At 42.4% G+C, this 239,696-nt stretch overlaps 5 protein-coding genes across 16 annotated transcripts; 3 read left to right on the forward strand and 2 right to left on the reverse strand.

The window, feature by feature from the left end:
• Positions 1 to 24,440: 24,440 nt before the first annotated feature.
• CCDC88A (coiled-coil domain containing 88A) lies at positions 24,441 to 132,085 on the forward strand. 9 transcript variants are annotated; one of them, XM_029072069.2, is made up of 34 exons: positions 24,441 to 24,533; positions 24,708 to 24,808; positions 52,106 to 52,214; positions 60,116 to 60,185; positions 61,943 to 62,001; positions 66,889 to 66,972; positions 73,051 to 73,191; positions 79,338 to 79,507; positions 82,029 to 82,110; positions 82,664 to 82,822; positions 85,091 to 85,237; positions 86,076 to 86,220; positions 90,315 to 90,499; positions 92,428 to 92,565; positions 93,752 to 94,822; positions 95,795 to 95,922; positions 96,457 to 96,598; positions 99,774 to 99,950; positions 102,079 to 102,240; positions 104,981 to 105,258; positions 105,504 to 105,647; positions 108,190 to 108,376; positions 109,150 to 109,295; positions 110,202 to 110,294; positions 110,439 to 110,653; positions 115,504 to 115,587; positions 116,541 to 116,744; positions 117,324 to 117,395; positions 117,958 to 118,044; positions 118,385 to 118,465; positions 121,653 to 121,921; positions 123,084 to 123,558; positions 128,205 to 128,304; positions 131,319 to 132,085. In XM_029072069.2, the coding sequence occupies exons 1-33, from the start codon at positions 24,471 to 24,473 to the stop codon at positions 128,267 to 128,269; spliced, it is 5,733 nt and encodes a 1,910-aa protein (XP_028927902.1). In that variant the 5' UTR covers positions 24,441 to 24,470; the 3' UTR covers positions 128,270 to 128,304; positions 131,319 to 132,085. The 9 variants fall into 9 exon arrangements, with proteins under 9 accessions (XP_028927902.1, XP_028927901.1, XP_028927903.1 ...); XM_029072068.2 differs by lacking the exon at positions 131,319 to 132,085 and adding an exon at positions 128,897 to 129,914; XM_029072070.2 differs by lacking the exons at positions 117,958 to 118,044; positions 131,319 to 132,085 and adding an exon at positions 128,897 to 129,914.
• Positions 132,086 to 132,186: 101 nt separating this feature from the next.
• LOC100079235 (prolyl-tRNA synthetase associated domain-containing protein 1) lies at positions 132,187 to 139,296 on the reverse strand. The gene is made up of 2 exons (XM_001510161.5): positions 139,169 to 139,296; positions 132,187 to 135,637 (listed from the first exon to the last, which is right to left on the reverse strand). Exons 1-2 carry the CDS (start codon positions 139,253 to 139,255, stop codon positions 135,203 to 135,205), a joined length of 522 nt encoding a protein of 173 aa, XP_001510211.3. The 5' UTR covers positions 139,256 to 139,296; the 3' UTR covers positions 132,187 to 135,202.
• A 9,887-nt stretch (positions 139,297 to 149,183) lies between these two features.
• Positions 149,184 to 167,740, forward strand: MTIF2 (mitochondrial translational initiation factor 2). 3 transcript variants are annotated; one of them, XM_029072292.1, is made up of 14 exons: positions 149,184 to 149,264; positions 153,517 to 153,748; positions 154,018 to 154,138; positions 156,292 to 156,460; positions 156,882 to 157,042; positions 158,933 to 159,109; positions 161,408 to 161,547; positions 162,610 to 162,734; positions 163,318 to 163,522; positions 163,865 to 164,117; positions 164,448 to 164,588; positions 165,074 to 165,238; positions 166,571 to 166,711; positions 167,138 to 167,740. In XM_029072292.1, exons 2-14 carry the CDS (start codon positions 153,536 to 153,538, stop codon positions 167,305 to 167,307), a joined length of 2,181 nt encoding a protein of 726 aa, XP_028928125.1. In that variant the 5' UTR covers positions 149,184 to 149,264; positions 153,517 to 153,535; the 3' UTR covers positions 167,308 to 167,740. The 3 variants fall into 3 exon arrangements, with proteins under 3 accessions (XP_028928125.1, XP_028928126.1, XP_028928124.1); XM_029072291.2 differs by lacking the exon at positions 149,184 to 149,264 and adding an exon at positions 149,660 to 149,676; XM_029072293.1 differs by lacking the exon at positions 165,074 to 165,238.
• Positions 167,741 to 168,341: 601 nt separating this feature from the next.
• RPS27A (ribosomal protein S27a) lies at positions 168,342 to 172,570 on the reverse strand. Its single transcript, XM_001509194.6, has 5 exons — positions 172,402 to 172,570; positions 170,057 to 170,111; positions 169,723 to 169,808; positions 168,699 to 168,830; positions 168,342 to 168,530 (listed from the first exon to the last, which is right to left on the reverse strand). The coding sequence occupies exons 1-5, from the start codon at positions 172,447 to 172,449 to the stop codon at positions 168,381 to 168,383; spliced, it is 471 nt and encodes a 156-aa protein (XP_001509244.1). The 5' UTR covers positions 172,450 to 172,570; the 3' UTR covers positions 168,342 to 168,380.
• A 3,374-nt stretch (positions 172,571 to 175,944) lies between these two features.
• Positions 175,945 to 197,616, forward strand: CLHC1 (clathrin heavy chain linker domain containing 1). Of its 2 annotated transcripts, XM_007672025.2 has the most exons (13): positions 175,945 to 175,994; positions 179,479 to 179,737; positions 181,267 to 181,454; positions 182,862 to 182,992; positions 184,936 to 185,137; positions 185,265 to 185,377; positions 186,456 to 186,546; positions 187,993 to 188,099; positions 189,724 to 189,898; positions 192,019 to 192,221; positions 194,738 to 194,917; positions 196,362 to 196,461; positions 197,247 to 197,332. In XM_007672025.2, exons 2-12 carry the CDS (start codon positions 179,537 to 179,539, stop codon positions 196,448 to 196,450), a joined length of 1,680 nt encoding a protein of 559 aa, XP_007670215.1. In that variant the 5' UTR covers positions 175,945 to 175,994; positions 179,479 to 179,536; the 3' UTR covers positions 196,451 to 196,461; positions 197,247 to 197,332. The 2 variants fall into 2 exon arrangements, with proteins under 2 accessions (XP_007670215.1, XP_001510135.3); XM_001510085.5 differs by lacking the exon at positions 196,362 to 196,461 and having other exon boundaries at positions 197,247 to 197,616.
• The last annotated feature ends 42,080 nt before the right edge of the window (positions 197,617 to 239,696 follow it).

Genomic DNA, 239,696 nt, shown 5'->3' on the forward strand with positions numbered 1-239,696 from the left:
CGACTTGCCCAAGGTCACACAGCAGAGAAGTGCAGAACAGGGATTAGAACCCATGACCTTCTGACTCCCAGGCCCGGGCTCCATCCACTGCACCTTGTTGCTTCTGTAGGTGCCCCTAGGTTCTAATAAATAGAAGTTAAATACCCATTTTCTCTATGGCGAGCTGAAAGGAAGCTGTGAAAGCCAAGAAACAGAGAAACCCTTCCATGGTAGAGTGCAAGCTCAGACAATTCAGCGGTGCCCGCTGAAAGCTGAAAAAATTGCAGCAGGCAGCCTCGTTTGGCTCATGGCAATCAAGAAAGGAGTGGTTCTTCACAAGCAGAAGCTTGGAGAGGATCATGAGACAAAGGAACAGAAACTAAAATCAGCACTGAGGGCTTCAAACAGTAAACATGTAACAGGGCAAGAGAAAAATTACAGGCGTGTGGTGAGGTTAGGATCATCCTTCCTCCATCTTCTTCATCTTCAGCCTTCTTGCCAGCGGACAGCAACATCCTCATCAAAGTCTTGAGTTCAAAGGCCACTTGGAATGGGCAGACCATCGCCTCTTCTTTGGGTCCCCCACATGCTTCTTTGGGTCCCAAGCTTTCAGATCTCAGCCCCTTCCTGCCTCCTTTAAAGGAGGAGGAAAAGGACAGAGAGCACTAGTGAGGAGGCCTACCCAGCCGGGTATCCAGGAAAGACACTTCTTCTGTCCGGGTTTAGCCCTCTCCACGTAAGTACTGACCTCAGAGACTAACCTTTACAGTGCAGTTTGCTAGAATTTTTCTTTCTCCCGCCGCAAACTCTGTCCATGTCCCCCTCTAGATTGTAAATTCCTTACGGGCCCGGGATTGTGCCTGTTCACTGATAGATTGTACTCTCCCATTAGTTTAGTACGGTGCTCAGCAAACACTAAGTGCTCAATAAATACTATTGAATTAATGAATGAATAAATCCAGGTCTCCAGCACTTAGGAAAGTGTCTGGCACATAGTAAGCACCTAACAAATACCACAATTACTATTATTATTATTGTTCTGCTGCCATGAATCACGATTGATACTTAATACATAAAAGGAGATAAAAATAACCTTGGGCCTCACAAGGAATTCACGAGGAATTAAGATGAGACATTATAGCCAATATGTCAACTGAAGTAAAGAAAAAACAGTCGCCCGGCATAGCCGTCCCCTGTTAAAACAACTTCTTTGGGATTAACACTATTGAATTTCAATGCTTATTTAAATGGCTGTACTTTCTAACAAGGTATACTTTGGCTTAAACTTGTCCTTTCCCCCCATCTCCTCAACCTTTGAAGTTCTTTGACTTGAATAGAGTGATTAGGGACCATTTTATTTTAGTAACAGATAATGACAGAGCCAGGAACAAAGGAAGGGAAGGGGCAACTCAAAGAAACTATTCATTCAATTTATTGGGCGCTTACTGTGTGCAGAGCACTGTACTAAAAGCTTTGGAGAGAACAATATAACAATACGACAGAGTAGGTAGATTCATTCATTCATTCAGTCGTATTTATTGAGCGCTTACTGTGTGCAAAGCACTGTACTAAGAGCTTGGAAAGTACAATTTGGCAACAAATAGAGACAATCCCTACCCAACAACGGGCTCACAGTCTAGAAGCGGGGAGACAGACAACAAAACATACATTCCCTGTCCACAATGAGTTTACAAAGGAAAGAGAAAATATCTATTTCTAATTGATAATTTACCCATGCTCACATGCAAAAATTAAACCTGCAAATAAATTAAGAAAGAAACTATTCTTCATATACGAATGGTCGGATCACGAAATTAGTCAATTTGTGTCTGGACTGCAGCAATCGAATTGATTTGTTGGCTCTGTGGACAGCGTTTCTCCCTTACTATTTATTTCCCTAGAAATGAAAGCAGACTCTTTGAACCAAGGACTCCTGAGGTCTTCTGTAGACCTCATTAAGGTCATTTACTAGTTGATTAACATAAGATTGGATTACAACGATGTATGCTTCGGGCAACGCTTGAAAATCCTGAGAAAGCTGCAGCTAATGCTGCCCTGCCTAGAGTGGGTTTAGCCCAAGAAGCACATTAAACACATTCACGGAAAGCATCCAGACTGTCTCTTCCCTTCCGGGTGTGTTTTTGGGAAAGCTTCATCTGTCATGGCCTTCTTGGCCTGATGCCAAGGCTGTTACTCTTTTTTCAGAGGGACTGAATTTATTCGGATTCTGAAAGCTTAGTAGAGTGTTCTGCACACAATAAATGCTCAGTAAATACCATTGATTCATCTGGGAAACTTTATCAAGGGTGTTTTGGGGGATGGTGCTCTTTGGGCCAAATATAAGTGGGCACAATGGCAAATTTTTAGAAAATGATATACATACTTGTGATTCTGGTACTAATTCCTTCTGCCAAACTGGGCAAATAACTTCCATTCTCTGGAGAGTGAACAATGAAATTTTTTAAGTAGTCAGAAGTATTGAAGATTAATTAATGCTTCGAGGATGAAAAACAATGGTACTGCAATAGCACCTGTGTAATGTATAGCATGAAGCTCACAGCTGTTGAGCTATTTTTCTAAGATGTTTTCTGAATTCATTACTATAATCTCACTTTATGCTCTGCAAAAATACCCACGTCAACATCCACATATTTTGCATAGCGCTTCCACATCCTTACTGAGCAGTTGTACACATTTGTGTTTAAGCTTTTCTAACGAGATTGCAAATGTTTGCTCATTTCTTTAGGAACAATTTTGAAATCATATTTAGGCACCTCTAGGGGTTAGAATGAATCTTTAGAAATCTCTAATCTAATTGGATGGAGGCATTAGCTATGTGAATTGTCTTTTGATAAATAGATCTAAGTGACTCTATTTTTAGATTGAAGAAGAGTGACAGAGCAAGGCTGCTTGTTTGAAGCTGAAGCTTCCACTCAATTCATCATTTAAATCAGCTACAGCTGTTGGAAGTAAAGGCTACTGCCTAAATATAAAAAAGGCTAAATCAAAGGAAAGAAATTGGGAAAGGAGTCCAGATTTCAATTAAATTAGAAGCAAGGCCAACAAAAAGGACAAAAAAGAAGAGGAGCAGTATAGCCTAATGGCTAGAGCCTGGGCCTAGGAGTCAGAAGGACCTGGGTTCTATCCCAGCTCTGCCACTTGTCCGCTGTATGACCTTGGGTAAGTCACTTCACTTCTCTGTGCCTCAGTTACCTCATCTGTTAAAGGGGGATTAAGATTGCCAGCACTCTGTGGGACATGGACCGTGTTCAAACGGATTAGCTTGTATCTACCCCTATTCTTAGTACAATGCCTCTCACCCAGTAAGCACTCCACAAATACCGTGAAAACAATGAATTAGCAACGCATATAAAATCAGCCTGCAAGCAAATCTTATCCCTAAGACTTTGTGGGGAAATACAAAATATTCATTCATATTTATTGAAAGCTTACTGTGTGAAAAACACTGTACTAATCACTTGGGAGCATACACTGTAACGATAAACAGATACATTCCCTACCCACAACTATCTTACAGTTTAGAGAGAGCCTACATGGAAATAACAGTAAGGCTGTGGGATTCTCCAGAATGCATTTCAGTTTGGCATGGTAAACTAGACAGTGTGATCCTCCCGTTACTGTGTGGAATTAGACAGTGCATTGATGAAGCGTACAGACTGGATGACAAAGGATCCATTGTGACAGACAGGCCTGGAGCCTAGGCACGTCACTGCTCAACCCTGGTTTCCAAGAAAGTGGAACACCAATTTTCCTCACTCCCAAGATTTCCCCAGTTAATGAATCTCTCAGCCCTGCCCTGTTAAAGTGCAGAAGTCCCTAATTCAATTTATTTTACAAAATACTTTTAATACATTTACCTTAATTGTGGAAATGGGTCTAGCACAGCTAATTTGGTCTATGGACCATCGTGGTTTGGGAAATCTTTAATAAGTGGTACCATTTGTCTGAAGATTCTGGGATCAGGATTAAGATAGTAAATCCCCATGCATATGACTATTCCCCACTGTATTGCCATTAAGGGTAAATTGTTGGATGCTACTTCTTTAATAGTTGAGGATACGATTAATTTGGAAAAATGCAAAATGTGCTTCAGACTCAATGGAATACTAGAAAACCTCATTTTCTGGTCCCCCTTTGGTGTCGGCTCAGTGGAAATAGTACAGGCTTGGGAGTCAGAGGTCAGGGGTTTGAATCCCGGCTCAGCCGCTTGTCAGCTGTGTGACTTTGGGTAAGTCACTTCACTTCTCTGTGCCTCAGTTCCCTCATCTGTAAAATGGGGATGAAGACTGTGAGCCCCACGTGGGACAACCCGATCACCTTGTATCCTCCCCAGCGCTTAGAACAGTGCTTTGCACATAGTAAGCACTTAACAAATGCCATCATTATTATTATTATTATTACTTGAATCAGAAACATCCATTCTGACCACTGAAAAACTTATAATCAATCAATGGTATTTACTGAGCATTTACAGTGTGCAGAGCACTGTACTAAGTGCTTGGGAGACTACAGTACAAAAGAGTGGGTAGACGTGATCCCTGCCCATAAGGAGTTTACAGACTAGACGGGGAATCTAACAGACTAGATTATTATCTATCTCAACTCATTCATTCAATAGTATTTATTGAGCGCTTACTATGTGCAGAGCACTGTTCTAAGCGCTTGGAATATACAATTTGGCAACAGATAGAGATGATCCCTGCCCAATGATGGGCTTACAGTCTAATAACTCTATTATTAATTCCTAAGTCACCCCCACCTGGTTGTTGGATCCCCCATTAAATGAAACATCTGCTATGCCTGTCCAGATAAAAGGTAGGAAATGACTAAACATGGCAGAAGCAAGTAGTCATTATGTTCTGGTGAACACAACTGGAGGTGACAAGCTAGTCACCTAGAGGAGGGTGCTGTGGTGACTCCATAATCAATCAATGGTATTTAAGAAGTGTTTACTGTATGCAGAGCACTGTACTAAGGTCTTGGGAGAGTGCAATATAACAGAGTTGGTAGACACGTTCCTTACCTGGCCTAGTGGATAAATCACAGGCCTGGGAGTCAGAAGGACCTGAGTTCTAATTCCGCCTTCACCACTTGTCTGCTGTATGACCTTGGGGAAGTCACTTCACTTCTCTGGGCCTCAGGTACCTAAACTGTCAAGTGGGGATTAAGATAGTGAGCCCCGTGCAGGACAGGGACTGTGTACAACTCGACAACTTGAAGCTACCCCAGCGCTTAGTACAGTGCCTGGCAAATAATAATAATGGTATTTTGTTAAGCACTTATTATGTGCCAAGCACTGTTCTAAGCACTGGGGTAGAAACAAGGTAATCAGGTTGTCCCACTGGGGCTCACAGTCTTAATCCCTATTTTACAGATGAGGTAACTGAGACACAGAGAAGTTAAGCGACTTGCCCAAAGTCACACAGCTGATATGTGGCAGAGCTGGAATTAGAACCCACAGCCTCTGACTCCCAAATCCGGTTTCTTGCCACTAAGCCATGCTGCTTCTTAGCAAGCACTTAACAAACACCATAAAAAAACTTCTCCCCAAAAAAATCATAAATGGGTAAAAGCTTGAGGAACATGACATTTGTGGCCCATCTGAGCCAGCATCCTTTGCTGTAGTTCCATGAAAGCTATTGGGGAGGTGTTAATGGCCTTCCATATCAAGAGCACTATGGGATGATAGTGGTATGGCAACTTCTTTTCATGTCTTAGCAGCCTGGATTCCTTCCAAGACTGTCTGTTCTCTCATGGGAAGAACAGGAGCTCTTGGCATGTCTCTAACTGTAGGAAACAGCAAGAGACCTATCTCCTGGCTTGGGCTCCTGGCACACCTGCCATTTTGCCAGATGCGATGACAAGTTCTCTATTCTCTGCCTTGAGAGAAGCAGTGAATGAGGGAACAAGTGAGGAAGGTGGGAAAGAAATAAAAAGGGGAAGCATGAGAAATTTAAGGGCAAGAGGGGGAAAGATAAAGGTGATGAAGATCAAGAGGAAAAAGGAACCAAAGAGGAAACCAGGGAAGGAAGGACAATAGAAGCAAATGATGGCAGTGGGAAGAAAATCCAAGAAGGTAGATGGAAGAGAGAGAAAAAAGAACAAGGAAAGGAAAAGGAGAGAAAGAAAGTTATTGGGTGAAGATGGGGAGAAAGAAGCAGAGGCAAGAGAAAAAAGACAGGGAGAGAGCTAGAGAAACAAAAAACACATTAATTTTTCATAAGTCTCAGTTACTAAAAATAATAATACTTTTAATTTAGAGCATTTCCTCATAGCTCAAAGAATTTTCACCTATGTGGCTTTATCTCACTTGCTGCACCACAACTCTAAGTGGTTAGAGAAGGTATTATTATCTTCTTTCTACAGATGGGGAAACTAACAGATACAGAGAGCAATGAAGCAAAGCAATTTATTTAGTCTGTACTGGGACAATACCCTTATCATTAAATGACTATTTCACAGTAAGATTCCACATGTTGTCAGGGAATTCAGAAATGCGTTTAATCAGTCTTCTTGGGCCTCACATTGGAAATATGTAAACCTTTCAATAAATATTCCTGTAATTTGGCTGTATGATTTTTCATGAACCTTCTTTCCTCTTCATTTCTTTAAAACCAGTGGAACGCAATATCTCAGCCCTTTTATGCGGAGGGGGAAATCAACACATTTAGTAGCATGTCTATTGCTTTTCCTACTAATTTGATTTGACAATTTCTTGGGCTGCCTAAATTACATAGCCATGTGTGAATTTGGTTTGGGAATTTGTAAGAAACTCTTATAGTTGCCAATTCTAACAGGCGATTTTTTGACAAACTTTTCAGTACCATGTCAAGAAAAAAGCTTCCAACCATCCTCCTCAGTCATTATTCCAAAACCTAAAAATAAGTCAAATTCACTAAATTATCCAACCAAAATCACATACACTTTCTTCCTGACCTCCTAAATCTAGCTACTAGATTTAATCTCCTATTGTATAGAGTAAAACCCATATTGCTTTGCTCCCTAGAAAGACTTTGCTTCTTCCTGGATTTTTCATTCTTCCCAGCACAGTGCCTTCATCAAAAATGACCCTGGCAATCAGTTGTATTTACTGAGCACTTGCTGTGTTCAGAGCACTGTACTAAGTGTTTGGAAGAGTGTAAGGAAGTAGAGGAAGACACCATCCAGACTTCAAGGAACTTAAGATCTACAGAGGAAGACTGTCACAAAATAATTTACCTTTCCCCCAGCCCACAAGAGGAGTATTCCAACCAATATGGGGGTTTCCAGAGCTGTTGAACCAGGAAAGTGGCTTTTCTGAGTTTCCATCTCTGCCCTTTTTTTTTTTTTTTTGCAGAATTCCTCCCTTATAAAGCAACTTTCGGTTAAGCCATTCTTCAGAGGTCTTTATAGGAAACAGCTTATTTCTTCACTGCTTAAGGGCTGCACTTGCCTTCTAGCCTGGCCTAAAGTTTATCTCTGGAGAGCTTTTCTGGTGGATGTTTTGGGTTTCATCCACTGATAGACTTTTCCCTCGAGAGGCTGGTTGGCTAGAGAATCAGTTATCAATGGCTTTCTGTGGTTCCTGTGGCTGGGAAGACATTGACTGGGTCAGGTCTATAGTGAATTTATAAATGAACACTCTAAATGGTCCTTAGCATGGAGTGGAACATAAAATTCTAAGACTGCCCTGCTAAATATACTTCTTTATACTCTTATAAATATGTTCTTGCATGAAGAGCATGATGGTTTTGCACTATAAAATGAGTGGCTTTTCATTTTCCTTTACTTATTTCAGCTGCCACTGTACTGAAAGATCCAGCCACATGAACCGCGTGAAACTATATATAGCTGAAATGTGTCAAAGACCCAAGGGTCTTTCCCCGAAGAGATCACGCTCCCAGAACAAATGGTATCTCAGCAACTTGTGCTGTCATGGTTAATGAATAGCTTATCTTAAATATTAAAAAAACCCTCTCAATTGTAATGTATGAGATGTTGAGTGTCTAAGTCAGAATGACCTGAAAATATTTTAGAGTATAAATCAGCATATTTTAAAGGTTGAAATTTTGTTAAGATGACATGACATCTTAGCCCTGTGTTTTGTTAACAGAGTATCATATTATTAATGGTTATGAAGAAATATGCACTAATGTTTGATATATGTTGAAACCCTATATCAGTAGCTCTTATTTAATCAATAGAATTTATAGTGGAGACTGTCTCATTTACAAAAGTGTCTTGTGACATCTGTGGCTCCTCTTCTAAACAATTTTAGAAACAAAAAGTCCAGTTATTTCCCAAAATGGTAGAATTTCAATAGAAGCCTCTCTAGGAAGAAATTGACATCTAACTAAGCCCCTGTATTTCCTGGTGCTAATATAACTCTCCCAAGCACTTAGTACAGTGCTCCACACACAGTAAGTGCTCAATAAATACAATTGAATGAATGGATAACCTTCCCTCTCAATTTACCATTCTACATGTTCTGAAGAACCAGAGATTGTATATGGAAGGAATCAGAGGTTGTAAAAGCAACGGTTTCTAGCAAATATACAAATGAGGACCATGGGCCTAATGTGGAAAAGAGGCAGGTTGTAAAAGTGTCAGAGTGCACAGTTCTAACCATACCTCAATCTCCCCTATCTCATCGCCATACCCTTGCCTACATTCTCCCTCTGGCTTGCAACTCCCTTCCCATTCATGTATGACAGACAACCACTCTCCCCACCTTCAGAGCCTCATTACAATCACACTTCCTCCAAGTGGCCTTCCCTGACTCATCAATCAGTGGTCCCATCAATCAATGGGACTTATTGAGTGCTTACTGTGTGCAGAACAGTCTACTAGGTGTTTGGGAGATTACAAGACAATAGAATTGGTAGAAACATTCACTGCACACGAGGAATTACAGTCTAGAGTCAAAGTCCTCATTTCCCCATCTTTCTCTCATTCTGTATGGGCTGTGCACTGAATCTATTCCCTTTAAGCACTTGATATTCAGTCACCCCACCTGCAATCCCACAGTACTTATGTACACATCCATAATTTATTTCAATGTTTGTCTCCCCGTCTAGATTGTAAACTCCTTATGGGCAGGGAACAGGTTTACCATGCAGGGAACATGTTTACCATCTCTGTTATATTGTACTCTCCCAAGAGGTAATAATAATGTTGGTATTTGTTAAGCGCTTACTATGTGCCGAGCACTGTTCTAAGCGCTGGGGTAGACATAAGGGAATCAGGTTGTCCCACGTGGGGCTCACAGTCTTAATCCCCATTTTACAGATGAGGGAACTGAGGCACAGAGAAGTTAAGTGACTTGCCCACAGTCACACAGCCGACAAGTGGCAGAGCTGGGATTCGAACTCATGAGCCCTGACTCCAAAGCCTGTGCTCTTTCCACTGAGCCACGCTGCTTCTCTAGTTAGTACAGTGCTCTGCATATAGTAAGCACTCAATAATTACCAATAATAGATCGATTGATTTAGAGCAAACCCTAATCAGGGAATGAGGGACAGCCCCTGAGATAGATGATTATAAGGAGCTTGAGAAATTTTATAGTCAATGTTTGCACAAACAGGCTATCCTCCACATTCAAACGTAATTGTGCCTTCATCAAAGTGTTGTAAATGAAAAGTAATTTTTTCATAGGAGCAATGCTTTGAGTGGGGAATTGGTTCCCAAACCATTGTTAGATACCCTATTTAAATCAAAATTACCTAGAATTGTGCTCTCAATCAATTTTTATATGATTTTCATAATAGCCCCATTGACTTAGAGATGTCCTGGAGGCAGGAGGAAATGGGAGATTTTAGAGGAGGAAAGAGGGCTGGACTGGATAGATTTTGGGAGTCATTCAATTCTAGGTGGTACTTGAAGCTGAGAGAGTGACTGAGCTCCCCCAAGAAAGTGGGTCTAGATTGAAAATTGAAGGGGACCCAGAACTGAGCCTTGAAGGACATCCACAGTTAGGGAGTAGGAGGTAGAGGAAGAGCCGGCTAAAGAGGCCAAGAAGGAACGGCCAGAGATATAGGGATAGAGCCAGGAACCACACTCTGGTAGTGACCTCCCTACAGGAACCTTGAACCCGCTACTTTGCCCACTTGAGGTGATTTGGAGGGACATTGCTCTAAAATGGAAAGCTGCAGTGTTGATTGTGAAAGCTACTGATTTAGAAAATGGGAAAGATTGAATTGATCGATCGATCCTAGTGTTTATTGAGGGCTTACTGTATGCAGAGCACTGCACTAAGTGCTTGGGAGAGTATAAGAGAGTGGGCAGACTCGATCCCTGCCTTCAAGGAATTTACAGTTTCGTGGACTGAAGAGAGTTGCAGAATAATAATAATAATAATGATGGTATTTGTTAAGTGCTAACTATGTGCCTGGCAGTGTAATAATAATAATAATGATAATGATGGTATTTGTTAAGCGCTTCCTATGTTCCAGGCAGTGTAATAATAATAATAATAATGATGGTATTTGTTAAATGCTTACTATATGCAAAGCACTGTTCTAAGAGCTGGAGCAAAGTTCTGAGCGCTGGACTAAGCGCTGGGATGAATACAAGTAAATTGGGTTGGATGCAGAATAGTTGAGGGGGTAATTGGCTCATTCATTCAATCATTCAATCCTATAAAAAATGTGTTGCACACTTACTGTGTGCAGAGCACTGTACTAAGCGCTTGGAAAGTACAATTCAGCAACAAATAGAGATAATCTCTACTCAACAATGGGCTCACAGTCTAGAAGTGGGGAGGACTCCTTCAAGGAGCAAAGAAAAGAGCAGTTTGAAATGTGTGTAGCCTTTAATATTTTAGTAAATCACTTTCCTCTTTGATACAGCCTTATTATTCACATATTTTTTAAAAGTTGCCCTCAAGAGGTCACTATTGGCCTAAATACATCATAAACGCTCTGGTTTTCTCTAGCTTTTCTTTGTTGATGTACATTTGCATATTTTAAAAACCCCTATTACTCGGGAATTATAATGATCAAAACTTGAAGGATTTCATAGCAACACTGCTTCAGATTGACTATGAAAGCTTTTTCAGACCTGTAAATAAGCTCTGATTAAGCTGTATTTGTGTGTTTCTTCCCCTTCCCCCCACTAAAGATTCTGTGAGGCGGAGCTTCAAAATCAGTGCGGCATAGATGGAGATTGCAGGGAGGCATCAGAGGTGGATGGATCAATAGCAATCAGAAATGGGACTGCCTTTTGTGACCAGAAACTTCTGATTTCTAAGCAGCAGAGTGGAAAGAACAGTCACAGCCCTGAAAACAGTGGCTGCAACTGTCCCTGAAAGAATCATCTTTTTGTGTGCAGGGTATGGAAATGATGCTGAGTGGCTCCGTATCATTTTTTTCATTCACGTCCCACTCAAATAGAAAACCCCGTTCGTCACTTCATCTTCAGAGGAAGCAGCATGGCGTAGTGGAAAGGGCACAGGCTTGGGCCCCAGAAGGTCATGGGTTCTAATACTGTCTCTGCCCCTTGTCTGCTGTGTGACCCTGGCCAAGTCACTTCACTTCTCTGGGCCTGTTACCTCATCTGTAAAATGGGGACTGAGACTTTGAGCCCCACACGGGATAGGGACTGTATCCAGTTTGATTTGCTTGTATCTACTCCAGCTTGTATCTGTTGGGCACATAGTAAGCACTTAACAAATACCATCATCATTATTAATATTATTATTATCAGAGAGGAAGGAGAGCTATAAACCTACCAACTCGGATTTGAGCCGGGTCGATCCTGTTCAAAAGCACTGAGAATAAATGATTTCTATTCCCTCTTTGGAAATCGACACTAAATGGAAGTGAAATTAATTTCTTTGGTTCAACAACTTCGGTTCCTCCAATTAAAATATCACGCAAAATAATAACGTTAGTCGACTTTTGCACAAGGGTGATTAGAATTTGCCACTGGGAATAGCAGGAGAATCTACTCATTACCCAGAGCCAGAATGTCCTAATGAATGTATCCAATACTTGAGGAGACAAACCAATTTAACAAAAGCCATATGCAGCGTTTAGACTCTCATGGAGACTTATGGTCCATTTGGAACACTGCTCCCTTGCTCTACCTAGTTGGTGGCAAAATGAACAGATTGACAACGACAGGACATCTCTCCACAGCTCCCATCAGACATAAGGCCACAGAAAGAATACTCACCAAATGGGGTGGAAACACTAATATTTTCCATGCCTTCCAGCAGCCCAGAAGACAACAGAAGAAAGGAAAGATCCTGGTTGTGCTTATTTAAGATGAAATGGACTACCGCTGGAGGGGGGGGAGAAGAGGAAAATGGATCATTTTTATTTCTTCATGCTAGCAAAACCAGCATTTTAGTTGTGATTTCAATATGGTCACCTGATGAACTTATTTTAGATTGAGCTTGTGCGGTTGGGTCAGTTGGGTTATGAAATTGCTCCCTCATGCAACCCTCCTGATTGCTCCAAGGGTCCAATGATTAACAATTGTAGATGACTGACAACTGCATCCCAGGGATGCTGTGTTCACAGCCTGCCACAGACCTGCATGGATTCTGGAATTGCCCTAAGGCCTCTGAGCCTGGCTGTGGTGAGGGAGAAGGAGAAAAGTCTTGGGGGTATGGAAAAATCTATGCTATCTGTCAGGTAGACATGTTGGTGTCAAGGTTTTGGGGTGATGGGGAGAGAGGGACTAATATTGCAGGCTTTCCTAGCATCTGTTTTCCCTTACACAGAGGAAGAGCTGCTACGGTTATGCTGATGTTGATCATTAAGCCTGTCTTGTTTAGAACCATGGCATAAGAAGCAGTTTCTATTAAAACGTTCTCTCCCCTAAATCAAACTTGCTTATTGAAGACAACAATGACTATGGCAAGTAGATTTATAGGCAGTTACTAATTGTGGACTGTAGCCTGGTATTACTTTGGTGATAATATGCTATTCAAATTGGCTTCTTGGGTGCAGTTGTGAAAATAAATTATGAAAACATTATAATGCTATTCTCTGCTAGATTACCAGCGCTTAGAACACTGCCTGGCACATAATAAGCGCTTAGCAAATACCATAATTATTACTGTAAGCTCTTTAAGGATAGGGATGGTATCTACTAATTCTATCATACCCTTTTCGTAAACTTAGTACAGCTTCCTGCTCACAATGTGCACTCAATAAATATGATCACTTGATAGACTCATTTGACTTTTCTTACTTTTGTGTAACCATTGCAGAGACATGGAATATCAAATGTATCCATATATAAATATAGTCAGTGTACAGTTCATGAAAGTGTCCCAAACATTTGACAGTCAATATGTTTCTCATTAAAAACATTTCTTTTCCCAACTTTATGAAAAATTCTGCTTTGGAAAGCCTTTTCTTATTTTTGAGTTTTTATGAGGTCTGATACCAGATCAAGTCTGCAGAGATGTAAAGTAATGAAAACCACACTTTTTCTATGTTCTAACCATTTTAAAGCAATTTCCTGTGACTAATGAACAATTAAAATGACTACATCTCTTATCTGTTTCTGCTTCCCAAAGATTTCCACTTATGAGAAATATTTCTTCCATAGTCTGAGGAAAGATATAAAAACCTAAGGTGCATTTAAATTTTTGAACACCCCTAGATCCAAACATCATTCTTGTCTCAGGCACACTGAAAATTTCTCCATATTTTCAGTTGCATCACTGTGCTACCATTGGATTTTATTTTTCTTATTTTAAAAAAATGTAAAAAGTTTACCAAATCTACTAGAGCTGAAAGTCTAAACCAAACAAAGGCAGAATCTGCAAGAGTAAAGCTTCTCACAGGAATGAACCCATTCCACATTTTAAGTATGCAAAATCCAGGTTTTAGATTAAATTTTTAGTTACAGTAGTGAGATTTATTAAGTGCTTACAGTGTGTGCGGTAAAGCCCTTGATCAGTAGCTTCTACTTGTTGTAGAGAAGGAATGGTAACATTTGGAGGTTTCTAAGGAGTGAAGAAATTGTACAGAATGACATTTTGGAAAAATGATTCAGGCAACAGAGTAGAGGATGGCCTGAAGAAGGGAGAGAGGCTGGAGATAAGGAGACAGTGAGGAGTCTGACACAGTAATCTGGAGGTGGCAAGGATCCAGACCAGAGGAATATCTGTTTGTGTGAAGAGAAAGGGGAGAATCTAGGAAAAGGAAGAAAAAGAGATACTTTTTTTGTACACAATATCTCAACAAATAACTAATAACTGCCACAAAATCTCAGCAAGAGTATTGAAGATGAAACAGTGATTGTTCTCTAAGTGTTTATGTATTGATGAAATCCTCCTCAGGAGCTAGGGAAGGAATTTTCCACAGCAATGCTATCCCCTTCCTCTCCTCACCAGCAGGAGAGAGATAAAGCCGTGAAGGGAAAGGGAAATGGTGGTGAAATGTCCTTATTCTCTGTCTTCTCCACTTCTCTCCCCCTCTTTTTGAATCTGCAGTTAAGAATGGGAATAGATTTCAGGGAAGAACCAATCCTATTTGCTCCTAATGCTGATCTTTTCACCATGTCACGTTGGCCTTGTGCTGTTGATTTTTATTCAGAACTTATGATCACTTAGGAGCCTGCCTGTTGAGTACATTGCTGCAAGAAAATATAGCTATTGTTCTTAAGATTCTTGAAAAGAAATTCTCTTTAAGATAGGCAAAGGCATAGCAAAAACCTCGCGGGGAGGACAGAAATCACCTTATTAATGATAAACAGGGGACTGAGAGAAATAACTTAGCATTACTAATGTCTGCAAAACTCACAAAATTCTTTAGTAGCTCTGCTAATGTCATCTGCACAGAAATGGTGTGCTTTAGAAAGGAGGTCAGTTTCCTAAAGCAATTCTTCAGACAGCAGTGGGTCACATCTTAACTCAGTTACCCGAAAAGCCTGTTTGAGACTTTGGAAACCTGAGAACACTCTTTTCTCTCTCTTTTTCTATATGCTTGGGAGTCAGAGGTCATGAGTTTGAAACCCGGCTCTGCCACTTGTCAGCTGTGTGACTGTGGGCAAGTCACTTATCTTCTTTGTGCCTCAGTTACCTCATCTGTAAAATGGGGATTAACTGTGAGCCTCACTTGGGACAACCCGATTACTCTGTATCTACCCCAGTGCTTAGAACAGTGCTCTGCACATAGTAAGTGCTTAACAAATGCCAACATTATTATTATTATTACAGATTGACTGATTCAGAAATTCTCATTTACAGTTAATAGGATTCTCTACCACCTCCACCCAGAAGAGCTTCTAACAGGGAACGTTCCTGGTCTGGGGCCCGAACCCTCACCCCACGAAAGAGGGAGGGGAAGATGATCTTGGGGGTCCCTCCCAAAGCAACCTTACTCTGCCTGTTTTCTGAACAATTAACTACTAATCCTGTAAGTCAAGTGAGTCAGCAATTGGTGCTGGCACATACATGCTCAGCGGGAATTCTTCAGTCATGTCTTGCTGATTTCAGCCACAAAACCTGCCAGCACCAGGGGCTGTTTGCTGGCAAACGTGAACTCGCTCTGAATGCAAATGATTTATATTTGGAGAAAAACGTGTAGGAATGCAGATTTATAATGTTTTTGCTTGGTAGGGTTTTACTAACCCATCCAGAGAAATCACCACAGATCTGCCATCTTCTCCTCAGTCTCTTTGTGACCCTGGTTTCATGCACTCAGTTTCATCTTGGCTTTCCTCCTTTTCTCCTTGCTCCTTTGCTGGCTCCTCTCCCCTCCCTGCCTGTTGAAATTCATCTTGCCTCTGTTCTAGGACTGAGGCTTTTCAAACTGAATATTCATTCTCTGGGGAACCTCATCCATCTGTACGTTTTCAACTGCTACCTCTAAGAAGACTCCCAAATCAAAATCTTCAATTTTGACATCCTGCCTCTCACCGGTCTCTTATTTCCTCCTAACTCTGGCTCACTAAGATGTTATATCCATTCAGCAGTGTGCTCCTCTACCAAGTTAAATCACCCCTAACTTCTGCCTCCCTCCCAACCCATCACCCAGGGGACCTGATCCTAACATGCCTTGGTGCATCACCCCTTTCTGCATCATCTTTGCCCTCGGATTTACTCCCCTTTTCTCACACGTCTCTCAGTTCCACAGCACTTATGTACATAATGGGCATTTATTTATTATTTACTAATGTCTAGCTCCCCCCAAGACTGTAAACTCAGTGTGGCAGGGAACATGTTTACCAACTCAGTTACTTTTATACTCTCTCAAGTGCTAGTATAGTGTCCTGGCAGTAAACGCTCAGTAAATACAATTGATTGGTGCATGTGGGGTGCCAGGAGATTTAAGCTAAAACAGCATGAGGCAACTTTTTTAAAACAATGGTATTTGTTTAAATGCTACTATGTGCTAGGCACTATGTTAAGAGCTGGGGTAGATACAAGATAATCAGGTTGCAGATCATGTCCCATGTGGGGCTTACACTCTTAATCCCTCATTTTACAGATGAGGGAACTGAGGCACAGAGAAGTAAAGTGACTTGCCCAAAGTCGCACAGCAGACAAGTGGAAGAGCTGGGATCAGAACCCAGGTCCTTCTGACTCCCAGGCTCTTGCTCTATCCACAAGGCCATGCTGCTTCAAGTGCATTTGTGCAAAAGTGCTGTGAGGTTGAGGGTGTGGTGAATATCAAATGCCCAGAAGTCACAGATTCTAGGTAAATGATTCAAACAATTAGTCAGTCGTATTATTGAGGGTTCACTGTGTGCAGAGCACTGTAGCGAGTGCTTGGGAGAATATAATAGAATTGGTAGACTCAAAAAAAGTTAGCCCTGACTGTGGGGCACAGTCCTTTCTTACCCTAGGTTGGCCCTTAACACAAGGTTTTCATACTGTGGACTTTGGCCAAAACCAGAATTTTCTTTAGGAAAATTATCTTCAAAGAATGTGTCTGGCCCATTCAGACATGGTCACTGACAGATGTGCAACAAGTTATAGTCCGCCTCCACTCAAGCCCAGAAAAGGAAAAAAAAAATTTTAATTCTGTTGCAAGAAGTAATAGATGCAGTTTAGAAATAATTACAAGAACGCCGTGTCCCTATGGCTTATCCCGGAAACCTGATGTTTTTCATGATGACATGACAGCGCCTGGAGCTGTGCTATACACCCACTGGGCATTGAATAAATGTTAATTAATGATGGGGATGACATGTGCATATCGTACAGTTTCATGAGTTAATGTAGATGGTTGGTCTCATAAAAATGCATCCAGTTCTTTCAAATGGTATGAAACCGATTTAACCCTTTGGTGAGATTTAGTGAAAAGTGTTTTTTTCTTTTCAGTCTTAAAGCGTTTAAAAAAAAAGTCAACAAATTCTCAAATGGGTTCAAATGCGCAAAATGACATCAAATGAACAATGGTTTTAATGATTTTAACTCTGGATACTTTAGTGAATAAATTTAGGTTGGTGGTTATATGCATGCTTGCAGTGCTTTTTTTCTGAAGGTAAAAATAGTTCAGGAATTATCGTTAAGCCTTCTGTGAGGCTTCTGGGGAAGGGTTGGGGGATCAAAGCTTCTTTGTGTGCAGGGCTTCAAGTTAAGGGCAAGACAGAACCAAAATACTAATAAACTCAGCACTGATGCATGAATCTAAAATTCTAAAAAAAACCCCACTCTCCCAGGAACCAACCCAAGAAACCTCCTATATCACCTCCCTTTCTCCCACATACCACCCACTCACTTTCTTCCTCACTTATTCTCTTTCACTTTTCAGCCCATAAGTTCTGTTCAAATCTTTTTTTCTTTTGTTTCTTGCCCCTCTAATGCTTCTCTTCTCTCATCAGTTCTTCATATTCTCCTTTCTTTCCCTCAATTTGTGTGAAGTAGCCTCTACTCCTTTTCTAATGTCCTGTTCTCTATTTCCTGTTGCCCAGTCTTTTCCTTCTTTTTGGTCTTTCACCCTTTATCATTTCCTGTTTTATTTTGCTTTTTTTTTTTAAAAAAAAAGTTCCTTTCTCTCCTTTATTTGTTTCTCTTCCTGACCTATTATTTTTCCTCCTGTTTGCCTTCGATCCGGTCCTGCTCTTTTCTTTCCTCTTTTTTTTTTTCTATTCTAGGCATCTTCTCCTTCTCCCTTTTCTCATCCTCTTCCCCATGAAGGAGCTTTCTGCTCTCTGATCATGCAGATAAACTGGCACGGGCCTGGCTCAGGGGTCTTCTGTTTCTCAAAACTGCCTGGGGGGAGTTAAGGGGGTCCCCTTTGTTCTCCCCTCCCCCTTTACCCTCTCCCAGTAGGCACAATGCAGCCCTTTGATCTCCCTGGCACCTGTTGCTGCAGGCGCTCAACTCCCCAGTCAAGCAGATAGTTGGGACTTCCTAAGGGTGTGGGAAGAAAGACATTACAGCGACATAAACATTTCTCCCCCTTGATTTTCCTAAAAATAGACTTTAGTCATTTCAAATTCGAAGTACTCTAATCAAAGAATCGTAAACTTGAACTAGGAAACTTTTCAGAGGTCATTTGACCCGTGCAAAGCAAGCGCCTAAACTAATCAAGGCTTACATGATGGTCTGTTCTTTTTTTGTAAGATTTTCATGGTTGGATTCCACAAGTCTTTCGTGATCCTTTTAGATTACTTCTTTTGTAATGTAGTTTACTGGCTTTTGTTTGCATTTCTCAAAGCGGGAACAGACCTCCACATTTTGGATGGGGTACAATTTGGAAGGGTACAATTTAGAGAAGCAGCATGGCATGGTCGATAGAGCGGGGGCCTGGGAGACAGGAGGTCATGGGTTCTAATTATGACTCCACCCCTTGTCTGCTGTGTGACCTTGGGCCAGTGACTTTACTTCTCTGTGCCTCAGTTACCACCTTTGTAAAATGGGGGTTGAGACCGTGAGCCCTACATGGGACAGGGAATGTGCCCAACCCGATTTGCTTGTAGCTACCCCAGTGCTTAGTACAGTGCCTGTCACATACAAAGTGCTTAACAAATACCATAATAATAATAATTATTATTATTTAAAGGAGAGAACTGAGCTTTTCATCTGAACCATACATCTTTTCCGTGGACAGGAAATGGCAATAAAAAAGAAGAGCTGAGCACTGTTGACTTGAGGTATGATTTACAAATATTACTATTATAAAAATCCTCACAAAAGTATTCGGTATCAGTTTTTTTCAGATTAGAAGGTCCTACATTGTTAATATACTGTCATTTAGCAATATTCAACAACTTTGAATCTAATGATCACAGCTAGAATTTTAACCTCTTTCATCACTAATGTATCATCCCTATCTTGCCTAATGTCTAGTAAGGTGTCATGCATTCTACAAACTCTCAATATATGAGGACAATGATCTTTTGGTAGAAATTGACCACTTTTCTACCTGAATTCAGTATCTCTAACCTATGTGAATTGTAGTGTGAACTACGGAGATACATTAAGTTTTTATCAAGATGAAATGATTTATTCTAAGTAATAATAATGATGGTATTTGTTAAGCACTTACTATGCGCAAAGCACTGTTCTAAGCGCTGGGGAGGATACAGGGTGATCAGGTTGTCCCACGTGGGGCTCACAGTCTTAATCCCCATTTTACAGATGAGGGAACTGAGGCACAGAGAAGTGAAGTGTCTTGTCCAAAGTCACACAGCTGACGAGTGGCTGAGCCAGAATTTGAATCTATGACCTCTGACTCCCAAGCCCGCACTCTTTCCACTGAGCCACGCTGCTTCTCAAAGTAGAAGTGAGATATTGCAATTGGAATACAGTACTGATTTTTTTTTTGGTGTTTTTCACCATTTGCTCTATCTTGCCTATAAATATCTTTTGTTTTCTTCTTGGATTTGATTTGCTTTATTTCCTTCCACCAGCAGCATTGTAATTAACTATGAGTCACTGGTTGTATTGTATGGCTTTCAGAAATTACACAATGAAAAGCTCAAATCTAGTAAACTGATACCATAATATGGGGTGTTAATTCTCTAGAAATGCCCAGTATTTCAACATGACATGCAAGAGTCATATCATCCCACACGAGAACTAGACAAAGACATTTTATAATAGTTATTCCTCCAAAGTTTAATTTTATAGTTCTGAATTTACCAGGATCTTGGAAGAAAGACTTTTCTGGAAGTCAATTGTTCCACCTTCATTTTATGTCTGGGGCAAAGCTTGGACGCTTTTCAATCATTAATCCCTGGAAACTGCCTTGCCTCAAGGTAATTGTTGCTTAATTAGGCAATAATTCCCATCCAATGTTCTACGAATCTTTCAACAATCATATTTAATGAGTGCTTACTGTGTGCAGAGCAATGTACAACAATAGTAGACACGTTCCCTGTCCATAGCACTCTTCTGGTCTAGACTACTTCCATTAAAGTCACGTTGGGCGATTCTAGTTATAATAGAGGACAAATGTAAACAATTAATCGCCTTTTGCTCAGGCTGCTTAAAAATTGTGATTGGGTAGAGAAATGGCTTCTGAGGGAAGGTGGGGATAAATGCAGTTAGAGGGCTTGAAGAAGTGTGATTCCCTTTACAGTGAGGATATTGTCAGTGGATGCCGTATGGACTAGTAGGCACTCTAGTGTCTGTGATCTCTGTTGTGAAACTGAAAATTCTCATCCTGGATGATCATGCTGCAAATATAGCTGGATTTGGTCCCTCTTGGGTCTGGGACAGGGAAAGGCTAGTGGGCTTCTCCAGGCCAAATTTGGGCCCTTTGTCTTCCCTGGTGATTCTTCTTCTGCTCTCCTTTCTGACATTTCTGGGACTGTTTTTAGATAGTGGCACCGATGGAGGTTATGGTGGGGAGAAGACGGTGAGTGGCACCAATGGAGGTAATAGTGGGGAGAGGAAGGTGTTATTGGGGTGTTTTACAGAGGATGAGTAGTGAGCCTCTGGATGGCCAAGGGCCAGGGTGTTTCCCTTCTCCTCCTCTCACTTCCTTAAGGTCCAACGGTCTGGGACAACTGATCTTCCCTCAGTGGTGAAAGGGGACAGAGGTTAAGCGCCTACTATATGCCAGGCACTGGGGAAGTTACAAGTTAATCAGGTTGGACATAATCCAGGTCCCACGTGGGGCACATGGTCTTAGTCCCCATTTTTAATAAATAAAATCATAATAAATAATGTTGGTATTTGTTAAGCGCTTACTATGTGCCAAGCACTGTTCTAAGTGCTAGGGTAGATACAAGGTAATCAGGTTGTCCCACCTAGGGCTCACAATCTTCATCCCCATTTTACAGATGAAGTAACTGAAGCCCAGAGAAATGAAGTGACTTGACCAAGGCCACACAGCAGACAAGTGGAGGACCTGGGATTAGAACCCAAGTCCTCCTGACTCCCAGGCCAGTGCACTATCCACTAGGCAATGCTGTTTCTCACTAGGCTGGCTGCTTTTCTTCTTAACTCTTTTCTGGTTATAGCACACCCACACTTACTGCTACCACTCCCTCTTCTATCCAGGTAGGAAGGGCAGGAAGGCAGATCCTGGACAATGGGTGAGAGCTCACAGATCTTTTTTTAGTGGCTGCATTTTGAATTGCATCCACTAAATTGAATTTTAAATTGCAAATGCATTTAGCTGCATTTTGAAAAGGAGGATTGTCAGTGCTACCTGGTTGTGACTATGTGCCGCAATCAAATGATAAAGGTACCTTGATAAACATCCTGAACATAAATGTGCTTAAGTTAAAGAAGGATGTATTAAGGTATACGTGATAAAGGATCTGATTGATTGTAAAACCAGCGTGAGACAGGGACTGTGATTTGATAATCTGTTGCCTATACCATGTTTAGCTAATAAGCACTAATAAGGGCTTAATAAACATCATAATTATTATTACGATTAGCATCAGGTGTTCCAAAAAGATAAAGATATGTAACCTTGCATTTCTTTTTCAGGGCAAAGAAAATTGGATTTGCGTCCTTGAAACACTTAATATTTACCCCACCCTCAGTGTCATAGCATCTAAGTACTTATCCCTAATTTATTTTAATGTCCGCCTCCTCCTCTAGACTGTAAGCTCCTGGGGGGGAAGGAAATGCATCTACCCATTCTCCACTGCTGTGCTCGCCCAAGTGGATAATACAGTGCTCTGCATCCAGGAAGGGCTCAGCAATTCCATTGATTTATAAATTGATTGATTTTAACTGGTTAGATTCTTGGACTTTGCAAATGTGCCATTTTTAGTTTGTCTTTAAACTGGGCTAGCTCAGAATAGGGAGATTTTTCAGTTGTTTCCCCAGACCTCAGTCTGCTCTGAAGCTTCCTGTTTTTCCAATTAACTCCTCATATTTCTTTGTTGAAAATTTTTTTTTTTTTTTTTTTTGGCCAAATCCAAAGACAGATCGAGGAGAATCTGAGTTTGCTTGGTCCTCTAGAGGGCCTCCAGATTTTTTTGAGGGTGAGTGTAGTGAGTGCAGTTTGGGGGAATGCTGTTGACTGCCAAATCGGAGGGGTATTTATTTCTTTACCCCTAGATGGAGGAAACTTTTAAGAGTGAAAAGGAGGCCAGGCTTCTGCGGGGAATTGGTATTTTGGGAAAATAACTGTCCTAATTAAATCATTGCAATCTTATTTCATACTGTCCTGAGGGTCAGGTTTCTTTGTCTGGCTCCATGGATTCCTCCGAAAATTTCTAGGTGAATGTCAAAAGATATAATTGCAATATCTTTTTGAGGAAAGAAAGGGCAGACCTTTCTCGCAGCCTATAATACACCCTCGTCTCATTTCTGTGAAATAATCATCCGTGATAGAAGAGAGAAAAACAGGTTTTGCTGAAGGATGTTCTGGATTATATTGGCGATTTAGGGTGGATGGGAGTACGCAGATATTTAAGACTAAAAACATAATCGGTTTACTCGTCACCGAACGTGGACGTTATCCAAATGTTTTCTTTCAACAACTCTCGGTTTTCCCTGGAAAATTTTGAGGAGAAAATAGACTGAACCAATGACTGGAAACCCTGATTTCCACGATGCCTCGCAGCCTCCCTAGCGGGAACATTGCAGCGTCGAAACGATTTTGCTGCTCTAAACCTTGTGGGCTCGTACCATTTTCAGGGGAAAAATATTCATCTTCAGGGGGGAAAAGAAATCATTCTCGGGATTTGGGCGATTGCTGTGTAGAAGGAGGGACTGTGTCTGCTTATTGTTAGAGCGTACTCTCCCTAAGCGCTTCACACTCCGTAAGCGCTCCACAAATCCGATGGGATGAATGATAAAAGAAGAAAAAAATAGCTCGTTTGTGGCTCCCCGGGGCGCGGTTTCAGCCGTTTGGCTGTGGAAAAAGAGAAAAGTGGGTCTGTCATCCTGTCAGGAAAAGGGGGTTCGGGGTCGCCCCTCGTGAGGAGATGAAGGGCAGCAGGGAGGCCCCCGAGGGGATGTGACAACAAGGGGAGGGGGGGCGGGGGGGTGACCCCCTGAGGATGGTGGGTGTGACCCCCTGAGGGGGTGGCTGTGCGACAACAGGGGGTGGTGGGTGGGTGACACCATGAGGGTCCCCCCCGGCCCCGTGTGCTGAGGCGGCGGCGGCGGCGGCCTGCGGCAGCTGCGGCGCGTGCGCCGCCCAGGAGGCGCGCCCCCCCCGCCGGTCGCGCGCCCCCCGCCGGGCGCGCGCTCATGCAGCGGTTTCCCTCTCCCCCAATCCAGAGTCCGGGCGCGGGGAGGCGGAGGGATATCCGGCGCGGAGGGAGCCGGCACGCGCTGCCTTTGGTGTGGCCGGGCTGAGGCGGGGGGCGGAGGGTGATGCGGCTCTGCGGTTCGGCGGCCGTTACTCCCGCTCCCCCTGACGGGCAGGAGGCGGCGGCGGCGGCGGCGGCGGCGCTGGCAGCGGCGGCGGCGGGCTCGGCTGGCTCGGCTGGCGTTGGCCCCCGACGCTCCCCGCAGGGGCCGAGGGCACCATAGGGCAGCGCATCCCCACCCCCCTGCGGCCAGGACCGGGGTGGAGGGCGATCGGGGGGCGGAGGGAGAAGCCTCGCCCAGCCCCTGGACGGGCCCCGGGGGGCGGAGGCGGCAGGTCCTTGCCACCCCTGGCCCCAGGGCCCCGGCGGCAGGGCCGTTTGCCCCCTCGGCCTTGCCCCCGGGCTTCCACCCCTGCGGGGGAATTTGGAGTGGAATTGGCCCTCCTGGAGCCGGAGAGGCTCGAAGGGCTTTTTGTCTCCTCGGCCGCAGCCCCTTCCTCCTTCCCCTCCCTCCCCAGATGCCCTTTTCCTGCCCCTCCTCGCCCTCCGCGGACGTCTGGAGCCCGGACTGCCCCCCTCGGAGCCCCCTGAACCCAATTCCCCGGGATTTCGGCTCCTTCCCTCTGGCTCTTTGAGGAGGGAGAGGATTCCCTCTCCCCTCCCACCATGGGCATCGGCCCCCGGGCCTCTGGAAAGGGAGTTTCATTGATTTCTGCCCATCGCTTCCATATTTAGGGACCTCCTCACCGATTCCCCCGGCCTCTCCCTCTCCCTTTCCCCCCCCCCCCCGTTATTATTGTTCTGGAGGAGGGGTTCGGGATTTCCTTTTAACCATCCTTTAAGCTGTAAAAATGGAGAGCGAGGTTTTCACCCCCCTTCTGGAGCAATTCATGTCCAGCCCCTTGGTCACTTGGGTAAGTCATTGATAGATTTTTACATATATATACGTATATATATATATAGATATATATAAATGCACACATATGTCTTCTGTTTGCACTTCCACTGCATTATTTGTGGGAGGATGGAGCCCCGCTGCAGAGACGGAGGTGGGAGTTAGTGTCGTGATGGTGATCCTTCTGTTCCAGGTGAAAACGTTTGGACCTCTGGCCGCGGGAAACGGGACCAACCTGGATGAATATGTGGCATTGGTCGATGGCATATTCTTGAACCAGGTCATGCTGCAAATGTAAGTGCCTCGCTCCTCTTTTGGACATCTTCCTTTCTAGTAGAGTCCTCGTTTTGGGCTTGCAAAAGTGTCAGAGCAGGAGACAGCTTTTTTGGCCAGAGGGGTCCCATGGGGTTCAAGCCCTGGACCCCCCCGTATCACCCATTTTCTGTGCCATTTGTTGCCACTGCAGTCTTCTTTTTTTTTTTTTTTAAGGAGGGCCCCCCCCTCTTATAATTACGGAAAAGCGACTTTCCATCTTAAAAGGAGACTCGTGCTTTGTCTCATCGCCGTAAACGCAGGAAAGCCAATTCAAATTCTCTTATGCCACCTTGGAATGCAGATGCTAAAAGGGAAGGGCTGGGTTTAGGTGGAAAAGGGACGGATTTGATTTTCGTATGGATCTGTTGCGTTCGCCTTGCCCTTCAAGTGCAGCGCCTGAAACGAATGGTTCGCAGTTTCAATCTGGGAAACTAATAACGGATTTCGGAGGGTAGAATTTCAAACCGTAGATCGGGTGGGTGAGAAGACCGTCCAGGATGTGATTTTCAGCAAGTTGTGTAAGCGCTTGTAAAAATGGTGCGGTCCTCACATTGTGAGGCACACCGTGCATGTCAAGGGGGATACATTTTGAAGAAACGTCGGTAAAGTTTCGAAAGGGTACATAAAGGAGATTTTGATCCCATCCAGTTAATGGGTTTAACAGTTAAGTGGTCTTTGTCCCTGACAGTCATAGCCTGGGGATCAAATTAAACTCTAGAAGGTATTTCTGTAGTTAGAACGAATGGAAATTTCATTGGTGAGAACTACTCTTTGAAATTGCACCACTGGTGAAAATCAGAAAATTTTGACACTGTTTGGATGCTTCAGGAAATAAATGCTCGTGTTAAAGGTATAGCAGTGGTCATTTTAATTTTGATCTAGTAAGAAAGGTCTGAGCACTACAAACTAAAACCATTTGATTTCAAGGCAGTGACACCCACTCTATAGTGGAATATAATGCTTCATTAATAACTGTGCGGAGCAGAACATTGGCTAGTTCAAGAATGCTGTTTTGTAGGAATGCAGCCTAAAAAGTGGGCATGAATTTACGTCTATCGAAAAAAGGTGCCAGTGATAACTTGAAGCAAAATACTCCTCAAGGGTAGGCCATGTGTATACTCAAAAAGCAATTTTCGGCTCCATTTTCAGGCCATATTGTTGAAATACCATTTGTCAAAATGCGTTGCTTAGGTCTGAAGAATTATGATTGCTAATACTGCACCAAATGACATTGTTTTGTTATAAGAAGCCTATATAGAAACAACAGTGACAGTAAAAAAAAAAAATGAACATCCCTTATGAAAAATAACGTTTTAGGTAATGTAACATATTTCCTAAAGATGCAGGGATTTAAGAAATATCGTCTGGAAACATTTAAGAGTTTAAAAGTATATTATTTTAAATTTATTTTTAAAAATTACATTGTAGATCTCTAGATCAGCAGTATGAGGATACTTTGTTTTTTGTTTGTTTAAAGGGAGCTATGATTTATAATTTTATTTTCAGTTACTGAAAACTAAATGCTTAAACAGAAGATTTGTGGAAACTTTACAAAAAATTAAGATTTCCAATATTTTGGGAAAGTAGATAAGACAATGAAATGAAATTCAATAGTAAGGTGAACACATGACAGGATGTGAGGCTGTGATGATGCTGTTCCCTATTTGTTCTTAATAAAATAGCTTTCATTCTAACTGAATATTGATAAAATTTTGACCCTATGCAAGGGAGACTAAAAAATGTGGTGTATTCAATCCCAGAAAGATCTACTCTGAAGCAATTTGGTTTCTTCTTTGACTTGGAAATTCCACTTCCTTTCATCCCTGTTTGACATTTTTTCTTTTCGTTTCTTTTGAATATAAGGGTTTTGAGACTCTGCTGAGTTCTGGCTATGGTTTTGAGCAAGAGAAGCTGGTAACACATTTTTCTCTGACTATAGTTTTAAACTGCCGGGCATTTAGCTGGCATTTAGCTTTGGAAATAATGGCGTCTCAAAACACAGTAATGGTTTTTATTTTTCTTTAGAAGTACAGGTTGTTTTTCCAAATCTAATTTTAGCTTTAGTTCAGTTTCCCTTAAGAGTTCCTAAATTGTCATGGATGGGGGCTTTCAAAAAGTACTCACCTCTATTTTAATATAGCACTAAACATTTTCCCTTTATTCAAATGCTTCAAAACAACATTTGGTTGTATTTACTGAGTGCTTAGCATGTGCAGAGCATTGTACTAAGCGCCTGGGTGAGTACAGTACAACAGTAAACAGGCACATTCCATGCCCCCAGTGAGCTTAAAGCCCAGAGGGGAAGACAGACATTAATATGAAATTCATTTTTCTTCATTTTTACTTTTTCTCTGGCTTACCAATGATAGGTGGCATTGGCACAAATCGCTTACAAGTTTTCTAAGTAACACATAGGTGCTTTGAAATTATATATTGTGAATGATTTATATTAATATCTGTTTCCCCCTCTAGACTGTAAGCTCGTCGCAGGCAGGGAACGTTTCTACCAGCCCTCTGTATTGAGCTTGCTTTTGAACTGTGAGAAGTCACTCATTAGTTATCTTTAGTTTCCTTAATTTCAGTAACCCCAAAATAGCATGTGTTACACTCTTCACAAATAAGCACATCGAAAATGAAGCTGGGAGTTTATCGAGTATCGCTGCACTGTTATATACAGATGTTTCTCATGGTCGGGACTGAACTGGCAAAGCCCTCACCAGCTTAAGAAATAAAATGCAGAATGTGTTTGTTTTTAATGCCTCTAACCAAATCTTCCTTATTAGCCAAAGGGGCTGCAGTGCAGGAAGAAGGGAAACCGATCAATCAGTGCTATTTATTGAGTCCATACTGTGTGCAGAGCACTGTACTAAGCCCTTGGGAGAGTACAGTCCACCAGAATTGGTAGACACGCACCCTGCCCAAAACAAGCTTACAGTCTAGATGTCTCTCCATCTAGACAGACGATGGTACGAGGCAGAGCATTTAGGTTGATGGGCTGGCGATGGGCTGGCGGTATTTTCCATTTGCATACAAAATGTATCTGACAGTTCAGTTGTACTCTCCCATGCGCTTACTACCGTGCTTTGCACATAGTAAGCGCTCAGTAAATACTATTGCTTGATCGATTCCTGTAAAAAATATCTAGCTATTGATCTGGGAATATGTCGAATTGGCAGCTGCTGAATATGGAGCTGCTTTGCTCTCCATAGCCTTCAGTCACTTATTTTCCCTAGATTCTGTAAACTGTTCTTAAGCTCGCCTGATGGCAGTGTGAAGAGTTTAGGCCAGGGCTGAAAAGGGAAAAGACTGAAGTACTATTATACTATTAGTTATTTGTGCAAGTGCTGAAATCAAAGTATCTGAAGAGAGCATTGAAGTTGGAATAATGGCATATGGCCTCAAATATATCAGCCTTGTTTGTACAGTACAGTCTCTTCACTACTGCCAACTTGGTGCCAGAGTTTGGACCAAAAGGGGTATTTTCAGTAGAAAGTTTCTTTCAAAACTTTATTCGGACCCTAGGCAGTCTTGGCCGATAGCCTCATAGAATATAAAAAGTATAATAATCTCATGATATTATTTAAAATTTTTCCTAATGCAAAGTGTTCTACGGGAAGCCGTTGGTGCTTCCCTTTTGACTATATTAGCCTTACTTTCCCTTTTTTTGCTTTTCCTTTTTTAACAAATGGTATTTGTTAAGCAGTTACTAAGTGTCAGGCACTGCACTAAACGTTGGGATAGATGACAAACTAATCAGGTTGGAAGCAGTCCATGCCCCGCATGAGGCTCACAGTCTTAATCCCCATTTTACAGAGGAGGAACCTGAGGCATAGGGGAATTGAAGTGACTTGCCCAGGGTCACCCAGTAGACAAGTGGCAGAACCGGAATTAGAACCCAGGTCCTTCTGACTCCCAGGCCCAAGTCCTGTCCACTCTACCACGCTGCCTCTCAGCTTGTTGCCATCTGTTCCACCCCCAAATGGTGTTATGTTGTTATGTCACCCAGAAGTGATTGCAGTGCTGTACGGGTTCAACATATAAATCTCTGTGCCCTGTAATCCGGGGTTAGGAATCTACCCATTTCTGTGGTAGAAACCACACAAATCTCTGGGTAGTCTGCCTTTGAGATGTTGTGGCCCCCCCGTGCTCTTCTTCAGAGGGGAGAGAATAGACAGACTCTCAATAGGTTTTGTTTTTTTTAATACCACTTTGTAGTTTGAGAAGGTGGACTTTTTTCAGATTTGACGTGGGGTGTTTTTTAATCTTTATAGTGTGCCTGGCCTTACTACTTAGTCTGTTCACCTGGAATTTAGTATTTTAAAGATGAATCATAGACTTCTTTAGGCAACTCTTCCTGTAAGAGCTTGTGATTTTGCCCTTATTCTCCATTATTGGAGAACGATTGAGAAATTCAAAATGACTGGCTCTATGAGCAGCCAGACATTTGTCTACTTCTGCAATTAGCTGAGGCCTTCCGATATTTCCTCGACTCAGAGTGGCATGAGAAATGATCATTACCCCGAACGTTTCCGGGAGTCTCAGATCAAATGTGAATATTACTTACTCAGGAATTTATTTGGGAATTGTAAAGTCAGAAGTGGCTTTAGTACCACAAAGTTCATAATAATATTATTTTTACTACCCACCTTCCTTGCCTGCATCAGAAACAAGGAATATTTTCAAGGCTTCAGTGCCAGTGGAAAAATACAAGTTGCTTACAGACTGAAGACTGCTCTTTAGTGATTATTTACATTGTGGTGCATTGCAGTGATTTTTTAACTCTACTCATACATTGGCTTTATAATCAATCCAGTGGTATTTATTGAGCACTTATTATGTGCGGAGCAATGTACTAAGCGCTTGGGAGAGTTCAGTGCGACAGAATTAGCAGAGACGCCCCCTGCATATCACGAGCATACAGACTTTATAAAATGCATGATGATTAGTCATGTGTTTCTGGAAATTGGTCCGTAAATGTTCCATCCCCGGTTGACACTTAAGAGTCTTGAAAGAAGACTGTGATTATAAATTATAAGAACATCTGTCTCCCTGACTAGACTGTAAGCTCACTGTGGGCAGGGAGTGTGTCTGCCAGCTCTTTTGGACTATAGTCTCCTAAGGGCATAGTACAATGCTCTGCACCCAGTAAATGCTCATTATATGCCATCAGTGGTGATGAGGATTAATAATTTGATACTCTGCTTTTTCCATTGCTATTAGTGGATTCATAGACTCTTTATGCTGATTTATGGCAGGGATTCAAGGTTCAAGTAGGCAAGGAGAGCCATTACCCCCATGAGTCTGGCACGGAATAGTCAAATCACTAGCTTCACCCCTGTAAGCTTTTGGACAAGGTAGTCAGCCCAAGCTAGCCCCACCCACTGAACCCGGAAAAGGTCCAAAAGTAGAGTCAAAATGTTGACATCTCTTTTTGCCCCTGCTGGGCAGGCTGTGGTGTCCCTATCGGTCTGGGCATCTGGGGGATTCCCCTTGTCCTCCCCGGGCTCCAGGATCAGGCCAGAAGTCCCTGGAATCCAGTGAGGACAAGCCGTACACCTGCCTCACACTCGAACCACGGACCGTCAGCGTTCGAGGAGGATGTCTGGTCTGCGGAGCCACTGCAGGGGCCAGTCTGCGCAGCCCCTGTGCCCCTTCCAAGCCTGAAATCGTCAACAGTTGCCACCGCCTCCTGAATGGCAGCTCAGCCAGGCTGACCCGGGCTGGGGTTAGAGTTGCTGCCTTTTGGCTGGCAGCGTCAGCTGTGACAGCAGTGGAGGAGCTTCCTCCAAGGAATGGGTTGTATTGAGTGCTTTCTGGATGCACAGCACAGTAGTAAGTTCAGGAAAGGGTACAGTGGAATTGGTAGAGACAGTCTTGGCCCTCAAGGAGCTCATGGTCTAATGAGGGGGATGGACATTAAAATGAATTACAGATGGTTATGGATATGGGTAAGGATATGCACTTAACTGCCCTAGGATCGGAGGTGGCGTGACTCTCAATGCCTAGGGTGTACAAACCCAGTCAGTTAATCGAATAAGCGCTTAGGAGAGTACGATATAATAATAGACACATTCCCCGCCCACAACGAGCTTACAGTCTAGAGGGACACAAGTGCAAAGGGGACACAGAAGGGAGGGAGAATAGTGTGGGAAAATAAGAGGCCAGTTAGGGAAGGAGGAGATATTTTTGAGTAGGACTTCGAGAATAGAGAGAGTGATGGTCTGTTGGATATGAAGAGGAAGGGAGTTTCCCTTTCCTTCCTTTCTCTTTCCCGGTTTTCTCTTTTCCACACTTTTACCTCTGCCCCGTCCTCATGCTACAAGTGAAAAGTTGGCATGCCTTATTAATTCCTATCTTGCATGAAGGTGTCATCTAAACTACCCAAGACAGATAAGAGTAGATCTTACTCTTATTCATTTCTAAGGGAAGGAGATTTCCATTACAAGTGCTTACAACCATATCAGAGTCTTCATTTTGACACTCATGCCAAAACCCACTACAGTTAGGATACAGATATTCTGAGAATGTTAGGTGAAGGCACATTTGGGATACCCGGATTAGAAACAGCACACAGAGACGGTTGAAGTGCATTAAATGCCTCCTCTTTGCAGATGCTTAACGTTTTTTCAACTTTTCATATAAAAAAATTGCTAGCGAGCAGTCCCTCATTCTTGTATTAATTAAAATAGCTGAATTGCACAGTATCGTTTGTAAGTGTACCCGAGTGCTTTTAAATATCTTTTCTTTATATTCAGTCTGTAGTGTTGAACCATATCTTTACCCTACTTTCCTCTCAGCTCATTCTCTCCAGCTGAAAGGGATGATTGAAAACTAGAGTCTTACACTTCTTCGGAGCTTGTCAGTCAATTGTCAGTTGTATCTGCTGAGCATTTACTGTGTGCCGAGCACTGTACTAAGCGTTGGGAGAGGAAGGTATAACAACAAACATTCTTTGCTCACAGCAAGCTTACAGTCTAGAGGAGCGCCCAGAGAGCAGGATCCCGCTGGTGCCACTTCCAATTTCCTGGCATCCAGCCCGGCACTAAGTGGGTTCGGGGTCTTTTTATGGCACCGGTGACCTCTGGGAAGGTGAGCCGTGCCCTGCGAAGGGAAGGCAGGCTGCTCAATCACTCTGCCCACGGATCATAAACTCTTCCAGGGCAAGGCTAGGGTCCCTGACTCCTGTGGGCAGGATAGTCTGTCAACAGCACTGATTGAGAGCATACTGTAGGCAGAACACTGGACTAAGTGCTTGGGAGAGTACGATAGCATCAGCAGATAGAACCCCCTACATTCCTAAGGAGGAGTCATGCCCTAAAATAAATCACAGGTAGAGGAAGCAACAGAATGAAAAACTATGGACACAAACAGCTATTGAGCTGGGATAGAGGGAGTTCTCAAATCTTAGGTGGTGTGGAAGGGAAGGGGAGGGGGAGAAGAATCCAGGTGATAGAGGGAGTTTTCAAATCTTAGGTGGTGTGGAAGGGAAGGGGAGGGGGAGAAGAATCCAGGTGAAACAGGGAAGGCCTCCTGGAGGAGGTGGGGGTGTCTCAATCAATCAATTAATCAATGGTACTGATTGAGCACCCACTGTGGGCAGAGTGCTGTTCTAAGTGCTTTTAGAAGGACTTTGAAGATAGGGAGGGCAGTGGCCTCTACCCTTTCTTCTTAAAGTCAGAATAAGGGTGCTGGTGACCAAGAGCAGGACTGATTAGAGGGCCCCTCAAAACTGAAAAACCATGGCAAGGGGCCTGAGAGTTGGAGGGAAATGGGGAGTGGGGAGAAGTGGAACCCGGACATCTAGGCGTGGAAGTGCTTCTGCTTCGCCCTTGCTGCTCTAATTGGCGTAGAGTCAAGTTACTTCTCTTCTCCTTGGCTTTGGAGCAGCTATTTGGATTGGATCCAATTAGAGCAGCTCTAAGGAAGTTAGAAAACTTCCTGAAGCTGCGTGGCCTGACACTTGGCTTGAAGTGCTAACACTCTCGAGCCAAGTGCCTGGAGTCCTAAGAGATGATGCCTAGCCTTGAGTAGTTGCTTCTTTGCACCAATGTTGATCCCACCCAGCTTCTTTTATTTGCATAAGGGACTGTGCCCAAGCCAAGATATTGGCATCATCATCTTTTTGGTGGCTTTAGTTTATAACTCTCTTGACTCTGAACAATAATACTGAGATTGCAAATTTGAAATATTACAAACAATGGATTCTTGTACACAATAAGCATATTGGATAGGATGTCCAGTAGTCCAGTTAGAAGGGATCAGAGAGTACCTCTTATTAAGGATTGTCAAAAAAAATCACCACTTTGAGTGACATTTTCTTGTGTCTGTCATGTGAGATTCAAGCAGGTGGGAAAAGATATCTGTTGAGCCCAGAGGTGTCATAACATTATTGTGGATGCGGTCTGTGTAGAAAATGACTCATCTAAAGCTCCTTTCTGTAATATGCCAAGTTCGTTAGTAAAGTAGCTTTAGGAAAGTGGTTTATATATTCACGGAGTGTCCTGACAAATAGGTGTTTGGGAAAACAGTCTTTAATGTTTTCGTACAACTTGAACCATTTGGTTGGAAGTTTAATTCTTTTTGGATTATTTGTAGCAAAGAAAGTGAATTTTTTCAGGCCTGTTTAGGGCTCTCGTTTCATATACCACTGTCAAAATTTAGACCACCTGAAAAGCTAAATTTAGACCCGAGGGGAAAAAATAGCCTAATATTCCTTTGTTTGTTTATTTAGGTAAAATGTCTAAGGTCGGTAAAGAGCAAAGAGACTATCACTTGGACTGTTTCCGTTGTAGGATCATCTACGAAAGGACATAGGAGCTAAAATGACTAGTTTTTACAGTGTTCAAAAAATAACTTTAGTGTTAAATCACAAACATTAGTTTCACTGCCTTTTTGTATTTTATAATACGTCTTCTGACTGTCACCGCTATTTAAAGGATGCTCGTTTCCTTTTCAGAGCTTTTCAGAAATCTCTTTTGTGTTGTGAAGGGTATTTTCCAACTGTGTTTTTAAATGTCTGTGAATTATATCCCGTGACTGTTGTGTGTTCTCTGTTTCTGCCCCTTTCTCTGTTACTGCCATATATGATCTTTTATTCAAAGTTTTACAAGCCAAACAGTCTGATCTCCTTCAAACCTTTATCTTCCTTATCCTATTTTAGACAATGATGCCAATTTTTTTTCCCTCTTAGCTTGGGTTTGGCAAGAATGCAGCCCACAGGTTATGGTAAAGTGGGTGTAAACAGTTATGAGTAAAGACAGCCTAAAGATTTAAGGAAGCTTTTGCAACTAGTTATAAATATCTTTTCATCGTGGACAATACCTCAGTTTTTCCTAAACCAGTTTTAAATTTAATTTCATTCAAGTCAAGGTCAATGCATGGAATCTTATGGTCATAATTTTGAACACTTCTGAAAACATTAAAATTGGTGATTTTTTTCATAGTAAGATTTTAAGTGATTAACCAAGGGTTTAGTATTTATTATGTTAAAAAGTATTTTAGAGGAAAACTGGTGTTCTTTCCTCTAAAGTCCTTGTTCTAAAGATGGCCATTAAGGGAATAAAAATAGTCAACTTAAGTTTTAATTGCATTAGATTTCCAGCTGAAGCTGAGAACCGAAGAATTTGCCCGTGGCATGTTGGTCCTCTGAGATGTTCCTTCTTCAGGAAGGACCACTGCCACTGGAGAATAGGGTAGTGGGTTCAGTACGCAGCGTAGAATCATACAGTTGGAATGGATATCATCAGGTAGGGTTTCTGTCTCCAGATAGGTGAGTGATTTACTTATCTAAGATGTTTAGATGTTTTTTTCCATCAAGGTCCTCTAGGTTGGAGACTTAACGACTTGCCTGAATAGCCTATCCCGGTTTTATCTTCTTGACAGTTAAGGTATTCCATATGTGCAACTAAAATCTCTCCTGTTTTAATTTGTTGGCTTGTCTGCGAAAAGGGAGAACAACTAGTCAACATCTTTCCCATAAAATACATATCATGTATTGGAAGACAGTTAAGCTATTCATAGCCTTTGTTGCCTTTAACTATCCTCATAGGGTCTATTTTCCACCCTATTAATCTTTTTTGCCTTTTTTCTGGACTCTCATTTCAGTTCCTTTATAGTCTTTTAAAATGTACAGTGACCAAACCTGGACATTATATACTTTAAGGGTTTGACATTTTTGTGTTCTTTATGCTGAAATACCCAGAAAAATCATACTTCAGACAATACTTCCTGAAGTTGTTTTAAAACTGCGTAGTTTATAATACATAGTTCATGTAGTTTAGTGTGTTGTTGGAAATATTTTTTTGGAAAAAATCTGTTGGACCATTTTTACCGGTTAAAAAAACACGGAGATCAGCACTCCTGATTGAAGCTTCCAAACCGATAACCTCTAACTCATATTCGAGCAGTGTATTTGTTGAGCTCTTACTATGTGCAGAGCACTGAACAAAGCGCTTGGGAGAGTATGACAGAGTTGATAGACACATCCATGGTCACAAGGAGTTTAAATTTTAGATGAGCGAGCAATCTCTCTAACCTCATGTGTTATTTTCCATTTGGAGCAGGAAATGGTGACTCACTGCTTAGTTGACTGTAGTTTATGCTACCTGCTCACTCCACCTTCCCAGCCTGGATGCACTAATAACAGAACTGCCTGCAGTATATGTTCCTTTTTACTCAAAATGCTATGTCCTTAAAGTGTGACTAGCAAAATTTGCAACATTCATTCATTCATTCATTCAATAGTATTTATTGAGCGCTTACTATGTGCAGAGCACTGTACTAAGCGCTTGGGATGAACAAGTCGGCAACAGATAGAGACAGTCCCTGCCGTTTGACGGGCTTACAGTCTAATCGGGGGAGACGGACAGACAAGAACGATGGCAATAAACAGCGTCAAGGGGAAGAACATCTCGTAAAAACAGTGGCAACTAAATAGAATCAAGGCGATGTACAATTCATTAACAAAATAAATAGGGTAACGAAAATATATACAGTTGAGCGGACGAGTACAGTGCTGTGGGGATGGGAAGGGAGAGGTGGAGGAGCAGAGGGAAAAGGGGAAAATGAGGCTTTAGCTGCGGAGAGGTAAAGGGGGGATGGCAGAGGGAGTAGAGGGGGAAGAGGAGCTCAGTCTGGGAACGCCTCTTGGAGGAGGTGATTTTTAAGTAAGGTTTTGAAGAGGGAAAGAGAATCAGTTTGGCGGAGGTGAGGAGGGAGGGCGTTCCGGGACCGCGGGAGGACGTGACCCGGGGGTCGACGGCGGGATGGGCGAGACCGAGGGACGGCGAGGAGGTGGGCGGCAGAGGAGCGGAGCGTGCGGGGTGGGCGGTAGAAAGAGAGAAGGGAGGAGAGGTAGGAAGGGGCAAGGTGATGGAGAGCCTCGAAGCCTAGAGTGAGGAGTTTTTGTTTGGAGCGGAGGTCGATAGGCAACCACTGGAGTTGTTTAAGAAGGGGAGTGACATGCCCAGATCGTTTCTGCAGGAAGATGAGCCGGGCAGCGGAGTGAAGAATAGACCGGAGCGGGGCGAGAGAGGAGGAAGGGAGGTCAGAGAGAAGGCTGACACAGTAGTCTAGCCGGGATATAACGAGAGCCCGTAATAGTAAGGTAGCCGTTTGGGTGGAGAGGAAAGGGCGGATCTTGGGAACATAACATCTGTCTTGCTGGGACACCCTATTCTTTCCCACAAAATTAACTCTGCGATAGTTATTCTCCTGACTTCAAACAGATTGATATAAACACAGTGACATTAGTTTTCCCTCTCTAGTTCCAAATCGTGACAGGAAAAGAACATCCTATTTTTCCCTTCCATTCAGGTGCAGTCTGAAACATGCTTAGGCACTCTCTGGAGTTGGAGCCATACTTCTTTTTCTCTAGCCTCACTCAAGCCCTTGTCTTCGCTCAAGAGCTGGTCAGGAGGCCTCGCTTGGGGTCTGGTGGGGCAGCTTCTGCCCCCCTCATCCGTCCCCCCCCATCTCCCTTGTTCTCCCCACCCTCCCCCCCGGCACTATAGAGTTCGATCTGATCTGGGTGAGAAGCAATGAGATGTAATGGAAAGAGTTCAGGGTTAGGTGTCAGAGGATCTTGGTTCTATTCCCAGTTTGGTCATGTGTCTGCAGTAGGGTCTTAGGCAAGTCCCAATCGATCAGTGGTGCTTACTGTGTGCAGAGCAGTGTACTCAGTGATTGTGAGAGAACCATACAAAAGAGTAGGTAGAGACAACAATCCCTGCCCACAGGAGTTTACAGACTAGAAGGGGAAATGGACATTAAAATGCATTACAGGTGGATACAATACATAAGTTCTTTGGTGCTGGGGGGAGTAACAGACCCAAGCTTATAGGTGATGCGTAGTGAGGGTTTAGATAGGGAAATGAGGGTTTAGTCAGGTATGGTCTCTTGGAGAAAATATGATTTTAGCAGTGCTTTGAAGATGGGATAGAGGTTGCCTGTTGGATAAGAAGGGGGAGGGGGCTCCAAGCCAAGGGAGGATGTAAGCAATAGATTAGCGATGAGACAGGCAAGAACGAGATACACTGTGTAGGTTGGTGTTGAGAAGGAGTGAAATAATAATAATGTTGGTATCTGTTAAGCGCTTACTATGTGCAGAGCACTGTTCTAAGCGCAGGGGTAGATACAGGGTAATCAGGTTGTACTACGTGAGGCTCACAGTCAATCCCCATTTTATAGATGTGGTAACTGAGGCACAGAGAAGTTAAAAGTGACTTGCCCACAGTCACACAGCTGACAAGTGGCAGATCTGGGATTCGAACCCATGACCTCTGACTCCTAAGCCCGTGCTCTTTCCACTGAGCTACGCTGCTTCTCAAATGTGCAGGTTGGGTTGAAGTAGGATCAGCCTCAGCACTTATCCGTGCCTCAGTTTCCTCACCTGTAAAAATGGGAATTCAGTACCCGTTCTCCCTCCCACTTAGACTGCCAGCCACATATTGGACAGAGACAGTGCTTTACCTGATTATGTAGTTTCTACTCTAGTGCTTAGTACAATGCTTGGCACATACTAAGTGCTTAATAAATACCACAGTTATTATTGTTAGCTAGTCACCAAGAAATCCAGCATCCTGTACATATAAAACACATGCACAGGAAAGAAAAATTCCTGCCCATGGATGATCCACTGGTGGCAATGTGAAGAGGCTGGTAAACATACTTAACTTGCCCTAAAAAATACCAGCTGTGTGTTATCTTCCCTGCTTCCAGGCCAGTTCCCATCAAAATTTTGCGTTTCCAGTTCGGAGTCACCGAAGTGAGGGAGTAAATAAATTCCCTCCTCTCCCCTCTAAAGCTATGTAGGGTGTTTAGCTGTCTCCCTCCTTTTCACAGAACAGAAGAATATGGCCTAATCTATGAAATCTGAGTAACTGATTTTTGATTTTAGATTAGGTGTTCTCTATAGGTAATGGAAATTCTCTATGCTTGATTATGCATTTCTAGGATTAGGGAAGTAAATGCCAAAAGATATTTGCCAGTCTAAGTTTGGCTACTAGTGATATCTTGTCTAGTGAGTTTATTGTCCAGGCAAATTTAATCTCTTCCCAATCTCAGTTTTCAGTTCATTACTGTCCAGTCACAATAGCTTCTACTCTCTCAGCCATAATTAAAATTACAATTACATATGTCATTGTCTTTTTTTAACTATCTTTTTGAACTTTTAAGTCAATTTTAATGCAACCATGAGCATACCTTTTGAAGTTTATCAAAATAAATTTATTGGTACAAGCAGGGTGATGATGAAAATGATACAGCATTTTCCTATGAAAGTAGAATAAAGGAGGACCAATTTTGACCAGAGTTAAAGAACAAGGAATTTATTCCTTTCAAATACTTGTTCTGATGAACTTGTAGAGTCAGGTGTAAAATGGGATTTTCCAAGTAAATACATATCCCGGGTTGTGACCACCCACAATACGTGCACCCAAGGGATGTAATAATTGCAGTATTTGTTAAGCGCTTACTATGTGCCAGGAAATGTTCTAAGCACTGGGGTAGATCCAAGCAAATCAGGTTGAACACAGTCTCTGTCCCATATGTGGCTCATAGTTTCAATCTCCATTTTACAGATGAGACACAGAGAAATGAAGTGACTTAATAATTAATGTATTTATTTGTTAAGCACTTTCTAAGTGCCAAGCACTTTTCTAACCACAGGGGTAGATACAAAATAATCAGGTTGGTCACAGTCCCTGTCCCACATGGGGCTCATACTCTTAATCCCCATTTTACAGATGAGGTAACTGAAGGCTAGAGGAGTGAAGTGACTTGCCCTAGGTCATACAGCAGACATGGGGCAGAGCCAGGATTAGAACCCAGATCCTTCTGGCATCCAGGTCCGTGCTTGATCCACTAAGCCACGCTTAGCTCCAAGATACAGCTGTGACTCAAACCACCTTAGGAACGTGATAACTTTTAAGGAAATAGAGGCGCCCAGGTCAGGGTGTTCAAGTTAGAGGGATAAGCCATGAACTCCTTTCATCCAGCAGCCAGCCGTCTCATAATGGAAACTCTTTCGCAGTGCCCAAGATACAAAGAGCCACTCACTTTGACATGTGACTTGTCTAAGGTCACGTAGCAGATAAGTGACAGAGACAGGATTAGAACCCAAGACCTTCCGACCTCCCGGCTCAGGTTTTATATGTCCTGCACTATTGGCCCACCCCCAGGTACCCCACCTCCAAGTCACTCTTGTGTCCTAAATGAAAAGTCTACAACCCTATTCTGCCATAGTAGAGGTCTAGTTAATTTGCAGTCACTTGGCAAATGCAGTGAATATGTTCATCAGTCTCTTGTAGTATAATCAGCCAGAAAACTGAGCATCTTATGGCATTTACAAGTAATTACAAACGTGGTTTTACTTAAATAGTGTTATGATTTAAATGCATATGTAAATACGAGGCAAGTTAGTATCAAAACAGGCGACCTTGCTCTGATATTGACTATCCTCGGGAAAATCACCAACCTCAGTTACTCAGAAAAAGAGGCTATTAGCCCTGTCCACCTTTACATCACTGGGGATTTGTGAGATTAAATGGGATGAAAGAAGTAAAGGTTCTTCCAGTTTTCAGAGGGAAGTTACTGAATAAATCCCTCAACATCAGTGTATGTATGTTTATTTACTTGTTTTAATTTTGACCACTCTAGTTGAAAATATTTTTATGTTCGTCTCCCCCAGTAGAGTGCAAACTCACTGTGGTTTCTAAAATTAATTTGTTGCCAAGCACCTTGTCCCGTGGACTGTGCCACACGGGCGCATTTCAAGCGCTATTCTTATTATTTTGAAATCTAATCTATCATTCTATGTCCCATAGATTCATTTTTACAAAGTAAACATCAGCAACAAATGTAAAATGCATACTGAGTGCAGTACTGTATTACATGAATGCAGAATACGCCAATTGAAATAAGATGCAACTCCACCCTCGAGGAGCTTAGTTAATGGTCCTGAAAAATACAACCTATCCATTGAGATAGCAGTGATAGCTTTGAAGACTTGATTGTGCATAAAATCATTTTAAAAATTCCCTTTGGGCAGTTAGTAAAAGCTCAATCTCTAATTTTCAAATCATTTAATTAAAAAAAGGCCCTTTAATCCAAAGAACTTAATTTTTACATCTAGCACATATTAAAATAGTGTTCAAAAATCTTTGTTCTAAAATGTTGACTTTTTGAAATCTTTCAGTAGTTCCTCAAATGTATAATAATAGCATTTTGCATCTTCACAAAAGCTTCCTCTTCTACTAAAGTATGAGAAGTCTTTTAGCCTCTGTTACCATTGACATCATAAAGAAATACTTTCTGTTTGAGCTAAGGAGGAGCTAAAATAGCCGAAGGTTGTAGATAAAATAGTGTGTTTTTCCCAACTACACTCGGCGCTTAGAAGAGTGCTTGGCACATAGTAAGTGCTTAACAAATGCCACTATCATCATCATCATCTTTTCCATTAAATGGAAATTAATATGTTTTGAAACTTTGAAAGGTTCACAGAATCGATGTTCAGAAATTTAGGGAAGAAACCAAAATTACCCACCAATATATAGCCATAAGTCAACTAGGTATAGAAATACATTTTTCCCTGAGCCTAGGCCAATAGATAATCTTCCCTTTTACATTTTGAGAAATAGCCTGTTTCGTTTTTATCATTAGTGGGCGGGTGTAACTCTTCCATTTTTGGAATTCAAAAGCAAGCTTCCCTCTTCTTCAAAGAAACTTGAAAGTAAAGAAACAACAGGCAAGCTACAAGTGTAGGATGTGATTGGTTTCTTAATTGTGTAAACTGAATAACTGGGGTGTATGGGCTAATTGTCTACAGTTGTCAGGATTATCTTGGAGCACTGACAGAACTTGTGTTTGTTTTATATGAATATGTAGTCCATGTTCGAATGCTACTGAAAGGCGTAATGAGATGTGAGCAAAACAACGGTCAACTTGTTTTTACGTTTTATAATGATCAGTAGGAAAAAAATTGGCTTAAGGAGAGCCTTGACTCATTTTAGCCTCCGTAGAGGTTTCGACAGGCTCTGGGGTGAGTTGTGTCCTCAGAGGGCCTTAGCATTCCTGAGCCAGTAAGGAATCTTGGAGCTGTGAGGGTGTGTTGGAAGTAAGAAGTTTTGGAACTTCTTTTCTCCAAACCCCTCATTCCATCTGCCCTCCGGACTCCTGGGCAGTGATTGTTGAATCCCTGGGAGGTGCTAGTTTTCAGCAACCCACTATCTATCCATACTACAAATTAAGCTCAACTCCCTACCTAGTTGTAGTCTTCCTTTTCTATATATACATATGGGTATATTCAGGATTAAGTTATACTTCTTGGTTTTTAATTTAATTTTTCCTTTGTTCATCCCTGGGGTGTGTGTGTGTGTGTGAGTATGTGTATCTGTCTTCCAGGCTTGCCTGTTAGGGATCACAGCAAGACTTAAGGAAATCAGAAGCATGACATCCTCATTACAGTGTTCCTAATTTTCTTACAGGATAAGGAAAGGAGGGAATTAAAAAAAAAAAAACCCTAAAGACCACCTTACATAAAATAAGTGACTAAAATTAGTCATTTATTCCCTGTACTAGAAAACTTTTTCATTAGATATTTATATAATGGAGGAGATTATTATTTTGACTTGGGACTTTTTTTTTTCTTCCAGATTTTAGAAAATGTTATCTAGATATTTTTCACAAGTAGTAATAGTAATAATGGATGTAAGCATTTCACTTCAGGATTTTTTTCCAGTCCGTCTCATATTTCCAGAACAGCTGTCCACATTCCAACCAGTAAGCCACTTACCTTTTGTCTTCCTCTAAAAACAAATGGAAACACCCTGAAGCTTCCTCAAATCCCATGTTCTACAGAAAGCTTTTCTGGGCTATATGACAGAATGAAAATGATCATTGTACTCAATTATCAAGGTGGAATTCTTTCCCTATTTGTCTACTTGAAAACCTACAAGTATGAAAAAATAAAATCAAGAAATTAATCACGAAAAACAGTAAAGCTACCACTCTCCCCATCTTCAAGGCCATACTAAAATCATATCTCCTCCAAAGAGGCCTTTCCTACTAACTTTCCAGTTACCCATCCGATTCACCCTCCCTTCTGTGTCACCTATGTGCTTGGACTGTACCCCATAAGCACTCTGATACTCATTCCAGTTCCACAGCACTTAAGTACATATCCTCATACTCTATTAACTCTATTGCCGTATACTCTCCTAAGTGCTTAGTACAGTGTTCTGCACAAAGTAAGCATTCAGTAAATATCATTGATTGATGTGCCTTTTAGCTATTCGTATGTGAAGTACATGCTAGATCAGTTGAAATTGTAAGCGTCTAGAAAGATCTGTGAACATCCAGTTCTCTTTAAAGGCAGGGGTTATGTTCTTGCAAGACCCCTTGGTAAGGAAGATTCACACCGTATTACTCGTGGTGTCTGCTGTGCATATGCACACAAGCCATTTGTTCTGACACAGTGGAGTTCTGTGTCCTAACAGGATCACGTTATTGGACAATTGTTCCCTAATTCTTTAGTGTCTTAGTTATAATAGGTTGTGAAAACACACATTTAGGCAAATTAGGTGTAACATAATATTGATATTCAGTTAACAGTAGTATTAGAATTTATTGAGCTCCAATTTAGTGTGGTGCATAGTACTAGATGCTCTTAAAGTACAGAATAATGAAGTACCCTGTTCACAAGAAGCTCAGATTCTACTGGGAGAAACAAACATGAAAGTGTTTACAACTGGAGAGGTCAAAAATATAGCGAACATATGTACATGTTTACTATGTTTACTATATATAGCAAATATACTCACATGCATACAAGTGTATGTGTTTGTGTGTGAGCGCTAAGGAGGATGCAAATGAATTGAGTGCTAGAGTTGGAAGCAGGGATGGTGTAGGCCAGGGAGCTGGGAAATTAATTAAGGAAAGCTTGTTGGAGAAGGTGGATTTTTGGAAGGATTTGAATGTGGGGAGAGCTGTGGTCTGTGTGATGTGAGGAAAGAGGGAGTTCCAAGCTGGGAGAACAGCGTGAGGGAGGGAACGGAAATGGGAGTAACCATTAGCAACATACAGGTAGAATGCTGACTTGGGAGAGATGAAGGCAGTGAGTTGGGAGGAGTGGTTAAGGGAGCAAATAGGTAAGTTGGAGCCAGATGGTGGAGAGCCTTGAAACCCACTGTGAGGACTTTTAGTTTTCTACAGAGCACAGAGAACCAGTGCTGGGTTATGAGGAGGAGAGGTGTGTGCCAAGAACTAACCTTGTTTGCCCTTCTATATTTTAAGTCTTGATTTGCCTCATCTACCAATCTTCCTCTGTCACCCTCCCTCCCTAAGGACCCAAGGAAAAGAGAGAAACCAAAGTTAAGTAGAGAAGTCTTTAGAGAGATGCTAGTTTAAAAAAAATATTGTTTGTCCTCTGCTATCTGTGAACACGTTTCCCTTGAGGGGAGGTATACCCTGTTCTTTTATAATGCTGGGCTTACATTCTTCTGACACTGTGGTGTGCTGTGTCCAAGCTGGCTTGCTTTCTTGGGCAGAAGTTCCGTAATTTTTAACAGTGTTTTAGCCAGAATGCTAAGAGAGGGAAAAAGTATTATGGCCAAACTGAGTGTAAAGAGTCTGGAGAAAAAATTAAGAGAAGTTAAAAGGTAGAAAATCCATCTTTAGGTGAGCTGGCTAACAAGAGTCTATTAATGTCTTTCTCCCTACACTGTAAGCTCCTTGTGGGCAAGGATCCAGTCTACCAACTATTATATTGTACTCTTCTGAACTCTTAGTACATACAGTGCTCTGCACACAGCATTCAATCAGTGTCATTGATTGATTTGATGAGATGCATAGTTTGTTTACAGTTCTGTCAGCTAAGTTTAGTGGAGTCATTTGTCTTTCTTTTGTGCTTTACTGAAAGGACCAGATGTGCAGTGATAGATAACCCAAAGTCAAGAGGCCTTCCCAGACTAAGCCCCACTTTTACTCATCTCCTACTCCCTTCTGCATCACCCCAACTTGCTCCCTTTGCTCTTCCCCTGTCCCAGCCCCACAGCCCTTACGTACATATCTATAATTTTATTTATTTGTATTGATGTCTGTCTCCCCCACTCTAGACTGCAAGCCCACTGAGGTCAGGAAATGTGAGTCTTTATTGTTGTATTATACTCTCCCAAATGCTTAGAATAGTGCTCTGCACACAGTAAGCACTCAATAAATATGATTTAATGAATAAATCCTAAAGTAATTAGGGCAATATTTTTGCAGGTTTTATTAATCATATCTTTCTGCTAATGGATTGGATACCAAAATATATTTTACTTAAAATTACTATTTTGTGATTCACTGATGCACCGACACAACTTTCTGACCACTATTAAGCATTAAAAATCTGGTAGTGCCCCTGCAGTAAATAGACATAGCAAGACAGGATATAGATAGCCAAGGTTTTGAGATGTTGGCTGAGTGTTACACTCACATTTATTTGGAGAGTGACAGAAATGTGAAAAGCTGTACTGCTGATTTGATTTGTTAAATCAAATTTTAAAGCGCTTTTAAGTTTTTGTTGACAACTGAATCAATAGCTTAAAAAGCTTTTTGTTTTTCTTAAGGGCTAGCATTCTATTCAAGGAAAAGATAACTCATTATTGTATTTTTTGAGGGCTTATTGTGTGTCAAGCACTGTTCTAAGCACTGAGGTAGATACAGGTTAATCAGGTCAGACACAACCTCTGTCCCCCATGGAGCTCAGTCTGAAGAGGGAGAACAAACATTGAATTCCCATGATGAGGAAACTGAGGCACAGAAAAGTTAAGTGATTTGCCCAAGATCAAACAGCAGGCAGTTGGTAGAGAAACCAGGTCGTCTGACTCTCAGACTAGTGCTGTTTCCACTAGGCCACGGTATACCTCCTTGCAAAGTTAATTAGTGACTTCTAAGTTGTGAGGTTAAGGAATTAATGTGGGCAATGACAAATCACACCTATTTTCTATCAAAACACTTCTTGAAACTAGATTCATTGGCCCTGGAGGTGAATGAGAGAATGTAGATAAATTCATTGAAGAAATTGTCTTATTTCAGGGGGAAAAAAGTACAATTAAAATCTCACATCTATTTATGTTGCTTACAGTTAAGTGAACCTTTCTTAATTGACAGGCTTGGAATAGGAGGTGTAAGCAGTCTTCCGTAGGTTTTGGGGGAAGCTTCCCTCTGATCAAACCCTGCCGGCGATGTCCCACATATAAAACGTGAGAATGGGGAGAATACTGGAAGTCCCAGGCGCTTTTGGAATTCAGTATATGAAGCTCATTGTGGGCAGGGAATGTGTCTAAGTAGAGCCCTGTCCACAGTAAGCACTCAATGAATACGATTGACTGACTCCCTGACTACTTGGGGAGCACTCCAAATTATATACAGGGAAGCAGCATGGCTCAGTGGAAAGAGCCCGGGCTTGGGAGTCAGAGGTCATGGGTTCAAATCCAGGGTCTGCCACTTCTCAGCTGTGTGACTGTGGGCAAATCACTTCTCTGGGCCTCAGTTACCTCATCTGTAAAATGGGGATTAAGACCGTGAGCCTCACGTGGGACAACCTGATTCCCCTATATCTACCCCAGCACTTAGAACAGTGCTCTGCACATAGTAAGCACTTAACAAGTACCAACATTATTATTATTATATACTGGGAGCCTTCACATTTGTTCCAATTTACGTAGGAAATGGTAGGGCTCACTCACAGTCCTTGAGAGATATGGACTCCCAGTGAATGGCAAATGAAAGTTACTGGACCCCCATTCCTGGCTGTTCCAAAGAAAGTTTTTACCTCTGTTGTGTAAAAGTGACTGCTCTGTATAGAAGCAACTAAACAAGATTACCAATGTGAAATTCTTAGTCCTCTCTCTGACTAAAATTGATTGAATCGGGGGCCTAGCTAAACTTTAGCATGTTTTTAAGAGTAAGTTAATGCTTTCAAATGTATGTAGAATTTGTTCAAATAATGTTAGTTATCCAAGATGTATAAACATCAAAGTGCTTGAATATCCAAATGGAAGAGAATATTTTTCAGGGAAAGTACCCCATTCCATTATAATTTGACCTTACATCTAATTGCCCATCCATTTTAGGAAAAGTCAGAATATGTGCATTTAATTTACATTGCCTATGGTACAGTTTGCTATAAAAATGCAAGTACCAAGAATACTGTAAAATTGTAAAAATAAAAATTAAAAATTAATTTTTGGCTTCAGTTTCCACAAAGGTGATGATTGATTTGGGACATTATTATTGCAAAGAAGGGTTTTAATCCAGTGCAGTACCAACCTTCATAGTGTATTTTATCTACAAGCAGGGTTTTTCTCTTTCTCCTGCACATATAGAGTAGAGAGTTGTAAGAAGGAAGAGGGCTTGTGTAAACGTTTTATCTTGAGGAAGTCTAATACTACTCTAATTCATTATGTCATTTTGTCATATATCTTTGATAGTTGACCCATTTCAAAGATGTAAATGTTAAATATTTCTTGTAGAATTTATTGCCTACATCTTTGACCACAAAACTCTTGAGAAGCTATAAGTCAAAAGATAATGGCATTTGAGAAGGTATTCTTATGAAATTGTGTAAATATTCTAGAATATGCATTTTTTAAATTTAGAAAAATTTTTGCCAATATTACAGCATATATATGAAGCTTCTGATGTAAAACCTTTAGCTCGGTTGAATTATTTGATAAGTAATTGTGGAAGCCCATCTTTATTTTGCCACTTTTAAAATTTGGGTGCCATTAAGATTAACTTCATGCAGAGATTTAGTTATTAAGCACCGACAATGAACAGATGGCCCGAAAGGACATACAACTGGTTTGCATTCTGTTTAGACTTAAGCATAAAGCCATTAAAGCTATCAGATTTCTCCTTCTGATAGATTTCAGTTAATTAATAAGTAAAGATGTAATCCTTGCCTACACAAGGGCAAAATCAGTAGTGCAGTAGTGGCTGATTTTGTCTTTCCCCTCTACTTCTATTTCTTACCTATTTCTTTAAATTAATATGTTCTGAGTTAGATATTCTTGTCTCTTTTTTTATTTCATTTGAAATTAATGTAAGTTGTCACAAATAGGTTGCTCTAAAATGTAAAATTGCTTGAAGCTATCTCTTAACTGCTTTGTTGCCTATTGACTTTTAGACAGATTTGTCCTAATTTTCTAGGCTGTTAACCAGTGAAGCATTTATATTTTGAGTACTTCAAAAGTAGGTTTTCAGAATTACAGCTTTTGTTGTTTTGGAGAACATTGCTTGAGTATGACAAGCGAGATCAACTATGTAGACTTCTCTCCAAAATTTTAGTAGCACATCTAGCTTTTTAATACCAAAGAAAAATTGTACCATGGAAATTCAGGTTTGGGAACACTTGGAGTTAATCCCACCTAAATACCAGAAAACATTTTGATGACTTCAAATTCAATTAATTTAATTGCCTTATATAAAAATACATTTTAGGACCTGTTAGTGAACATTAACAAGCTTAAAAAAAACTACTGCAGCACCAGTCATCTTAAATTTATTTCCTCATTTTTGGTATTTATTGAAGACTTACTGTATGTTGTACACTGTACTAAGTGGTTGGATGAGTACAGCGTAACAAGAGTTGGTAAACATGTTCCCTGTCCACATTGAGGATGTGATATAAGTTATTTCACATGATACCAGATTTGGGAGTTCCCTTAGCAAAGTTCTGTTATTAGCATGCTTTATAGAGACTTTTAATTTTCCAGCAATACCGATCTTGATCTGAACAAGAATTATTGGTTCTAGAGAAAGTTGTGAAAGCATCATTTTTCCACTTTGCTTAATTACCTTGCATAAGTGAATGAATGACATAAGGCTCACAAAACTAAATTAATTTTGCCCCTCAACTGTGTTTGTCCATCTTGAGAATTAGTCACTTAAGTAACCCATGTGTAAATTTTATCCAGTCATTTATGGAGTTAAGTGAATTCAGGGAATAACATCAAAGTCTCTATGTAATATTGTAGTTTGTATGGAAAAATTGGCCACCATCAGCACTGGCAAATACTTGGACTCTGGCAATACTGAACAAGTTTGGCAGTCCTAAACTGAAAAGTTTGCGTTTCTGAGATCATTTCTGTGATCATGTAGCCAACCACTCTAGATTTGTCTAATTCTGTCTCTGTCACCGGCAGAGTAGAAAACAATTGTAAATGGGTTTAGTCTTACCCAACCTATTGTGTGCAGGCAAACTTGAGGATGGATGCACCCTGAAATATTTTAGCTGGCATTAAGTAAGATTCTGGCCTTTAGAGAAGAGTTTTCAAATCAACGAGTAAGTCTTTGAGTCATATAGATGATATAATGGCAGTTATATTTATTTAGTGCTTACTATGTTCCAAGCACTATGCTCTGTCAGGTAGATAAAAGATAATCAGATCAGACAAAAAGAACTCACAGTCTAAGAATGAGGGAGAATGGGTATTTTACTCCTATTTAATAAAGGAGGAAATTGAGGCCCAGATAGGTTATGACTTGCCTAATCAGTCCATCATTGGTATTTCTTAAGCACTTACTTTGTATAGAGCACTATAATCACTTGGGAGAGTACAGTACAACAGAGTGGGCATACCACATTCCCTGACCATAAGAAGCTTACACTTTGAGCGATTTAGAGCCAGGTGGTAGAGGCAGAACTAGAACCCAGGTCTCCTAATTCTCTGCCCTTTGCTATTTCCACCGCACATTGTTCAGTGATATAAGAATGGCCAGAAAAGTTGAAAATCAAAGAAAAAGGCTAAGGGAAATTGATGGTGTGCCCACAGGGTAACATCAGACTTGAGACCAAGGCTTTGATCCCCACCTTCAAAGCCTTATTAAAATCACACTTTCAAGAGGCCATCTCTAAGCCCTCATTTCTTCCACCTGCCCTCCTCTCTCTGTTGCCTATGCACTTTCATCTGTACTCCTTAAGCACTTCATATTCACCTCACCTTCAGCCCTACAGCACTTGTGTGTGTATCCTTAATACCTGCCCTTTCCCTTCTCTGTAATTTATTTTTATGTCTGTCTCCCCCTTTAGACTGCACAGGGAACACGTGTACCAACTCGTACTTTACCAAGCACACAGCACTCAGTAAATGCCATCGATTTGATTGATCAGTCGGGTGAGATTAGGAATTTCCAGGCTGCCGTAATGCAATTCGGTGCTACTGTTGCTAGTTGGAAATCACGTAACTTTCCTGCTGTTTGGAGGCAGAAGATCAGAGCCAAAGTAATCCTTTGGTGCCAAAGTACACCAACCATGAGTGAAGGGGGCAGGACTTTTTCAGTGGGCATTTTGCACCCTCTTCTCCTCAATTGCTAGAGTGCCCCACTCAAGCGAGTAGTTATTTTGTGATGGCATTGCATTGACCAGATCCGTAAGTTACCGATTTACGTTTATAAAGTCTTCACTGTATTGACGGAATATGTTGATTATGATGAAAATAATAGATCCTTAATTTAAAATTACACTATTCAAATTTCAACTTTTGGAGGTAGTAAAATAGGAAAAATGAACTTGAGGCTATCCAATCTGTAGGGAAATTCTTTTAAGTCTGCGTAAGGATGACTCCATTTGCTTTAGGAGGGAATGTGCCCACACCATCTTCTAAGCCCAAAGAATCTCTGTTAAATTCTAGTGCTTGTGCAGGCAGGTGGCAACCCATCTGATTTTGGAGGGGTGAGGTAGAGCGGCGGGCGAATCCTCTTGGTGATTCTGTCATTAGTGTGGTAGCCACAGTTTCACTATCCTTCCCACATCTCGGCCATGTGCTTGAAAAAAGGCTCTGTGGGGAGCAGCGGAGTGAACACGGTTGCCTCTGGCCTGAGTGATTTTCTGCTGCACGTGGACATTAGGTAGAGGACAGAGGGAGGTTTGTTTTTCCCTGTGCAGTTCCCAAGAGAGGATTGCAGAACACTTGAGAGCTCTGAATTTTACCACTGGACTCTACTATCCCTCTTAAGTACAGCATTTCCCTATATTGTTATCCTGGATTTTAGGTTTTAAAATTTCTTCAATTACTAAAACCTCTTGGGACTAGACATATTGTGGTTATTTGATAATCTGGATAATCAAGAAGCCATTTTAAATGAGTTTTAATATAAAAGAAAAAACCAAAATACCACAATTACCATGATAGGTGAGAGAATATTGTTTAAGGTGGCAGGTACTTTTTGGTAACTGGAATTCATCCCGGCCCCAAGCTTATACAATGATATGATATGAAATGTCACAAACATAAGCAGCATGGCGTAGTAGAAAGACCATGGGCCTGGGAGTTGAAGTACCTGGGTGGTAATTTTGGCACCACAATTCACCTGTTGTGTGATCTTGGGCAACTCTGTGCCTCAGTTACCTCATCTGTAAAGTGGGGATTAAGATTGTGAGCTCCATATAAGACATGGATTGTGTATTTGCCCCAGCATTTAGTACAGTGTCTAGCACAGTAAATGCTTTAACAGATACTCCTTAAAAAAATTCCAGTATAATGAACACTGAACCAGAAATAGCTCTGATAAACTGGAGATCCTGGATAAGTGAAGACTGGACTATTGGCATCTCTTAGAACTGGGTAATATCTATTACAGATGGCAACGAAATATCAAGAATTATATAAAAGTAAAAAAAAATTGTTATAATGGATATTTGTTATAGACAAAGGTAATCATATGCTCATATAGTATCATCATCATGTCCTTGATTTCTCTCACTCAAGGCCATATTTCTTTAATTGAGCTTTCACTTGTATAGTTGTGTTGATTCTTTTTTTGGTAAGTGGGAATTAATTGGCAAATACCTGCTGGAGGAGTGGCTTCGTGGTCAGGATTTGAAAATAGGGACTAAAGTGATTTGGCAGATTTGAAGGGGGAGGCAGTACTGGGCAGGGAGAAAGGCAGAGCATTGCACACTGGAGAAGGCTGGAAGTTGAAAAGAGTTGAAAGCATGGATAGGTTAGCTTGGGAAGAGAGAAGGAGGGAGCTGGGTTACAGTGGGGGAAGGGAGAGGATCAGTAAGGAAATAGCTAATTGAGAGCCGTAAATCCATAGTTAGGAATTTTTTTTGTTTAATGGGAGAGAACTGGATAGCTCTTGAAGGTTTTGGAGAAGGGGAGTATTGCAGTCTGTATGACATTTTAGTCAAGGATCCGATCAGCAAGTATGTAAGCTAGACTGTGGAGAGGAGACGCTTGTCATAGGAAGGCCATTAAGGAAGGTGTTATAATAAGCCAGGTAATGAGTATAAATAGGATGGAGAGGAAGAAGCTGATCTGGGAAATTTTGTAGAGGAAGAACCAGCAGGATTTAGTGAAAGACTGAATATAACGAGTGAAAGACAACAGTTAAAGGTGATGACCCCCTAGGTGTGAGCTTCTGGAGTTCCTGGCAGAGTTAGTTGATTTTTAAGAGCCCATGGGATTCCACTGGAAAGGAGAATAATGTTGATGTGTAAGCAAGAGAGTGTTAAAAAGACAAACTTGATGCTATTAGCTAACTATAATCAAGGAGATGTAGAAGGTAATTTTTCCCTTTTTCCTCCAGGGATATGTTGCTAGCCTAATCCTGTAAACAAAGAGAAGAAAAGATAGAATTTAATCTGAATTATACTGCCTTATTTCTCAGTAAATTTTAACTCAGTCTCTGGTACTTATTGAGGGAAGTTTGTGTGTAGATCACTGAATGAGGTGTGAAATAGTAATCTTTCAGTTGAATTTTTAATCAAAAGTGCTTTTTTTCTTACAGAAATCCCAAATCGGAAAGTCAGAGAGTAAATAAAAAAGTCAACAATGATGCCTCACTTAGAATACAAAATTTATCCATTTTAGTGCGACAGATAAAATCTTATTATCAGGTAAGTAATCTTTTTCAAAGTTTCTTGACAAACAGCATAGTAAAAACTTAATTTTATTTCTTTTAAAAATGTGTTTGGCTTACCCTTAACTTTGGTTCTTTGTAGCTACCCCATTCTTCTCCTCGGAAATTGACTTGGAGAAAAACATTCATGAACTCTATTCTCCCAATGACCCGGGGTCCCCTTAGAGGGGGAGAATCATTGAAGTCCTGCTGCCAAGCAAAGGGAAGCTTCCTGCCTTCCCACACTTTGGGTGCATCACCATCTTAGGGTGGCACAGTTGTTCTGCATGGGCACCGTGATGATGAAATTGCCCGTTCATGAACCTCAGAATTGCCCTCTGGAATGAGATTTTGGATAGAGGGGAAAGGAGAAATAAGGGAACTGAGGCATGGAGAAGTTAAGTGACTTGCCCAAGGTCACGCAGAAGTAAGTGACAGAGCCAGGATTAGAAGCTAGGTCCTCTGTCTCCCAGGCCGATGCTGTTTCCCCTAGATCATGCTCCCTCCCCAGAAGAACAGAGGAGAAAGATTGTACTAATAGTTTCACTTGCCCTTTACTCTTAGTTAAACCTTCATCTAGAGAGGGAGAGCTTACTTTACAGAGCTTTTTTGTTGGTTATTTTGTCTTTGGAAGCTGCTTATTCTCAGTTTAAGAAGTTATTTTAAAATGTAAGGTAATGTTGAACTTTGTTTCCTGGTGTTAGAACTTCAAAGAGCACAGAGACTTGTTGAGAAAGGACTTTAGTGGCTGCAGCCTATTCACAAATGTAAAGTGTAGTTTGCATTTTTTTCCCCAAACATTTGTTAGTCATAATAAGAAGGATTTCAAATTTAATCCTGTTGTAACTCGTAGTTCTCCCTATTTCTTATACATGATGCTAAATTGGAGAGGCTCTTTCTTCAGTAAAGAGTTAAATTTATTGGTAACCCTCTTTTTGAATTGCAGTTAATAAAATTGCATGCCAGTTGTACGAGCCAAAATTTGGTCATGCACTAAAAGTAGCTAGGTTCTTTTTGATTTTACGAGGCAGTGAAAATATATATAAATTGAGGGACATTTATTTTGGTGGTAGGGCCCAGGGAAAAGTAGCAGGCTTTACCTACCTGTTTCTGGTTTGGGCCCTGCCATTCACAGGAATAAGTGTCTAAAACTATTAAATGCCAGCATACCTGAAAGTCAGTCAAGTTAATTTATAAGTTAGTAGTGGAGTGATTCACTACAATTTATTTCATTTGTTCATTCATCTCATTAGTTTTCTTTTCCTGCCATTATTTTTCGCTTTTTCCCTTCTCTTTTGTCTGTGCTTTCTCACTGCATAGACCAGAGCAAAACAGTGAAGTTTTGTTCTTTTGTGGACTATAGCTGGATGCTATTGGCTTTTACCTTTTTCAAATTAATGAGCTCTTTGAGGGCAGGGAGAGTTCTCTGCATTTTATGTTGCACAAAATACCCAGCCCATTGTGGGGCTTAGAATCAAGCAGTCGTATGTGTTGACTGCAGAGCAGTTTACTAAACACTTGGAAGAGTTCAGAATTCAAAACTCCCAGCCCTCAAGGAGCTTACAGTGTAGAGAATGAGTGCAACTGCAGCTTGTGCTGCATATTTGAGCGCTTACTATATGCAGAGCACCGTACTAAGCGCTTGGGAGATAACCATGAGCTTATAGTCTAGAGGGGAGCCTATGCAGGACCCATACTGCTTTCTAGTGCTAAGGGGATCCCCAGCTTGTAAGAGTCCTAGAACCCCTTGGTCAGTCGTGGACATGGATTATCCAGTTTCCCATTTCTCTCTGAATTGGTCTCTCTAATCAAGACCTTGTTGTAACTAATTGATTTTTCTGATTTTTTTTTTCCTGTTCTCAAGGCAAGCCAAGAAGCACTGTGTCTTTAATGTAACCTTGACAGAACAAAGCTATATTCTGAGGATAGGATATCGATGTTATCAGCACTACTAAAATTATTACTAACAATTGTGCTTGAAGGGTAAAAGAGTTAGGATGTGATACATACCAAGGGCTTATATTTGAAAACTGTTTCCCAGCCCTTAATTCAGTGCTCGGTACAAAGTGAGCGCTTACATAGTATTACCTACCTCATAGCCAGAAAAAGTAATCGGATAAAGCAATTGCAGATTCCTGAGAAGTACACCAACAGAAACGTCACACAATTTAAAACTTTCCTCATTTATCAGGATACTGGTGTCTCCCTTAATAAATGATGGATGGACCTTGGTCTGGTCAGAAAGACTTTGGTCACGAGAGCTTGCTTGAAGAAATTAGTTTGAGCGGTTTGATCTCTGCTACTCCCACCCCCTCATCTCTGTTAATCCTGTTTCTCTTGGAGCAGGGGAACAAAAAGAGAGTTAGGGAGAAAGTACATTGTGAAGGGCAAGCCAGAATTTGACATACAAAACCCAGTTACAGCCCAGTGACCACAATGTAGTGCTCGTGCTGTGCCTTTCTGCCATAGGCCAGCAGGTGGTTGCCAGGAAGCCACCTGGGCACTAGCCCACAGTCATCACCACCCAAATTAGTCAGTGCTTTACAAGATTAGTGTTGGGCAAGCCTCCCTCACAAGACATGGTAGATGGTTCTTTGCTCAGATCTCTTCCCCACTAATGGGACAATCTCAGCAGGAACTACCTTGCTTCACTCCCCACACCTTCCACCGTGGTAAAGTGTGGGTTGAAATTTTGTGGAGCTGATGCAGCCCTATTCTTTAGAGCACCTCTGTATATTGTAGAGGGCCAGATTTAGGCTTTCTGGAATCCCATTAATTCTGTGACACAAAAAAGTGGTTCTTAATTTTACCCTGTGTACTTTCCAAGGTAGGTGTGAGCTCTTCCAATCCACTTAAGTTTTAGTAAGCTGTTGGAGGCTGCCTTTTTTTAAATGGTATTTTTTAAGTGCTTACTATGTGCCAGGCACTGTAACAATAATAATAATTTTCTTATCTGTTATGTGCACACTATGTGCCAGGCACTGTCCCAAGCACTGGGGTAGATATAAGGTAATCAGGTTGGACACACTTACCGTATTAATCCCCATTTTACAGTTGAAGTAACTGAGGCACAGAGAAGTTAAGTGACCTGCTTAAGGTCAGACAGACAAGGGGCGAATCTGGGATTAGTCGGATCCTTCTGACTCCCAGGCCTGAGCTCTATCACCTAGGCAACGCTGCTTATATAAAATAGAATAAAATTCTTAGCACACTCACTGTGTAGACCATCTGATCTATCATTTCCATGAAGATTTGCAGTGCATATAAAAGCAGACCTCGTGTGCAGTGTTATATTTATTTTAAGTTGCAGTGGACAAAATGGTGGATGAGATTTAATTGGCAGGATATGGGCCTTGAGCTGTATTTTTCCCATCTGTATGCTAAAGGGGTTGCAGACTGGAAAAATACTCGTGAGCCTGATAAATGTTAAAACTATAACTGTATGTTTGAATTTTCATTTGATGTGATGTAAGGAAATCTATTTGATGTCCCTCCATTGGTTTGAAAGAGTTTGCCTTTGGAACTTGATATATTTGACAAACACCTGTTTTACAGATAAAAGCCCCTCAGTGGATAGTAATAAACCGATCAAAAACTAGGTTTGACCTGCTAGATTTACTAGAAATTATGAGTCATTATTAAGAGAAAAAAAAGTGTTCCACTTCAGAAATCAACCACATATGCTTTACATAATTTAAAAGAATAATAACGTACATTAATTGAGCCTATTTAGAATTTTGTTCCTTGTTCAACTGGAAAAAATAACTCACTCCATGAAGGAGAAACAGTTCATAATTAGGACATTTAAATATTCATTAGGGATCTTTGAATAGTATGAGGTCACTAATATTAAAGACAAAAGCTCAGTCTCGTTCCATTTAGCTGGGTACTCTCAGAAAAGGGATAGACTCTCATATTTCTCTTTAACAGCTGTTTTAACAAGAAACGTTTTAGAGCATTAATAGAATTCTTCAACCAAAAGAGCCATTTTTATTATTTAGCAGTGAATTTACTACTTTACCTCCAAGGACAGTTTACACTTTCATTACCAAATTCACTAAAATGATTTTCACTAATACGATAAAAACATCCATGATTCTTTTTGTAGATCAGTGTGTATATCAATGTTTACTGTATTTGTATTTATGCTAGCTTTTAAAAATTGAATTGTAAAACATCCAGTTTTAATGAAGTATAAATGTTTAGTAGTAACAGGACATTCCACTCTAATTTGGAAAAGAATAATAAAATACAAAGAAGCTGTTCTTTCTTTGATGTTGTTGCTTAACTTCTGTAATTACTTAATATTCATTGTAGTTAAATTAAGCACAGAGTGAAGTAAAGAATGAGGACTTCAATCCTGGAATGTCTTTGAAAAATTCTAAAAATAATATTTTCTTTTGTGCAAGAACCACATGATAACTCTGAATAATTTTGTCCATTTTCAAGTACTGATATTGACATAGAGAAGTTATTTTCACTTTCTAGAAGTCAGTTTAAAATGTGGCCAAGATGCAAATTCTTATCTTTTTTTACCAAAACCATTATCCCGTGCCCAGCATTCTGCGTGCATCATATCAGGTCTCCATCCAGTTATCACCTCTGCCAAACCATGTTCAGAATCTGGAACCCATCTTTGCTCCCTCCTTGCCTCACATAATGAAATCCACCCATTTGCAATAATATTAATTTTAACTGTGGTATTGTACCAAGCAGTGTACAAATGAGCACGGAAAGACCACGAGCCTGGGAGTTAGAGGATCTGGGTTCTAATCCCACTTCTACCGTTTGCCTGCTCCATGACCTTGGGCAAGTCATTTAACTTCTGCGCCTCAGTTTCTTCATGTGTAAATGACTCAACACCTATTACCTCCCTACTTAAACTTTGAGCCCTTTGTGGCTTGTGTTTCACCTGCTCATCTTCATTCTGTTGCCCTGATCATTTTTCTACAGAACCATTTAGTCCATGTTTCCCCACTCCTCAAACAGAAATTACTTACCATCACCTTTAAAGCCCGCAATCACTTTGCCCCCTCCTACCTTACCTCCCAGATTTCCTGCTTTAACCCAGCCTCCATACTTTGCTCTCCAGTGCCATCCTACTCACTCTTCCTTGATCTCATCTATCTCACTGCCAAGCCCTCGCTCACATTCTGTCTCTAAGAGATTAACACTTCATTGAGGCCTAAGAATTTACCATTAACTCTTGAAATTTAGGTGAAAGTAAATTATAGGAAGGTCATTCTGTTTAACTAAATATTTATAATATCATTTCAGTTTTATTAAGCAGGATATTAGAAGAGTAGCATTCTTCAGTGCAAGGATATACTGCAGGGTAAAAATGTAGTACTTAAACTCAAGGCAGTCCTTTTGCTTTCCACCCTTTTTTTTTTGAGGGTTTCCACTTGATAGTACCTTAATAAGTTTCCAGTTTCAGTTTCTGTTCTGGATCATTCCCCCCCAAAATTTGGGCCATTTAAGATATTGTCTAGGACCATAAATTCGACAAAGAGCTGATTTAAGATTTATAAGGATAATTATGGTATTGGTTACCTGCTTACTATTTGCCAAGCACTTTTGTAAGCTCTGGGGTAAATACAGTGCAAGGTTGGACAGAGTCCTTGTCCCATACAAAGCTCACAGTCTAGATAGGAAGGAGTAAGATTTAATGCCTGTGTTACTGAAGAAAGACCAGTGAAATGAAGTAACTTGCCTACGATCACAGAGCAGACAGGTGGCAGAGCCACGCTTAGAACCCAGGTCCTCTGACTCTCAGGCCTGTGCTCTTTCCACTAGACCATGATGCTTTATCTCTGAAACGCAGTCTCTAATTGGAGCACTTGAAGCTGAAAATGGTAAATTGTGCAGGTCTGGTTTGGAATCATTTTTCAGTTCTTCAGAGGCACCTTTATCGCAGGAACTAAATTATAACCATTCAGCCTTTCTTTCAACAGGATAATAATCATCTTCATCTTAAAGCATTTCATATTTCTCAAATAAAACAACGCTTCTAATTCTGGTTGTATACTCCCAAGCAGTTAATATATTGCTTTGCCCTCAGGTGCTGCATAAATGCCATTGATATTGGAATCAGAAAATTAATTTAATACACATAGAGAAATTCTCCATATTCCTTAATTTGTTTAACTCTTTCATTTTTTCAGCACTAGGTTTCAGAGACCTCTTTCCATTGATTGAGAAATTCAAGTAGTACCTGTTCATTTTCCTCAGTGGTTTTAAATGAGGATCAAAGTCCTCTCTAAATTCTTCTTGTATTCAGAATTCTTGTATCCAGGGCAAAGAGCTAGGCAGCAGGTGGAAGGTACTCCTCTATCTACACTTGATTTCAATCTAACAGTGGTATTTATCAAGCGCTTCCTTTTGCAGAACAGTGATATAAAGCACTGTGGGGAGTACAGTATAGCAGAGTTGGTAGACATGTTCCCTGCCCAGAAGGAACTTTACGGCCTAGAGGATTTCAGATTTAATTGCATAGCATTTTGTGCCCCCAACATAATAACCCATTCAAACAACTCTTCAACTACATGTCCTCCATAAGGCCTTATAATTGGAAACTAGGTAGCAATTTAGCTCTAAATTCATCTTGCCTAATATATAACCTTTATTAATTTTTACTGACCGTCTCACAAAAAAACTGATATAAAATTGTCATTTCTTTGGAAGACAAGACTTTTGTTTGGAATTTAGCACAACACTAAGTAGCATAACTGGAATCAAACTTGTAGTCAAAGACACTATATCCTTGAAAGTCAGTACAAGCTGATATCTTCTATTCACATGTTTCACTATCACCCCAAAATGTTTGTTGTTTTTCCATTTCAACATGTGTTTATTTTGAATTCTTCCTTAATTCAGGGTCTCCTAATCATTATAGCTTCTTTTAAAATGAAGGATCTATGCCCTAAATTAGGTTAATCTTCACTAAAAAATGTGTTTTGTCTCTTTTCGTATAAAACATGTGCAGTGCAGGTCTCTGAGAGTGTTTGCCTGAAGCAAAACTGTTACTGAAATGAACTTTGAATTTAGCGTCTCTCTGCATAACTCATGAATGTATTCTACTTATATTTTATGAAAGTACTCCTTTTATAAAATATCTTTTCTACATGAAGATCTAACTCCCAAAACCCCACATCAAACTTGCACATTTTTACATGTTTTGTGAGTAGTTATTCTGGATAACTGGTCTTTATCAGGTACATTTAATTGGCATGATATATACGGTGAATGGGAATGTCGCTGTACATGTATCTTTTTCTTTAAAAGTCCAGGAATTAAGGAGTCCAGGATTTGTAGTTTACTTAGGAAATGATAGCTGTTTATGTTACTGACCACTTTTGTAATCTTTGGCCCCCAAGTTTGTAACCTATCATCTATTGCAGTATCTATAATGGTGCGGGCTGACTGGACGTGTGAAATCATAGCGGTAGAACCAGACAGTACATTTTTGCAACTCAAGACAAGTTGACATTTTGCAATTTGCTTCATTATCAGGACATTGTAGGTCCTTGTGACCAATCGTGAACTTTGCTGGAAATGAAGTGAGGTTTGTTTTGGAATAAAGTTGTTTCATAAGATGTTGAGGATAATTTGACATGATCAAAAATTGGTTTCTTTGAGACGTCTGAATTTAATGGTAATGGGATTTATCATTTCAGGAGGGAGAAAAAGATTAGACAAATGTTGAAATTTCCAGGAGCCTTTTGGAACTCTTGAGCAAATGTCAAATAGCATTAAAAAACATGTCTCCATAAATGTTTTAACTGGGAATATACTGTTTAGATATTATTTATATTTTATACTTTTAAAAATAGTAAGAATATAGTAATGAAAGAAAAGTTATACACTTGAATTTAAGACTGTGGTGTTTGTTTTGTACAGGAAACTTTACAGCAGTTGATAATGATGTCTTTGCCAAATATCCTAATCATTGGCAAAAATCCCTTTTCTGGTAAGTTTTAATATTGTCAAAATAGGAAATAGTACATTCTTCTGTTCAGGCACTTATATTTCACCACTGACCAAATCAGAATACCCTTGGTTTAAAATATGAGTGATGACTAATTCTAAAATACTATTTGACATTAAATTTTGATTTGTCTTTTGTGAAAGACCAAAAATCACTTTTGGGGCAGAGGGATTTGTAGTCTTAGATCTGGGAAATATGGTATGCAAAAATACCATAGTCAGTTTGTGGCTTTGGGAATAGGTCAATACTTAACATTTCTACTTTGTTTTCCGATGGTTTATTTCTACACCTTTTCACCATTTTTGATAAATTTGACCTCGTTGTCCAATTCCAATTTGGGTTCAGCATGTTAATATGCTGAATTGTATTTGCACTATTTCTGATTATTTCCAGTTCATGCAGGACCAAACTGAGTTCCAGCTTCACTGAAAATTACCTGCTGTCAGTAGGGAACCACACACATATGATAAATAAACCATTCTCTAGTATTAGAACCCACTTAGACTTATCTCCAGACTGTCTAGATTTTTATATATCTAGCTTGTGTCTGGTTCATATCAATCCTCATAAGTGACGTTACGCTGTTTTAAAGCATTAGGAAGGATATGAAAATGACAATTTCCAAGGTTTTGGAAATAGTAGCTTGAATGTATTTTTGTGAACCAGTTTTTTTTTTAGAAAGTAATGGCAGTGCTTATTCTGAGAGAATAAATAGTATAAATAGTTTTATGAAAATAGGGACACAGTCACTAAAAGCTGAGTTTAGGATGGCATTTGAGAGTCAGTATATAAAAACTTCCTTTTCAAGGGCCATTTTTTTAATGGTGTCTATAAAACGCTTGCTTAGTGCCAAGCACAGTGTTATGTACTGGAAGTTCTGGGTAGATACAAGATAATCTAAGTACCATTTAAAAAAATATTGTAGCCAACTCTAGCACTTATAAACTTACTTTAACCTATCCCCAGCACTCATATATATATATGCCCTCAATTATCTATTATGATTACCTTGGTTGCAATTTTTTTTTAATTTTTGTCTCCCGTGTTAGATTGTAAGCTCCTTATGGGTACCTTTTTATTCTGTAGTTTTCAAGTATCAAGTACAGGACACCACACTAATTGGGCAATCAGTAATAAGAATAATTATGGTATTTAAGTGCTTACTATGTGCAAAGCACTGTTCTAAGCGCTGGGGTTGATGCAAGGTAATCGGGTGGTCCCACATGGGGCTCATGGTCTCAGTCCCCATTTTACAGATGAGGTAACTGAGGCACAGAGAAGTTAAGTGACTTGCCCAAAGTCACACAGCTGATAAGCGGCGGAGCCGGGATTAGAGCCCATGACTTCTGACTCCCAAACCCGGGCTCTTTCTACTGAGCCACGCTGCTTCTCAGTAAATACTACCTCTGTTATTACTCAAGGAGCTTAATTTCTAGCGGAGGTAGAGAAAACGCCAAAATAATTTACAGATAGAAGGACTGAGCAGATTGGGATGTGACATATGTTAGTGCCCAAGTAATAGGGTGTGTAGGATATGTACAAAGTGCTAAGGAGATTATTACTGCACAAATGCTGAGTTGACAGGGAACATGACTTGAAACGCTTCATAGATCAGGAATTGTCTGACAAGGATTATAGCCCCAAAATAGTAAAAAGTAGAGATTTCTGAAGGAAAACTAGCAATTTGAAATGTTACTAAAATATCTTTGGTAGCCAAATAATTATTATTTTCTTTTTAGAACAAGGAACAGAAGAAATTAAAAAACTGCTGTTACTTTTATTGGGCTGTGCAGTTCAGGTATGTTTTGAAAATATTCCTCAGTGTTTCCAATTTGGACTGGGTGGAGGCCCCTTTTCGGTAGTTTTGCCTATGAAAGAAACAGGATGTCTGAGTTATGTTTTTCAGTTGCAGATGTTTAAGGATGAATTTGGCATGCTAATCTTTCCAGAATAGGATATCTAGGCAGACAGTATCTATGTGAAAAATCCTAACAGTTTGTGTCATAATTTATTTTAGCTGTCTAAATGAGGGATTCATTTTTATGATAGTTTACATCAATTGCAAGTTTTGCTTACTGAAATTGAAAATGAATCAAGCAAGCGATGAAGCCAGTAATTAAATTGAATCACACACTGGATAACTTTAGTGTGTGTGTGTGTTTGTGTGTGTGTGTGTATATTTGCCCCATAAATACAAAACATTTTCTTAAAAAGGTCAAAATGATGATAAATAATACTTTTAGCTCAGGCATAGTGAGAGTTTGAACATCCTAGTTGCCAGATTGTTACTTAGCAACTGACATTCTTAGCCTGGTTAGTGAGAGTTAAGAGGAGTTCTGTAATGAGCCCTCTGTGGAAAACTTGGAGGTGTTAAAAGAGGAAAGGGGGTAGAGGAGTACTTCCGTTCAAAGACAATTGGGGCTATCACTGAACAATTGTCACTGTGCATATGAATGTCCTTGAGAGAGATCACTTGCACATTGTGCCCTTGAAAATACAACAGTGTGCCTTTTCCCACTGGGCTGAATGTGGCTTGAACAACAGTGACAGAGGGGAAAAGGTGTGCTCTAGCGCTAGCAGGACATGTTTTTGAGTGGTTTCTTCAGCATTGCTGTTGGTTTGCAAGGAGCCGTATAGCCTCTCACCTGATTTTCTGGTATGTAGCGGCATGCACTGGGCGAATGATACGGCGAATGGGTTCAGTCTGTGTTTATGGAAGTGGGGAAGCAGCGTGGCCTAGTGGATAGAGCATGGGCCCGGGAGTTAGGGTTATTAGGACCTGGGTTCTAATCCCAGCTCTACATCTTGTCTGCTATGTGACCTTGTGCAACTAGCTTAACTTCTCTGAGTCTCCATTACCGCATCTGTAAAATGGGGATTAAGATTGTGAGTCCCATATGGGACAAGGCTTGTGTCCATCCTGATTAGCTTGTATCTACTCCAGCACTTAGAACGATATTTGACATATTAGTAAGCACTTAATAAATACTATTATTATTATTGAACTAACTATCTCTGAGATAGAATTGGCAGCAGAAACTGCTGAACCCTCATCCATCTTGTGAACCACCGCTGCATATGCATTTACGGTGGCATAGAATAGGTTGGGGTTTCTTTTCAATTATTTTGTGAAAACTAAGGAAATATTAAACGAAACAAAGAACTGAAAATCTTCACAGTACTAGACCATGAGCTGGAAAATTACATGAGCATCAGGACATGCACATGCCAGGAGAAGGGGAACCATACTCCCCCAACGCCCCCCCCAAAAGCTTCCATTTTCATTTACCCCTCCATCTCCACGTTAAACATGTACTCTTTTCCATTGGCTCTTTATAATAATGGCAGCATTTCTTAAGCGTTTACTATGAGGCAGATACAAGATAATCAGGTCATACACGGTCCCAGTCCCATATGGGGCTCAAAGTCTAAGGGAGAGGAAGAGCAGGTATTGAATCCCTATTTTACATATGAGGAATAGAGGCACAGAGAAGTCAATTGATGTGCCCAAGATCACACAGCAGGCAAGTGGCAGAGCTAGGATTAGAACCCAGGTGCCCTGACTCTGAGACCCGTGCTCTTAACACTAGGCTAAACTGCTTTAAAGTACTCAGCTCTCTCCCACTCCACCTTTCCGCACTGATCTCATACTAAAACCTAACTAACACACTTCTCTAGCTCCAACCTGCTCATTGTATCTTGATCTCCTCATTTTTCCAGCTACCATCCCCTTGCCCATATCCTTCCTCAGGCTTAGAACTCATTCCCCATTCATACCCAACAGGCCACCAATAATCCCATCTTCAAAGCCCTACTAAAATCACATCTCCAAGGGAAACTCTCACTTCCCTCCCAGACTAAGGCCTCCCTTCTGCATAACTTACACGCACTTGAGGCAGTTCCCCTTAAGCCCTTTGATATTAGCCCATCCCACAGCACTTATGTACATATCCATCTGTAATTTATTTTAATGTCTGTCTTCCCCTTCTAGTGGTAAGCTCCTTGTGGGCAGGGGTTGTCTCTCTTTGTATTGTGCTCCCCCAAGTGCGTAGTACAGTGCTCTGTACTCAATCTCGTCCTCTAGCCAGTAACCTTGTTGTGGGCCGGGAATGCATCTGTTATATTCTTGCGTTTTACACTCCCAGCCACTTAGTACAGTGCCCTGCACACAGTAAGCACTCAACAAATGCAATTGATTGATTGTAAGTGCTCAATAGCACTGATGGATGAATTGATAGTAGATCCAGACTGTAGCAATCTCTGCAGTAATCGAAATTGCGTAGAGAAATATACCAAGACCAACAAACATTTTCACATTTCAGTTTATTTTATTTAGTCATATTTGAGGCATACTCTGCATATATGTAGACTCTGGTTAATGAACCATCTCCTAGTCCCCAGTTCACCTGTGTTTCCTTTCAACAATCTCACCAAATCCCTTCTCATCCAGGCAGTCTTTCCCAACTAGAAAAAAATGTAACTGACTCTTGTCTGGCCTTATTCACCCATTTCCTGAATATGCAGCTAATGCACCCTTTTTAACCTTTTCCTCCACAAAAAGTACCTACCATTACTGTCTCAACTTAATACACATACTTAAGTCACTTTACTCCATGTGTGTTTAATTAGATATGGATCTACTGGTTTGTGTTGGTAAAGGTCAGTGTTTTTGAGAGTAAATGGCAAGGGTCAGGGATCATGTATAATGCACAGCATAATGAACATTTGAAGGGTTAGGAAATACTTTTAATGAATCTGATCCATAATTGCTATCAGAAATGGAACCGACCAGTTTTTATAATCACGGGGTGTAATTTTGCCCAGGTGATTTGAGCATAAAACCTTTGAAAGAAATATACTATTTAATTCCTAATAAAAATGTGTAGAAGATAGAAAGAGGAAGGACTTTTCCAAGTAGAATTGTGACATGTTTCGTGAAATGGAACAAAATCAGTGATGTTGGAAATATCTGTCAAATGAAACTGTGATGCTGCTGTTTTCAGGGCAAGAGGCTAGGATTTTACTAATTCAATTTTGTTTACCTTCAACAAGCCATCAATAACATTTATTCATTCATTTAATCATATTGAGCGCTTACTGTGTTCAGAGCACTGTACTAAGCACTTGGAAAGTACAATTCAGCAATAAAGAGAGACAATCCCTGCCCATAACAGGTTTAGAGTCTAGAAGGGGGGAGACAGACGTCAAAACAAGTGAACAGGCATCAATAGCATCTATATATAAATAGAATTATATTGAGTTCTGTGTGCAGAGGGGTATGATAGGTGCTCAGCACAACAATGACTTTATTTGTACTCCATTGTATATTTGTTTTTGTGGTCTATTGCGCATCATATATGTAAATTGGGGCCAGAAGAAGCTTCTGACAGGATTGTAGCTTGTTGGATTGCAAGTGGGGAGAAGATAAGAGTAGGAATGTTTAGGAGATATTGTGAGGAGGGTATTATGATTGTTTGAGGAAGATGAGCTAATTGGAAGTATTGTAGAAATAAAGAAATACTGGATTTGATACCCAAAAAAAGGGGTAACCTAGATATTTAAATGGAAAGCTTCTCTGAATTTTGGACTGAAACCAGGAAGAGCTAGGCTGTAATAGAAAATTGTAATGAGCCTCTTTGAGAAAATGGAAGATAGCTGTAACCCTATTGCTTTGTGTTTGACTCAGGAAAAAGACTCTTGACTATGTTTCAGCAGAGTGGAGGCAAAGTATAATAGAGATCATCATATCTGGGAAATGTTTATTATTTATAAATGCCTGGAGGGATCTGGGCAGCCACTATATCTCCAACCCCATCTTCAGATTCAGTTGATCATTCAGAAAGAAGCCCAGAGTCTATTTTACATGCCATCTTGCACACCCGCTACTGTACTTATGGTGTTGTGTCTTAAACTCCTGGGGTGTTTCACCAGCATTGCTTTTGCCAGTAGTTTCCTTATTCAAGAAACTAGAAATCAGGAATTGCTGCTTTTTGACTGAAATATTAAATTCATGTAGAGCTTTGTTTTTCTCTTCACAACAATAGCAGTGCAGCAGTCTATAATGCAGTTAACCCCCCAAGATCCTTTCGTATAAGTTCTTTGTGATCTATCCCCAGAAATCTATCCTCGTGTCAGAAGTTAGCCAAACAATTATTGGTTGTTTTACAGATATTGAACAAGGCCATGAATGGGTTTACTCTGTTTTTTGAGTTTGATAATATAGTCATTGAAAATTTCCAATATGGATTTCAAGGATGAAGTACTGATTCTAAATTTTTTTTTTCCAACAAGAAAGGCAGTATTGTTAGATTGTAGCCAAGAACTGAGTGTCAAATGCTTGGCTGTCATCCGAGTGCCACTGACTCACTGTGTGTTCTTTGGCAACTCACAAATCCTCCCTGAAACAAGTTCTTGTGTCTACTCCATAAAGTTAGGACAATAATACTGATCTAATTCAGAAGCATTTGTGTAATGGGTGGCGTCTTGGAACTCCTCTGATGAAAATGTTTGTGTGTTTTTCAGTTTTTGAGCATGTTGGCTCTGCTTGGCCTTTTATAAATAATTTCTAAATTATACTTTGAGTACTGAATAGAGCCACTAGGACAACCATCTATTTTGTGAGCAAAACCGTAGAGTGCTGTTGAAGACTATCCCTAGAAGTCATGAATTACTGTTTGTTTTGTAGTGTCAGAAGAAAGAAGAATTCATTGAAAAAATCCAAGATTTAGATTTTGACACCAAAGCAGCAGTCGCGGCCCACATACAAGAGGTAATGTAATGTCTGTGTATTTTAGTGTATGCAGGTCTTCTTTTGGATGTCGTAGTATATGACACAGCAAAATGTGTGGAAGAATATTTGAATTCCTCCAGCAAATCCAAGCCAAATAATTGCATCTGCTGCTAATTCTAGTAAATCTACTAATGAGATGAAATTGTTTTGACTAGCACACCAGACTTGATCACATATCCTTATAAAAATGGCTGAAGTTGTTTAAGAACATGTAAAAATACCAAAGGTTTGACTGATGTGCTGTGCAATATCAAAGGTGAAAAAGGAAAATCAGTAATACATTTTAAAAATCTGCTGTTCCCTGAAAGTATCGTTTTGGGGCTCAGGATTTCCTTCACATAAGCAAATTAAGATCCGATCATTGCATTTTGTTATCCTGGCTGCTCTGGCAGTACTTATGCATTGTTGTTTCCCATTTCTACCCTTGGTTGTTCTTTTCCAAATGTTTAGTGTACTCATATTTATTTATTTTTTCCCCTTTAATTGTAGGATAGACCCATTTTTGAAATTTAGGCACACACCTATTTTTAAGTGGGGATAGGAATGAGAAAGAAAATGAGAAAAATGCAAACTGGACTATACTGATCATTACACGAGCCTTTCACATGACCAAATTTACAATTCGTAGTTCAGTTTCTTCATCAGCTGTCATCCTTAAAGTCTCACTCTCCTACAAATAGCACTCAATAAGTGCTACTTCCCAAATTGATGCATATTTACTGGTGACCCCAGAATGAATATTCCTTGGTAGCTGCTGACTTTTTTTTTTTTTTTTGCATTTTTTAAAAGTAGTATTTGTTAAACTCTTACTATATAATAATAATGTTGGCATTTGGTAAGCGCTTACTATGTGCAGAGCACTGTTCTAAGCGCTGGGGTAGACACGGGGGAATCAGGTTGTCCCACATGGGGCTCACAGTCTTAATCCCCATTTTACAGATGAGGGAACTGAGGCACAGAGAAGTTAAGTGACTTGCCCACAGTCACACAGCTGACAAGTGGCTATACTATACTATATGCCAGGCAATGTCCTAAGCACTGGGGTAGATACACAGTAATCAGGTTGGACATAGCCTTTGTCCCTCATGGGGCTCACAGCCTTACCCACCAATTTACAGATAAAGTAACTGAGGCATAGGAAAGTTAAGTCACAGAGCAGACAAGTGGTGGAGTGGGTTTAGAACCCAGGTCCTTCCAGCTCCCAGGCCCATGCTCTATCCACTAAACCACACTGCGCCATTTGCAATTGTGCTAGTTCTATAGTCTGTGACATTTTAAAAAATGTTGATCAGTCAATGACATATTTATTTAGCTCTTCCTTTATGCAGAAAGCAGCGTGGCTCAGTGGAAAGAGCATGGGCTTTGGAGTCAGGGCTCATGAGTTCGAATCCCAGCTCTGCCACTTGTCGGCTGTGTGACTGTGGGCAAGTCACTTAACTTCTCTGTGCCTCAGTTCCCTCATCTGTAAAATGGGGATTAAGACTGTGAGCCCCACGTGGGACGACCTGATTCCCCTATGTCTACCCCAGCGCTTAGAACAGTGCTCGGCACATAGTAAGCGCTTAACAAATACCAACATTATTATACTTTGCAAGAATACAACACACTAAACTACAGTATAAAATTCACTGCCCACAAAGTCTGGAGAGGAAGACAGTCATTAAATTAAAGTTAAGTTCAAAAGTGCTGAGGGGCTGAAGGTGGATTATTGTGCTTACAGATTAGTGATATAAGTGCACGGGCAACACAGGAGGTAGAGGGAGTAGGGGAAATGAGAGCTTATTTGGGGAAGACTTTTGGAGATGTGATTTTAGTAACGCTTTAAAGGTGGAGAGAGTGGTGGTTTGTCATATATGAAGGGGGAGGAAGCTCCAGGCCAGAGGAAGGGCATGGGTTAAGTGAGGAGTTAGGCAAGATTGAGGTACAGTAAGTAGGTTGGCATCAGAGGAGTTGTGTCCTCACTAGGTTGTAGTAGAAGACCAGTGAGTTAAGATAGGAAGGGGAGTAAAGCTGATGGTAAGGAGTTTCTGTTTGACGTGGAGGTTGGTGGGCAGCCATTGGCGGTTCTTGAGAAGTGGAAAGACATGGACTGAATGTTTTAGGGTGTTTTTTTTTAGAAAAATGATCCAAGCAGCAAAGTGAAGTAGAGATTGGAGTGGGGACAGACAGGAGGCAGAGGCAGTAGTCAAGGCGGTATAGGCTAATTGCTTGGATCAGCTTGGTAGTGGCTTGAATGGAGAAAAAAGAGTGGACTCCAGAGATTTTTCAAAAGCAGAACTGACAGGATTTAGCAACATTGAATATATGGGTTGAAGGAAAAAGATGAGTTGAGGATAATGCCAACGTTATGGATTTGAGAGACAGGGATGATGGTGGCATTGTCAACGGTGATGGGAAAGACAAGGGGAGGACAGAATTCGGGTGGAAGATGAGTTTTGTTTTGGACATGTGAAGTTTAAGGTGTCAGTGGGACATCGAAGCAGAGATGTCCTAAGGCAGGAGGAAATAGGCTGCAGAGAAGGAGAGAGGACAGGATTGGAGAGGTAGATTTGAGAATCATCAGAGTAACGAAGGTAATTGAAGCTGTGGGTGCGAATGAGTTCTCCAAAGAGTGGTGATGTAGATAAGAATAGAAGGAGCCCTAAAACTGAGCCTTGAGGGACTCCCACAGTTAGAGGGTGTGAGGCAGAAGACAAGCCTGTGAAAAAGACTTAGGAGTGGCCAGAGAGATAGGAGAGAATCAGGAGAGGAGAGTGGCAACGAGGCCACGGTTAGATTATTTTCCCAAGAGAAGAGGGTGGTCCACAGAGTTGTAGACGGCCAAGAGGTCAAGAAGGATTTGAATTGAGTTGTCCAAATAATCCCACTTACTGTACCTTGCTCTTGCCTCTAGACTGTGACCCCCTTCTAGACTGTGAGCTCGTTGTGGGCAGGGAATGTGTCTGATTGTTGTTGTACTCTTCCAAGTGCTTAGTACAGTGCTTTGCACACAATAAGCACTCAATAAGTACGATTGAATGAATGAATTGATTTGGAATATTTGATCAGATCATTAAGACAAAAGAGAGAGCAAATTATCTGAAAATTAAGCAATCAGTAAATTATTAAGCATTAGCTGCATGCAAAGCTATAAAACTTTCAAGGGAAATGTAAAAATTTCAGTCTCTGCTCTTAAGGATTTAACAGCCCAAGGAAGGGAGACTAAGCACTTTACAAGAAAAATAGTAAATGATCTTAAACCCCCGCAATGCCTAGGAATCTTGGCATACATCGTCCAGCCTTAATTTTACGGTCCGCCTCTCAGTGTGTTTCCTGGGAATTGGAGAGTGTTGATGGGTTCCCTCCAGCACTTCCCACACATCACCTTGGTCTTCTTAGTGTGGTAGTGGTAGGGAAATAGGAACTGACAATGTGGGCGAACGCACTCTCTGTTTCAACTTATCTTCCAAACACCACAGTCATGAGAAGAGAGGCGTCTTTGAACATTTCATCTTACAAGTGAGCTCATTGCACCATGTATAGGGCTCATTGTGCCACAGCAGTAATAAATGACATGAAATCCAACAGCCCAGGGATCAAGAAACGTCTCTGGCAAAACTGGAGTTCCCCACAGCTGAAGGTTTCTAAATTTTTCCTTAATAAAAGTAAGTTTCTACCACTGTCCACAGCAGCAGGAACAGAGCTTCAGTTTCCTCTGTCGGTTGAATGAGAAAGGGCAGTCCTCCTGACTGTCTAATTTCCCTGGGGAACTCCACTGAGATTAGACCCACATGATCATATGTGGAACATGTCTGGTTCCTTCCACCTTCAACGGTTTCTGTACAGCACGGCTTCCTTTTCCTGAGGTTTTATGCCCACTGTTACCTCAGGTCATCTCCATCCTCCTCAGGCAGAACTAGTTGGTGCAACCAGTTCAATTTACACTGGACCCAAGGCTCCTAGGGGGACCCAGTTGGAACAGAAGTATTCATGTCCACATATGAATGGATGGTTGTTTAATTGGTCACTGCTTACTTGGCCAAGTGGTCCGAGGGGGACGGATGCAGGCATCAGTGTGAATCCTGCCTTAACGCTATCCATCAAGAGACCCCCAAAGAGTGCCATTTTGCTCCCTCCGATTTAGACTGGTAGCCCTGAATGGAATCGGAACTGTGTCCAGCCGAATTATCCTGTATCTCCCCAGCACTTAATGCAGTGCTTAAAACATGCTACTTAACAGATACTATCATTATTATCAATATTAATAGTGCTTAACAGTGCTTAACAGATACTATCATTATTATCAATATTATTATGAATTTCTAGGCCACATAGGGATGTAATTTAAAGTACAAGATTATTCAAACTTTCAAAGAGGCTGAGCTACAACTTTACCTGGGCTTATTATTTGCCCCTGAGTGATGGTGACCCCTAAATCTTTCACAAGTAGTATATCATACAACAGTTATAACAAATTCTGTATAGATTTTTCCTAAAATATATAAAATAATGTGTAACTTTACTGTGACGTCATGTAGTGGTTTCTGCACAGTGAAAGGGAAATGTGCTTATTTTAGCTGTCACTCCTGAACTAAGGCAGTGGGTCAGCAGATCTGCGATTCTTACTATTTGTGACATCTTCTATTCTCATCAAGCCAGAGTGAAACACTGATGGATGTTAATGGTATTCGATTAAACTTTCACTTTAAAAATGCAGATGCATTAGATAAGTTATTCACCACCGAGTTCTTTATGTTCTCACAAAGACTAGCTTTTCAATCGAAACAACATAATAGCTTGTTTCTTATGAGATGGAAACCTTTTTCTTTGAATATTTAGTCTAATAATTTTAAATAGGTATGTATTATGGACAATTTTGCAGTACTTGCGTTACAGAGCCTACATAAAACTTGTAAAAGAAAGATAAGGCAAGTTGACATGTAAAGAAATTGGTAATGATGAATGATGAGCAGCTGATATTTAAAGAAAAGTTAAAGCTATATATTTGATGCAACAGCTCTCCTATAATGTAAGCATTGTGTTATTGAAAAACCCTGCAGTAAGGAAAATTTATGCTGTAATACTCAACAATCCCAACATTGCTTGCATTCACACAAACCATTTCTTTTGATACTGTGGTATGGCGTAACTAAGCAGGCTGTCGTCCGATAAGCGTCTGGTCATTCCCAAACAATCTCGAGGCAAAAAAGAGTATTGAAAACATAAATTGTGGCAGAGCTGATTGAATTTCACTACAGGCCTTGCTTTGTTCAAGGTAATGATTAGTAAGTTCAGTACGTTCTTCCATAGCTTGTGTTTCACTGTGCATTTTGAATAGAACAGAAAAGTAGAATTAGGGAACATTCTTCTAGAAATTGCATCTCTCTGGACACAGCATGGTGTGGCATCAGAAGAATCAGTTGTGCAGTTGCATGGTGTCCCACCTCGTATTCAAAGCGAGGTTTCCTTAAAACAGAGTTCTGCAAGAATTCACCTCCCATGCTATAGGATACCTGATTTGTATGGTACTGATTGTATTGTAGTTCTTTATTTGGAGGTCACATAGGTATTGAAAACATATATGATGGCAGAGCTGATTGTATTTCAGTACAGGCTTTCCTTTATTCAGAGGTGCTAACTAGAAAGTTTAGTGTGTTCTTCCATAGTTTGTGTTTTCACTATGTGTTTTGCAAACATCATCAAATTTGCAAAAAATTGTTATTCAGAGCATATCCTATTAAAAAAAAGTCAATCCATAATAGACCTCTCAAACAACATGCATTTCTGGTATGTTCTAGCCCATTTGAATTACTTATTGCTTTTTTAAAATTCCAGGCCCCACATGTGAGCTAGCTTACCGTAATGAAATGAAACAGGTATTTAAGTATTGGCTAGTTTCTTTGCAACTGAGTCGTGGAAAGTCAAACTGAATTGGGACTAAAGTGCAGCGTTAGAAAGAGCTTACCTACTTATTCCTTCTTTTGGTGACTGATAGTTGTTCAAAGCAACAAATTATTTTCTTATCCCAAAGGTTTAGTGTAAAGACTCCATTTTGGGGTTATTCTTTGCATTCTCAAGGTAACGCATAATCAGGAAAATGTGTTTGATATGCAATGGATGGAGGTGACTGACATGCCTCAAGAGCACCTGGAGCCACTCTTGAAAAATATGGCATTACATTTGAAAAGACTTATCGACGAGAGAGATGAGCATTCCGAGGTATGTATACACTTGATTCATTTTTAAAATTTCTGAGGTTTGCTTTTCAGTGAGTAGAAGCAATCAGTTATTCTTCGGGGATGTTTGAATATGACTATTCTGTCCCCTGTGACAATTAGTAAAATACTGTATTTCATTTTATGTGGGGCACAGGAGTAAATGTGCAGCTAGGTAGAGGCTTCAGGTTGCTCCAAATTATCCTTGTTATGTTTTTTAAAAGAATTCTGATTATGTTCCTGTATATTTTTAAAGTCTTAGCCCCACAGACCTGGCAACATTGCGGAAGTGTAAAACTGAGAATATGGTTGATATAAGTGGGAAAAGAATTGCAGTGGAAGCATAAGAATGTGCTTACGGTCAATTTTTTTGACACAGTTTTAAGGTAATGGCAAAAATAAGAATGGAAAGAGCAGGTGTTTTGGATAAAATGACTGCCTCAAGTTCTGAAATTCCAAGTCAGTGCCATGTGGTGCTGTCAAAAAGTACACGTCACATTTTCTGAAAAGGCAAAACTTTGCTAATTAGAGAGTTTGATATTTTTACCAAGATCAGTATTTATCCTTTCCAGTTATACTCCATTTCTCACAGTCCCAAATCCATCTTTGGAGACAGATGTGAGCTGAGCCTTTCTTCCTTCCTGCCTTCCTTCCCTCTCTCTCTCCCTTCCTTCCGTCTTTTCCTTCCATGTCTCTCTTTTCTTTTTCTTTTTTTCCAGATATAGACTCCCCTGACTAGACCTGGCAACAAGTATGCGTACTGTTTGGAATGGCTTATGCACTCTCAGAGAGGGAAGTTTAGTTATTTTCGTTTGGATGGTGAACAAAAGCACATGATGAGGGGAACTTCTGTAGATCTTCATTTGCAGATCTGTAGCTTGTAGCTATGTAGGGGCGCATCCAGCTGTGACTGCCAGTTGTAGTTGCTTGTAGTAGCCAAAAAGAAGATGAAAGAGTTAGTGGGGGGCTTCAACCTGGCTGATTGTTAAAGGAGCAGGGAATAGAAAAGGAAGGAGAAGAGATGATGTTGAGAAAAGCATCATTCACTTGAGTCAGAGGTCCTGGATTCCCTTGCTCCTTTAAAGTTCAATATTCCGTGCTGAAACAGATGCTTTTTCCATATCTATTTTTCCTCCTTTTTTATACTTCCCCAACTTTCCAATAAATCATCTTGATATCTATCCAAGCGTTAGAATTACTGATCCAAAGTCTTATACGTAATCCAAATGAAGTATTGAAAAGGGGATCATGGAAAAAATGATGTAGAATGATTGGATTTACTTGTCTAATGTAGTTTCTTGAGTTCAGTTCAATGAGCTGGGGTTACTGTGACTGTCACGGCCAGGTTAACTGCAGGCAGTCCAGACAGTGGCTGCAGTCTTGTGACCATAGCAAACATGGGAGACGCCCATCACTAACCATTTTAAGAGTAGTTGCCAACCGTTTCATTTTCCTCCGAGAACACTACGCCACTCTGGGCTCAGTTGGCTTGAATGGGAAAGGCTATGCAAAGTTGGCTAGGCTGATTTTTCATTTCTCAGTGTTGCCTGTTCTCAGACATTTCACTTGCACCTGTTTGTCTAGCACAAAAGAAATGGCTGTATCAAGTGTTTTTGCCAACTCCAAATGGAGGTCATGCTCTCCTGCCTTAAATATTCTAAGCCAAGCTGCAATCTTGTATAAATCTGACTCTTTGCAAGATTTGTGCTCTTGGACTCTAAGTTGTCAGTAGGAAGAATATGAAATTAAAGTGATTGTGTTAAGTTCTGATTCTGGTTAGGCATAAAATGCTATAAAGCGATATAAAACGTTATAGCATGTAGTCTAAAACTGAAAAGATTCCCCCAGTTAATAATACTGTAGCTGTTTTGTTTTAACCTGGATGATCTTTTTTTAGCTGTGGAAATTGAATACCTCACCTCAATTTGTAAAATAAAATTATCACTTAGAGGGAGAGGTTTTGTGCCCAAGGCACTTTCCCATTCTCATTTCTGTGGGATAGGCACTGCTAAAACTTCTCCATGAAGAGGAGCTTTTGTTGTGTTTCAGTGACACAGAAATGTGCACATGGGAGCACTGAGCGGCTAATTCAGTGAATTTAATATCACTTCAACACTACCCTTTAGAACAGGGTATTCAAAGGTCTGGGATAAACTGAATACACTCTTACATTTGCAAAACTATGTTAGGGTAGAATAGGCATTTTATTCAGTCCAAATGCTTTGTCAAAAGTCAAATAAAGCATATTATCATTCTGAAGCCAATGCATTTAGATTACTTGTTGAAAGCTTTATTGGAGTAAGCCAATTAGTTCTCTTCCTGTGACTCTTTCATGATTCTGTTAGCAGCTGGAGAGAAACAACCCAAGGATCCATTATCACTGGAATAGCAATCATTTTTTGCAACTTATAGGCACAGTGGCTTCTCAATAAGACATTATTTCTAAATCAACAATCTGATTAGACAATTTTGGGGGGATTTTTTTTTTTTGCTTAAATTATTTGGGTCATTGTGACCTTTAAATCCTCACTCTTTGATGTTCTGGCATGTCATCCTTTTTTTTCCCCTGAAGATTGGCATTGAATATTTCAGTGGGGTCTCTGGGTCATTAATAAGGCTAGGCTTGAACTCAGGCTTTTTTTTAAAAAAAAATCTATTTTTTTCCTAAGTAGTTTCGTATTCTATGCATGAAATGAAGCTTTGTAACTCCCCTGTTGAACAGATCCATGGCTTCATTCCCTCTCAGATCTTTCATTCATTCATTCATTGTCGTATTTATTGAGCGCTTACTGTAGGCAGACCACTGTACTAAGCGCTTGGAAAGTACAATTTGGCAACAGATAAAGACAATCCCTACCCAACAGTGGGCTCACAGTTTAGAAGGGGGAGACAGACAACAAAACAAATAGACAGGCATCCATAGCATCAAAATAGATAAATAGATACATACACATTATTAATAAAATAGAGTAATAAATATGTACAAATATACTCAAGTGCTGTGGGGCAGGAAAGGGGTTAGAGCAGAGGGAGGGAGTCGGGTTGATGGGGGAAGGGAGGAGGATCAAAGGAGAAGAGGGGCTCAGTCTGGGAAGGCCTCTTGGAGGAGATGAGCTCTCAGTAGGGGTTTGAAAAAGGGAAGTTTGGTGGCTGTGAGGAGGGAGGGGATTCCAGGCCAGAGGTGGGACATGGGCCAGGGGTTGATGGCGAGTCAGGCGAGAACGAGGCCCAGTGAGGTTAGCGGCAGCGGAGCGGATGTGCGGGCTGCGATGGAGAAGGAGAGTAGGGAGGTGAGGTAGGAGGGGGCAAGGTGATGGAGAGCTTTGAGGCCAATAGCGAGGAGTTCATCTGCCACTCTAGGAGCTCTAAAACTGTTCAGTTTGCATTTTCAGTTGGGTGGTTTGATGTCTACTTGAACAGAAAAGTGGAATATCATACTAGGTGCTTATGCTTCCTCAATGATTAATCCAGATAAAGAGATGAAAAAATCCCATAAGAATCTATACAATCTCACAACACCAATACCACTACTTGAAAGTCCCATTCTCTCAGGGAATTTCAGTGCATTGTAGGCAATGGTGCAAAATTATGGAGAAAAAGTGCTTTGGATTGAGAAGTTAAATAGCAGTGATCAACTAACCAAGCTGCTCGAGGCCGAAGTAGGACATCTTATTGAGAGCTGAGAGATATCAATTTTTCAGTGACAAAAGGGATGTTTATTGAAGTCTGTGTTGTGGAAAGTGAAACAAGCCAGGAAGCAAGCCTATGTGACGAGTGATGGGGTGAAGACATATGAGACTATGCAGACTGAAAGCAAACCAACAACTTTTACATATTCCTGAAGAGTGTTTATGTATTGACAGACTCCACCAAAGCTTTACCCAACTCTAGACTGTGAGCTCATTTTGACCAGGGAGTATGTCTGTTAGTGGTTATTTTGTACTCTCCCAACCGCTTAGTACAGTGCTTTGTAAACAGAAGCAGCATGACGTAGAGGATAGAGCATGGGTCTGGGAGTCAGGAGGTCATGGTTTCTATTCCTGGTTCCTCCACTTGTCTGCTGTATGACCTTGGGCAAGTCACTTCACTTCCTTGTTCCTCAGTTACCTCATCTGTAAAATGGGGATTAAGACTGTGAACCCCTCCTGGGACAGGGACTGCGTCCAACCTGATTTGTTTGTATCCACCCCAGTGGTTAACACAGTGCCTGACACATAATAAGTGCTAAACAAATAGCACAATTACTAGTAAGTGCTCCGTAAGTACAGTTGAATGAAGGAGGGAAGGAAGGAATGAACTTCATCCTTATCACTGACAAAGAGCTCCTAGAAAAATGGCAACAGCACATTAGTAACAGCTTCTACCTTTGAGGGTGAAACTTTTTGAAGAATAGTTTGCCTCTCATCTTGTCTGCCGTGCCTTTTTCTCCCAACACTTTACGAAGTTACTAGTGCAGTCAGGGCCATGAAGACTGATGGAGTTTCAGCATCTGATGGCCTAGCATTTGAGAGGTTATTTGGGTTGGCCTCCTGCCCGGGCACCTCTTTTGGCTTTGGATCACTGAGGAAATGCCTTCCACTGTGCCTCCATCATCATCATCTTTAGGAAAAAAGGAAGAGTCAGCTGCAGCTCTTGTCCAGTCTCACTGAGTGTGCAACTGTCCGGTCTGTTTGCTATAAGTGATACCATACTTTCTGGCCTATTCTAATTTTTATTGAGTGTCCAGGTCAGAGAAGGTAAATGTCATATGGTGAGGGAATATGGTCAGAAATGTTGAAAACCCAGAGTTATCTACTGCACCAGCCATTACTCCCCCAAAAGACCCCATTTTTGGGTAGGGTCAGTAGAAGTATACATGAAAGTATATGTATGTGCCAGGCACTGTACTAAGCACTGGGGTAGATACAAGCTAATCAGATTGGACTCAATCTGGGCCTCGTATGGGGCTCGCAGTTTTAATCCCCGTTTTACAGATGAGGTAATTGAGGCACAGGGAAGTCAAGTGACCTGCCCACGGTCACACAGCAGACAAGTGGCGGATCTGGATTAGAACCCAGATCCTCTGACTCCCTGGTCTGTGCTCTTGCATTCGGCCATGCTGCTTCCTTCAAAACTCCTATCCCACATTTGCACCATTCTAGCACTAATCCCCATTCTAGCACTATTCCTTCAAAGAATTGCGTAAACGCTTAATAGTATTATGAGCCGGACTTGAGGTTGGAAAGTCTCTTTTGATCCCTGCGAATAGCAGCAACCCAATTCACAGTGACTTGGTGACATTCTGGATCGTCAGACATCTTAAGAGCAACATGTGATGTTTGAGCTGCCATTGGCGGCGGCTGGGACTGGGCTGTAGTCTGCTGGTAGGAATCAAAAACAAAAGACTTAATTGTAATCAAGACCTATTTGTGCCTGTTGCTTTTTTTGCTGTCATGTCACCCTCATTTAGAAATAAATTTGACTGTCCTTACTAGATTTATTCTTCTAAAGTAATGGTCCTTATTATGTAGATGTTTGTAAATTTCAGAAATTTTCCAGGTACTGAAGATAATCTAGTGGATCTGATTGCTAGCCTGATGCGATATTCCCTGTCTCCTTGATAGATAAAGCCTGTATTTGGCCTATTCTTCCCATCAGGCAGGCCACCAGTTCTCTATGAATTTATAATATAATCAAATGGGTCTGCCATTATTTTAGTCAATATTGTAAGAAACGTCAATATTGTAAGAAACTTAAAAATATATATATATCATTAGAACCTGCTGATTGGAAACACATCCTGCTTATCGAAGTACACTTTGAGTTCTAACAGTTTTATTATTGTTCTTTCATATTACTAATAATTGCTCTCATCTGAATTTGACCCATTTGAACTGTTTGGGGTTAAAAGCAGAAGAGTGAGATCATCCAAAACCTCTCCTTCCCTCATTTTAACATTTTTCTAGGACTTGCTCCCTAAATACAGATGGCAGGTTTTGGTCAGAATATTTAAAAGTGACTAGTAAATGGGTGGAAGCTATTTTTTAACTGGAAATTAGTTTTGATTTGTCCTGGCAATAGTTGACCCATGGAATAGCCTTGCTGGATGTGGTGTTTGCTATTCTTGGACATATAGATGCCTCTCATAATTGTAACTGTTTAAATCCTTAGACCATCATAGAACTCTCTGAAGAACGAGATGGCCTTCACTTTCTCCCACATGCCTCATCTGCACAGTCACCTTGTGGTTCCCCAGGCATGAAGCGCACTGAAAGCAGACAGCACCTCTCGGTGGAACTCGCAGATGCAAAGGCAAAGATTAGAAGGCTTAGACAGGAGCTGTAAGTGTATCCTCCTTTCTGTGAGAACAGTGCTTGGTGCTTAGTAATGCTTAACAAATGCCATTATTATTATTATTAATAATTGAGGAATTGTTTTATTTCCTAGGCCTGTTTTGCCGTAAGTGAAAAATGAAATTGGTCTTATAGCAGGTTGTAAACCGATGGAATATAAGATTAAAGAGAAATAAGTTAAAAAATTTCCTTCTGTTAAGTTCAAGCATAAGAAAGACGTTTTAAAAAAAAATACACCAAGTTGGAAGGAGAGGATAAGGGGAGGAAGGCGATTAGAAGTGGGTGGAGGAGATGAAAACAGGTGGAGGAAGAGAAAACCGTGTTAGTAACTGTTCACTTCTACAACACTTGGGCCCCAAAATTTTCAACTTAGATCCCTTGGAAGCTTTCATGGATTTTTAGTACAAATAACCTGAAATGGTTTGAAGGAGGTGGTTGAATCCCGTAGGGGAAAAAAAAAGCCCCTTTTCTAGGCTATAGGAAAACCAGAAAACAAAAAGATGCAGCTCTCATTTGCGGATGTCTGCATTATTTCATCCCTATTGAAGTGGGTCCGCCCAGGATATTCTATAAACAGCTGCACTAGGAAAATTAGTGAAAAGATTGCAGTTATTAGTTTGACTGGCAGTTAATAGATAGCCTAAACATTGAACGCTAGTATGTTCTGTATAATTTACTACAATCCTCTCTAGTCTTTAGAAGAAGCCTGCAATTAGAACTGTAATGAGGGCCATGAATCGCTTAACATTTTGCACTGTATTAGAATTTAATTTGTAAATAAATTTCACCAGAAAATAGGGGTGTATTTAAAATCCTAGACTTCTTGCAGTGATTTAATAATATTTAGTATATGCTGTGTTATTGGAATTGAAATTATAAAAATGTAAGAAAAATTTACTGAAAAAAAAGCCAAATTACAAAATAGAATCCAGAATGGATTGAATTGCAAGCTTAGTTTAATGTACTTTACATATTTCAAAATGTATTATTTTGTATACCTTTTTCCCTCAAGAATTTGTAACATCTATTATTTAAGGGATGAATCTTCAATAAATTACAAGGATTAAAGGATAAAATGTATATCCAGATGATATAAACAGATTAGACTGCCATACCACATAGAAACTTGCTAACTCTATATAATTCAATTCAAATTGCTACCTAATAGTCTGCAATTTTTAAACAGTACACTAATATTTTGTTAAATTTATAATAATATAATGACTACAATGAAATATATTATGTATTGTTATATAATATATGTTATATATAATTTCAATATAATGAAAGTGATGTGTGAACTCGTATTCCTCAGGCGTGTTGTTTTTGGTTTATGGTATGGCCTTTGGGTACCAGAAAAGCAACAATATATTATAAATACCAAGTGATTAGATCTGTGTGACTTATTATACAGACTAATATTTGAGTAAAATGAAATCTTAGCACTTATATTTTGAAGGTCAGCAATATATGTTTGGAGCAAAAAAAAAAGCAGAGATTGTCCCTGGAGGGCCAAGGATCATATCTAATTCTCACTTTTGTATTGTTTTTTCCCATCACTTAATACAGTTCTCTGAAAACAGTAGACACTCAATAAATTCCATTACTAAGATTAGGGGAACTCAAGAGATAAGTGACCATCATCATCAGTGTTCAAATATTTACTCAGCGTCTGGCAGAACATTCTCCCTCCAGCTTCCTGAAATTTAAATTTCATGAGTCTTGCTCTGGACTCTATTTTTCAAAGTGAAATGAATTCCGAATCAGGAACTCATTTGCCTACAACAAAGATACTAAATCACCTTATTTGTTCTGGCTTTGGGATGAAAGTATCTAGGTTTCCGTGTTGTGCTTTCTGTTCTCAGAATAGGAGGCAGGGAAATTAGGGAAAGAGGAGTTCCTTAGAGCTCTGCACATTCTCCTTTCCTTTCCAACTCTCTACTCTCACTGACCTTGGATTTTCATGCCAAGCCGATCTGTTCTGTTAGAGACTTGGCTGAGAAATAGCGTGGCCTAATGGAAAGAGCAAGACCCTGGGAGTCGAGACCTTGGTTCTGCCACCAGCCTGCTGTGTGACTTCGGGCAAGTCACATAAGGCCTCTGAGCCTCTGTTTTCTCATTTGTAAATTGGGAACTAAGTACCTATTCTCCTTCCCTTTACATGTGAGCCTCATGTAGGACAGAGGCTGTGTCTGATCGGAATCTATTTTATCTTCTCCAGTGTTTGGCGCATAGTAACTGTTAAATACTTTTGAATATTAATAATATTATCCTCCTCTTCCTCCTCATTATTATTGAAAATAAGGTTTGGTTCAAACAGATTTCATCCCTACTTTAATTTCTGTTAAGAGAATGAGGAGGAAGATTGTATTTAAAGTAAAGAAGCTCCAGGAGTTAATAATGCACTATAATAGTGAGGATGGATTTGTTCTAATAAAAATGAATATGAATCTAATTATGTAACTACATTAAAGCCTATTCTATAGTAGCGTGTTTTTGCATTTTCAAGGGAGGAGAAGACTGAGCAATTATTAGACTGTAAACAGGAACTCGAACAGATGGAAACAGAACTAAAGCGGCTACAACAAGAGGTTTGTATACGGAAACATTGTTATGCAAAGACAACTCAAATATTGGGGGTTTGATTTAACTGTGGTCAATTCTTCCATAAACAAGTGTTTTTACTAATCTTTTGGATAGAAAGCTGTTGGGAATTCAGGCCCCCTCTTCCAACAGTCTGCCCAGAAAAACTTGATGTTGGAGGAATTGGTTGTTCACAAGCATGAAGCATGGGTTGAGGGATAAGTATTATAATGGGATTTCTTAACATGGAGTTCTTCAAGAACACAACTCCCACTTGAGATGAGAATTTAACTGAAATTAAAATTTGTCCTTTAGAAACAAGAATTTGTTCCTTAAAATCAGTAGGCCACCCGTAAATTAAGAATTGAATTTTAAAATGATGATTTTTTTGAGGTGCATGATTAGTTAATGATTGGCTTTTTATTCAACTTGAAAACACAGTTTGCCCAAAATTACTGTTCCTCATCTGTTTCAGGATTTTAACTGGAACAGAGAAGATAAATTGGGAAACATAAATGTAGATAATGAACTGGCTGACAATCCCTAATTCTTTCTTTATAGAATATGAACTTACTTTCGGATGCTCGCTCCGCCAGAGTGTACCGAGATGAATTGGATGCCCTTCGAGAGAAGGCAATCAGAGTTGACAAACTTGAAAGTGAAGTCAGTCGTTATAAAGAAAGATTGCATGATATTGAATTTTACAAGGCAAGAGTTGAGGTATGTTTGAAGAATTTCAGCTGATCACAATGAATTTTTGTCTTTTAAAATATTCTGTTTGAAATTATATTGTTATCTTTGAGTAAATATCTCGCAGTATGAACAATGAAAAAGTTCACCTGTTGCATACATATAAATACCACAGGGTGTGTTTGGCTTCTTTTTTTGGTCTTTGCAAATATGGTGTCTCCTACCAAGTCCAACTCTCTGCATGTCCTGAACCTTAAGGTACCCAAAAAAGCAGTGATATTAGTGGACGTGGAAAGATCCGCTAGGTCCCCTAGAATGATAAGGTATGATGGATGAAAATAATTTCCACGATTTCAACAGTAGACAGAAATATCATTTTCAGAGGTCCATAATAAATATGTATTGCATGTCTCCTATGTGCAGCATACCACACTATACTAAGCACTGGGGTTGGGGAGGAGTTCAAGGAGCATTCATGGAAGGTAAATTTGTTACTGCCCAGGCAAAACAATTTGAGGGGAGTAAGGCAGTGCAGAAAGATTTGCAAAGGAATTACAAAAACACCATCAGGGAAATGGACAATGGTTGTGGTATATTCTTTAAACCAAATAACGCTATCAACAGTTAAGGCAGGAGTGATAAGGACTGGATCAAGAAATACAGAGTCAAAGAGAAGACACTGAAAGTCAGGAGGAGAAGGGTGATCATGAATGCTGAAGGATTACATTATGAAAATATGTACTCCAACTACACTGGAAAGAACAAAGGTGTTATTATTGATTAGGAAAGGCAACTACCACACTGATATACCCCATTTAGTGCTCTTACATTGATTTCATAGGAGAGTAAGTGCAGCAGCACTAAGCTAAGTGGAGCTTCCCACCTTAGGCTTATTAATGTGTTCCTAAGACCCAAACAGTGAATCAAAATAATGTAAAATAATTTTTAAATGATAAGCACAATACAATTTTATCCTTTGATGCAAATACCTATAACATGTTACGAATGAGATTTTTATGAGTAGATATGTAAATGTTTAATTTTGAAAATACCTCGCACATATTTTTTAAAAAATCACCACTCTAGTGTGCAAGAATCTATCTCACTTTACTTGTTGCTATATAATAATGTTGGTATTTGTTAAGCGCTTACTATGTGCCGAGCACTGTTCTCAGTGCTGGATAGAACCCAGCTGTTGTAATGGGCTTTTAAGAACTCAATTCAAGTCAGAGTACGTTAGAGGTGGAGGGGGAGTGGAAGAGATTTGAGCCAAAGTTAACTTTGCAGAACTCTAAAAGCATAGCATTTTCTAAAAATGAGAAAGCACCATAAGAAATACTTGCAAAAAAATTCATTAGTGTGATTAGGGGAAAAGCACTTAGAAGAAGTCTTATAGTTGGGGATTCCTCTACAGTCCTTATAACTCTCTTCTCACAACTGCACAGAATCATCATTCACAGTAATGGAGAATGATCTTAAATTGAATACCAGCAGAGAACAGGCCGTATGGTATTCCCAACTATTGTTCATATCTACTTCCTTTGAAAGGTCCTGAATTCTAAATCCCAGTCTAGTTTGAGTTTGTTGATTTCACCTTCAAAGCCATATTAAAATCACGTCTCCTTCAAGAGGCCTTCCCCAAATAAGCCTACTGTTCCCCTACTCCGTCTCCTATGCACTTGGATCTGCACCCTATAATAAAAATAATAATGCTATTTGTTAAGCGCTTGCTGTGTGCCGGGGACTGTATTAAGCGCTGGGGTGGATATAAGCAAGCATTTGATATTCACTAGACCCTCAGCCGACAGCATGGGCTGAGGTACATGCACATATGTACATATCCGTAATTTATTTTAATGTCTTTCTCCCCCTCTAGATTGTCAGCTTGGGCAAGGAGTATATCTTTCAACTCTATTGTATTCTACTCCCCCAAGTGCTTAGTACACATGCTCTGCAGGTAGTAAGCACTCTATAAATACCATACTTACATACTTCCCCATTCCTGAACATGCACTCACATTTGTGCTCACATTTCTTTCATAATAATATAACCACACTTAATTTGTTCATGGTGCTTTGTGTGGCAGTTATTTTCAACTCTATTATTTAAAATTTCCTGAAAAACAATTCATGTATATCAAAGTAAAACATGGTATAATTATTTGATGAATACAGCACATTAATAGCAACTATCTAGCCTACAATGCAAATTCATTCTTACAAAAGAATCAGAAAATTTTGAAGTGTACAGATAAGTTAATTGTAATAAATAACCATGCTGATTTAAAATGCTTAAAGGAATTAAAAGAAGACAATCAAGTGTTACTGGAAACAAAGACCATGCTGGAAGACCAATTAGAAAATACCAGAGCTCGTTCTGATAAATTACATGAATTAGAAAAAGAAAATCTACAACTGAAGGCCAAACTACATGATATGGAAATGGTAGGTATATTTTAAGTAAATGGACTATCTGTTCTTATGAAGCAAATTGAGACTGTTTTTACCCTTATAGTAATAAGTGTTGGTATTTGTTAAGCACTTACTATGTGCAGAGCACTGTTCTAAGCGCTGGAGTAGATATAGGGTAATCAGGTTGTCCCACATGAGGCTCACAGTCTTAATCCCCATTTTACAGATGAGAGAACTGAGGCCCAGAGAAGTGAAGTGACTTGCCCTCAGTCACACAGCTGACAAGTGGCAGAGCCGGGATTCAAACCCATGACCTCTGGCTCCCAAGCCCATGCTCTTTCCACTGAGCCACGCTGCTTCTCTAAAGGGAGAGATGAGGGGGTACCCTATAGAGAGGGGAGGCAGGGCTGGGAGAGTGAGATGCAGTAATGATGCCCTCTCGTCGTTGTGTACCTTCTTTGGTGTGTGAGGAACATGCAAGCACCGTTTGGCTCTGAGACAGAATTGCACACCTTTCTTACCTGGGCCATACAGTCTCCAAATTGCATGGGCAAGGGCAAATTGGGAGGAACTGCTCTACAGTAGAGCTGCAGTGATTTTGTGTAATTTAATTCTGAGTGAGTTCTCTCGGGGTCACTAAACTAGTTATATGCATCCCTTCACAACAACCTTCTTTATTTTAGTTCTTTGAATCTGGTGGGGTCAGCAAATAGGCCGTTTTGAGGAATTTCCTTAGAAATGGAAATTGATACATATTGTAGGTGTAACTTTTTTTCAAACTAATATCAAATGTGAAATGCTAATTCAATAGAAAAATCATGTCTTGAGACATGAATTGAAGCAGATGGAAGTGCATTTTTCTCCCCATAAGGAACGTGATCTGGATAGAAAGAAGATTGAAGAGTTGATGGAAGAAAATATGACTTTGGAGATGGCTCAGAAACAAAGTATGGATGAATCATTACATCTTGGCTGGGAACTGGAGCAAATATCCAGAACCAGTGAACTTTCTGAAGGTAAAAAATAAGCACATATGTAACAGAAATGTCCAGTAACCAGAGTTGTAGGATGTTTCATTGTATTGAGTTTTGAAGATCTTTTCTCCCTGTGAAGTGTGTCTGGTCTTGCTTTCAACCTTGAGCTTTTCTTTATTGTCCTAAATTGTCTCTCTCCTAACAAATGTAATGAAAAATATTTGTGTATGTAACTGATTTTTTTCTGTTCATTAGCATCTACCGTGGAATTACGGCACCAGTGAAAACATCTCGCACTGAGCTCATTTCTCGCGTATTGTGAAAGATGTATAAGTAAATGAATGAGATTGCCTTCTGTAGTCCCATAGGATTAGATTTAGACATTCTTTAAAAGCGGAGAGAGTCATGCTCGTTATTTTGAAGCAGCCTGTCTACAAATCTGAAAGAATAGCTACTTCTGGAAATTGGGACCATAGGAGCAAAAGCCTTTAAAAAGCTGTTGCTACCCCAAGCCTTTTGAGCAGGGCAAGCAACCATAACTAGTCTGCCCTGCTTCATGAGTCAAATGAGGACTGGATGGTATTGGAACCCCAAAATGGTGACTTTTCTTTCCGGTCTTCCAACTCCCTGACTACCGCAGCAAGCCTCAAGCCTTGGCTTCTGATATTTCTCCTTTTTTCTGTGGGGTCTGAGCTCTCTGCTGAGTAGGGGGCTCTCCCATCTCCAGAGCCATTGTAGGGAACATGTTTGACCTCTTCCTGAGACTGAGGGATGTGTATTTTCATCTCCCCCCATCGGAGGTGCAGGAGGAGCTTGTTGCAGTAATACTACTGATCCTCGGGTGGGGTGTCTCTCTCTTTTGCCTCTCCTTCCTTCTCTTCCCCAGTTCTCTCTCTGTTACCTCTCTCCCGTCTATGAGGATTTGCCTCTTTGTTATCCTCCTTTTTTTCTCTTGGTCTCTATCTATGTTTTAATGCTCCTCTCTGTATCCCTCAGTCTGTTTTCTCTATGTCTCTGTGTGTCTCTCTTTCCTGTCCCTAGTAGCAGATGAGAATGTAAAGATCGCACTTCTGGAATGATATATCAACACCACATGCATCTTTGTGTTCAAAGATGATGCCTCGGTGGTGAACTTTGACCGGCGTGATGTGTTCACATGTAAAGATTGTTCTTTACTGTCCTGTTGCATTTGCTATTTCCAGTGCCTGATACTGTTTTCAGTTCTGCTTTTTAGTATCAAGATCTTCCCAAAGCCTCTGCTCAAAAAGAGCTTCCCCGTTCCTGGTTACCGTCAGCCAAGTTGGTGTGTCTTCTCCTGTGGCCTCCCAACAATCCACTATTCTGTCACACCATTTTGAGGTTGTGTTTCACTGTGTCTTTAAAATGTTGCATCTGCTATCACTGCCCAGAGTTGCTCAGTTTCAGCTCTCCATTCAGCGACTGCTTGGGTATCCTGCTGTCATCTTCTCTCATGTCCTGTCCAGTGAAGTTGTGTTGTGATGGGCATTGCTTCAGTGCTAGTGAACCGACTGTGTTTCAGAATTTTGTTGTTTGTGACCATCTAACCATTTGATGTTAACTTGGGCTTGTAAGTGATCCAAAAAAAAAAAAAATATGGGCTGTTTCAGTTACTTTCAAATTTGCCTACATATTAAAGGTTGGACTCTATTATAGTTTAGCAGGCTTTTAATTTGGTTTGAAGCTTGATGTCATATTTTCACCTCATTCTGTCTGTCATTTTCCAATAGACCTCCTGGCCTTTTTGGTCTGTTTTTCAACTACTTTTCTATTGGTGTATTGTTGGAGAGTGTTCTGAATAGGTGCCAGAGTTCGGTTGTGTTATCAGTTCTGCATCCTTGATGTCAATGTTGGGACGGGTGTTGAATTTCCTTAGTCTATGCTGGCAACTCTAAATTTTGTCAGTTTGTAGTAGTAGTTTAACTTGTATGTAGTTCATAATTACATGCTTGTCATCCATGTGTGCTTTTAGAGAGCAAATACCAGCATATTCATTCAGTAGTATTTATTGAGCGCTTACTATGTGCAGAGCACTGTACTAAGCCCTTGGAATGTACAAATCGGCAACAGATACAGTCCCTACCCACTGACGGGCTTATAGCATTTCCCAGATGACTGATTTAGGGATTTATGATAAAGTTCAGCAGGAAATTTTGTAAAAGTTTTAGTAAGGCCCTGAGAGATCTTTCGAGGTCTTATTTCCCTAAAACGTGGCTGCTGCATAGAATAAAAGAGAATCTGTTTCATTATCCTGTTTTGCTGTACAAATAAGAGGAAGAATATAAGAAAGGACAAGGTCTTTCAACTCTTAACCAGTTGTTTCAGTGGGGAATACTGTTAAGATTTTGGCGAATTTCTCAGTGCAGCCAGGTTTGCTGTGTTTTGCCGGTGCCCAGGTTTGCTCATGTTTTCCATTGCGTTTATAGGCTTCAGAGATGGAAAAGAGGGTTTGGTGTTCCTGGCACCTTCTCTGATAAGCAACAGAATTCTGCTCTGTAATGTTGCAATCTAAAGCCACACTGTATTTTCAGGAATTAATATTTTATGGTTTTTGTCTAGTGCTTAGTCAGAAGTCTGATAGGGAGGGTCTTGCTCGCAGCTGACATAATAACCCCCAGATCAGCAGTTTTGAAATCCTAGGCCATTTCTTCTGAGTATCATATTTTGGGAAAAGTGTGTGCAGATGTCCAAGCCCTACACCTCATTCTTGCACAGAGGATCTTAACAATTATGTTGACAATTTGGGAAGCTCTGTTCATTTTTTAGACTCTGTGGTGGTAATATCCTCAAAAGATGAACAAATGGTTTATATTTGCCTGGTGGCAAGTTCTCTGTGCCTCAGCCTCAGTGGTGGAACTCTAATCAAAGAAATTATTAAAGTGTTACCTTGTAATGCAGAATTCCCTCCTTTTCTCTGATGAAGATAGTAGTTCTTTGGTTCTTACTGGGAGACAAGACTGTATAAATTTTGTGTAGACAGATGATGTTCTTACCTTGATCACAGTCTGTTTAGACTTGGATCTCCTCACCCTTGAAGAGACACCTGCTCTTCATGTCACACTGCAGGCTATTAGAGATATTCCTTTGGTAGGGATTATTTGAAGCTCCAGTGTAGCCATGTGGCATTTTGTATTTTTCTGTAATTCTTTAATGTCTGACTTGTTTTCATCCCAGTAGTTATGGTGAGATCAACCAGGATAGCTTGATTTGAATGAAATTGATTTGATTTGAATTATAGTTTGACTGAATTTTTTTACATAGATTCAGGCCTTTGATAGGAATAGAAGCAATTTAAAATCTTGGGATTATACTGGGCCATTACATGTTTGTTTTTTTTTTAAAAAACATTCATAGTGGCTTCAAGTGGAAGGTGGAAATCTGGGATTTTACTGACTCTCTTTTTGCAATCCCTTATTTTTAAAAATTATCATCCTCCTCTCTCTTTCTCTCTCTCTCTCACTCACACACACCATCTACTTTATGCATAGGTTCTTACAGGCAGGGAATGCTTCTTGGGATTCTTTTGTGCTTTCCCAAATACTTAGTAGGTGCTTATTACATACATTACTACTATGGTTAGCACTGATTAATAGCCCTTTTTTTGATGCCATGTGTGGAGTAGTTGTGGGAGAATTGGAGACCTCACAATTGGTCTCGCGTAAACCATTGCAATATAGATAGCTACCCGAATGCATTTCCATTACAGTCTGGAGCAAATCTTGTTCCTGATATAGAATCTGTATCATGTAGCCTTATTCATTTAGGGTATAGAACAGATGCCCTTTAACACTGCCTTTATGTTTCACTAATTCATCTCTCCATCACTGTCAGAGGCAGCGGCAGCTTAGGGGAAAGAAGAAAACATTCTCTTATTTGCTTCTGTAAAATAAGTTCAGAGCATAAGGTCATTTTTTCCTAATATATTTCTAGTTTATATGCTTTCATCATGTAAGAGTCACCAAAGATAAGATCCATAACTTTTCTATCTGCTTCCATTATTATTCATAACATTTTGTTTTTAAACTATCAGGGACCTGGTAACACATGGTTGATGAATACGTGGGCTTTTAGGGGTGAAAAACAGAGTTGCACTAAAGGAATGTCTTTTAATCTTTCAGCTCCACAAAAATCTCTGAGCCATGAAGTGAATGAATTAGCATCCAGTAGGTTGCTGAAGCTGGAAATGGAAAACCAGAGTTTGGTGAAGACTGTGGAAGAGCTTCGGAGTTCTGTGGGTTCAGTAGAAGGCAATAATTCCAAAATTCTGAAACTGGAGAAGGAAAACCAGAGGCTGAGCAAAAAGGTAGTTATCAAGTTCAAAACCATACAGTAAGATATCTACAACATTGAAGAGCTCCCTTTTTGTTTTATGCTACAACCTCAGTAAACTTAAACTAAGTTTTGAGCACACTAATTTATTTCAGGACAGGAGAATTGGCCAAGTAATATTTGGAAATTGTGTTTTTTCCAAATAAAATATTGAAACTCTTGAAAGTGTGCCACTTTCAGAGGTATTTGGAAGAAATGAAGTTTTCAAATTTACGTATAGGACCACCCAGAAAAACAGTTTTAATACAGCTAAGCGTAGGCCTTTTTAAATTGGCTGAATTAGGTGATGTGTCCTCTCCTAAATTGAATTCAGACTCACTTGGGGGTCTTTTTCTAAATTGGTTTTTAATCCCCTTTCCTGTAGATCAGTGAATGGTTCTTAAGTCAACAGTTTATCCATTTATTTCAGTCACAGTAAGAACCAACTTAATTAAATGTTGTGACCTGAGGTTTCATGTAGATAAAAATTCCTTTTGAAGGTATGTTACGAAATTAAATTTATTAGTTCATAGTTCAGACTGTCTTATTTTGAAATTACCATTTTTTCCACATTCAAACCTACCTTCACTGATAACTGTCCATTATTGTCAATCTAAGGAATGAACCAGAAGGCATTTCACCCAAAATGTAACCTTAGAGTCACAAAGCAGTATTGTAGTTTATTTAAGCATATAATTGTTAAAGCTTGTGATCGGAAATAATTTAAATTGAGGTGACTTTTTTTGTCCAGGTAAAAGGTCTCAGCTTCAAAAATATATCCATTCAAAATTCATAAGTGCTATCAAAAATTCCTTCTTCAAATTCCCTACTAAAGAATATATGATTTCTTTTTTGCCATTTAATGCCCTTTTTTCCCTTTCAGATGTGTTCAGTAATTGAGAACCAATTTGAATATAAATTAAACATATACTACAACTGGAGATAATGTTCAGCTCCCTCACCTCTCTAATTCTCCTCTCCTTTTTTCTTCTTCTCCCCCTTGCTTTAAAAGCCACTTTCGTCTTCCTTCTTCCTTTCCCTCAATCTCCTCCTCACTCCTTTCCTTCTCTCGCCCTCCCACCAAAGGGCACTTTCTGGTTCCTTTTTTATTTGGAACTAAGCCCCTTTTGGGCAGGGAACATGTCTGCTAATTCTTTTGATTGACCAACAGAAACACTCTAGGCATTGAAAGAAATATGATCCTTATAGCTACTCTGATAAACACATTCTCTGAGTCATGCTCTGTTCACTGGACCAACCGTATGGCACTGGGAAACTGGAGGCCTGGGTTCTAGTCCTGGCATTCCATATAGAGGGAAGAGTTCTGCTGGGCTGTGCCTTCAGTGGCGCAAATATGTGGCACTCCATGAGATGCCCAGGCATAACAGAAATCCTGAAAAATAGGCTAACCTAGGCAGCCGAGACCTCAGGGGCTTTTAAGATAGCCCATCCACTGGGCTATCACACAGCACAGGCAATGTGATGCTCCCATGTTCTCCTACTCACTGGCTGCACTCTTTGCCCTGGCAGGTGTAAGCTCGTTATGGACAGGGAACATATCTGCTAACTCTGTTGTATTGGACTCTCCCAAGCACTCAGAACAGTGCTCTTTTTACACATAGTAGAAGCTCAGTAAATGCCATGGATTGATTGTTTGAGAGAGTGTGACGCTATAAACCAGTAACACTGAAATCAATTCCATCATGTAAGTTCTCAGTCAGGAAGTCTCAGATGGAGATTCGTCTTGTCGTCCTCCACAAGGAATCCATCATTATCATTAATAATTAAAATACCTGCATTTCCAATTGAAGAATCTTATATTTTGCATTTGCGTTCAAAGCAGAATTCTGCCTTTTTATATGCGATGTAGCTATTGGGAAATATTTTTTTAGTCATCTTTTGTGATTTCGTTTCTTCCCCCAGTTGGAAGGCCTTGAGAATGAAATTAGTCAAGAGAAACAAAGCCTTCAAAATAGTCAAAATCTGAGTAAGGACCTCATGAAGGAGAAAGCACAGCTTGAAAAAACAGTCGAAACTCTTAGAGAAAATTCAGAAAGACAGGTAAGTGTTGATTTCTGAATATCTGAATAAACTAATTTTTTTTTATCTTTACAAAATGTGACAATATATTTTGAAATGCTACTGAAGGCGCACCCCAAAATATTTGGCCCAATTTTCTCCACTTTGGAGGGGAATGAGTATGTCCAGAATTTGGGTTGAAGGATGGTTTTCCCCATCCTTCTCCTTAAACTTAGGAAGAGAAGTTTACTGTGACTGCGTATAGATTAATAGTTATTTCAATCGAATGAGTTGAGGCGAAAAAGGTTTATTTTGGCAAGTTGAAGAGTGGGTAAAGAAATTGGGGCAAACTTCCTAGAAGTGGCCATTCAGATGTAATTGAAAGAGGAGAGAGGAGGTGGTATGGTTCACAAGAATAGGGAGGTCATTTCAAACAGATTCAACAAAGCTTAAAAAGAGGAGAGTGTAGGGATCTGTAAACAGACAAGGTTGCCTGTGATCAGTACAAATATCATTTAGCAGAATCAGCAGTGTTTATTGGGTCGTTACTGATTGTAAAGCACCAAACTAGGCATTTGGAGGAGGTAGGCTGGAGTAATGTACAGGATGAGTATACGGAGAGGATCATTTGACTGAAAGGTTGGAGGACTGGCTGGGTATATTTACCAAAGGTATGTAAAGAAGCAGCAAGGCCTAGTGGTTAGAGCACAGGCCTGGGAGTCAGAAAGGTCTGGGTTCTAATCCCAGCTCTGCCACTTGGCTGCTTTGTGACCTTGGGCAAGTCACTTCACTTCTCTGTGCCTCAGTTACCTCATCTGAAAAATGAGGATTAAGATTGTGAGTCCTATGTGGGACAGGAATTGTGTCCAATCCAGTTACCTTATACCTACCCCAGCGCTTAGTATAGTGCTTGGCATGTAGTAAGCCCTTAACAAATATTCATTCATTCATTCAGTAGTATTTATTGAGCGCTTACTATGTGCAGAGCACTGTACTAAGCTCTTGGAATGAACAATACCACAATTATTATAATTTTCATTATTAGTAATAGCAGTAATAAAAGTGCATTTACAAGTAAACTGTTGTTCTTGAACTCAAATAAGCATGAAATAAAAAGGGAAGGATAATGTGGGTCATATGTCTTTCGATCGCTAATCGCTTAGAGGAAAAAGTTAAACCTTGATTCGGCTGGAGTTAACCGACTTTTATTTTGCTTTCTCTGTGACAGATTAAAATACTGGAACAGGAGAATGAACATCTGAATCAAACCGTGACTTCTTTAAGACAGCGCTCACAGATAAGTGCTGAAGCAAGAATGAAGGACATTGAGAAAGAAAATAAAATCTTACATGAATCTATCAAAGAGACAAGCAGCAAGTTAAATAAGATTGAATTTGAAAAGAGGCAAGTTAGAAAAGAATTAGAGCATTTTAAAGAAAAAGGAGAAAGAGCAGAAGAGCTCGAAAATGAGTTGCATCGTCTGGAAAAGGAAAATGAATCATTACAGAAAAAGATAACCAATTTAAAAATTACTTGTGAGAAGATTGAATCTTTAGAACAGGAAAATTCAGACCTGGAAGTGGAAAATAGAAAATTAAAAAAGGCTCTGGATAGCTTAAAAAACCTAACTTTTCAACTTGAGTCCTTGGAGAAAGAGAATTCTCAGCTTGATGAAGAAAACTTAGAACTGCGAAGATCAGTAGAATCTTTAAAGTGTACCAGTATGAAGATGGCTCAACTGCAATTAGAAAATAAAGAGTTGGAAAGTGAAAAAGAGCAACTGAAGAAAGGCCTTGAACTCATGAAGGCTTCTTTCAAGAAAACTGAGCGTTTAGAAGTCAGTTACCAAGGTCTGGATACAGAAAACCAAAGACTGCAGAAAGCCCTTGAAAATAGCAATAAAAAAATTCAGCAGTTGGAAATTGAACTCCAAGATTTGGAGACTGAAAATCAAACACTACAAAAGAGTTTAGAAGAATTAAAAATTTCTAGTAAGCGACTGGAGCAACTAGAAAAGGAAAATAAGTTATTAGAGCAAGAGACTTCTCAACTGGAAAAAGATAAAAAGCAACTAGAGAAGGAGAATAAGAGACTCCGGCAACAAGCAGAAATCAAAGACATTACATTAGAAGAAAATAACGTAAAAATTGGAAATCTGGAAAAGGAAAATAAATCCCTCTTCAAAGAAATAGCTGTATTTAAGGACTCCTGTGTACGACTAAAAGAGTTAGAGAAAGAAAACAAGGAGCTCGTGAAGAGAACAACTATTGATAAAAAAACACTTTTGACATTGCGTGAGGTAATTCTTTAAGTTTTCATTATCAATTGGTGGATTTGTGTTGTATCTCATTGCTCGATCTTATAAAAACTCATTTGTGGTCCAGATTTTAGAACTACATTTCCCTTTGAAATCCAGTGGTTTTCATACAATGATGAACCTATAAGGTCCAAACAAAAGACTAGAAATATTGCCTAAAATTGTGTATTTGGTTTGTCCTCCCTTTCTAGGAAATATTTACATTAAAGTTGGCTTTCAAAGTAAAGGTTTTAATTGTAATGGCTGCAGTATAATCATTGTTTGCATAATTGTGAACTGAAATCAAGTATTATTAACACCTACTGTACATTGTATACTATATAGTGCACTGGGAACTTGGGAGACAGAAAATAAATAAGAGATGTGATTCTTGCCCTTAAAGAGCCTACAGTCTAATATAATTTTTTAAAACATATAAAACCAGAGTCTCTTCGTATATAAATTATTCCCTGAAAGCAAGTATTTGGAGAAGCTGAGTGGGCCACCAGGGTAGCATTGTTGCTTTGGTGCATTAAATGACACCCTAATAGCCTGAAAGACTTAAAGAAGCTCCTTTTGAAGTGGGGGCTTTGGGGGGGGGCTTTGTTTTTTTTACTCTAGGAAAGGGTTAACTACTCTCTGAAAGAATCTGGGTCATTAATTAGGAAATGAGTCTTGTAGATGTCTTAATTTTGGAACCAGTACCATTTTTTTGCCCTTTAACTCTAAGGAAGTGTTTCAAAGAGAAAGGAAAGAAACATTTGAAGTTGTTGTGCTTGACGTTTGGCTGTATTTTTTTAATCTGACTATATGTTAATGATAAGATGCATACATCAAGACCTAAACCTTTCCTTCTTTTGTATTTTATCATATGCACTTGGAGAAAATATCTTCAGAACTGATAGATGTTTGAATCTTGGCCACATATGATATTTTATGCTCCTGTCCCTTATTTTCCTTTTTTTTTTTTTTAAGGATTTGGTGAGTGAAAAGCTAAAGACTCAACAAATGAATAATGATTTAGAAAAACTTACTCACGAACTTGAAAAGATAGGGTTAAATAAAGAACGCCTCTTGCATGATGAGCAGAACACTGATGACAGGTGAGTGTAAAGTCTGATTTAATATAATGAAAAATATAACCTAAATACTCAACTGTCTTCCTATCACTTTGTTCAAAAAATAACGATTATGTGTCTGAACTCTGAAACCATTTCATAATTGATATGGAATGATTCGGGTTTTCTGAACTAAAAATAGTTTGGGAATCATGACCACCTAATGGTGAAAAATGCAAGAACACCATCAAATTATAATTGCTTTTAGTTCAGAAAGAGCAAGCCATCAGCATGAGTTTAGAACTAAGTGTATATGTATTGCTCTCCACTGTTCAATAATTATTCAAAATTGATGACATAGTTTTTGTTTTTATTTGGATGGGCTTATGTTCTTTTTGGATAAAAGGAGTCATATTTGTGGCTTTTCTGGTAGGATTATTTTTTGCATGTTGGTAAAACTCCAAACAAAAGGTGAACACAAAGGAGCAAAGGGTGAAATTGCATATTAATACTGGTAATTACTCTTTCTAAAAATGACCTTCAAAAGAAATGCATTACCCTTGTTTTGTATTTTAATAGTAGGTACAAACTTTTGGAGTCAAAATTAGAGTCTACTCTGAAGAAATCCCTTGAAATAAAAGAAGAGAAAATTGCAGCTTTGGAAGCTCGATTAGAAGAATCCACAAATTTCAATCAACAACTGCGTCAAGAGCTTAAAACAGTATGTAAATTGAGATACTGATTTATGTCCTCATATTTTAAAATCAACTGTAACTTCAGTTTAAGATATAATGACCATTTTATGGTAGGCAATATGCAAAATGAAACCAGAAGTTCAAATAATTTGCCCTTCTCTGAAATCTGAGGTGAGGTCATAAAGTACTTAACACCATCCAAGCTATGCATGGCAGAGTTATAAAATTCAGGAAACCAGATGGAATAACTTTTGAGTAATCACATGTTTGTGAATGGCCAAATCAGAATGATCCCAAAGGTTATTAATAGAAACAGGCTCATGCTTTGAAACAAGGCCAACTTCAGACCGTAAGGTAATGAAGCATCTGTCTCGGCACACATAACCAGAAAGGACCGCAGTTAAAAATTTGGAAATGCTTCCCTCTGCACAGTTCTGAAGAACTGCCTTGTTTTGGCAGAGGCCTAGGAGAGGAGCGCAGTGGCTCTGGAACAAAGCAAGAGGTGGCAGAGGGGCCAGAGATCACCCTGGAGAAATACTCTACACTCGGGTTCGGGTAGACGTCCAAATGAAACACACCAAAATGTAATAATATCCAGGGAAAAAGAGGACGTGACAAAAGTTTCCCTACCCCAGGCGTGGCCAGATGTCTGAAGCTGGCCCTGATTCTGCTTGAAAGATATTAAAGGGAATCTAGAGCACTGTGGATAGCAAATGTAACAGCACAGTATTAGATAGCTTTACATGTAGATGATTTGTAAGGGATTGTCAGTTGTGCTTCAGTCATCACCACTAACATTTGAAGCCCCTTGGGTCTCCATCACCTCAGTATCTATATTTATATGATAATAGTTTCATAACCTTGTTGAGCGAGTCATAATAAAATGATAGATTTTTATAATAGATAGATTTGAGCTGCCCTTCTGCTGCCTTAATAGTCCTCAACATTAATATCATTACCAGTGACTTGCCCAAAGTCACACAGCTGACAGGTGGCAGAGCCAAGATTCGAACCTGTGACCTCTGTCTCCCAAGCCCGGGCTCTTTCCACTGAGCCATACTGCTTCTTTATATAAAACAGAGAGTTGGAGAATTGAAAAACAGTTGATCAAAGTGCAAAGTAAAGAGGACTGGAAGCCAGGGATAATGGAGAAACATTGGAGAAGGAAAAAAATAGCAATACACTGGCAGGGAAAATCACCTTACCAGAAAAAGGTAGACTTTAAAATGAGTCAGAGTAGGCAAATATATTTTCAAGTGATTCAGTATTTTAAAATGTCTGTCATTTTAAAGGACTGATCATAAAGGGCCTACCAGATACCTGGAAAATATTTTTGATGTAAGATTTAAAGGAATAAGATCTCACCTATTAGAAGTACAGTTTTTCACAGAAGAAATTGGAAGATGGTCAGATCGCAGAAGTCTCTCGTAAAGCACCGGCCTCTTTTAAAATTCAAAACAAGTTGCAAATTCCATTCTTCGCTGGCATTCTTTCCATTTTTTACCATTTATCAATTAATCAGTAGTATTTATTGATCATTTACTACATGCAAAGCAGTATACTAAGTGTTTGAGAAGAGTAAAATAGAAGATACTATTCCTGCCTGCAGAGAGATGTCTAGCAGGGAAAACGAACATAAAATAATTTACTATTTAGAGGAATAAATGGTCAAATAGAAAGTAAGTTTCGTATGAACAAAGGTACAACAGGAATACTGGTCATGTTTAGTAGTAACATTAGGGTTGATGTCACCTGGTTGAAGAAAAAGTAATCAGGAAAAAAACCCTGGAGTATGTGGGATATCAGAAGCATTTTAAAGATGGGAAGAGAAATGCACTGGCAAATTTGAAGCAGGGAGGGAGTTCTAGGCAAGAGGAAGTAGGTAAGCCTTGGGTAGGAAGTGGGAGAGTCAAGAACGGACACAGTAAAGGTGGTGAACTTGAGAGGAGTGGAGAAGGTAAGCTAGGGTGTAATTGAAGCGAGTGGATAAGTATGAAAGGAAAAATTTTTGCATGCCTTAAAGCCAATGATCAGGAGTTTCTCGGATGCAAAGGTGAGTGGGTGACAACCTTATTTATAACAATCGCAAATTAGTAATTGGATCTTTTATTGTACTCATATTGAAATAATTTTCGAGCCAAGAATTGAAACCGTATGAAAAATAGTCAGTTTTTACAAGGATGGTTCAGATAATTCTTGCCAGGAAAAATTGCTTTCCTTATTCCAATTCATAATGGAATGAAGTGGCACTTTGTACAATATAATGTAAACTACTGGCTTAACCCAGTCTGGGCCTAATAGACTCTGAAAATGTTAGCACTAAGCCCACCTCAACATTTTAATCTGAAATCTCTGCCAGACTTCAGGTGTTAGAGGAGTGCATCACCCCTCACTGCTTTTCCAGTAACTTACTTAGAAGACCGAGAGTACACTATGGCACTCCTACTTGAGAATTAGAATTCTGCCTGAGGAAAAAGAAAATGAAATTGAGTCATTTCAAATGGAAGTGGCCTCTGATGGCCCACCAGAATCCCTGACCAGAAATGCACTTGACATTGTTCCATGCTTCCCACCAAGTACGCAGCATAACTTGGTGCAGTCACGTGTGCCATCTTGAGGAAGCATGCCAATTTTGCATAATTTTATAATATTCCTGTTTGAGGGGGATCTTTCAACCTCCTCAGTCCTCCAGGGTCTTTGCATTCCCCTCCTTGGTCTGCATGAACTCTGGGGCTATTTCCTAATTGCAGAACTCGGGCAGGAGCCACAATGGAGGAAGGTTCAGTGCTGAATATTAAAATGCTGCATACAAAAGCATTTGATTCATGTCAGTACTGGACAGGAGGACAAGATCAACTGAATACCAGACTAATGTCTATTCTGGTGCTACCTGAGCAGCTTATACTTTGGGTCCAACAATCACATTTGGGCCTGGAACCATCAAGCAGACCCAAACCATGCTGCAGGTGGATTTATATTAGTTCCTGGCTTATTATCAAATCTTGTTTTACTTAGTTTGTAATCCTTGGTTAATTGATTTAGTCCATTAAATATTTATGTTTTGTTGACAAGAGAAATGTAACTTTGAAAACAAGTGGTGAGGTTTAGTCCAATAAATATTTATGTTTTGTTGACAAGAGAAATGTAGCTTTGAAAACAAGTGGTGGGTTTTTCCATGTAAAACATATAATTGTATTTTAGGTGAAAAAGAACTATGAAGCTCTCAAACAAAGGCAAGAGGAAGAGAGGATGGTACAGAGCTCTCCTCCAAGAGTGGGTGAAGAGAATCAATCTGTTCGTAAATGGGAAAGAGAAAGTCAAGAAACTACAAGAGAACTTTTGAAGGTCAAAGATAGATTAATCGAAGTGGAGAGGAATGTAAGGTTTATATAATTTTTAAAAGAATAATTATATGAGACTTTTGTAGATATCATTTACCGTGCAAGATATAAATAATCCTGTATTGGTCTGTGTATTTGCTGCTCTTGTTTCATCTGTTTGCTCGATAGAATTAATGTATCTGCATTAAGTAATGTCAAAAGGACAATTCACTTTAAAATCACAAGTTTGTATAACTCAAACCAAAGTAGAAAAACGGTTTCACTGCCATTAATTAGAAAATAATAATGTTCAATGACTATATGCAATAGGTCTTTCCTTCCAAAAGCCTGCCAGTATTTCCAGTATTTGGAGGGAGGTCAGCATTTAAGGGAAGATAAGGAAAAGCACTGCTAAAACAAAAGTGAGACGAGACAAGGAAAGGGAAAGATTTTATTGCATTGAGAAAATGGCATAAGAAAAGAGTAGAAAACAGAGAGACTGGGTTCAGATAATGACTCCTTAACTTCCAATAAAAGCAGACAATTTTTACAGAGCGCAAGACAGAGACGCAACAAAGGACTCTGAGGAGAGTTTTTCACAATGTCACAACACCACAAAAAGGAAGTGAGAGAGAATGTAATGAATAAAACAGAATCAAAACATTAGAGAAAAAATATAAAATCAATCAGTGCATTTGACCCTCTGCTGTGTACTTTCATCACCATCCTCATCAATGATATTTTTTGGCGCTTATTATCTACTGAGCACTGTACTAAGCACTTGAGAGAGTACAGTACAACAGAGTTAGCAGATGCATTTCCTGCCAGCAATGAGCATACAGTCTAGAGGGATGTAAACAAAGGAAACAGTAATGAGCTTTTATTGATGATAAAGTAATAATATTGGTATTTGTTAATGTTGGTATTTGTTAAGCGCTTACTATGTGCAGAGCACTGTTCTAAGCGCTGGAGTAAATACAGGGTAATTAGGTTGTCCCACGTGAGGCTCACAGTCTTAATCCCCATTTTACAGATGAGGGAACTGAGGCACAGAGAAGTGAAGTGACTTGCCCACAGTCACACAGCTGACAAGTGGCAGAGAGGGATTTGAACCCATGATCTCTGTCTCCCAAGCCCGGGCTCTTTCCACTGAGCCACGCTGCTTCTCTAATAATAAGTAATAATGCTTACAAATGTAAAAATAAGTGCTTAGTGACACTTGAAGAGAACAGAAGAGGTTAAAAAAGATGGTAGAAAATGAATAAAATGATAATCAAAAGTATCAAAAAAAGTTGAAAAGGGAAAGGACCTCCACAAAAGAGAGAAATACAGGACAGAGTTAGAATTTTCTAACATACAAAAAATGAGCATTTCTGCTGATTTTGAAATAGAAATCAGCATGATATAAATCCTTTATAGGTAGAATTTGGTTTTAGTTAAATATATTTCCCTGATACAATTCAACAGTAAAGGAGATATAATTTGACGGGAAGAATTGTAAAACTAGTGTTTGTACACCTCGTCTAATGGCCCTATGCCACGAAGCATTATAATGTAAGTGGGGAGTCTTGCTCGTGCAAAAAGAACAATGCAAAATGTTGTAATTTCATCAAGGAGCAAATTTTCAAAATAGGCTGTTTATATTGGCTATACAAATCTGTTACTCTGTGTACTTCAGTGTGCCCCATGCTCTGCACACAATAAGCGCTCAATAAGTATGATTGAATGAATACACATTTGGTGACCCTCTTTGTATCACTGATGCAGCAAAATCTAAGTACTGATCCTTTCTTTACCTATCCACTGAACGTATTGAGAGAGAGCTTTAAAATGGAGAGGAGAGTGATCTTTTTTCTGTTTTTAGGTAGTGGGAGAAAGCCGAGATGTGATAGGTATATAGATATACAAGTGACATTACCGTCTGCTGACTGTGAACAGAGCACTGTACTGATTGCTTGGGAGAGTACAATAAAAGAGTATAACAGTTGGTGGACATGTTCCGTGCCCACAGCTAGCTTACAGTGTAGAGGATGAAGATAATACTTGATTTAACATAATCCGTTTTTATCCTAAAGATGAAGTCCTGAAACCTTGTGTTTTGTTTCTGTTATTTGTGATACAATAATAGAACACTTGTACAGCTTACATTTTTAATATTTGATTTGGGTTTTTTGTTTTTCATAAAGAATGCTACCCTGCAGGCAGAGAAGCAAGCATTGAAAACTCAGCTGAAGCAACTCGAGACCCAGAATAATAATCTTCAGGCTCAGATTCTGGCACTTCAGAGACAGACTGTGTCTTTGCAGGAGCAAAATACCACCCTACAGACTCAGAATGCCAAACTTCAGGTTGTCTTTATATATTGTGTTATTTTTTTGTGTTATCAACCTTTTTCAAATTCACCAGTCAGTCATGATGCTAACTAGACTCTGTTACAAAGCTTGAATTGAAATAATACCATGTCAACTATGTAGCAAGCTTCCAAGAATATAATTTGCAGTGTTGATGAGTTTCTGTACTAAGGAGAGTTAATGATTACTAGATTTTATACACTTAAAGTTATAACCTAAATGTAGCAATGGTGGAGGGGGTTTTTCTTTTAGTGACCATCACTTTTTGATCAATTGATCTTTGCTGGATTCGACCCAACATTTCACTAGCACTGTTCTAAGAGCAGTACATCATAAAATGGCCCCCAGGCAATTCAGATAATTGGATTCCAGGGTCTCTGATCATGAAAGAACTGAGGTCGTTTTTAGCTGATGCCATCTGACTGACTGGAAGAGAATGACAAAATTAAAGATCGTAACTCATGACTCACCAAAGGGATAGCAGAGCCCATAGCAGATGCTCAATAAATACTTCTGGCTGACCGAAACCTGAAATACCGCAATCAGACTGGCGGTACTGATGTGCAAGTGGTGGGTTGTCAGAACCAAAGAGACCCAAAGCTGTTTAGCTCAAAGCCGAACATAGGTTTTTAATCTAGGGCTCCACATGTGGCCTGAAAAGCACCCCTGAGGAAATCCCATTCTAAGGATAATAGCTCAAGCTCTGGATCTGATGCTTTACCTGCCAAGACCTGTAAATTTAGAAACACCGTATGCTGATCAGAATGTTCTACATATTCTCTTCTGAGAAGCAGCACGGCTTAGGGGATAGAGTGTGGGCCTAGGACTCAGAAGGACCTGGGTTCTAACCCCGGCTCTGCCACATGTCTGCTGTGTGACCTAGGGCAAGCTACTATACTTCTCTGTGCCTCAGTTATCTCATCTGTAAAATTGGGATAAGAGTGTGAGCCCCATGTGGGATAGGGACTGTGTGCAACCTGTTCAAAATGCATCTGCCCCAAGGCTTAGAACAGTGGTTGGCACATAGTAAGTGCTCAACAAGTACCATTATTATTATCATTGTTATTATTATCTTCAACATATGGCACATTGAGGAAGTATCACAGGAATTTAAAAATGACATTATTATTATAATCAAGATGACAGATGAGAAACTGATGACAAAATGTTGTCTTGAAATTGCAGCGCTCACTTGTCAGCAGGTCCTAACCAGAATTCTCATTATTAGTTTGGCAATTCAAGAATCAGGGTGTGTCTTTAAACAATAGACAGAGTTCAATAGATGCAACCTTTCTTAATAGTAATAATAATGTTGGTATTTGTTAAGCGCTTACTATGTGCAGAGCACTGTTCTAAGCGCTGGGGAAGATATAGGGTAATCAGGTTGTCCCACGTGAGGCTCACAGTTAATCCCCATTTTACAGATGAGGTAACTGAGGCACAGAGAAGTTGTGACTTGCCTAAGGTCACACAGCTGACAAGTGGCAGAGCCGGGAGTCAAACTCATGACCTCTGACTCCGAAGCCCAGGCTCTTTCCACTGAGCCACGCTGCTTGCCTTGTTGGATACAGCAGACATAAATTCCATAGCTTAATGACTGAATGGGGATATGATCAGCAGTGTCAGAATTGAAGAGATTTTATTTGACCCTTTCCTCATTCCCCAGTGGAATATGTTAGAGTTGTGTAATAGGGCTAGTTTTGTTCAAGTTATTCTACTCAGCCGTCTTTGCTGATCCGACGAGGAAACTGCTGTTCAACTGTGACTCTGCTCCTCTGGGAAACTCTTCCAGCTCAGTAGACTAAAATTCCGTGAATCAGTCATCAGAAGTGACTGTTCTGTAAAAGCATATACCCTGAGAGGCTACTGGTGAATTTTGACAATGCTGCAGGATGAGCCAAGCACTATGACCTGCAGAAAGGCTGAAGTTGTTAGCACTTGCCCCAACAAACCCTTTGTACAGCCAAACATAGAACGTAGAGCTGAATGTTATCACTGAATTCTGCTATCTGGGGATATTTTGCACACTGTCAAATGGGGAGACAAACAAATGAGGCTACAGCAACCGTTTATTTTCACCAGATATTATTCCAGTTCTACCATCGTCAATCCCTTCTTATTACTCCTGGATCCCCATCATCTTCTTCAAGAAAGAGAATCAAACCCTTAGACCAACTCCATGGTTTTTCATTGAAAGAATGATGTACTACCTAGTAATATTTAACAAACCATAACTTAGACTTTAGTGATACCCAGGTGATTCTGCACTTTGCTCCTCTAAGTGCTGAACATTCAGTCTAGCATTTCAAATACATTTTTAAGGGAGTGTAAACTTCTCTTTTACCTTCCCTCCATGCCACGCAAGAAACCCAAACTAACGCAGAACCTTTCTTTGCTTTTAAACTTTATTCCAATAAAGAGACTTTGGGGGTAGGATATAACCGAAATATAAATTTTCATTAGTAATTTTTTTTACAAAAACATAGTAATTGAAAACAACTATATGGATCTGTATCTGGCTAAGTGAAAAGGTAATAATTGTGAGTATTAATATATAGTATACTATAATATACTCTATATTCCATATATAGTAGTGTCACAATGTAGCAATTATATACTATCACATAGTGTACAATAGCATTGTGAGTGTATATATAGTATTGTCATTCTTTTCATTATTTTAAGCTAAGCTAATGTAAATATTATTCTCTAATAATAATAATATGCATTGTTACAGGTTGAAAATTCTACTCTTAATTCTCAAAGCACTTCACTAATGAACCAGAATGCACAACTACTTATACAACAGTCTTCCTTAGAAAATGAAAATGAGACTATAATCAGGGAACGAGAAGAGCTGAAATTGCTTTATGAATCACTGGTCAAAGATCATGAAAAATTGGAACATCTTCATGAACGCCAAGCTTCTGAGTATGAATCTCTTATTGCCAAGCATGGAAGTCTGAAATCTGCACACAAAAATCTCGAGGTGGAGCATAAAGACCTTGAAGATCGGTAATTTGCATTGTTACCTGTATATGAATTTTAAAATTTCCTGCATACCTTAATATAAATGCCATATGTTGAATTTACAGAAGGTATATATCTAATTATTGTTAAACAATAACTAATGTTAACTACTCAACTAATAACTAATATTGTGTTTATTAGTACCTGTTGACTGAAATGCTTAATTCATTTTCCTTCTGTTAAAAAGGCATTAAGCAGACTTTCTCATTCTATATGTAATAATTTTTCAGTTACAATCAGTTGCTGAAACAAAAAGGACAGTTGGAAGAGTTGGAAAAAATGGTCAAAGTGGAACAAGAGAAAATGCTTCAGGAAAATAAAAAGCATGAAACTGTAGCTGCAGATTACAAAAAGCTTTGTGGTGAAAATGATAGGTAATGTATCCAGTTTCTTGCCTTTTGAAGTGTTGATTTCTAATAATCTGCATGTTCTTGTGATCCTTATTCAGCACTACTGATGTTATTACTGGATTTTTTATATTTATCAATTGATTGTTTTTCATTGTAGTTAAACACTGAAAGCAGACTACAGAGGGTAATTGTGGAATCTCCATCCCCAAAATTTGCTTTAGGTGATAGGCATTTGCCTTCTTAGTGGCAGGGGATAGACCTGATCATTTCTGAGCTGCTTTAAAGTTCCATGGTTCACTTTTGTGGCCTTGTCTGTGGGGACAGAGATTGGTCAGTGTGTGGCATGTGAGAGATTTTCCTGAGCCATTCTAGAGCTTTACTTTAGGACATCTAAATTCATTATGCCAATTGTTAATCCCGTTGTTGTGTAATAATAATTATGAATATTATTACTGTTGTGGTATTTGTTAAGCTCTGATTATGGGACAAGCACAGTTCTAAGTACTGAGGTAGATGCAAGTCAGTTTGGACACAGTCCATGTCCCCACATGGGGCTCACAGTCTAACTAGAAAGGAGAACGGGTATTTAATCCTCTAAAATATAAGATTATCATTCAGTGGTATTTATTGAGTGTTTACTGTGTGCAGAGCACTGTGCTAAGCTCTTGGGAGAGAATGATACAGCACAGGTGAGAGACATGTACCCTGCTTACAAGGAGTTTACACTCTAGAGGGGGAGATAGGGACTGATCCAAGTGCATAGGTGACAGAGAGGAGAGAGGGAATAAGGGAAATGCCTCTTGGAGGAGCTGCGATTTTAATAAGGCTTCAAAGGTGAGGAGAGTGAAATCATTTGAAGAGAAACCCCAGGGGATGTTGGCATGTGGTGTGGCAAAGTACATAGGAAAGAAAGAATAGGTCCAATTTAGAAAATGGAACAAAGAGGGAGGGAGGATAGTTGCTGAATGCATCGATTGTTGGCATAAATTAAAAAAAAAATTCAAGACTACACACTTAGGTCTTAATTATCTGGATCATTGTCTGAACTCTCATTTCCGAGCCTAGCTTTTAATTGCATATGGAACCCAATTTACTCCCACCAAGAGAGAGAGAAAAGGCTGATAAAAGCCTCTGGAGACACCCAGTTCCATGCATTTAAATAGGGATGGGAGATTTCTTTCTGTGCTGGTGCCTAGTCAACAGAATCAGACTTGTATAGTGTTTTGATATCAGGGCTGTACTCAGTAAGGGAAGTAGGACTGCGAATCTGTGACACATCACCCGTGAACAACTATAAAGGCTCCAGGGAATTTAGAAATGAACAGTGAGATACCCTACTCCTAGGTAATAGGGTAATAACCTCTATGCATGCTAGGAAGTATGGCCTCAAGTCTAGCATAAATCTCTACCTTTCAATGACGGGATCTGCAGGCTGTGCCCTGGTCTCAATTCAGGGCTCATCTCTATGTTGTGAAGTAGGGAGAGTGGGAAGAGGCCGAGAAGGGCTAGTAGTTGGGCTTAGTGGATAGAGCCCGGGCCTGGGAGTCAGAAGGACCTGGGTTCTAATCCCCAGGCTGCCACATGCCTGCTATTTGACCTTGGAGAAGTCATTTCACGTCTCTGGGCGTCAGTTACCTCATCTGTAAAATGGAGAATAAGACTATGCCCAGCCCAATTACCTTGTATCTACCCCAGAACTTAGTACAGTGCCTGGCACATAGTAAGTGCTTAACAAATACCACAATTATCATCATTATTATTATGTTGTTGTTGTGAAAGAGAATTCATTTTTGAGTTGGAAACTCTCGATTTTATTTGTGTGATTTACTTTGGTTTTTTAAATCCTGTGATTTTGTGTATTTAATGTGCTTCATCTCTTTTTCCTTTTAAACGTTTCCCCCATTTTTTTTCAAATCATTACTTTCCACAAAAACATTTGTTGCCTCTTTGATGAAATCTTGCATGCTTGTCGGTCTTTTTCAGAAGATCCAGGATAAAAGATATTTATCGTCAGTAGAAAAAAAAATTACTTGCATGTAATTTAAATCCTTTAATAGTGTCTCTTAATAATAATAATAATAATGATGTTGGTATTTGTTAAGCGCTTACTATGTGCAGAGCACTGTTCTAAGCCCTGGGGTAGACACAGGGGAATCAGGTTGTCCCACATGGGGCTCACAGTCTTAATCCCCATTTTACAGATGAGGGAACTGAGGCACAGAGAAGTAAAGTGACTTGCCCACAGTCACACAGCTGACAAGTGGCAGAGCTGGGATTTGAACTCATGAGCCCTCACTCCAAAGCCCATGCTCTTTCCACTGCGCCACGCTGTCTCTTCTCAACATTCTTTCTTATCCTCCCATTTTTGAAAATTTGATTGTAAAAATACCTTTTTTAGAAAAATAGAGGCTTTCAGGTAGTGCATTTTAATTGTCAAAGTAAGCAGTTTACACTCGAGGAATGCATGTGAACACAATGTGGAACTATAGAATTTGTAAACGTCAGAGAGAACTTATTGATGAAAATTTTGTTTCTGTAACTATATTACCATGCTAATTTCTTACAGGCTGAATAACACTTATAGTCAGCTACTGAAAGATACTGAAGCTCTTCAAACTGACCATAAGAATTTAAAGAGCCTATTAAATAATTCCAAACTGGAGCAAACCAGATTAGAAGCTGAATTTTCTAAATTAAAGGAACAGTACCAACAATTGGATATTACATCCACAAAATTGAATAATCAGTGTGAGGTAAGATTTAGTCATATTTCACTTACATCATAAAAACTGAATTTTTGGAAGTGCCAAGATGTTCCTATAAATTAAGACCCGTTTTTTTGAAACAATAAAGATATGGGCATCAAGATTTTATATGCCTCGTGTACACTTTATATGCCTCGTGTGCACCGTTCCATGTTTTGCTGCTTTTGTCTTTGTTTGCTATAAAGAATGAATTATTTCCAATTTAGGGAGGGTATTTCCCTCTCCAGGCTTCATTTGACTATGGTTTGAAAATTTAACAGTTTTTAAGGGTGGAAAAAGTAGCTACAAGAGGTATCTAAATGGGGAGAATTAAAAATGGCAAGTGGGGGCAATTATAATAAATCCTCACAGCTACTTCCAAAACTTAAAAGGCTTCATTTTTGCATGAATGGAAAAAATAGTTCTGAATGGAGCATAGTTTAACCAAGGCTCTGATCTACTGTTTATAATAAATGATTTGGTTAAAGTGACATGTTTTGACTTGTTGAGAAAACAGAAGAGGTTTGTTAATATAACTTATTCAAATTAGAGAAAAGGTAGCCCCCACATTTTTTGCGTGTCTGCAAAAGTCATTTATTAATTTTCATTTCCCCCAATTTTTTGTTACTCTGCATATATCTGTACAGCTATTTGAGTAGGTAGTTCTACAGTGTGGGAGTCAGACCTCAGTGCCCTTTGGTCCCAGATTATATTAGTTGTTTCCTACCTTGTTCCATTTCAAACGTGAATGCTAATTTTACATAAATTTTACTTTTTAACAGTTGCTTAGTCAGCTTAAAGGAAACTTAGAAGAAGAAAATAGACACCTGCTTGATCAAATTCAGACATTAATGCTACAAAATAGAACACTATTGGAACAAAATATGGAAAGCAAGGACCTATTCCACGTTGAACAAAGACAGTATATGTAGGTACCAAATTAAAATTTATCTACTATTACTAGAGTGCCCTTGAATTTAGTCTTGAATTGAGGGGAAAAAGAAACAAAAGTAGTAAACTATCTTGGGCTCTCACTTTAACTGTTCTCACTGAAGAAAGGGCAAGTGATGAAGAGATACCAAAATGTAAGCTCCTTTGGTTAGTCATTGTATCTTCTGAATCTGTTTGGGAATCTCCCAAGCACTTAGTTCAGTACTAGTGATTGTTGGCAGGACTGCGTCTGTTTATTTTTATTTTGGACTCTCCCAAGCTACTGTTCTTTGCCGACAGTAAGCGCTCAATAAATATGATTGAGTGAATAAATGAAAGAAGAATGATTGGGGTTGGGTGACTTTTTTCCTTCAGAGGTAGCTGCCTAAAAGAGATTCTTTACACAGTCTTCAGAATAACGTCCTTTCATGGGGCCCTAAAAATAATGCTGTTGATAATATTTTACAACCTCCTATAGAAAGTACTCTTCTAAGATTAGGAGCTATACCTCTGGAATATTTTGGGTGGATTTGAGTCAAGGTTATAATGATGGTATTTGTTAAGTGCTTTCTATGTGTCAAGCACTATTCTAAGCACTGGGGTTGATATAAGCTAATCAAGATGGACACAGTCCCTGTCCCACAAGGGGCTCATAGTCTTAATCCCTATTTTACAGCTGGAGTAACTGAGGCATGGAGAAATTAAGTGACTTGCCCGAGGTAACTCAGCAGACAAGTGGCAAGGCTGGGATTAGAACCCAGGTCCTTCTGACTCTCAGGCCTGTGCTCTATCTACTAGGCTATTCTGCTTCCCTAGGTATCTTGTATTATAAAAAAGTACAGTCTGCTACGTAGTGAGGTAAAATATACCAGTTCTAAAGTTTCACATTTTTTGTTGTTCTTAGTGATAAATTAAATGAACTCAGAAGGCAAAAGGAGAAATTGGAAGAAAAAATTATGGATCAATATAAATTTTATGAGCCATCACCTCCTAGAAGGTATTGCTGAAATAAATTTATGATAATGCATGGAAATATTGGTAAATTAACAGTTCCCACAAGTATGTTTTAATAAGAATTGTTTTGAAAAGCTTTAAAACTAATACACTTTGGTTTGAATTTTATGATGTCGTTAACAAATAGAAGAGGCAACTGGATTACTCTAAAAATGAGGAAACTGATAAAGTCTAAGAAAGATGTTAATCGGGAACGTCTGAAATCTTTAACGCTAACACCTACCCGCTCTGAATCAAGTGAAGGATTTCTTCAGCTACCCCTTCAGGACAGCCAAGACAGTTCTTCAGTGGGTTCTAACTCTCTGGAAGATGGCCAAACCCTGGGGACCAAGAAGAGCAGCAGTGAGTCCTTGAGAAATGATTAGTTTTAGTTAGAAATGTAAATATCTTTTGCGCTTAGTCAAAACAACACATTGCTTGTGAAAGTAAGATAAATGTCCTGACTTTTCAAAGTGTCCAGCATAAGTTTAAATGCAAGAAAGTAGGATTGAGAAAGAACACGTTCATGTTTCAGGTAATGACTTAAAAAGATGGTTTTTCCTTTTTTCCTCATTTGGTGTGTTTGTGGGTCTTTCCCTTTCTCTCTCTCCTTCTCCCGTTCTCTTTCTCTGTCCTCACACACACACACACACACACACACACACTCACCCTGTCACACACATGCTGTTTCACTTGTATAGTCACCTTTCAACTTCTGCTCATTGCCATCCCACCATCCCCTGGTGGGGTTTATGGTCTCTCAATTTCCTCTTTCTGTAAAATATTTCTAAATGATAAATACCAAAGATTCTTAAGCACTTTGAATCATCATCAAAAGAAAGTCATAAAATCTCTGAATCGTTATTAAAGTAGGAAGTAAATCTGCCTTGTGCCACCATAGAGACCTCCAATCTTTTGACCCCCTCTAAAGTCCTCGTGCCCCATTTGGTCTCCATGCCCAAACTACCTTCTTTGAAAGCACAAATCAATACCCTCAACATTGCCCTCCCCACTGAACTCAACTCTTTTGCTCCCCTGGCCCTCCTCCAGTCTCGTACCACTAGCCCACAACCTTGGATCACCTCTGCAGAAAGTTTTCTCTCCTCCTGTTCTCGAGCTATGTCCATCTCAGTTTCATCTTCATCTACTTTAATTCTGCCCTCTCCTTCGCCTGACAACACTACTTCTCCATCCTTATTGACGCCCATGCTCATTGCCTGCATCTGCTGTTCCAGACATTTTAACTCCCTCCTTTAAATCCCCTACCCCCACCCCATTCCACCTTCCCGGAACCACATTTCTTTCCCGTAATCATCTGGCCACTTAAATAAAATTAAAACCATCTGACCTGATCCAAATCTCCCCTCCTCTTCTCCAGTCCCTCCCTCTTCTTCCCTCCTCTTCAACTCTCCCTTCTTTCCTAGCAGTATCTCAAGAGGAGAACCTTCCTCCTCCTCTCAAAATCTCCACCTGCATCTCTGACCTCATCCTTTCGCACTTTATCAACCCACCTGCCCCTTGCTTTTTCCCCTCCCTTACCACTATCTTCAGCCATTCACTTTCCAATGGCTCCTTTTCTATGCTTTCAAACATGCCCGTCCATACCCTATCCTAAATAACCCCTCCCTTGACCCCACTATGCCATTTACTTATCATCCCATCTTCCTTCTTCCATGTCTTTCCAAACACTTTGAGCAAGTTGTCTGCATCTGGTGCCTCCATCCTCTCCTCCAATTCTCTCTTTGACCGCCCTCGAATCTGGCTTCCACCCACTTCTGTCCATGAAAATTGCCTTCTTCATTCATTCATTCAATAGTATTTGTTGAGTGCTTACTATGTGCAGAGCATTGTACTAAGCGCTTGGAATGTACAATTTGGCAAAAAGGTCACCAAAGGCCTTTTTTCCAAATACAGTGGTCTTTACTCTGTCTTAATACTTCTTGACTTCTCAGCTGCCTTTGACACTGTAGACCACCCTGTTCTCCTTGAAACGTTATCCAGCCTTGGGTTCACTGACAATGTCCTTTTCCTGATTCTCCTCTTCTCTCTCTTACTGCTTCTTATCTAACTGCTCCTCTTTCACAGGCTCCTCCTCTGCTCCCACTCTCTGACAGTGAAAGTCCCTCAAGGTTCAGTTCTGGGTCCCCTTCTCCTCTCCATCTGCCCTCACTCCCTTGATGAACTCATTCCCTCCCACAGCTTCAACTACCATCTCTATGCAGATGATCACCAAATTTATATCAACAACCCTAACCCCTCCCCTTCTCTGCAGTCTCGCTTTTCCTCCTTCCTTCAGGACCTCTCTACCTAGGTGTCCCACATAAACGTCAAACTTTACCTATCTGAAAAATAATTCATCTTCCCACCCACAACCTGTTATTTCCTTGGCTTTCCCATTACTGTCTACAGCACCACCATCCCTTGACTCATCTTGCCTATTCAACCCACATATTTAATCCGTCACCAAATCTTGTTGGTTCTACCTTCACAACATTGCTAAAATCCTCCCTTTCCTCTCCATCCTAACTGCTACTATTCCGATCAAAGCACTCATCATAGCCCACCTTGATTACTGCATCAGCTTCCTCGATGACCTCTGTGTTTCCTGTCTCTCTCCTCTCCAGTCCACACTGCACTTTGTTTTTTGGATCATTGTTCTAAAAAAAAGAACATTCAGTCCGTCTCCCCACTCCTGAAGAACCTCCAGTTTTTGCCCGATCACCTCTGCATCAAATATAAGTTCTTACCATTGGCTTTAAGGCACTCAGTCAGCTTATCCTCTCCTGCCTTAACTCCCAATTCCCTACTACAGCCCAGCGTGCACACTTCACCCCTCCAATGTCAACTTACTCCTGTACCTCAGTATCACCCACCACCCACTCCTTGCCCATGGTTTCCCTCTGACCTACAACTCCCTCCCTCTTTATATATAACAGATTACCGCTCTTCCCACCCTCAAAGCCTAATTAAATCGAGGCCTTCCCCAATTAATCCTGCTCTTCCGCTACTCTCTTTTCCTCGGCATCATCTATTCACTTGGATTTGTACACTTTAGGCACTTGTTATTCACCCCACAGCACTTATGCACATATCCATAATTCATTTATGTTAATGACTCTCCCTCTAGACTATAAGCTCCTTGTGGCCAGCGACCATGTTCTACCAACTCTATTGTATTGTACTCTCCCAAGTGCTTAGTACCGTGTTCTGCATACAGTAAGCATTTAAATCCCATTGGTTGATCAACCGATAAAGTAGGGAAAAACAAATTAAACGAAGCAAGTAAGATCTCATTGTGATAGTGATCTCTTCAGAAATATCAGGTTGCATGGTTGTATAGGTATTGGTATGGTTGGATGAATGTGTGCTTGTCCAGGCCGTGGTGTGACTCTTTATAATCCCAGCTAGAATTGCCAAAATAGGACTCTAAAAAAAGAAATTTTCCTTTGAAATTACTTGGGTTTGAGTATTAAAAGTAAACATGGAAAGTTACTTCACACTGGTATTCATTTATTGTCAGTGTTTCTTGGAAAATTAAATATCTTGAAGAATGGCCATGAGAAAGCTACGGAATATACTACTTTTTTCTTGGTCCATTATGAAGAAAGGTCTATGAACCCAATTTGTAAAACCCATATCTTTGGCAAAGAGTTGAAATAATTGTGTTTTTGAGATCTATCTCTCTCTTTCTCTCTCTCTGTTTCTCACACACACGTGCACGCGCAAACCCCCACCTCACACTCAGCCTCTGTTTAGCCAAGCAGTGTCCATTTTCCTACTGCTCTCAGTTCATTTCCTCTTAATCATTGAAAGCAGCTGTGTTTACTGACCTGCAAAAGAAGTAGGTCGATAAAAGCTTAGGAACATCATGGCAGAGCCTACTCTCCACACCATCAGCAAGTTAGAAGCTGACATACATCTGCTGTACTCTCGTTTGTGTACAGCCCTCTTCAGTTCTAAGACCAAAGAAGCTGACTGTTTACGTGATTGTGGTAACCTTGAGAATGAGCCTGATTTTAAAAGTAAAACAAAGTTGCAGCACAGATTGGGTGGTAAAGTATTTGAAGGAAAATAACAGGTCCACAGACACTTCTGCTTAGGTGTCTTATCTTTCCTTAAACGGTAGGCAAGTGGTTAGTCACTTTTGTGCTCTTCTGCTCCAGATTCTCTTGTGCTTGCTAATCCTGACACATATTTGCCAGCCATAAAATTTTCCCGTGTCAGGGATTGCAAACTAATTTTAAAACCATTGTCTCCCAGGGTTTTTTTTAATGCCTTTGAATGAATGAAATAAAATAGCACTCCCTTCTACTTGCTTGCCAAGAGAGTGCCACCTTTACCCTTCTCTCTTATCCCAGTTTCATATTATACTCAGTCTTGATGCTAACACTGCAGTACTCAATGCTTCCGGCAGACTGCTCCTTTTCTTACAGTCGTCCTTCTTTCCCACATCCACATTCTTGTAGAGACTATGGACTTGCCCCACGCCCGCAACAAGAGTTCTTTGCAAATGATAGCAAGAATATCACCTAATTTTCCAGCATTAAAAATTCATGCACTAGCATTTACACTGAACTGAGAAATGAATTTCCAACTTCTCTTTGTAAACCTTTGGAAAATAGTGATTGCTTTTTGAATTTGGTCCTAAAGAATTCTTTAGTTTGCTTTAAATCTTCCTTTTTAAAAATTTCACCACCGTACTTCGGAAGTAAATAAGCTAAATGTTTACGTCTACTTAATATGTTTACGTCTACTTAATTTTTTTAAAAAGTGAACCAGATTGAAAACTTTTATACCTGGCAAGGGAAAAGGAAATAAATAAAAAAAAATTCTGAAATCACATACTTGCTTATAAGTAACCCTGTATTCTTTTTCCTCTAAAAAATGTCCCCCTTTTTCCCAGAAAAAGATTTCCCAGTATATGTAATTCTGATCAGTTCTTTGTAGCAATGTGACCATTCCAAATTTTCAGAATACATGCTCCTCACCATTGTCTTCAGTGCTGATCCTAATATATTAGCAGTTTCATGGTTCAGGTTTCATATTTCATTTATCATTCAGTATCTGAAAATAATAGGTTTTAGCATAGCTTACATACTGAAAGTCAAACATTTTCATTTCTGTCTTTAGTTTCAACATTTAACTTCCATCTGTTCTTCTCCTTTTTCTTTCATTTCCCTGTTTCTGTTTTTTCTCATGCTCTGACATTAAAGTGGTTGCCCTGAAAAGACTGCCCTTTTTGAGGAACAGACCGAAGGATAAAGACAAAATGAAGGCCTGCTATCGTCGCTCCATGTGTAAGACTTTCTGACAGTTCAGCTTCTTTCAAATGGCAACACAGCTTCATTACTAATTTTTTTCACTAACCTTTCTCTGGACTGCTCTTTTCTTCCTGTTTGGCAAGGTGCAGTCCTACTATAATACAAGGAGCTGGAGCAATAGTATTTTAAGCCATGCACTGAAATTACATTATATGCATGTTTATGCATATACACATCCATGCATTTGGGTTAGTATTTAGAACATGCATGTTATGTGTATGTAAATTTCCAGTGCAATCTAAATTTAGAAAAAAAACCCTGTATGCCACAAGGACTTTTCATAACTAATATGTCATTTTCTAAAATTATCACTAATCCTTTGGCTTGAGGAACTGATTTTTTGAAAGATCCTTCAAGACTATATCGTGGCCTGCAACTCTTAAAAAAGTATTTGTCATTCTTTCCTTATTAACTTTCTTTTTCTGTCACAAAACAGAGATGGGTAATCCTAGAAAGGTATTGAATTCATACTGCCCAGGGTATCTTTTCTTTAAAGGCTTTCCTTTCTGAATTTACCGTTTATCTGATATACCAATTAAAGTAGTCCTTCAGTAAGCTGCACTCACCAAGGACCCCGCCCATTGGCCATCTTCTCTTTGATCATTCCATTTTGTCATAGCAAAGCAACATACCAAAGCTAATAACCTACGTTACATACCATTGCAACGAAAGCATGGCAGTTGGACCTAAAGCCCTCCATTACAGGGGAGTGACGAAGCAACGTGAACTAAAAGCAATATTTGGCCTCTACTCTCGTCATTCCTTCAGCCGAATGCATGTCGTGATGCAGATGATCTTGTGTGGTAGCTTTCGATATAAAATAGCTTCGGGGCTCAGATGACTCTCAGACGTTTTGTAGAACAAAGTAGGAATGAGAATGTGGATCGATTTGAACCATGCTGATTCATTTGCTTTCATTTGCATCCCAGCCATGAATGACCTGGTGCAGTCCATGGTCCTAGCAGGAGGACAATGGACAGGTAGTACTGAGAATTTGGAGGTTCCAGATGATATTTCTACGGGTAAAAGGAGAAAAGAGTTGGGAGCTATGGCCTTCTCTACTACAGCAATCAACTTTGCCACCGTCAACTCTTCTACAGGATTCAGATCCAAGCAGTTGGTTAATAATAAAGGTATAGGCAGTCTGCTATTTGCACTGTGGGTGTGATTATGTTGACAACAGCCATTTGTTTGACTCCATTTTGTCTTCGGCGAAAAACAATCTAAACTAAGTATTTAATGAGTCCCCTTCTTTATGGAAAAGTTCAAAGTGTTAAACCGACTTGTAAATTGGACAGAAAATATTCACAGTGAACTCCCAATCGAAAGCCAGTAGGGAAGGGGATAGGAAGGGGAACGGTGATCTGCAGGAGAAACAAGAAATGACCATGTTAAACCAGAAGAGGCAGCTGGAGCCATTGGGCTCGCTGTCTGATTCCTTGGGGTGTCTCTGGTGCTGATTGGCATCTCCTTGGCCACACCCGCATTGGGTTGCGGTGTTTCTATCTCTAGGCCAACCCTCTCTTGCTTTCATTTTTTTTTTTTTTAATTTACCTCCATTGTAAAATACTCTGAGGTGTGTCTACAAAGAGGTGACCCAAGCCAACGGCTACTAGTTGGAAAAATATTTCAATGTGGCTTGTAGGCAAAAATGATACGGCACATTGTTGTTTCAAAATTGTTTACATCCCTATTTGCTATTTTACGTATAGATGCTACATCATTCGAAGATGTAAGCCCACAAGGTATTAGTGACGATTCTAGTACAGGATCCAGAGTTCATGGTAAGATGTGATTTGCGTCGTATTTTCTGGAAACAGTGTGGCAACTTTAGGAATTTAGCATCAAGTTGCTGATGATCGTTTGCAAGGCTGCATGAACATCATGATAAGCATCTTTCTTATCTGCTACATATTATTTCTCCCAACCTAATATTTTTCTTTGTCTGTTCCTTTGTCTTGCTTCATCTAAATGCTCGTAAATGCTTTACAAATCAAGGTCATTTATGGAACGTGCTGAACAAGAACCAAAACGTTTTCTGCATTTTCTGTGGTTGAATGAAATTATGAAAGAGAGGTGTTAACTGCTATTAAAAACAAATTAATGTTCCAAAGTCAATAAAAATCCCAAAGCAAGTGAGGAACAAGGCCCTAAATTTTTATAATGTTGCTAAGTATAAAATACTGTCGTTAAAGGTTTCTATCAGGAAAAGATACTTTCTACAAATTGAACAGTTAGCAATTAGTGGATTGTCCTATTTTGAAGGAGGGTTTATATAAAACCAAGATTGAAGTAAAATAGTGTAGGATCATATTAACTGTGCGATTTTCTCCTTATATTGGATAGGAGCTCAGGAAAGTAACTGTGTAGAGGTTTTTGCTCCTTCCAACCGTGGCATCTCTACAGTGTGCAGGGTTCCTTGTCAGATCTGTTGTAAGTGACCTTATCTCCAGCATTTTCCTGCATGCCATTCCATTTACTAGAATCATCCTGATATCCAGCTAACACCATTTTCAATTCAGAATGCACATTTCCCCTTTCCCCCTTTTATTTTTGTACTTGTGGTTTTTGAAATGCCGTTTTCTAAAATGGCCCCTTGAACTGTCCAGAAAAGACTTGGCTTGTCTGATCTATTGACCCGGGGCATGCCCAGCCAGTGAAATAAATATGTGATTGCCACCTCAGAGCATCATGGGATCAGAGTATAATCATAGAGTGCCATCTGCTTGAAGTTTTGTTTATCTTGCTGTCTCCTAATTTTTTTTTCATTTAGCTTCCAGACCAGCCAGCCTTGATAGTGGCAGAACATCCACTAGCAATAGCAATAATAATGCTTCCCTTCATGAAGTCAAAGGTATGCTGTAGGAAATGTATTGATCTGATCTCTTTCCGTAATTTGGGGGCAGGGCATTGTTTCACTGTGAAGAGACACAGTCTGGATTGCCAATGGATGGAAAATAACTCCCTTATACATTTTTTATCTTTTGCAACTTTCCCATTCTAAGTTAGCTAGGTATAGATTGACATATCAATTCATCTTTGCAAATGTAATAATGGGAGCATTTGTTTTTTTAGAAAAAAATACCTTTATCAAGACTACAATTTTTTTTTTAATTTTCTCAGATGTTTTTGACATTAAATAGGTTGTCCTTAGCTTTTCTCATACTGCATGTGCCTTTTTTGTGTAGTAAAATCTCATTACAGAAAGCGTAGGAGATTACCAAAAGACTTCCTTAAAGGTATTGTAAATAACTGAATTAGCTAGTTAACAGTACTTCACTGTGAACAGTCTAAGGATTTCAGTGAGATGATCCATTAAATAAATGAATCAATGTCCCTATCTCTGAATAAATAACTGGCTTAAATCTGTTGAAATGAATAGGTATACACACAAAAGTGTATTTTAGGATTTGGGGTAAGTTGTGTATTCTAGAGTGAGATTTTACTTAACCTGCTGAAAAACCTGAGTGCTCAATGCACTGTACAGCACCATCTGTTTATATAGCCTCTCTAGAGTGAAAGATTTCATTAATTGCTAAAAATCTCAAAATAGAATGCTTAGCAGACTACATAGATAGTCGTACTTTGTAGTTGTCCAATATCTAAAAAGTAAGTATTTTGTGACTTAGCAGAAAATGAGAAATTCAGAAAAAGAGATTTTCACTTTTTTTTTCTGTTTTGGGAACACATTTCATACTAATGGCTGACCAAAGTCATCCTCATTTGGATAAATAAAGAACAGCAAAAGGAAAATACATTCTAGTTTCTAAAATTAGCAAAGCCTGTCTTTCCCCTTTTAAAGTTTGTAGGGTAAGGTGCTCTATAATGAGCCGTATTTTTCCAGTGTCTAAATTGCAATCTAGTTTGGAGTTTAATTCTTGAATCAAATGGAGGACCACAAGTAGCTCATGGAGCTATTAGAATAGCCTCCAGCAGCACTTAACTTGCTCCCTAGTTTAGACTTGGAATTTGTAACTTCAAAATAGTTAATGACAGGAGTTCAAAAACTTGACTAAATCTGAATTCAATCATTAGTATTAAGGTGTACTTGTACATCTCAGAATGCTTTACTCTGGAAGGTAAATGCAGATTTGAAAGTTGTCAAGATTGTCTCTTTTAATTAAAGCCAAGCAGGTCATTCTTCAGATAACAAACTATCACTTAGATATAGACGGGTAGCATAGATTGTTTCTTTGTAAACTATCCCATTACTATGCTAATCCCAGCTCTGCCACTTGTCTGCTCTGTGACCTTGGGCAAGTCACTTAACTTCTCTGTGCCTCAGTTACCTCATCTGTAAAATGGGGATTAAGATCATGAGCCCTCTGTGAGACAGGGGCTGCATCTACCTAATTATCTTGTACCTACCGTAGCACTTATTACAGAGCCTGGCACAGAGTAAGTACTTATTAAATACCACTTTAAAAAAAAATAACTGAAAAAGGATTTTCATACATAAACCAGATCCTGATGTAGCATCCTCTGGGGAAGGCTTGTGGTCCATGGCACCTCCAGCCACTTCTCCCCATGAATGTGTCCCTGGGCATTGATTTTTTGAAAACCTCACTCTGTCATCCTCAATTGAAGAGGCAGGATCTGCTCACACTGACTCAGGAGGCCTTCCTTGGTTACATCTCATGCACCATGACAGCACGAGAGAGGGATATGGCTTTTTTAATATTCATTCATTCATTCAGTAGTATTTATTGAGCACTTACTATGTGCAGAGCTCTGTACTAAGCGCTTGGAGTGTACAATTCGGCAACAGATAGAGACAGTCCCTGCCCATTGATGGGCTAACAGTCTAATCGGGGGAGACAGACGGACGAAAACAAGACAACTTAATCACGATAAATAGAATCAAGGGGATGTACACCTGATTAACAAAAATAAATAGGGTAATAAAAATATATACAAATGAGCACAGTGCTGAGGGGAGGGGAAGGGAGGGGAGAGAAGCAGAGGGAAAGGGGGGAAAGGGGGCTTAGGTGAGGGGAGGTGAAGGGGGAGCAGAGAGGGAGCAGAGGGAAAAGGGGAAGCTCAGTCTGGGAAGGCCTCTTGGAGGAAGTGAGCTCTCAGTAGGGCTTTGAAGAGGGGAAGAAAGTTAGTTTGGTGGACGTGAGGAGGGAAAGCATTCCAGGACAGCGGTAGGACGTGGGCCAGAGGTCGATGGTGGGATAGGCATGAACGAGGGACGGTGAGGAGATAAGCGGCAGAGGAGCGGAGCGTGCGGGGTGGGCAGCAGAAAGAGAAGGGAGGAGAGGTAGGAGGGGACAAGGTGATGGAGACCTTGAAGCTAAAAAGGGTGTGGCTTGTAGTAACAACAGTCTTGATATCCTCAGGGTAGCTTTGACAATCCATAACCTTCAGACCTACAATAGTCAAAGCGGAAGCTGTGTTTTTTGAACCAATCACAGGACCAGATGAAGGATTTGGGTTTCTCCCCCCACTCTCTAGGGAAGTGTTATATTGACTCTAACCTCCATTAACTGAGAAGCAGCATGGCCTAGAGCACAGGACTGGGAGACGGAAGGACCTGGGTTCTAAAACTGGCTCTATCACTTGTCTGCTGTGTGAACTTGGGCAAGACACTTTGCTTCTCTGTGCCTCAGTTCCCTCATCTGTAAAATGGGAAATTAAGACTGAGTCCCCACGTGGGACAACCTGATTGATTACCTTGTATCTACCCCAGCGCTTAGAACAGTCCTTGGCACATAGTAAGCGCTTAACAAATACCATCATTATTATTTTCATTATTCTCTGTGTCTCAGTTCTCTCATCTGAAAAATGGGGATTAAGACAGAGAGCCTCATGTGGGGACATTTAACTCTGTCCAACCTGATCAGCTTTTATCTACCCCGGTGCTTTAGTACAGTGCCGGACACATAGTAAGCATTAAAATCCAGCCATAGGACTTAACACAACTTAACACAGCCTCAAATGGCGTTTTGAAATAAAACGGAAGGTAAGCGTAATGGTGGTCCAGGCACTAGTGTATTTATTTTCCGTAATGAAACCCTTAATGCCGTTTGCTCCCAAAGCAGGTGCCGTTAATAACCAAAGCAGGCCACAGAGCCACAGCAGTGGAGAGTTTAGCCTGCTTCACGACCACGATGCTTGGTCCAGCAGCAGCAGCAGTCCAATCCAGTACTTGAAAAGGAACACTCGCTCTAGCCCCGGGCTCCAGCACAAAATGCCAGAAACCCTGGATGGTCAAGGATATCACAGGATCAAAACTGGCTCCCCTGGGAGTGAGGTGGTCACTCTACAGCAGTTTTTAGAAGAAAGCAACAAGCTTACCTCAGTACAGGTTAGTTCAAAGAAATTTCTAATTTTGCTTTCCACCGTGGCTGTCAAACACCCCCGGCGACGTAATTATAACTTATAAACGTTTCTAAGTGGCATCTCTGCTCTATGTGGTTCTAGTAAATTGCACAGCAGTGAGAGTTCCTAATTGTTGGTAGAAGCGCCCAAATCAATCTCTTATTGTGCGGCCCAGGCCCGTCATATCCAGCAGGGTCCAATTGCTAAAATTTTAGTAGTGGTTCACGGTTTTGTACCTTTTTGGAAATGGAACCCTAGAGAGAAGTGACATTTCAGTTCCAGCTTTTTTCAAGCCAGTGCTTAGGCGAGCTCAGTTAGGATGTTTTGCAGAGGGGCCAAGCTCAACCATCTCCCTGGCCTCCTGGATAATTCACTTCAAGGGTCACCTGCTGTAGTTGGCAAAAGAGAAGGAGGTATAAGACTCCCTTCTTTGGAAAGTACAATTGGAAATTACTCATTGAATACATTTTGCCAAGAACAGGTGGGAAAGAGAAAAGGTATTTGAGCATGTGTTCCTGGTTTTATTGCATTTTGGCCAGAACCTTGTTACGGAAATTAGGGAACACTCATCCAACACTGAGAGCCTGTTTGGTTACAAGGCACTGCAGTGTTGGAAGAAGCAGTTGTGCCCAGTTAGGCAGCATGGGAACAAGTAGGTATATATTTGTATCTATCCCAGTGCTTGGCACAGTGCTTGGCATGGAGTAAGCGTCTAGTAAATGATCATAGCTAATTACTGTAATGCAGACTTTTCTTAATGTGAGGTTTTGCAAGAGCACAACACAGTCAGTAAGACTGTAAGCTCGTTGTGGGCAGGGAATATGTCTGTTTACATTGTATTGTACTCTCCCAGCTGCTTAGAGCAGCATAAAGCAATTGATACGATTGAATGAATGAATTCAGTCAGCTTAAATGAAATTTACACTTCCTGATCAGTTTGGCCAAGGAAATAAATTTCAAGAACGTAGATTATTTGTGGTTAAAATGTAATTTAACAGAGTTTTCTTTTTGTAAATGTAAGACTTTTTTTTTTACAAGAACGTTACATTTCATACACTATACTCTGAAGTATTAAGAAAAGATTCCCAGAATATGAAAAAAGAATAGAGCCATCTGCTTCATCTATTTATTTGATTACTCTGTTGCAGATAAAATCATCAAGCCAAGAGAATCTTTTAGATGAAGTAATGAAAAGTTTGTCCGTCTCCCCTGACTTTATGGGAAGAGAAAAGACAGTGAAACAATCAGCAGTTGGCTGTGGTATTTCCAGGTCAGTAAGCGTGAGATGCACAACTGATTTCTCTGACGGAAAGCCAACAAAGCCGGAACAATTTGTATTGCCGAACCCTCGAAAGACTGAAGACTCCTACTTCAGCAGCTCTTCTGGAAAGTCTGGCACTCAAACAAAGGTCAAGTTAGTAAAAGAAACTTCTCTGTCACAACGACAATCAAAAGATCATAACCCTTATGCTACGTTACCTCGGGCGAGCAGCGTGATATCGACTGCTGAAGGAACTACGCGGAGAACAAGCATTCATGATTTTTTGTCCAAGGATAGTAGACAGCCTGTGTCGATTGATCCGTCGCCTTCCACAACTGATAGCACCTTCTCATCGACATCTAGTGAGTACTGTCTACACCAAAAGTCCCCTCATTTGCTTCCCGGGCCAAAATTCACTATAGAACCCTGTTCGGAAAATTATATAGCCACGACTATGGAGTCAGCCCTTGCTGGATGTCCTTCGACCCAGTTTAAGAATTCAAGAACTGAAAGGTCACATTTGGTTGGCAAACCTTCTTCAGCCATTAATGTGTTCAGAGACACAGGGGAAGTGTCAGCTAACGGTAGGGCAGCGTCGTTTACCATGATGCACGTATCACAGCCGTTTTTGTCCCTGAACACGGAATTAGTGAGTAACATAAGCGGGTTACCCCAAAGGCCAGCCTCCAAAGTCACCGAACAGGCATTTATCTCCTCAGTTAAAGCTGACGATGAACAGGCTTCTAAGGATCCTGATAAGCCCAATAACAGTAGTTCCCGGTCCTCTTTAAATAGCGGTGAATTTACCACTCCATCAGGGGTAAATGCTGGCGAAACAGAATCCCCGTTACTGGTCTCTGAGGATAATCAAACTGTTTGGTATGAGTATGGTTGTGTGTAATAGAAAACAGGTAGTGTTCAAGCTATGTCCTCGTAAGTGGAATAGGTTTCCTCCCTATTGTCTGAATTAGGGGGAGTCTCCCTGAAATCAAGTCTTGTTTGTTGTGCTAGGTTTACATTTCTTTTAGTTTTGTATGGTGGTTATAGTGTTTTGCTGTGTATTATAGCATGTGTATGAATGTAAAATTGTAACCACGCCAAAGCTTGCATGAAGTATTAATTGCACTGTATATTTTCTGCATGCCTTTAAAAGCCTTAACAGTACCAGCCGACGTTCCGTATTTTTCCTCATCAGATAAAAATATCTTTTGTTACCTTACCAAGTGCATGCCAAGACATCTGCATGCTCTATTGCCAGAAAGGCACAGCCCAGGTAATTTTAAGTACGCAAACACAAATTCAGTAGCTTCTAAATTATTTTTACTCTAGCTTCTCAAGAAGGCACATTTTCTCCCCTCCTCATAAAGTACATCTTGCACATGTCTGCTACCAGTGAGGAAAGACGTAGCGATATGATGCCACTTATTTACACAGTGTACCCTCTTTTCCTTTTTGCTTTTTGAACCAATTATAATTAATAATTTATATTGAGCATATGATCAGACACTTCAAATTTTAAAAAGTGTCATCCTCATGAACATTAATGGTATCTTTAGAAAAGTTCCATTAAATGAAATGTAACTTTTACAGACAGCCAGAGAGCCCCTTCCTTAGACCTTCTCTATTTTCTGTGCTTTCTGTTCCTGTGTCTGATGGGTAGAAGTACTCAAGTGCTTATTTTTTTTTAGGTGAATTTTTCCTGAAACCAGGTAACTCGGTAGTCTGACCAGAAATTATTTTCGGTGTGTAATGCAGATAATAATAAAATACCGAATGGACTCCTCATGGCGAATCTCCTTATTTTGACCATTCAGGAACATGCGTGAAGAAAATGGGCAATGATCATTATCTCTTTAGTCTAGATTTTAAGTCAATCGTAAGCCATTATAGGTTTGTGAGTCATATAATTTCCCTAATGAAATTTTTCAGTTTAGAAAATATCTGATCTTGCCCAAACTGTAAAATTTTAAAGATGAAATACCTGGGTTCATTTTGTCCTTGCCTCAATCTCAAATTTGGTGATGAACATTTAGAATTACATCCTGAAGAGTTACACTATATGAACCTGGAAATGTGCTTCCTTTTAAGGAAAAGGCTCTGAGGAGACTGTCCCAAACTCACAGGAGCAGAATCACCAAACCAAGCACCCCCCCAGCTTCCTAGTCCCTGTGCAACGATGCCGGCGTCCCTTTGTGACCTTGTCAAGTTGTCGGGCGAGCTGGCACAGACCCAGGAGAATGCTGGGAGGCAGAGGAGGAAGACGGGAAGCAGGATAGACAGTGCGGCTGTCAGGTGTCTTTGAAGCACCTCGTTCCCAGAAGCAAGCTTGAAGGGGTTCCAGTCAATCAACTAATCGATTAACCGTATTTATTGAGCACTTACCATGTGCAGAGCACTGTACTAAGCACTTGGAAGAGTACATTATAACAGGCACGTTCTCTGCCCACAACAAGCTTACGGTCTAGAGGTCCCAGGGGGAGGAGCTCTGGGAAACCGAAGTGTTTCTGGAAGGACCGCAGCTTCAGCATTGGTGTGGGCTGGTGGACAGTGCTCAAGTGTCTGGGAATAATAGTAATGGTGTCTGTTAAGCGCTTACTGTGTGCCAGGCACTGTTCTAAGCGCTGGAATGCACAGAACCTTAAAATCTCCTAGGCACCTGGTCTTCCCTACCGAGGGAACTTGGGAAGGAACAGCCCAGACAGGAACATTCCTAATTACTTCCCCCTACCTGCGGCACCATCACAGACAGCGGGCAAAGCAGTGCCAGACCTCAGGACTCCCATAAAGAAATCCCAGTTTAAGTGTCTCATTGAGGCCCTCCCAGAAAGAGCAGTTTGTCCTATGGATCTGAATCCAGATTTATCGGTTCATTTGAATCATCTGATGGGTGTCATATCAGAAATGTGCTGTATTCAAGCACAAAGGGGAATGAAAATCAACCTAACATTTGTCCCTCTGCTAGTAAAAAAAAAAAAAATTTAAATGCCCATTTTGTTTGTAGTTTTCACAGTCTAATAGTGGTCTTTGCTGTATGTTCACAAAGGTTTTGGCTTCATTCATTCAGTCGTATTTATTAAATATGATTAATTGCTAAGATAAATATGGAAGGTGAAATTTACTAGGTTTAATTGAGAACATGCATTCTGAATAACTCTACATGGCACTACTAGCTAATTTACCCATTGACAATTTCAGCAGTAAGGAAACAAATATTTCCATCAGGAGAGCTGAGGATGGTGTATTTTGTTCAGCTACATTTACCAGTCTAAATTGTTACGAGCACTTGGTAATTCTTGGTAATGCAGAGGAAAATGTACCATGTCCTTTGGAAAATTTAATGAAATCTCAAATAGAAACCTCACCTTCAGCCTTTTGCAATCTGATCTTAAAACTCTTTATTTTCCATTTTCTGGAGTGATTTTTACTGTTTTGGAGATTAAAGCATCTAGGTCATTTTCATATAAATGGTTTGAGATTTATATGTGAAAGAAGACCTGCTTTCCCTGTGTGCAATTGTGTGTTAGGAAGAAAAAGCGTGTCTCCTGCATGTACACGTAGTATGTTTGAAAGATGTACATGTACCTTGTGAAGAAAGGCATCCTTTCGTGTTCTAGCTCCTCCGGGCTCATTACTTTCCATTAAAGCCCTGCATGGGCCATTATGGAGAGGCCTCGGAGAGGCACAAGCCACCTCTCGGGAATTTGCCCGCACTTCTGTAGGGGTGGCTTTGCCATGCATGTGTGCTGTGATGTGCATGCACAGTCCTTGGGGGTTGCACGGACTCGTGGCTGTCGCAAGTGCCTCGGGGCTCCAGATGTTGCATCACTGATAGTGCAGTTTGCCATCCTTGGCCAACTGGGGTTGCCCCTGGCCTCAGGAGGTAGAGCTCTGCCCAACCAACCAACCTGCAAATTGCCCGAACCCAAGCTTCTGGGGCTAGGTCAGGCAAATAGCAAGTTGAATTCAAATGGGCTCATATAACCTCCGTCTCTCTTTCTTTTCCTTACTTCTACGCCGCCTTCTCCTTCTCCCACTCCTCCTTTCTCTTCTTCTTCTCCCCTGCCTACTCCTCTGCCTCTTCCTCACCTTCTTCCTCCTCCTCCTCCTCCTCCCCTTTCTATTGCTGCCTGCATTTCCCAGCATGAGAAAGACGGCCAAATGCAGATTTAAAATGGTCTTCCTTTGTTTGGGTTTGATCTCCCAGCTCTTTGTGCCAAAACAAAGGAAACATTCAAAAAATCCAGATTATCTCCTCAGTGTGTCTGCCACCACCGCACAGCCTCAACCATCGCATTAGGCCATCTGGTCCCCTGGCAGACATTTAAAAGGGACAGTCATCCTTGACTATACCATTAATTTTTTATTTAGAATTTTTAAAATTTGGAGTATTGAGAGGGCTGCTGCTAGAAATGTTTGTCGGGCTTGGGCCCTGAAAATCTGAGCGCTGCGTGGGGCTCTCTTCCTTCCAAGATCAGGTGGCAAAACCCTACACCTCTTTGTGCATCCTGAGTCTTGTGCAACAGTGTAGACATTAAGGGAGATATGGAGTCCCTGTGTCAAGGCAGCTTTTAGTCACTGAATGTGGAGCTGATGCACTTTGGTTTGTCAAAAGCAGGTCTGCCTGAAGTCTGGCATTTAATAGTGGCAAAAACGTTGCATTTTGCATGTTTCATCTGTTGCACGCGAGAATTTTTTTTGCTCTGCCAAACAGTGTAACCGTTTACGTTCACCTATTGGAAGGTACTAAGAAACAAGGTGGAATGTGTAATTATCCTTTTTTGGTTGTTCATTTGGGAATATTCATTGACAGTGTCTATTAACCTAAAAGATGACAGCACAGTAAATAAGACACATCAAATTGATAACGTGTCCCCAGGCAGGCATAGTGACTTCCTTTCCCTTACCCAGTTCAGTGAGATCTCCTTAACCACCTAGTTTACCACCCCTAAATTGTAATGTACTTTCGTCTTGGGTTAATTAAATAACATGACATACTTTTCTCCTGCAGATGTGGAAGCTATACAAGAAAGCAGAAATTCAAAAAGCAGGTCTAGGGAGCAGCAAAGCTCCTAATTCTTTATCCCACTACATGAGATGTGGGCCAAGTGGTGAGTTTCCTGCCCAAAATGTAAATGAGACCAGTCTCATTTACAAAAAAAACTAACAGCATCAAGAATTCAAACAAGTGCACATTGCATTAACAGATGTAAATATTGCTTGCTTAATTGGCTTTCTGTTCTGCTTACTACTGAAGCCCAATGAGGTTGCTCTAGTTAGTTTAGCCTGCCTGGGCAGGGAACTTCAAACTTTAAAAAGGGGAATTTTGTACCCTTAGCTAATTTAATTTTGCTTTTCCATAATTTTCAAGGCTTTTTTCATCTTAAAATTTATGAAGACACCCAGCATCTGTGCCTTTGTCTAAAAAAGTATGACAGAAATGCAAGCTTTTTGATGAGGCCAAAATGTCTTTGGAAGCAAAATCTGATCATGCTGGAAATTGGTGGTTTAGTGGGAGATCTTTTTGAGTCACTCTCTTACAGGAAAATTATTTGTCTCTGGCATTTTACCCCTCTTTCTGACTCTTAAAATATGTCTGGTGCATGCTGTTAGTTCGTCTTTAGTAACTACTCGAAGTTTATGTATCTCTTGCATCTTTCAGCTTTATCTCATATTTCTTCTTTCTACCTTTCAACTAAACAGAGAGAGAAAAGTGTCCTTCAGTATCTCAATATGAAGCCTTTATTTCTGAAGTAACAAGACAGCCGACTATAGGAGCCGTTTTTAAAAAAAATCTCTAAGGGAACTTTTAACAATCCTTCGTGAGTAGAGCAGGCAAGAAATGCAAACCTACCTTCCTTCCTTCCTTGAATCAAGGAATACTACTGGAGTCAACTGCCGAAATTTTTAGAAGGTCTTAGGATTTATTGCACATTGCACTGTTAAGATCTACTGAATAAAGGACAGTTTTCCTCTCCTAAGGACCATGGTCTTTTAAGGTCTCAAGAATTACTCCAGGAACAATCTACTTCTTTATCATCATTTGTATATGAATTTAGCCATTGATTGCTTACAGCTTCTGCTAATAATTAGCCAGATTTAGCCATTTATATTTAGTTCTGTAAATCTGAATTCAATGCTGTTGTATTTTGTGGAACTGTACTGTATATACTGGTACAAAGAACACAAACTTTTGGCGAGGCCCTGCTTTATTTGGTTAGCATGTTGCTCTTCTTTAAAGGAAAAAAAACCACAAAAAAAACCTTGCTAATTATTTTGGTGCACACTGCAAGAGGAATTTGGTTTATATGCGAATGGGCGAACAACTCCATAATAAAATGGAGGTTATGAAAAATTTCACATAAACTCACATGAGTTTCGTATTCGCAGTGAAGCAACCCAAAAGCATTCAGACCTGGATGCAAATTAGTGAATGATTTTCTGAAACTTTTTTTTGTAAGGTGGTTTTTCAACAAATGGCACGCCCAGGATAAATCGGTCTTTTGTTAAATATTTTAACTCATTTCTTTGTGTTTGTTTTGTATTGGGTTTTTTGGACTTGAGAGCTGACTATTGCCTAAGAGATTTTCTCATGGCAAAATACAGTGTAAATAATTTCTTACAATCTGCATTTTCCAAGAATTCCGTTATCTAGAGTCTCATTAATTGGACCATTTCTTTTTTGTCCTTTATAAGCCTCCATTAAAATTGCTCAGTGTAATTGGTACTTTTGAAACATTTTTATGCATTTGTTATCTGAAACATTTGCAAGAAGCACAACAGAATAGATTTAGTTAATCCAGGGAAACACAGATTTTTCAGTAGTTCCCATTTTATATTACTATCACAATTTTATTTTCTTACCAATCCCGAAGTGCATTAATATTTTTGTTAATGCGAATGTATTATATAACTCAATCTGCATTTTTACCAAGATTCACAATATTCTCAAAGATTTAAAATGAACCTTTTTTTTTTCTTTTTTCAGTTTTTAGCAGTTCACTTTGCAAGCTCTCATCCAAGTTCCAAAGATGTTTGTGGGGTATTTCCATGTTAAAATGTGTAGTTTGGGAACTCTGTCTAAGTTTCATCACTGACTCAGCAACCACACAAAAAAAAGTCCCTTTTTTGTTGTGTAGGGACTAAAAATAGTACTGGGCTCTTGTCCTCTCAGGAGGACCCAAATCCTTACACGAAAATAGAAGCAGCAGAATATTTGGATCGGGAGTTATCCAATTGGGTCTGTTTCCAGTGCCAGTGACTTGGCCTCAGTTCCTCCATCTTTAAAACAGGCATAGTAGTATACCACCACTGCATGTTGTTATATTCTTGGAATGAAAGGTGCTGTATAAATCCAAAGGAACACTAAAGGGTAAAAAAAAAAAATCATCTCACCATTGACTAGACCACCATTAAAAATCTCTTCTTTAAAACTGTTTTTTCCAAATTTTTTAAATGTCTGTCATAAGTCACAGATTGAAGATGTTATAACATTAATAGAGGGCCGATTGGAAATTCTGGAGCTTTTGACGGCATCTCTCCCTCATTCACACAGTCAAACCCATGGATTGTCTCAAAAGAGTAATGGCTATTACTCCGATCTAGATCAACTTGCTTATTAAAGTGTCAATTCATTATACACTAAAAATGAAAAACATGATGTTAGCTCAATATGAAAAATTAAGAGCAACAAAGATGGTGACCATCTCCCAATCTCCCCTGATGGAACCAAAGGGGAAATTTGCCATTTACCGGTTAAGAAAGCAGATGGCCAGAGAAGTGCCGTGTCAAATGCTGACTTCTCCGTGACCAGACAGATATAGTGAGTGCTGCAGGGATTGTTGGGGGTCCGGCTGGGCATTACACAACCTCAGAAGAGGAAGGTGCCTAAGGGTAGCCTAGGTAATCGCAGTTTGGAATGGACTTGGAATTCCTTCAAATGGCCACCGCCCCACTCTCTTACCGATTTCTTGGGTGCTACGGTTCCACTCAGGGACACCAGGGGAGGGGAGGGGAAGAAGAAGCTGCCGGGTTGCTCTGTTTTCGGCTCTCTCCCGTATCCTCTCTTTAGATCTGATTATGAAGCAGCTGGTTGTTTTCATACATTGCCTTCTCTGCCACACAGGAGATCTGCACTCCTAGAAGTTGACATGTGTTTTTCTGCCGGCCAAGGTCCGGCCTGCCCATTTAGTGGTCAGACCTCACTTCGATGATCATCTCAACAGCAAGCCGGGAAAGAATTCCAAGAATAGATAAATGGCTTCATATCAGTGCCCCCAGGGTGGCCCCAGCCAACACTGTTTTCCTTCTAGGAAACAACTAGCAATAGAAGGACCTTCCTGGGTGGTATGACAAAACGTGTTTTCGGTGCAAGTTTTTGATCGAATAAGCACCTTTCATCCCAGTGGACGTCAGCTGCCTATTTAGACAACGCTAGGCTGGCTCCTGAATTGAAGGGAATTCACAGCCTCAAGGGAAATATCACAGCCAACGGTTTTCAAATGTGTTGCACCGAATTTGAAGTTGCACTGGGAGAGTAATAATAATAGGTGATAGACGTTTGCATTTTAAATTTCTTATAAAGAGGTGTTTTGGGTTTTTGGTTTTTTTTCTGGTTCTGTTTAATCCCAAGATGTGTATTTCTTTTAAACTTTGGGGATGAATAAATCTAAAAAGGAGCCCGTGGCAAATAAAAACCTTGCTGTACATGTTTAGATATTTTGACAATAATGGAAATGCCTTAAAAGGAATGCTCATTAGTCCATCTGCACTTAAACTCCATACAATGGAATCTTATTTAAACCTGTCTTTATCTTTTAAGGGCTCTCTTTTTCAATGTCTGACATTGTATGCTTCTATCTGTTATTAAAATACCAAATCAAATGGCATAAATTCAGTATTAGATATTTCATTTGAAGATTAATATTCTTGGGGATTTTTTTTGAGTGGTAATTATAAAAGCAGTGAAAAGTAACCCAATAACAGACACGCTCTGTTCCCTATTGGGGTTTTGTTTACACATTTATTTCATGAAGATTCCAACTCTCAACATCAGTCTCAGGAAAAAAAATTAGTTTTGAAGTTCACCTTTTGAAATAATGCAATTTAAAATGAAATAACTGCATAATGAATTTCTCTTTGCAGGTTAGAGGCCAAAAATAGCACACTAGCTTGAAAAACAAACCAACCAAAAAAACTATCATTTAAAATACCGATCGGCTCAACTTGCCCAAATAATACTCTGTAAAACTTGGAGGTATCCTGATTCAATTACTGAAAATAAGAAACGATCCAATCAGTTTTGAGGCTAGATAAAAATATTTCTGATCTTGGAATAGAGCAGCCTCTCATTCAGCTCATTCCTGCAAATACAGTGCATTGCTTTCCATCTAGGAAACAACTCTCTCTGAAAGGCTTACTCAGTGCTTAGGATAGTGCCTGGCACATAGTAAGTGCCTCATAATTCCACAATTATTATTGTATTAAAGCCCACATAAGTAGAAGTAAATAAACTATGTTGAGAAGTCCTCCTTCTGCAGGAAGTGTTTTATGGTTATGTTTATAGAATGTTTGTTCTTGTAACAGCATGTACTAAGTGGCCCTGTCGTGCTTCTCGGGGCTCAAACGTTCAACACTGCCAAAACCTCTGGGCTCAGTCCCGACTCCATACCTCTGTTTGCCTGAGATGCCCCTTGAACTTAGCCCTGCTATGCCAGCAGAAAAGAGCAGTGTCTCTCCAGCTCTACCCGGGCTGGGCAGACTCGCCTGGTGAACTCCACCTGAGGGAATGAAGAAATGTCATGCAATCTCCCTGCTTGTACCCAGTGCGTGCACTTCTCCTGCAATTTTAAAAAATATTTTCCGTATTTCAAGGGTGAAGAGCACCACTGGATAGACTTCACTTATGCGGGATTTTATCCTTCATATTTGGAGGCAAGACCATGAATTTATGCCAACATACAAATGAGGGAGGGCACCCCTAGTTTAGCTATTGTAGTGAATTGGACAAGACCAACATGAGCAGGGAGATGACCTGGGGCCTCTCGGAAAGGTGGCCATTTTTTGGAAGGGGTGTTGGTAGGTGGATTTCATTCATGATTTGGCTGCTCTCAGATGAAGATATTGTTTTGGTGGTGGACATCAATGTATGATGATAAAATTCCCGGCATAAAGGTAGGATTTTATGTTGTTCCTCATTGTGTACTTGCTTGTGACTGATCACTAAATAATGACAACAGCTAAGTTGTAATTGAAGAAAAGCCAGGGGACCCTCAAATCCATCAACTTCAGCCAGTTGGAGTACAAAATTTGTTACCCTAAAATCAGTTTACAAATTCAAACCTAACAGCCACAACCAGGTTGAAACAATTTTAGATTCTTCAAAAAAAGTAAAAAAGTGATGGAGTAGGGTTTTGGTGGGGGGGGGGGGGTATTATGATTTGTTCCTTTTCTGATTATTCTTTAACTAGTTAAGGAGTGTTTTTATTCATGAGAAATTTCCTTGACAAACAAGGCCATACCAGTAGTTGACATTTAAATATTTTCTATTCTTAAAAATAAAACCACATAATAGTTGTAATAGCAATGGTATTTATCAACCCCCACAGCACGAAATGCACTGTACTAAGTGCTTGTGAAGAACAACACAGCAGAATATTAAACACATGCTCAAACAGTGTAGCTGTGGGAATTGTTCCTCCAGTGTTCTTTATGTGTTGCTTGGTTTTCTCTCATGGCTGACATCTTGGCATATTTACATAAATTGGACAGTCTCCAGGGCTCTCTTGGAGTTTTTCAGAGGCCATTTTACACCAAATTACAAGTTTAAGGAATACAGATTAAAGGTCAAGATCCTTATTTAACATTTATCCAGCGGCCCCAAGGGATGTGGGATTGAATGAGTAACCTTTCTAGGGTGCATTATACAGGAAACCTGATCGACACTGTACGTGAACAGTAATTAGTTTGTTCACATCTGTGTAGTCAGCATGACTGGCAGACCAAAATAGAAGTCTATTAGTTGAAGGAAGTGTCCATCAAAAAAAAAAGGGGTTCTGGGATTTTAGCCCAGCCTGGGCGATAGTCATGTATGCCTTTTAAATGAGCAACAGTTAAAAACAGGCACCGTAGTGAAAAAGCCCGCATAAGAATGTAACATTAGTCCAATTTAAACAGTTGAAAGGTGAGATCACTGCAATAGTGACTATTTCTGACCTCAATTTTTCCATCTCCAATCATTTACCTAAATTAGAAATTCCCCAAATCCATATTTTCACAGGTAGAAAAAAGGATTAAACCATTTACCAGGTTTTAAAAAAAAATTACTAGTTTGCATTCTTTCCTCGTCAGACTACTGAAAATAGGCAGTGGGGATAATAGAACTATGAGTTAGTAAGGTCCTTTAGGGTTCCACGTTTTCTGAGAAATTTATTTTAATGGAAAACCTCAATGCTTGTGTATTTTTTTCCCCCAATGAAATGGAAATCTAAGAAATTGCTGTACTCTTGATATTATTCACACAAGGTGTACTGAATTTGCTACAAGTGTATTTTTAAAGCAAGACTAAGGCAACGCTTTACAATAGCAGTGTAGTCTCTCCCATTTAATTGCAATACGAAGTACATGAGCACAGATGCACACATGAACAAATTATAAATGGTAGTAAATGCAGAAGGGAAACTGCAGATAATGACTCAGAATAGAAAAATGAGTGCTTTTATAAACTAAAAATATATTTTCCCTCTCTCTTACTCTTTGTTTACCATGAAGTACTAAAAAGACTGTCAGGTTAGTATTCTCCCAAGTGCTTAGAATTAATCATAATTACTGAGTGCTTACTGTGTGCAAAACATTGTACTGAGTGCTCAGAACAGTGCTCTGCACATAGCATTCAGACGATTTAGGAAAGATAGATTATCTTCAAACATTGGTAAATGAGAATTATATTTAAGATAAATTGATAGTTCCCAAAGTGTAAGTACAACTTTGTATTTACCACTCTGGGAGGAATCAATTGTTTTCATCAAAGTTCAGTATTACAGGATCGTGTCCCGTCGTCTTCACAAATGTGAGAAAGTCTGCGGGGTCCAAACCCATAGTTGCAGAATTTGTCATCGGATGGAAGTACACCTTCTTGTGGCCCCCTTCCACAAAGGCCGAATCCAGGACAAATTTCACATCTCCGTCATCACAGAAGAGAGCCAGCGGCGTGGCACAGCCTTGCCCAACTTGGAGTTTCTCCTGCATCGCAGCCTCATCAGCAAACCGCAGATTTCCACTCCCAACCCCCAGCTTCTTGGCAAGATCGTTTAAGTTAACTTGCCTGTCATGGAGAACCGTTACCAGCCAAAACCCCTTCTTCTTTTTATCTTTAAGAAAGAGGTTTTTACTGTGGGCTCCTTTCAGATGTTTTACGTGAGGCATCATCTCTTCAACAGTAAATACCTGCAAAATACAAGTCACACCCATTAATTGGGAAATTTTAATTGGTATTTGTTAAGCGCTTACTATACGGTGTACCAAGCACTGTTCTAAGCGCTGGGGTAGATGCAAGAAATCAGGTCCCATGGGGGCTCACTAGAAGCAGCATGGCATACTGGATGGAGCATGGGCCTGGAAGTCAGAAGGTCTTGGGTTCTAATCCCAGCTCTGCCACTTGTCTGCTGTGGGACCTTGGGCAAGTCACTTTACTTCTGTGCCTCAGTTACCTCATCTGTAAAATGGGGACTGAGGCTGGGAGCCCCATATGGGACAGGGACTGTGTCCAACCCTCTTTGCTGGTATCCACCCCAGTGCTTAGTATAGTGCATGGCACAAAGTAAGCACTTAACAAATACCACAAGTATTATTAAGTAGATGAGAAAACTGAGTAACTTGCCCAAGGGCATACAGTAGACAAGTGGGACAGCCGGGATTACAGCCCAGAACCTGACTCCCAGGCCTACACTTTTTTTTTAACGTATTTAATAACAACAACAACAACAATGGTATTTAAGTGCTTACTATGTGTGAGACACTATTCTAAGTGCTGGATTTATTTAGGATTTATCATGTCAAACATTGTTCTAGGAGCTGAGGTAGTTTGGGGTTAATTAGTTCGGACACAGTCTCTGTCAGGCATGGGGCTCGGTCTAATTTAGGAGGAAGAACAGGTATTTAAATCCCCATTAAAGAGAAGCAGCATGGCTTAGTGGAAACAGCAGGTTACTGGGAGTCAGAGGACGTGGGTTTCTAATCCCACCTCTGCCACTTGTCTACTGTGTGACCTTGGGTAAGTCACTTCACTTCTCTGTGCCTCAGTTCCTTCATCTGTAAAATGGGGATTAAAAGTGTTAGCCCCACATGGGACAAGCTGATTACCCTGTAACTACCCCAGCACTTAGAACAGGGTTTAGCACATAGTGCTTAAGTACCATAATTATTATTTTACAGACAAGTGACTTGCCCAAAGTCCTACAGCAAGGAATTGGCAGAATTAGGTTTAGAATCTGGAACTGCTTCTCTAACCACCTGTACAAGGGATTTTATGCATAAATCCACACATCTGCTATTCTCAGGAAAATGAACGACACAATGGTTGTTTCTCCTCAGAAGCCAAAGGACCATACACCACAGAGTAGGTTTACTCTACTCAGAGCTAGATCTTACTTCACCAAAATAGGTTGTTTTTGCTGGACTTCAAAATTCTTACTGTATGGACCCCAACTTTCAAAAATAACTGATGGAAGTGTCAGAAGGGCCCTTCTTCCCTCTCTTCAGCTTTGTGGTAAATTTTCTCACACCTCTGTATTCTTCAACCCTGAAGTGCAATGCCATCCACTCTGCTGATGCCAACGGCATCTGTTTGGAGCACTCCAGCAACAAACCCATTGCCCGCCAAGGGTCACTCAAGCAGGCTGGAGTCAAATGTTGGCTGAGTATGCGAGCAAAAGCTAAGGAGCCCTTTGATGGACTTGAAATAATAACGGCATTTGTTAAGTGCTCACTATATGCAAAGCACTGTTCTAAGTGCTGGGGGGGGGAAGGGCGGTACAAGGTGATCAGGTTGTCTCACATGGGGTTCACAGTCTTGATCCCCATTTTACAGATGAGGTAACCGAGGCACAGAAAAGTTAAGTGACTTGCCCAAAGTCACAAAGCTGACAAGAGGCACATCCGGAATTACAACCCATGACCTCTGAATCCCAAGCCTGTGCTCCTTCCACTGAACCATGCTGCTTCCCGACTGAAAGAATTGTGCTTGTTTGGGGCCAAATTTAAACAATAAAAAAAGAGACTTTAACCTGAAGTCCACCAACCTATTGGTGGTATCATTTTGGCCGTAGCCTCTCTGCACTTTACAGTTTTATAAATATAAATTCAATCAAATATATCCAGAGGGAAAAGTTCCAATAGTATTTCAGAAACCAATCTCCCCGATCAGTCCAGGAAGCCGGTCTGCATTCTTTTTTGCACCTGTATGTCTAATCTGATTTGCTTGTATCCACCCCAGCGCTTGGTACAGTTCCTGCTACACAGTAAGCGCCTAACACCACAATTATTATTATTACTCTTCAGAGGGGACTGGTTTCTCCAGATTACCGTGGCCAAGGGCGGGGGGAAAGTAGGATAAAGAGATGGGTTAAAGGCAGCAGCCCGAGTGGGGCTCATGGTCTTCACCCCCATTTTCCAGATGAGGTCCAGGGAAGTGAAGTGACTTGCCTAAGTTCACCCCGCAGGTGGGGATGGGATTAGAACCCAGGCCCTCCTGACTCCCAGGCCCGGGCTTTAGCCCTCCTCCACCGGGAAGCCTTTGGATTTAAAGGTCAGGGGACACAAATGTGTATTTGTATGGTCATGACCGAGGCCAAGGGTTTCCCTCCCGGCTTGGCGTGACGCCTTGCCACGTGGAAAAACACTTGGTTTTCTCAGGGCCTCACTGTTCTCCTCTGCAAAATGGGGGTTCGACTCCGTTCTTCCTCCCGCTCAGACTGTGGGGGGGGAGCCGGTGCCCCTGACCCATCTCTCAATTCCCCTACTTTACCCTGCCCTTGGCCACGCTCATAATAGTATTTGTTAAGCGCTTACTATGTGCCCAGGACTGTTCTAAGCGCTGGGGGAGACACAAGGTCATCAGGTGGGGCTCACCGTCCTCACCCCCATTTTACAGAGGAGGTCACTGAGGCCCAGAGCAGTGGAATGACTTGCCCAAAGTCACCCAGCTGATAATGATGGTATTTGTTTAGGCGTTTACTATGTGCCCAACACTGTTCTAAGCGCTGGAGTGGATACAGGATCATCAAGTTGTCCCCCGTGGGGCTCACCGTCTTCATCCCCATTTTACAGAGGAGGTCACCGAGGCCCAGTGAAGTGACTTGCCCAAAGTCACCCAGCTGATAATGATGGTATTTGTTAAAGCTCTTACTATGTGTTCAGGACTGTTCTAAACGCTGGGGGAGATACAAGGTCATCAGGGTGTCCCCCGTGGGGCTCACAGGCTTCACCCCCATTTTACAGATGCGGTCACCGAAACCCAGAGAAGTGAAGTGACTTGCCCAAAGTCACCCAGCTGATAATAATAGTATTTGTCAAAGCGCTTCCTGTGTGCAGAGCACTGTTCTAAGCGCTGGGGGAGATACAAGGTGATCAGGTTGGCCCACGTGGGGCTCCCAGTCTTCACCCCCATTTTACAGAGGAGGTCACCGAGGCCCGGAGAAGTGAAGGGACTGGCCCCGAGCCACCCAGCCGCGAAGTGTCGGGATTCGAACCCGCGACCTCTGCCTCCCGAGCCCGGGCTCTTCCCACGGAGCCCCGCTGCTCCTCTCGCCTGGACCGCGCCGTCCCCTCGGAAGACCAAGAGGGACTGGCTCCAATCTGACGAGCTCGTAACTGCCGCAGCGCTCAGGACAGGGCCGTGCACGTAGTAAGCGCTGAACAAATACCCCCATGATTTTTTTTTTCCTAAGGGCAGCAGGGCTGGGGGTCCGGGGGCTTCACCTCGGGGTGCTCCACGCTGACGCTGGCAATGCCCAGGGCCTTCAGCCGCTCCTCCAGCGCCGCCCGGAGCCCCGGGGACTCACACATGGCGCCGGGCCGGGCCGGGCCGGGCCGGTCCTGTCCACACCCCCGGGCGCCTCAGCCGGCAGGGGGCGCGCGCCGGCAGGGGCCGCGGCGCAGGCGCAGACGCTCCCGGGCGCGCGAGTCGGCAGCGGGCCCGCGCCGGCAGAGGCCGCGGCGCAGGCGCAGACGCTCCCGGCCGCGCCCGCCGGCAGCGGGCGCCCGCCGGCAGGGGCCGCGGCGCAGGCGCAGACGCTCCCGAGCGCGCGAGCGGGCAGCGGGCCCGCGCCGGCAGAGGCCCCGGCGCAGGCGCAGACGCTCCCGGTGGCGCGCCAGCCGGCAGCGGGCACGCGCCCCCACCTCCCAGACAGGGCGCGGCCCTCGACCTGCTCGTGCCATGGCCTCCAGCTGCAGGCCTGTGCCTCTGGCTCTGGCTCTCCCTCTCCCCTCCACCCTTCCTAGAGAAGCAGCGCGGTTCAGTGGTTCAGTGGAAAGACCCCCGAACTTGGGAGTCAGAGGTCATGGGTTCTAATCCCGCCTCTGCCACTTAGCTGGGTGACTGTGGGCAAGTCACTTCATTGCTCTGGGCCTCAGTTACCACATCTGTAAAATGGGGATGAAGACTGTGAGCCCTACGTGGCACAACCTGATTACCTTGTATCTACCCTAGTGCTTAGAACAGTGCTTGGCACATATAAGCACTTATCAAATACCAACATTATTACTATTAAGACTGTGCGCCCTACGTGGGACAACCTGATTACCTTGTACCTACCCTAGTGCTTAGAACAGTGCTTGGCACATAGTAAGCACTTAACAAATACCAACATTTATTTTCCTTCCCTTCATTCCCTTCCTTCCTCTCCCCCTTCTTCCCCTCCCCATACCCGGGACGCTTGGACTCCCTTAAGGAAGAGTGGCTCCTCCAGGGATAGGATTCCCTGGATGGGAAACAGAATGCCCAGGATCAAACTGATCAATTGTATTCATCATCTTGGTGCTATTCGATTTATCATCACTCATCAGTGTTAAGGGCTTTGCTAAGCACTATATGCCAGGCAGCGTATTAAGAGCTGGGGTGGATGCAAGCTAATCAGGCTGGCTACAGTCCCTGTCCTACTTAGGCCTCAAAGCCTTAATCCCCATTGGACAGATGAGGTCACCGAGGCACAGAAAATAATAATCATGATGGCATTTGTTAAGCGCTTACTATGTGCAAAGCTCTGTTCTAAGTGCTGGGGAGGATACAAGGTGATCAGGTTGTCCCACGTGGGGCTCACAGTCCTAATGCCTCTTTTACAGATGAGGTAACTGAGGCATAGAGAAGTTAAGTGACTTGCCCAAACTCACACAGCTGACAAGCGGCAGAGCCAACATTAGAACCCATGACCTCTGACTCCCAAGCCCGGGCTCTTTACACTTAGCCACACTGCTTCTCCAAGTGAAGTGATTTGTCCGGGGTCACTCAGCAGACAAGTGGAGGAGTCGGGTTTAGAACCCAGGTCCTTCGGACTCCAAGTCTATGCTCTATCCACTAGGTCAAGTTTGCAGATCACTGTACTGAATGCTTGGGAGAGTACAGTATCATAGAGTTGGTAGGCATGTTACCTGCCCACAATGAGTTTACAGTCCAGAGGGCGAGACAGACATTAACATAAATACATAAATTATGGATATAGGCATAAGTGCTGCGAGTCTGTGCTGTGGGGGTGAATAAGGGTGCAAATTCAAGTATTAGGGCAGTGCAAGAGTGGGACAAGTGCAGGCTGAGCTGAAAGAAATCCTGTTTCAGTGGTAAAGGCTTTTAATTTGTTGACCGATGCCACATCCCCCATGTTGTCTCTTCCATTCATTCAATCCTATTTACTAAGCGCTTACTGAATGCAGAGCACTGTACTAAGCACTCGAGAGAGTACAATGCAACAAAAAAACAGACACATCCGCTGCCCACAGTGAGCTTACAGTCTAGAGGGGGAGACAGACATTTATATTAATAAATTACAGATATGTACTTAAGTGCTGTGGGGCTGGGGGTGGGGGAGAACAAAGGGAGCAAGTCAGGGCGATGCAGAAGGGAGTGAGAGAAGAGGAAATGGAGGGGCTTAATCAGGGAAGGCTAGAAACTGGGATCTGAAACCCCACCATCTAGCTACAAATTATAACAGCAAAGATAGTAAATACTCAATAAATACTAATGAATGAATGAATGAATGAATGAATGAATAGTAATAATATGTGTTAAGCGCTTACTAGGTGTCAGGCACTGTTCTAAGCACTGGGATAGATACAAGATAATCGGGTTGGATGCAATCCCTGTCCCACAGAGCATTCACAGGCTTAATCCCCATTGTACAGATGAGGGAACTGAAGCACTGAGAAGTGAAGTGACTTGCCCAAGGTCACAGAGCAGACAAGTGATGGAGCCGGGAGCACCCACGCAGTTTCAGGCTCACTTATCTGGTGAAAGTTCGGTTTGGCTTTCTTGCGAAGGATAACACTTGACAACTCAGTACGATTTGAAATCCCAAAACAACCAATCGAACAGAAGTACGTATTGAGCACCTAATGTGTGCAGAGCACTGGACTAAGCACTTGGAAGAGCACAATTTAAAGAAAACCCCTGCCTACAAGAAATGTATTAAATAGGCATTAAATAATTTTAAAATAAATGGGGGAAAGCTCAACTAGTGGAGAATGTAAATCGATTGCATGAAAGTGCAACAAGACATTGTGAATGCCCAAGTGCTAAGGGGTGCACAAGTGTCAAACAATAGGAAGGATGTGAGCTGAGAGGAAGAGCAACAATAAAGAACTGGAAGAATTTAAGTTATAAAATACCTCAAAATAATTTTAAGGTGGCTTATCTTATATTATCTCTTTAAACAAATGAGTAAAATCTGCTAGGAGAGGAACTATCCTAAACTGCAAAATGTTTTAAAATTCATCTCACTTAAGCCTTGCCACATTTATTTTTAAAAGTGAATGAATCGAGAGACTTTTTAAACCTGGCACTTGAAGAACATTAGCATCTGGGCCTGAGTGGAATTATAAACTTCTATGGAAACAGTACAAAAAAAAATTTGCAACTCATTCTGCGTTACTCTTTAATATACTCTGTTCCCTTCCTTCCCTCATCCACATCAGGCAGATCCTGAACAAAATAAAAACGTTTGTTTTTCATACCCTTGGAGTGGCTCGAGACAACAAGCCTGTGTAAGCCTTAAGTGAAAAGGATTTCTGTGATTCATGGTAGAATCAAGCCTGATGACATTTTCCTTTGTGCCTCACCATTTCAAAATGATTTTCTAGGCTGGATTAGAGACAGAAAGGCTATTTTGGCATCTGTGCTGTCACTGTAAATGATTTTGTGCCTGAAACTAGGTTGCACGTGAAAAAAATTGGCATGTCTTCTAATCAGGAGTTTGAAGGTTCATCCCAAAGTCATATGTTAATCCTTGATCTGTGGTGATCTGGAATTACAACGGCTTGTCACAAATGTTGATTTCATTACTATACAGGTGAAACCTCATTAGAGTGAGAGGTGATGAGGTTCTGAGAGATACTTGTTATGATGGTTGCTCAATATATTCAAAAATAATTATCTGCCTGCTTCACGTGAAGTGCAACTGGCATGATGATAGCTACATGTTCTCTTACTATAATGAGGGTCTCCCTAAAGGCCGTACTTGTTAAATGCAGGTTTTGCCGGTATTCATGTAATAAGAATTGCGGTACTAAGGGTTTAGTGTGTGAACTAAGCACTGGGGTAGAGACAGAAACAGTCCCTGTCCCACATGGAACTTGCATAGAGGTAGAATTAGCTCTGTGAGGGCCCTGGAGACAATTTTTCAACCATTCCTCCCCATTCTCCTCTGACAATCCCTGTGAAAGTGAGGGTGGGTGGGAGGAAGTGCCTGAAGAACATAAAGCCACAAAAAGTCCTGCTATGTTCCAAAATCTGGTACTCTTGGAACCATACCAGATCCCAATCCTCTTGGTAGTGGAGAGGGAGGAACTGGGAGAGGGAGAGAAGAGGGGAACTCCATCATCAGCCCCACTAAGAAGAACAGGCCTCCCAAGTCTCTGGACTTTTAAGGTACCCATCTTGCCTGTAAAAATGGAAGTTCTTGAAATGGTATCAATCAATCAGTGGTAGGTATTTTTTGAGTGCTTACCATGTGCAGAGCACTATAATAAGCACTTGGGAGAGTACAATATAACAGAGTTGGTAGCTACGTTCCCCGCCCACAACGAGCTCACAGACTAGAGAGGAGACAGACATTAATAGAAATAAATTACGGCTAAGTACGTAAAAGCTTTTGGCTAAGTACATAAAAGCTTTTGGGGCTGAGGGAGGGATGAAAAAAGATCACAAATCCAAGTGCATTTGAAGTGTGTTCGAAAGTTGCCCCATCATTCTACTCTCACAAATTATCGTCATTACAGCTAGAATCATTACCCCTAGATAATTGTATGAGAGAGAAACTGTATCCTATCGATCAATAAATCCATCATATTTCATTCAATCATATTTATTAAGCACTTGCTTTCTGTGGGAAGAGCACTCTCCTACACTGAGTAGGAGACCTTTTGATAGACATTTTCCCTGCCCAAAAGGAGCTTACAGTCTCTATCCAACCTGATTCTCTTATATCTCTCCGAGCGCTCAGCACAATTTTGGCACGGAGTAAGCACCTAATACCATCATTATTATAAATGAAGCTCACCAGAGTTCTTGGAGGAGGTACCCAATGACTGAGCCAATCAATAATCAATCAATCATTGGTATTTAGTGAGTCCTTACTATGTGCAGAGCACTATACTAAGTGCTTGGGAGAACGCAGCAGAATTTGCAGTCCTGTTTCCTGCCCATATAATGAGTTTACAGTCTAGAGTGGGAGATGGACATTAATAAAAATAAATAAGTACTTGATAATATATCATTTTAAAGATATGTGCAAAGGTGCTCAATCTCTCTCTCCCTTCCTGTTCGACACGGCAGGAAAGAAAACCCATCCCGTGGGGGAGACAGATATTAAAATAAATAACATATCATTTAAAGGTATGTACATAAGTAAGTGTTCAATCTCTCTCCCCTCCTGTTTGAAACTACATTGAGAGAAAACTCACCCCTTGCTGGAGCCCCTGCACAAGGTTTAGCACACGGGGAAGGCTGTGACAGTTTCTCCCTGTTGGGCTGAATGTGAGAACCGTTTCACCATTTTACAGTTGATGTTTTTGATGACTGAATTGGATCAACGATGAAAACAAATTATTATTTTTACTATTCATCAAAAGTATCAACAGTACATTTTCATTATTGATTGGATTCCATTTGTATTATTTTATGTCTGTCCTTCCCCACTTCGACTGGACCTTATTTGATTTTTGTGTAGTTACTTCTATACTTAATATTTAGATAAGACCTTAAGAAACATTAATAATAATAATGTTTTCTCAAACCCACTGAAGAAGCATGACATTAATTATTTTGATCAATAGATTAACCTCATGGATGCCAAAAGAAATGGTGCGTTTGAGATTGAGAACAAAATGTCTGGCAGGAGGTTCCAGGGAGGATCTTTTAGGGCAAAGTCATTTGGAGAACTATTTCTGAAATGGATCAAGACTCCATTTTTGCTGAGTTAAAGAGAGGTACATAGTAAGGTTTGGGGCTGGGGGAGGCAATTCAATAGATGCCTATTTACACACTGCTAGATGCAGTGATTTAGACTGTAAGATGTGTGAGAAAGGAATGTCTGTTATATTGTTATTATTGTATTCCCCCAAGTGCTCTGCACAGAGTAAGCACTCAATAAATGTGACTGACTGACTGATTTCAGCATCGCAGAGCTCTGTGTCCAACAGGGTTTTGCCTGTGTTTGCTGTTTAAAAATCTGTAAGTGCTTTTACATTCACTTTATGGGCACAGATGCCCACACTGCTGATATTAAAACAGATGGCAGAATATAAGGTACAGTATATCAGTTTTCCCTTGATTAAATTTCTAAAATCAAGGGTGCCTGTATTTTCCACTTGAGCTATATTTCAGTTCTTGGGTTCCGATAGTCATGGAGCTTGGCAAAGTGTGAATCCAGATGCATTAATGCGATTTTTTCCCTAATCATTATGTAAAGGAATACATTTTATAGTTTAAATCCCACATGGTCCATATTTTCCACTTAAGTCAGCAAACTACAAGGAATGGAAATTAATGATCAAACATTCTGCTATGTTCAGTGACAAGTCTCTCGACCACATTCTGAGCCTTTCACAGAAGCTTTATATTGTCAGAGACTTAGCTCTGAGCTGCACTAATGAAAAAAAGAAGGATTTTTTCAGACAGTTCAAAAGGCTGCTTCTGTCTACAATTTAGCCTGATCTATATGACCAAGCACTGTGTATGTCAGTCGAGACCTAAAATACGGGACAATCAGCAAAGACCTGATTTGAAAGTCTCATTTTCCAATCTGAGGATTAAAGGGGGCATGGGAGGGGAAGAATGTTGGAGCAGGAAATGAATGTTGGTCTTTTTTAACAGAAAAGTCATGCAAATGTTTGTGCTATTTCCAGTGCTGGTATAATCACTCACAGAAAACATAAATTCCTCAGATCACAAAAAGAAAGTGAGATGTATATGGTATGGAGGAATCAGTGTGCAGTGTATATAACTTGACAGGATTCAAGGGGACTGAAAGTCATATATTTTGGATGCAGGGAGGCAGTAAAAAGAGACAAAATATGTCATTGTTGATTGACACCCAATACATACCTATATATTAGATAAACGTGACTTTCATTTGTAGATCACTGATGACTAATCTCACGTTTTCACCTGAAATTTTCACCTGAGGAGCGGTTTATCGCTGAAAGCAACTTGTGCTTGAAGCAGCATTGCCAAGAGGATAGAGCACCAGCCCGGGAGTCAGAAGGAACTGGGTTCTAATTCCGACTCTGCCACGTGTCTGCTGTGTGACCTTGGGCAAGTCACTTCACTTCTGTGCCTCAATTCATTTAGACCATAAGCTCGTTGTGGGAAGGGAATGTGTCTGTTTATTGTTATATTGTACTCTCCCAAGCGCGTAGTCCAGTGCTCTGCTCAAGTGCTCGATAAATGATGATTGAATGAATGAATGATTGAATTCCCTTCTCTGACAAATGGGGATTCAATATCTCCTCTAGACTGTGAGTGCACCTCTAGACTGTAAGGCTCATTGTGCGCAGGAATGTGTCTATTTGTTGTTATATTATACTCTCCCAAGTGCTTAGTACAGTGCTTTGCATACTGTAAGCACTCAATAAATAAGACTGAATTGAATTGAATCTTCTCCCTCCTACTTAGACTGTGAGCACCATGTGGGACCTGATTATCTTATATCGACTCCACAGCTTGGTTCATGGTAAACACATAAAAAGCCCTTATTATTAATGTTGGTATTTGTTAAGCGCTTACTATGTGCCGAGCACTGTTCTAAGCGCTGGGGTAGACATAGGGGAATCAGGTTGTCCCACGTGGGGCTCACAGTCTTAATCCCCATTTTACAGATGAGGGAACTGAGGCACGGAGAAGTTAAGTGACTTGCCCACAGTCACACAGCCGACAAGTGGCAGAGCTGGGATTCGAACTCATGAGCCCTGACTCCAAAGCCCGTGCTCTTTCCACTGAGCCACGCTGCTTCTCCGATTATTATTATTATTATTATGTGAGCAGGAAATGTCTGATAATTGTTGTATTGTTCTGTCTTCCAAGTGCTTAGTATAGTGCTCTGCACATAGTAAATGCTCAATAAATATGACTGAATGTGTGTAATAGATAGAGCATGGGCCTGGGAATTGGAAGGTCATGGGTTCAAATCCCGGATCTGTCGTTTGCCTAGTGTGACCTTGGGCAAGTCGCTTCACTTCTCTGGACCTCATCTGTAAAATGGGGATTGAGACTGTGAGCCCCACATGGGACAGGGACTGTGTCCAACTTGATTTGCTTGTATTCATTCATTCATTCAATCATATTTATTGAGCACTTACCGTGTGCGGGCACTGTTCTAAGCGCTTGGGAAGTATAATTCGGCAATAAATAGAGACCATCCCTGCCCAACAATGGGCTCACAGTCTAAAAGAGGGAGACAGACAACAAAACATGTTTCTCTACCTTTCTAGACTGTAAGCTTGTTACGGGCAGGGAACATGGCTGCTAATTCTGTTATACTGACTCTCCCAAGTGCTTAGTACAGTGCTCTGCCCATAGTAAGTACTCTATAAATACCATTGATTGAGTGAGGGTAGTAACATTTACATATTTATTATTCTATTTATTTATTAATGATGTGCATATATCTATAACTCTATTTGTATTGACGCTATTGATGCCTGTCTACCTGTTTTTGTGTTTTGTTTTGTCTGTCTCCCCCCTTTTAGACTGTGAGCCCGTTGTTGGGTAGGGATTGTCTCTATTTGTTGCCGAATTGTACACTCCAAGCCCTTAGTAATAATAATAATAATGTTGGTATTTGTTAAGCGCTTACTATGTGCCAAGCACTGTTCTAAGCGCTGGGGTAGATACAGGGTAATCGGGTCGTCCCACGTGGGGCTCACAGTTAATCCCCATTTTACAGATGAGGTAACTGAGGCACCGAGAAGTGAAGTGACTTGCCCACAGTCACACAGCTGACAAGTGGCAGAGCTGGGATTCGAACTCATGACCGCTGACTCCCAAGCCCGTGCTCTTTCCACTGAGCCACCTTAGTACAGTGCTCTGCACACAGAGAGTGCTCAATAAATACGATTGAATGAATGAGACAGACATCAGTGGAATCAAAATAGATAAATAGAATTATAGATATATGATGATGATGATGGTATTTGTTCAGCGCTTACTATAATAATAATGTATTTGTTCAGCGCTTACTATGATAATAATGTATCTGTTAAGCACTTAGTATGATAATAATGTATTTGTTACCGCTTGCTATGTGCTGAGCACTGTTCTAAGCGCTGGGGTAGATCCAGGGTCATCAGGTTGTCCCACGTGAGGCTCACAGTCTTCATCCCCATTTTACAGATGAGGGAACTGAGGCCCAGGGAAGTTACCTGACTTCATTCATTCATTCAATAGTATTTATTGAGCGCTTACTATGTGCAAAGCACTGTACTAAGCGCTTGGAATGAATAAGTCGGCAACAGATAGAGACAGTCCCTGCCGTTTGACGGGCTTACGGTCTAATCGGGGGAGACGGACAGACGAGAACGATGGCAATAAATAGAGTCGAGGGGAAGAACGTCTGGTAAAAACAATGGCAACTAAATAGAATCAAGGCGATGGACATTTCATTAACAAAATACATTGGGTGACTGTGGGTGGCTTGCCCCCAGTCACCCAGCTGACAAGTGGGAGGGTCGAGATTCGAACCCATGACCTCTGACTCCCAAGCCCGGGTTCTTGCCACGGAGCCACGCTGCTTCTCCCAAGCACTATTCTCAGCGCTGGGGGAGATACACTTCCCCTCACCCCCCTGTATCTCCCCCAGCGCTGAGAACAGTGCTCTGCACGTAGTAAGCGCTTAACAAATACCAACATTATTATTATTATTATTATTATGCAGGCTCATCAGGTTGTCCCACGTGGGGCTCACAGTCTTCATCCCCATTTTACAGATGAGTAAAGTGCCTAACATATAGCAAGCGGTTAACGACTGCTATTATTATGAGGAGGGCTGCCGGGGGGGGGGGGGGCGTCGTCCGCCAGCCTCCTTCCCGGGCCCCTGCACGTGCATGGCGAGGAGCGCGCGCGCCGCGGAGCCCCGCCCAGGGCGGAGCGCACGCGCTGCAGAGCCCCGCCCAGGTCGGAGCGCGCGCCGCGGAGCCCCGCCCCCCGGCGCTGTCCAATCAGCTCGCACGCCGCCGCCAGGACAGCTTGGGCCCCACCCCTACGCCCTGTGGGGCGGAGGGCCGCGAACGCTTTAGCATTGAGATTGTCCCTGCTCGGCCCCCGTCGGCCGCCGGGCGGCCGGGCAGGACTGACCTATGTGTGGCTGGCCAGGTAAAGCGGGCCCCGGGAACAAGCTTCGGGCCCCGAACCTGCCTCCTCTTTTTCTGCGCTTCCTCTTTTTCTCCTCTTCCTCTTCTCCTCCTCCGCCACGCACCTCCCCCCCCCCCCCCCCGCCGGGGCCTCCGGATGGGGCCCGTCCTGAGCAGGGCGTCCAGCCGTGACCTCTGACCCGGAAGTGGGCATGGCGGCCGGGCAGCCTGGGCCCCCGCCGAGCCCTCAGCCTTCTGCCCCGCATGACCTTGGGAGGCCCCTCTCCAGAGAAGCAGCGCGGCTCAGTGGAAAGAGCCCGGGCTTGGGAGTCGGAGGTCATGGGTTCGAATCCCCGACACTTGTCAGCTGGGTGACTGGGGGCAAGTCACTTCTCTGGGCCTCAGTTCCCTCATCTGGAAAATGGGGATGAATTGTGAGTCTCACGTTTTTTGGTTGTTTTTTTTTTGTTGGTATTTGTTAAGCGCTTACTATGTGCCGGGCACTGTTCTAAGCGCTGGGGTAGACATAGGGGAATCAGGTCGTCCCACGTGGGGCTCACAGTCTTCATCCCCATTTTACAGATGAGGGAACTGAGGCACAGAGAAGTTAAGTGACTTGCCCACAGTCACACAGCCGACAAGTGGCAGAGCTGGGATTCGAACTCATGAGCCCTGACTCCAAAGCCCGTGCTCTTTCCACTGAGCCACGCTGCTTCTCACGTGGGACCTCAGTTCCCTCATCTGGAAAATGGGGATGAATTGTGAGTCTCACGTGGGACCACCTGATGACCCTGTCTCTCCCCCAGCGCTTAGATCAGGACTCTGCACATAGTAAGCGCATAACAAATACCAACATTATTATTATTATTATTATTATCCCGGCTCTGTCAGCTGGGTGACTGTGGGCAAGTCACTTCACTTCTCTGGGCCTCAGTGATCTCATCTGGAAAATGGGGATTAACTGTGAGCCTCACGTGGGACGACCTGATGACCCTGTATCTCCCCCAGCGCTTAGAACAGTGCTCTGCACATAGTAAGCGCTTAACAAATACCAACATTATTAATATTCACTTATTCATTCAATAGTATTTATGAAGTGCTATGTGCAGAGCACTGTACTGTTCATTCAATAGTATTTATTGAGCGCTTACTATGTGCAGAGCACTGGACTAGGCGCTTGGAATGAACAAGTCTGCAACAGATAGAGACAGTCCCTGCCGTTTGACGGGCTTACAGTCTAATCGGGGTCACAGTCTTAATCCCCATTTTAATAATACTAATAAGGGCATTTCTTAAGCGCTTACTGTGTGCCGAGCACTGTTCTAAGCGCTGGGGGGAGGATACAAGGTCATCAGATTGCCCCACGTGGGGCCCGCAGGCCTCATCCCCGTTTTATTCATTCAATAGTATTTATTGATTGCTTACTATGTGCAGAGCACTGGACTAAGCGCTTGGAATGGACAATTTGGCAGTTTTACAAATGAGTGAACTGAGGCCCAGGAAAGTGAAGTGACTCGACCAAGGTCACACAGGTGACAGGTGGTGGGGTCAGAATTAGAACCCATGACCTCCGACTCCCAAGCCCGGGCTCTTTCCACTCAGCCACAATGCTTCTGGCCACGTTCCCATTTGATGGTGTCCCCCCCAGTGCTTAGAACAGTGATTGGCACATAGTAAGCGCTTAACAAATGCCATTGTTATTATTATTCCCAGCCCGCACACTCTGCTCCTCATAATAATGACTAATATAATATTATAATCAATACTGGTCATTACTATAATAAGCACCCTTCCAAGTGCTGAGGTAGATACAAGTTAATTAGATTGGACACAGGCCCTGCCCTAAAGTCTTCATCCCCATTTTCCAGATGAGGGAACTGCAGCCCAGAGAAGTGAAGTGATTTGGCCAAAGTCACACACAGGTGACCAGTGCCGGAGGCAGGATTAGAACCTACGACCCCTGACACCTAGACCCGTGCTCTATCCCTTCTAGACTGTGAGCCCACTGTGGGCAGGGATTGTCTCTATTTGTTGCTGAATTGTACTTTCCAAGCACTTAGTACAGTGCTCTCCAGGAGGCCTTCCCAGACTGAGCCCCCCCCTTTCCCTCTGCTCGTCCTCCCCTCCCACCCTGTGTTCTTCCCCCTTCCCCCCAGCACTGTGCTCATTTGTATATATTATTTATTACCCTATTTATTTTGTTAATGAGGTGTATAACTCCTTGATTCTATTTATCTTGATGATGTTGTTTTGTTCTGCTTTGCTTTGCTGTCTGTCTCCCCCGTTTAGACTGTGAGCCGGTCATTGGGCAGGGATTGTTACTCTCTGTTGCCAAATTGTCATTCCAAGCGCCTAGTACAGTGCTCTGCACATAGTAAGAGCTCAATAAATGCAATGAATGAATGAACAGTAAGCGCTCAATAAATACGATTGAATGATTGAGTGAAGTTGCGCCGCTCCTCTATTGCCAACCTCCTCACTGTCTCTGTAGCTCATGTATCTAGCTAGAGCGAAGCAGCGTGGTTTAGTGGAAAGAGCCCCGGCTTGAGAGTCAGAGAGGTCATGGGTTCTTATCCCGGCTCTGCCACTTGTCAGCTGTGTGACCTTGGGCAAGTCACTTCACTTCTCTGGGCCTCAGTTACCTCATCTGTAAAATGGGGACTAAGACTGGGAGCCCCACCTGGGACAATCTGATTACCTTGTACACTGCTTGGCACATAGTAAGCGCTTAACAAATACCAACATTATTATTATGTATCTCACCGTGACTACTGGCCCACACCCTGCCTCTCTGGCCTGGAACTCCCTCCCTCCTCAAATCTGACAGATGGTGGCTCTCCCACCCCTTCAAGTCTTATTGAAGGCATCTTTCTTACAAGGCGCCTTCCCTGACTAAGCCCAAGCCCTCCTTTCCTCTTTTCCCACTCCCTTCTGCATCACCCTGACTGGCTGCCTTTATTCATTGCCCTCTTCCAGCCCCACAGCTCTTATGTCCATCTCATTCATTTATTTCTATTCATGTCTGACTCCCCCTCTAGACTTTAAGCTCTTTGTGGGCAGTGAATATTGTTATATTGTACTCCCCAAGCGCTCAGTGCAGAGCCGTGCACATAGTAAGTGCTCAATAAATACAGTTGACAGACTAACCGACTCCCCCTCCCCGACACTCTCGATGCCTAAACGCTTTGGGATCCACCCTGGCACATCCCCCTCCCCAATCTCCGAGCCCCTTGAGCAATCAGCGTCCCCCAGGACCAGATGCAAAGGTCTACTACTATTGAATGAATTAATATAAATAGATAAATTACAGATGTATATATATATATAAATATCTACACACACACACACATATGTGCTGTGGGGATGGGAGGGAGGATGAATGAAGGAGCAAGTAAGAGCAGCGCAGAAGGGAGTGGGAGAAGAGGAGAGGAGGACTTAGGGAAAGCTTCTTGGAGATGTGCCTTCAGTAAGGCTTTGAAGTTGGGGAGAGCAATTATCTGTGTGATTTTCATTCAGTAGTATTTATTGAGCACTTACTATGTGCAGAGCAGATATGACGATTGTCTGATAATCTTCCAGCATGGTACCTCACGGTGAAATTGTATAGGAGACAAGGTGCTCTTTTATTCCCATAATAAATATGCAGTGGCCCAAATGTAATTCTTTTAGGAAGATCACTTACATTGCAACTTTGAGATTGTCAGATGTTCTGGAAAACCAATATTATCCTTACATACCTTAGTTACCATGACTGTGGGCTGGGAACTTGTCTACCAATACTGTTGTATTGTACTCTCCCAAGTGCTTAGTACAGTGGTCTGCACACAGTAAGCTTACTATTGTGCCAAGCGCTGTTAATAATAATGGTATTTGTTAAGCCCATACTATGTACCTGGCACTGTACTGAGCACTGTTCTAAGTGCTGGGTTAGATACAAGTTAATCAGGTTGGACACAGTCCCCCCAATCTCAATCCCCATTTTACAGGTGAGGTAAGTGAGGCCCAGAGAAGTGAAGGGACTTGCCAAGGTCAGCAGCAGGCACGTGGTAGAGCTGTGATTAGAACCCAGGTCCTTTCTGAAACCCAGGCCCGTGCTCTATCCACTAAGTCACACTGCTCCTCAGCACCTTCTCTGACGAAAAGGAATTTAAATTACTCTCAATGTGGGACAATTTGTATTTCCTCTTTTAATGAGAAATAAAGTTTTTTGTATCTTGCATCCATGTCTTTTCTCCGCTTATTCTCCAAGTCAAGTAGGTCTTTTTATTTTATAGGAATCAAGTGAACCAGGGGATGATGCCGAAGTTGGAAAACCTGGTGCAGTTTCCTAGTTCTCTTAGATGGTGGTTCAGCCTGTGTCCGAAGAGAGGATTTGGGGAACAACGGAGGCCTGTGAAACCATCCATTCACCGTGTTGGGACCGCTCAGCAATCCCCACGACTCTGGCAGACGGACACATTCATCAGTGTGGCTTTATCGCAGTACAGGCTCTTAGCAACAAAAGAAGTACTTAACAGTTTACCTGTTGATCTCTGTGCCAAACTGAAAGGAAGTCACCCCTTAGGTGTTTGCTATTGAATTTAACCGACTCGATAGCGCCATTGAATTTTACTGCATGAATTAATGATCCCGACGGTAGTTTCAACCTAAAACTGAAGTTAGGAGGATGTAATAACTCTTTGTCTTTCCAGAGCTAGTCCAAAATTTTTATTCGTTACCTCTTAGCGGGTTTCCCCTTGACTTTCTGCGCATGTACTTCTCACCTTGTTTTATAGGGCGAAAGAGGCCAGAGATTGAAATCGCCGTTGATCAAACCCAAACAGGAGAAGCAAGAAGTAGAAGTATGGATCGGAATGACTGTAAGAGAGCTTGCCAGAGCTATGGATAAAAGCATAGGTGAGTCCGATGCTTTTATAGAGAACGGTCATCTTATGCCATCGAGTCGTTTCCGACCCATAACGGCACCGCGGACCCATCTGTCCCGGAACACCCCGCTCACTGTCTGCAATCGTTCTGGTGGTGAATCCGTGGAGTTTTCTTGGTAAAAATCCAGAAGGGGTTTACCATTGCCTCCTTGCAGGCTGTAAACTTGAGTCTCTGCCCTCGACTCTCTCCCGTGCCGCTGCTGCCAAACATGGGTGAGTTTTGACTTGTAGCAGACGGCCTGCCACTCGCTAGCCACTACCCAAGCTAGGAATGGAACGGACAGGCCTCCGCTTGACTCTCCCTCCCGTAGCCGAGATTGGAAACTCTCCAGGTGCGATCCGGAGAAGGGATTTAGAAAAGTAGCATTAAAAAATATCCAGTTGTGTTTAGCCTTAGTTTAAGATATTAAGGGGTAAACACTGGAGTACCTTTTAAAGATCCCAAGCTGAATTCTCCCTTCGGTTGAGAGGGAGAATAGGTTGTCGATTTCACTAGTGGTTCGTGCTTTGTTTTGTATCCTTTCCCAAGTTGTTAATTTTAGTAATGGTGCGTACTTTGTTTTATATTCTTTAGGACCAGCATATTTTGGGTTCTTTAGGGAAAAGAAATGATAGTGGTTTGGACACTGCAAACTGCTACCATAACCCCAAGATAAGCAGTGATTATTTCTCAGGATGAAAACTGAGCCAGAATTTCATTTTGCCAGAATTTTGGCGCAGACTGAGGCTAGAGCTGAGTTAGGCCCACTTAAGTCTGGGTTGAACACCATTGATACACCGTTGGTAGTGTCAATGAGAGGAGTTACTGGTTAGTCTAAATTACAGTACTCCTCATCTCATAATGCCCCTAATGCATAGAAATAAGTAATGATAGTATGGTGTCTCATTTGTTAAGCCCATATTATGTGCCAAAAAATAACTTTTTTTTTAAATATTATTGTTAGATGATGAGCCTCTGGAGAGGTGTAATGTAAGAAGATCAACACAGTCCCTGTATCTCATGGGGCTCACAGTCGAAGGGAGAGAGGGAGAACGGGGATCATATCCCCATTTTGCAGATGAGGAAACTGAGGCAAAGGAAAGTTAAGCAACTTGTCCTGGGCAGGCAAATGACAGAGCTGGGATTAGAACCCAAGTCCTCTGACTCCAAGACCTATGTTCTTTCCCCTGGGCCAGGCTGCTTCTCAAAATAAGAATTTTAAAGGGAATTTTATAAGTATGACATTTGACAGCATTTTAAATCACCCCTCTCAGTGAACTTTGCATCAACCACAAAGTGCAGGAGAAACCTGTAGAATTTTCCCCAGCTGGAATATGACTAAATTTGACCCTATAATTAGTGCACTCTTGGATTTCATTTGAAGAATTTGGAGATGTTTTTGTAACCAGATATGATGTTAGCTCAGTTAAACAATGGTTAAGTCCAGCCATGCTTTGTTGTGATAGCTGCAGAATCTGTGAATAAATATTTTCATTTCCAGATAGTTTTTCATTTCTCAAAAATGGTACTTTTTCCATTTAGGTTATTTGCTTGTGGAAATTTGCTTATGGAACACCTTTTAAAGAAGCATTAGCATCCTATTAATTCATTCTTATGTATTTTATAAAATTAAATGTAGTAACACGTGATGTGCACACCCTGGTTTGATCATGGAATTTAACTTTGGATGTTGAAGTTTGCTAGATTATTTCCAATTTGGAAATCATATCAAATGTTACTCAAAAGTGACAAAATATCTAATTTAGAAGAAGTAATTTGTTTTGAACTTCAACTTAAAGGCAGAGAAGCAATTGATCCTGCTGGGTGTTTTTTTTTATGGTATTTGTTAAGCACTTAGTATGTGTCAGGCATTATTCTAGGCATTGGGGTAGATGCGAGATAAGCAGGTTAGACACAGTCCATGTCCCACATGGGGCTCACAGTCTTATTCTCCATTTTATAGATGAGGTAACTGAGGCACAGAGAAGTGAAATGACTTGCCCAAGGTCATACAGTAGTCAAGCAGCAGAGTTGAGATTAGAATCTAGGTCCTTCTGGCTCCAAGGCCTGTGGATAGCACTAGGCCACACTGTGTCCCCGAAAATTAAAGAGTTGTGCTAAACTGTCTTCTCATCTCTCTTTAGATCATGTGTATGAATCCCTGTGGAATACTTCTGTTGAAGATTTCCTAAGACCCAATTTTCCTTTGGATGATATATGGATCAAGGAAGTTATAAAAAAATCAGGAATGAAACATAAATGGACAAAATTAAAAAAGGTCAAAGTCAGAGAAAACAAAGATGCTGTGAGGAGGTAAATGATTAGTTTTCAAAAAGAAATATCAACATTTTACTTTGCATCATTTAAAATTAACAACTATTATGAGGTGGGGTTTTTTTCTTTTCTTTCAGGAATTAATGCCTGTTTGGGTGCTTTAATTTTACATGCTTATTTATATCATCAATTTCAGGCTAACAATTTTTTTCTGTTCGTCTACGTAAACTTTCGGGTTAATCCTAAAATATAACTAGAAGTGAACAGCCTTTTATTAGAAAGGTAAATCCCATAAAAACTGCCACTACAAAATCTTTTATGAATGGAATAGAAAGTATATTGCTATTTAGGATGAAAATTAAATTATGATCCACTTTAAATCGTGATCCCAGAGTGCGATTCAAAGACATAGAATCTTTCTATTGGGTAGTTACTTGAATGAGCTGTATTTTTCTCCTAGGCCCAAGGCAGATCCAGCTTTATTAGTCCCGAGATCCCCAGTTGTTACGATAATGGGCCACGTTGATCATGGGAAAACCACTCTGCTTGACAAGCTGCGAAAAACTCAAGTGGCGGCAATGGAAGCCGGAGGCATCACTCAGCACATCGGTGCCTTTCTTGGTATGGAATCAGATATATCTTCTTATTTTCATGGGAACTCTAATCGTGATTTGCTTCAACAGAATGTGAATGATATTCTCTGCCTTGTTCTTTAAAAAGAAAAAGGAGATAGAGTTTTATCCTGTTATTTCTTGGTTGAAATATAAAGGCAGATGACCAGACTACCTAATAAAGTACTCTGAGTTCAGGGTACTTCTCCTCCAAGAGGTCTTCCCTGATTAAGCCCTCATTTTCTCTTCTCCCACTCCCTTCTGCATTGCTCTTGCACTTAACTATTCACCGTTATTCACCCTTTCTTCAGTCCCAGCACTTCTGTACATATCTATAATTTCTTTATGTCAATATGTATCTCCCCTCTAGATTGTAAGTTTGTTGTGGGCAGGGAAAGGGTTTCCTAGTTCTGTTGTACTCTCCCGAGTGCTCAGTACAGTGAATAAGCGCGTCATAAATACGACTGAATAAGTACGATAGAATGATGGAAGCGCCGCTTAGTACAGTGCCTTGTACTCAGTAATCACTTAATACGATTGATTTATTGATTGATTTTGCTTCTGGGATACTCTTCCAAGTGCTTAATACAGAATGCTCTGCGTTTGGTAAATGCGGTTCATATTCAATATATTCTGCTGGTTAATGCGTCTAGTAAAAATCATCATATGCTTGTTTGTGAACACAGTACAGAACCTTCAAAGTTTTAACTGCATTCCTTCTGTACATAAAAATATCGATCAGATGAATAAAGTGCTTCTATAACTCCTGTTGGATGCTGATGAAGCTAATGCTTTCTTAACACAAATTTTAATCTTTAGAAAAGTTAAACAACTATTACTTGCTAATTCAGCGGTGACTGCTGGTCAGTAATATAAAAGCACTCAGGGGTCCATGGAATTGGAAGAGATTTTCTGTTTGGGTTTTTTGTTTCGTTTAGTTATTTTCACATGATGTTTGTTAAGCACTCACTGTATGCCAGGCACTGTACTAAATGCTGGGGCAGAAACAAGAGAATCAGGTTGGCCACAGTCCCTATCCCACATAGGGCTCACAGGCTATTACCCATTTTACAGATAAGGTAACTGAGGCAAAGAGATATTAAGTGACTTGTCCAAGGGGTCACAGAGTAGACATTTGGCGAAGCTGCAGTTAGAACCCAGGTCCTCTGACTCCCAGGGCCCTGCTCTTTCCACTAGACCATGCTGCTTCTCAGAGTTACCCTCAGAGATGCATTATTAATTGGGAAAAAAATGAACTGCTCTGGCCCACTGTCCTCCAGCCAAGAGAGCCCACTATATCTTGAAGTCCTTCCTACAGCATTTCTCCCCCGCTCACTTTCGACCGTCGCTATTCGAACCAGCAGTGGGCCAGGGGAGAGACAAGAATATCTGGTGGTGGGGAAGGAGGCAAACTTTGGAAAGGGACTCGCACAGGGAATGTGTTGCTATGTCGTACTCTCCCAAATGCTTAGTAAGTGCTCTGCACACAGTGAGCGCTCAGTAACTACAATTGACTGACTGACCTCCTGGGGTTTCATTATCCCTGCTCTTCTAGGCTTTAATCTAGCTCATTTGCCAAGTGAAATGCTTCTCATTTCTCTTTCTTAGCCACCTAATTTCTGTATCAGCCATTATTTATCTTGTCGCCCGATTATCAGCAGCTGTTCCTTTGAGGCCTTGATTTATTTAACTGCTACTTGAAAATAGAGCCAAGGGAACACCAAAGGGCGAGACTGTATGATGATTCCTTTTCTTTAGAGAACGTGACCCGTAACGAGAGACAAACTTGTTGACGTCACCTGCTCGTGCAGTAATGTACAATTTAAAATATTGCCATTCATACCGAAGAGGAAGATGGTCACATTTGAGTTGCTGGTGTCTTTTGATTGTTGTTTTGTAGTTTATTTACCTTCGGGGGAAAAGATAACCTTTCTGGATACTCCTGGGCACGCTGCCTTTTCAGCAATCCGGGCAAGAGGGGCACACGTCACTGACATTATCATTTTGGTGGTAGCAGCAGAAGACGGAGTCATGAAACAAACTGTCGAGTCTATTCAACATGCCAAAAACGCCCAAGGTATGGTATGTGGTTTAATGTTGATGGTTTAATGCTTTTTAATTTTTAATTTTTTGTCTTTATCAGAACGAGTATAAGAAAATTGCATCAGTCCCAGATCAAAGATGTCCCACAGATCTTCAGGTTTAGAGTTCCACTATTGGTTTTGCCAATATCATCCTTTTTTCTTTTTCCTTTTTCATGGTATTCGTTAAGGGCTTACTATGTGCCACACACTGTAATAAGCACTGAGGTAAATACAAGCTAATCAAGTTGGACACAGTCCACGTCTCACGTGGGGCTCACGGACTTAATCCGCATTTTACAGATGAGGTAACTGAGGCCCGGAGAAGTGAAGTGACTTGCCCAAGGTCACACAGCAGACAAGTGGTGGAGCCGGGATTAGAGCCCAGCTCCTTCTGACTCTCAGACCCATGCTTTATCCAGTAGGCCACGCAGCTTCTCTTCTTGCTTTTTCTTCATTTATTAAAAAATAGTAATAAAAGAGGGGATAAATGGGAGTACTCTAAGTTCTTGGGGAAGGAAGGGAAAGATGTCTTCCTGACTAGAATGTATGTCATATCTTTATTTTGTATTTGCCAAATGGTTAATGCAGCGTACCTCATCCAATGACATGCCAATAAATGCTCTCACTTCTCCACTACTCGGCACTGGTACTTGGTACTATTCCATTTGCCCCAGTTTCTCCTGCTCTATTACTTTGGCTTCCCCTCCACTCAGTATTCTTCGGTGAGGGCAAAGTCTGAAGGGGTTTCTCAAAAAGACTGAAAATCCCTGTTTGAAAATACCTCCCAAAAGCCTTAGCTAAACTTTCATTCATTCATTCAGTGGTATTTATGGAGCACTTACTGTGTGCAAAGCACTGTACTTAAGCACTTGGGTGAATACAATCCCCTTCTCCCCCCCTTCCCTCCCCTCAGCACTGTGCTCATTTGTATATATTATTTATTACCCTATTTTATTTTGTTAATGAGGTGTACATCCCCTTGATTCTATTTATCTTGATAATGTTGTCTTTTTGTTTTGTTCTGTTTTGCTCTGTTGTCAGTCTCCCCTGTTTAGACTGTGAGCCTGTCACTGGGCAGGGATTATCTCTATCTGTTGCTAAATTGTACATTCCAAGCTCTTAGTACAGTGCTCTGCACATAGTAAGCGCTCAAATACTATTAAATGAATACAGTATAACAATAAACAGACCCTTTCCCTGCCCACAACAAGCATACAGTGTAGAGTCTAGCTTACACATTAGCAGAGAGGAAGCTTTGGCTCCCAGTAACAACAGATTAGTTTTAAAGTTTTTGTGCATCCACTGAGTTGTGTTGGTCTTGGTGTTACCTAAATAGAATGCTACCTGTAGCATTTTCCATACTGGTTTTTCATTGTTGCTATTTGCTCCATTATCTCTGCCCCAGGTCTCTCTGTGTATGTTTTGGTTATATGTGAGCGCTTAGGTCCCATGGGAAAGAATTGAATGTGTAGTTTTCATAGTTTCATAGTTTCACTGGATTTAATTTAATGAAAACTTAGATTTTGCTATTAAAAAGTTTACCTATTGAAAATATTAAAAGGTATTGCTGATTTTTAATTTTTTTTTCCTATAAACTCACTTCCTGAAAAAAAGTTCTTCCCCTATATATCTCATTATTCATGGTTCAACCAATGATATCTACATGGAATACCTAATGAAGAGCTTGATTTTTACCACTACCTATTGAATATACTCCTGGTCTTTACTCTGTTTCTTTCTGGCATGGTTAAATCAACCACTGGACTGCAGAACCCAAGTGAAGTGAAAGAAAAAGCGCATTGTGGGCAGGGAATTAGTCTGTTTATTGTTGTACTCTTGCAAGCGCTTAGCACAGTGCTCTGCACATAGTAAGTGCTTAATAAATAGGACTGAATGAATTTGTTCTATGTAAATACCTCAACCCAACAATTCAGACTCCAGAAACCCACTTTGAAGCCCAGATTCCACAGAAAGCCCTCATGAAATAATCAGTCTGGAATTAGCTCACCCCCATTATGACTGTTTTACAGATCTGGCAGTAAGCTAGTGGGGGACCAGGGTGATTTCTTTATTCTGTGTAATAAAAAACAAGGTTAATACTAGGACTCAGCTTGTGACCCCAAATCTTAACTTTTCTGGTGTTTTATTTTCACCATCTCATTCCAAGATTAGTGTTCTAATCACAGACATAGACACAGGTGGGTGTCTGTCACTGTGAAGAAAGGTGTCTCACGACCTATCCTTAGAGAAAATGTGTTAGCCGTTTAGCAACTCCTTTTTTTCTGCCTCAGTTCCACTCATCCTGGCCATAAATAAATGTGACAAACCTGGAGCCGACCCTGAAAAAGTGAAGAAAGAGCTGCTGGCATACGATGTGGTCTGTGAGGAGTACGGGGGTGATGTTCAAGCCATTCATATTTCTGCACTTAAGGTAAAGGGTTGGTGTTTCAAAAGAGACCTTGTTCTGAGGGAGATTCAGGATGGAATGGACACAGTGTGCTTTCGTAATGTAAAATGAAAATTAGAGCAAAGATTATTTTAGACCAAAATGAAAACTCACATATCACTGAGGTCATTGCAATGGCAGTGATTTTGATACTTGTATATCGTGTTTTTTTTAGGACGGGCCATGTAGACAGAGTAGGTCTCTGGGAAATATAAGGGAATATTTAACAAATTAAAAGGCATTTCAAGAATATTACAAGTGTGCTATACTTTGGTTCTGCTTTGGTAATCAAAGATGTCGCTAAGTGTTGAAACAGCTGGATGAAACTTATTATAATTAAAGTAGATTCCCCAAATTAAGCAAGTTGATATATTTAAATTCTTGCAAGTTCAACACTTGAGTACATGTAACGCTCTCTAAGATTATTTATAATGCTTTAAAATTTCTATTTGCGTGTCAGGAGAGCTACCAAGCTTGCGGTCTAAGGTTACCATTAGTTCTGGGAAAGGCCAAGTCAGAAGCTTTTTGAATTGGGAGCGACAAATTGCAACCAGTCGGCATCTTCCAGCTATACACCTTTTTTGTGTGTTTTTTTTTTAAATGGTATTTGTTAAGCACTTACTAATTTGTCTGCCTGTTCCCCTCAGTTCATTTTAAGCTCTTTAAGGGCAGGAAGCTTTCCTTTTGATTCTGTTGTACTTTCCCCAAGCACTTAGCACAGTGCTGCACACCCAGTGGGCCCTCAATCCCGTTAATGGTTGGGTACAGGGAAGAGAAAAGGAGGAGACAGCTGCCACCAACCTGGTGTCTTTTTTTTTTGGTTTGTTTCCAAAGCTGAAATTTTTACACTGGGAGAAGTTCCAGTTCCACAGAGGAGGTATTGGCAGTTAGATTGGGAAGATAATGCGAGAATAATTTGATCTAAGGTCTGTGTTCCTCAGTCAGTGAAAAAGGCGGGGAAGATTTGGGAATATTGAAGAGTAGAGGCCAGACAGACTGTGGCCATCCAGGCATTAATCTGGTTCAATGTGGCTCTTTCGATTCAAGGGTGACAATCTGATAGCTTTGGCGGAGGCAACAGTTGCTCTAGCAGAGATGTTGGAATTGAAAGCAGATCCCACTGGGCCAGTGGAAGGAACAGTAATCGAATCTCGGACGGATAAAGGAAAAGGGTAGGCTTGTTAACATACCTGAACTCCTCGAGCCGTTTTAATTGTTCCTGTTTTCTAATAAAGTCACATCTCCAGCTTGAAAACAGAATTTTTCTTCTGGCATTACAAGCGATCTCCCGATCATTTACCTTTTTTAATGCTTAGCGATTGTGAGCTTTCTGGTGGTAGCAGTATAATAATTTCCAGGCACAACACCCATTTAACGTTGCTAATTTGGAAAAGAGGAAACAGTGGTACCACGAGGTGTTCCTCAGTGGGTGACAAACCAGAAGAAAAAATGAGATTGGAAATTCAGATTTTGAATACGTCAGTCTTAACCTTTGACCATATGACCCTGCTATCCTCACCATGTTAAAAATCAATATTTGTAAAAGCGGGAAACAAAGGAATAAGTTTTTTCCTTGGACATAGATTGAAATGGGTTTTGTCACCGGTGGACTCTTAAATCATATCTTAAAACTTCCAGGCGATAGCTCCCATCTCAAGCATTTGAAGTAATGAAGTCATACACATTCATCATTTTGCCTTTGTTTTGGCCTAAAAATGTCAAAGAAGCTTAACTCACTTTTTTTTTTAAATTTAGTCCCGTCACTACAGCCATAATCCAAAGAGGGACTTTAAGAAAAGGTTCAATTCTGGTTGCTGGAAAGAGCTGGGCAAAAGTGCGCCTAATGTTTGATGAAAATGGAAAAACAATGAATGATGCTTGCCCGAGCACACCAGTAGAAATTACAGGTTGGAGAGACCTTCCTTCAGCAGGAGAAGAAATTCTTGAAGTAGAATCTGAGGTACAGCCAAGTTAACTCATAAATATCTATAACCTTCTGTGGAATAACATGTTCAAAGTTAAAAAAAAAAATGCAAACGTTTAGCTTTATGAGCATAAAACTATGGTAATAAGGGTTCTTAAGAGGTCGTTTAATTGCATGGAATAGAATATTTCCCCCCATAGTTATAGGTGAGGCTTTCTAGACATGTTAAGTTTGTTGATTAAACACGGCAAGTTGAAAACTGCTTTAGAAATACTTCTGTACATGACCTAAATTAATCCCATAACCCAAGAGCCTTTATCATATTAACAGTCTATTTTGTCATATGGGTACATAACAGTTCTGCTTTTTCCCACAAAGCAAAGAGCCCGTGAAGTTATTGACTGGAGAAAGTATGTTGAAGACCAGGAAAAAATGAAAGAGGATATGGAAACGATCGAAGCCAAACGAAAAGAACACCAAGAGTCCCATAGAAGAGAACGTGACAAGTTTGGCGTTAAGAATTGGAGAGAGAGACATTTTATGCAGTACCAAGCGATGAAAGGAGTAAAACTAGTTCGACCCAAAGAGAGGATAGAGAGCAACTCTAACAAACTCACTGTGGTTATTAAAGGTACTTGTTTGTTGGTTGCAGTTTTGCTTCTTGACAATTTTGTGTCATTCTGGATATTAACCTAATAGCTTTAAAATCTCTCATGGGACCTTTTCCGTTTTCTTTCTTAATTTTGGTATTAAAAAAATTATAAGTAGAAGTTTGGGACCACCATGAATGAAGGTAATAGTTTATATATATATATAAAGAGATCTAATCTAGCCCTGTAATTGCCACAGTGCTCTGCACAGAGTAAGTGCTCAATAAATTTGATTAAGATATTTTCTATTAGGTTGTCAATTTTGGTTCCTATTTTTGCTGCCTACAGTTTTGAACTTTTATTCTCTTTAGGTGATGTGGATGGATCAGTCGAAGCCATTTTAAATATTATAGATTCCTATGATGCTGCAGATGAATGTGAACTGGAGCTAATTCATTTTGGAGTAGGCGATATTAGTGAAAATGATATTAACCTTGCTGAAACATTCCAAGGTATAGTTCCTACCTCCTAATTACCAGCAAGTCTGCATGTTTTAGTCAGTGGGATTTTTCTGCATGATTCGTGATCTTGTCTTTTAGACCGTAAGCTCCTTTTGGTCAGGGGAACTGGACTGTTGTATTCTTCTAAGTGCTTACTACAGTGCTTTGCACACAGGAAGTGCTCAATAAAGGCCACTGTGTCAGAATTTGAGGTGAACCCAGGTTTTTATAAATTAAAAATTCAAAAGGAGGAGCTTTTTATTTTATGCCTTTTTAAAGTCAGTTGGTGGAGTTCTTTAATAAACTTGAAAAATTTAGACCAGCCACTAAAGGCTTTCCATTGTCATTATAAATGCTTGAAGCCTGGTGTATCTCTATTACTTTAAACAGTAATTAATCATGAAGCAAGGTAAGGAAACTCTTAAAATTCTCCTTTGCTGAGCAAAAGGCAGACTTCCCGTGTTTGTGTTAACTAGTCACCCGGTTCTGTCTGCCAGGTGTTGTATACGGCTTTAGTGTCAATGCAGGCAAAGACATTCAGCAGTTAGCTGTGAAAAAGGGAATAAAAATTAAACTTCACAACATCATCTACCGACTTATTGAAGACCTACAAGAAGAACTGAGCAGCCGGTTGGCTCCCTCTGTGGAAGAAAATGTAATCGGTGAGGCCACATGGAATGGTAAAAGCTTTGTTTTAGGGAAGATGAGAAGATGGTTGTTGGGTCCTCACTGTGCCGTGTTACATTTTTACAGACTGTACACAGAAATGGGTTGCCATCCAATAGTATCCTTCTAACGCTCTGACCTAAAGAGATCTGCACAGTATATTCATGGGGAAATGCAAGGGTTATGGATCAGTTTGTTATGGACCGGACCGGGAACGTACCTCTAATTCTAATACTCCTTCAAGCTTTGTACAATGCTCAGCACATAGCGCTCAGTAAATGCCATTGATTGAACAGTTGATGGACTGTAAATGCTGAATAAATGGCAGCATAATAATAATAATGTTGGTATTTGTTAAGCGCTTACTAAGTGCAGAGCACTGTTCTAAGCGCTAGGGGAGATACAGAGTAATGTCCATCTAGGGAAAGGGAATGTATCGATAATATCACTGTTCCTTTTCACTTACTTACTTTCACTTACTTTGATAATAACAACAATAATTATGGTATTTGTTAAGCATTTACTATGTGGCAAGCACTGTATCAAGTCCTGGGGTAGATACAAGTTCATCAGGTACCACATGGGGCTCGCATTTTGAAATAGAAGGGAGACCAGGTATGGATTGAATCCCCATTTTGCAGATGAGGGAACTGAGGCCCAGGGAAGTGAAGTGACATGTCCAAGGTCACACAGCAGTTAAGTGACAGAGTTGGGATTAGAAACCAGGGCCTCTGACTCCCTGGTTTTTCTTTCCACTAGGCCATGCTGCTTCACTTTAGTGCAGTTTCACTTAATGGCTGAAACATTCGTTAGCAAAACTTGAGTACTACTTATCAAATATTCCTCAGGTCAATCTGATGAGGAAGAATAATCTGAAACCCAGACATCAATGAAGGGCACCACAGTCAGGATTAAAAGCAGTGAAAGATGAATGGAGCCAGACCCAGGACCTCTCTCCCAGGCCCCTACTCCTGGTTCTCTTGTTGATGTTATAGAAGCAGCGTGGCGTAGTGGACAGAGCACGGGCCTGGGAGTTAAGGATTCTACTCAAGGATCTGCCATTTTCTGCTGTGTGGCCTTGGGAAAGTCACTTCACTTCTCTGTGCCTCGGTTACCCCATCTTTGAGCCCTATAAGGGACAGGGACTGTGTCCAACCTCCTTTGCCTGTATCCAACCTAGCACTTAATACAGTGCCCAGCACATAGTGCTAACACCATAATTGTAATTATCACATAGCCTTCCAGGGCAAGAGCAGGAAGTCAGAGACTTTTTAGCAATAACTTGTACATGTTTTTGCTTACTCCATGTTGGTTTCCCCTTCCTACAGGTGAGGCATCTGTGCTGGCTACCTTCTTTGTGACAGTAGGAAAGAAACAAGTTCCTGTGGCAGGTTGCCGAGTCCAGAAGGGACAACTGGAGAAAAAGCTGAAGTTCAAGTTGGTCCGAGGAGGAAATGTTATTTGGAGAGGTGAGTTAAGACTGCGATCATCTGCAACCAGACTTTTTCCTTTGGAACCAAACTGTTCTCCCAAATCTCAGCCATGTTTTAGGACATGTTTTAAAAAAAATTAGCTATGAAATAATTCTCACCATTACAGATTCTTTAAAGTTTCCCCTTGATATCAAATGCTCCTTATTGGGCTGCTGCATATGAATGGAATTGTACTAGAAGGGACAGCTTCTGCACACCTGGCGTTTGTGCTATCCATTGCAAGTGAAACCAGCTTTGTAATCTTTCATCTACCACTGGGATATTCTTGGATAAAATTATGCTACCTCCCAAGTGCTGAATACAGTGCTCTGCACACAATTAAGTGCTCAAGTTTTACCACCGATTGACTGCTAAGAAAACTCACCTCTGGGAGTTGACCCTATGTCTGTACTATCATTTCAGGGCATTTATCTTCATTAAAGCACCATAAGGATGATGTTCCAGTCATAAAAACCGGCAACGACTGTGGTCTCAGTTTGGATGAAGACATAGAGTTTAACATCGGAGATGAAATCATTTGCTATGAAGAGAAAGAGGTGCTACAGAAGATCTCTTGGAATCCAGGGTTTTAAGTCTTTGAGACATAATGCTCTAAGAGCATCTAAGAGCATTTCAATTCAGTGTGCTCTTTGTGTGGATTCAGCAAGGCAGCAGCCCTCTCACCAAATAGGACACCGATCCGGTTAAAGGTCTGAGTGTGTTGTGGTTGCCTGCCCTGGGTCTAGCCAGAGACCAAAGGCATTCAGAGAAAATGGACCCAGGAGTCTATGCTTGATACCAGTCATATCTTAAATGTCCTTGAAAAACTTAAAATGACACTGGAAAAAACCTGCATGCGGTGGCTTTGGCATTCTTTTAAATATTGTATAAGTGTTAGTGAAAGGAAATGGGCCTCTAATCTGGAAAGTGGAAAAATCTGAAGCACCTTGTGTAAATCAAAAATATCAAAGCCACTTATCTAATGATGGAATTGAGTGGATATAAAACTGTCATGTGGAAAATGTTTCTACAGTGGTGTTCTTTGGAAATACCCGATTTTGATCATACAAGATTCCCCATCCATCTTTCCTTTGTTAAGCGCTTACTCTGTGTAAAGCACTGTGGTAGATACAAGGTTATCGCAGGTGGGGCTGTCAATCCCCATTTTACAGACGAGGTAACTGAGGCAGAGAAGTTAAGTGACTTGCCCAAAGTCACAGCAGACAAATGGCGAAGCTGGGATTAGATGCCTGTAGGCATCTTTGAAATCTTTTCACCCTTTTTTATACATATACACAATGCACGCATTGAAAATTCCACCTTCCTGGCCTTGCTGCCTTCTGAGAATTAGACTCATCTCATGGCCTCAGCTAGCCTGCCCCTCCCCCACCCCCCACCCCTGCCTCCCAAGCACTCCAGGGGTAGAAAGCACACACCCAATTCTGCCAGTAAAATGCATTTTTACCACACATTTTGACCAGAATTGGTCAAAGGGCAACACAAAGGTAGAAGGGACTAGGCTAGTATGCATGCAGCACAAGGCCAGCGGATTAAATCAGAGCACCTACTTCCCTTTCCACAGAAGCCATTTAATCACTGGGAAGACCCAGTTAAACAAAGCCCAAACTTTGAAGGTGGTAGAGTTCTTTTATTAGCCCATATACATCTACTTGTCTTCAGGTTTGTTGAAGCAATAGGTCAGGCAGCACTTGCCACAGTAATGCCGGTCAAAGTGGCTGGCCATGAAAACGCCAGCTCCGCACTCGTCCGACGGACACTCCCGACGCAAACGGCTGATTTTTCCGTTCTCATCAACCTGCAAAAGAATAATGTTGTGAGCTTCAAGCCCATCCCGCTCTGGATGAGGTTTTAAACTAACCACCGGTCATTCTGCTATTAGCAGCTGGACGGTTGGAGTTCCCGAGGTGCCGGCCCACATTGTGTTCAAGCGTCGACTTGCGTTTAAATGGTTGTTTTGCATTACCTTATAGTACTTGAGCACAGCAAGCTTAACCTTCTTTCTCTTATGCTTGTTCTTCTTGGGAGTGGTGTAAGACTTCTTCTTCCTTTTCTTCGCCCCACCCCGAAGTCTCAGCACAAGATGAAGAGTAGACTCCTGTAAGCAGGAATAAGCCCCTTTAGGGGGAAAAAAAAAAGCCAACCCTCCCACAAATAGTCCACATCTCCCCACTCAAGAACCTCCGGTGGTTGCCCATCAACCTTTACATCAAACCCACTATTATCAGCTGTAAAGCGCTCAGCCAGCTTACTCCCGGCTACCTTACCTCACTGACTTACTAGAGCTGGGCTCACCCATGTCACTCCTCCGCCACCAGCTTGCTCACTGGGCCACAATCATCTCTCTCACCCTGGATCCCTTTCTAAATCCACCCGCTGGCCTGGAACTTGTCCTCTTTCCCCTACATCCTCTCCCTTTCCCTCACTTACACACTTGGATCTGTACCTTTTAAGCACTTGGAATTCACCCCATCCTCAATCCCACAACACGTATACACGTCTAATTTATTGTAGCATCTGCCTCCCCATCAAAACTAGGCTCCTTCTGGACAAAGAACGAGTCTTCCAACTCTCCAGCACTGGAAAAATCTGAAGCAGCTTGTGTAAATCAAAAATATCAAAGCCACTTATCTAATGATGCAATTGAGTGGATATAAAACTGTCAGGTGGAAAATGTTTCTACAGTGGTGTTCTTTGGAAATAACCCGATTTTGATCATACAAGATTCCCCACCCAACTTTCCTTTGTTAAGCCCTTACTATGTGTAAAGCACTGTGGTAGATACAAGGTTATCCCAAGTGATGTCAAGTTATCTGGTAATTACTATGAAGGCATGTTGCTTTACCAAAACTCAAACCAAGTTTTCAGTTAATCTCTTAGGATCAAGACCACCTAAAACTAAAATTGGAAACTCTTTTTAGAAAATGTTCACAGCACATTACTCAACTGTTCTTCAATTTACATGAGAATTTTTGTTCTGTAATTCTGACCTTCTGGATGTTGTAATCGGACAGAGTTCTTCCATCTTCTAGCTGCTTGCCGGCAAAAATCAATCGCTGTTGATCAGGAGGAATTCCTAAAAGAGACCAATCGGATCAAAGTCGGGCTCAAAGAACCATTGGTCTAGAAGGTGACCGAAGAAATCTCCAAAAAGACCATTCCTGGTGCCTTCCCCAATTCCCTCCCCAGGTATAAAGTAACGTCTCACTCACAGGAAAGAGTACCAGTCCCAATGTGCACAGTGGTTGGGGTACACTAGACCCCCATCAGTCAGAGTTCTATTAAGCATTCAGAAACAAAATTTGTTGAAAAGCAAAAACGTACCTTCCTTATCTTGGATTTTGGCCTTGACATTTTCAATAGTATCAGAAGGCTCGACCTAGAGTGTGAAAGAGGCAAATTACACTCATTCTCACCTTTAAGTGACCCCCTCCCAATACTAATTGATCCCTTCACGGGTCCAGAAGAGCCACAGGTTCTGAAGAAAAGGGGCTCAAAACCCATGGGGATACCTCTACTGTCATTCGAGTGCGACCACCCCCCCCCGAAAGGGCAACAGGTCAGAAGCTTCCCCATGCCCACCCCTGCCTGCACCTAAGCTAAACGCTGTTCAACTCAACTGGTTGGGACTTTTATGTATATGTATAAATACACTTTACAGGCTCTTATTTCTCAAAGCAGTAACTCGTGTGGGCCACCCCCCAATCCATTCTTCCTACTGCCTGTGCTTTCAAGATCTCCCCGCTCAGGCTCTTACCATGTGCCAAGCACTGTTCTAAGCACTGGGGTAGATACGAGTCAATCAGCTTGGACACTGTCCCTGACCCACATGGGCTCACACTCTTACTCTAGACTCAGCTCACTGTAAGCAGGGAAAATGGCTACCAACAGTGTATTCAGGATCCTAAGTGCTTAGTACAGTGCTCTGCACCCAGAAAGCACTCAACCACCACTGATGAGGAGAAGCAGCGTGGCTTAGTAGAAAGAGCCCGGGCTTGGGAGTCAGAGGACGTGGGTTCTGATCCCAGCTCCGCCACTCGCCTTAGGCAAGTCCCTTCACTTCTCCATATCTCATCTGTAAAATGGAGGTTAGGGTGGTGAGCCCCATGGGGGACAGGGCCCCGATTTGCCTGCATCCAATGCTTAGTATTCATTCAATCGTATTTAGTAATAATCATGGTATTAATTGCGTGCTTACTATGTGCCATGCACTGTTCTAAGCGCTGGGGTAGATACAAGATAATCTGAATTTACTGCATTATCAGATACAGCATGGCTTAGTGGAAAGACCTCAGGCTTGAGAGTCAGAGGTCGTGGGTTCGAACCCCAGCTCCGCCACTTTGGGCAAGTCTGTAAGCCCACTTTTGGGCAGGGATTGCCTCTATCTGTTGCTGAATTGCACATTCCAAGCGCTTAGTCCAGTGCTCTGCACAAAGTAAGCGCTCAAAAAATACGACTGAACAGATGGACTTCACTTCCCTGTGCCTCGGCTCATCTGTAAAATGGGGATGAAGACGGTGAGCCCCACGTGGGCCAACCTGATGACCTTGTACCTCCCCCAGGGCTTGGAACAGTTATTAATATCATCGGTAATGACCGCTTACTGTGTGCAGGACACTGTACTCAGCGCTTAGAAAGTCCCATTCGACAACAAAGCCCAACGGCAGGCTCGCGGTCTAGACGGAGACAGGCCCCAGGGCAAATCTGTTACCGGATTGTACTTAAAATGTCGGTATTTAAGTGCTTCCTATGTGCCAAGCCCTGTTCGATGTGCTTTGCACCTAAGAAGCGCTTACAAAATATCACCATCATTTAAGCGCTTCCTATGTGCCAAGCCCTGTTCGATGTGCTTTGCACATAGAAAGCGCTTACAAAATACCACCATTATTAGTTAAGCGCTTACTATGAGCTGAGCACTGTTCTAAGCGCTGGGGTAGATCCAGGCGGTCACTTCACTTCTCTGGGCCTCCGTTCCCTCATCTGTAAAATGGGGATGAAGACGGGGAGCCCTACGTGGGACAACCTGATCACCTTGTATAATAATAATGTTGGATCACCTTATTTAATATAATGTTGGATCACCTTATTTAATAACAATAATGTTGGATCACCTTAATAATAATAATGTTGGTATTTGTTAAGCGCTTACTAGGTGCAGAGCACTGTTCTAAGCGCTGGGGGAGAGATACAGGGTCATCAGGTGGTCCCACGTGAAGCTCGCAGAGAAAGAGCCGGGGCTTGGGAGTCAGAGGTCATGGGTTCGAATCCCGGCGCAGCTGGATGACCGTGGGCGAGTCACTTCACTTCTGTTGCCTCATCTGTAAAACGGGGATGAAGACGGTGAGCCCCACGAGGGACAACCCGGATCTCCCCCAGCGCTTAGAACAGCGCTCCGCACAGAGCCAGCGCTTAAATACCAACATTATTAAGTGGCGGGGGGAGATTCGAACCCGTGACCTCCCAAACCCAGGCTCTTTCCAGAGCCACGCTGCTTTTCAGCGTCTATCCGCCCCAGCGCTTAGAACAGCAGAGAGGAAGCCCTTGAGAAATGCCAGTATTATTATTGTAATATTATTCTTCTAGGAGAGGCCTCGCGCTGGGCCTAGGAGGAGGGGGAGGGGCGTCCACGCGGCCCCAGGCCGCCGCCGCCGCCGCCGCCGCCGCCGCACCTCGAGGGTGATGGTCTTCCCCGTCAGCGTCTTCACGAAGATCTGCATCTTGTCTGGGCTCCGCCGGAGGGCCGGGAGTCCGGGCGGAAGGACGGAGAGAGGGGCTGAGGGTCCGCGGAGCCGCCGCCGCCGCCGCCGCTGCTCCTCCTCCCGCTCCCGCTGATGGCGCCGCCCGAAAGACCGAGCCCCGCGCGCGCCCCCGCGCCAAGACCCCGCCCGGCCTGCCCGCCCCGATGCCTGACTCTCTCCCTCCGCCGCACGAGGACCCCGCCCGGCCTGCCCGCCGCGATGCCTGACTCCCCCGCGGCCGCCCCGGGACCCCGCCCCGATGCCTAATTCCCCCCCACGCCGCACCAGGACCCCGCCCGGCCTGCCCGCCCCGATGCCTGACTCCTCCTTCTCCGCCGCACCAGGACCCCTCCCCGATGGCTGATTCCCGCCCGCCGCCGTACGAGGACCCCGCCCGGGCTGCCCGCCCCGATGCCTGACTCCCCGCCGCTCCAGAACCCCGCCGGGCTGCCCTCCCAGATGCCTGACTCGCCAACGCACTGCCTGAACGACTCCCCTGACTGAGTGAATGGCTCCCTCACGGCGCCTGTCATTCATTCATTCCTAATAATGTTGGTATTTGTTAAGCGCTTACTATGTGCAGAGCACTGTTCTGAGCGCTGGGAGAGATACAGGGTCATCAGGTGGTCCCACGTGAGGCTCACAGTTAATCCCCATTTGACAGATGAGGGAACTGAGGCCCAGAGAAGTGAAGTGACTTGCCCACAGTCACACAGCTGTCAAGGGGCAGAGTCGGGATTCGAACCCATGACCGCCGACTCCAAAGCCCGGGCTCTTTCCACTGAGCCACGCTGCTTCATCCATCCATCCATCCATCCATCCATCCATCCATCCATCCATCCATCCATCCATCCATCCATCCATCCATCCATATTTATTGAGCGCTTACTATGATAATGTTGGTATTTGTTAAGCACTTACTGTGTGCAGAGCACTGTTCTAAGCACTGGGGTAGATACAGGGTCATCAGGTTGTCCCACTTGGGGCTCACAGTTTTAATCCCCATTTTACAGATGAGGGAACTGAGGTACAGAGAAGTTAAGCGACTTGCCCACAGTCACATGTGCAGAGCACTGTACTAAGCGCTTGGAATGTACAAATCGGCAACAGATGGAGACAGTCCCTGCCCATTGACGGGCTTACAGAAGCACCGTGGCTCAGTGGAAAGAGTCCGGGCTTGGGAGTCAGAGGGCATGGGTTCGAATCCTGCCTCTGCCACTTGTCAGCTGTGTGACTGTGGGCAAGTCACTTCACTTCTCTGTGCCTCAGTGACCTCATCTGGAAAATGGGGATTAATTGGGAGCCTCACGTGGGACAACCTGATTACCCTGTATCTACCCCAGCACTTAGAGCAGTGCTCTGCACAAAGTAAGCGCTTAACAAATACCAACATTGCGTGGCTCAGTGGAAAGAGCCCAGGCTTGGGAGTCAGAGGTCATGGGTTCAAATCCCTACTCTGCCACTTGTCAGCTGTGTGACTGTGGGCAAGTCACTTCACTTCTCTGGGCCTCAGTTACCTCATCTGGAAAATGGGGATTAATGGGGAGCCTCACGTGGGACAACCTGATTACCCTGTACCTACCCCAGCACTTAGAACAGTGCTCTGCACATAGTAAGAGCTTAACAAATACCAACATTATTATTGTTCCCCCACGTTGGAGGTGGCCAATACACTGCCTGAATGGCTCGCCCCCTCCAGCTCCCCTGACTGAGTGAATGGCTACTTCACGTCGCCACCCCTTAGAATAATAATAATAATAATAATAATAATACTGGTATTTGTTAAGTGCTTACTAGGGCGAGGCAGTGTGGTTCAGTGGAAAGAGCACAGAGTCAGAGGTTGGGAGTCAGAGCACTGTTCTAAGCACTGGAGAGGAACCAAGATCATCAGGGTGTCCCACGTGGGGCTCACAGTCTTAATCCCCATTTTCCAGATGAGGGAACTGGGGCCCAGTGAAGTGACTTGCCCAAAGTCACCCAGCTAAGTGGCTGCGGCGGGATTCGAACCCATAACCACGGACTCCCAAGCCTGGGCTCTTGCCACTGAGCCACGCTACTTCTCAATAAATATGGGGGGAGGGGGGTACAAGGTGATCAGGTTGTCCCACGTGGGGCTCACAGTCTTAATCCCCGTTTTCCAGATGAGGTCACTGAGGCCTAGAGAAGTTAAGTGACTTGCCCGAGGTCACACAGCCGACAAGCTGCAGAGGCGGAATTAGAATCCATGACCTCTGACTCCCCAAGCCCGGCTCTTTCCACTGCGCCACACCCATTTTCCACCCAACAGCATTTGTAATAAAAATAATAATAATACTAATAGTAATGTTGGTATTTGTTAAGCGCTTATTATGTGCAGAGCACTGTTCTAAGCGCTGGGGGAGATACAGGGCAATCAGGTCGTCCCACGTGAGGCTCATAGTCTTAATCCCCATTTTATAGATGAGGTAAGTGAGACGCAGAGAAGTGAAGTGACTTACCCACAGTCACACAACCGACTCGTGACAGAGCTGGGATTCGAACCCATGACCTCTGACTCCCAAGCCCGGGCTCTTTCCACTGAGCCATGCTGCTTTTCTTAATAATAATAATAATGATAATAATAATATTCAATAGTATTTATTCAATAGTATTTATTGAGAGCTTACTATGTGCAGAGCACTGTACTAAGCGCTTGGGATGAACAAGTCGGCAAGAGATAGAGACGGTCCCTGCCGTTTGACGGGCTGACAGTCTAAGTGCTGGGGTAGATACAGGGTCATCAGGTTGTCCCACGTGAGGCTCATAGTCTTCATCCCCATTGTACAGATGAGGGAACTGAGGTCCAGAGACAGGAAGTGACTTGCCCACAGTCACACAGCTGACAAGTGGCTGAGGCGGAATTCGAACCCATGCCCTCTGACTCCCAAGCCCGGGCTCTTTCCACTGAGCCCTGCTGCCTCTCTTAGTAATAATAATAATGATGATGATAATAATGTTGGTATTTGTTATGCGCTTACTCTGTGCAGAGCACTGTTCTAAGCGCTGGGGGAGTGTTACAGGGGAATGAGGCTGTCCCACGTGAGGCTCACAATCTTCATCCCCCTTTTGCAGATGAGGGAACTGAGGCCCAGAGAAGTGAAGTGACCACAGTCACCCAGCTGACAGGGGGCCGAGGCGGAATTCGAACCCATGACCCCAATGAGGCTGTCCCACGTGAGGCTCACAATCTTCATCCCCCTTTTGCAGATGAGGGAACTGAGGCCCAGAGAAGTGAAGTGACCACAGTCACCCAGCTGACAGGGGGCCGAGGCGGGATTCGAACCCATGACCCCTCTGACTCCCCAGCCCGGCCTCTTCCCACTGCGCCACGCGGGCGGTCGATAAGGAGGAATGAATGAATGAGTGGATGAATGAATGGAGGGGTCCTCGCGCCCCCTCTGGCAGCAAAGCACTGTGGGAAATGTAGTTTTCCATGCGCTGGGGGCGGGGCCGGGAGGGAGGGGTTTCCCAGAAGTCAGCGCGGCGGCAGCGGCCTGTTTGGGCGGGTGAGGCCTGCCCTCTTGCCCCACGGGAGGCTCCCAGTTAATCCCCATTTTAATAAGAATAATCATAATAATGTTGGTCTTTGTTAAACGCTGACTAGGTGCAGAGCACTGTTCTAAGCGCTGGGGGACATTCGGGGTCATCAGGTGGTCCCACGTGAGGCTCATAGTCTTAATCCCCATTTTAATAATCATGTTGTTACTTGTTGAGCGCTGACTGGGTGCAGAGCACTGTTCTAAGCGCTGGGGGTAATAATAATAATAATGTTCGTATTTGTTAAGCGCTGACTAGGTGCAGAGCACTGCTCTAAGCGCTGGGGGAGATACAGGGTCATCAGGTGGTCCCACCTGAGGCTCCCAGTTAATCCCCATTTTAATAATCATAATGTTGGTATTTGTTGAGCGCTTCCTAGGTGCAGAGCACTGTTCTAAGCGCTGGGGGAGATACAGGGTCATCAGGTGGTCCCACATGATAATAATGTTGGTATTTGTTGAGCGCTTACTAGGGGCAGAGCACTGTTCTAAGCGCTGGGGGAGATACAGGGTCATCAGGTGGTCCCACCTGAGGCTCCCAGTTAATCCCCATTTTAATAATCATAATGTTGGTATTTGTTGAGCGCTTCCTAGGTGCAGAGCACTGTTCTAAGCGCTGGGGGAGATACAGGGTCATCAGGTGGTCCCACATGATAATAATGTTGGTATTTGTTGAGCGCTTACTAGGGGCAGAGCACTGTTCTAAGCGCTGGGGGAGATACAGGGTCATCAGGTGGTCCCACATGATGACAATATAATAATGTTGGTATTTGTTGAGCACTTACTAGGGGCAGAGCACAGTTCTATGTGCTGGGGGAGATACAGGGTCATCAGGACGTCCCACGTGAGGCTCACAGTTCATCCCCATTTTACGTTAACTGAGGCACAGAGAAGTGAAGTGACTTGCCCACACTCACACAGCTGACAGGTGACAGAGCTGGGAGGCGAACTTATGACCTCTGACTCCGAAGCCCAGGCTCTTTCCACTGAGCCACACTATGTGCAGAGCACTGTTCTAAGCGCTGGGGGACATTCAGGGTCATCAGGTTGTCCCACGTGAGGCTCCCAGTTAATCCCCATTTTAATAATCATAATGTTGGTATGTGTTAAGCGCTTACTATGTGCAGAGCACTGTTCTAAGCGCTGGGGGAGATACAGGGTCATCAGGTTGTCCCACCTGAGGCTCACAGTTAATCCCCATTTTAATAATAATAATCATAATGTTGGTATTTGTTAAAGCTTACTATGTGCAGAGCACTGTTCTAAGCGCTGGGGGACATTCAGGGTCATCAGGTTGTCCCACGTGAGGCTCACAGTTAATCCCAATTTTAATAATAATAATCATTATGTTGGTATTTGTGAACGCTTACTATGTGCAGAGCACTGTTCTAAGCGCTGGGGGAGATACTGGGTCATCAGGTTGTCCCACTTGAGGCTCACAGTCTTCATCCCCGTTTTAAAAATAAAAATGTCGGTATTTGTTAAGCGCTTACTATGTGCAGAGCACTGTTCTAAGTGCTGGGGGGAATACAGGGTCATCAGGTCATCCCACGTGAGGCTCACAGTCTTCATCCCCATTTTACATTTTACTGAGGCCCAGAGAAGTGAAATGACTTACCCACAGTCACACAGCTGACTAGTGGCAGAGTAGGGATTCGAACCCATGACCTCTGACTTCCAAGCCCAGGCTCTTTCCACTGAGCCACACTCCTCCCTCTGATCTGGCAGGACCTCCTTCCTCACACCCGCCAACCTAACTCTCTTCCCCCCTTCAAAGTCCTCCTGGGAGCTCACCTCCTCCAGGAAGCCTTCCCAGAAGCAGCCCAGTGGGAAGTGCCTGGACTTGGGAGTCAGAGGTTGTGGGTTCAAACCCTGATTCCGCCCCTTGCCAGCTGGGTGACTTGGGCAACTGACATCACTTCTCTGGGCCTCATCTGGAAAATGGGGATCAAAACTGTGAGCCCCAAGTGGGACAACTTGATCACCTTGTATCCCCCCAGCACTAAGAACAGTGCTTTGTACATCGTAAGCGCTTAACAAATACCAACATTATTATTATTCCCTCTGCTCCTCCTCCCCTCCCCATTGCCCCACTCCCTCCCTCTTCTCTTCCCCCTTCCTTGCCCCATTCATTCATTCATTCAGTCGTATTTATTGAGCGCTTACTATGTGCAGAGCACTGTACTAAGCCTTTGCAATGTACAGTTTGGCAACAGATAGAGACAATCCCTACCCAGCAACGGGCTCACAGTCTAAACAGGGGAGACAGACAACAAAACATGCCCCACAGCACTTGTGTATATTTGTGCATATTTATTATTCCATTTATTTTATTAATGATGTGCAAATATCCACTTTTACTGATACTTTTTATCTGTTTTGTTGGTATTGACGCCTGACTACTGGTTTTGTTTTGCTGTCTCCCTCTTTTAGACCATGAGTCCGTTGTTGGGCAGGGATTGTCTCTGTCTGTTGCCAAATTGTACATTCCAAGCACTTGGAACAGCGTTCTGCGCACAGTAAGCGCTCAATAAATACGATTGAATGAATGATGAACCCTAGGGACAAAAGAGAAAAGAAACTGGGGGGGCTTGTTTAGCTTGGACAAGAGGGAATTCTGAATACTTGCCTTCAGGGAGCTGGCTTTCAGGGGGAGGAGGCTGACCAAATTGCCTGAGCAAGAGGAAGTGAGCCTAAATAATAATCATGGTGTGTGTTAAGCTCTATGTGCCTGGCACTGAACTAAGCGCTGGGGTGGATACAAAGTAATCGGGTTGGATACAGTCCCGGTCCCACACGGGGGCTCATAGACTTCATCCCCATTTTATAGATGAGGGAACTGAGGCAAAGAGATGTTAAGTGACTCACCCAAGGTCGCACAGCAGAGAAGTGGTTGGGCACATTACTTCCGGAATGTAATTCATTGTGGTCAGGGAATGGGCCTATTTATTGATAAATTGTACTCTCCCAAGCGCTTAGCACAGTGCTCCGCTCACGGTAAGCATTCAGTAAATGTGATTGACTGGCCGAGTGGCTGCCCAAGGAGTCCTAGAGACCCTTAAGAAGAGAATAACAATAATGATAATTAAAACTGATATTTGTTACTTACACCCCCTTACCCTGGGATAGTTCAGAGAAGGATGATGTAATGATTTGAGGTCTATATCTTCAGTTGGAGAACGGAAATAAAAATGAAGCTCACTGTATCGTCTATGTTACAGGAGTGACTGCCCTAGCCTACGTCATAAGAATGAAAATATATGAGCCCAGACCTTGTGATTGATTTAATATTTCTCGGGGAGTAGATTTGCAGAAGAAATCCTGTAGTTTTCAAGTTATCATTGCCACTCTATCGATGTGGCCCGAAGGGATAAAATGAAGATTGACTTTGGCTTATTCACGCAATCCGATGCTGCCGTTGAGTTAGTTCTAATCCTTCTGCTTTTTCTTTCAGGTTTGACGGAGTGTTTGCTTTGCTGCAAGAACAGAGACCCAGTTGACATTTTTTTCTAATGAGTACGTTGTCAGAAATGTCTAGCCGAGTCACCAGAATAAATAAGCATTTTGTTCTCCCTCCTATTATTTGTAATAGCGATAGGAACTTTTTGGAAAGCATGCAGAGATACATAATTACTGAAATGGAAAAAGTGGGCTGTACTGAAGAAGGACCTGCTGAGGAGTATTTCATCATATACAAAACCGTGTTTGACAAGGTAAAGAAATGCTGGTATCGTTTGGTAGAAAAGAGTGATTCTAGAGGGGTCTGCTTCCTTTTCTTTCCCACCACAGTATTGCTACTGTTGTATTACTTTCTCTTCATTCTTTGTTAGAGAAGGGTGGTTTTGCCTAGCTTGCTAGGCAGTGTAGGGAAGGCAATCCTCATTGCGGGCCTCGAAGCGATCATATGTAATGAGTGCTTCCTGTGTGCAGAGCACTGTACTGGATGCTTAGGAGAGTATGCTATAACAGTCGGAAGACACGTTCCCTGCCACAGTGAGCTTATAATAATAATAATAATAATTATGGTATTTGTTAAGTGCTTACCATGTGCCCAGCACTGTTCTAAGTCCTGGGATAGATACAGAGCAATCAGTTTGTCCCATGTGGGGCTCACACTTTTAATCCCCATTTTACAGAAGAGGTAACTGAGGCCCAGAGAAGTGAAGTGACTTGCCCAAGGTCACACGGCAGACAGGTGGCGGAGCTGGGATTAGAACCCACGTCCTCTGACTCCCGAGCCCGTGCTCTCTCCACTAAGCCACGCTGCTTTTCTGTCTAGAGGACCCCTAGTGCAATTTATGGCTGCATCTATTAGTCCAGATAATAATAATAATGTTGGTAGTTGTTAAGCACTTACTATGTGCAGAGCACTGTTCTAAGCGCTGGGGAAGGTACAGGGTAATCAGGTTGCCCCACGTGAGGCTCACAGTCTTCATCCCCATTTTACAGATGAGGGAACTGAGGCATAGAGCAGTAAAGTGACTTGCCCACAGTCACACAGCTGACAGGTGGCAGAGCCAGGATTTGAACCCATGACCTCTGGCTCTCAAGCCCGGGCTCTTTCCACTGAGCCACGCTGCTTCTCTGATAATGAAAAGGTGTCCTTATGCGTTGGTATTTACAAGGTCATTATTCTAGGCTCATGTCTAGAACTTGCTTCTGCTCATCAGATTTATAAATGAAGACACTTCATGGGTCCAAGTCCCATACAGATAGAGCTCTTAGTGACTGTGGAGTAATTTAAAAAACACCACATATTTCTCTTTTCTTTTGTGTGCATCCTAATAATCTGATCTGTGTATTATACCAGAAATTATTCACAATTGGAGCCTCTGGTTTGGGCATCCTTGTAATTTTAAAACCTACCTATTTTTAGAACATGATCTATGACTAAATTAAAAAGCCTCAGAGTTAATGAAATTGGCAAAAAACACTGAATTTATAAACCACTCACTGGGAAAACCTGATCTCAGTATCATTGGTTTTGCAGTAGTATAATTTCCTGAACTGACATGTGGGAGGTGTGACAGGGAGTTTTTGGAAGGGATTTAAAAACAACCCCTTGGTTTGCCCTGAAACGACGACTCATGTGGTTTCTCTAGCAGTGAGCCCTCTAAGAAATATATCTGTAAGCGTTAGAAAAAGCATTAGCTTTAATTGGTGGCATCTCAGCAATAATATTGAAAAGTAATTTGTAGTTGAATTCCACTGGTCATTTACTGTGAGGAAATTGTGCTTTCAGATAATAGAGTACGTAAGTGCCTACAAAAATGTCCTCATTTCCATCAAAAAAGAATATGATGCAGTCGTTGATATGCTGAAACAAAACCAAAGAACTGCATTTTGTCTTCATGGGAAGCTGAAGGTTTTTGCAGCCAATCCCACAACATTGATCTATCATAGGAGAAGAGCGGTCCAACTTGAAATGAAGTAAGTGCACCATTATTACTAGTGTCCCTCAAACGTATTTATTGGTGCTTACTGTGTGCAGAGCACTCTACTAAGGGCTTAAATATAGTATTTATTACTGACTTTTAGAAACTGTAGAATAATTGAACCAGTGCACTGAAACTTGCAAATAGTTTCTACCATGTCAAATTACTTTAGTCCTTCACCAGTAGGCTTAAGCCTGTGGTGAATCAAAGACAGTCTTGGAAGAATAGTGCCAACCCTCACTAGAAGGCAGAGGAAATATTCTTTCTTTTTAGTGAATTGCTAGACTGACAACATCCAAACTTCAAGTTTTTACTAGTTGCTTTGGTGTCTCAGTGATATTTCTTGATAAGGCGGGTAGCCTGAAGGAGCAGTGGCTTTTACTGAGCATTTACCATGTGCAGAACACTGTACTAAACAGTTGAAACAGTACAATACAATAGAGTTGGTAAACACAATCCCTGCCCACGAAGAGCTTTCAGTCAGTCATTTTATTGGAATTATTTCCCCTAGCACCATCTCTTTCAGGGTCTGGGTGAGTAGACTTGACCTATTTTCATGTTGGCATTAAGTAGGCTCCCTAAGCATTGGAAAATCCAGTTATGTTACTTGGATGGAGCATCTCTAGAAAAGACTCTCCCATGTTGCCAAAGGAAAATTACACTGACCCCCTTATGAGGTTACAGAGTTTAGAGTCTGACACAACGTTATGATTTTATTAATCCCTTGTATTTCAGTTAATCTCTGAGAAAATTGTACTTCAGTAAGATCACTACTTCTAGTTTATTTCTATAAATCACTTTGTCCATCTCCTAAATGAAGTCAGTTGTTCTGAAAGAATGAATATAATACATGCAGTAAGCTGTTTGCTACTGGGGCTAGAATCTTCCCCATGCTATACTAAGACTTTTTCTTTCATTTTTATTGGGTTCAAATGTTTGGTACAGAATGTAAAAAAAATTTTTCTTACATGGTAGCCAAAAAAACATATGGAAAGTGGACTAAGGTTTTCTAACTATAGAGAGATTATTTGAGATTGTCACATGTCATCATGTATCTCTGATCTAGGGCAGACAAATCAATTATTTTGAATCAGCACAGTTACAAGTGTGCCAGGTACTAAAAAAAAGGATTAGGATATAGATGATCCAGTGTGAGGTGATGATCAGTAAAGCCTGGCAAAATCAATTAACCAATCAATTGTATCTGTTGAGTGCTTACCGTGTGTAGAGCATTGTACTAAGCGCTCGTGAGAGTCCCATATAACAGAGTTGGTAGACATGTTCCCTGCCCATAAAATAAAGTAACTAAATCATTTTCAGTTCAGCTCATTCTCAATATTTTATTGTACCAGAGGTGTTAAGACTGTTGGAAGAAGTATTGAAGAATCTTTTTCCCCCCCAGAATTCGGATTATTGAAAAAAATTCCAGGAAAATCCAGCATGAGATATTTAAAAAACAGTTAAGGAGGAAATACACAATAAAGGAAATAAAAAGTTCAAAAAAGAATATAAATCCCTCAAAGCCCATTCCAGGTAGAGTATTCCATTTCAATCGATAGTATTCATAAAGTGCCTGTTGTGTGCAGACACTGTACTAAGCAAGGAGCTTAGAGTCTAGCACGAGAGACAGATACAAGCAGCGTGCTCAGTGGAAAGAGCATGGGCTTGAGAGTCAGAGGTCATGGGTTCTAATCCCAGCTCCGCCACTTGTCAGCTGCGTGACTTTGGGCAAGTCACTTCACTTCTTTGTGCCTCAGTTCCCTCATCTGTAAAATGGGGGTAAGACTGTGAGCCCCACAGGGGACAACCTGATTACCTTGTGTCCCCCCCAGCACTTGGAGCAGAGCTTGGCATATAGCAGGGCTTAACAAATGCCCTCATCATCATTATTATTATACAAAATAATTTATGGAAATAAAAGCAAAAGGAAAATGATGCTGTAAATGATTTACATCATCAGCAAAAGGAAAATGATGATAAGTAAGTGCTTATTTAGAGGAAAACTTACTATGTTTCTTTTTGTTACACATTTACACCAGTGACACCTACACAGGTCAAATTTTCCTGGTGTATGGACTTTTTGTGTATTTGTATCTTACGTAAATATTCCTCAGCACTGCTAGCCACTACAATGATAAGCAACTTGTATCCGTGTTGAATTATCACCTCAGAACTTTTTTTATGGTATTTGTTAAGCACTTAGTCTGTGCCTGGCAATGTACTAGGCCCTGAGACACAAAACTTATCAGGTTGGGCACAGTCCGTGAACCAGATGGAGCTCACAGTCTTAATCTCCATTTTACAACTGAGAGAGCTGAGGCATAGAGAAGTTAAGTGACTTGCCCAGAGTCACACAGCAGACAAAGTGGCAGAATTCTCCTCCATACTGAGCTCTCTCCTCCCCTGTTCTCTTCCACTGTGTTTTTATGCCAACCTGGTCTTCCCTTAATATGGGTCAAAGAATAGGAACTACTGCTTATGGTATTTATTAAGGGCTTACTGGGTGCCAAGCACTGAGATAGATACAAGATAATTGGATGAAACACAGCCCCTGTCCCACAGTCTAAGAGGTGGGCAGTGCTCTTATCACATTCCTATTTTATAGCTAAGGAAATAGAGGCCCAGAGAGGTTGTGTAACTTGCCTATTATTATATTGTAATAATTATTATATTTATAATATTATAAATACTATTATTGCCCAAGGTGGCAGCAGCAGTCCAATGGCAGAGCTGGGAGGAGAATAATAATCATTACTTTGGTATTGGTTAAGCGCTTACTATGTGCCAGGCGCTGTACTAAGTGCTGGGGTTCATAGAGAAGCAGCGTGGCTCAGTGGAAAGAGCCCAGGCTTAGGAGTTAGGTCATGGGTTCTAATGCTGGCTCTGCCACCTATCAGCTATGTGACTTTGGGCAAGTCACTTAACTTCTCATTGCCTCAGTTACCTCATCTGTAAAATGGGGATTGAGACTGTGGGCCCCACATGGGACAGGGACTGTGTCCAACCTGATTTGCTCATAATAATAATAATAATAATGTTGATATTTGTTAAGCACTTACTATATGCCAAGCACTGTTCTAAGTGCTGAGGTAGATACAAGGTAATTAGGTTGTCCCATGTGAGGCTCACAGTCTTAATCCCCATTTTACAGATGAGGGAACTGAGGCCCAGGGAAGTGAAGTGACTTGCCCAGGGTCACACAGCAGACAAGTGGTGGAGCCAGGATTAGAACATATGATCTTCTGACTCCCAGGCCCTGCTCTAACCATTATGCAACTGGGATTCCATCGATTACAGACCTTTAAGAGATTGCGTGGTGAACAACATGAAATCCTTATTCATTCATTGAGTCGAATTTATTGAGCGCTTACTGCGTGCTAAGCCCTGTCCTAAGGGCTTGGGAGAGTATATTATAACAATAAGCAGACATATTCCCTGCCCACAACAAGCTCATATGATGTATCTCTTTCCCTCAGGCCTGACTTTGCAAGAATCCTTCAATTTAGATTCTCTTACCGAATACCTTCATCTGCTTGAAAAGAAATACGCGGACTTGGAATACAGCATGACAGCACATTATATCCCGACTCAGCGAAAAGCCAGCCTCGATGAGGAAGTCATCCGGGCACTAAGTCGGCGGGATGCAGCCGAGGCCCTCAACGTTTCCTTGAAATTTCGGTACTTTACCTTTGACAAAGTCTCCGTGCTCGTTAGCGTATTTCATTCGGCTGCGCCTCCCGTTCTCACTCGTGGTTTTGGTCCAAACCCGTTGGTCCCACAAGCTGTTCCCTTCGTGTCTTTCCAGTTACAAAAGGATGCTGGCCACTGAAAAAGCCCTTGCTGATTGGGATCCTTCTAGGGGCATCTCTCTTCTCGACTACATAACCCGAACTTTGGAAGATGAGAGCTATTTACAAGGTACGAATCCATATTTCAAATAAGCGAACAGCATCAATCAGTCCGTGGTATTTACTGAGTGTTTACCGTGGGCGGAGCCCTGCTCTAAGCATGTAGGTGAGGACGGTGGAGTGGTTAGGATTGATTCCTGCTCTCAGAGAGCTTACGGTCTAATCAGTCAGTCGATCAATGGAATTTGGTCATAATGTTAACTGTGGAATTGGGTTAAGTGCTTTCTACTTACCAAGCGTCTGACTAAGCACTGGGGTCGATACAAGGTCATCAGTTCCCACATGGGGCTCACAGTCTAAGTAGAAAGGAGAACAAGTATTGAATCCCCACTCTACAGATGTGGAAACTGTGGCCCAGATAATAATTGTGGTATTTGTGAATTACTTACTATGTGCCAACCATATTCTAAGCCCTGGGGTAGATACAAGGTCATCGGGCTGGACACAGCCCACACCCCTCATGGGGCTCCCAATCTTGATACCCATTTTACAGATGAGGTAACTGAGGCACAGAGAAGTTAAGTGACTTGCCCAAGGTTACACAGCAGACAGGCGGCAGAGCCGGGATTAGAACCCATGACCTCTGACTCCCAGACCCGTGCTCTTTCCACTAGGCCATGCTGCTTCTCCCAGACAAATTAAGTGACTTGTTCAAGGTCACCCAGCTGCCTAGAGAAAGAGCACGAGATGATGATAGGGGCAACAGAGGAGGCGAGGAAGAAGGAAGCCACCGGAAGAATGATGGAAGGGGAGAGTCCTAGGATTGGGTGAGGGGGCACTCAGAATGGAGTTTTAGGGGGCTGGGATTCTGAGAAAAGGGTTAGGGTTGCACTTGGTTTTTAGTGTTTCATTAATACAAACTTGTCTGTTGTGCGACTTTGGGTAAATCAGTTCACTTTTTTGTGCCTCAGTTACCTCATCCGAAAAATGGGGATAAAGACTGTGAGCCTCATGTGGGGCATGGACTGTGTCCAACCCGATTCCTTTCTATCTATCCCAGCACTTAGAACAGTGCCGGGCACATAGTAAGTGCTTAACAAGAAACATCTGTATGGATGGGTCTCACTCTGAGGTTTCCAACATTGCAGATGGCCAAGAAGATGACGATACTGCCCACTTAATCGAGGATGATCCGAGCAAGGCTAGAGAAGCTGAAGATTTGCTTGACTACCTTGAAAGGCAAATGGCAAACAGCTGCTACATTCTTGGGTTTAAAACACGCACCTACAACATTATACTCATCGCTCACATATAATTACATGGACTATTTTAAAACTTCAGTCCGTGGATCAAATTAACAATCTTTAAAGTATTTCTCCTTTACCGGTTCTTTGAAAACTGGGGAAAAGACCAGTCTTGTCCTGAGAGTTCACTTTTAGGAGGAATGAGGCATTCATAGTAAGAAAGATTCAGGATCCTACTTTTTAATGGTATTTGTTATGCACTTAATATGTGCCAGGCACTGTACTAAGTGCTCGGGTAGATACAAGATAATCAGGTTGGACACGGTCCACCAGTACCTGGTCCTTAGCCCTTATTTTCTTAGGATATACACACCTACACCCCTCTTTTTCCCTCTGTACCAAAGACAAAGCAGTGTGGCCTAACGGAAGGAGCATGGGCCTAGGAGTCAAAGGTCCTGGTTCTAATCCCAGCTTTGCCATTTAGCTGCTGTGTGACCTTGGGGAAGCCACTCAACTTCTCTGGGCCTCAGCGCCCTAATCTGCAAAATGGGGACTCAATACCTGTTCTCCCTCCTACTTAGACTAAAAGCCCTTTAGATTGTTCGCTTGTTATGGGCAGGGAATGTTTCTGTTAATTCTGTTGTATTTTACTCTCCCAAGCACTGAATATAGTGGTCTGCACGTAGTAAGTGCTCAGTAAATGCAGTTGATTCATTGATTGAGCCCCCGTGAATCTACCTCAGTGCTTGGCTTGGAGTGGGCGCTGAACAGAGACCACAGAGTTTAAAAACATTATCCATACTTCTCCGGACCCCTTTTTATTCAGTAATTCTCCCCTCTCCTCAGAACTCTTCTGAACACTTCCTACTTTTGAATTGCAAAGATTGTTAAATCTGGGGTAGGGGAGATAAATTAGCTATCTTTGAAGGGTTTTCGAAATGCTTTGGACCATAAAAGTGTTAGAGTTGTCCTTGGGTTTGAAGTTGACACTGCTGCAGTGAGACCACATCCATGAGAGAGAGAACGTTGTGTGCAGTTCCATCTCCTGACCCCCTAGTTCCAGGCTCTTTCCACTGGACCACACTGCCTAGGCCTTTTGTCTCTCCCTTCCCTTTTTCAGGCACACTGGACGATCCATCACCCTGCTGTTGTCCCCCCCCCCCCCCCTTCCTCATGGGTTCCTAGCCTAGGATCCTCAGCTGGGGTTAGGAAAGAAAGGGGACAGGGCGGCCGGGAGTCTGAAGATTTCAGTTTTCAAGTGAAAGGCTGAGGAACTCTGAGATTCTTTAAGGCAGCAAAAATATGTAACCGAAGGAGTTTGCGCTTACACTGATTTTACTCTCACGTTTTAGAGTTTGCACCCGGGTTTCGTCTGGCTTCATAACGGGTTTCTTCTTTCTTTTTTGCCCCATTGGACTGATTTAAAATTGTAATGGCTTAGGTTCCATGAACTGTTTTCGCAAGGTCAATATGAAGTTGCAGCACTTTTTGCTATAAATTCTCCAAGAGGAATCCTTCGAAACATAGAGATTATGAATATATTTAAAGGTATATGTTTGCTTATGATTCAGAAATATTATTTAAATCTAAATTTAGAATTGTTTACTGGGAACACTTAAGCCTTTCAGGGGTCTTGAAGTTGCATTCAAGCTGCATAGGGAAGCAGCATGGTTTAATGGATAGAGCACGGGCCTGGGAGTCAGAAAGACCTGGGTTCTAATTCCGGCTCTGCCATGAATCTGCTGTGTGACCTTGGGAAAGACACTTCTCTGTGCCTCAGTTACTTCATCTATAAAATAGGGTTTCAAACTGTGAGCCCCGTGTGGAACAGGGACTGAGTACAACCCAATTGCCTTGTATCTCCTCCAGCTCTTAGTACAGTGTCTAGCACAGTAAACACTTAACAAATATCATTTATTATTATTTGTGATAAAACAAGAGTCATTAGTTCTAATGATAGTACTGGCATTTGTTTGCACCCTTCCGATATTGGACAGATGGCTGAAGTATTGCTTCTCAACAGTCAGTCAATCAATCAGTGATATATATTGAGCACTATACTGTGGACAGAGCATGGTATTAAGCACTTGGGAGAGTACAATAAAACAGTTTTAATAAAACCTACCCCGCTCAGCCAGTCATTCATATTTACTGAGCACTTACAGTGTGCAGAACACCATACTAAGCGCTTGGGAGAGTACAATATAGCAATATTGATATACATTGAGATACATTCCCTGCCCATAGTGAACTTATAGTCTAGAGGACAAGCTTACAGTCTAGCAGTGGAGAGCCAGTGTAAATAAAATAGTACATAAACCAAGTGAGTGTATTTCCAGTGTAATCCTCTAATCTAGATGTTTCTAGTTTTTTAGTTTTCTATTTTTCTAGAAGGAAAATTTGCTTTCAGCAATAATGTGTAAAAGGTATATGGCGTCTGGTAAATGAGAAGCAGCATGGCCTCATGGAAAGAGTACAGGCTTGGGAGTCAGTGGACCTGGGTTCTTATTCCTGACCCTGCTGCTGTCAACTTGGCAAGTCCCGTAACTTCTCTGTGCCTCGGCTTCCTTATCTTTAAAATGGGCATATCTCACTCTTGCTTAGCCTGTCAGCCCCATGTAAGACAGGGACAGTGTCCCACCTGCTTATCTTGTATCTACTCTACCATTTAACACAGTGCTTGGTACATAGTAAGCACTTAACAAATACCACTCAGTTGTCTGACTGTCAAATTCAGTTCTTCACACTGATTTAACACCAATGTTGTTCTCACTGTATCTGGGTGTCTGGGTGTGGGCAGCAATACTGAAGGGGAAATTCAGACCGGATCTTGAATGACTCTAAAATGTAGCACAGTTTTAGGATTCCCAGGAGGGATTGTTGCAAATTGTACTTTCCAAGCGCTTAGTACTGTGCTCTGCATACAGTAAGCGCTCAATAAATACGATTGAATGAATGGATCATCAACACGTTCAAGATTTGCTGTCTCCATTTAGAGATGATAACCCACAATCCTGGGTTGAAATGTGAGCCCTTTAGACGTTGTTAGAGTGTAATAATTGCTACTAAAAATTAAAAGAAAAAGAGGCACTAGCCAAAAAATGGGAAATCTAAAGCACTAAAAGCAGAGTATTGTCCAAAGCATTCTGATGGGTGACTTGTCTTTCTCCAGGTGCTAGCAAACAAAAGGGGAAGGTTCTTCCGTTACTGCTATTTTTTGAGGCTCTCTTTAAAACCAGCCGTGCAGTCAAGCACCCTGTCGATGCAGCCTTGACGCTAGAAGGAATTAAATGTGCACTTTCTGAACAACGGTTAGACCTCGTTATACACTGGGTTACTCAGCAGAGGTAAGCAAGGATTTTAATATGCCGGTGAGTGCCGGTCTCTTTGTAGAGTTTTTAAATGATAAATATTCGAAGAGGACTCACTTCCCATCAAGAATGTGACAACTGAAATATAGCTTGCACCCCCTCTTCCTACCAGTTGATCCATCAACAGATCTTTACTGAATAGTCACAAGTAGAATGGAGTGTATTAGATTGTTAGGGGTGTGTATTGGAGACTAGGTATTGCCCATGTTATAAGCCAGTAAGGGAAACAAGTAGGTAAACATGAAGGAGATAGAAGTGTGTTGAGATAGATTAATTATAAGATTGCATCAAAGAGGGGTGGGGAAAATTCCACATTTAAAGGAAAGAAAGAATAATACTAATATTAATAATTATGGAACTTATGTGCTTACTGTGTGCCAAGCACTGTTGGCACTGGGGCACTGTTGGCACTAAGCACTGGGGCAGATACAAGTTAATCACTTTGGACACAGTCCCTGTCCCACATGGGGCTCACACTCTTAATCCTCATTTTCTTTTTTTACAGATGAGGTAACTGAGGAACAGAGAAGTGAAGTGACTTGCCCAAGTTCACACAGCAGACGTGGCGGAGTAGGGATTAGAACTCAGGTCCTTCTGACTTCCAGGCCTGCAGTCCAAGTTTTCAGAATGGTTTAGGTAAAGACCTGCAGCCATGGGCCTGGGAGTCAGAAGGACATGCGTTCTAATCCCAGCTCTGCCACTTGTCAGCTGTGTGACCTTGGGCAAGTCACTTTACTTCTCTCTGTCTCAGTTACCTCATCTGTAAAATGGGGATTGATGCTGTGAGCCCTGTGTTGGTTAGGGACTGTGCCCAACTTGATTAATTTGTATCTACCCCAGCACTTAGAACAGTGGTGGGCACACAGTAAGTGCTTAACAAATTACTTCATCATCACCTGGAAGTGGAAATAGAAGGGATTTCCTAATGTTTCTGCCCACGCATAAGTGGAATTAGTTGCAATACAGGATGCCACCTTAGTAAGCAGGAAATTAGGAATGGGAAGAGTGCAGTTCCTAAAGCATCCCTGCTGATGGTTCCCAGGGAGGATTTCTGGCAAAGTCAAGTAGAATGTATTCCTCTCTCTCAGTAATTACTTGGAAAATAAGGAGGTAGTGGAAGGGTTACAGGTCTAGGAGTCAGGAGAGCCACTCGCTAGTTGCAGTTGTGCCACTGGCCAGCTGTGCAACTTTGGATAAATCACTTAACCTCTTGGGCCTCAGTTTCCTCCCCTGTAAAATGGACATACGATTTCTGCCCTTTCTGCCTCTTAGATTGTGAGCCTCATGAGGGGCAAGGACTGTGTCTGAGCAGATGGTCTTGTATTGACCCTAGAGTTTAGCCCAGTAGTATGTATTAAATGGTTAATAAATGCCAGGAATATCATCATCACCACTACTTGAAAATTAATCCTTGACTGATGCCAGTTGGCAACATGGAAAGGGAGAAGAAAGGCATGGCATCATAACTCAGCTCGTGGCCTAATGGATTGACCACGGGCCTGGAAGTCAGAAGGATCTGGGTCCTTATCCCGACTCCGCCACTTGTCCAGTGCGTGGGCTCAGGCAAGTCACTTAGCTTCTCTGGGCCTCAGTTACCTCATCTGTAAAATAGGGACTAACTAGTACTGCTAGCCTTGTGTGGGACAGGGACTGCGTCCAACCTGATTAACTTGTATCTATGCCAGCACTCAGAGCATGTCTGGCACACTGTAAGCACTTAGTAGGTAGCATTAGAAAATGAGAAATCTGAGAAAAATATGGAAGTTACTTAAGGGAGAACCACCTCTGGACTCTGAAGCCCTTCTCTCAAGTTGTAAAAACCTTCTGGCTCATTTTGGAAAGAGAAAGTATGACCTTCCCCAAATTCCCTCCCCAGAAAAAAAGCAGCTCTTATTTCTTTAAGTTATTTATGGTACGGATAGTGTACTGGTAAGGTGAGTCCAACTGGAATGCTGAATGGTTTGTGTGAAAGTACTGCACCCCATTTTAGGCTCGGGGAAGTCAGGATGGTAAAATATTTCAACATCTTTCCCATTCGCAAAAATCCTCTATAATGGGTAGTAACGATGGGTGCTCTGTTGGCTTCTTTGCTCCAGGCTGACATTTTCTGAAGAAACCGGAGATGTGATTTACAATTATGAAGCGCACAATCTTTACAACAGGGCCAAGTGTCTGGCTCTAGCTCAGATGGTCTATAGTGAATGCACGGTGCCTAAGAAGGCTGCTCTTTGCATGTGCAAACAGGGCCAAATTTATGGAGCCGTGGAATATATACAGCAAATCAAGTATTTTTCTTTAGGTAAGTAGACACGTGTCGGGCCCCTGTTGAGCTTTTGCATTCTGCTGGATTTATCTAGCAGGGTTCCCAATTATAAGGCAGAGAGCGATCCTTTGGGTTCTGCTTTTAAGAAGTGCATTATAAATTTACAAGCAAATAATATTCATAAGAATAATCCAGTCGGACTGATTTCCTAAAAAGATTATTATGTATTTGAATGCCCTCAGCTCTGCCCTCTTAATGAATATGTATTAAAACTGTGAGAGCAGTGCCGGGACCCTTATAGTTATAAAAGGAAATAATTATAAAGACCCAACTATCCACCCAATAAATTTGCACACTTTCATTCATTTTCAGTTATATTTCAGTGGTAATCATATTCCAGACTTGTTATGAGGGAACAGTAAGCTGTCTTTCATTTTCATTTATATTTCAGGAGTGATCATGTTCCAGATATAATCTGTAGTGAGGGAATGTGTGAGCTAGTGCTGGTGTATTTTATAGCGCTCTGCATATAAAAAGCGCTCAATAAATATGATTGATTGACTTACATATCAGAATGTCGGCAGTGTAATGCTATAGACCGTTGGATCGATCTCAAGACATAAATAAATGGAGAATGTTTTTCTAGCTAAATTAGCTGCGTCACAGGTCCTAGCTTTTGCCTGCACAATTTTCACAGGCTGAAAATATGCAGTATCATTGAGTCGTAGAACAGCTCACTTCAGGTAGCTGAACTGCTTCTGCTTTTCTCGTGACCTAGTGGAAAGAGCTTGGTGCTGGGAGTCAGGGGATTGGGCAGCTAATTTCAGCACGGCCACTGGCTTTCTTGTGTCCTTGGGTTAGTCACTCAAAGCCACCAAGCCCTAATTTCCTCATCTGTATAATGGGAGGAAGATACTCATTCTCCACACATCTTAGATTATATGTGTCAAACGTGTTCATTCTGATGGTCTTGAATCTGCATTTTGAACAGTGCCTGGCACCTTGCAAGTACTTAATAAGCACCATTTTTTGTAAATGATATTTGTTAAGTGCTTAATATGTGCCAGCCACCATCATTATTCAAAACACGGGCTGGGAGTCAGAGGAATCTGGGTTCTATTCTCAGCTCCACCACTTGCCTCCTGTGTGACACTGGGAAAATCACTCAATTTCTCTGTGCCTCAGTTACCTCATCTGTAAACTGTGGATTATTAAGACATGAACCCATATGGGACATGGACTGTGTCCAGTCTGATTACTTCGTAGTTACCCCAGTGCTTAGTACAGTGCCCGAAACATAGTAAGCACTTAACAAATACCTTAAAAAATTAGACATTATGATACATTATTATAATATTTTGTTTAATACCACTAAGGAGATTCTTCCTAAACACCAAATGATTATTCATGATATTTGACCTCCGAATTGATTTAGCTTAAGATCCTGCTGTTTTTAATGAAATCCTGTTAATCTTTCATTTAGGGTTAGAGAATAAGATGAAGATACTAACCCAAGAAAAATAAATGTGAAACATAGAAGCTATTATTGGGATCTCCCCACATTTCTTATTGATAAGTGTCATAACTTTCCTCTCTGTCACTCATGCCTGTCAAGGGCACTAATACAATCTAGAGTGCAGTTGTATCCTATTTCTAGAGGTAAAAGATACGATGTCACTCGGGATTTAAGTTAGTTTGGAAACTCTTAGTTTCCAAAGTTTACTTAGGTCAAAAATGAATCAGGCCTCTCAGAACTGCAACAGTTAGAGTACTTCAAATGGGAAAGTAAAAATTTGGTCTACTTCCCACGTGTGTAAAACTGTAGAATTTAATGTTCTGTGACATGCTTAATTCAGTGTAAGTGATTCAAAATATGGAGCTTCCTTCACTTCTGGGAAAATGATTCTAGGTTATAATAGACTCTGTGATTCAGTATTCTGACTGAATTACTAGGCACTCAGGCTTACATAGTATAAAGAACTGAATCAGTATGTATTTCCTAGAATGAGTTCCAGCCTGTATTGTAAGTCTTCACCATTGGTATTTTTTGAGTGCTGACTATGTGGAAAGCACTGTAGTAAGCACAATACAACAGAGTTGGCATTTACCTGAAGAAAATGCATTTTATAGAGGGCTGTCCGCACGTAACTCAACAGTAGCTGTGCAAAGCTTTTTCAGCAAACTTCATGTTTAATTGCCAATATTTTTTTAAACGAAAGAGAAATTTGTAGCAATGGGCATTGCTGATTTTAAAATGGAAACCACGCTTGGATTTGTGGTTTCTTGCCCCTTAACATACAGCCAGAGGTACAGAGTTGAATTGCAACATGAGCCCATTTAATAACTTTTGCAAATTCTCATTTTTCATTTTATCATCACTGTCATTATCGATTCATGTTTATTCTATACCGAAAACATGGTAAGTCTTGAGCAGACTGGAGAATGGCCTGTGAAGAAGACCGAGTGGCTGTCAGGATCTTGCATTCTAACTTTGTAATCGTCAAAGTATCATTTAATTTGTGAAAAGAAAATATTTTATTTCTTGCCTTTAGATGACTTCATATTCCTAATCAAGAACTGCCCAAGCATCGAATTAATTAAATGCCTGACCCAAGGGAGGAATGGGCAACAAGGAGCACTGTCTTTCGGCCTTGTTATTCTTATCCTTTTCTCTGCTGAGCTGGAAAAAATTGGATTTCAGCTTCTTCTAGAAATATATGCAAAAGGAAAAAGTAAGCCTGATAAACTGTTCTTCGTGTTGGATCGTTCAGGGGATTGAAAGTGAATTAGGACAGTCACCAGTCAAGCAGAGTTACACTGGGCAGGCGGAGTTTAGTGTGGATTTTGGACTTCTGCCCCCTGAGGGTTTCGTTAGGTGTTTAGCACCTGTGGCCCGGCCCAGATTAGGTATCAAAAAAGGGAGTTTTTAATTCATCCCTGAAAAGGTGGTGCCGACACAATGGGTGATTTGCCCCCTCTTTCCCTTCTGTGGCCACCTACTTCCTCTTCAGCCGAGTTCTTCCTCCCTACGCTTTTTTAAAGCAGAGAGTAAGGAGGGAACAGTGGTTGAGGTTTTTGCTTTCTTGGGGTGTCTTCTTAGGCCCCAAGGACCTCCTAAGCATGGCTGCCTTCTGTTGAGTTTAGAGCAAACTAGAACTGAGCTTAACAAACTTGAGCTTAGAACTGAGTTGGTAAAATCAGGTTGTCATCTTAAAGCCTGCTTACAGCCAGAGGTACAAAATTTTTATCAGATCAGGGATTTGGGGAAGCCCTCAGGAAAGCGGAATGAAGAAAGCACCCCTCTCACGGGGAGAGAGAGGCACTAGGTAGATGAGTGTGTGTGCCTGAAGCTCCCACTTGCTAAACTTGGCAAGTTGATGTAACTTGAACATGTAGCCGTTTAAGATTGAGGAGAGAAAACGTGTTAGTGCAGGTATGTGGAGGATGAGAAAATACTATAATTCTAGGCCATGAGAGATGAGGGGCCTCATAAATAAAGGGAAGTAAGTATGCACTGGGGCTTCTGAATCCATCCCACCTGACCACCTCGTTGACAAGCTGGGGAGGTAGAACCTTGGTCATACTTCGGTTGGTAGGGGATAGAGCTGCCCTGAGGGTCCCACCTCCAGCCACAGTATCAACCTGGAGAACATACCAAGTGGTATCCCATAGGTATTAACCGTGGGACCTGTTCCAATTTGTAACGATCATAATAATTATGGTACTTGTTAAATGTTTAAAAGGGCCAAACACTTTTCTAAGCACCGGGGAAGATACAAGTTAAGCAGGTTGGACATAATCCCTGTCCCCCATGGGGTGCAAACTCTTAATCCTCATTTTACAGTTGAGGAAACTGAGGCACAGAGAAGTTAAATGACTTGCCCAAGATCACACAGCAGGCAACCTGGCAGAGCCAGGATTAAAACCTAGGTCCTCTGGTTTCTAGGCCTGTGCTTTTTCTACTAAATCATGCTGTTCCTCTAGACCTAAAGTTCTTTGTGGGCAGGAATATGTCTAACTCTGTTATATTTTAATAATAATAATGGTATTTGCTAAGCGCGTACTGTGTGCCCTCCCAAGCACTTAGGTCAGTGCCCTCCGCAGAGTAAGCACTCAATAAATATGGTTGATTAACTGATAGCTGTGAACTGGATGACATGCCCATCAAATTTACAGATGATACTAATCCCTTGGAAGGCAAGAATAAAATCCCAAGTGGTGGGGAAAATGATGCCACAAAGAGGATGAAATTCAGTAAGAACTAATCTAAAGTAAGGTAAGAGTCTGACAAATGGAAAGTGACTCAAAAGCAGGATGAGGTTAGCCTGGGGAGGCCCAAATACAGGAGAAAATGATCTGGAGGTCTAGGGCCACCCAAGGGAGATATTGGATTTGTCGGTGGCAAACGCTTCCTGACTCAATATTGTCAGGCATTTGTTCACTCTGACCCTTGATGGGATAAGTAGAAGCAACGTGGCTTAGTGGATAGAGATGGTCCCGAGAGAAGGACCTGGGTTCTAATTCCATCGCTGCCACGGTTCTGCTCTGTGACCTTGAGCAAGTCACTTCAGGTCTCTGGGCCTCAATTGCCTTCTATAGAAAATGGTGATTAAGAGTGTGAGCCCCATGGTGGGCAGGGACTGTGTCCAACCTGATTAACTTGCATCTACCCCAGAGCTTAGAACAGTGCTTGGCATATAGTAAGTGCTTGACAAGTACCGTAATAATAATAATTACCCTTATTATTATAAGTTTTGATTCCTCTTTTTAGACACCCCCTTGAAGCTGGAATTAATGACAGTGTGGAGGGGGGTGTCTATTTTTTCACATTTCCCATAGGATGTATTTGAGGTACATATAGACTCCTCTTACATATATGTACATACACACACACAGACACATATGGACTCCCTCTTCTAGACTTTGAGCATGCTGTGGGTAGGGAATGTCCCAGGTTATTTTTGTATTGTACTTTCCCAAGTGCTTAGTACAGCACTCTGCACACAATAAGCGCTTAATAAATACGAATGACCAGAGACCATGTTATTTTTTCTTCCTCAGGTTCACTGGAGGAGGTTATGTTAAGTGATAACGTCTGCATAATAGAAGCGTGGCAGGAAATCGCAGATTTGTGTTTAGCAAGCGGCTACCCAGCTCTGTCTCAGGAAATCATGTCCATCCTCGTAGCTCAAGAGGGAGTGGTTGAAATTTTGCCAGATGATGATGGGACAAATTTAATGGAACACGTTTTTTGGTAGTTCTACATCCTAAACATTTGAGGGAGCTCTTCCAACATTTTGCGTAAACCAGTTGTGAGTACTAACCTAAACGTAACCCCTCCTTATACTGCCAGAGTTTACCCCCTCAATAACAAAAATAAAATTATCACCCAGCTGTGATTAATGCATCTACTGGAATAGCCGAAAAGATACCTATTAGCATCCCTGCTTTTCTTTCCCCACGTTTGTTTTTTTTTGGGTACGGTTACCTCCCCTGGGGTACCACATCTTGAAAAAGCGATAACAATGTTTTTTGGAGCTCTGCCTGATCCTTAAAACGACTCTGATAGAGAAAAGATACTAGGCAAGTTGGGAGTGTTGTTCTGCTCATTTTGTGTTCTGGATTTGATTCACTGCTCTGTTTGTCGATCCACTTCGACCGGCAGCGAGAAGTGGTTTTCTGCATAGGCAGGAATCCATATCTGTCCGCACTTAAAGTGAGAGAAAAAGGAAGTGGGTTTATCCATAGACCCAGAATTGCATCCCCTTTGGGGGGTGATTTAAGGACCTTTTTGGCAGGGAACGTGACTACCAACCACATTACATTGTTCTCCTCCAAGTGCTTAGTATAGTGCTCTGTACCCAGTAAGCGCTCAATAAATACGATTCATTGATTCAGATGTACTCAAAGGTAGTAGAAATGGTGTGAGAAGGCATCCCAAATGATGCTATTCCTCCTCAAGCAGTGCGTCCTGCCCCTTACTTCGACCCTATTCATTCAATAATTCATTCAGTCGTATTTGTTGAGGGTTTACTGCATGCAGAGCACTATTCTAAGCACTTAGAAAGTACAATTCAGCAACAAAGGGAGACAATCCCTACCCACAATGGGCTCACAGTCTAGAAGGGGGGAGACAGACATCAAAACAAGTAAACAGGCATCAATAGCATCAATATAAATCAATAGAATCATATATATATATATATATATACATACACACATCAGAACAAGTAAAACAGGCATTATAGATATGTAAATATATACACAAGTGCTGTGGGGTGGGGAGGGGGGAAGAGCAAAGGGAGCAAGTTGGGATGAGGTGGGAGCTGAGGAAAAGGGAGGGCTTAGTCTGGAAAGGCCTCCTGGAGTAGGTGAGCCTTCAGTAGGGCTTTGAAAGGGGGAAGTGTGATTGGAGGAATTTTTCAGCCTCGGATCTGGAACTGGGTACATTGGTACAGGGCTGTGTTCTCTTCAAAAGTTGGCATGTGAAGAATGACATTAAAATCTGACTGAGGGGAAAGGATGGAACAGCACTTGATTATGTTGTTAAATTCCTTCACTGTAGCAGAGCCAAAAGATGGAAAATGTTTTGCCAAAGCTTCTTGCCTTCAAAGTATTTGCTTCTGCATACATTTGGAACTCTGAGGCTCAGTACTAGGAAAAATATAACATTTTTTACCCCGGTTGCTATAGTAATAGAGTTGTATGTGTGTTAAATGTGTAGTGGTAGAATATTTCAGAGTATTTTGCTATCCCCTGAGTCCTTTGTGAAAACAGACCCAAACAACTATTGTCTGAGACTTGATCATTTTTAAATATTTGTTTGTGAGGCTTCTGTCTTTCAGATTTTTAAGTCATCTCCTAGTCAGTTTATTTCTAGGGAATGAGAGCAGTGTGCTTTAGTGGAAAGAGCTCAGGCCTGAGAGTCAGAGGACCTGGGTTCTAATCCCAGCTCCACCACGTACCTTCGGTATGACCTCAGACAAGTCACTTAACTTCTCTATGCCTCTGTTCCCTCAACTGCAAAATGGGTATTCAGTTCCTGTTCTCCCTCCTGTAAGCCCCAAGTGAGACCTGATTATCTTGTATCAACCCCAGTACAGTGCTTGGCACCTTGTAAGCGCTTAACAAGCACCACAATTATTGAATGGTCCCAAAAGAAGCAAGTGGCCATGAATCAACGAGAGATTGGAAAGTGATAATGGTGTTTTTCAGAGCTTCCCTTGACCCTTAGAACATCCTTGATAAAAATTCAATACCTGCTCTCCCTCCTACTTAGACTCTGAGCCCCTTGTGGGACAGGGACTGTGTCCGTCTTAACTTATATCTACCTCAATGCTTAGAACAGTGTTTGACACTATGTTTGTTACATAGTAAGTGCTTAACAAATACCATTTAAAAAAACCCACAGCTACCGTCGTGAATGCTAAAATCTGTCAGCGCAGTCATGCTCTGGAATTGACTTATTTAATTTTTCAGTTACAGACTAACTCTGGGTAGAGAATGCTGAGTCGAGGAACTGTCACCTAGCCTCCAAATTCTGGGCTGGACCATCTCTAGGATTTGGGGACATCTCAGCATTGTTTCTGCCATTTGTCTTTGTTTTAGTTTCCATTTGAATGGTGGGGACGTGGCTTTAGTTACAGCCCAGGCTATTTTACTGATTTCCTTAGAGTTGTTTGGTAGATTTTTCAATTCCCTGTTGCTAAAGCAAGAGACACTTCAAAATAACAACACAAAACAAAAAAACAAAGCAGGAGAATGCATGTTAGGATTGCCAGTTCCTCTTTTGAGGATTTTAGTTCTCTTTGGACCACTACACCACATCTCCCAGTTCTTCCAAAGGCAAAACATCAGTGAAACTCAATGCTTGGTAGGGGGCAGGGGAGAGATGTAAAGTGAACTGAGGTTATTATTCATTTCTTCCAATGATTTTTTTATTTTTTCAGGGTGCACAATGGAAAATATGTAGAAGGAGGAAAAGTGTACTCAGACATTATGGAAAATCTGGGTGTGCTAGTCATATTTCCTGTTTGATATTTTTGTGGTCCAATATTTACCAGAGTAAGCTTCATTTGAATTTTTATCCAATCCCTAGAGAAGTTTCTGGATATATACTCAGTCTAGCACAGTTGGCTGCTTTAGGGCATGACGTTAGGATATTTTTTTTAATTATACGTCCAGGTTACCGAAGCATAGACAGATTTTCCAAGTTGAAGTTAAGCCTCTTTGATTGATCAGATTGTTTCTATGGACTCTCACTGTTTATTTCATAGTTAGCTTTACAGACAATCTTTATGGACCATCTGTTGAGTGTGGGAAAATGAATATCAATTATGCACTCTGTTTTAAGCTTACCTACCCATAGGGGTAAAGTTCCTTATAATCCCTGTACACAGAAGCCAATTACATATGTAAAATATTTAGTATGTAGTGGGCCTCAGTGTTTTTACATATAGATAGGGAGAGAAAAAATTAGAGATTATCAATGGATAATGTTTTTTACTTCTACAAATGTATTACAGTATTTCTCTTTACTTCTGCATTACACGTCTCCAAAGTCTCCCCTAACCAGCAGCGAACCCCCAACACTTGAATTTGGAAGCACCGTACCCGGGACGCGGGGAGGGAGAGCACGTGCAGCCAGAGAGGAGCAGAGGATTCTAGGGGCTCAAGGCCGTCCCCTCAAGGCAGAGCCACTCTGGGTGGCATGTCCATCCAGCTGGGTGGGAGCTGGGCCAGCTGAGCGGGAGCTGGGCCAGCTGAGCTGACTCAGGCTTACACTATCCCTAAGCAAAACATGCTCTAATCACCTCTCCTCCAAGAGGCCTTCCCTGACTGAGCCCAGAAGCATAGTATGGTGGATAGAGCACGGGCCTGGGAGTCAGAAGATTATGAGTTCTAATCCCAGCTCCACTACTTGTCTGCTGTGTGATCTTGGGCAAGTCTCTTGACTTCTCTGGGCCTCAGTTACCTCATCTGTAAAATGGGGATTAAGGCTGTGAGCCCCACATGGGACAGGAACTGTGTCCAACCCAATTTGCTTGTATCCACCACAGCGCCTAGGATGTAGTAAGCTTCAAACCAAAACTCCCTCCTACCTCACCTTGCTTCTCTCCTTCTACAACCCAGCCTGCATACTTCGCTTCAGGGGTGCTAACCTTCTGACTGTGCTGCGATCTCACCTGTCTCGCCACTTACCCCTGGCCCACCTCCTACCTCTGGCCTGGAACCCCCCCCCCCCCCCCAAAATCCGCCAATTCCTCCCCCTTCCTCGACCCCAACTTCAAAGCCTCAAAGCCATGTCCTCCAAGAGGCCTTCCCAGACTAAGCCCCACTTTTCCTCATCTCGCATCCCTTCTGCATCACCCTGACTTGCTCCCTTTGCTTTTTCCCCCTCTCCCAGCTTCAAACCACTTATGAATATATCTGTAATTTTATTTATTTCTACTGATGTCTGTTTCCCCGCCTCTAGACTGTGAGCTCATTGTGGGCAGGGATTGTCACTCTTCATTGTTGTATTGTACTTTCCAAAGCGCTTAGTTCAGTGCTCTGCACACAGTAAGTGCTTAATCAATATGATTGAGTGAATGAACTGAATGAATGGCAGAGAATGTGCCCGTTTAGTGCTTAGTACAGTGCTCTGCACACAGTAAGCACTCAATAAATAGGATTAAATAAATGAATTGTGTCCTTAGACGCTACTGTTTCCCCCATCTATAATTTAACGATTTAACGTCTGCCTCCCCTGTAGACTGGAAGCTTCCTGTGGGCAGGGATAGCATCGACCAACTCTGTGGTATTGTCTTCTCCAGTGCGCTCAAATCCGGGCTCTTCACACAGTCAATCGATCGTATTTATTGAGCGCTTACTTGGACAGAGGATTGGGAAATTCCACTGATCACACAGAGAGCAGCATAAAACTAACGCACAGCAAAGGCACCGGTCCACGTATCTAGGCCTACGGAGCCCTGGCTCTACCACTGTGTGTCGGATTTGTAGGTGCTGTTTCAGTTTTGACCGGCTCATGCAGAAATGCCAGCGGGCCCCTGAATTCTCTCATGATTAATTGCTACTTCAAGTCCCTCTGGGGAAACACATGCAATGATTTCTCCTCCAAGAACAGCATGTGCTCAGAAACGGAGCTGTGCGGAGAGAGGAAACAGACGGAGAGACTTTGCTTCTGGTGAGATTGAGGCAGACTCCTCCTCTGATTGCAAATCAGACACTTCGGTTGCTAGGAATCCAAAGGCAAATGTAACCCCGGGCAGTCTGAGGTCGGACTCAGCAAAGAGTCTGAATCCCCAGGTTTTCCCACAGTTCTACAAAAATGAGTGACTGCCTGGAGGCTTGTTCCCCAGGTCCTGGAAGAGCCTTTTAGACTCAATAGGCCCTTTTTGTGGGAGAATCTCTGGGGTTTTTGTGTCGCTGCTTGGTTGAGTCTTATGCTTGTCTAGAAAACGATAGGGAATGATATGACAGGGTGGTCTGAGATCGTCTTCCTGCTGAGGGGAGAGGAGAAAGAGCAAGAGAGAGAGTTTTGCTGCTGCTGCTGCTGGTTGGGAAGGGATTAGAAAAGCAACCCTGATTCCAACATTCATTCATTCAATAGTATTTATTGAGCGCTTACTATGTGCAGAGCACTGTACTAAGCACTTGGAATGTACAATTTGGCAACAGATAGAGACAATCCCTGCCCAATGATGGGCTCACAGTCTAACATGGTATTTTAGAGGTGTGTATCTCACCTAGAACAAATATATGGATTCCAGGCCAGGCCAGCTTGAGGCAGGTGTATTTTTTAGAGAGGGTTTTTTTTTTTAGGGTATTTGTTAAGTGTTTAATAATAATAATAATGTTGGTATTTGTTAAGCACTTACTATGTGCCGAGCACTGTTCTAAGCGCTGGGGTAGACATAGGGGAATCAGGTTGTCCCACGTGGGGCTCACAGTCTTAATCCCCATTTTACAGATGAGGGAACTGAGGCACAGAGAAGTTAAGTTAAGTTTACTATGTGCCAGGCACTGTACTAAGTGCTGGGTTAGATTACAAGCTAATTAGACACAGTCCAAGTCCCACGTGGGGCTCACAGTCTTAATCTTCATTTTACAGATGAGGTTACTGAAGTCACAAGAAGTGACGTGACTTGCCCAAGATCACGTGGCAGAGGAGCGGCAGAGCTGGGATTAGAACCCAGGTCTAGACTGTAAACCTGTTGTGGGCAGGGATTGTTTCTCTTTATTGCAGTATTGTACTTTTCAAGCGCTTAGTACAGTGATCAGCACACATGTGGTTCATGCTCAATAAATATTGAGTGAATGAAAGGCCCTTCTGATCCTTAGTCCCATAAATTCGTTGTGGGCAGGGAATGTGTCTGTTATACTGTTGTACATTCCCAAGTGCTCAGTTTAGTGCCCTGCATATAGTAAGCGCTCGATACATAGGACCGACTGACTTACTCTACCCATTAGAGAAGCAGCGTGGCTCAGTGGAAAGAACCCGGGCTTGGGAGTCAGCGGTCATGGGTTCTAATTCCATCTCTGCCACTTGTCAGCTGTGTGACTGTGGGCAAGTCACTTCGCTTCTGCGTGCCTCAGTTCCCTCATCTGTAAAATGGGGATTAAGACTGTGAGCCCCCGATTAGACTGTAAGCTCGTCAAAGGGCAGGGACTGTCTCTGTTACCAATTTGTACATTCCAAGCGCTTAGTACAGTGCTCTGCACATAGTAAGCGCTCAATAAATACTATTGAATGAATGACAACCTTGTATCCCCCAGCGCTTAGAACAGTGCTTTGCACATAGTAAGCGCTTAACAAATACCATTATTGTTATTATTAAGTCATGTGGCTTCTTTGACTGGAAATATCTGTTTGCTTGGAATGGTTTAAATGTAGACCAGCGTGAAGGCCGAGGCGCCGAGCAGGCGACTGCTCAAAAAGCCCCCTCTGGGATTCTGTGAGGAGTTTTTCCAGGGGTTCAGTCGCGCAGTGTAGTCTGAGGGTTTAGCACATCATGGTGACAGACCGGGCAATGCTCTCAGCTGCACTAGTACTTTGCTTCAGCAGATGGCAGTAACAGCAACCCATGGCCCCACAGCTTCAGCAACCACTTCAGGCCAAGTCATAATAATAATAATCATAATAAAGGTATTGGTTAAAAGCTTACTATATGCCAGGCTCTGTACTAAGCGCTGGGGTAGATAGAAGCAAATCGAGCTGGACACACGTGTGAGCCCACGTGGGGCTCACAGTCTCAATCCCCATTTTGCAGATGAGGTAACAGCTCTTGGGACTAAGGAACCCTAAAAACCTTGGGGAGTTCAAGTAAAAAAAAAATGCCCCGTGTTTGCTGATCAGAGGCACCTTTTTGAGCAAAAGCTTTCAGCTTCGGGCTTCTATTTCATGTCCAGACAGGCCTAAGGTGGGACTAATAAGGAACCTGATTGTAGCATTCATGAGGAGGGAGGACAGACAGAACTCTTCAGTTGCTGTAGAAGCCAATGTTGTTTCATTCAGTTCAGTCAATCAATCAATTGTTAAAGAATAGGAGAGAGTCCTCCTCTTTAGCTGCAGCTGTAGCCACTGCTGGCATCCCCACTGTTTGAACTGGCCCTTCAGTAATAATAATAATAATAATTGTGGTATTTGTTAAGTGCTTACCATGTGCCAGGCACTGTACTATGTGGTTGGCACATAGCAAGCACCTAACAAATACCGGGACACAAAGGCAGCCCAGATGTGGCAGAAATGCTGGGGCTAGTCAGAAAGCTGCCCGATTGAAGGAGGTAAATGCTATTGGCCAACCCCTGCCTCTCCCTGCCACATACACACAAGCTTGTCTCTAGATTGCAAGCTCATTGTGGGCAGGGAATGTGTCTCTTCATTGTTATACTTTCACAAGTGCTTAGTACAGTGGTTTGTACACAGTAGATGATCAATAAATATGATTAAATGAATAAAAGCAGAAGCAGTGTGGCTCAGTGGAAAGAGCACGGGCTTGGGAGCCAGAGGTCATGGGTTTGAATCCCGGCTCTGTCAGCTGTGTGACTGTGGACAAGTCACTTCACTTCTCTGTGCCTCAGTTACCTCATCTGTAAAATGGGGATTAAGACTGTGAACCTCATGTGGGACAACCTGATTACCCTGTATCTACCCCAGCGCTTAGAACAGTGCTCTGCACATAGTAAGCACTTAACAAATACCAACATTATTATTATTAATAAAAGAACACCAAACCCCATCTCTCCCCACTTCCCTTTTCCCTCTCATCTTTTGTTTCTTACCCTTTCCTTTACTTCCTCTTTGTCTCTCTCTCTCTCTCCTTCCTCCTACCTTAAGTGCCTTACTCTGGGGCTGAGAGCCCGCTTTCCAAAACGTAAGCCCTGGGTCGAAAAACCCCAACTGGAGTCGGGCATTTGTATCGTGTAACTCCCAGACACTTCAGAGTTTCAATCCCCCGGCCTCTCTAAGGTTCCTTTAGCCCCCTCTTTCAGTTTTCTCTTAAGGGGCTGGGGAGACTTTGTTCAAGCTACTTCAAAGGGGTTACTGTAGGAGGGGTACTGTTTATTATGCAGATCTCCATTCAAACTGCTCTTTCGGAATGCCCTCTTCCTCCCCTCCTCCTCCCCTTCTCCTTCTCCCCTTCTTCTCCTCCCCTGCTCTGCGGGCTGACGCCCTTGACTGAAGTCTCAAGGAACGCGGGACAGGCCTGGGCCCGTTGGTAAAGGAAGATGAATACGTAAATGAGTTAAAGAACAAAAAAAACCTCCCCCCAAACAAACCAAACCGTCGGCCACTTAAAACCAGGAACTGAAGGCAGTGAACTGGAAATCTGTCACATTCATGCCTGCAGATTCATTCAGTCAGTTCATTCAATCGTATTTATTGAGCGCTTACTGTGTGCAAAGCACTGTACTAAGCACTTGGGAGAGGACAGTATAGCAGTGATTACTGGGTTGCCATTGTTTTTACAAGATGTTCTTCCCCTTGACTCTACTTATTGCCATTGTTCTTGTCTGTCCGTCTCCCCCGATTAGACTGTCAGCCCGTCAAACGGCAGGGACTGTCTCTATCTGTTGCTGACTTGTTCATTCCAAGCGCTTAGTACAGTGCTCTGCACATAGTAAGCGCTCAATAAATACTATTGAATGAATGAAATGAATGAATACTGGGTGTGGCCCAGGGAAGCCGTGGTGCCAGGTTGTGCTCTCAGTCTGGGCCCCCTGCTTGGGACGGGAGAGAGAAAGACCATGACTGAAGAGAAAGTGTCCCCGTTTCTTTTGTGGCCAGAACAAGGTGCTCGGACTGTGGTGATACTGAATTTTCTTGTCCTTCTCTGGATGGACTGATCTGCCAGTTCTCACAGGTCGCTCATGCTCTCCAAAGGGGTCCAATCAGTCAATCAATTGTAGGAGAGGGTTCTCCTCCCCTCTTTGTTCCAAAGCTCTGCTACAAGACCATGAGAAGCAGCCTGGTCTAGTGGATAGAGCACAAGCTTGGGAATCAGAAGGACCTGGGTTCTAATCCTGAGTCTGCCACATGTCTGTTGTAACTTCACTTCTCTGGGCCTCAGTTATCTCAACTGTTAAATGGGGATTAAGACAATGAGCCCCATGTGAGACAGGGATTGGGTCTAACCAGATTATCTTTCATTCATTCATTCAATAGTATTTATTGAGCGCTTACTATGTGCAGAGCACTGTACTAAGCGCTTGGGATGAACAAGTCGGCAACAGATAGAGACAGTCCCTGCCGTTTGACGGGCTTAGAGTCTAATCGGGGGAGACGGACAGACAAGAACAATGGCAATAAACAGCGTCAAGGGGAAGAACATCTCGTAAAAACCGATGGCGACTAAATAGAATCGAGGCGATGTACAATTCATTAACAAAATAAATAGGGTAACGAAAATATATACAGTCGAGCGGACGAGTACGGTGCCGTGGGGATGGGAAGGGAGAGGTGGAGGAGCAGAGGGAAAAGGGGAAAATGAGGCTATAGCTGCGGAGAGGTAAAGGGGGGATGGCAGAGGGAGTAGAGGGGGAAGAGGAGCTCAGTCTGGGAACGCCTCTCGGAGGAGGTGATTTTTAAGTAGGGTTTTGAAGAGGGAAAGAGAATCAGTTTGGCGGAGGTGAGGAGGGAGGGCGTTCCGGGACCGCGGGAGGACGTGACCCGGGGGTCGACGGCGGGATAGGCGAGACCGAGGGACGGTGAGGAGGTGGGCGGCGGAGGAGCGGAGCGTGCGGGGTGGGCTGTAGAAAGAGAGAAGGGAGGAGAGGTAGGAAGGGGCGAGGTGATGGAGAGCCTCGAAGCCTAGAGTGAGGAGTTTTTGTTTGGAGCGGAGGTCGATAGGCAACCACTGGAGTTGTTTAAGAAGGGGAGTGACATGCCCAGATCGTTTCTGCAGGAAGATGAGCCGGGCAGCGGAGTGAAGAATAGACCGGAGCGGGGCGAGAGAGGAGGAAGGGAGGTCAGAGAGAAGGCTGACACAGTAGTCTAGCCGGGATATAACGAGAGCCCGTAATAGTAAGGTAGCCGTCTGGGTGGAGAGGAAAGGGCGGATCTCGGCGATATCGTAGAGGTGAAACCGGCAGGTCTCGGTAACGGATAGGACGTGTGGGGTGAACGAGAGGGACGAGTCAAGGACGACACCGAGGTCGCGGGCCCGAGAGACGGGAAGGACGGTCGTGCCATCCACGGCGATAGAGAAGTCCGGGAGAGGACCGGGTTCGGGAGGGAAGATGAGGAGCTCAGTCTCGCTCATGTCGAGTTTTAGGCGGCGGGCCGACATCCAGGCGGAGACGTCCCGGAGGCGGGAGGAGACGCGAGCCCGAAGGGAGGGGGAGAGGACGGGCGGAGATGTAGATCTGCGTGTCATCTGCGTAGAGATGGTAGTCAAAGCCGTGAGAGCGAATGAGTTCACCGAGGGAGTGAGTGTAAATGGAGAACAGAAGAGGGCCAAGAACTGACCCTTGAGGAACTCCAACAGTTAAAGGATGGGAGGGGGAGGAGGCTCCAGCGAAGGAGACCGAGAATGACCGGCCAGAGAGGTAAGAGGAGAACCAGGAGAGGACAGAGTCCGTGAAACCAAGGTGAAATAAGGTATGGGGGGGGGGGGGATGGTCGACAGTGTCAAAGGCAGCAGAGAGGTCAAGGAGGATCAGAATGGAGTAGGAGCCATCGGATTTGGCAAGAAGGAGGTCATGGGTGACCTTAGAGAGAGCAGTCTCGGTAGAGTGGAGGGGATGGAAGCCAGATTGGAGGGGCCTAGGAGAGAATGGGTATCTTGTATCTACCCCAGTGCTTCCCCTCTCAGGATTGGACCTGGACAGTTTCCAGTACTCTGCTAGTCTCAGCTAAGGGAGGGAGAGTCAAGTCAGAGGCCTACCCATTCCACTTCTAGTTTGGGCAGTGGCTAGCGAGTAGAAGGCAATCTGCTACAAATCAAAACTCAGCTGTGCTGGGTATCAGCGGCATGGGAGAGTCAAGGGCAGAGACTCAAATTTACTGTGTGGAAGAAGGCAATGGTTAACCAAGAAAACCCTGTGGATACACTACCAGAATGACAACAGGTGGAGGTGGGGCATTCTGGGAGAGACGTGTCCATCGAGTCGCTTTGGGGCGGAAACGCCTCGACAGTAAGACAAGGCAAGACCCCAGTGCATAGCTTGAAACATAGTAAATGCTTAACAAATACCATTATTATTATTATTATTACTACTGTTACAGTGCTACTTGACCAGGGCAGCTATTTGGTAAGAAAAAACAAAACACGATAGATTTCTGGGAGAGTAGAAACGCCTTCAGGAAGAACTTTACAAACCTACTGTATAAATATAAATGATTTACCACTCAACTTAAAAATAATTTTTAACTGGCCTTTTCCACTCTCCCTTTTACTTTCTTCCCCACCCCCGGCCAGGGGTAGAGAAACTAACAGAGATGAAATCATTCTTGCCTTTGTCTTACTTGGCAGAACTCCTTACTTTGTTATTTGCAAGACCAGGAGTCTTTTCCTCTTCATTAGATGGAATTTAATTTAGAACAAATGACCAGCATTAGAAGACATCCAACTGAGAGGACTGGAGGAATTCAGAGATGAAGTTGCAGAATCCTTGGCAAGAGTGTGTAACCTTTCTTTCCAAATGGCCACTGTACGAGAGGACAGCTGGGTTGCCAATACAGAGCCTACCAATAATAAAGATTGCAGGGTTGACCTTGAGAATCGTACTGGTATGTAAGTGTTCTTTCTGTACCTGGAAAATTAGTAGAATTGATGCTTGGTTCTACTCTAATGCAGGTGTTGCATACTTTAAGGAAAACTTCCAAACATTTTATTCTACCCAGATAGTTGTATGTCAGATGGACATTCCCCTAATTTTTTGACTGCCTGCTGTCCAAAACATGTGGTGTAAAATGCCTTATGAAAGAATGAATTGTAATTTCATTTAGAATCAGTAAGCACTTAAGAAAGCAAAGGAGCAAAGACAATGTGGTTTCTATAAGGGGAATCTCCTGGGGTTCCCCCGAAGGAATAAACGTGGGTCAGCAGACATAATGTACTCAGATTTTTCAAAAGCTCTTGACAAGATTAAATGCCAAAGTCTTATTTAAAAAAATTGGGGTTTTGAGTTTTGAGTCTCAGAAGTGTCTCAATCAAGCAATCAATCTTACTGACTGAGTTTTTACTATGTGCAGAGCACTGTACTATGCGCTTGGTAGAGTTCAATGTAAGAGAGTTGGTAGGCACATTCCTGCCCACGAGTTTACAATCCAGAGGGAGAAACGGACATTAATATAAATAAATAATACATAAGTACATAAGTGTTATGCAGCTGAGGGAGGGGTAAATAAAGAATGCAAATCCTAGTTCAAGGGTGATGCAGAAGAAAGTGGGAGAAAAGAAAATAAGGGCTTAGTCGGTGGAGTCCTCTTGGAGGAATGTGTCTTTGTAAACTCATTGTGGGCAGAGAACGTGTTGGTTTATGGTTATATTGTACTCGCTCAAGCGCTTAGTACAGTGCTCTGCTCTCAGTAAGCGCTCAATGAATGCATTTGAATGAATGAATAATAAGGCTTTGAAGGTGGGGAAAGTGAACAACTGTCGGATGTGAAGAAGGAGGGAGTTCCAGGCCAGAGGCAGGATGTGGGCAAGGGGTTGGTGGTGAGATAGATGATATCGAGGTACAGTAAGTAGGCTGGCATTCGAGGAGCAAAGTGTGCAGGCTGGGTTGTAAACGGAAATCAGGGAAGTAAGGTAGAAGGGGGCAAGATGATTAAGTGCTTTAAAGCCTATAGTAAGGAGTTTCAGTTTGATGTGGAGGGGGATGGCTCACCACAGGAGATTCTTGAGGAGTGGGGAAATATGGGCTGAACTTTTTGATAGAAATGTGATCCGGGCAGCAGAATGAAGTAGGGACTGGAGTTGGGAGAGACAGGAGGCAGGGTGATCAGCAAAAGGGGGGCTGATGCGGTAATCAAGGCGGGATAGAATAAGTGCTTAGATTAGTGTGGTAGCAGTTTGGATGGAGAAGAAAGGGTGGATGTTAGTGATGTAGTGAAGGCTGAATTGGCAGGATTTGGTGACAATGATATGTGGATTGAATGAGAGAGATGAGTCATGGGTAATTCCAAGGTTACGGGTTTGTGAGACAGGGAGGATGTTGGTGCTCCGTACAGTGATGGGAAAGTCAGGGGGAAGGACAGGGTTAGAGTGGGAAGATGAATTCGTGTTTGGACATGTAAAATTTGAGGTGTCGGTGAGGCACCCAAGTAGAAGAGGTATCCTGAAGGCAGGGGGAAATACAAGACTGCCTGAGAAGGAGAAAGATCAAGATCGGAGATGTAGTTTTGGGAATCATCTGTATAGAAGCCATGGGAGCGAATGAGTTCTCCAAAGGAATGGATGTAGATGGAGACCAGAAGGGGCATCCAGACCTGAGCTTTGAGGGGCTCCTTCAATTAGGGGGTGGGAAATAGAGGAGGAACCCACAAAAGAAGCGGAGATAGGAGGAGAACCAGGAGAGGAAAGTGTCACTGAGGCCAAGCTTAGATAATGTTTCCAATAGAAGGGGTTGGTCCACAGTGTGAAAAGAGGATTAAGATGGAGTAGAGACCATTGGATTCGGTAAGAAGGAGGTCACTGGTGACTTTTGAGAGATCAGTTTCTGTAGAGTGAAGGGGGTCAGAAGCCAGACCAGTGGGAGGAATCAAGGAAGGAATTGGAGGAGAGGAAGTGGAGACTGTGGGTGATAGACAACTCACTCCAGGAGTTTGGAGAGGAATGGTAGGTGGGAGATGAGGCGGATAACTAGAGGGAGCCTTGGGGGCAAGGCAAGGTTTTTTTAGGCTAAGGGATACTTGAGCGTGTTTGAAAGCAGTAGAGAAGAAGCCACTGGACTATGAACAGTTGAAGATGGTGGTCAGGGAAGGAAGAAGGGAGGGGACAAGAGTCTCGATAAAATGCAAAGGGATGGGCTCGGAGGTGCAGTATTCCCACAGTTGGGATAGTTCATTCTTTCAGATTAGCCAGCCAATTTCCGCATCATTTCCTCATTTCCTCCCACCACCCAACCCCAGTCCGCTGAGGCATCCGCTGAGGGGAAACGGGAGCAGAGGAAATGAGCCTGCTGATGTTTGAGGGGAGTGATAGCCATGGGACCTAAGCAGCAGTCGGAGTTGAGAAAGCTGGCTCTGTCTGAGTGAAACCGGAGTCGCAGCCAACAGTTGGACATGGAAATACAGGTTTGCTCAGTGAAAGTCACTGCCCGTCCAACTGCCTTTGTTGCCGCAAAGATGACGAAGAGGGTGAGAAAGGTTTAGGGAATTGGGGTTATTTAGAAGCAAAGGCCAAGGGGGTGACTAAGAGTTGTTCCCAGCCCCATGGAGGATCGACTGAGTGGAAATGGTTTTAAATTGGCCCGTGGAGATTTCGGTGAGATAGAGGGAAAGAATTTCTGGCAGTGAACGCCACTGAGCACCAGAATGAGTCACAGAGGGCAACTGTGAGGTCTCCATGGGCATCATTAAATGAAAGAATAGGGCAGTTTCCGATTCACCTGGGAGGATTTAGGCATGGTCTCCCAGGCGATGGACCAGCCGACCTCTACCCCACAAGGTTCTTTCCCAGCTCCGGGAGTGTGATTCTGTGACGTGCAGATGATATGGGCAGTGTTGGGGTGTGTTTCTGAGGCGGGATGGTGCATTGCACATGTCAGAGAAACCAAATCTAGGAACCCTGCCCAAGTTGGGTGGAGCAGGGAGGGGGTGTGTGGAGAGGGCAGCGAGGAAGCTTTGTTTTCACAGGTGCCCGTGCCACCTGGCCAGACTACGCGGGCTGTGGCATTCTGCCACCGTTCAGCGTAGTTCCCATGCCCGGTGAGAGGTGTGAAGCCCCAGCTGGGGGTGGGAAGGGGGTTCAACGTTTGATTACTTACAAAACCACCTCTTCTTCCTTTCCTCCTGACACCAGGTTTTCACACAGAGTAAATAAATAGAAGCAACTCAGTGTCTTTTTTTTCCTGCATTGGGTGGAGACTAGAGAAGCAGCATGGCCTAGTGGGGAGAGCATAGGTCTGGGAATCAGAAGGACCTGGGTTCTAATCCCAGTTCTGCTAATTACGTGCTGTGTGACATTGGGTAAATCATTTAACTTCTTTGTTCCTCGCTTTCCTCAACTGTAAAATGGGATTACCAGTTCTCCCTTGTACTTAGACTCTGAGCCCCTTGTGGGACAGGAATTGTGTTCAATCTAATTAACTTGTATTTCCCCTCAGCACGTAGAACAGTGTCTGACACCTAGTAAGAGCTTAACAATACCATTAAAAAAAACGATTATTTTTTCTTCCTCCCTCTCTGGTTTTACAGGGACTGTAAACTCATTGTGGGCAGTGAACGTGTCTACCAACCCTGTAATACTGGACGCTCCCAAGTGTTTAGTGCAATGCTGTCCACACAGTAAATGCTCAATACAAGATTAATTGATTGACTGGACAGTTGCCAGCTTGAATCACCAACCTCCTGCCTCCCTGCCCCTCCAGAGTACCAGCTGAGATACTGATCGGTTGGCCAATCAAGGATCTCTCTATCTCACTCTAGCTCGCTCTTGGGGGCCTCTCCGCTGCCCTATTAGCAGAGAAAATTCATGGCAGTGCCAGGCACTGTTCTAAGAGCTGGGGTAGATACAAAATAATCAGGTCGGACTCAGTCCATGTCCCACATGGGGCTCACAATCTTAATCACGGTGAACTCATCCTGGGTGAGTTCCTCCATTCTGCCTGAACTTCGGAGAGAAATCTGGACCCAAGAAAGCAGGAGAAGATCTGTCCTCCAGAAAATGACTAGCGTTGGCACAATTTTCTCACCACTCCAACAGTCATGTAAAGCACTAATAGATTTCTAAACACAATTAATGGGAGCAAGAGGAAAAGCAAAGGTAAAACTGGTAATAGCAAGAGTAATCAAAGATGGATAGGTAAAGATATAAGTGAATACAGAGTGCTCTGTTGACTTCTACATAAATGCTAAAGATGGTCATATATACATAAACATTTAGAGGGCTGATGAGGTGCTTTGGGTTGGTAGAGTGTAATCAGGATTGTTTTCTGGAGGAAGTGGGATTTCAGGAAGGCTTTAGAGCTGGGGAGAACTGTGGTCTGATGGATCTGAAGGGATCGGGCATTCTAGCAGGGGATAGAGAATGAGAGAGGGGTCACATATGGGAGGGGGAGAGCAAGGCCTAGAGAGAAGGGGAGCTTGGGAAAAGCAAGGAATGTGAACTGGGGAGTAGCCGGTGAAAAGAGCCAATATGTAAGAAGGGGAGAGTTGGCAGAAAGTCAAAGGCCAGGAGTTTCTGCTGTGCCTCAGTTGCCTCTTCTGTGGAATGGGGATTGAGATTGTGCGCCTCTCATGGGACATTAATAGTCACATTAACTGTGACTTTCCCCTTCATTGGTTTGGCACTGCTGACAAACTGGCTTTAAGAAAACCTGAAACTCATTAGGGGCAGGGATTGTCTAATTTATCTTGCATTGTACTCTCCAAAGTTCTTAGAACAGCTCTGTACATAGTAAGTGCTCAAATACCATTGACTTTTGATCTCTGGATTTACTTTTTTTTTCTTGTACATTTATGTGAATTTAGTCTTCAGGGGGAAGGAAAGCAGCGTGGGTCAGTGGAAAGAGCACGGGCTTTTGGAGTCAGAGGTCATGGGTTCGAATCCTGGCTCGGCCACTTGTCAGCTGTGTGACTTTGGGCAAGTCACTTAACTTCTCGGTGCCTCAGTTACCTCATCTGTAAAATGGGGATAAAGACTGTGAGCCCCACGTGGGACAACCTGATTCCCTTGTGTCTACCCCAGCGCTTAGAACAGTGCTCGGCACATAGTAAGCGCTTAACAAATACCAACATTATTATTAGTAGTAGTAGTAGTAGTAGCCAACCTAATTGTCTTGCAGCTAACTAAGCACTTAGTACAGTGCCTGTCACATAGTAAGCGCTTAACGAATACCATTAAAAAATGTGGAAGAAAATGGGAAGCCAATGGAGATTTATGAGGAATATCACTCAATGGTATTTTTTGAGCATACTGCCTGCAGAGACCATTGTTCTAAACACTTGGGGAAATGCAACAGAACTGAGTTGGTGGACATGATCCCTATCCACAAAGAATTTATGGTCTATAGGAGGGTGATAATAATAACAACAATAATAATGGTCATATTTGTTAAGCACTTACTATATGCCCAGAATTGTAAGTGCTGGGGTAGATACAAGGTAATCAGGTTGTCCCAGATGGAGCTCACAGTCTTAATCCCCGTAATAATGGTGGTATTTATTAAGCCCGCACTATATGCTAACTACTCTTCTAAGGCTGGATGCAGTCCATGTCCCACATGGGCTTCCTTAAGTAGGAGGGAGGACAAGGTATTTAATGCCCTGGAGAGGCCTGTACATAATGATGTTTTAAAAAGAGTGTAAAATAGGGGAGAAGTTGGTGTCAGGAAGGCCAGTGTAATGAAACCTTTGTTTCCAGTCGTCTCAGTCTGTCACCCACTGCTTCAGGCAATGTTTTCTCCAACTGTTCTCCTAGAACTTGGGTCCTCTGTCTTAATCCTGACAGGAGAAGTAACCTGGAGGGTAAGGAAGCCAGATGTCTGGTTGCCCGAGGTGGGATGGGCGGTGTTGAAAAGAGAGGAAGGAGGACGTGGTTGGTGAAAAGGGCAGGAGAGCAGAGGGAATTTCCAGGCGGAAGAGGGGATGACGGCAGCAACTGTGACCGTGGCCTCAGGTTTGAACAGCTTGTCCTGGGCCATTCCCCATCAGTTTCCAGGGCAGCTAGAATCGGGGCAATTGTAATACACCAAAAATCACCAGGAATGGCTCAGGAAGGGTCCTATTGAGCTACCTATTGAGTGGTAGCTGCTGCTGCCACAATAGAAAAAGGAAGAAGAGGAGGCCGGGAAGACTGTTTTGCTTCACCCGCTGCTCCTGCTGTGGCTGCTGTTGCTATGACCACCATCCCCACAGCTCGCCCTTCGGCCCCCCTGGCCAGAGATGCGATGGGATTGTTTCTGCCTGAGGCTTTATGGAGGCAGGGTGGGACCCTGGAAACCTTGACCACTTGCCTAAAGGGGGACATATGGTCCCATTGCAAAGTTTCCAGGATCCTTGCCTCTCTCAGCTTCATGACTCCAGGTCTTCTTCACACATGAAGCTATTGGAGGAACGACACTGTATTCCTCCCCTTCAAAGATTGAGTCCTGCGACTCTCTTAGAGCTGCTTCTTTTAGAGAAGGAGCGCGGCCCAGCGGAGGGAGCACGAGCCCGGAAGTCAGGAGGACCCGGGTTCTGATCCTGGCTCCGCCACTTGGCTGTTGTGTGACCTCTCTTTATTCATCTCACTCGCCCCAAGCCCTACAGCACTTATGTCCATATCTGAAATGTATTTATTTATATTAATACTTGTCTCCCCCTGTAGACGGTAAGCTCGCTGTGGGCAGGGAATGTCTCTGTTTATTGTTATATTGCCCTCTCCTAAGCACTTAGTACAGGGCTGTGCACACAGTAAGCGCTCAGTAAATACGATTGACTGACTGACTCCTTTGACAGATGTGCCACAACTGGTATACCCTCAAGTCTGGAGCATAAAGGAGCCATACAATTGTGGCTTCTATCGTTTATTTGCTGTCAACCGCACTCCTCGAAAACCACCAGCCCCAGCTCCCTCAACAGCCAAGTCGAGACGATAATATTAGCTCACCTTGAAGGGTTTCTATGAGAGATGGCTGGAAGTGCTTTGTGCCAGAGGCCTGAGCAATCAGACCAGCAATAATGGCAGTCCGGTAAACGGGCTCAATCTCTTAAGGCTCTGCGTGTAGTAAGTGCTCAATAAATACCATTGATTGATTAAAGGCTACAGGCTGTTCCCCTTCATGAGAAGCAGTGTGGTCCACTAGATAGAGTTCGGGCCTGAGAGTCAGAAGGTCATGGGTTTTAATGTCGGCTTTGCCACTTGTCTGCTGCGTGAACATGGGCAAGTCTTCACTTCTCTGGGCCTCAGTTACCTCATCTGTAAAATGGGATTTGAGTCTGTGAGCACCACGTGGGACAGGGACTCTGTCCAACCCAATTTGCTTGTATCCACCCCCAGCACTCGGTACAGTGTCTGGCACATAGTAAGGGCTTAGCAAATACCACGGTTATTATTATTATCACTCTAGAGCGGGTTAAGGGAGTCAACTGCAATCTCAGTACAGGTCTGAGGCCCTGAATTTATCTCTTCTGTTTTTCCTTTAAATTAAAAGCTCCTCAGGGGCAAGGCTTTCTTTTTTTATGGTGTTTGTTAAGCACTTACTGTGTGTTAAACACTGATCTAAGTACAAAGCACTTTACTTAACACTCTGGAGTAAATAATACAGAGTTGATAGTAAGGCTAGATCCCTTCATAATGAGGCAAAATAGTCATAAAACAAAAAACTCCCAGGGCTTTGCACGAGGCCTATTTACTCAGCAGGGATGAACAAAGGAGTGATTTAAGTGTCCCAAAATAGAAATGTCTCTGGCCGAACACCAGATGATCAGCAAAATGCCTAGGCCCCAGCCAGGGCAGAAGTGTTAAGCCCTCTGTATTCTTCCATTCCGATGTCAGGCTTCTGGCAGCCCACGCCTAGCAGCTTCGTAAGCAACTTGGAGCGGCAGTGCTGCTTCCGGAGAGGGAAGGAGCAAGTCGGGACACACCCTTGTCCAATTCCCAGAAGAAAGGAAATGCAGAAACACCGCATTGGGAGAGAGCAACTGTTGAAAGCCTCCATCTCTCAATAACAATAATTATGGTACTTGTTAAGCGCTTATGTGCCAAGCACTGTTCTAAGTGCTGGAGTAGATACAAGATAATCAGGTTGGAGCCAGCCCCTGTCCCACATAGGGCTCACGGTCTTAATCCCATTCTACAAATCGGCTAACTGAGGCTCAGAGAAGTGAAGTGACTTGCTCAAGGTCACAGAAGACATGTGGCAGACCTCGAATTAGAACCCAGGTCCTTTTGACTCTAAGACCCGTCCTCTGTCCGCTGAACCATGTTGCTTCAACCTGACCCTCTGAACCCAAGAAGAAGCAGGGAGGGTGATCCAGTGGTTTAAAATGCGACTGCAGGCTTTCAGGACTCCTGGGATCTTCTGGTCAAAATGCCCTATAATAATAATGTTGGTATTTGTTAAGCACTTACTATGTGCAGAGCACTGTTCTAAGTGCTGGGGTGGATACAGGGTAATCGGGTTGTCCCACGTGGGGCTCACAGTCGGAACCCCATTTTACAGATGAGGTAACTGAGGCCAGAGAAGTGAAATGACTTGCCCAAAGTCACACAGCTGACAAGTGGCAGAGCCGGGATTCGAACCCATAACCTCTGACTCCCAAGCCCGGGCTCTTTCCACTGAGCCACGCTGCTTCTCTATTCTCCTTGTGCCTCAGTTTCCTCACCTGGCAACCAGGTGATCGCTCAGTGGTGGAGTGAGTCCCAGCGGAATAATGGAATTGTTCCAGGAAGAGCCTTGAGCTGCTCTTCATTCATTCAATCATATTTATTGAGCACTTACGGTGTGCAGAGCACTGTGCAAAGTGCTTGGGAAAGCACAATACAGTAATTAAGAGAGACACTGCAAGCACAAACATGCAACACCCAACCACCCTGCCCCACCCCATAATCTTACTCTTTTCTCTTCCCGCTCAGTGATCTCGGGGACAGGAGGAAGGCAGCAGCTCACAGCCCTACTTTGCTGGGAGGTATCTATGCAGGTGGCAACTTTGATCTGAATGACGGTTCTCCGTTCTCGCCACAGAATATTACATCGCTTGTCACGAAGCAGCACCCGTGGGACTGAGGAGCATTCCTCCACTCCTCAGCCTGGGGGTCTCAAATCTCAAATGAGGCCTGTCAGAGCTGAGAGAGAGGAAGGGCATCCTTTGTCTCCTAGTGAGATTGGGAGGGAAGTGAATCAAGCCTCCACTGTCTTTGTGTCCAAATCAATCAGTTGGGTATTTTTTAAGCTCTTACTATGGCAGAGCACTATACTTAGCACTTGAGAGAGTACAATACGTAGGGTTAATTTTTTCAGATGAGGTCTCGTGCCAATTTGGGGTTTCTTGGGGCTCTGGTCGGTGGGTTAAGCCAGGCCCTTCCCTTCTCCTTTCCCCCTCGGTGCGCTTTCTCACTCATGATTTTTCCCTCCATGGGACATGGAAGAAATAGAAGGGTCTGAAACCCAAACCAGTCCATTGTGTTCCTGCTAGTCAACCCGTGGAGTGGTGTGATGGGGAGGAGGATAAAACAATTGTTCACCTATTTTTTTTTAAAGTAATATTTGTTAAGCTCTTACTTTGTGCCCAGCTCAGTACTAAATGGTAGGGTAGATACAAGATAATGAGGTTGAACGCAGCCCCATTCCCACTCACGGTCTAAATTGGAGGGAGGAGGATTTAACCACTATTTTACAGGTGAGGAAACTGAGGCACAGAGAAGTCGAGTGACTTGTCCAAGGTCACATGGCAGACAAGTGGCAGAGCCAGGATTGGAACTCAGGTCCTCTGACTCTTAGGTCCACGCTCTTTCCGCTAGGCCACGCTACAGGGGTTGCGTTTTTTCAAAACTCAGGGGTAGGAGAAATTCACCTCATAGTGCTCATGCAGTCAAAGCTGTATAGGATCGTTTCTTCCGCCAACAGGGCCTGCTACATCCCAAGCAGGCCTGCATTGTCAAGAGGGTCTTCCACAATGCCCTGACAAGACTTTGTAGCCAAAAATGCCTAGTAAAAACACACATTACGGCAGAACTGACTGAATTTGCTTGGACCCTGGACTCCTGGCCCTGTGAGGATCTGGGGGGCGGCAGGGCGAGGGCTTAATAATAATAATGTTGGTATTTGTTAAGCGCTTACAATGTGCAGAGCACTGTTCTAAGCGCTGGGGTAAACACAGGGGAATCAGGTTGTCCCACGTGGGGCTCACAGTCTTCATCCCCATTTTACAGATGAGGGAACTGAGGCACAGAGAAGTGAAGTGACTTGCCCACAGTCACACAGCCGACAAGTGGCAGAGCTGGGATTCGAACTCATGAGCCCTGACTCCAAAGCCCATGCTCTTTCCACTGCGCCACGCTACTTCTCTGCTTGGTTGGGGGCAGTTTGCCCGGGAGCAACTGGACTGCTCAGGTGGCCAGGCTGCTGGCTGTTAGCAGAGATGGAGACCGAGAAGATCAGGTGGCGGGGCCAGATTTAGAACCCAGGTCCTCTGACTCTCAGACCTGTGCTCGTTCCACTATTCATTCATTCATTCATTCATTCATTCATTCATTCAATAGTATTTATTGAGCGCTTACTATGTGCAGAGCACTGTACTAAGCGCTTGAGATGAACAAGTCGGCAACAGATACAGTCCCTGCCGTTTGACGGGCTTACGGTCTGATCGGGGGAGACGGACAGACAAGAACAATGGCAATAAACAGCGTCGAGGGGAAGAACATCTCGTAAAAACCGATGGCAACTAAATAGAATCAAGGCGATGTACAAATCATTAACAAAATAAATAGGGTAACGAAAATATATACAGTTGAGCGGATGAGTACAGTGCTGTGGGGATGGGAAGGGAGAGGTGGAGGAGCAGAGGGAAAAGGGGAAAATGAGGCTATAGCTGTGGAGAGGTAAAGGGGGGATGGCAGAGGGAGTAGAGGGGGAAGAGGAGCTCAGTCTGGGAACGCCTCTTGGAGGAGGTGATTTTTAAGTAGGGTTTTGAAGAGGGAAAGAGAATCAGTTTCACTAGAATCACAGAATCACTAGGCCACCCTGCTTCACTCTGGATGAAATTTCTCCATGCCCGCCTCAAACACCCAACCCAAAAGGGATTTTGGATGGAGAGTCATCAAGGCCAACTACTGACTCCTGGCCCCCAGGCCAGGAGCCAGGAGGATGCAGTGGTTTCTAGACTCCCCTGGAGGAGGGAGCTCAGGAGCCTGCAGCCTTTCTCTGGTCCCTGGGTGGGATACCCACGTGACACCCCTAAACACTTTACGCCAGGATTCTCGATAGCGGAGCTGAGAAAATCCAGCTTTATATCCTGCTTCCCATTTGACTCTGAGCAGCAAATCCCACTTGAATCATTTTTTTTTTACCTCTAGTTTTCTCTCAGGGCTCCCTTTTGATTCTCCCCCCCACCAAAGATCGGTTTGAAGGGCAACATCTGTCAAGAAGAAAACCTGAGGGGAGGGGTGTGGAAAAGAAGAAGATTCATAGCCGGGCAGCCAGATTAGTGAGTGGAACAACTGCCTGCCGTGTCTTATTCATATTAATACCTGTCTCCCACTCTGGACTCTAAGTTCATTATGGGCAGGGAACGTTTCTGCTAATTCTCTTGTATTGTACAGAGAAGCAGCATGGCCTAGTGGATAGAGCATGGGCTTGGGAGTCAGAAGGACCCAGGTTTTAATCCCAGCTCCGCCACTTGTCTGCTGAATGACCTTGGGCAAGTCACTTCACTTCCCTGTGCCCCAGTTACCTCATCTGGAAAATGGGAATTAAGACTGTGAACCCCATGTGGAACAGAAACTGTGTCCAACCTGATTAGCTTGTATCTACCCCAAGGCTTAAAACAGTGCTTTACACATAGTAAATGCTTAACAAATACCATCGTTATTACTCTCCCAAGCACTTAGGACAGTGCTCTACACATAGTAAGTGCTCAATAAATACAACTGATTGACTAAGGGTGCATCCCCTCCCCCCAACACACACATTCTCAGCTGTTAAGATCACAGAGAGCAGGGATCATATCTATGAACTTTTATATTGTACTCCCCCACTGCATAGTACAGTGCTCTGTACACAGTGAGTGCTTAATATTTAGTACTGATTGATTGTATTTGACTGCTGAAGGGTTACCAGAAACGTGGGCCTTCACAGAGGAGCAGACTCGGAAGAAGATTCTATCTTGGGTCCTTGTGAGGGGATGAACTGGCCGGTTATAGCTCGGAAGGATTTAATTCACTGGGGAGTTTGGATTTTTCTATTGATTTCAGAGATTGGGACACTGGAATCTGGCTCACCTTGCCTATCCCCACTGCAAAAGAGGCCCTTATTTCTTATTCCATTCCCTTCTGCATCACCCTTGCTGAATTGTACAGTCCAAGTGCTTAGTACAGTGCTCTGCACATAGTAAGTGCTCAATAAATACTATTGAATGAATTTGTGGCCTTTATTCACCCTTCCTTCAGCTCCCCAGTACTTAAATACATATCCCTAATTTATTCATTTATATCAATGTCTATCTCCTCCTTTAGACTTTAAGCTCATTGTGGGCAGGGGATGTGTCTACTGACTTTGTCTTATTGGGCTCTCTCAGGTGCTTAGTACAGTGCTCTGCAGGTGTAGAATGCTGGCTGAGTTCTAGACATTGCTCTGTTGGTGGCCTAAATCCAATCAACCAAATGGTGGTCTGTTATATGGTACTCTCCAAAGCACTTAGTACAGTGCTCTGCACACAGTAAGCGGTCAATAAATATGATTGCCTGATTGGCTATTGCGTGTCTTCTGTAGGCAGAGGACTGTAACAATCAAGTACAGTAGAATTAGGAGACACAATCCCTGCCCTTAGTTTACAATCCCACGAGGAATTTAACTCTGCACCTGAAATGGAAGTCATGTCAGATTCAGGATTCCCCTCTTTTTTTTTCTCTGTCTCTGTCCCCATTCCCATCATGCTCTCCTTTCTTTTCCTTCATCCATGTATTTCACCCAGCCCTAGTCTAGATTTTGATTAGTCAGTCATATTTATTGAGCACTTACTGTCCTAAGCGCTTGGGAGAGTGCAATAGAACAATATAACAGACACATACCTTGCCCACAACGAGCTTACAGTCTAGCGGGGGAGACAGACGTTAATAGAAATAAATCAAAGCTATGGGTCAAAGGGCTGTGGATGGTGGGTTGGTTCTTTTTATTTAAAATGATTGATGCCAGTTTATTATTATTACACGAGGCACAGTGGCAAGAGTGATGAGGAGGTTTGAAGTTTTTGTTTCCGGTCTTCGCCCTTTGAAGACCCCCAAAGAGTTCTCAGAATATGGTATGCTTGCTTTTCGGGCTTTATAGATACTGGATATTGTTTGGGGACCAGGCTGAAGGGAAGATGGGCAGGATCTAGATAAGACAGACAGTCTCATTGTCACCTGGTTTTGAAGGTGCCAGGCTGGCTGCCAGGCCCGCATTGATTTTTAAATTGCTGTCAGTAATGCCCCTGCATTATGCTGTACCAGACTAGGCCTGGGCCCTTGTCTTCTGACTTCATCTGTTTCTGGTGGTTCTCAGAGATTTGCTGACACTCCCGTCTTGGCACGTTCCCATGGTTGTCTGCTTGGGCCCGGGGACTGTGGCCAAAATCATTCTTAGCTCAAAAGACCTTCACTAATGTGACAACTTCTGTCTGGCTGTTGGAGTTGGTTTAATTTTGCACCTTAAAATCCTGGGGGACCACCGGGGAATTTCTGGTGAGACCGTTAGAGCTATGGAGAGCCTTCTTAAAGAAATCGAACAATCGACAGTGTTTACTGAGCACCCACTGTGAACAGAGCACTGTTCTAAGAAGACACAATGCCTACCATTGAAGAGTTTATAATCTAGCAGGAATCAATCAATGATATTTACTGAGTGCCTACTGTGTGCAGAGCACTGAACTAAGCACTTGGCAGAGTACAATATAGTAGAGTTGGTAAATACGTTCCCTACCCACAGAGAGCTTACGGTCTACAGTCTAGAGAGCTACTGGGGAGCGCTTCCAAGAATCAGCTTCCCCTGCTCTTTATGAGGTTGATAAACAGCAAATAAAGACCATTGGGTATTATTCAGTCGTATTTATTAAGCACTTACTGTGTGCCAAGCACTGTACTAAGCACTTGGGAAAGTACAATACAGCAATAAAGAGAGACAATCCCTGCCCACTTTGGGCTCACAGCCTAGAGATGAGCTCACAGTCTAGAGTAATAAATCAGGAGCGGGGCAGGTAGGTCAGGGCCAGGGAGAGAGATTTGGTGAGGGAGGGCCCTTCCCTGGAAAGGGATACAGGATAGGAGGAGACTCAATCTTCTTTCTCCCCAGAATTGCTTCCCCTCAAGAACTTCTTGGAGACAGAGGAAGAAGGCTGACAAGTGGGAGTGGAAAACGGGAGAGGCAGAATTGAGTAGAGAGAGGGTGGGGGTGCAGTGTGTGTGTGTGTGTGTGTTCACGTGTCCTGAAAATTGTGTGTTTGCAAAGAAGGCTCAAGGCGGGTGGGGAGAGCCCAGACTATTTAAAAAATTCAGCAGCCTCCTCAGATTCCAGAGTCATATCCCAACCGCAGCTGGTGGGAGAACGGAAACAAAAGGAGTAAACGTGGGCGAGGCCCATTCGGGGTCCCCTCTGATCTTTGCGGGGCAGGATGCGAGAAGGGAAGGATGGAATCGAGGGTGTGGGGGTCCTACCTACCACCAACCCCTCCACAGGCAGTGGGGGTGCAGAGAAGAGCGGTTTCTGTGCGGATGTAGTGGCGAGCAGGCCCAATGCATTATGTCTCTGAGCAGAGAGGGGTGTGGGGGTCACTGTCTACCAATCTTGGGGGGGCGAATCCCCCACCTCGGGGTCCACACCGAGCTGAGCGCTCTCCTGCAGCTTCTCCTGCCTCATCGCTCTCTCCTTCCCTCCTCCTGTTCCCCTTCTTCCTTCTGTCCCTCATCCCTCCCTCCCTCTACGGGTTCCCGAAATAGCAGTCTGTCTGTGTCATTAACTCTCCCTCCTCCTCCTTTTTCTTCTCCTCCCTCCTCCTTCCTCTTTCCTGCTCCTTTCTCTCTCCCCTCCCTCCACCCAGCCCTTGGTGCGGCTGCTGTGGATGCTGCGGCTGCGGAAAGGGGTGGAGCAGCCCTGGCTGCTGAGGCTTGGACGAGATGATGAAATCCACCCCCGCGCCTCTTGGGGAGCCTCCCCCCAACCCCCGAGCCAAATCCCAGGGGAGGATACAGGCTGCGGCCTAGAGTTTCTTCTTTCAGTCATTCATTCATTCCATTGTATTTATTGGGCCCTTACTAGGTGCAGAACACTGTACTGAACAAATACCAACATTATTATTATTATTACTAAGCCAAAAGAACAATAAGCAGACACATTCCCTGCCCACAACGTGCTTATAATAATGTTGGTATTTGTTAAGCGCTTACTATGTGCAGGGCACTGTTCTGAGCGCTGGGGTAGACACAGGGTAATCAGGTTGCCCCACGTGAAGCTCACAGTTAATCCCCATTTTACAGATTATAGTCTAGAGAAGCCCAGAGGAACCTCCCAGGGCCCCCCTCTTTCTCCAGGAGATGTGGTCATTGGCTCAGGGAGTTTTGGGGGTCAGACTGGAGGGACGGAAGGGAAGAGTTTGAGCTGCTGGCTACCTAGGCTTGAGGAGAGGTGTTGTCCGGTCTGGGATGTCTGGCCCCTGTAGTGGCATATTATATTAATAAGCCCCCTGGTATCATGGGAATTTGCCTGACCTGGGCTGAGCAGGGCTGCAAGCACAGTGTGGGGTGTGATTCCCGAAGGAGCCGGTTTGCCCTCCTCGGATACCCAGGCAACCGCCCTCCCACGGGCAGGAAAAAGCAGGCCAGCCAAGGGTTGTAAGCAGAGATGGTCTCTCCCCAAGGTGTGCCTTGCCCAGGGGTGATTGCAACAGCACTCACCTCATTAGCTGGACTGTTTTGATAGCAGGGAAGAAGCATGGCTTAGTAGGAAGAAGCATGGCCTAGGGGATAGAGCGCGGGCCTGGGAGTCACAAGGACCTGGGTTCTAATCCTGACTCTGCCCCTGGTCTGCTACGTGACCTTGGGCAAGTCACGTAACTTCTCTGTGCCTCACTTACTTCATCTGCAAAACGGAGATTAAGACTGTGAGCCCCATATCTACCCCAGTGCTTAGAGCACTGCTCTGCACATATTAAGCGCGTAACAAATACCAACATTATTATGTGGGACAACGACTGATTAGCTTGTATCTACCCCAGTGCTTAGAACAGCGTTTGACACATAGTAAGCACTTAACAGATAACATTATTATTATTATCGTGTTGTTGGTTTTGCTTAATGGAGTCAATATCGGAAGCTTTGCTTTATTTTTTTTTTTCTTTAGACTAGAACAGTTTCAGGAATTGGGTTTTGGACAGTGGAGCTGATTTTTTTTGTTCCTGGGTCTCAGATTTGTATAGTGAATTTGTCGGGGGCTGACGGGAGGTGGAGAAGGAAGACCTGTAGAGGGAGATGGAGAGTTTCGCTGGTTTTGTTAAAAACAATCCACTTGAGCATCTTGGTGTTTTATTTCTGAAACTCAAAGGACCTCCAAATAATAAAAATAATAATGATGGCATTTGTTAAGCACTTACTATGTACAAAGCACTGTTCTAAGCGCTGGAGAGGATACAAGGTGATCAGGTTGTCTCATGTGGGGCTCCTGTTTTCAATCCCCATTTTACAGATGAAGTAACCGAGGCACAGAGAAGTGAAGTGACTTGCCCAAAGTCACACAGCTGTCAAGCGGCTGAGTCAGGATTTGAACCCATGACCTCTGACTCCCAAACCCGTGCTCTTTCCACTGAGCCACGCTGCTTTTCCAAAGCAATAACACTGATGGGGAAAGAATTTGCAGTTCCTCCATGGACCCTTTCCTAGAAGAAAGCAGTTTCTGAGAGGGACAGGTGCTCTCTCATCACTGAGGTCATTTTGATGCCTTTCTTTTGGGAGGGAAAATTGCTGTCCCAAGTTATTTTAGGGTTTTTTTTTTAAAGCCTATTTGTAAAGGGCTTACTGTGTGTCAAACACTGTTCTAAGCACTGGGGTAAATTCAAATCAATCAGGTAGGACAACTTTCCTGTCCCACATCAGATCCAAGTAGCTGCAGGGGAAGCAGCATGGCCTAGCGTAAAGAGCACATGCTTGGGAATCAGAAGGTCATGGGTTCTAATCCTGGCTCTGCCACTTGTCTGCTGTGTGGCCTTTGACATCACTTCACTTCTTGGTGCCTCAGTTACCTCATCTGTAAAATGGGGAATAATACTGTGAGCCTCATGTGGGACATGGACTACGTCCAACCTGATTTGTTTGTATCTATGCCAGCGCTTAGTACAGTGCCTGGCACATAGTAAGCACTTATCAAATACCATCATCATCAACAAATACCATAATTATTAAGTAGTGGGGAGAACAGGTATTCAATCCCCCATTTTACATTTTATTATTATTATTATTTTCAGATGAGGCCCCTGAGACACTGAGAAGCAAAATGACTTGCCTAAGGTCATACAGCAGGCAACTGGAGGAGCCAGGATTAGAACACAAGTCCTCTGACTCCCAGGCCCGTGCTCTTCGCACTCGGACACACTGCTTCACAACAGAAACCCAGTAGTGGGGTGAGTTACTGGGGCTCTATTTCCCCAGTGTTCTCCATTTTTCGGCGGAGGGGAGGCTTTCATTTCAAAGAACTTGATGAAGAATTTCTGTCATCCCACATGAATTTTTTTCTCTTTCAGTTTGAGAAACCAGAGCACGGGGGTGGGGATAGAAGGGAAAGCAAGAGGGTTGGGGAGGAGACAAAGGTCAGACAACCCAGGGGTGGGAAGTCCCCTCCTTCCCAACCCCTCCTTCTCACCCCCTCCACGTGGGAAGTCTTGGCTTTGCATCTGTTCCTGCAGTATCTGGGAGAGGGCACACAGGATTCATTCATTCAGTTGTGTTTATTGAGTGCTTACTGTATGCAGAGAGCACTGTACTAAGCGCTTGGGACATTACAGTACAGTAATAAATGGGACATAGAGAACAGCTAACCGTTAAGAGCCCTGGAGTCCGACTGATCAATCAATCAATCAGTCAGTCATACTTATTGAGCACTTACTGTGTGCAGAGCCATGTACTAAGTGCTTGGGAGAGTACAAACAACAATATAACAGACGCTTTCCTTGCCCGCAGTGAGCTTACAGTCTAGAGAGGGAGACAGACATTAATAGAAATAAATAAATTATGGAGATGTACATAAGTGCTGTGGGGCCAGGGGTGGGGATGAAGAATAAAGGGAAAGTCACTTAACTTCTCTGGGCCTCAGTTCCCTCATCTGTAAAATGGGGATTAAGACTGTGAGCCCCAGGTGGGACAACCCGATTCCCCTATGTCTACCCCAGCGCTTAGAACAGTGCTCGGCACATAGTAAGCGCTTAACAAATACCAACATTATTATAAAGGGAACAATTTAGGGTGACTACAGAAGGGAGTGGGAAAAGAGGAAATGAGTGCTTAGTCGGGGAAGGCCTCTTGGAGGAGATGTGCGGCTTTGAATGGGAGACAGTAATGGTCTGTCGGATGTGAAAAGGGAGGACACACCAGCCTAGAGGTAGGATGTAGGCTAAAGATGGGGGGCAAGAAAGATGAGATGGAGGTACAGTGACTAGTGACATCCAAAATGGTTGCCATGGCTCTATCTTTTTGAGTAGTATTTATTGAGTGCTTACTGTGTGTAGGGCACTGTACTAAGCACTTGGGAGAGTACAATATAATAGAGTTGGTAGACCCGTTCCCTGCCCACAACGAGCTTACAGTCTAGAGGGTGGTTCTCTGGCCTCACAACCACCCTGTGAATAACGGTGAGGTCTGAGCTCCCCATCCAAAAGTGTTGCAGGTATCACATGCTTTCATTCTGGGAAGCGGCATGGCCTAGTGGATAGAGTACGGACCTGGGAGTCAGAAGGACACGAGTTTTAATCCCAGCTCTGCCACTTGCCTGCTGTGTGACATAGGGCAGGTGACTTAACTTCTCTGGGCCTCAGTTACCTCATCTGTAAAATGGGGATTGAGACTGTGAGCCTCACATGGGACAGGGACTGTATCCAACCCAATTTGCTTGTGTCCACCGCAGGGCTTAGTGTAGTGCTTGACACATACTGAGTGTTTAACATATTATCATTATTATTATTATCATTACTTCATTGAAGGATGAGAGTTGATGGACTCTTCCTTTCTCCCCCTCCCCCTCCCCATGGGGAATGAGAAAAATCCTGGTTCAGAGCTCCCTCTTTTTAAGGTGACTAGAAGGAGGGGCTGTATGAGGAATGATTAGAATAAGCTTGCAGATAAACACTCCAAATTAATCAGCCCATCAAAACCTTTTTTCATTATTATAATTTTAATGATAATTTTTCATTAATAATAATAATTATTATAATAATAGTACTTGTTAAGCACTGACTATGCACCAAGCATTGTTCTAAGCACTGCGTAAATACAAGTTAATCAGGTTGGACACAATCCCTGTCCCACGTGGGGCTCACACTCTTAATCTCCATTTTACAGATGAAAAATGGCCCAGAGAAATGAAGTGACACAGCAGACAAGTGGGGGAGCCAGGATTAGAACCCAGGTCCTTCTGACTCCCAAGCCTGAGCTCTATCCACTACGCCACACTTCTTCTCATATCAGCCCATCTTCCTCCCAGGTGATACAGTGTCATAATGATGGATGAAGTCCATCTTCAGAGGCATCAGCTCCAAAAATTATAATCAGTCTAACGTGAAATAACTAAAATTGACATCCTTTATACGTACTGACCTTTGCTCCATAGGTGATCTTTGTACCTTTAAACATGTGGTCAAGTGGCTTTGAGCCAAGTGGGTTAAACAGCCTGGGCTAGACTACTTGGCCTTTCACTTTATAAGAGTTGACAAAATTTGGAATTTTTCGATTGGATTGTTATTCTTCTTAATGTTAGAACACAATAGGAGAAGAGAGAAGGAGCTGGTAAGATTAAATACCAAATCCAGTGACTCTCCCCACCCAAAATAAAAAATGTGTCAGTCCAACTAAAACAGGGCCTGATTGAAGCCAATGCATACGAAGAGTAAAATCTTCATGAAACCACAGATTAAGTGTCACATAAATATTTACCTTGACAGTGGTAATGAGGAATGTGCAGGGAAGACAAAATCCTTCTGCTTAGTCAGTCTTCAGAAATGTCAGCAGGAAGGCAGGCCTGGAAAATGGCGTGAAACCACCAGCTGAGGGTCAGAAAGACTAAGCAGTGAGCAAGTGAGAACTTTACTGGATATTAAAATCTAACCCTTCAGCCTTGAGACTATCCTTTTTCAGCTGCTAAATACCCACCGCCATCAAACAGTAGTATTTATTATGAGGCTTAGTGTGAGCCAAGTATGTACTAAGGTCTTGGGAGAATACAATTAGAATTAGTAGATCTGGTCCCTGCCCTCAGAGAGCTTACAATCAATCAATCAAATTTATTGAGCATTTACTGTGCGCAGAGCACTGTATTAAGTGCTTGGGAAAGTATGATACAATGGAGTTGATAGCCACCTGCCCAAAGGAGCGTACAAATGCTCGTGACTATTCTATTTGTAAATATTGTTTCTGTCTCTCCTGTTAGAGAATAAGCTCCCAGTGGACAGGGAACATGTCTTCCTATGCTCTTAGTACAGTATATTGCACCAGGTGGGACTCAATAAATAGTAATACTTCTCCTCCTTTTCTTCTCATCCTCTTCCTCCATTCCCCTTCTTTTTTATCCTCTCCCTTAATTTGGTTCCCCTCTTCCTTCTCCTATTTCCCCTCTCCCCTCCTCCTTTCCCCTTCTCCTTCTCTCCCTTTTACCTCTTTTCCACCCCCCCCCCGTTTCCCAGTCTCGTATTCTTCTCCATCTGCCTAGCAGAATGAAGTAGCGTTATTGACTCTGCCTCCTCAGTCTCAGTTTTCTGAGGCCAAGCCAGTTGAAACTGACATTTTAACTCAGTGCCAGAGAAGCTGGGGTTCTTGCCATGAGAAAGTTCTGGAGTGCCAGGGTTATCTCCTCCGGGCGTGGCAGGACTGGTAAAATTCCCTTTCTTCCCTTTCCAAAGCCCCAGGCTGCAATGCCACCTCAAACCTGCCTGTCTATTTTTATCATTTATAGCTCAAGCACCCCACCTTTTTTATTTTCCTTTTTCACTTACCTCAGCTGTCAGGAAGGTGGACGAAGCTGTGGTTGCCAAGTTGTGGAAATGAAAAAGGGAAGAGGCGAGGAGGGTGCTGGGGGAGAGTTTCTTCTGCACCGTTGGGATCCTGGAAGAAAAGCTGCCGTTAGGATTGTATCCAAGGGAAGCAGCGTGGCTTAGTGAAAAGAGCAGGGGCCTGGAGTCAGAGGACCTGGGTTGTAATTCCAGCTCCTCCACTTGTCTGAAATGTAACCTTGGGCATGTCACTTTGCTTCTCTGCCTCAGTTCCTTCATCTGCAAAATGGGGATTCATTACCGAGTTCTCTTCTGTGTTGACCATGAGCCCATGTGGCCTCATTATTTTTTATCATCCCAGTGCTTAGTACAGTCCTTTTTTTTTATAATGGTGTTTATTAAGCACTTACTATGTGCCAGTCACTGTACTAAGTGCTGGGGTACATACAAGATAATCAGGTTGGATACAGTCCCTGTCCCACATAGGGCTCCCGGTCTTAATCCCCATTTTACTGATGAGGTAACCGAGGCATAGAAAAATGAAGTGACTCGTCCAAATTCCCACAGCAGACAAGTGGCAGAGCTGGGATTAGAACCCAGGTCCCCTCTGACTCTCAGGCCCCTACTCTTTCCAGTAGGCCACGCTGCTTGACATACAATAAGCAGTTAACAAATACCACAGTTATTATGATTATTATGAGGATGCATCACTGAGGGAGAATCGCTTACACACCATCCCCATGCAAACCCGGTAAGACACCTTTTCTGGCCCCTGGCCATTCTGGGTGAGCACTGACTGCTCGTCAGTGGTTAAGAGGGAAAGGTAGGTTCTACCATGAGCAGGATATGAGCTTTCGTTATTTCTGCGGTAGTGGTCATGGTCTGTGCTGCGTCATCCACCCTCTCTGGGCCTGTCCCCCCAGGGGAAAAGCACCACTGCAGCTGAACTCTAGAGAGTCCCTTTCTTTTTTCTTTTTGCAGTCTTCTTCAGGAGTACAGGCTTCCTACCCTTGGGCACATCTTCTGTGTTCAGGAATGGATGTCGGGGGAGTTCCTCAGTTCGAGGGTGAGAGTTGCTGGTCTGGAAGGCTGTTACACTTTGAAAAACACAAATTTCCAGCGTGGCTAGCAGGTAGAGCACGGGCCTGGAAATCAGAAGGATGTGGGTTCTAATCCCGGCTCTGCCACCTGTCTGCTGTGTGATCTCGGGCAAGTCACTTCACTTTTCTGTGCCTCAATTACCCCATCTGTAAAATGGGGATAAGATGCTATTGATGCCTGTCTACTTGTTTTGATGTCTGTCTCCCCCCCTTCTAGACTGTGAGCCCATTTTGGGGCAGAGATTGTCTCTACTGCTGAATTGTGCTTTCCAGGTGCTTAGTACAGTGCTCTGCACACAGTAAGCGCTCAGTAAATACGACTGACTGACTGACTGAATGAAAAGACTGTGAGCTCGGTGGGACAGGATCTGGGTCCAACTGGATTAACTTGTACCTACCCCAGTGCTTAGAACAGTACTAGGCATGTAGTAAGTGCTTAATAAGTTGCATTACTATTATTAATATTAATAATGATTATAAAAATTCCCTGGGGGCCGATTGCTTTCCCTCATTAGTTTTATAGTGTATAAACAAACCCATTCCGAGGCCCTCCTTGATGTCTCTCAGACAGTGGGGTGGAGACGAAGGAGTTGGAGCATGTCTTAATTATGTACTAAGTTTGGATTGGTAGCAGTGGTTCCCCAGTAGTAATCAGAGGCTCCAAATTCCCTATATAGGGAAGCAACGTGTAGGGAAACAGTGAGGCCTAGTGGAAAGAGCCTGAGCCCAGGAGTCAGAGGACCTTGGTTCTAATTCCGGGTCCACCACTTGCCTGCTCCGTGACCTTGGAAGTCACTTCATTTTTCTGTGCTTCAGTTTTCTCATCTGTAAAATGGGGATTAAATGCCTGTTATCCCTCCTATTTAGACTGTGAGCCCCATGTGGGACTGTGCATGACCCGATTATCTTGCAAAAATAATAATTGTGGTATTTGTTAAGCACTTATTATGTGGCACACACTCTACTAAGCACTGGGGTAGACGCAAGATAATCAGGTCCCATGTGGGGCTCACAGTCTAAATAAGGAAGGAGATCAGGTATTGAGTCCCCATTTTGCCAACTGAGGCACAGAGAAGTGAAGTGACATGCCCAAGGTCATACAGCACGTAAGTGGCGGAGTCGGGATTGGAACCCAGGTCCTCTGACTCCCAAGACCGAGCTCTTTCCATTAGGCCACGCTGCTTCTCTAACTACCCCATCGCTTAGTATAGTGCTCGGTACACAGTGAGTGCTTATCAAATGATAACTTATTATTATCATTTGGCTTTAACATTCAAACGCATGGCATTTCCAGTGGTCGGAAGTGGTGTGCTCCCTTCTAAAAGAGCAGGCACATTTGCCTAGAAATGAACATATTCCAAATGTCACCTGTTGAGCAATTAGCATTGATTATTATAATTTTTGGAAGCTGTACTGGCTGTTTTGCTAACCTCTTGGGAACGCTCCCTTCTGCCAACCCAGAAGATGTTATCATTTTAATTGATGCATTATTATAACAAAGCAAGCAAGAGTCCTGCTTATCTCTGTTGATGTGTTTTGGGTGTGACACCAGGAATCCATTTGTCCATCTAAGATCTCTCCAGGCATCGTCACTATTTATTCTCTGAGATATTTCCGTCTCTGTTCACAGGGACTCTATCTCCAATAGCAACCCTATGAATATTGAAGAGTTTTAGACCAGGGGACCAAGTTACTTGATTCTTTGCGGTGGTTTCCTATACACATTCAGAACTGTAAAATGTAAATGTGTTCACAGGATACATTTGATGTTTCAACGTGGTGGGTGCGATTCCTGCCCCCAAGGAGCTAGCTTTCAGTCAATCAATCGATTGTATTTATTGAGCCCTATGTGCAGAGCATTGTACGGAGCGCTTGGTCCAATGCAACAGAATTAGCAGAAACGTTCCCTGCCCATAATGAGTTTCCAGTCTAGAGGATAGTTTTCAATAGAATGAGATTGTCCCGAGGTGCATTTTCCTCTCTCCTGTTGTCTCAGAACGAAAGGATGGTTGACCCTGTGCCAGAGGTTAATTCTCCTAGTCCTTTCTCTGCTTTGGGAATGTCCAGCCTGTTCCTACCTCTGACCAATAAATATCGTTGGTGACCGCCTCTGACCAATAAATATTGTTGGTGACCGATGAGTACAGTTCATTTCTCTAATTTTGTATTCCCCATGCCACTGCTTTTTAAAGTCCTGTACAACAGAGGCTGTTTACTTTCCTGTTTGAGGGAAGCTCTGTATCAGGATTTCCTTGACCAGCCCTAAACTCTGCCTGCCCTTTCTAGACTTATCAAAAGGAAATCCTTGAGGTGACATTTCAGTAATAGTAGCATGGAGAAGCAACGTGGTCTAGTGGATAAAACAAGGGCCTGGAAGGCAGAAAGATCTGGGTTCTAATGCCGCTCCGCCACTTGTCTGCTCTATGTGACCTTGGGCTAGTCACTTAACTTCTCTGTGCCTCAGTTACCTCATTTGTAAAATGGGGATTAAGGTTGTGACCCCCATGTGAGACATAAACTGTGTCCGGCTATCTACCCCAGAGCTTAATACAGTGCCTGGCACATAGTGAGTACTTAATTCTGTTGCACTGTACTCTTCCAAGTGCTTAGTACAGTGCTCTGGACAGAATAAGTGCTCAATAAACACCACTTATTGATTGTTTAGCAATCAGTGATGGGGTGAATGTCAAGTGCTTAAGGAATACAGATCCAAGTGTATAAGTGATACGGAAGGGAGAGGGAGTTGGGGAGATGAGGACTTAGTCAGGAGGGGCCTCTTGGAAGGGATGTGATTTTAGGAAAGCTTTAAAGGTGGGGGAGTAATTGTCTGTTGGATATGAAGAGGGAGGGAGTTGCAGGCCAGAGGGAGGACGTGGGAAGTCTTGGCAGCAAGATAGATGAGCTCAAGATACATTGAGTAGGTTGACATTAGAGGAACGAAGGGTGCGGACTGGATAATAATAGTAACAATAATGATGATGATGATGATGGTATTTGTTCAGCACTTACTATGTGTCAAAACACTATTCTAAACACTGGGGTAGATACAAACTATTCAGGTTGGACAAAGTCCATATCCCATGTGGAGCTAAGCAGTGTGACTCAGTGGAAAGAGCCTGGGCTTGGGAGTCAGAGATCATGAATTCTAATCCCGGCTCCGCCGCTTGTCCGCTGTGTGACTTTGGGCAAGTCATTTCACTTCTCTGGGCCTCAGTTACCTCATCTGTAAAATGGGGATTCAGACTGTGAGCCCCACGTGGGACAACCTGATTACCCTGTATCCACCCCAGCGCTTAGAACAGTGCTCGGCACCTAGTAAGCGCTTAACAAATACCAACGTTATTATTAATCTCCATTTTACAGATGAGGTCACTGAGGCCCAGAGAAGTTGAGAGACCTGCCCAAGGTCACAGAGCAGATACAAGGCCGGAACCCAGATCCCGACTCTCAAGCATGTGCTCTTTCCACTAGGCCATGTCGCTTCTAGCAGATCAATGAGGTAAGATGCTGAGGGGGAGGCGAGCTGCTTGAGTGTTATTAAGCTGATGATGAGGAATTTCTGTCTGTTGTGGAGGTGGATGGGCAATCTCTGGAGGTTCTTGAGGAATGGAGAGACCTGACCTGAACTTTTTTTTAAAACGAATGATCCTGGCAGCAGAGTGAAGTAAGGGCTAGAGTGGGGAGAGAAATGAGGCAGAAAGGTCAGCAAAGAGTCAGGCAGAATATGATAAATGCTTGGATTAGCAGAGTAGCAGTTTGGATGGAGAGGAAAAGTCGAATTTTAGCCATGTGAAATAGAACCGACAGGATTCGGTGACAGATTGAATATTTGGGTTGAATGATAGAGATGAGTCGAGGATGATGCTATGGTTTCGGGCTTGAGAGCCAGGGCGGATATAGTGATGGGAAATACAGGGGGAGGATGGGGTTTGGGTGGAAAGTTGAAGGGTTCTATTTTGGTCACGTTAAGTTTGAGGTGGCGGCGGAACATCCAGGTAGACTTGTCCGGAAGGCAGGAGGAAATAGGAGACTGCAGAAAAACAGAGAGGTCAGCGCTGGAGAGGAGATTTGGGAATCATCTGTGCAGAGATGGAAGTTGAAGCCGTGGGAGCAAATGAGTTTTCCAAGGGGTTGGGCGTAGGTGGAGAATAGAAAGGGACCCAGAAATAAGCCTTGAGGAAGTTTGTGTTTTGGATGGAGTGAGTGGGAATGTCTACCAAATAATATATACACTTAGGGAAGTATGCTTTGTCAGCAAAGGCTTAATGTTTGGTGAGATGTATTTTTGGGACTGATAGCCAGATTGGCTCACCATTACAATCTTGTTTTCTGATCTCCCCTAAACTAAAAACCTCTTTTACATAATTAAAGAAGAGCACCCTGTGTAGAGAACAGTTTCTTTCTCTTCTGCGACCAATGTGCGTTATTAAATGGGATCAAAACGCGTTAGCTGTTCGGGCCACTGAAGCAGATATAAAATCGGTCTCACTTTAGGTTGTTTAGCTGAGCTTATTCATGACTAACTCTCAGCTAGATTGCACTGAGTTTCTGCACTGAGAAGTAGACCAGAGTCTGTCAGGAAGTGTCTTCTCTAATTGGCACCCCACATCCTATGCTATTTGTTTGCATGTACAACAAGCGTCCCCAAATCTGCTCTCTCTGCAACCTCGTCAATTAAGATTGCTTTTGTTTTTCACGTCCTCCAGCCGGGCGTTCATGAAAGCATAAAAAGGGAGGCTGTCTTTGTGGGAAATGGCACCGAAAAACCTCTAATGAAGGAACGATGAATGGTGTGATTGTGGGGCTGTTTATATAGTTTGAGCCTATTTGCATCAGGCACCAGGCACGGCTCCCGAGACTCATTTTCGCCTGTTTGCTTCTCCTTTCTCCCCGCACTGCTGGACTCCAACCAGCGAGCTCATGATTTGCCTCGAGGAAATCGAATGTTGGTTTTTTTTTTCTTTCCTGTTCATCTTGTGCTTCTAAATGGTCTGCACATCATGAGGATGAGAAAAACTCTCCAGAGTTCCTCACCCTGAGCCCCTCTAAGGGCTAGATTCTCCATTGCCTCACTCTTACCACCTTACTAAAATCACACCTCCTCCAAGAGGAAAGCAATGTGGCCTAGTGGAAAAAGTTAGGGCCCAGGAATCAGAGGACCTGGGTTCTAATCCTGGCTCTGTGACTTGCTTGCTGTGGTGACCTTGGACAAGTCACTTCATTTCTCTGTGCCTCAGTTTCCTCAACTGTAAAATGGAGATTCAATTACCTGGTCTCCCTCTTCTTAGACTCTGAGTCCCAAGTGGGACAGGGACTTTGTCTGACCTGATTAACTTTTATCTACTCCAGTGGTTAGAAGAGTGCCTGACTCATAGTAAGTGCTTAACAAATACTGTAATTATTTATTATTATTACTACAACTATTAATAAGAGACCTTCCTCAACTGACCCCTTGTTTCCCTCCTCCCTCTCCCTTCTTTGTTGCCTCTGTACTTGAATCTGTACCCTATAAGCACTTAATATTCATTCATTCATATTTATTGAGTGCTTACTGTGTGCAAAGCACTGGACTAAGTGCTTGGGAGAGTACAGAATAACAACAGACAGACCCACAGTGAGCTCACAGTCTAGAGGGGGCTCACATTCACCCCACCCCCAGTCCCACAGCACTTACATACCTCTCTGTACTTTATTTTAGCATCTATCTCTTCATCCAGACTGAAGCTCCCTGTGGGTGGAGATCGTATTTCCTAACTCTTTTGTATCGTACTCTGCCAAGCGCTTAGAACAGTGCTCTGCACAGAGTAAGCACTCAATAAATCCCATCGATTGACTGACTGATAGTAAAAGTGCTACTGGTGGTTCTGAAGAGCCAAGGCTGAACTCCCAGAAGCTCCAGAAGGTGGACAGAAGAGAGGAGAGCCTATGGAGAGGGGAAATTGTATGTCCCATGTTATTTCCTAAAAACAAGCCTTAGCCAAGCATGAAATCTGTCATGGCCAATGTTTGGGATGGAGGCTATGCCATTCACTGTGGGTACTACCTTCTCCTTGCCCCTAACTCTAGGGTAGGGGCTCACTGCCCCTCGTGTAACACTAGCACATCAGTTCAGCTTGGCTAGGTAAAGGCTGGGGTTAGAAATAGGCTCCTGAGGCTCGAGAGTCGATTTCTTTCCTCCCTTTTTGCCCCCCCCCCCATCTGCCATGGGGTATTAAAATTATCATTTTATTATTATTATTATTGTACTTGTTAAGCCTTTACTATATGTAGGCACTGTACTAAGTGTTGGGGTAAACACAAGATAATTAGGTCCCACCTGAGTCTCCCAGTCTAAGTTGGAGGGAGAATAGGCACTGACTCCCCATTTTCTAGGTAAGAACACTGAGGCACAGAGAAGTGACTCGCGTAAGGTCACGCAGCAGGTAAGTGGCAGAACTGGGCTTAGATTCCAGGTCCTCTGACTCTCAGGTTCTTGCTCTTTCCGTTAGGCCATGCTGCTTTTTGCCTAACCCCTTTCATTCGTTAATAGAAATAAATTATGGATAAGTACATAAGTGCTGAGCACCTCTAGTTGTTCAGAAAACTCTTTATATTTGTTTTTCACACTTGAAAAAGATGCCACTGATGGTGAAATTTGCCACTGAGTGCTTATTATTATTACGGAATTTACTCATGTAACTGAAGGGCCAAGATGGAACTCACCATCAAGGCCCCGATGTGTGCATGTAAAGGCTGGGATGATAATAACAATAATAATAGTTATAATAATAATTGTGGTATTTGTTAAGCACTTAATACATGTCAGGCTCTTTACTAAGCTCTGGGGTAGATACAAGGTAATCGTGTTGGACCCAGTCCCTGTCCCACATGCGGCTCACAGTCTTAATCCTCATTTTCCAGAAGAGGTAACTGAGGCCTGAGAACAATAATAATAATAATGGTACTTGTTAAGGACTTACTATGTGCCAAGCACTGATCTAAGCCCTGGGGTAGATACAAGATAGGTTGTCCCATGTGGGGCTCACAATCTTCATCCCCATTTTCCAGATGAGGTAACTGAGGCACAGAGAAGTTAAGCAAGTTGCCCAAAGTCACACAGCTGACAAGTGGCAGAGCTGGGATTAGAACCCACGTCCTCTGATTGCCAGGCCCGGGCTCTATATCCCCTATGCCATGCTGGTTCTCGGCCCCTCACCCAGAACGTGGTGGTCCCAGGCACAGAACTGTGAAGATGGGCAGTGTTGAGGGAAGAGGGGGATGTTTCCCCAGGCGAGAAGAAAACCGTCTTTGTGCTCTGGGAACGTGAGAGCCACACACAGATGCTCGGCTGACCCTGGCGGTGGGGGTTGCTGGCCTGGAGCTGACCGCTCCCACAGCTCGGTCTGAAAAATGAAGGGAAACGTTGGGGAGGAGTGCGGTCATCCGCGTCGCGGCTCCAAGCCCGATGGAGACGCTTTCCTCTTTCTGCCAACCGCCCTGCCCCGACAACAGAATACCAAATATCCAAACCATCCGCCCTGATGAGTCGCGCGCTGTCTGAGCGTGGGCAACGTGACCCGACTGGCTCCTGGGGAATCCAGGGGCATGTGGGGAATCCACCACAGGGAGGTCTGGGACTCCCTGGCCAAACCAGAACCCTGGTGGTGCCCCCGTAGAGGGGCAGGTGGATGCCGCCCTCAAAATAGGCCTTCCGCATGCCCTCCTTTGCTGAAATTGGACCTAATCGGGTACCTTAAGCATAGTGGACAGGGGACAGACCAGCTGAAAAACAGAGAAACCGCATGGTTTAGTGAAAAGAGCACGGGCCAGTGAGTCAGAAGATCATGGGTTCTAATCCCAGCTCCGCCACTTGTCGGCTGGGTGACCTTGGGGCAAATCATTTAA

Source organism: Ornithorhynchus anatinus, chromosome 9 (genome assembly GCF_004115215.2).
Source record: "Ornithorhynchus anatinus isolate Pmale09 chromosome 9, mOrnAna1.pri.v4, whole genome shotgun sequence".
NCBI classification, from domain to species: domain Eukaryota; kingdom Metazoa; phylum Chordata; class Mammalia; order Monotremata; family Ornithorhynchidae; genus Ornithorhynchus; species Ornithorhynchus anatinus.

Bases quoted from the DNA above. Each gene is read 5' to 3' on its own strand.
- CCDC88A (XM_029072060.2), top strand. From the start codon at position 24,471: ATGGAGAGCGAGGTTTTCACCCCCCTTCTGGAGCAATTCATGTCCAGC. The intron at 82,111-82,663 runs GTTTGTATACGG...CTTTCTTTATAG, and splicing joins TAAAGCGGCTACAACAAGAG to AATATGAACTTACTTTCGGA. The intron at 115,588-116,540 runs GTAAGACTTTCT...TTTGCATCCCAG, and splicing joins CTGCTATCGTCGCTCCATGT to CCATGAATGACCTGGTGCAG.
- LOC100079235 (XM_001510161.5), bottom strand. From the start codon at position 139,255: ATGTGTGAGTCCCCGGGGCTCCGGGCGGCGCTGGAGGAGCGGCTGAAG. The intron at 135,638-139,168 runs GTGAAGCCCCCG...TGTATTTTGCAG, and splicing joins TCAGCGTGGAGCACCCCGAG to GTATTTACTGTTGAAGAGAT.
- MTIF2 (XM_029072292.1), top strand. From the start codon at position 153,536: ATGATGCCGAAGTTGGAAAACCTGGTGCAGTTTCCTAGTTCTCTTAGA. The intron at 159,110-161,407 runs GTATGGTATGTG...TTTCTGCCTCAG, and splicing joins ACATGCCAAAAACGCCCAAG to TTCCACTCATCCTGGCCATA. The intron at 163,523-163,864 runs GTACAGCCAAGT...TTTCCCACAAAG, and splicing joins TTCTTGAAGTAGAATCTGAG to CAAAGAGCCCGTGAAGTTAT.
- RPS27A (XM_001509194.6), bottom strand. From the start codon at position 172,449: ATGCAGATCTTCGTGAAGACGCTGACGGGGAAGACCATCACCCTCGAG. The intron at 169,809-170,056 runs GTACGTTTTTGC...GGTCTCTTTTAG, and splicing joins CAAAATCCAAGATAAGGAAG to GAATTCCTCCTGATCAACAG. The intron at 168,531-168,698 runs GTAATGCAAAAC...ATTCTTTTGCAG, and splicing joins CTGTGCTCAAGTACTATAAG to GTTGATGAGAACGGAAAAAT.
- CLHC1 (XM_001510085.5), top strand. From the start codon at position 179,537: ATGAGTACGTTGTCAGAAATGTCTAGCCGAGTCACCAGAATAAATAAG. The intron at 181,455-182,861 runs GTAAGTGCACCA...TTTCCCCCCCAG, and splicing joins GCGGTCCAACTTGAAATGAA to AATTCGGATTATTGAAAAAA. The intron at 192,222-194,737 runs GTAAGTAGACAC...TCTTGCCTTTAG, and splicing joins AATCAAGTATTTTTCTTTAG to ATGACTTCATATTCCTAATC.